The sequence below is a fragment of the Accipiter gentilis genome, chromosome 17 (assembly GCF_929443795.1).
Source record: "Accipiter gentilis chromosome 17, bAccGen1.1, whole genome shotgun sequence".
Classification (NCBI taxonomy): domain Eukaryota; kingdom Metazoa; phylum Chordata; class Aves; order Accipitriformes; family Accipitridae; genus Astur; species Astur gentilis.
This window is the reverse complement of record NC_064896.1, coordinates 9,301,739-9,590,096: the sequence shown is the minus strand read 5'-3', so window position 1 is coordinate 9,590,096 and position 288,358 is coordinate 9,301,739. Positions and strand designations below refer to the sequence as shown.

At 42.2% G+C, this 288,358-nt stretch overlaps 2 protein-coding genes across 9 annotated transcripts; both read left to right on the top strand.

Moving 5' to 3' along the window:
• The first annotated feature begins 12,808 nt into the window (after positions 1-12,808).
• Positions 12,809-43,804, top strand: C17H11orf24 (chromosome 17 C11orf24 homolog). Of its 6 annotated transcripts, XM_049820610.1 has the most exons (7): positions 12,809-12,891; positions 13,830-13,953; positions 14,950-15,433; positions 18,127-18,223; positions 35,876-36,114; positions 40,675-40,791; positions 41,983-43,804. In XM_049820610.1, exons 5-7 carry the CDS (start codon positions 35,958-35,960, stop codon positions 43,140-43,142), a joined length of 1,434 nt encoding a protein of 477 aa, XP_049676567.1. In that variant the 5' UTR covers positions 12,809-12,891; positions 13,830-13,953; positions 14,950-15,433; positions 18,127-18,223; positions 35,876-35,957; the 3' UTR covers positions 43,143-43,804. The 6 variants fall into 6 exon arrangements, with proteins under 6 accessions (XP_049676567.1, XP_049676568.1, XP_049676569.1 ...); XM_049820611.1 differs by lacking the exon at positions 14,950-15,433; XM_049820612.1 differs by lacking the exons at positions 14,950-15,433; positions 18,127-18,223.
• A 38,746-nt stretch (positions 43,805-82,550) lies between these two features.
• LRP5 (LDL receptor related protein 5) lies at positions 82,551-260,970 on the top strand. Of its 3 annotated transcripts, none has more exons than XM_049820573.1 (23): positions 82,551-82,754; positions 118,021-118,417; positions 135,419-135,616; positions 139,963-140,159; positions 142,140-142,271; positions 162,787-163,183; positions 163,658-163,829; positions 214,399-214,615; positions 216,166-216,455; positions 218,621-218,847; positions 219,179-219,363; positions 222,175-222,498; positions 224,674-224,876; positions 227,248-227,459; positions 229,085-229,275; positions 240,347-240,556; positions 242,751-242,876; positions 245,866-246,102; positions 249,242-249,352; positions 252,252-252,488; positions 256,542-256,681; positions 259,562-259,659; positions 260,295-260,970. In XM_049820573.1, exons 1-23 carry the CDS (start codon positions 82,661-82,663, stop codon positions 260,554-260,556), a joined length of 4,857 nt encoding a protein of 1,618 aa, XP_049676530.1. In that variant the 5' UTR covers positions 82,551-82,660; the 3' UTR covers positions 260,557-260,970. The 3 variants fall into 3 exon arrangements, with proteins under 3 accessions (XP_049676530.1, XP_049676529.1, XP_049676531.1); XM_049820572.1 differs by having other exon boundaries at positions 252,252-252,497; XM_049820574.1 differs by lacking the exons at positions 82,551-82,754; positions 118,021-118,417 and adding an exon at positions 137,712-137,973 and having other exon boundaries at positions 135,528-135,616; positions 252,252-252,497.
• The last annotated feature ends 27,388 nt before the right edge of the window (positions 260,971-288,358 follow it).

Below are 288,358 nucleotides of genomic sequence, written 5' to 3'. Positions count from 1 at the left end.
GATCAGCAAAGCCCGCCAGATGAGGTGGGAGATGCCAGTAAACCAGTGGCGTCCTCTCCTGCCTTATCCTTCCTTTTCGGTTTGCAGCCAAGTCCTCACTGCCTTTACAGGGTTTTGCTGGACAGAAATACCCTCTGTCTCTCCCCCACCCCAGGAAAGCAAAACTTGGTGCATCCTCCTGGAGACCTCTTCTCCCACAGCAGTTTGCAAGCCACCACTCTTACGTAAAGCTTGGCACTTCCCCCCTTCTGCCTCTTATTTCCATCTAACAGTCCCTAAAATCTTGCAGAGTCATTTATTTCCTCCATCATGCACTGCTGGCAGAGATTTCCCTGTTCCTAGTTTGGCTGAGCTCTAAGCGGACCCTGAGCTCACCTATCCTGCACCAGTACTCCTAATGCTGGCAGCTGGACCCTTTCTATCTGCAGCACACCCTAGGCTTTATTTGCAGCTGCCTGGTACGTTGACCTGTACAGACCCACACTGGTGTGCAGTGGGAGAGGTCTGATTCATTCAGCTACATGGCTTGCAGTTCCACCAGTGGGGTCCTGCAGCAATGAATCAGTCTCAGTCTGACACAGATGCACACCTGGCCTGCAAACTCAAGTTTAAGAAGTCAATTTGCTAGGTAATAATTTTTAATCTATATAAACAGCAGCTAAGGGTTTATTTATTATTTCCCAGCAAGCAATTGCATTTAAAGGGGAGAGAAGACGTTTTGTCATTGCCTGTAGTAGTTGTAAGAGTACGATGCAGGTTTGGAGGTCCAGGTTGTTTTGCAGGGTGCAGGGAGCTAACTTTCCACCTAGATCTCATGTGTGAATACAGAACCATCTGCAGTGAAAAAAACCTGCATCTTACTCTGCATATGATTCTCCCCTAAGGTGCTTCTCTGTTTAGGTAGAAATATCCAGCAGTCAGTTGTCCTTCATAACCCCAGCAGCTAATGCTCCAACCCCAGCTGTCCAGAAAGTTGTCTGCTGTGCGGGAAGAGCTTTCCAGGCAGATGCACCAAGATTTGCTTTCCTGGGGTGGGGGAGAGACAGAGGGTATTTCTGTCCAGTAAAACCCATAAAGAAGCCCTGCAGAGAAGGACTTGGGGGTATTAGTGGGTGAAAAACTGAGTATGTACCAGCAACGTGCACCGACAGCCAATCGCATTCTGGCTACATTAAAGGCAGCGCAGCCAGCAGGTCGAGGGAGGTGATTCTGCCCCTCTACTCTGCTCTTGTGAGACCCCACCTGCAGAACTACATTCAGCTCTGGGGCCCCCAACAGAAGAAAGACATGGATCTGCTGCAGCAGGTCCAGAGGAGGGCCACGAAGATGATCAGAGGGCTGGAGCACCTCTCCTGTGAAGACAGGCTGAGAAAGTTGGGGTCGTTCAGCCCGGAGAAGAGAAGGCTCCAGGGAGACTTTACAGCAGCCTTCCAGTACCTAAAGGGGCCTACAGGAAAGCCAGAGAAGGACTTTTTATAAGGACATGTAGTGACAGGATAGGGGGTAATGGCTTTAAACTGAAAGACGGTAGATTTAGATTAGATATTAGGAATAAATTTTTTACTGTGAGGATGGTGAGGCACTGGAACAGGTTGCCCAGAGAGGCTGTGGATGCCCCATCCCTGGCAGTGTTCAAGGCCAGGTTGGATGGGGCTTTGAGCAACCTGGTTTTGTGGAAGGTGTCCCTGCCCATGGCAGGGGGGTTGGAATGAGATGATCTTTAAGGTCCCTTCCAACCCAAACCATTCTATGATTCTATGATTATTGTGGCTATTGCCATTAATGAAAACTTCCAGCTTAAGTGAGAGTGTCATTATCTGTAACATGGTACTAAGGGCAATGGTTCCAGCAGCAAATGATGAAGCCTGAGAAAACTCTGCAGGCTTGAGATCATGGGAAATACAGGAGTCTCTGACCTTGTATAGTCTGTGCAATTTTTCTGCCAGCTGATGCTAAAGTGAATAGAAAAGAGGGAAGAGGTTGGCTGGCAAAGGGTGAAGTCAGGATGCCCACTGATCTGCCTATGCCCTTGCTCTGAAGTTTGACAGTGTTGTTGGATTCATTCAAGCCCTTCTGTTTCCTTTCGGCAGCCACTGCAGACCAGCCCGGAGGGAGAGACCTTGCTAGCTGAGCTGGAATGTGGTTTTATTGCATTGATGCTGACTCAGCTGGTTCACAAGGGTAAATTCTGAACCTCATCTACCTGCTAATGTTTCCTTAGATGTCTGGGGAGTCAGAGCATGGGGGCAGACCATCTGTCACCCCCAAATCAGAAGAGTTCACTTGGAAACAGAAATGTTTGTAGGCTTGGGGTCAAATCTTGGACTCTCTTACACTTGAATAACCCCGCATGGATTGGCATTGTAGGAACCAGCAACCTCTAGGGCATACAGACATGCCACATTATGCATCTGAAATGCATGGCCATACATGAAGATTGCTAGAGTCAGGAAGAAACAGCTGCAAAAAGAAGTACCAGGTTTTGATGAAATACGTATTGACTTCCGTAGGATCAGAAACAAAACCCGTGGGGAGGAGGTAGGGCTGTCCTCTCAGGTGACCTAGCTTCCTGTCCTAAAATGGTCACTTCACTGCAAGCTTCCAGCAAAGGTTTAGCTCCCGTCAGCAAACTGAGGCCACACAACCTAGACACCAGGGGCACCCACAGGCTGAAGCAGTCCCAAGGACCATCAGAGGCATGACGACACGAGCCGCAAGGACAGAGTAATTCTTTCTGAGAGTACAACAAAATTTGTATATCACTGTTGGATTTGAGGCTTTTAGCCTGCGATGACACTGTGAGCCCAGGAATTTCCAAGGAGTGGGGTGGCTACCAATTTTTTCTGATATAGGTCTTGGATGACCAAGAGGGAGTTAATTACAGATCAATTCACGCTGCTCTGCTTGACCTATGAAAGTTGTTGGATGCAGAGAGAGCAATAAAAGGCTCAGCTCAGCTGTCTCTCAATGGTGAAGAAGGACTGGTGCCCTTAGGCAGTGGTGGTGGGACAACTAGGTTGGAAGGAGGAGTTTTACTAGCTCAGTGGGAGTCTGTATCAAGATTCAAGAAGTGACTTTAAACTTTGGATGCCTCAAAGGAGAGTGAAGCTGGAGGCTGGAAAGAGTGATCATAAGCATCACAAGTGTTAGTTCAATGGTAAGTATCCTGAAATATTAAGGGGGGGGGGTTTTCCCCCTAAAAACATAGCTCTCTGCTGGTTACTGTAGGCTACAGGGTGCACTTGTTCTTAGACTTTTTTCTCTAATCCTAAGGATTATAAATCTGTATTATTGCTACCGGGTGAAAGCTCAGGTATCTAAATCACTGTTAAGAAGCTGGAAACCCACAGCCCCGTTGCATTACTGCAAAATAGCCAGAGTTGACAATGCTGCAGATAAGTCAGGCCCAAAGCATCTGAGTTAATTTGCAAAGGTTCCTCTTCTGGAATTCCTCCTTCTAAAGGCTCCTTGGCTTCTCTGATGAGGGTGACCTTGATTAATGATGAAGAGCCATGCAAGAAGGCAAAATCAGCAGCAATCCTAGAGACAGTTCAATAAAGCAATAAATGCTGTTTTTCTCTGAAGTTTGTATCTATCCTGGCAGTGCTGTGATGAGGCAGAAGAAAAGCTGGGTAGGAGGACTGGTTCTGGTGACTCCTGGAGCAACAGGCATTTTGTGTGGCTTCCCTTCTGTCTCATAATGGATATAGGCTTAGTGCCTCCTCTTCCTCTAGCTGTCGGCTAGATCAGTGGTCTCCAAAGTAGAGTGCATGCACCCCATGGGGTGTGCAAGATGATCCATTGAGGTGCAGGAAGAAAATACTATAACTTCAGTACTACATGTATATAATGTATAAATAAATATACATCTATTGGGGATGTGTGCTCAAAATTTTCTTACTGATAGGGGTATGCAATCAAAAAAGTTTGGAGACCACTGATCTACATTACCACAACACGCCTCCCCTCCCAGTATGGTCTGCCCATCCAAGGAGCCAACAACACCAGCCATTGCACGTGTACTTTAAACTTGGCTATAAACAGAAAGACCTCAGAGGCAGGAGGGCCACATGAAAAAAAGATGACCAGGGAGAGACCTCTGATAACCTGGTTTCTGCATATACACAAGCTAGAGGCTATTATTTGCCCTGTGGACAAGCAGAGCTCCAAGGGTCAGCATGAGTCAATGTTTGCCAAGCGGTTGTTTTCTGTTTTGAAGGTGATCCTCTGAAAATCCTGAGCATGGACGCTGGCAGATGGTGATCTTTGGTACAGTGAATGTGTATGTAGGAGTGTTTTCCAGTATAAGAACATACATTTTAGTACCATTCAGAAAGCAATACTTACGCTACATATAAAGGGCAACAGATATTTTGCCCCATTAATATGGATATTTGCATACTTGCAGTTTGCTGTTTTGTTAGGCAGTTCTTCTGCATTCATATTCAGTCTCTCATCTTAATGAAAATAAAGCATGTGAAGCCAAAGAAAGCAAATATATGTCCACTGATGATTTAGGGACATGGATGTATTTTTGTGTGTATGTGTTTTAGAGACACTTCTATTTTTCCTACCACTATCTAGGTGTGTGGTTACAGGGTAAGAGAAGAGTAGTGTCTTTCCAGGTTTGAGCAGCTGGGTGCCACGTCTAAACAACTGACATTTTAAAGTCATTATCATTAGGTTTCAGAGTTAAATGACCTAGCTGTAAGGATAGAGGCAGTGCACACCTTCTGCCACTCTGAAAGAGGCAGAATAGACACTACTATGACCAGAGATTGTAGTGCAGCTGTAAGATCAAGTACTTTGAAGAGCACTTTGAAGTCCATTGAAAAGCACTTTGCTAGTTCTGAAGGCATCACCATGGAGCAAAGGGGCAGAAGGACGTACCAGGCCCAAAGGAAAGGTAACAGATACAACCAGCAGCTGGTGATGGTCTGTTCTGCACTGTTTGCGTGAAGAGGTCTTTGTGGGGTATAGATATCAAAGAAGATCCATTTGCCATGACACCAGGAGGCTGAGGAACCTCGCAAACAGCCCAGGCTGCAGTATGAAACTCAGATTGCTTTGTAACTGTGTTGCAGAGTGGGGGTGGGACACTTACAAAACATCCCAGCTTGTCTCAGAAATGTGCAAGTCTGTGGGGCAATGAGCAATTCTCCCCTGCCAGCATGCTCCCACATTATGCTGTCCCCTCGGACCGCCTCGTGTTTATTAGCAGCTGCTTTGCCGAGATGTGCAGGAGAGCTGGTGCAGCGGGAGGAGGTGGTTGTGGTGCGGAGTCCCTCTCCACCCCCCCGTGCTCCTCATTTCTACCTGCATCCAGCGCACACCTTCCTGCCTCTGTGTGTGTGCATGTGTGTGTGCATGTGTTTGGGAGCAGCCTGGAGCACACGGAGTGCTGCAGCTTTACTGCCCGGTAGTGGGGTACATTCCCCGCCAGCAGATGCTGGCGTGAACACTCCTTAGCCAGCTGCTGAGCATGGCTTGTGGAGTGCAGGGTGGCACGTGCATGAATGGAACATGGTTGATTGCTTCTAGGATGGGGTCAAGTCCAGAAGAGAAGGTCAAAGAAAGCCTTAAGGGATCCAGCTGAGTGCTGGTCTTGGGGCTTTACAGAGTGACTTCAGCTCTGTTGCCAAAGTGGCATGAGGGTGGGCTTATATCAAAGACATTCATTTTGGCTAACAGGATAGCAATAGGTTAATCAAGCAGAAAAAACAGCGGGGAGAAGAAACTTTAACCCTTCTCTGCTTCCTTGCAGGCTCTGGAAAGGGGAGCCAGTCCCTAAGGCACCCCTGGACTTGTGCATGTACCTCCTTGTCTAGCTTGCTTTCCAGCCAGTCCAACCCCCCCACTGGTGTTCAGGCAATCTTCTTCCACCACCCCAATCCTTCTTTGAGGCTTTTGGTAGTCCTGGGGTTTCCTGGTTGGAGGCTGGGAAACCCACAGTGTCCTGGGCAGGCTGGAGAGGAAACTGTCATATGGCACCCAGAGTGTCCCCCGCCATAACTGCTGCCTCCTGCTGCCCTTTCCCCTGCCAGACCCAGGGAAATTTCTGAATCCCTTTGCTGGGATATGCCTCCCACATGGAAGGGGAAAAATCCATAATCAGCTCAGTTAATGTTAAACAGATTGTTATTTAGGAAACTAAGCACCAGAAAGTATGTTACTGGTTAACTGCCCTGTCTTGCCCTGGCTGTACCTGAACTCAGGAGGAGACTGGCATGATGCATTGCTGTCCTCCAGCTTATGCAGACACTGCATGGACCCCTGTTCAAAAAGATGTAAGTGTTCGTGGGTGTGCTGTGTCATTAGAGCAGCTACCCTGTTCTTCCATCAGTGCTTCCACTGTTTAGACTGCTGTGTGATTTGTTTGGGTTCATTTTTCTTTTTTCAAAAAAATCTACAAGTACAGACTGTGATGGCTTGTTAATAATACAGTGCCTCTTTCTATGAAGGGATGCCTCAGAGCTTGTCTGAATCCAGTCAAAAGGCTTTTTTTTTTTTTTTTTAATAACTAGCTTTATTTTGAAGCACAACAAACCAAACCACATGTACTCCATGCTGAGTTCATTTGTTTAGGTTTCTGTTCACCTCGCATTTTAATATCAAAGCTATAAACCCTGGAGTGGAAAGGTGGTGGGCAGAATGATATCTTGCAGAAATGCCACCAGACATGAGGCTGACAGCAACACTGCCAGGCATTGCTGTAATGATCTTTGTTTCTTTGAGTCATGCAAATAGCTATAGCTTCTTCCTTCTGTGCCCGTCTAAGGCAAGAAGGCTGATGGTTCAATGGATGCTACTGTTAAGGCAGCGAGTAGAGAGGAAACAATGCAAAATTCATTAGCAAATCTATTACTTGCACACACACAAGCTAGAAAAAGCAAAAAATCAACAGCAACATTCACAGAGCATTCAGTCAGCTCCAGCTTCAGCTGCACGTAATCTTCAGGTGTTCTTGGCATAGGATCAAGGTCCTGGTTTGTGCTGTGAGGAGGGAGGGAGGGAGGAGGATTGAAGCAGGATGCCCTGTATTTGACTTGAATATGTTGCACTCAAAATCAGGTGTGGTGCAAAGTCTGCCGCTTATTTGATTGGGAAAGTTGCATGATTCCTTATTGTGGCTGGTCTCTTCAAGGAGGACAAACCCTGCTTTCAGCATAAAGGATACAGGCTCAAGTTCCAGGTTATTTTTTTTTAAGCACTTAATCCCTCAAGTTGAAAATCCTCCTGGCATAGCTCTAGGGAAAGATGGGATTGGGCGACTACTCTCACTACTTTTTTTTCTTTTCTGAATGGCGGTTCCCTGTTCTCTGCCACGCCACTCTGCAACCCACTTTTTTCACTGTTTGGATTTTTGCTTATGTTGCTTTTCCAGCTTTACTTTCTGGAGGGATTGTCTCTTGTTCCTAAATGCATCCTTTGCATCAGATTGGGCTGTCCTTCAAAAAGGGAAGCAGCCAGTGGAAAGCATTCTGGTGTAAGTCAGATATCCTCATGGATGAGCTAAACACAGCAGAAACCAGGTCAACAGTAGCTCTCACGCAAATTTAGCTATATCCCTGGCATGGCACTTCTGATCTGTCTCTCTCCCAACCCTTCTACTTCCCTGTATGGCCACACCTATGCCAGAAGGAGAAGCGTACTTAATATCTTTGTGTGGACAAGGCAGGTTGTATTGACCAGTCAAAGCATGTTTCACTTTCCCTTAGGAAAAATTCATCAGTTAATGTACTGGAAACTTGCCCTTTCTCCTTTTCCACCCACATTAGTGAGGACAAAGCCTGTCTGCTCTTCTTAAGGATGGCATTTTGGGAGTGAGGACCAGCTCTTGTGTGTGGCTGTACAGTACCTGTCAGACATGTTCCATGCCTGTTCAGCAAGAACACTACAAACCCGAAGTAGAAAACAACCATATGCTACCCCTTTGTGGTGATGTTGGAGTCACTGCGTCATGAGAAATCCAAATGCTAGAACAGCCAAGAAGTGTGAATTTGGGCCCTTGGGAATTGGAATAAATTTATATTGTAAGCTCCAGTTCTGGTTTTATTATATATCCCTAGGGTATATGATGGCACCATTGCCTACTGGAGTGTATACCAGGCCACATCAGTGGAGTGTAGCTGCCAACTGCAGCCCAGAGATGAGCTATGACAGCACTCCCACCCAGTCTTCACATGGCACAACATCTGCCATGGATGAACCATGCATTTGTACTCGGCTAAGAGATTTTCCAGGTTGCAGTGTGGTAGCTGGGTAACATGGTGGGACTGTGGTTAGAAACTTCTCAAGAGCTGCTTTCTGCCTTGTGCCATGGCCTAAAGGAAATTTTAACAGTTTGCTGGCACTCCCTTTCTGCCCTACTTCTTGCACAGTCTGTGGCTCTCTTCAGTCCCAGGTTCCCTCTGCTCTCAGCCTGTTCTTTCTCTTCCACTCCATCAAGGATGATGAGCCTAGCAAGGAGCTGCACCAGGAAGCAATGCTAGCCAGCAACGAGAAAGATAGTGAAGTACAGGACGTTGCAACACATTGTGCCATGATGTCAGGTACAATATATGTCTGATAATGTACTGCTAGAAATGTCTTTCATGCTGCTTCTTAGCTGTGAGGAGTTAATGTATGTTTTAACTTGTGCTTCAGAGATTCCCATGGCTTCAGAGAGGCAGGATTTCTGGCAGAGCATGATATCCATTTTTCATGATGAAGCTGCAGTAACATGATGCCAGTGGGACAGTTCTAGGAGTCTGAACATAACTGGAGCATCATGATGGGTCCTGCAGATGCACAGAGAAGATATTTTTTAGCTGTTTGCATGTATTTAATTCTTTATAATAATTCAAAATGCAGTCACTTTGATGGTCTCTCCCTGTGACCAATTCTTTAATTTGGTGCACACTGCTACAATTATATTACATGAGAATCTTGGCTTTAAAATAAGTTTATAAAGAGCATTTGGAATTATAATTATGAAATTTGACTTTTAAGTGACAGCTGTCAGTGGATGGGAACCCTTGTGCTCAAACATGAGGAGTTCAGCTCACTGAAATTGAGATATGCTTATCTACATTTCCATGTTTTGGAGCACTTTTGTTTCACATCTCCAGACATTTCCTCACATACAGCAAAGCCATTTTAAAATGATAGTCAAGAGTCTCATGCAGTATCTTGATTGAGGAAGCTAGAATGCTCAGAAAAGACTCAAAATTACAAGAGCTGGTCAGACTCACGATTTGGTGGGATTGAATTCTGGGCTGGGAAAGATGCAAGACCAGAAAGGAACCATGGCCAAATCCCTTCAAGACTGTCATGCCAAAGCAATCCATTGTAGAGCTGGCTGCAGGTACTAGTTCTGCTGGAGAAGGGCTCTCCTTCCCCAGCTAAAATGTCCTGCATTTCAGCCTAGGGCTCCTCGCTAGGGAAACCTGCACTCCTGCAGTGTGTGCTGCCTCAGTTCCACAGAGCAATAGTGCCTACTCCAGCACTGAAATTTTGAAGAGAATGTAATTCCTAAGGAATGTATTTGCTTATCACACCATTGTCTTTAATAAAATAGCTCCAAAGAATCAGCATGGACTGTTTTTTCACAATGTGATTCTTATTAGTAATTTATTCAGCCTAGCAGATGCCAGCATGCAAACTATGCAAAGAGCAAATCTCTTCCTCCAAGTGTAAATATTTACAGACCATATTCAATGGTATTTAGTACTCTGCAAACATATTGTCAACATTTCTATCCAGACTCTTCCCTAATCACAGCCTGAGAGTTGGCAGAGGCATGTCCTCTGTGAAAAGATGGTTATGGAAAAAAATGATAGCAGGCTGAATAAGTTCTTGGCTTAATTAGACTGGAGTTATACTGGAGGTGAATCTGGCCCACACCAAGCTAAAACTCTGTTATAGGAGCTTGTACCTACCACACGCAGAGTTAGAGGGATGATGCTTGTAGGGGGACAGCTCTCCCAAGCAGCCTGGGAACCTCTCTTGGCACTGGACAAAAAGGGCCATTACAATGCAGGGCAGGGAGGTTCAACCTTCCATGTGTTTTAAGGGACGTAGTTCCACCTTTTCTTAGACATAATAGGAGATGTGTGACTATTCTTTGCATTGCGTCAACTGGCTAAGTTTATCTGAATAGTCCAGAAGAGCAAATATTCCCTATCCCAATCAACATCTGTTCTTAAAACAGAGATGTGTTATTTCTTAAATGCAGACCTGCCTTTTGGTCTCTAGCTCAGTCAGTGCAAAACCCCTGAATGAGTTAACAACTGGGACATAGCTTGACTATATTGGAGCCATTCCTGTTTAAACTAATATCCTAAAATCTCTTTCCTGCACCTCCAGCCCAATCCCCTTTGATAGCATTTCATTACATCCCATAACCTCTGCTCTCCTGACAATGTGGAATAAATACAAACCGAAAGCTCAATGGTGGTTTAGCCCTCATTTATATTCTATGAAAACCTGTTATTGCAAGCACGTCTTAGCACCCCAGATTTTCAGATGAGGCATGTAAAGTTGCAAAGATCTCTAAACACTTCAAAATTATGTTTGTCCTCTGGGATTGTCAAAGGAAACAGACTGACCTATTGACATTCCTTGTGCATCATAGGGAGAGAAGTGAGCGCGGGCACATTTGTGACATCCTGTTCTCTTTGTTTGCGTGATCACAGCTTTTATTCAGTGCCTGTATTTTCCCATTCCACATCTGGGCTTCTCCATGTGCATTTTTTTTTTTTTTCTCCTGAGACTGTTTTCCCAGAAATGTGCTCGTTCTCCACTACACCAAGCCTTAGGGCCATGTGCCCTCCTCCTTTGCTCAACAGCTTCACATTATTTCCTCCATCGTTGTGCTTGGTCCTGCCAGATAATCTGTTCTACAGCAGACAGTCCTCCTCCCCTCTTCAACTGTCTCTTCTAATTCTCTTAAATTGCAGAGCTTCCTTCTCCCTTCCTCCTTCTCTGGAAAGGAGGGGAGGGAATATTTCAGTAGATGTCAGTATCCTACATGAATGATGGAATGATATATCTATAGAATATATACAAACAGACAGGCTTTAAATTGAGTCCTTAATGTGGAGTGCTGGCTAGCTCTGCATTTTGTCTGCTTTTAATTAACTGATGGACCAGCATAACAACTCCTCCTCCTCATTGCTCATTTCAAAAAGCAAATGTGTGTGTTCTAAAATTACATTGGGATGCGTGAACGATTTCAGCATCACTTTCATCTATGGCCAGATTAGAAGTAGCAGTGGAAATCCTTAAATGATTTGAGGTAGCAAGGGCTCCTTCTTCACCTGTTCAATGCCACAATCACTATGTAAAGCATCTCACAATACAGACTGTGCCTGTGCGTGCACAGTGCTGTTTTCTGCACCTTTTTTTTGATGACTCTGGGCAATCTGGAAATAACCCGAAGGAGCTGAATTCAGAAGATGGTGTGCTTGCTCTAAAATGGGCACCCATGGCTTAAAGGAAGTCCTGCACCTTTGGCCATTTCATGGAGCTGGCTCCATGCCTCAGAATGTGGGTCAGACACTTGTATCCTATATGTGTCTGTACATGCATGTATATAATGTGGCATAGAAAAGCTTCGAAGCTCCACAGCTGCTAGAGTTTGCCCCAAGCAGCTGTGGGCTGCTGCATGCAAACTTCTGGCATAGGCAACAGCACTAAAACCAGTAAAACAATCAACAAGGAGCTGATTTCTGCTGTTTGATTCAGTAATTCAGCAGCATTCTCTACTTAAACAACGCTGTTGACAGTGGACTATCATGTCTAGTAAACCAGAGACTTGCACAGTTTAGGGATTCCACGGGCAAAGTTGTGCCTCGATCATGGAGGAATTATCCGTGTTCTTCATAGTCCAGGGTAGCAAGAAGCTGTTGCCCTGTACATTTTTCTGGTTTTCCCCCCTTGGTGGCAATTATGAAAATTTGGACCCAACCAACCCAGCCACCGATCCTCTGCTCGTTGCAAAAAATCCTGTGACGTCTGCTCACAGAAGACACGGGCAAAATGTGTCGGTATTAAACTCCAGCTTTGCCAAGACGACACTCCTGCTGCTGTGCTGCAAGCTGCAGAAGATGGCGGACGCTGGAGTTCGTGTTACGAAGGTTCAGGAGGAGAACGAAAATGCTTCATCCGACTACAGGTTCTCACTGGCGTATCCTGGGCCAAACTCTAAACCCCACGGATCTCAAGCTCATCTCTGGCGCACATTTAGGGTAATTTATACAGAGTAAGTGCAACCGGGGCCATTTCTGGCTCGGCGCAGCGGTCGGGAGCCGGCAGTACGGCCACCGCTGCCGCTCACGCCGCGCTCGGGACCAGCGGGCCCGCAGCGAAGGCAGCAAAGCTCTCCCTGAGCAGACGGGGGCGGTACTGGCCGGCCCGGCCGGGGCTCGGGCAGGCGGCGGCCCGCCGGCCGCCGGGACGGCCGGGGCCGAGCTCGCGCTCCCGCCAGGCAGGGCCCGCCGCACAAGGCCGGCCTTCGCACCGCGGAGCCGGCTGGCGACTCGCCCAGCCCCGCCGGCCGCCGCTGCCGGTGCCCACTCGCCACCCCCCCTCCGTCGCTTCCGCCCCCTGGCCCCGCCCCAACTCCCGTCATTTCCGCGGGCAGGTAGCCTCCCTCCCCCCCCCCTTTCCCCCCGCGCCCCGCTGTTTCCGGGGTGAAAGGCCCTGTCTGCGCACGGCGAGGGCCCCGTCCCCGGCGCGGGCGGAGGGGGGCGGGGCGGGAGGTGCGGCTGGGGCGGGGAGATGGGCGGGAGAGCCAATGAAAGGTGGAGGGGGGCGCGGCCGGGGCCGTGGCATGTGGCGGGGCGCGGGGTTCCTCTCGGTGCCCGTGGGGGCCGCGGCAGCGCCGGGCGTGTGGCCACCTCCGCCAGGGTAAGCGTCTCTTCCGCCCCGCGGGCTGCTCCCTCCGCCGGGCTCCGCCACGTCGTCGGGGCGGGAGGGAAGGAGGGAAAGGGCGGCGGCGGCGGCGGCGGCGGCTCGTCCCGGGCCCGGAGGAGCGGGGCCGGGGGGGACGCCGTGCCGGGTGAGCGGCGGGGACGGGGGTCTCCGGGCCGGGGAGGAGGGGGCCGTGGAGCGGGTGTCAGTTTGAACCGCCGCGGGCGGGACGAGGACGGGTGGCCGCGGCCTGGGAGCGGGGGAGCAGGGGCTCGGCAGCCGTCCCCATAAACTGCCGCAGAAGCGGCAGATAAATTCGCAAGTGAGTTGTAAATAGATTTACGAGTTGCAACGCCGCTCTAGCAGTCGTGGCAGTGATGGCTTTGCGCTCGCCCGTTGCTCTCCTGCGATGCGGTGTGCTCGCAGGTGATGTTGTTCTTGGGGAGGTGGGAGTGAAGGAAACTCCGTTTCACTGCGGGGAAGAGAGCTGATTGACTCAGCAAGTAATTCACTGCCTCAAATGTAACATTTTTAGGCCCCATGGACCATTTCAGAAATACGGGGTCTGTGGCAGATCTCCCTTACGCGTTACAGATTTGTAAAAATATCTTGTGTCTTATTTATTCAGTAATGTCGAGAGTACAGTTGAGATACCTTTGTCAATGGAATCCTGCTTTGTGTGGTATCCTACTGAAATCTTCATCTTCTCGTACCTTCAGTAAAGGTTTTCAGTAGGTTTAACTGTACCCTGGGCAACGTTAGCAAGGTGTCAGCTGGAATCCAGTAAGTGGTAGGAAGAATAAATACTGTTCTTTGACCAAGCTCTCAAAATACAGCATCCTGTGGGGATATCCTATCGCAGTAGATCATGTCCTGGTGGATTCAGTGAATCCCTTACCTTTCCCCTCCGCTGTCTCCCAAACTTTGTCTTCTAGGACTGGCAAAGAAAAAATCCTGTCTCGGTATCCTGTCAAGTCAGGTGCCTTGATGTCCTACATGTTAGCCGACTGAATCCCTGCCAGGCTTGGTCATGCAACAGCACTCCTGTTTCCTGATAAAGTGAGTTAACTGATTGCTTACTGGAGGAACAAGCCCATAGATACACTAATCCTCCCTGCCTTGAGCTAAGTTGCAGCCTTGCCGAGTGAGGTAAACTTGCTTATAATGAGCGTATGGTGCCCTTTAGACCTCAGAGGGTTTGTGGCTGATCAGTAGCCTTGAAAACTAGGCTGTAAGATGCATGTTGATGCAGTATCTCTCTCTAGAAAGTGCATGTATTTCTGTATTAATCTTACTTATCTATCATAATAATCCAGTACTATATATGTTAATGCAGTCCTTTATGTGGTAGTGGATAGTTTAAAAGGAATCTATCCATTTTTATTAGCTTCCATGTCTATAGTAGATTAATGCACTTGCTGTGCATGTTTGCTGCTTGATTCTAGTTTTTACACACACAAATATATAAAATGTATGTATAAGCACATGTATTGCTTTAGTACTTTCTGGGGGAAATTCCAGACTACATACCTCTTAACACCTTGGTGCAGACATCTTTATTTTTTGTTTTAATTGCAAATTCCCTGCTGGATTTATAAACCCATCTGCCAGAAAACAGGCTTTGCATCTGGTTATCTCCTATTGAAATTCTAATTGGCACATCCATGCAACCTGCCATCTCTGCCTTCTAAGGGAAGTCTCCTGGCACAGACAAATTACTGGGAGTAATTTGCAAGCAAAATTTCAAGCTTCAGTGGTGAAAAACATCCATCCTGAAGGCCTGGTAATGTATTTAAAAATGTCTGGCTTCATAGCCTGAATTACAGGGTTAGGTAATGTAGCTACTTTCAAAAGTAATAGCTGACTTTTTCAATTGTATGTGACTGACTAAATTTTTAAGTGAAAATGTCACAGGGACATTAAGAAATGGTGATCTTTGTATAAAGCAGTGCGAGCTGGAAATGTCCAAAATTTTGCTTGGAGAAACCATGAAGAATTGATTTGTTTGGGTAGAATTTCTTACCTCTTTTTGGTTTTGGTTGTTTTTTTTTTAAGGTGTGGATAAAACTTTTCTCCATGAAGCTTTTAGTATACAGTTCTGCTGATGTCTCCCCATGCTCTGACAGAGTGTTAACCGAGTCCATGTTCTATGTATCCTCATCCATGTTTGAACACAGTTTTATAAACTGAAAACGCCATAAAGCATGTGCAGCAAGAGTTTACGCCAGCATATTTGCAGTGAAAAATTACCGGGGACCTGGATACAAGGGGAATGAACTTGTTGCTCTGTTGGTACCCACAAACCAGGTGTATCGCAGTAGCTGCTTCATCCTGACTGATGTGCATGTTCTGAGTGATGCTGGGCTTATGGCTCAGACCAGTCATCTGGGTGGCTGGGTGTCATGCACATGCATTTCCTCGCAGCCCTCATCTCCATATGGAGATCATCTGCATTGCCTGCATGTTTGTGCTGAACAGCTGTGCTCAGATCCATCTGCTCTGGCCCCTTTCTGCTCTCATCACCAGACCCCATGTATAAGTATGTTCAGGCACTGCTAATGTCTGTTTTAGATTTATCCTTGCCCTTTAATTGTTGCTTTGTGTTTGATACAAACTTATAATAGCAAGAGCAATTATGCACTGGGAAAGCTGGAGGAAAAAGCAGTCAATTCACTGGCACTTGCATGTAGATCCTCAGCTGCTGTGTGTTGCTACAGCTCCCTTGCAGAGAAATGACAATCCATGCCAGCTGGCCACTTGCCCTTTTAAGTGTTTAAATTGGTATCGGGTGCCTTTCTGAAGGAGGGGGTTCATTCCTACAAACACAAGAGCTGGCACAAAGTTCATTTGTGCGGTAGATGAGATACTCTTCCCTGGTCCACCCCCAGCATAGTAATTGCTGGATGAAACTCCACAGCTTATGCTGCACCAGGAGCCAGACTAGATGATCTTTGAGGCTTTTTTCCTCCTACCCTTAAGAGGACTGGGAGGGCAATATCCCTACTGTGTGCACTGTTGCTGGATGCCATCTGACACTGTGTGCTCTGGCTCAGCAAGGTGGCTTCCCTTCCTGGCTTCCAGCCTGTCCTGCAGGTGTAACCCTTCATCATACCCTGCCTGTCACTCATACGCAGCCCCTCTGGGTCTGGGAAGGACTCGCAAAGGACGGTTGACTTTGTTGACTGGGAAGCCAAGAAGTCCTGCAGAGTAAACTGCGATTGAACCCTTTCTCTCTGGATGGTAGCAAGCACTTAACACGTTTGTTCCTCCTGTCAGTTCTGCTCCCTTGGACTGAAGTTGTGGTTCCCTTTCTATTGCTTAGACTTGGAGGAGTCAGTGGGGCAACCCCTGGGGTGTAAGGATGCTGCTGGTGCTGCAGGGACAGTAGTGATGCTGAAAATAAGTGAAGGCAGAAGCTGGTTGTGCACTTTGGAAACATTGTTCACAGCTCCTCCAGCTTTTCAGTGCTGACAGTCCAAGGAGGTCACCATGCAGGTAGGGCACCCAGGGTGCCTGTGGTACAGCAATTCATCCAGGAAAGGACAACGTATCTCCAGCATGGTACGGGGACCCCCTTCCTGAAGGAATGTCTGCATGATTCTGAGAACAACTTCTCCAACAAAAGCAAGTGGCAAGAACTGCAGAAGTGGGTTTTAATGCTCAGTGGAACCACATGCTTGCCTCACTTGTGTGTAGAGCAGCACTTGGCTGCTTGCTGTTGTGCTGTCTGGTTTCCTTGTTGCTTTAGTTTTTCAGGTGTGTTTGTGTAAACCCTACATTTAGCTAATTGCTCGGCTGTGCTGCCATTGTGGTTATCACTGAAATGAAGTTTCCTCTGGGCAATTTTGAATGTTGATCAGTGTAGGTGCCAAAGCTTCTGTCAGTCTTCCATTGCCGTTGCTGGCTTTGTTTTTCTTTGCCGTTGTGGGCTTGGCCTCAAGGATCAGATCTTGGGTTGCAGTGCTGAGAGGTAAGAGTGTTACTGCACTGACACTGAGTTGGTGCTGTGCAGTGTCGTCAGATAGGATGAGACTGAAACATGGTCCCTGATGGCTGCATTGCTGTGGTGGGAGAGCTAGTCTTCAAATGCACTTTGCAGCATGTGAGATCTCTGGAATGACAGCGTGTGAGCCTGGATTTTCCAACACGTCCTTTCCTTGCAGTTCACATGATAACTTATCAACCATTTGGAAAGCATATTGGGCACTTGTTTGTTTGTTTTTTCTTGTAGGACAATGTGGTATGAAGGAAAAAATGGCGGGCAGAGAGCCAGGGGTATGGGTACTTGCTTATATGCAGCCAGCTGGACAGTCCCCTAGTGCATGTGGCAGGACTCAGTCCATCTGTACATCTTTGCACCTGCTTGAGGAACCAGCAGGGTCCTCCACTTGAGCAGGAAGTTAGGTCTATGCAGTCGGTGCAGGTTGCAGTTGCATGCCTGGATTATCTCTGTACATCACCACAGCTCCTGTCACCTTTGCTTGGGGAGTCTGAGTTGAGCTGTGTCCTCTAAAGGACAACTAAATTGTGCTCTGCAGATGTGGCTATGGAGTGTCCAAGCCCCCATAGCCACCTCCGTTATTCCCTAAATACACAGGGAAGGGGAGGTTGTCTGCATTCAAGGGCCATTTTTTTAATTTATTGAGACATTCAACAAGTCCTCTTCACAACCATCACTGCTTCTGGTAATGATGACCCTCTTGCCTCTGACTGTCCAGGACAATGTTGGGATTGCCTTCCCTGAGCTCCAGCTGCCTTGGTGCCAGCCTGGAGAACTGCTTATACAATAGTTCAGCAAAACACTTGAGCACATACTTCAGATGGAGAAGGTGCACTGGTTTTAGATTTGTTTCATAAAAAAAAAAAAAAAAAGAGGAGGGAGAAATTGAATTTTGCATGAATATTTGTGTTGGATTTATTTTTATTTGGCTTGGGGAGACTTTGCAGCACTTTAACCAAATCTGGGTTTAAATCCACTTAAGTTAAACTCCCAATACGACTTGTGTGTGGAGACCAGGGTGAAATCTCATTAACTTTAATAGGATTAAGCATGTTCTTTTGCTGAGTCGTCTTCTCTATCTTTTTTTGTTTGTCTTCTTTGTATTAAACAGCAGGATAAACCTTTCCACTCTTCCATCTCTTTGTGAAAATGCTTTGACAGTCTCAGAGAAGTGGATCTCTGGTAGTATACAATAATACTTTACACATTTATTTTTTTCCCTATGCTTTCAGCTGTAGTCCTACTGTATCCAGGTTTTTATTGGCCTTTGCATGCCCTACAGGCATGATAATTCCTGACAGCAAGAAAACAGTTAAAAGTGTTTGCCTGGTAAGTTTCTACACTCAAATTTTTTTTTTTCTTTCTTTTGCTCCCTCTGGACAGATTTGAAACTGCTGTGAAACAAGTCCATTAGTAGAGGGAAATTTTGTAGAAGTCAGCAGGAAACGAGCATGTGTGGATGGGTGAGGGCAAAATTCATCCCTATTCATGAACGGGGAATAAAGGTAGAAGTGTTAGGAATGCAAACTGGTTGAAGGGAAGTACTGGGGATCCATCTAAGATCAAGCAAGCCATTAATTTGAGAGGAAGCTACTTCACACTTTGTGCTACATCTTCATTTCCCCATTTCTCAATATACATCATCCCCTGTATCTTACTATTGATTATTTTTTATTTGTATGTGACTTATGTATTAGAAACACTCCTCTTCCCCCTCTCCTTCAGAAAAAACAAACCTCACAGCAGGTGTTTCTGTATCTTCCTGAGATGCTCTTAATGACACTCTTACTAAATATATGCTTTCACAGGAAAAGTAGACTGTCTTGTAGCTCATGCGCTAAGCTGGATTAAAGAGACTCAGTTTTCATTTCCAGCTCTGACCAGTTCCTGCTGTAGCTATACACAAATGGCTCAGTCTTCTCACGCCTGTCTTTCCACCCTGTGAGATAAGGGAGGGTTGGTCTACCTTATCTACACTCTGCTCTTTTGAACTGATGCCCTGTTGTGCTATGGACTGACCTGTGTTACAAAGATTGGGCTGGTGTATTTGTGTCAGCAGAGCTCCTTTACGTCATCATCCTTTTGGTGAAACTTCACAGCATTAGTGTGTCTCTTTGCTGGCAGTAGCATCTGGACTTCCGTATCTAATTAAAAAGGAGAGCATGGTGGAAAAGAAGCCCTCTACTTTTTCTGCCATAAGATAAACAGGAGACTGGCCTATTAAGGGAGTTAAGGATGGGGGTTTCTGATGGGTGAGAAATGCTCAGTGATAAGTTGAAGTTCTCAATGTCCAAGCAAAAAGCATTTACTCCCTAGATCTCTACCCACAGTAAATAGGTGCTAGTCCAGTTGTTGACTTGATAAACAGTAAGTATTGCCATAAACATTCTTCTGCCTTTCTCAGCTGTGTTGATCAAGGCTTTTTCCCTGCTGAGACTGGTTTTCTTTTAAGTTATCATTTCTTCCCATTTCTAAAGCTCTTTGTATCCTAGCTGATCTGGAAGGATGATAATTGTCACTAGGATTTCACAGCAACTTGTGTGAATCATTGTGTGGGTTTCTGACACTCTGACCTGATGAGGCTTAAAAAAGGAGTAATGTGCTTCCCTCCTTTAAAAGAAAACATCCTATACCTAGGTTTCATTTTTGGGGGGGGGGGGGGGGGGGGGGAAATTGTTTGGAAAATATCTCATTCATGAGTGTGATGGAAAGTGCTGGGACTGTAGGCATGACCAGCTGGTCTGAGTGTGAAAACTTGAGACCAGCTTTGAAAAGAGCAAGCATACTCCCTCCTCAAGTGTTTTTTTTTGTCATTAGTCCTTTTTGTTAACAAATCCTGATTATCTAGAGCTTTACAAAATGTGCAAAACCTGTTTAATCTTTCCAGGACCTTTTTATAGTGAGGCTTTTGTGGGATAGTCACGGTATTTTTCCTTGGTTTGTGATACAGATGATGTAGTGTCTTTACAATACTTGCTTAGGCTGATGTAGAACTGCTAAGCCTGATGTATCTCAGATGCTTTCCATGTCTGGAAGCAGCCTCGTTTGCAAGAGCAGCAGCTCCTGCATTGTCTCAATGTGGTACTGCTATGCAGAACTCCTTTAGGAAGAAGAGGTGTAAGTGCTATGGCCGAAGACCACCTTTCACCTGATAGTGAGGTGGAGCATATGCCCTTGAAGGTGACAGTTCCTCCTGACAGTGCATTAAGCCATATCACATGGCCATTAGTGCAGTCCATGAACTGTCCTTCATTTCTACGTTTGTAGAGGCTTCTGTTCTTGAATTGGTTTTGCAACTTCTGTTCTGGGAAACTGTCTTATGAGGAAAGCCTCAAAGAGCTGGGACTGCTCAGCCTGGAGAAGAGAAGGCTCAGGGGGATCTTATCAATCTATATAAATACCTGAAGGGAGGGTGTTAAGAAGGTTGGAGTCAGGTTCTTCTTAGTGGTGCCCAGTGACAGGACCAGAGACCATGGGCAGAAACTGAAACACAGGAGGAGGTTCCCTCTGAACATCAGGAAGCCTTTTCTCACTGTGAGAGTGAGCCCTGGCACAGGTTGCCCTGGGAAACTGTGGAGTCTCCATCCTTGGAGATACAGAAAAGCCATCTGGACATGGTCCTGGGCAACTGGACATAGGTGGCCCTGCTTGAGCAGGGAGATTGGACCAGGTGACCTCCAGAGGTCCCTTCCAATTTCAACCATGCTGTGATTCTGTGAAGATTGTACAGAGAGCTTCTTTAATGTCTAACTTGAAGTCATAACTCTGGCCAAGCTATCTGGTGCAAAATAAACTTAGTTTGCATGGTGTATAGGTTCCCATGTCTCTACAAGAGCTTGTGGCCTTTGTCATCTGAACTGTATGTCCACACCCCTGCTTCTGGGCCTTTATTAAAAATGGTGCAGTGGACATTTGGTTAATAAGAGCTGTAGGACTCATTCATCAGTCAGCTTATTGCGCCATGTTAGTGGACCTTAAGTGTGTGAGACTCACCTGTGTGAGCTGGAAGCAGAGGTCTGTCTAGTACAGTATTGTCTTCAACAGTGATCAGTAGTGTTGGATAGAGACATCATCCCCCAATGCTTGGTATCATGAGACCCTCTGGCAGTTCAGTTAAAAGCCAATATCCTCCCACTATTCCCTTTCTTTTCAAATCTTTTCTGTGAGTTGAATGGCAGAGGCCCCAGCACAGACCTCTGGAACTTCACTGGTGGTCACTTGTCCTCATGGAAACCTATGGTTTCTTTCTGCTATTTGTTTCCTATTCTAATCAGTTATCAGTCCATGCAAAAGCCTTTCTTTGTAGCCAACAGCACCTTAGTTTGCATTAGAACTTTGAAATGGTCCCTCACCAAAAACCTTTATACAAATCCATGTGTAATGAATAGCCTCAAAGTTTTTAGATATGAAAGATAATTTCCTGCTACAAAAGCTGTGGTGACTTTTCCTGAAGCCATGAGGCAAGGCTATAATTGACACCAAGAACGATTATATCTTCATGTATGATGGTGTTTTTCGAGGGATGCCCAACAGTTTATATTTGCCTTGCGGATATGGCAGGATCCATGTGCTCTGGCTGCAGTGACCATCTCTGAGGTGGCTGGACTATGCATGTGCTGGGGCTGAAATGTGTCAGTGGTGATGTCTGGAGTACACCTGGCTCTAGTGGGCACGTTTTGGGCAGTGAAGCCAGCAGGCGTATGCAATGTCATGACCCTGCCAGTGGTTATGTGACAATTTTATGCAGGTCATAGTTTCTGCTAGTTCTGCTAGACTTACTCTCACGTATAAAGTTAAACACGTGCTTTGTGTCTTTGAAGAATTGCTGCCTAAGTCAGATATGCTGACTTGGAAAGAGCTGATAACATTCTTCAGGGACACTTGCTGCTTGAGTTTGAGAAGCATGTGGCCTGGATGGAGCTGTAATGCAGATGGCTTTTGTTACCAGTTAACTTGAAAAGCAAAAGCATGGAAGTTGGGTTTGTTTTCTGTTTAGCAAAGAGCTTTTTACTGAATCTGGTGTATTCATGGATTCCCATTTGTTGCTTTTCTGTCTGTTGCAAAGGGAGCAAGGATTTCTAGGCTTTGAAAAATCTTGTAATGTCTAGAAGTGGGATATGTGTTGATGCAATGAAGTGCATTCTGCGAATAAAGAGCTGTAACAGAAGTGGATTTCTGGTGCTGATGACCCGTCCTCCTAAGGAATAGCTGAATGAAAGGGAGTTTTAGAATAAAATATAAACAGAAAATGCTGGTGAGGTGGGGGTTTTTGGTTGCTTCCCCCCCCTGCAGGTCTTGGCAATATTAGCAAGCAGTTCTTTCTGGGTGGTATGTTCTCCACTTGGTCTTTGACCCCTCTGAAAGTGGAAACATATGTAATGCAAACCATGGAGTGGGCAAGCTGTCCCCTGGGAGCTGACCGAAAACTGCAAACCCTTCTGCTAAATGAGCTCTTAAGTTATTGTATGTCTTGGGACAAATTTGTTTGCAGAGCCATATTGAAATCGGTAGGATTATACCTTCACAGGTTCCTTCTGGAGTTAAAATACATGCCCCAAAATTGTGATTCATTAGGTATATCCCACAGCATGCTCAAGCATTCACATTTACAGTTGCTTCTGAGCAAGATACAGTGAATGTCATCCAATGAATATACAGCCATAATACTGTATTTCATATGGCAATTCATCTGCATAAAGGATGTCTGGATGAAGGAGAGAATTTCTAAATAAAATACATGTACAAATTTATTTCAGTATTTTCCTTTCATCTCCAGAAAAGTTATTGCTGTAGGGAAGTGAAGAAAATGTGCAGCACCTGTAAAAACAAAGACTGACATGGTGGGCATGCAGTTTAAGTGGTTAGAGATTGCTTGATGTTGTAGACATTAATATGTGGGAAGAGAGAGTTTTCTTGATGTGTAGTTCCTCTTCAGATGGCTGTCACAAAAAAAAAAAAAAAAAACCAAACAAAAAAAAAAAAAAAAAAAAAAAAAAAAAAAAAAAAAACAAACCAAAAAACCAACAAACCCAGACCCCAAAACAACCCCCCAAAAACCCCAACCCATGCTGTGAACATCTAATCCTCACTGCAGGGCACTTTTTCTGCTCCATTATCTGCTTGGGCAGATTTACCTCATGATACCATTTCAGGCAATTGAAGTGAAAGTGCCCTCCTGCAAAGTGGCTCAGATGCCCAAGAAGCTGAGTACTGAGACAGAAGCTGGATTTTGTTGGGGAGCTGGTGGAGGCAGAAGCCCTGCTTTCTAGGGCAGAGGAAGCCTTTAATTTCTCCACACTTGCAAATGAAACTCATAAAGATCCTTCCACTGAATGCTAAAAGTACTTGACTGTTTAGTTACAGCCAGGCTCTTGGGAAAATTAGTGAGTTTAAAGAGTGACCTGTTATAATAGCTTTGTTAAACCCTCCTGTGGGTGCTTGCATTGTTTGAGATGCAGCTGGTAGGGGAGATGGTGTCTCCTTGTCCTGCTGAATGCTACCTGTGTGTCTCCTGCATCATCACTCTGAAATGGAACCCTGGACCTGGAGCAGAGACCCTTCTGATGGAGAACCCTTCTTTTCCATGGTGGTTCACCCAAATATTATCTGCACTCTGCCTTCTGAAGTCCTTGTGGTTACTAACATGATAATAATTTATGTACTTCCTGCTGATGAAAAGGTGTCGGATACAAAGTCATCAGGCTTAGAGCTGTGTTTTCAGGTCATCTCATGCTTTCACTAAATACATAGATGCTCTGTAGCCAAGAACAGGTTGTGCAAATGTTTCATTGATGATAACTAAAGCTTATTGCTAGCTTTAGGTACAGGCTAACCATGCTAGATAACAAGACATGCAACTTGGTCATAGCTTCTGGTCTCAAAGAGATAGTCACAGTGTCCCAGCTGGAGCTGATTCTTCCCTAAAGTGGAGCGTGCCAAGTCTTTTCTCCGTTAAAAGCAAATACACTTTTTTAGTACCATGACAGGTTTTGTAAGACTTAATCCTTGCTAGATTGAGATTCGCTCTGTTGGCTCTTGCCTGAAGACAGATTGCTGTGTGAAAGGCCAAAATATCCCCTTTAAAGAGGTGCTTCAGCGTTTGTAAAAAAAAAAAAAAAAAAAACAACAAAAAAAAAAAACAACAAAAACAAACAAACAAAAAACCAAACAAAAAACAAACCCCCAAAAAACCTGTGGAGTTACAGAGGAGAGCTGGAAGAGCTGAGGGTTGTTGCCCAACATCCAGTGGAAATGTTCTTTCTTTTTCTTGTTTGTTTATGCTTAAAAGTTGGTGGCTTCGTACTGCTAAAGCCTGATGCCCACTGGTTGTTAATGAAGAAGGTGAAAACCTGGTACCAGTTGCAATCTTCCTTCATATTGCCTTGCCAGGGCACCTTGTGCCCAACCAAGGCTAGGGGAACTAACTTTCTCTGCCTCTTTAATTTTTGGCATTTTGGAAGTAGGCATTGGCATTAGATTCACCAGAAACATGTTGGGAAGTTGCTTTTCCAGCTTCTTACAGAGATGGCCACAGTCTTCACAAAAGACCCTTCTCCCTCAAGTCCTGAGAAGATGCTGGTTCTCCACTAAACTGACCCAGAATAGAGAGGGAACCTGAAGAGACTGCTGGTCCTCTGACCCACGCAGTCACTTAAAAGATAGCTCTGGAGTTTTCTCTAATCTTCTTTGGAAACTTTCAGATTCCTGGATGATTTTAAGAAGCAAATATGCTTCCTAGTAGTTGGCAGTTACCATGCCAGAGCATGCATTATGTTACTTGGAGGTTCCTGTCCTTCTGTATAAATGACTCTGCTGCTTATGGGGCAGTTCTCAGTTTGCTACAAATTGCAGTCTTCAAGGAAAGCAGAATTGGTGCCATTTCACTTTGTGTACCTGGCTCTAAACTGATGCAGTTTACTGGTGTGATTTACTGCTGCTTCGTGAGTAGTTGAGCAGTCCCTAACAGGAGCAAGAGCAGCTGAAAGGGCTGAGCTGGGTTTATGGGTGAGAGGCCCCTATGACCAGCTGATGGGACTCTCCAGACTGCAAGCTGGACTTGTTTGTCTGATGTCTAGTTCTGAGGATCCTAAACTTGCTTTAAAGGATGAGGCTGAAGAAGTGTTGTACCTCAGTGCTGGCCACCTGGGTCCTTGCTCTTCTGCATTTATAGCCTTTTCTCATTCCAGGCTTGCAGAGACTCTAGCAGCAAAGTGAATTGGAGCAAAAGGTAGGGTTTGGTAGGCAGGATGTTCATGTTAATTCAAGTGTGAATTATTTAATTCTTGGCATGTCCTTTGTTTTGTATCTGATTTCATTCAGTCACAGCCTGTTCCACCTGTTGCTTCCTGACCTGTAATGGTGTTCTGCTGTGATCTGATGATATCAGACAGGTTTGTATTGGATTATGCTGGAGCCAAAGTCTTCAAAACACCATTCAGTGTATCGAAGCAAGTGGTAAGAGTTACTACTTGTAGTATGGCTTTCACATGTTTGTCCTTATCCTTGTTTTTGTTGTCTGTGCTTGGACAATGTCCCCCAGGCAGTCTCTTGACCTAGATAATTAGTGTATGCTGAGCTCATCTTTGGACCAGGGTGGGCTGATCTTGTTGGTATTTTGCCTTTTCTAGTTCACTGTTCCCCTCGTTACAGAATCAGAGCATCTTTGGCATAAATAAGTAGCCAGAAGTTTCTAATGGGTTCAGTCTGTGCTGCTGCTTCTAGGTCACAACTACTGGAGCAGTGAGATAACCTCTTGCTTTTGTTTCAAGTTCAGGTGTTACAGCTGAGAGAGAGGTTTCAACTTTGTTTTTTTCCATATTCTGTTGCTGTACTGCTGAGCTAAAATCGAAGACTGAGATGAGCACGGAGGCATCCCAGAGTGGTTCAGAAAATATCTGTATTTGGACCCCATCTGTCCAGTAAAATACAGAACATGAGAGAGTTTATGGGAAAACATGCAGTTTTTCACTTCCATGTCTTTGGTGTAAGTTAAACTGATGTTTGTGGTAGTTGTACTCTCTCTTGGTGAGCTGCTTTGCTCACTGTCTGTAGCTGCCCATGGTATTCAGGTAACCCTATGGAATAGTTTTGAAGTCCTTGTTAGCAGCATCAGCAGCAGACCAATAGATGGACAGACCTTCCATGTATTGCTCAGAAAGGTCCAGAAGAACCTGCTACTGCCTATCAAGTCCCCCTTCCATGAAAAAGGGGCTCTTTGTATGAAGACTTTTGTACTGGAAGAGCTTTGAGGACCTCAAACCAAGCTTATTTTGCTTTGACCTATTAATCAGGTAGCATCAGGACTCAACAGTTAAACGAGTTCCTCTGAAACTGTAAAGAGGGAATGTATAATAAGGTAGCACAGCTGCTGCCGCATAGGTGATGAGGCCCAAGAGTTGGGCTGAAGCACTTCTACAGATGCTGCCTTGGCAGCCATGGACTTCCATGAGAGTAAGGAGGAGGAAGGATGTTTTTCCTATAGGTTCTGATGACCCATAGGTTTAAATTCAGGTTAGTGCATGACTTGAAGATTTACTGGCTATGAAGAACCTGCCACAGGGAAGGCCAGCAAGGATGAGGAAAGCTGCTATTGCATTTAATTCTCTCTTTGTTCGGAGAAAATAGACTTGGCTAAGCTTCCCCACATACCCTGCCCTGTGATTTCCACATCTTTCAAGCTGTCAAAATCACAAAGCCGGGAGGCATGTGCCAGCAACCTTCATGTGGTATTGCTATAAATGTCTTCCTGGCTTGGAGAGTTTGGGAAGAATCTTTTGATTTGTGCTAATATATATGGTGAAAAGCTTCTCAGTATCATATTGCATTGTGGTAAGCTGGAGTGTCTTTTTGCTGCATCTCACCTAGCAGACCTTCCATATAAAGCTATCTTTGTTTTTTAGCCAGAGTTGTTAGCTTAAAAAGAAGAAACCTCTTATAATCTAGGAGCCTTCAGGTTGTTTTGCTTGTGAGGATGGCTAGAGGAGGAGGCGGCACCTGTCTTTTGATTTAAAAAAAATATTTTTTTTTTTTATTCTCCATATTTGAGGATATGCACAAAGATCCTACTTCCTTGCGGAAAGGAGAAATAGCCTCAGATGCTTTCCTTTCTTGCAGTTCTTTTAGCAGTGAGAAGTTCCCCTTCAGTTGTTGCACTGGGACCGTGTTTTGGCTGTTTCCAGGCTGTCTGAACTTCTCCATTTCTGAGCTCTCCACACTATCACCTAATGCTTTTTTAACTTAGGGTGCCATCACTACTGTGTGTAATCCTGCTGAAAACCATACATAAGCTTAAATTTCTGAACAAACTGGCAGAACCTTGTGTCCTGCCCAGAGACGTGTCCTCTGTTTCTACACGCCTAAAATTAGGTATTACAGCTACAGGACCCTATAGAGGAGCATAATGATTTCTCAAAAATGTCTGGAGTGAAAGACAGCATTGAAACAATCAACTTCAGTGAAATTTAACTTGAACTGAATTGCCAGGAAATTGCTGACTGCAGTAAAATTCTGCAGGGCAGGAGGTGGGTGGGTGACCAGACTTTAACACATCGGCAGTTTTATTTGCTCCAAAAGTAACACTTGGTTAATTGTACCTTCAGGCTGAAGTTCCTGCTTGTTTAAGTCTCTGTTAGCTCCAGACTTGGCAGATTTGAATTTAATAGCACCTCAGACACAATTTATTCCTGTGCACGTACACTGTGCTGGTTCTAGCTTCTAATGCAGTCTCTCAGCAAGCATGAAGCACCCATGCTGCAGAGTACCTGCTTCTGCAGGCACTTGGAGAAGCCAACATCATGACCTTGCCTTTTACCCTTCTTGAACTCCTTTGCTCTGTATTAGCTCAGTGGCTGCAGAGTTCATGTGGGTGCCCACTAGGATGGTTCCTTTGAGGGTCTTGTTGAAAGCTATTTAATTTGAAACATGTGGTAAGAAATGCCCTGCATACCATCTCCTGTTCCCATGAGACAGTCTGAAAATTTGCTAGCTGCTTGGGGTGTGGATCAGACCAGGGAAGGTTGCAGTTGAGCCATAGTGCCCATTTTTATTGCTTGGAGGTATTTTTGTTGGCAGATTTATTGTCCAGTCACAGCTTTATGCAGTTAGCCTTTGGCAGTTCATTTTTGTTCATATTAAAACTGGATTGTTTCAGATATTCTGAACTGCAGAACATGGCACTAATATGGGTGAGAATTGATGATGGATGGGTGATGCTGGTATTGGAGTTTTAGGCTTTAACATTTATTTTCTCAGAGGCAAAGTGTGATGGCCATGAAGCCTCAGTGGTGCCAGCGTGGGCTGCCCTCATTAGTGGGCTAACAAATGCATAAGTTGTCTGCCTTGTGCCCTGAGAGAGGAATGCAGGTGGGGAACTGAGGCACAGAAAGATGGAGATGGGTAAAGCCGGTACTACTGAAAACAAAACTAACCCCCAAAAACCACCCACAAAACCCCCTGTGGCTAAATGTGCCAAAGATTGTGAATCTGTAGCCCTGCATCACTTCCGCTGGAAGCAGGGAAGGAGCCTGAGCTCAGGTTGTGTCACTGTCAGACATGGGCTCTAACCACTAAAACCTCCTTCCTCTCTGGGTTCCTGGTAGGGAAAGGAAGGTTGAGCAAGCTGCTGAAAATCTTGAACCTTAAGGATACAGCACTTCAATATCTGTGTGAATGAGGTCTGCTGTTCAGAGCCTGCAATTAATCCACCACTTGCATGGAAGTGGCTTTCTGTTCCTTTTGTGGAGCATGGTGGTGTTGACCTGGCAGAGATGCTGTTCCTCATGAGCTTTGCACTGCCTTGGCCCTGTGTAGCGTAAGGTACCTTTGTCAGCATGGAGCCTGAAGTACGTTATACTTGTGAAAGTTGGCCACGTCCAAGTGTGATCACAGAGTTTCTCAGCAAAACTTGGCATTCCACCTCTTTGAAACAGACTTTAAGGTGTTTGTTCTGTTCATGCAGAACATCCTGAAAATCTTGATCTATTGTGTTTGGCCATTTACAAACAGAAGAATTGTTTTTCTTGCAGAGAGTAATATGTAGCAGCTGGAGAAACACTTTAGCAGCTGCAAACTTCTTTTTAAAAGCACTGTTTCCACACTAGTCTGACAGAGGATGCAGCAGCCTTCTTAGAGGCTGTCTGCTCAGTGATATTGGATTATTTCTTGCTCTCTGGCTTAATAACTCCCATTAAAGTCAGTCAAATGTGAATCTAGAGGGTGTGTTGGGTGCACTGAGCAAGGATGCTGTCTCTGTTCTTTTGACTTCATTGTTTGTGGCTGTTGGCATCTTTTTAGCTCATTCCCTGAAGCTTGTAGATGCTGCTGCAGGCATCGCAGTCACATTTCCTGTGGGATGTGTGTCATGCAGATTGATGAGAAGTTCAGCCATAGATGGGGACTACATCACAAACTGAAGGAGGTGGTTCATATTTAGGGGAGGAGAAGATATATAACTTTATGGCTGCCTAATTAAAGTGTTCTTGTTTATTGGGCTGTTGTGCATCCACACATTCCAGTGTGATGCAGTCTGTGTGGACTTTTTGGCTTTGTAGGACTTTAAAAATCTTTTTTTTGTGGACATGTATCAGGAGGAACATCAGAAAAGGCAGCAGCAGACCAAACCGATGTCTATCCAGTACCCTATTCTGCCTGCTGCAGCGAGGACTGTGCCTGCTAAGATGGAGGGATGTGCCAGCTCTTTTGTAATACATGGTCCGCTGTGTAGTGTTACACTCTGAAGAAGTTGTGTGGTAGGAGAAGGAATGTAAGTGATGGTCTTCCGGACCTGAGCTGGCAATGTTTCTCCTCTGAATCACATTTTGGAGCATGTGTAATTTGCATCATACTGTTGCAGCAGGTCAACCTCGAATGCTTATGTCAGCCCCAGGTGTTTATCAGATCCAGCTTCTTGGTCACCATCCTAGCCTGGCTGATGTATCCATGAGATAAGACTCAGTGATTTCTAGGCATATTTTTCTTCAAAACTCCCTCTGAAAGTATGGAACTATGCATGTCCCACCTCAGTCATCCTCCCAGAGGAGCATTTTGTTTATATTGGAAATGGTGGGGGCATGGTAGAGCTTGTATTGTGGCAGCAAATGGACCTTTGACCATTGCATCCTGCATTTTCTAAGGAAGTGGGAACACTTCAGGCTGTGTGGGCATCTTGGGAAGTCAAAGGAACTATGTCCAGACCAGGGACCTAGTAATGCATTTCCTCCCCTATAATCAATAATGCCCCTCTGCTTCACAATCTCTGTTCAGTTCATCCTTCATTGTTGATAGCATGTGACATTTTGCAGAAACAGCTTTGTAACTTGCCATTAACTTTCTTTGGGAGCCGAAGGACCTAATGGCTCTAAAGCTGCTGTTCTGGGAATGATACAACTTCATCTGCTTATGCTCAGCTGACAGTGGGTCAGCCTCATGTGCCTAGGTGCTGCCCCTTCTGTCTCCAGACCTATCCACATGTGCAACTTCAGCCTTGGAGGTAAGCTTGAAAGCCAAATGCTTCTCAAGATTGCAGCACAGATTCCCTGCCTCCTGCATTCTAGCCTCAATTCACAAAATGAGATGTGCTTGTCTTCCCTTAGCAAAATCTGGTTTAATTCTGTTTTTCTAAAGAGTGAAATATAGCACTTGTTTTGAGAGCTGACAACATGTGAAGTGTTTAGCAGCAATTGCAAGTTGAAACCAGGCCTTATGTCTTCTCAACTTGATGGGAGGGTAGCGTCGTTGTCTGCAAAAGGTATTCCACCTTTGTTTTCCCTGCTTTGTTGTTATTCTGAGGATAGAAGATTTCTTTGCAGCTCTTTGACCTTATTTCATGTCTCGTCCATGCACGCTTGTAAGTATGAATTTGAGGGCAGTGTCTGCTGGCTCTTTGATGACAGCTTAAAGGAGCATGTATTACCCTAACTGATTTGCTTTGCTCACTTTGTACTTGTGATCTCTAACGCGTATACTCGTCCCATGTTTTTTGTCTAGTTCTATATCTCTCCTTTTGCCTTGGTGCAGTCACTGCATGCACCTTGCTGCTACTTAACCAGGAGCAACTGAGGCTGGCTGGGAGGACATGGACACAAGGAGTTTATATTCCAAAGGCTTCACTCTGCTCTTGCACAATCACCCCAGTCAATATTGTTTGAAATAATACTTTGATTCCCCCCCCCCTCCCCCCCCCCCCCCAATTCCTTGGCTCAAGCACAGGGAGATCAGCAAGAAGAGAGGAACGCTTCTGAAACCCAGCAGGCAATGCCCTCTGGATGTGTGTGTGCATTGCAAAGTCATCAGTCATTTGGTTACTGACTCAAAGTTTTTCTGGTTTTCCAGCATGCTTGTTCCCTGCTGAGTTATAGCCACAGATAGTAAAAGTAAACTTTGCACTTTTCAGAATGTAGTCCTTTCCCAGATTTTATTTGTTGCTGTCGTTTGTGGTTTAGTTTGACTTTTAATTTCCTTGGGGATGCTCTACAGATTCACTCAAAGAGTGAATTTTGCCCAGATTTCTCAAAATTACTTCTGATGGGAACAGTAGTGTTCATCTCTTCCTCAGTGTTATCTCCGACAGCCAAAGGGTGGTTTCTTCTGGGGAGCAACACGATCTGGAGGAGAAGCTTTAGCTGGTGCTTTTCTGGGATGTAGGTGTGTGTGGGGTGGGTGCTCAGTGGGATCTCAGAGTACAAATGGAGCCATGTGGGACTGGCTAGAAGTGTGATGGGAAGGCAGAAATATATCTTATTGCTTGTAATTATAAAAGGCAGTTGTTAAGTTGGGAAAAGTGATCTGCAAGTGATTGCGACTCTTGTTCTGGATGTATGGGATTGTGCTAAAGTGGAAGAAGCCAAAAAAACAACCACCCCTAGCTGGAGGTTCTGGTATTTAATACAGCATCCCAGGCATCATCTGGACTGCATTAGGGTACAACTGCTTCTGGTTATCCCTTTGCTGGACTTGGGAATGAGCTGTTTGCTTGTCTGCCGTACTTAGAGTCTGTGTATTGTGTTTCTCTACTTTGCACGCTCACTCTGCAGTTTGTAAAAGGATTTTTAGAATTGGCTAAAGAACATTTAAAATTCTTTTAAGCTTGTAAGTTTGTATTGAGCACCTTGGGGGAGGAATTAGCAGTTGGCCCCTGAGGAGACCATGCTTAGTGAGAGGGAAAGGGGGGGACAAACCTCTTGTGTCTGAGCTCAGCATGTCCCCTTTAACCAGTGCTGGCCTAATCCAGAAAGGCTGCCAGGTGCTTTGGAAGAGGTGAGAGGCAGTTACTGGGATTTTGCTTTCCTCTGGAGCTGTTGCAGTCAAGTGGGACCAACGTCAGCTGTGATGGGAAGGACTTCTGGTGGGTTAGTGTGGTTGGGGGTACAAAGCATCTCTGTGCATAAGGTCGCTATGTCCTTCTAGACACTGAGTATGATCAACATTTGATCTTACAAATATATGTAGGTTTTGAGTCAGTTGAGATGAATTAAGATTATTTTATTTGTCCTAAAAGACTGAGATTTGCAATATAATAATAATTACAGTATTTATGCATAGATATAATGCTGCTATATCAGCATTTCCGAAATGCAGTGGAAGATGTTTATTCTTTGAGGGTTGGTTAGTATAACTACAAGGTATTAGTAAAGGTAGGAAAACTCCCCTATAATAAGAGAGTGCTCTGTGTTTGTATTCATTGCTGTTAGTTACCATTTTCTTTAAAACAGTAAATGCATACATTATTGCACAGCCAATTCGTTCTCAGGGTCACTTGTTAGGCTATAAAATGTTGCTTCTTGTAAGCCTTTTACCTTGAAAAGGACAGCAAACATAAGCTGGACTCTCTTTAAAATGTAAAATTTACCCGTAATGATGTATTTTTTTCTTTTTTTCTGTGGGTCAGATACTGCTTGCTGAATCTCTGCCTGTGACCTGTGAACCTTACAAAAAGTCCACTTACTTCTGTGTAGCGTGATGGGAGTGCAGGTTGACAAACAGTGCTCTGAGTGTCTTGGTGAGGTACCTATAGTGTCGGCGAGGGAACCCAAATCACCTGCTTTAAGTTGAAGGATTCAGCGTTTAAAGCAAACTTGTGCTGTCTGTCTGCTCTAGGAAAATCTCCTGTGGGCAGAGTATTTCACATCTACCCTTGCTTTCTCCCCTTGCTCCCAGTCTTGTCAACTGGAGTTTTCAGTATATGCATATGCTAAGAGTGACAGCAAGAGCGTGCTACAGGCTAAGGCAAACTTGTGGAAGTGCTTTGTAATTCAGAACAGCTGGAGAGGTATTGAAGTTATCTTGGATGAGGAACACAAACTTATATTACCAATTCCCTGTTGAAGATGCAGGGCCGCTTTCCTGGGCAGCCAGTTCCTGTGTACCACATTGGAGAGGCTGTGGTTGCATATCTATCGCACAGCTCCTCTCCTCTCCTCCTCTGCGCTGATTCTTGCAACTCCTGCAAAGTTGTACTTGGAAGAGCAAGTGATGAGGAGGAGGAGGGAGCAAAGTGCGCACTGTGAAACACGGTGGAGCTGGTGCTGGCCGGGAGCAGTCTCTGGTACACGGGGCTAGATGGGGCTGGTGAGCTGCCTTTCCCCACCAAGACCTCTGTTGTCAGGTCAGACTTAGAAATTCTATTTCCAGCTGCCAGGTGGGGTGACCCAGGCATGACCTTTTGGCTGCAGTGAGAAACCTGCTTATGGAAAACCAGTGTGATGCTGTGCACTCTTACTCCAGGGAGAAAGCCGGAGAGGAGCACATGAGCTAAGGTCAGCTGTGCAAGTACCCCACAGCCCAGTCCTTTTGGGCTCCCCTGCTCTCTGGGAGAGCAGAAGATGTAGAAATGCTCCATCTATTTTCAACATGCAAAATAACTCTTTTTATTAGAATAAATAAAAGGGCAGGAAGGAGGTTTTGAGTTCCTTAGGGAACTTGTAGGGTGACTAGGCATGCTGAATTTGAGACACTGCAGTTTAGTATCAAGTTTTGCCCCCACCTTTGACTCTTTGGTAGTCCATTGTGGACCTCTGTGTTGTGTGTCCTCTGCGAAGCTTGGGGTAGCTGTTTGTTTCACCCTTTTCAGGCAGGATGGTTCTGAGGCTAAAACTCTGTTACCCTGTTGGGGCTTTAGAACATAGAGTAAGGAGGGAAATTTGGAAACAAAAGTTTCATGGTGTGAAGCATCAAAATGTTGCAATCTGGGAGTCAGAGCTAATAAATGTCGTCTTGGGCTTTCTTGGAGGAAAATAAGGCTGTTACTCAGACTCTTAAATTCACAAGCATAGTTGCAGCTGGAGTTGAGAACTCAGGACGAAACTTCTTGCATGGATGGCTAAATCAGGGTCTTAGGCATGTTACTGATGACTGTTGGATATTTTTCACTATGGTATTTATACCATTCACATATGCTACTCATTCTGTGTCGTGAACTGCCTTCGCATCTTCAACTGCAGTCATCATGTACACCTCTGAGATGTTATGCAAAGTTGAATCTCAGCACTCTTTGAAGGCCATGACATTTCTCTTCATAAATGCAGGCTGAGGACTAAAGCTTGCTCCAGTGATGAGGAAGAGGGTTGCCCTTAAAAACTACTTAGGAAAGAGACTTACAGTTGGCCTGGTTCAGGCTGAACAGTTTGGAAGCTCATATAAAGCTTTAAAAAGTCTTGGAAACAAGAGGGTAAATCCAGGTAAAGCTGATGATCTGCTCTGAAGTCAACAAGAACTGCTCCAGTGACTTCAAGGATGAGAGCCCATCCATTGGGACAGAGTCTCGTGTGTTCATTGGTAATGAAGAAAAGACATTGCCTATTTATTGTTTTATGTGGGGAAATGAAGGCTTATTGTTGCTTACTTCTTCAGCAACAGCTGATGTGTTTCTGTAATCTCTTGGAAGACTGGAAATATTGGCTTTTGCTTGTTTTCAACCGGAGGGTTTTTTTAGCTTATTGCAATGAGCAGGAAAATCAAAGCAGGAATCAACTAAGGTTGATGCTTGGGTTTGACTGACTTAGTGTTGTGGTTTAACCCCAGCCAGCAACTAAGCACCACGCAGCCGCTCACTCACTCCCCCCCATCCAGTGGGATGGGGGAGAAAATCGGGGAAAAAAGAAGTAAAACTCGTGGGTTGAGATAAGAACGGTTTAATAGAACAGAAAAGAAGAAACTAATAATGATAACACTAATAAAATGAAAACAGTAGTAATAAAAGGATTGGAATGTACAAATGATGCGCAGGGCAATTGCTCACCACCCGCCAACCGATACCCAGCTAGTCCCCGAGTGGTGATTCCCTGCCCCCACTTCCCAGTTCCTATACTAGATGGGACGTCCCATGGTATGGAATACACCGTTGGCCACTTTGGGTCAGGTGCCCTGGCTCTGTCCTGTGCCAACTTCTTGTGCCCTGGCTGGGCATGAGAAGCTGAAAAATCCTTGACTATAGTCTAAACAGTACTGAGCACCAACTGAAAACATCAGTGTTATCAACATTCTTCACATACTGAACTCAAAACATAGCACTGTACCAGCTACTAGGAAGACAGTTAACTCTATCCCAGCTGAAACCAGGACACTTAGTGTAAAGGCAGGGCCAGGACTATAGTTCCCAATATTATCAGTGTGCTCAAGCTGGTGCAAACCCTTCTGCTGAGCCTGAGAACAACATTAAGGGTCCCAGAGTGAGTCAAAAAACATCATGTCTGTGCTGCCGTACACCTGTGGGCTTTGAGTTTGGCTTTGTATATGTGGCTTTTGACTTGAGCTGTTCTCTAGTCGGGCCTGAGGGAAGAAGAGCAAAGTACCGTTTCCAAAGAAAGAGCCTCTCTGTGAATTTGGGTATGGTCTTTTCTCTTCCTGCCTCTGCATCATTGCCTGTATGTTGTGTGTATTGATACTTGCCTTTTGTATTTTTTTTCTATCCCTGCTGATAGGAGTGTGTTTAGTAGAACACTCTCTTGATATAAATTGATAATTTTTATTTTTTTTTTTTTTAAATAGGTATATTGTAGTGGATCTGAAAGTGATATAAGAAAGAATTGCTTCTGGGAAGAGAAGCGTCCCTGCAAGGCGAACCCTGAAGATGTGGACTGCCATTGTATTCTTCCTGCTGATTTCCTTCTGTATATGTGAACACAGGTTTTCTGTCCTGAAAGGGAGAGGAGTCCATGTAGTACAAATAAACAGGCTTACAACTGAAAAGCAGTGCAGGCAGGCTTGTCAAAGCCCAGGTGGTTCAGGTGAGGTTCTTGTCCCTTAACTGGAATTCCAGCTGGGTTTTCTGTTCCTTAAAGGTCTCCACTGCTCCCCTGACAACTATCTTTCTTGATTCCAGTTGTTTACAGGCATTTACAGTTATGGCTTCTCTGTGCAGTCCTGCGGTGCTAAATAACTTCTGACAGCTTTGGTTAAATTGAATCCAGAACAACCATATCCCAGGGCCGTTGTAGCTTCTGTAAGAAACAGAATGCATGTGCACTTGGTGTGCGCTGGTAGTGTGCAAACGGTGTTAGGTCACTTCACTTGAAGAATGATTATTCCATGGTGCCAGATGTTTGCAAGTGAACAGTGCTGTTGAAGACAGCTGCACTGGAATGAGTAGTCTTTGCTCACTGATATTTATGTTTTTTCTGCCTTAGAAGAAACCGGTTGTATCCTGCAACCAAGCACAGGGTTAAACAACTCTGGGGAGATGAAAGCCTTCTGCTGTCTACCTCTGAGATGTCTTTAAAAAGCATTAAACTTCTAAATGAGTCTTTCAGAGTTGCCCTGTCTTACCTAGCCACATGTGAAAGCCTGTAGCACCTACAAACTGGGGCTGCCGTGGTGAAGATGAGACTTTGGCTCAGGTGGATGAATGTCTGACAATCAGATTGATAGGAACATCATAAAGATGCCTTTTTTTAATGCCCAGTGGTTTCAAACCTTTGTTTTAAATGAGACATCTCTTCATAGTGGAAAGAAAGCACCTTTATAAACTAAGCATTTTATTTAGGAGGTAAAATATGAGTGGGTTTGTCTCCCAGGCACCAAAGCTGTGAAAACTTCAGCTTCTGCTTTTTAAGGTAGTAAACCCTAGAGAGATGACACATTCACACTGACTGTGCTGACATTTAGGGTCTGTAGCACTGCATGTTTTTCTGTTCCACCTGAGAATCTCTCAATACAGTGCATGTGTCTTCTGAACCTCCTGACATCTTGATAAGGGTAGAAAAGGTGCTATCTGCTGCCTCTTCCAGAGGAGGGCCATAAGGAATTTAGTTAGTCTGTGATCAGGGCTGGGAGATGATCTGAGTGCATACTTTGCCCTGTTGCTGACTTCAGCCACTTTTTTTTTATACCCTTCACCTCGTTCTCTCCTGACGTATTTTGTACACAGTAAGTCCAGTTGAGTGTTAGCTTTGTTGGACAGAGGTGGTTGAGCCTCTACAATTAGGTGACTTGTTCCATCTTCAGGAAACCATGTAAAACTAAACCCGAAAGCTTTTCGGGTTTTACCTTCTGTATTAAGCCCACTGAAGCAATTTAATTCCTATTTGGTACTTGATGGTCAGTCTGTTGCGCTGCTTGATGTCAAGGGAGATGGAAAAGATACAAACTCTTGACGTAAATGTATAGCCATGTGCAGAGAGATCATCTGGAGAGGAGGACCTGAAATGTCTTTTTTTTTATGATTAGCTTTAGGTTTTAAGATCAGTTTTACTTCTCTCCTTCTCCATTCCCACCTTCCCCAAGTATGTTTATTTTTGTGCTTGCTTTCATTACAGACGTGAGGCCTGAGGCTTAGATGTCAGAATAGTTACACCTATGTAACTGGCAGTAAAGGAGCAGTGGTTGTTATTTTTCAAGGTATTATGGTGTTAAGTTGCAGGCCAAAGTTGCATGTGGAGACATCTTCATAGCTGCATTGCTTGGAAAAGTGGAAAAATAACATTCCTAGCTGGTTAGGCTCTCTTCTGTAGATGTAATATATATCCTTGCTGACAGAAAATCACTAACTTAAAGAAGTAGTGCAACTATCACAAAAAGAACAGCTTTTGTCAGTATATTCACATCTCAGATGTGCCCTGCAGAAAAGGGAATGGTTGCTGATCTAGCTATTCCAGCATCGTTTTTGAATATCCACACCAGAGGCCAAGATACATAGCAAACTAACAGGCAAATCGATTGTACCAATATCATGAGACGGTTTGACACTTCAGTTACGTGCTAATAAAAGCAGCAAAACTCTCTAGTGCTGACAGCGTGGATAGTAACTCTAACCTCCATACGTTGTCTAACGGAATGGGTTCAAGTCTCCATGTGCTGCTAGGGTAAGTGATATATTTGATGGAGAAAGTGCGCATCCTAGCAAAGATCTGGCAATCCGGAATTCCCAGATGCCTGGTGAGCATGGTGAACCCATGTTGGGAGGTAATATAAGCTCGTACTTTTCCCTTTGCATCCCCAGCCATATTCAGAGCTCTCCCAAGTTTCTTCTAGGGTGGCCAGCCCAGGGCTGGGGGGAATCTCTTGGCCGTCAGAGCAGTCTGGCTCTGAGAACAGAGCCCCTTGGCCATTCTTCTGGGCTATCTTGTGTGCTCTGGGGAAAATGAAGGGAAAATATGACATGGCTGCAAGAGCAAATATTCCTGCTCCCTACTTCCACAATACAACTGCTTACCTGGGTTCTGCTTGCCTTTGGGCATCTGCGATTCCTTTCTGGTAGCAGCAGGCTTAAAAATGAAATAAACCAGTTTGATAGGGCAAGACCTTGGCATCTGCCTATGTGGTTTCCTTTCAGAAGTGTTCTGAAGAGCTTTTGTTGTCCTTCCACTTTCTATTTATTCTTTTCTTTTTTTTCTTCTCTTTTTTTTTCTTTTTTCTTCTGTCTCCTAATTGGAAGTGAGCAAAAAGGAACCACTGGGTAGCAGGGATCTTGCAGTGGACACATCAGTTGGAGCCTCAATCTTGAGTTGCATCAAAGAAAGTACTAATCAGTCTGGTTTAATAGAGGTGTCTGCTTGTCATGGGGAGCAACAGGGAACTCATGAGCAACTGGATACCATTCTGATGGCAGCGGAAACCAGGGTGCTTTAACCATGCTGACCCCATTAATCACCTGACCTTTCTGAACTGACTGACTTGGATAAGTAGCCAATGCAAGATAGCTGCTGGCTTTTTGTTTTCCCCTTCCCAAGAAGTGAGAAACGGCACAATTTACATTAGTAGATGGTCTACATTTCTCCACTAGTGTGACTTATTGACAGAGGGACAGGAGGTGGGATGGGGAGTCCGGACACATCCAAACATGCTTTCATTTCTGAGGAGTGGATTTTAATTTCTTGAAGGGCTGCTGCTGTATCTGCTGCTCTGTGTGACTGTTGAAGCTTTTTATTTTATTGCTTTTGAAGTACCATTTTTTAAAGGCTTTGAATGGTTTCAGGCACTTTCTTAACATTTTATCAAAGACAGTAAAATTCCACCTTGACTAGTTTCTTTAGGACTTTCAAAACAGACTGCAGTTCTTGGTACAGGAATTTCTCCAAGTTCATAAGTTTTCCACAAGCCCTCTTAACTGTGGTAACATAAATGTTTTTTTAATGAAAAGTTCAAGCTTCCCATAGCCTTAATCCTTAGTGAGAGTAACTCTCTTTGTAGATAAGAGCTTTATATATAGCCATATGTACCACATAGGTGTGTTCTTTGCCCTTTGTCACACTTATAAACACAGATAACTTATCCTACTGTACACTTAAGTTCCCTTTAATCCACTGATGGGTGGTCAGTTGGGCACACATCTGCTTCATCCCAGACCAAGCACTGTGTTACCTTCTTCTGTTTTTTTGTTACAGCATGTCCCAGAAATTAATTGCGTGCTATTGTGATATTACATAAAATAATAGCATAATTTGCACAGGAAGGATCTTTTGAAGATCTTTGGTCTGAACTCAACTAAGATCTGGCTGTTCAAGACCTGCTGGAGAGCGTACCACCTCTCTGGCCCTCAGCCCAGCGTTTGAGTGCCCTTATGGTGGAAACTAAATTTTTCCCTTGATGTTAAGTTGGGATTTCCTGTAAATCATCTGCTTTGGCCCCTCAGACACCTAGTAGTCACCCTTGGACTCGCTCCAGTACATCAACACTGCTTTTGTTATGCTAAAAACTGGGCACAATGTTTGAGATGTCTCCTCAGCGCTGATTAGGGGAGGTTCATTCCTTCCCTCAAAGCTCGGTTATGTGTATGTAGACATGCCCAGAAAGAAGTTAGTGAATTCAAAGGGATGCCAGGAGAGAGAGTTCCTGCTGTGATGAGCTTATTTAGCTTGTGTTGGGATTTGACTTACGAAAAGACAATTTCTGTATGGCTCCCATGGCTAATGGTATCATTGTTCAGCAAATGAAGAGTAAATTTCAGTGTAACTCCAAGCACTGAGGTGAGAGCTGTCTCCCATGGGTAATAAGATGGGTGTCTTCTCAGTTTCAGTGCACTTTTTTTTCCCCCAGATTAAGACATCTAGGTGAATGCTAGCATTTAGATGAGTCCAAACTATAGTGCACTCTCTTGGTCCCTGTCTGGGTAAGTGAATTGCTGTTGTTGGGAGATGTTGGTACCAGAAGACAAGCAGGAACATAGGCTGCAGCTGCTATATTGATTTCATTGACTTTTCCGTTATTTTCACTAAGGCTGAGTCAGGATCCTTTAAGGCCAGACTTTCCAGCTATCATGTTGGTTTTTTTTCCTAATTCTTTGATTACAGCCATGAAGCAGTCTGTTCAGTATATTGTGTGTAGCAACCCATTTTCTCTGCTGTTTTCAGGTAACCATCACTGTAATTGGGCTGTGCCCTACCAGAATCACTGCATCCTCTTGCAATGTCAGCAGCTGAGCGTGTGCCAGAATGCTGGCAAACAAGGCATCAGAGATCTGCTTGGAGGTAATGCTATGCTTCAGGCTCCTGCTAAATCCAGGATCCTGGTCCTTTTGCTTTATATGCCTACATTTAGACCTTGACTGGCTTTCAGCTGAGAGAGATAGGTTGTGAAATGCCTTCAGGGTGATTCCATAGGTGAAGTTGGTTCACTGAAAGAACTGTTTCAGTAGCCTGGTAAGGGCTCTGGCACTTACATGTGCATGATGTGTCTTTGAGTAACTTTTGTAGCTGTTACTCAGTAACAGTTTGTCTCCATGTTGAGGACATCCTTCATTCAAGCCATTTGCACTCCACACGCTGTCCTTTGGAAAATAAAGGCATAAGCAGATGTATTTATATCTTTTTAAGAGAAAGGAAAAACGTCTTGGCATTGGTTTTTTTTGAGATTGCCATGATTTTGTGCCAGAGGCAGCAGGCTGCTTCCATAATCAGAGCAGCCTTAGCAGCAATTGCTTGTGGTGACTTTCCAGTGCCAGGATCTTCAATTGTAGTTAAGTAGCGCAATAACAAAATGGAGCTTGTTGGTGATTGGGGAATCGGTCTTCTAAAGTATGTTTCAGTAGTTCTCCGTACCCAAGTTAAAAAAAGAGAAAGTTTGTTCATGGTTCTTTTGGGTTGGCAAAGGTTTCTCTGCAACATAGCAACCAGACCTTTGATAAGCAGATGGGATTTATGTCACTATAAATCTAGAACACTAGTTGTGAAGGAAATTCTCCCAAAGTACGAAGGTGTAAGTGGAAATTTCCACTCAATTTTGAGAGGTGAAAATTATCAGTCTAAACATAAAGGGTTTGTCCATGCTGTGTACCTTTGAAAGCATGAGTCTTCTCAGGAGCTGGTATTCGTAAATGCTGCAGCTCTTGTTGATAATGTGCCTCGGCATTGTAGGTCAGTACTTTGTTACCTCCCTTTTGTGGAATTAATTCCCTGGTTGGGTAAATGCCAGAGGTCTGTGGCAAAAAACAAAGCAAAACAACCCCCCCAAACCAAACAAAAAAACCTCACCCCCAAAAAACCCGAGAGGGAGCAGGGGTCTGAGTTTTCACATTCTTGCTGACTTCAGGACTGATTTATTCCAGTTGTACTACATGTACTGCAGAATTTGTGTTCTGGTTTGCATGTTGGGGGTATGAGATCAGATTTGAGCTTGAGAGTTTTATCTTTATGAAACTTATTGGTTTTGTCTTTTTGAAGAAATTGTCGGTGGGAAAAGGCAAACAGTCCTGTTTCACCACCAAAGCTATCCACAGAAAAAGGAGAGGATGGTGAATGCACAGGTTGACCAACACAATGTCAAAAACCTGCTTTCCTCAACTCCTCGGACTCACAAGATCCAACTGAGGCATTTGCTTGAGATTCAGAGTGAAGGTGTAACGACAAATGCAAGAAAAACAATTGCAAGCAATGCTACCACCACCACAGCGACCACCACAACAACAAACGTTACAAACACAACTGTCCTCACTACAGCTTATGAAACAACTGCCAAAGCCTCAAACGCCCCTGGAAGTTCTGGTTTCCTTGCTGAAGCCATGTCATCCACTGCCTCTTCTCCCACTTCTGGTCACATCCCTGCTTCCGCTTCTAGCCATTTCACCAAGCTTGTGACCACCACCAAAAAATCAGGAAGTAGTAGCTCTGTCTCAGTATTGTCCCCCACTTCTACTTCTGCTCCCTTCACTGTCATTTTTCAAGCAGGTACTCAAATGCCTCAAACAGAGCAGTTTAACCCAACCACCACTGCCAGCGCTTCCCGCTCTAGCAGCCCCACCACTGTTGGAGCTGGCCCAAAGACAGCAAGTGCAACATTGACTATCCTCATCCCGCAGGATGCAGGAATGTCTTCCACTACTTCTACTCATGCCATGGCACTCACCCCCTCAGAGATTTCACATTCTGCGAACCCACTGCCTGTTGTTACGTCGCTATATCTAGAGCCAGAAGCAAGTAGAGCTGCAACATCCTTGAGTAAATCAACTTCTCTGGGCTCTACGAGAGGTGCCACGGTTTTAACTACTGCCTCTACAGCAGAAACAACAGCTAGGCATGAGATAAAGTCAACATCTCACATTTTTTCAACAACCACAGCTCCAGCAGATGCACCCAAAACAACAGCTTCAGGCCTTGCAGAAACGCTGGACATGGACAATGAATATCTTCTCATTGCTGCTGAGCCCCTGACTCAGTACTTAGTAGATAAAAGTTCGCTTCTTGCAGTGCTTTTAGTTGGTATGGTTTTTTTCATAATTGTTATAGTTCTTTTCCTTATGCAGGCCTATGAGAGCTACAAGAAGAAGGATTACACACAAGTGGATTACCTGATCAATGGCATGTATGTGGACTCGGAGATGTGAAAGGGTGGGGATAAAACAGCAGGCAGAGAGATGGAAAGGAGATTGAAAGCCTGCCTGACTTGTTTTTCTTTCCTGTTTGCCTATAACACAAACTTAAAGTGCTTCCAAATTTACTTCTAGTGCAATCGAGGAGAAATGCCATGTACTGTATTAAGAAAAAAAATATTTTTTTTATCCAACTGTGCAACAGCTTGTTGTAAAAAAAAAAAAAAAAAAAAAAAAGGAAAAAAAGTAGTAATTTTTAAAACTTTCATAATGCACAATAGCTTTGGCCATTATTTTTCATTGTAAAATAAGCCTAACAAGGGGTAAGCCATCATCCTCGGAAAATGCTGTGGCACTTTCAAGTGTTTACACTGCAGGTTCCTTGTGTTATATTCATTTCACATGCGCTCTGAAAACAGAGCAAATAATGCTCTCACCTTTTGCAAAGTGCTTGGAAATTGCCAGATGAGAAGTGTGCAGTTTTGCTGCAACAGGGAACTTTTAATCGAATGTGTGTCATGTTTCAGTATGCTTCTTGCTTGTAAAGAGGTCTGTTTACAAAGCATTGTAAACTCTGTTTACTGCTAACCCAAGATACCTTTTCACCGTGGAGCAGATTACTGTGCCTCTGCACTTAAATGATTTTATTTTTATATTCACTTAATAAAGGGGGCCCTGGAAGGGCACATCTTGTTGCATTTCTGTTTTCATTCCTCTCCCTGCCAGTTCAGAAGCAGGCAAGTGCACTTTTGGGGCTTAAGCAAATTAGCTCTACTTCAATATTCCAAGTACGGGGGCTTTGAAGACCTCCCTGGAAGTATGGACATGTCACAGAAGATGCTGATCATCTTCCAGGCTACTGCTGCTATGCTTTCAGAGCAGTAAGCTGCCGGTCTCCCAGGTATACAGACCCATTTGCTGCTTTTTATCTTTCATGCAAAAAGCATCAGACTCTGTTTTGTTTTTTGTTTTGCATTTAGGACCAGCTCACAGTTGCTAGTAATTTGGAAACTTTATTGCATGTGCAGTTGCAGCTTACCTCCCAAGATCTGCAGCTGAGAGAGTGAGTAGAAAACACATGATTTTTGGCAAGTATTCTTCAGTGATGAATGCATCTTATTTGAATGACACACGTACATACCAATAGCAAAATGCTGGATCAAGGAGCATTGTATTTTTTTTTAACCAGATTGATAGCTTATGTCTCATTCTGAATTATTGATAGCTTGTGTCTCACTCTGAATTAGTTGGCTGCTCTTTAATACTGCTTGCATGTAAACTTGAGGCTGATAACCAGCAAACCTCAGAATTTGAGCTCTTGGGTTTTGGTTTGGGTATTTATCCAAATTCTTTGGCTGTTTGGAATTTGGAGGGAGTCTTTACCCTGGAAAAGGTTACTTTGTAGACTTCTTGTTCATCATCAAGCTGAAAGTGCTATGAAGACAGCTGCAAACAGCACAAGTAGCAGCAAAGGCAAGGGGTTTGAAAGAAATGGACAGGAGGTAGTTTTCTGAATCTTGCCCAATACAAATTTTGAGGTCAAATTTTCAGCAAGTATGTTGAGGAAAGGAAAGAGATTGCTTTGGAAGTGAGATGACTTGGTTGTCAGCATCAGGTTGCATTTTGCAGTGCTTTTGCATGGACTGCATCTGTATGCTGGTAGGCTAGAGCATCTCTCAGGGTAAAAGGATAGTGTGGTTTTGGGAGCCTCCCTCCTTGGAAGGCTTGAAGTATAAGCCACAAAATTCACATGATGTTTCCTGGAAGGGAAAAAAGAAGCTTGAGGGACTGAATTTTATTGTATCTCAAGGTTATTTTAAATTGGCTTCTCCTCAGCAGAAGGGAACCGAACCCTGATTTCTGCCATCTTCCAGGAGCTGCTCATATGCAGTATCTGTGCAACAAGGTGGTGGGAACATCCCCCAGCATGGCTGGGGACTTGCACCCTGTTGAGCTGCTTGGGACTGTTTGCCTCTCAGCACAACTGTTCTGAGCTGTTAGCAGATGTCAGGCAGATGCTGCTGTACAACCACAATGTCCAGAGACTTATCTTTACTTAGGGATCTTGGGTTTCACCTTAACTGCAGGTGAGTCACTAACCGTAGACCTAAGCATGTGGTCTTTGAGCTCTGCTCTAGATACTGAGATAAGAACTGTCTCCTTCACTCCCAAGTAAGGAGATGGGTGCTACCTCAGGTTCAGCTCACTTCTTTTTCTCCTTATTTAGGCAACTCAAATAAATGCTTGCATTTTGATAGGGTGAATCCAGGCAATAGTGCTTTTCCTTGTAATTTATCCCTTCCTATGTAAGTGAACTCCTGTCTGTAGGAAGTGCCTTCCTGCAAAAAGGCGCAGTATTGCAGCTGTTCTGCTAGTGCTCTGCAGTATTTTATTTTTTTTTTTTTTTAAGTTGCCGGAGTCACTTACACAAAGGCAAACTACCATCGTCAGCCTTGTAATTGCTTATCCTGGAAATGGGGAAAATTTTGGATAAACTTTGCACTAACTGTGGCCTTGTTTCTTTCGGTCTCTGTGGATCGCTTCATAGACCCAAGGTTGGACACCAGATTCTGTGGAGTGGAAGCTTGTGAAGTTGCACTGAGTTTTATTTTCCTTGAAGAGATATTAGGCTCCTGTGCTGATTTCTTGGAGTAGGAAGGGAAGGGAGAGGAAAGGGGCATTACTTAACCAAAACTCTGAAAGAGTTTTCTATTCTAAGAACAGATACTTTCTAAGATTGGTTTATTAAAAACAAATAAAACCCTTCAGGCATAATTTAAGTGGGTTTGATATAATTACAAGAGATGGAATTGGGTTACAATTCTATTTACAAGAGTCTTAGGGAGTTTCTCATGGACACAGTGAGAATATTACAACTATATCATGGCTAAGAGAAACCACCACCATAAAAATCTTTGTGGCTTCTTAACAGGTTCTTACAGGAAGGTGAGTACTCATCAGAAGCTTGTTGCAGTTCCCACAGTCCTGGTATGTTTACGTCCAGGTCTCCTCTTCAGATACTGGCACAGCCTGTCTTTTTTGTTCTTATTTGAGTTACTGCACTTCCAGCTGTGAAATACTTTCTCAGCAGAAACTGAGCTTTTTAGTGTAAGGCTGAGCGCCAGAGCAAGTCTTGCCTCAGTGCATTTCTGCACACAAAGTAGAGATCTTCATGCTTACCATAGAATCATAGAATGATTTGGGTTGGAAGGGACCCTTAAAGTTCATATAGTGCACCCCCCCTGCAATGACCAGAGACACCTTCCACTAGACCATGTTGCTCAGATCCCCATCCAACCAGACCTTGACTGTTTCCAGGGATGGGGCATCTACCACCTCTCTGGGCAACATCTTCCAGTGTTTCGTCACCCTCATCGTAAAAAGTTTCTTAATCTAGTCTTGAATCTACCTTCTTTCAGTTTAAAACGGTTACCCCTTGTCCTATTGCAATGGTGCTCAAAGTGCAGTGCCAGCTAGAGAAATGTCAAGTAGGTTTTTCTTTGCACCCCAATGGTTTTGTCTTATACTAGCTCAGTTTAGGCATTAAAAAATAAAAATACTGGGCTGTAGCCTGGCCACTGAGAGTCAAGGTGTGTTTTCTGCCTGGTACATTGAAACCCAATTGTAAAGATTTGGCAGCTTTGGTGGTTCTGTTTTGCATCTAGCTACTTGTGAGAATTGAAGAAGGAGAGCAGTGGGACTGTGGAAGGTAGATTGCATATTCAGTCCTCTAAAGGGCTTTTCTGGAGTGGTGGCTTGATGTGCAAGTCCGAAGCAATTAGGATTTCTTCCCTTCTGGTTCTTTTTGTATAGGAGGTCACCAGCAGCAAGCATTCACTTGGTTGTTTCTACCTTCAACCTATTGTTTCTGTTTGGGCCAAAGCCAGCCTCCTAGAATAGCTTCACTTGTTTTGCTTTTGAGACTGCAAGTGATGGCAAAACTATTCATTTCATGGTGTAGTGTTGCAGTAGTTAATAGTGAGTATATTAGATGAGGAAATGCAACACCTTTGAAAGTTTGCTTGCAGGATTCATGATATAACAATAGATGGGGTTCTACCAAGTTATCTAGAAGACATCTGCCAATAGACTGCCAAAACCAACATTCTGCTGCTGTGAAGCATAGCATGTCTGGCGCACATTGGGTTTCATTGGGTTGCACAGCCTCTTTCTCAACAAAAGACAAGAACATCCTGGAATTAAATTTAGATTAGACTAGTTCTAAATGCCACCTCCCTCTTATTTAATTGCCTGTATTAAGTATGTTGTTCTAGGCAGCAGAGAAGAAAGGAAATAATGGAATATTAAAACATTTAAAGGAATAATAGGAATGAAGAACTTTTTGACTGCAAATGTGAGTTTGCAATATGCCATGTGGTGTCTAGAGAATTGGGGAGCATATGCAGAACTCTAAAGCGTGACCTTTAAAACAGCTAATGCATGTAGTCAGAAAACACCCAGGGAGCTCTGAAAACAGAGGTGTATCGTGGAGCTGGTTTCTCTGGATTTGTCTGGTGGTTGCTCATTTCTGGCATCAAAAAAGGAAGCCTGAGCCCTGCCCTGCTGAAGCATTTCTAAGGGCTTTTTCAACTGTGGGTTCTCTGGTATGCAGTAAAGGCAAGTTCACATTGCAGCATCTCCCCTGACCAGCGCAACTCTAGTTGTCTCCTTTCCATGGCCTCTAAGTCTTAGGAAACTTAATTACCTTTGTTGCACTTGGCTGAGGTTGGCCTGTGGGTTCAAGAGCAAATGCTTTCATCTTGCGCAGTATGGGCTCGCAAGTTTGTGCTTTCCTAGAAGAAACCAGGCTAAATAACAGCAAAGCCTAGAGCTGCAATGATTCCTATCTGCTAGAAGGCCTAAGGTAGTTCAGGGTTAGGACTTTGCTTTGACTTTTTGTTCTTGCTGGATAGCTAGTTATTGTGGGCAAAGCTGGTCTTTGCTCTACGGCATTTTGGGTCGACTTCCTTGTAGTTTCATGTCCTTGGACCTTGTCTTTCTGTGCTGCTGCTAGGCTGGATAATTTATTTAGAGCAGTCCTGCCTTGGCTGAAAGATGCCAGCAGGTTGTGCTGCGGGGCAGCTCTTCAGGAGCTTGTCTGCTCAGCCTCCCTCTGGCAGGGAAATCCCAAAGGGTCTGGGGAAAAAGGAGTCCTCCGCCTCATCTGGGGCTTCCTGGTTAGCCCTGGGTGATGTTCAGCTTGTGCTTTGGCTGGAGTTACGTTTGAATTACGAAGCATGTTTGAAGGAGAGCTCCTTTGCTAGCACGCAGAACTTGCCCAATGTCCTGCTGGTCCTAATTAAAAAGACTAAAGCTGCATGGATGGGATTGTACAATCTGTTTGAAAAAGCAAACAACTTGTCTTCATGAAAAGTGGCTAAATATTTTAACCCCTTCAAGCTGGGACACTTGAAACTAATTACACTGGCTTGAGGGTCATGGACTTATGCAAGTGGTTCCTGTTCTTTACTGCGTGCAGATGAAATTGTAGAGCCCAAGCTTATGAGTGTAAACACTGTTAAATCTTCCCACGTAACTCTTATAACAGTAAGGAATGGAGAAGAAAGGAGGAGGGATTTATTCAGCTTGAAAATGCTCACATTTTGAAGTGACTATTCAGGGCTAGTTTAAAAAAAAGTAAAAAAAAAAAAAAGTAAAGATTTAACCAAGTTCTGGAGTTAGTTTAATCATAAACTCTGCTCTAAGGTCTTGAGATTTCAGCCACTCCTGCAGATTAGAAGGTGAGAGTTTTCAAAAGTATCTAAACGGGGACATAAAATCCCAGTTACGTTGTGATTTCTCACACGTGCCCTTCCCCTGCTGAAGGCATATTTCTGAGCAGCTATGCTGATCCTTGGTCAATGCAGCAGCTAAGCTGAAGTCAGCAGCTGAATAATGATTAATGTAAGCTGTACCATGGGGCAGAAGTTCCCTGTGTTCTTGGGAAACTGAGGCACCTTTTACCGCAGTAGGGGAATGGGGAGGTGCACAGTGGCTGCCAGCTGGTCCTGCACCCTTGTGCAATAACAAGAATATCCTTGGTATGGTGTGGTACCTTCTGTGATCCAGGTGTTGCCAGAAGCAGATGAGCCTGTAAAGTGCCAGAAAAGAGAGTTTGCTCAGGAGGAAGCTTTGCCGATATCGGTGCACAGGGCAGTACTGTTGGGGAGCAGCTGAAATCCTTGCTGATGACCTTAATCAGAACTAGGTAAAGCCTGTTATGGAGGTATGTGCTAATATGGCTATTCAAGGTGCACAGGGTAAATGGAGGAGACGTGCTCTGAATGAATGTGCTGCGTACTTCTGACCAGTGCAGTTACAGGCACCTGTTGCTGGTAGAAGATAGCTCTAAACTGATTCTTCCTGCACGCATCCTGGTGAATATTCCCAACAGTGAGAGGTCATCAGCAGCACCATGTGTTACAAGCCAATGTCTACAGGTTCCAGGCAGAAAGGCTGTCTCATCTGTAGGATAAAAGCCAGCCTTCCACCTCATCCTCCTGTTTGCTGTGTCAAAGTGTATTGCAAGGATGTTGTAAGAGGTGAAGGCACTTCCCCCCCCCCCCCGATTTATTGATTTTTACGTATTGCTACATGTCTTCAGTATTTAGATTGTGCTTAGTATTGGGCTAAAGATTTTCAGGAAAAATGAGCTTCCCTGGAAATGGCAACCTGGAGTGGGTCAGTTTTCACTAGAGCTTTCTCCAGGACCCGGCACCTGGCTGGGGTTGAAGTTCCCAGTGTCTCACTGAGGGTCAGGCAGGTTCCTGTGGTCCAGAAATGCCTCCAGAATTTCTGTAGAAAGTTTTGCACTTTCCATTGTACTTTAGTCTGCATGGAGAAGTAGAGAGACTCTTCTGCAGGAGGGAGCAATCTCGTCCCCCAGCAGTTTGAGACATGCAGCGAGCATCCCATTTTGAAGGAAATGGTGAGCCTCATTAACACGGTCTCTGTGCCTCTCCTGGATTGCATGCAGCTCTGGGCTCTGTTTGTAGCCAAACAGAAAGCTTTTTCAAAAGACAATCTCACCAGTTGAAAACCACATGCATGTGAACCAAAGCAGGAAGGGGAGCAGCGGCTGAAAGGGATGGAGGGCTCCACATGGGCAGCAGATGCACATGGCTTGCACTGGGACAACCCGTGCATTTTTTTCTAGCTGTGAGCCTTGGTTCTGTGCCATCAGAGTGTGCAGGGCTTGGTAGAGTGTCCTTTTCTTTGAATGTTTGCAGTTTTGTTAGACAGTGGGAAATTCTGGAAAATGTTAGTGAGAGCTGTCAGACTGTGTAGTGATCTCCCAAGGGAAGGAGTAGCAGCCCTACAGGAGTTCAAAACCTTGCAGGCTAATGTAGCACAGGAAAAATCCTGAGGATGAGTGGGATGACCTGAGAGCTCTTCTGTGGAGAAGTAATGAATGATGGAAGAAACCAGATGAGCTGGAGAGAGCTGTGTGCATGCTAAAGGAAAAGAAAGACCAGCCACTCCCATGAAGAATAGTCCTTTCTTAACTGGACTGGGCTATTAGTCTTCATGCTTCTGGGTATACATGATTGCTAGCCAGATGAAAGAGAAATACACCTCTGTGTGCATTTGTACAGAACTGTCTGCAGAGGGTATTAAAAGCCAGAACAGAAGCATTCTTTGAGGTACCTGATGTTAGTGCTGAAGAGATGTTGTTACCCTGTTGAGTTGCTAGCTGAAAATACTGGGCTTTGCTGATCCATGTAGCAGTATCATGAAGCCAGTTTCTGGCTGGAGGACTCTGTAAAGGTTTGCTTCATTACTTTGTCCTTTTCCTAGCTTAGCTTTAAAGCTCTTTCCGGTTGCCTCTCACTAGGAAGAGAGCGCTGCAGCAGCAAGGTGAGACTGCCTCATCTCCCAAGTAGGGTATGTGGATACCCACTGTGGCTGCTCCTTCCCACCCTGCAACATGTGTGTGTTCATGTGTGCATGTGTTGGTTTAGGAACTGTTGTCCCACAACAGCTTTGAAGTGTATATACTTCACCCGTTGCCAACACAGATGTCACTGCTCTTTGCAAAGGAAAATGCAAGACCTCTCCTGTAAAAAAAGGCATGCGTGAGATGTCTCTTCCACACCTCTGATTCTGTTTGGCTCCAGCCCTGAAGCGTGAGGTTTAATATTCCTTCATGTCTTCCCATTTCCTGCCAGAAATGACCAGCAAGGTGCCACAGGGAGGCTAATCCTTATTCTGAGATTTATTACACCACAACCCCCTCCTTTACCACTGCTAATTATAACTAAACTCCACTTATCAAATGACCATGTACCTTTTGTAGGGCTACCATGTGCTATCTGTTTGTTCTCTCTCCATGGGTCTCGTGGTCATTCCAGTGGGTTGAGGAGGTTGTAATGTAGATGAGACTAATAATAAACCTGCACTAAAAGCAGCTGCATTGTGGAGGAACTTAAATCCAAAAGAAAAGCAGGCAGGGACAGTTTTAACTGCAATGTGCTCTTTAATTGAAACCTGGGCTGGAGCTGACCTGCCTGCCTTGTGATACTGTGTGGGTTGGGTGGGGATGCAGTCTGCATTATTAACCTACTGCTATAACATTTACACAGATGGTTTTAGCCTCTGACAATGGAAAATTATTTTCTGTACAACGTTTTGGCTTGGGCCACCCATGTGCCACGGGAGAGCAGAGGTCTCAGGAGCACTGGCATCGCTCCTTCTGCAAGGTTCTCATGCTACTGAGAGGTAAACAGTCCCTGGGCATGAGACAGAAGTACCTCCAGGGAAGGTGGATTTTAAATCACCTCACCTTGTCTTTTGTTCATCCCCTAGCTATAGCAGCTTTGCTGAAGGCTTTTTCCAGTGCAGATCCCTCTCATTGTGTGCTTATGTAGGCTTCACAAGAGACCCTTGCCTCTACCAGCTGGCTTTGAATTGCACTGGTGGAGCTGGGCAAGAGTGTGGGACAGATGGAGCAACCTGTGCTGCAAGTTGAGCTGGGGCTGAGGTATACCAAGGCAGGTCACTGGAAGGCTGAGACTGCCTTTTTGTTGTTGTTTTGTTTTCTTGTTTTTTCTCTCCAAGGTTTCCAAAGTGCCTGGCCAATACATTTTAGCTACAGCTGTCATGTGTTGGGGATGTGCTGCATTATCACCTTTTTGAGCCAGCAGAACCTAGAGAAGAAGGGGTGCTTTAAGAGAAAGGCCATGCTAGTGAGGCCTCTGGGCTGATTTGCCAAAATAGCTTAGGCAAAGGAAGAATCTGGGTGCTGATTTCATTGGGACCTCCTGAGGTGCCTCCTCGTTCGCTGGGAATCTGGACCACAAGCTAAAGCAGGTTTCCCGAGCACAGCTGCTGCTCAGCCCCAAGCAGGGGTGAACTGTGGCTGCCCTAGCCAGGCAGCAGCTGTTTTGTGTTACTGGGTCCCAATAACAACTTCCTCTTCCCTGTGTGTATGCTGGTGGCTTGGTGCTTGTGGGGCTGTAGCTGCTCCTTGTCCTTGGCGCTGCTCTCTGGGCGATCTGTCTGTGCAGGCAGCAGAAGGGAGGGCAAAATACTGATTTTCTAGCTTTGGTGTCAGGGCAGGGTTTCTCCTCTTGGCTCAGAAGAGAAGGGGCTAGGAGAACTGAAAATGAGCTGAGGGGGCTGCTGCTGCTTGCTTTTGGGCCAGCTGTTCTTGCTCACAGCTGCGTTCACCACAGTCAGAGAAGGGCAGAAAATGGGAGTGTTCCACAAGCTACAGTAAAAGTAGAGAAAAGGAGGAAAAGGAGATAGGTCCTTGAAATTTCTTATCAAGCACCCTGTCTGTTGAAGTTTGGCTACCCGCTCAGGAAGAAGAGTGGTCCTTGCATGAGCAGGCTGATGAGGAGCACCACGTTCTCCTCTTGCTTGTAAGATGTGCTGGAGGCATGAGCACAGACAGCTGGCAAAGCAGTGGCCATGGGATGGGTAAGAGCTTGGATGGGAGAGTGGCTGCACCTTGTTCATCCCAGATACAGCGCAGTGTGATCAGACACACTGGTGAACCTTGCTTTCTGATGGTGCATTTGCCAGGATGTGGTGCTTGACGTTGTCACCAGCCTAAGGAGATTTAGGTGTGCCTGAAAATGTCACTAGTAAGCTGTGCCATGTGTGATGATACAGCTGCTGTAGAGAATGCAGGCCACTTGAAGCCAGAGGAGATGACCCCATTGGCTTGGTGGGGTTGGAGCCAGGGCCAGAGGGTCACTTAGGCTCTGTAGTCTTCTGACGTGTTGTGTTAGTGGCACTGACAGTTTCCTGTAGTGCAGGTGCCTGGCAATGAGTGATAGGTGAATTCAAGTGACAAGAGCCAGCCTTGCTGCTCACGCTCTGGAACACCTTGGTGGTGGGGTCTGTTCTCCATCATTCTGTGTCTGTCACCCAAAGGCCAGAGGTACTTTTCGATCTTGGGGCAGAAGAGCAAGAGATGCTTCCTTAATGTTTCATTCTCCACAGTAGCTGACACAGGCATGTGCTACAAAGCATTTAGCTTTCAAGTGCATAAAAAGAAGAAAAGCTGACCAGCCCCTCCTACACAACATGGTTTTTATTAATTGATATTTAATTATTTAAAATATTTTAGTCATGCTACCCATTGCATTAGGTTGGAAGCATACATATATTGAGATGCTTCCCATGGCTTGAAGAGCTTGTGACCTGTACAGACTAGACAGCTTTGGGGTAGAAAAGAGAGTGAATGCAGAGACGTGGCAACTAACTTAGGGAGATAGAGAAGAGTGGTGGAGTCAAGAGAAGTGGCTGGGCCTTTGGTTTCCAGTTTACTGCTTCCAGCCCCATCCCTGACGATACAGCTTCTCCTGTTTTTATACAAGCATCATCATCTGTGGTAGGAGGGGAAGGAAACAGAAGCTGTCCTGCTCTAAAGGTAGTGTCAGTTGCACTTTGAAGCTTTCCATGAGGCATCATCTCACCGTCAGAGATGTCCGCTCCAAATAAAACTGTTCCAGGACATTTCCTCAGCATGCTGTGCCACAGCAGTCCACGTTGGCTGTAACGCTGAGCAGACCGCTCGGGGTGGTTTGGAAGAGCAACAAACTGCTCGCCAGGAAACACGCCTTCATTTTGTGGCAGGCCAGGAGAAAATGTGTACGGGGCTGCAGTTGTTTTGGATGTAAAAAACACTGGGTATTTCAAGTCACAGGAGAGGGGACATGGTACCAAGGTTCAGCATGCCTTAAAAGGACCAGAGATGGTCTGCTGAGTACAAGGTCCTAGAATACATGGATTTTTCATAAAAATATATTTCTAGCCTTGTCTGGGATGTGGGTGGCCATGGCAAAAAAAAGAAAAAAAAAAAAAAGAGACTTTTGCATTGTCCTAATATCCATATTATCCTTCTGCTAGCCGGATAAGAGTCTTGTGTTGAACCTGTGGCTTGCTGCTGTTCTGTCAGCTATAGGCCCCATTTGAGGTGTCACCTCATCAGGCATTTGGTCCCCAGGGGTTGCTGCATCTTCTGTGGTACTGATTCATATATTTCTGCTGCTCTGTACTGAATTAACAGCATGACTTGTTGGGGGTGGGAGGGTGTTGCTTGCTTTTTTACTTTTCAACAAAAAAAGTCAGGAACAGGCTGTTCTCCGGCACCATCTTCCTCTCTTTGGATGTTGGATGCAATGTTTCCTTTAAACCACCTTCATTTGACCTGAAGAACAAGCTCTGCAAAATGTCTTTTCTAGCATTCAAGGGCCATGACCTCTATCATCATTGCTGCTATTGAGTGGCTATTGCCTAAGAGACTCATCTCTGGATTTGTTCCTGGATTTTAAGTAGTGGATTCTGGGTTGGTTAGCTCAGTAGGCATTGATGTGATTCAGCTAATTTGAGATGTGTTTTCACTGGAAAACTAACAAGTGTATGTCTGAGCCAACTTTAAAAGTTCTCTTTTCTTGGTGAAGTGTGGGGTTGCTCAAGACAAGGTGACAGAATATTTATTTTAACTTTTAAATCACGGCAACAGTTGTATTTTTCCCTGCCTACTTGCTGCCTTAAAACTAAAAAACAGTTGAACTAAACTTTCAAAAAAATACTAGGCAGGAACCAGAATGGCAAAATTCCACCTGAAAAGGTTAAAGTTTAATGAAGTTGCTTACAACAGAAAAAAACCATTTGAGAATAGAAATGAGAGCTGTCCATACATGCTTCTCTTCTAATATTAATAGTAATAAGAGTGCTAGATGGCCAAGGAGCATTTTATAGGTACTTCAGGTACCTAAGAAGATGCCAGAAGTCTGTCATGTCAACAGGTCTTAACAGTATATGGCAGCATTGCACAACAGCTCTTCAGAAGTGGAGAAAACTGGTTCCTGGTGAAAATTGAAGTAAAGGGAACTATAACTACTCCAGCTGGAGTATGGCCTGGCCAGTAAAACTCCTACACCTTTGCCTGCTGTAAGCTGTGTCAAAAGTGGTCAGTTCTCCACTTTGCATCTCATGCAGAAAAGGAACCTCTGACAGCAAAGCTTCAGCTGGCACTGTGGGAGGGTACAGAGCTTAACCTGGGAAGGGAATCATCTAGTAAAATTCAAATGTCACTGCTGGCAGGCACAAGGTATTTCACTGGCAGCTGTTTATTCAAGTGTTGACTCAGCCTAGCTTTTGAGATCTGACAAGATCAAGAGCCCTAAAGGGCTATGGCCATGGGGATTAATAAAGCAATCTTGTTAAGAGATAATTAAGTCACATTTATTAAATTCCTAATTAAGCAGCCAAGTGTAAGTTTGTTAGGTAAGGAATGCTCAATTGGGATTATTCACTTTCCACACCCTAGCAAAAGGTTAAGGGGGGGGGGGGGGGGGGGGCGGAAAGAAAAAACCCAAAACCCCAAATCCCCCACCTTCTGGAATATAATTTATATTTCAGGTGTGGTGCCTGTGAAGGAAGCAAAGGCTAAAGCCTCTGCCCTGCTGAGTTGGAGGGAGAGTATTTCCATAAAGTTAGCTGCCACCTCCTCCTGGGAGTGATTGCACAGTGGGAATGGATGATACCACAGCAGGAGCTCTGTATAGGTGCTGCACCTTGGGAACAAGAGAAATGCAAATCTGAACGTGGGAAGGGATCTCTGTTTGCCTCTCTTGGTGTCTTAAGCAGCTTGGGTTTAACTCAGCTCTATTGTGAACCCATGGCCTCGAGTCTTAACAAAGACCACAACCAGACCTGAACTGCAGGCTATACAATCTGGCCAGACAAAAGGGATGTGGAGAAATGAGATATTTTGCTACCCCTGTTTAGTAGATGGGGAAAAATAGGACCTACGAGGAACTGATGACATACCTAAGATGACCCAGGGAGACCATAATTGTAAACTGAATTCAAGGCTTCGGAGCAACCTCCCTTAAACAGCATATCCTCTCTCTGTACTGTGAAGGCTGGCTTGTCCTTTATATGGCACACTTTGGGCTCCTTAAAACAGTTTTCTGCTCTTACTTTCCATTAGCTTCAGCTCTTTGCAGAATCCCAAACAGGTCAGTTTTTTCTCTGCTTAAACTGAACAACAAAAAAACCTGCTGAATTGATATTTACTGGCTTGGGAACATGGGAATCCAGAAGAAAAATGTGTCAGTATTATCTTGGAGGTTTTTGTTTGATGATGCAGAGAGGAGGAGGATGGGAGAGGGCTCCACCAGTGCCCATGAACCTTGCACAGAGCTGGCGAGGGCACAGTGATACCGGTGGGTTTGGCTGCACCTGGGGAATGGATGGTAGGCAGCAGCATTTGGCCTGGGGCTCTGGGGCAGACTTCTAGGTGGAGCCTAATAACCTTCCATTCCTGCTCCTCCTAGCTACTGACAGCAGTACTGGAAGCTGCACTGGGTTGCAATTTGCCTTCCAAACTGTGCTCCTTTCCCAAAAACTCTTCTGGAGCCTATCGCTAAGATAAATGTCTTGCCACAGGGTTTACCTTCTCTCTGTCCTTTATATTGGAAGGGATGGATGCATGTATAGCTGTAGACAGCTTGTGTATTTGGACTGATCATAGGCATCTCTGTTCTTCTGTTTCTATTGTTTATCTGTCTGGTTCAAGCTTCCCTGTTTTCCAGAAGATGACAAAAATGCTGGTAGAGTTATTGGAATGGTTAATAGTCTGGGGCATTGGCTGATGTCCAGGTTTAGCAACTGCTAAACTGTGGCTCAAGGCAGTGAATTCCAGTCCAAGCTATTTAAACACCTGGCCTGGCTGGGAGGAGTTGTTTCTTTCAGCAGTCCCAGAGCAGCAGTTGGAGTCAGGAATAGCAGATTTCCAGATCAAATGAGGATTATTTTCCTTTCGCACACACACCGTGGCTGGAGATCACATCCAGGGCTAGTGTGGATCAAAATAGTGACTGAGGGATAAGAGTCGTAGGCATATACGTACACAGAAATAAGCAGTTTATGAATAGTTTGCACTCCTGTTTTGTTCCTTCAGCTTTTCCTGGTGCCTCTGTCTTTGCCTCCCATTCTGCTACATGTTCCTCGCTCTATAACAGGACCTATAGCATTAATGACATTTTCAGCCAGAGCTGAGTCTGCTCCTTGCTGTCCTGAGTCCAGTAAACTACTGTCATTAAGTTTCAGGCTTTCTTTGGCTTGCATAATTTTTAGAGGCCCCTTGCTTCTCAGAGTCTGGGGTTTAAGGATGGCGGTAAGCTCAAGGTGCTCCAAAGCTCTTAAAACTCGTAACACAGCTCACAAAAGAGAGTTAGTGGTGTGGATGGGCTTGTATGAAGTAGGCTGAAGCTCTGAAACATAGGGCTTTAGGCCAATTTGCCAGCTAATTTTATCATTTTCAGTCATATTTTGCCCTTCACCATGGTAGGGCATGCAGGTCAAAGGGGCTGGTCATGCTGCTTTCTTTTACCTTGCCCAGCTTGAGCAGTCTCAGTGAAGGTCTAGGTTACAAGATAGATTGTGAAGATTAAATTCTGATGATGGAGCAGAGGCACTGTGGTGTGGAGCAGTTTATGCTGCTTCATCACTTGCATCTAGGTTGGCTCTGGATTCGCCTTCAGACCTTCTTTAAGGAAAGCAGGTCTAGGCAGATGAGCTGGGTGAGGGACAGGACCTGGAATTAGAGGCTGAGGCTATGCATAACAGTTTCTGAAAGACTTTTGTTGGGGGGTGGCTGCAGCTGGAGCCATGTGGTGCCAGGTGTCACCCATTTAGGGTGGCAGAGCTTGCATGTAGCACACAGAGCTGGACTGTGCCTTAAAGCCATTCACTTCAAATCACTTCAGGTATTAGCATCATTAGGAGGTGGATGAATGTAGACAAGGAGGATGTTTCCTTTTGACTTCTCCCTTTTTCCCATTCAAGTAGCAGGCCCATCACTCAGAGCAGTATTTTCTTGAGTATACTGTACCTGGGTCACATAAGTACCCCTAGTACCTATTTTCATTTCAGCCAGGCAGGAAAGCAGTTAACGCAGAGGTGACGTCTCAGATAGGATCAGTCCTTGTCTGACAGCTGTGCAGAGTCACAAATTGTTATGAGGATATAAAGTGCCTGCAAAATGATCTATCGGTCTTTCCTCCCCTATTGATCTAGGTCCATGGTTTGGTAGGAAGGGATGGTCTTGGGCAGCAGGCAGAGCCACCTTTGGCACAACAGGAATACTAGCCAAAACTGAAGCCTCCCTTCACATGGACTTGAATTTGCTGATCTGAATTTTCACTGGGAGAAGCTGAGGGATGCTTGTTACTTACACAGATTTATATTCACAAACACACATTCACTTCTACATACTACTAATAGTTGGTTTCCTTCTTCTTTCTTCTTTCTTCTTTCTTCTTTCTTCTTTCTTCTTTTCGCTTTCTCCATATGAATTCTGATTTACAGTGATTCTCTTTCTGGTTATTAAGACTCCTCTTTTCTACACCCTTCCTCTTGCCTCTTTCACAGCCTAAGCCAAAAATATTTGTCTACCGCAAGCGATCAATGCCAGATTTGTTGTGTGGGCAGGACTAACAGTGAGTAAGGGATAACAAAACAGAGAAAATTGATGCTTCACTAAAAATAGACCTGCTACAGAAGGTGAAAACTGGTTCCTCATGTTGAAGCTAAAGGATAATTAATTGAGCAATTGGGATGAATTTGGGAAATGATTCTTGGTGAACCACATCCTTCCCGAGCTCAGTGAGGAGGCAGAAGATGATACAGTTTTGAAGCAAGCGCAGCAGTGGTGAGAGGGCCATGTTTGCAGCCGTTGGTGACTAAAGCTGCCTATCATTTGGCTTTATTGTAAGAGATTAGAGCATTATTGCCCAGGGTGCATGCTGGCAATTTTTGAGATCTTCCTTTCTGAATGAGTAGGAATCTATGTGGAGCTCAGTTTCAAGTGGAGCAGACAAAATTTGCAGAGAGAGGGGATGCGACAAGGTTTCCTTCTTGCTTGCTTGTCTGTTTTCCCCCTGTACTTTGCCTGTCGAGCTCACAGTCTGGGGGACTGTCACTTGCCATGGCCTCAGGCAGTGCCAAATACTGATTTTAGTGAGGGCATCCATACTCTAAGATAGCAAATGCTACTGGTCTGGTCCAATGCTGCTGAAGGTAGTTTAGACTTAATTCAGTGTTTTGCCCTCTGGATCAAGCTCTGAAACTTAACCCAGCTGTTATTGCACCTACTGAAGATCATTCCATAATTTAATCTGTTGTCCTGTAACCCACAGTCTCTGCACCATCTGACTCAAATGATGTTTTCATCATTTTACTACAACAGATTATAGCAGCTGATTCCCAAGGCAGTACCTGCTGTTTAATTATAGCTAATAGATAATTAGCTACAAGCACCATGGTTGCCAACATGGGGAAGAAACCTGTGCCAGAAATAAGCTGTTCCTGATACTGGGGAGCTGGAGGCTGCTCAACAACAAGGAGAATGCCTGGCTGAGTCTGGTGCACTCTTCTTTGAAGGTGATTTGCAGTGAGAGCAGGGGCAGAAATGATCTAAAATGTCCTGGGGATAGAGTTAAAGATGTGTACGCCATTGCTAGTCAGGATTTCAGTATGTGACCACTTGGGCTTATTACATCTTTGTTGGTGGTAATGGAAGGTCCTCTATTTTGAAATGTAGGTGCATCTAAACTCTTGTCAGATCATCCCTTAATCTTTCATTCAGCAGGCTAGAGGAAGGATGTGTCCCACTGAAACCAGTAGGTGAACCAGTCGCTACTTGAATAATTTATTTCCTATGATGTCTACTGATGACAAATTAGGCAGAGGGCTTGCCGTCACAATAGTAAAGTGCCTATAAGTTCAAAGAAACCCCTGGGTAGGCAGAAGAGAGGAGCATAGATCGGTGCCCTAACTGGGGAAGAGACCAGCAGAACTCAGCTGTGACACTGTGCCAGTATTTGTTTTTCCAAACCAGTACCATGTGGGCTGGCCAGCTAGCACATGTGCTAAGCAGCTGGTCAGCCTATGCGTAGCACTTGACTAGCAGCAAAGCATTATTTTTTGCCTGGTGGGCATGAAACAGGGGAGCTGCAGGGATTTTAACTGTGGACATATCACAGTGGACATGGGACATACATCACTGGAAAGAGCTGTATCGATTCTACTTTTTCCAGAGCAACTTATTAACATCTTGACAATGATTTGTCTATACCTGTTCCTGAAGATCCTACCTGAAGAGGATTCTACAATCTCAGTTCTCTACTATAATGTTAACTAACTTCATAATTATGAAGTTTTATTGCAATGATTAACTGAAATCTTGCTTATTATAAATTTTGCCTTTTATACTCTTTTTCCAGGCAGAGAACAGTTTCAACAATGTTCTGTAGTTTAAAAGTTGATGTATTTAAGGTTTTCCCATATATTCTTCATTTTTTCCTGTGATGCAAAACAAGTGTGTTCTTTCTAACCTTTTTTCTTGATCATAATTTCTGAACTATCAATATTATTCATTTTCCTTTAACTAGATCACATTTTGATTGAAAGAGAATTGGAAAAGCTTAAAACTCTGCTAAGGTAGAGATCTGTAACTGTAGAAGAACACTTTAATACCAACTCATACAAAACAGTTCAGCCCAGTGTCAGGTGTCTCTCATGGCCAGTAATGAATAGGGAAAATAGAAAAATCAGGGTATGCTTACTCCATAAGGCGCTCTCAGCAATCGGTGGTTTAAAAACTTCTGAACTGGGGGTTACATCTATATCATCACATTTAATACACCCCGATGGACTAATTTAATTGGCTGAAAAAGAGATTAGACAAATTTTATGGTTAATCTTTAAAGCATCTGGTGACACTGAGTTCCTCAATTTACATGCTATCCACACAAAAAAAACATATTTCCTGCAGCTTGTCTCAGATGTGTTTGCCTGGCAATTTAACCACTGCTCCCACCCCTTTTATCCCCCATTAGCTCTTGCATTGTGAGAAATAGCAAGTGTTCTCCGTATCATTCATGTTTGCACAGCTCAGTGGTAACGTGTTTGGGTTTTTTCCTAGTATCAAATGTATATTGCTCCTGAAGTCCTAGAATAAGATTGACCACCTCTAGACAAATTATGGCAATTGGTCTGTACTCCTGGCTCTTGTTTAGTTTGTGGTTTAGTCTAAGTCTTGACCCCTTTTTTCAGTGCCTTCTCTAGTCAATTACTCCCCTTTTTGAATAGGTGTGCTTGATTTATTATTTTCTTTCTCCCTCTTTAGGGTAGTCCCTCACACTTTTCTTCACTGAACTTTGCTTTTCACGATGCAGACATTTGTCTGCAGGTGGAGACCACTGGAAGCCTTACTGTTAGTCATCATCAAGGGCAGACCCCTGCGCCCCAGCACCAAAACTCTATGTCTCACAAGATATGTATAACCAACAGTTTGCTTTGGAGTTGTCTACTTCTAAAACATCTTTGTTTGCAGGAACAGAAGGATCCTGTCTTCAGGAAGGATCTAGACTGAATCATTTCGTCTGTGCCAGGGAATTAGCATGCTTATGGACAGTTACTGCAGGTTAGGTGTCACACAGGCTGTGAACTTTGAGAATCGAGGATTACTGGCTCGACTAGACTAGACCAAGAACCTTCTTCATCCATGTTGATTGCTGGTTCCACAAGAGAAAGTAAATGTTAAACACTGGGCCCTGGCCAAATTAGTATGCCAATTCTCGCATCATATGTGGTATTTCAGCTTAACAGTTCCATCCAGCTAAACAGATAAGATGATCACTTAAGGATCAGAGTTTTCATCTGAAAGTTTAAGGATGAGTAGATGTGTTGGGTAATGTGACCCCTAATGACAGTTAAAAAAAAAATAAAAAAAAATCAATGGGAATTCATGATTTCTTGAAAGCTTGTTTGCAAGGACTCATCACCAGGAGCTGGTGACTGCCACCTCAGCACCTGAGCTGTTGGGTTCCAGCAGTTGGCTGTGAGGGTTGGATAGTTTGATGATAATCCACCTCCTCGTACCAACCTCAGCCTCAATGTTCCTGTGCTACACTGTGCCACCAGAGGAAGATGGAGGGCAAACTTCTCAGTGGACCTGGTTTGGGTTCTTCAGCTTCTCTGCAAGCTTTCCAGGGCACTCCTGTATGTTGAGGACTGCCCCTGTGTGCTGCTCCAAGGATGGTCAGGTTCTACTGCAGATATTGCATGTGTGTGTGCACCTGTACATGTTAAGTTATAAAAGTACATAACCTAAAACTATTACTGCTGCAAAAGATCCTCAACACAGGTCATCATGATCTCTTGCCTCTCTTCCAAACGTGACCTGATTTAATGGCATTGGTTGTGACCAAACAACCTCTAGCACTTTGTAGAAGGGAGTTCTTGCGGCTGAACAAAGCAGCATAGCATTCATTTGGACTCTTCTTATTATTACTTGTTCTACATACCTGATCTCAGGAAAGTTACCAGGAATCTTACAGAGCACAGCTAAGTGCTGGTGATGATTCATGTGGGCAGACATAAAAACCATAGAGTGGCTCTGCCCCTTTATTAAAGGGTAGTACAGTTGTGTGTAATACAGGAAATTATAGGCCAAATATTGACCAAGCATCCTATGCAGATCTTGCTGAGATGGACTTTGATTGCCAACTGGTGGCCAGAAACTCTCTCTGCCTCAGTCATTCCCCAAGGCCACCCACCTGGTGGCTCAGGGGCACTGGAGTAGGCAGATTGCTTGTGGCTGCAGCAATGCTCTGGCCAGAGGTCAAGTGAGCATCTCCTGCCAATGCATAATGGGCTGTCTGGATCCCATCTTATTCGTAGATTCGTGTTAAGTAAGAAATTAGGTAAGCTCCATGTCCTGTGGTACTAAAATGTCATATATATTTATACAGCCCCTTCTACTGGAAAAGTGCAAGTATCAGGGTTTGACAGTAGTTTGTGAAAATCTGTTGGGAAGGCAGGTAGGAGGAAGTATTTCCAAACCATCCCCCTGGGGACTTCTGCTAACAGACTCATCGACTATACTGCAGTAAATTGGCTGAGAACCCCAGTGGAAGGTGAACTTTGAGATGCTTGCAGATGGGGCTAGTATCGCCTTACTTAAGTAAAACATAGCTGCCTGCAGGTACAAGCTCTAGGGAGTCCCATGAAGGCTGGTGTTTGCTATTTATGGTCTCTAGGTACTCTGGTAAGACCAACCTTCCTGGGATATCTGAGTGATTTGCTGATCGTCTGGAGTAGGGAGAATGTGGCAGGGGAATGATTGCTCTATGGCGTGTGATCTAGCAAGCTGCCTGCGTAGCAAAGCTGCTGGGCTGCAAAGGAGAAAGAGGTGGGAGTTCAAAGGCAGGAAAGCTTGTTCTTTGGCTGTCAGGCTGACAGAAGACTTGCCTTTCTAAGCCTCAAGAATTCCAGTGTTAGGGAAATTGGTGCCTGAAGATAACTTACAGGAGAGCAAGCTTTGAGGTAGTCTTAATACGTCCCGGCTATTCAAGAAGTAGCATCCTCAATAAAGGTCTTGCGGGAGCAGCTGCTTTTTGACCTTCCTTTGCTTGGCTTTGCTTTCAGGCTCTCACTCGCTTGTTTGTATAATGTTGGAACAAACTTTGATAACTTAAGTTGCCAGCCTGGAGCTCAGACAACTGGCAAAAAAATGGTCAGGAAGGAAAGTATAGTGTTACTGCTTTCCCCTGGCTGGTGACCACTCCTTCTCCCCATCAGTGAGGCTGTTGGTAGCTCAGGTTGCCCTTGTTCTTGTGACAAAGATTGCTGGATAGGAGGAGAATTGAGCAGCAAAAAGGCAGACAAGACCTCAGCTTTGCAGGAGCACGTTTTAAAGCTTGGTCTAGACTAAGGGGTGAGCATAGCCTGCACAGAAAACCTTCTCTGCAAAAAGCTGCACAGATCTTGCCAAATATACAGACCTGTGCTCCCCTCTCCATTTCCAGACTGCAGTCTGTGGCTGGTGGAGTCAAATCCTGCTCATGGGAGACTTCTGCTGAGCTCTGTCACCTACCTCATCCTTGGCAGTGACTGAGAAGAACTTTACACTTACTGCTGGTGCCAGTTGCTGCTGGGGGTAAGGAAGAGGAGCAGCATGGTAGGGGTGGGTGCCAGTTACCAGCTGTGAGAAGAGAGGAGGTGCAAAGCACCCCATTGGGTCCTCTAAAACCTATCTGAAGCCCCTGTATGACAGCTGGGGGCTGTGTGGGACTCAAGCTGGTTCATTCTAGATCACCCTAGTACTTAAAAGTCACCACATTACAACAGGATATATTGCCATGTACTGCTGGTGCCTGAACTCATCCTGTATGTTTTGGCTATGTCAGTGCTTTGCATATGGTTATTTTTGTCTCTTGAGAGTAGCAAAAATAGCAGATGATAACTCACTGGGGTTCATGGAGTGGTTCAGGTCAATGTGTGTTGTCTCCAGGTTTCTGAGAGTGCAATCTACAAAAATCAATTTAATTGCTTTTGTGCCAGCACAGGTCCAGTTCAAGACTTGGCTTTCACAGCCGAACTGAAGGGGTAAAATGCTCATTGGCCTGCTGTTCACAGTAGGCACCTACCACTTTTCTTTGTACTGAAACCTAAACTGAATTGCCCAGGCTTCTTTGGTTTGCAGAACTGGACCTGAAATATCCCAAGCCCAGGCTTTCCCTCTGAATTCTGCCACAGTAGTTTCTGGTCAATATTGCCAAAAAGTAGGATGCAAAGTAAAACACAAGTGAGAGAGGAGAGATGTTCACTGCCTGCCTGTTTTTGAACAGGGGTCCACCTGGTGAGAAGGTCTAGTGCAGTTCAGATGGATTCTTGTTGTGCCCCAGTGATTTTCCTATCTCTACTTCAAACCACCCTCTGTGGTCTTTTTCAGAGAAGGAAGAATGTGCTATTCTGCTCCACAGAAGCTACTTATAGCAATGTTCATGGTGCTGGAGGGCTGTCAGCTTTGCCGGGTGCTGGGGCAGGGGGGAAGCAGGGACTTGAGATAAGAATAGTACGTGAAATCTTATATTTAATGGGCCTGTCAGGGAGGAAATTACAGCTTGGAGGAGGAAAAGTGGTTGTGTTTTGAATTTTCTGTAGTAAATATAAAGTCTGGGGGTTTTGGCAGTGAGGAGGCAGTTCCACCAGGAATGTGTAAGGCTTTGTTTGGGACATGCCTGCCACAGCTGTTTTTCATTATAAGAGAGCAAGAGGAGGACTTGGTGACAAGGAACCCTTGTATACTATGGTAGAGCTGGTGTAAAAGATGCAGGAAGGCAGGCAGGGATGAGTGTGAAGGGGGAGGGGTTAGAGCCTGGAGGACAGTAGAAATCACTTAAACAGACCAGGTGGTACCTGAATGAATTTGGCATAGGGTTGCCCTTTCCTCCCCATCTGCACTGAAACAAGATTGCTGACCTCACCTGGCAGTAACTGCTGTTTAGTTCCCAGCTGTGCCAGGGGCCAGGCACTTGTCTCTTTATGGTCTGTGTTTAAGAATATGTTGCTCGCTTTTTAAATTATATATTAAATTCTGCTCTCAGGCCAGCTTGACCTTGTACTGTGGGAGAAGTTCTAGTATTTATGGCTGCTCTGCTCTGCAAAGATTTCTGCCAGAGGGAGTGGAGTGTAGAAGGGGAGGTGAGGGACATGCAGAAGAGCTCTGCAGGTCCAATCCGGGAATGCGCCACCATGTAGGCACACACCATCACCTGCTGTTCACAGGAGGCAGAAAAGTAAAATAACATGTCCAGGGCCACACAACAGGCTGCTGTCAAAGCACGAGCAGTGCAGCTGTGTCTCACTCCTTTCTGCTGGGCTCTGCACTTCTCTGGCTAAGCTGTCCTAGGTGTCCCCTGGTCCTCCGTGTGGAGCATCAGCTTCTTTTTCTGCAGGATGCGTCCATGTAAACTGAATGCAGTTTGGAATGAAAATACAAGAGAGAAACACCTTCATCCTTTTCTTCCCAATCAGGCTACTGAGAAGTTTTGGTGCTGTACTGGTAATGCCACCAGTGATGTTGTTGGCAAAGGGAGGATCTGGGGCACCAGAAATGACAGTGCTGCAGTCAAAGGACGTTCTGGTCTCATCTTCGAGGCAAACTCTCAGTGTATTGTCCTAGCATTGGAACAAAGTTGTCCAGCGGGCTGACATTGAGACTCTCCGTAACAGTGTGCTGTGCTGTATGGTGTCCCCTGGACGGGACTCCTTTTTGCCAGCTCCTGTCAGCTTCTTCAGTGGAGTTCAGTCTGTGACCTGTCTGTAAAGCCATCCTCACCTCAGCAGGCTTGGGCTGGCTTAGGCTTATTGGGAGGACCTTCCCCAAGGGAAAAGGGGACGTTTCCAGATAGTGCATGTGTTAGTGGAGTGGGGCCAGCTATCCTAATCCTATCAATACTGAGAAGCTGGGCTTGTTTTTTGCAAGCGTGACCCCCAGGATCAGTCTGTCCATACTTACCACACTGAGATGTTTAAGAAATCTAGCCCTTTATTTTGATGCTTTTCTGCCTACCGGTCTAATTTAAATACCTGGTCTCAAGAAGTGAATGCTGAAGCACTTCTAAAAGTTGCTCTTTCAACGAGTCACTCTTGGATCGCTGTTTTAGTGTGGCTCTCAGACTGTGGCTTATAAGAGTTCTAGGTCGTAGTTGCCTGGGCAGAGTTGAGAATGAAGCTGTTCTCCTATGGATCTGTCTTTTACAAGTAGAATCTTCAGTGCCTACTAAGAGAGAATCTCTGTTTTGAAAAATTACTTAGACATGGGATTCCCATAATGAGTCTTGTCCTGTACAGATTCTCTGGTGTCTTAAGAAGTGTTCAGGTCCTGCCCATCCCTTCCTTTTTATGGGAATACTGATAAGGTTTCTCTCATCAACTAGCCATCTGTTTCTGTGAAACTTGTGCACATCTGGTATCTTTGAGCCCTCTTCTGTCAAGACTGACAAACAGATTTAAAAGATTTCAGGAGGAAAGAGAAAATGATGACTGCTGTCTACTAACAGGCATAGGTAGGGCATTGTCACATAAACTGAAAATACAGTTCTGTTTCTGCCCACTTCTGGCCATTTAAGAGGGCCATGATGCTCCTTGGATTGTGTGTGTAAGATATCAGGTATTTGTATTTGTACTTCTCACATCCCAGTAGTTTGGGTTGGAGCACAAGTTAAGCAGTGGGCTTCATGTCCTTGCTCCTGGCAAAGACAGTGCAGAGAGGATGTGCCGCTCGTGTTGCCAAAGGAGAGGGTGGTGACATGGCTCAATTTCAGGAGGATAGCTTGAGAGCCTGGCTGTTGTTTCTCTAGGTCTGTCTTCCTATTGGCTCCCCAAAGAGGTTGCAATACTTGAGAACAAGAGCAGGTCTCGCTCCCGCTTCCCAGTCAGCTAAAATGCCACAGAATATGGCTTCTCTGTTTTTTCTTTCTAGTCCTCCAGGGACAAGACCTTCGTATTCCAAATACAGCTACTTCAGAGAGGAGGCACAGGCAGACTTTCCCACACCCACCTCTCTGAGCCAAGTGACTTGCATGGTGTTCCTTTGACCACACAGCGGTACACTGAGTCCTTTCCACGGCTTCTTGCTAAAGTTAACTGCCATAGCTATCACTTGCTTTCTTTTAATTTCAAATTATTAACAGACTAAAACATACCTTTTAATTCAAAAACAAGGAGTCCTGATATTTTATACTAAGTAGACTCATGGTCATATTTTAGCCTGCAGTTTTTAGAGCCTTGGAAATAAACATCTGTTTTTTCTCAAAGACGAGTTGCTTAATAACCTGTTACAGCCTACACCTACTAATGGTCTCAGAGACAGAGCTATTGCCCCTTTATAGATTTTTTTTTTTCCTGGGCATGTTTTCTTGAGGTTTATTTTTTCAGTCTTGGCAGATAAAGTGCAATCGCTTTGTGAGTTGCCACTTTAAACTTTCCACTTTGGCTTGTTATTGCCCAATTGCTAAGAATCCGTCATTCCTATTGTATTTTCCCTTTATTTTCCATTTGGTTTTGGATAGTTCCTGAGTTATGGTGTCTTCTCACAATAATAACAGATGTCAGCATGGCTTCTCCTGTGTCATAGACTGTATAGAGCAAAACAGTATTGCCCACTGTGCCCATTCATATGAACTGGCAGTGCATCCTAAAAGTCCTTTAGCGCATAAAAGAAGGTAAGTATATACTGTGATTTTAATGTGAAGAAGCTTTTGCCTGCCTTGCTGATGAACTGATGGAACTAGTGTGTAGCTGTTCTGTAGTGTGCTTTACTGGTGGACTTGAAAGCATTTTGAAGGAAAGTAAGATTAATTCCCACCCTTTTATAGGTGGGAAAACCAAAGCACGTCGAAAAGTTATTCAGCAGATGAGCTGCTGAACTAAGAATACAACCAGAATACAGGTCTCCAGCCTCTCAGACCATGCCTTACTCATTAGGCGATGCTGCCTCTATTTTCATTCCCTTCCTATCCAAATCTGCCTGCTGGTGTCAGGTCTCCCATTACACAAACATTATGTGGGCTAGCAGGACCTCCCTGGCATTTCCCAGAACAGCCCTCCTGCAAGGCATACTGGGAGGTCTCACTGGTTTAGGCATTGGCCCAAACTTGTCTCCTGCCCAAGCTGGGTACAAATCCACAACTAGACGCATGTGTGATTCCAGGGCAGCATTGGGAGACTGTCCTGCTGAGGCCATGCTAGGGGTTGGCTAGGGTTTGAAGAGCCGCTGTGGAGGAAAGGGGAGATAGACCTAGTGTACAGACAGTGAACAGCTTTGGGAGATGGGAAGCCCAATATCACAGGGGAAGAGTGTGTGCCATGCCTGGATGGGCATACTCTCACCTCATGAACGCATAGAGCAACACCAGCCCTTTGAAGCATGACAGAGTTCTACCCAACCCTGTGGTTTCCCCCTCCTCTGTGTGGACAGGGTTTATGCACAAGGATGATTAAAAATGCCAAAAAGCTGTGCCTTGTCTAGGTTATTGCCTTCATGGCAGCCACTGTTGACATCTGCTGATGTTTTCCAAGGCTTACAAAGCAAATGGGGAGAAAAAACCAAAACTATAGAAAGAGTTAGAATGTGTTTGCAAAGTCATAGCAGTGACAATGGATCAGGGCAACATGGTAATGTGAGTAGAAATCTTTTTGAAGGGGAAATAAGGCTTAGGAACTGCTCAGATGGGGGAGCATGATGAATCATTCAAGACATTGCATGAAAAGGCATGGGATTACTTGCAAGGCGTAGAAGATCCATTATAGAAAAAGAAGAAATGCCAGGGAGATCTGTGGGGCGTGGGGAATCCTAAGTCAGGTACCGCAAATCTTGCTCTCTCACAGAATCCTGGATCCATCAGGTGAGAGGAGCCTCAAGAGCTGGAAGGGGGAAAAGCAGCACCAGGTTACTTCTGGCAAGTCCTAGGTCACTTGGGAGAGGAGGAGGGAGGCTCTCTGGTCATGGGTTGGGTACCTCTGTGTGCCCATTCTGGGGTGCTTACAAGAAAGAAAGATGTGTTGGACTTCCAGATCATTCACAGCAATGGAGGAATGAAATTATGGGAAAGTAAGGTTGGGGAGTCTTGTTTTTTCTCACCCCTCCCCTTCCTCCCTTGAATCTCCACTGTACTCTAAATGAGAGTTTCTGAAATCACTGAAACCTTTTTTTCCTACAGGACTTTAAAAGAGATTGTATTTGTTGTTGATGTTGCCCTCTTTAAAAATGTTTGGCGTTTTTTTAGTGTTGTCTGATATTACAGAAGTCAGGTGGTTCAACAGCCTTAGCTACTTGTTTTATCTCTCTTTTTTTTTTTTTTATTTCTCCTGTGTATATTTGATTCTTTTCAGTCTGGGCAAGAGAGAGATGCTGGTCAACTTGTACTTCTGTTCATTAGCACTGGTTTACCTCTCTATACTAGTGGACATTCTAGAAAACAAACGTAATTCTTTGGTAAAGAAGTGTTAAGATTAAGGTAAACAAGAGAGAAAAGGGACATCAAGAGGTCAGCTGCCCCGTGCCCCAGCCTCAGGACAGAACTGACTGTGTACAATAAATCTGAGAGGTGTTTGTCTTACCTGGCCTCCTAAAACCTCTGGCAGGGCTGATTCCTCAATCTCCTTGAGTATCTGTTCCAGCTATGCATATCACTGTAATGTTTTTCCTCATATCTAACCTGGACTCCTCTCTTGCTGTGATTTGATCCCTGTACTTGTGATGTTTACTAAGGGCATGGAAGATAGGTTATTTCTTTTCTCTTTACAGAAGCTAATACTGTTCTCACCTCTTCTCTCAGTCATCCTTCCTTTAGACTGCCAATCCTGATGAACATTGCAGCTACTGATGCAGTTTTACGATGAATATCACAGTTACCCCATAATATTTTCACCCAGAGCATATTTTTCCTGGTTCGTTTTTGCCAAGGTCACATGAAACAGTGTTAAAGCCCTCAGCAGAGTCAGCATATGTGGCTCCTTGTGCTTGCCTTGTCTCTCTACAAGGTCTTTGTCAGAAGAAGAAATTAAACATGCTACATTGGATCTGTTTGTGACGGATATGGGTTGGATGTTACCTACCTTCTGATAACCTGGAAGGTGCTCCCAAATGGTTTGTTAGGGTTTTTTTCTCTTGGAATTGAAGTTAAATGAAGCATAATTCTAACTCCTCCCTTTCCCCTTTTCAAAGATAGACACTGTCTTTACAACTCTTCTGGAAACATGCTTGTCCTGCACATGCATGGGGGTTAAACCATGACACATCTGCAAATCTGCTGAGGGTGCACTCAGTCCCACTGTCCATGTCACTGATGAAGACATTAAACAGTACTGGTCCCAGTATGGACCCCTGAGGGACACCACTCATCACTGATCTCCATCTGGACTTTGAGCCATTGACCACTATGCTCTGGATGCGACCATCCAGGCAATTCCTCATCTACTGAAGAGTCCATCCATCAAATCCATATCTCTCCAATTTAGAGAGAAGGATGTTGTGAAATACTTTCCTTATAGAGAAATTAACATTAAAAGTTGAACACAACAAGAAAATATGTTCTGCCGCCTCCTCCTCCTTTCCCCAGACTGTGAGGTCATTATCTAGCCTAAGCTGCATCTGCACAACCAACAAAGCAGGCCTGTTTGTAAAGCAAGGCATTGCTCTCTCTCCATAGCTTGCAGGGTCCTAAACAACACAGGAAAGAGGGTAACAGGAGAAGCCTTCTCCAAATGCAGTATTAATAAGACAGAGCTGTCCTCGAGATAGTGAGGAGGCAAGAACAGATGCTGAATGGGTCATGGAGAAATGATTTTATTTAGGGTAGCATCTTTACATGCCCCTACACTGCTCCAAGCATCTCTGCACTGCACAAGTGTCTGCGTACTGAGTAGAGCAAGAAAAGGTTCTTTTGAAGGAAGAATAAACACAATGTTTATTCATGTAACAGCCAAGTCCTGCTTCACTTTAAACCCCAACCAACTGCGGTTGATACGCGCACGTAAAATAAATAATAGTAATTTGTTATGCCATGGAGTGTGCAACCTTTGTAGTATGATTACCCATTCAGTGAGCACTTGGGTGTATGGAAGAAACATTGCAAAACACTGTGATCTGTTAGCACTAGTACATGCTTGTCATATTCATTCATACCTTAAATTACAAAGCTCACTTCCACCATTAAAAGCATCACCAAGTCAAGTACTGTAAGATTGGAAAATGTAGAATGTAGAAATAGCATCAGAACAACCTGGTAGTAAGGTGCTCCCTTAACTAGATCACAGACAAGGTCACAGACTAAGGTAATTTCTTTGACATTTTCAGCATTAAAAAAGTTTTCTTCTGCCTTTGAAAGCTGCTCAAGATAAAGAATGTTGTAAGCAGGGGTGAAGCCATGCTCAACTAGTTACCATCTGACTAATTTTTGTGGGTGGTTAAGATGCCAGGCAAGACTTGCTCTGTCCCGGCAAGATGGGAATCTTTCCTGTACGCAGTGGGAAAGGCCCCATGATATGGCTCAGTGCCATGACTATTTAGATATTAATACAGTGGATGTCGAAACCAACCCTGAATGCAATTGGCTATATGAACTCTTACCTGCTATCTGTTTGCTGACAATACTGGGAGTGGTTCTCACTGGGATTACACTGCATGCTCCTGTTGGCTGCCAAAGACAGTAGGAGGAAGTTAAGGGAGGAAAAAAAGGAAGGTGACCTGTGGGGGAAAGTTGCAGACAGGCATAACTGGGGGAAAAAAAAGTCCTGATAAAGTTTCCTACAAGATTTATGTATTACTAGACATCAATGCACACACAAATTTATTGCATTTAACAACCTCTTGTCAGCACTTCATAATATATAAGAATATATAAATATGCCTATACTGAGTTTCCTGTGTGGCAAATCAGATGACTGAAACTCTGTCTGCAGGGACAAATGACGTAATTTCCGTGGTGGTGCAAGAGCATGAAGTGCCCCTGAAGGTCTGGCCCCAGACTGAGGAGCTGCAGATGGCAGCATTAGTGAGCACCACCTGGGAAACCACAGCTCCACAGAGCCCAGCTAACCAACACCTATGCTTTTATTTGAAGGGTTTGTAGCACTTTTTGTTGTGGAAAACAGGCATTTTTTTTCATCATTGATTTACTTTTCACAATTTGTGCTTTTTAAATAATTAGTATTTTCTCTCTCATCCCTGTTGGACAAAGCACATTGGCCTGGCAGCAATACCTCTCCCAAAAAAATCAGAACTGTTTCAGCAGCTCATGGGAACTCCGGTCAGTGATAAGGGACTTGCTCCAATGGGTACTATCTAGCTATAGTAAGGATTGCTGCTATTCCCGGGAGAGTCATAATTCACAATGCTTAGGAGCCCACTGAAGGCAAAACCTGAGTTCCTACTGGTCTGTCAACACTATTTAAAGAACATACATTTTCTTTTGCAAGGAGTCCAAGATTGACTATAAAATGAACACACTTTTGCTCATACAGAACTACAAAACCTGTTCTCACTTTAGTGTTCTCACTTTTGAGTTTCAAACTCCCATGTGCCAGCAGATGGCTGTTGAATTTGTTTTGCAAACAGCATGGGGGAACTGATCAGGTTGGACTGCATCCACAGTGATAAGCAACCACGACAACACTATTTCTGTGAGCTTCTCTACCCTATAACCATTAATTCTTACAAACTGGGTTTTGGGCTGGATTTTCTGCTCCTAGTATCTGTTCAGTTCTTCACACAGTTTGCACCTTACAAACCTCTAGCGTCCAGAAGAGAAGCTGAAAATCTTAATCAGGGCTCTCATCCCGCTGGAAGATTTCAACCACCCCAACATCTGCTGGAAAAATAGCACGGTGAGCTGTAGACAATCCAGGAGACTCCTGGAGTGCATCAAGGATAACTTCTTAAGCCAGGTAATAGACAGCCCTACCAGAGGGGATGCATTACTGGACCTGTTGGTGACCAACACAAGTGAGCTCATAGGTGACATCAGGATTGGAGGCAGCCTGGGCTGCGGTGATCACACACTGGTGGAGTTTGCAGTCCTGAGGGATATGGTTCATGCAAAGACTGAAGTCAGGACCCTGAATTTTAGGAAAAAAAATTCCAGCTGTTCAAGGAGTTAGTCAGTAGGACCCCCTGGGAAACTGCTGTCAGCGACAAGGGAGCAGAACAGAGCTGGCAGATTTTTAAGGATGCTTTCCATAAAGCACAAGAGCTCTCGATTCCCAGGTGTAAGAAGTCAAGGACGCCAAGAGACCGGCATGGATGAGCCGAGACCTGCTGGTCAAGCTAAAGGGCAAGAAGGAAATGCACAGAGAGTGGAAGCAGGGACAGGTGTCCTGGGAAGAGTATAGGGACATTGCCCAGTTGTGTAGGGATGGGGTCAGGAAGGCCAAGGCGTGGCTGGAGCTGAACTTGGCAAGGGATGCAAAGAATAATAAGAAGGGATTCTATAGGTATGTCAGCCTGAAAAGGAAGGTCAAAGAAAGTGTATCCCCCCCAACGAACATGACTGGCAAACTGGTAACAACAGACGAGGAGAAGGCTGAGGTACTCAACAACTTTTTTGCCTCAGTCTTCACTGGCAACCTCTTTTCCCCCACCTCTCAAGTGGATGGACCTCGAGGCAGGGACTGGGGGAGCAAAGTCCCTCCCACTGTAAGAGAAGATCAGGTTTGAGACCACCTGAGGAACCTAAACATATGCATCCCAGAGTCCTGAGGGAATTGGCTGATGTAGTTGCCAAGCCATTCTCCATGAGATTTGAAAAGTCATGGCAGTCAGGTGAAGTCCTTGAAGACTGTGAAAAGGGAAACATTGCACCCATTTTTAAAAAGGTTGGAAAGGAGGACCCTGGGAACTACTGACGTGGCAGCCTCACCTCTGTGCCTGAGAAGATCATGGAACAGATCCTTCTAGAAGCTGTGTTAAGGCACATGGAGGACAGGGAGGTGATTCGAGACAGCCAGCATGGCTTCACCAAGGGCAAGTCTTGCCTGACCAACTTAGTGGCCTTCTATGATGGAGTGACTACATCAGTGGACAGGGAAAAGCTACGGGTGTTATCTCTCTAGAGTTCTGTAAGGCCTTTGACACGGTCCCCCGCAACATCCTTCTCTCTAAATTGGAGACATACGGATTTGATGGATGGACTGTTCACTGGATGAGGAATTGCCTGGGTGGTTGCATCCAGAGCGTAGTGGGCAATGGCTCAAAGTCCAGATGGACATCAGTGATGAGTGGTGTCCCTCAGGGGTCCATACTGGGACCAGTACTGTTTAATGTCTTCATCAGTGACATGGACAGTGGGATCGAGTGCACCCTCAGCAGGTTTGCAGATGACACCAAGCTGAGTGGTGTGGTTGACACACCTGAGGGACAGAATGCCATCCAGAGGGACCTGGACACACTTGAGAAGTGGGCCCATGTGATCCCCATGAGGTTCAACAAGGCCAAGTGCAAGGTCCTGCACCTGGGTCAGGGCAATCCCCAGTATCAATAGAGGCTGGGGGATGAAGGGATTGAGATCAGCCCTGTGGAGAAGGACTTGGAGGTACTGGTGGATGAAAAGCTGGACATGAGCCAGCAATGTGTGCTTGCAGCCCAAAAAGCCAACTGTACCCTGGGCCGCCTCAAAAGAACTGTGGACTAGCAGGTCAAGGGAGGTGATTGTTCCCCTCTACTCCGTTCTGTTGAGACCCCACCTGCAGTACTGTGTCCACCTCTGGAGTCCTCAGTACAGGAAAGCCATGGACCTGTTGGAGCGAGTCCAGAGGAGGGCCACAAAAATGATCAGAGGGCTGAAACACCTCTCCTATGAGGAAAGGCTGAAAGAGCTGGGGTTGTTCAGCTTGGAGAAGAGAAGGCTCCAGGGAGACCTTATAGCAGCCTTTCAAAAGTTAAAGGGGGCTTATAAGAAAGATGGGGACAGCCTTTTCAGTAGGGCCTGTTGTGATAGGACAAGGGGTAATGGTTTTAAACTGAAAGAGGGTAGATTCAGACTAGATACAAGGAAGAAATTTTTTACAGTGGGGGTGGTGCAACAGTGGAAGAGGTTGCCCAGAGAGGTGGTAGATGCCCCATGCCTGGAAACAGTGAAGGTCAGGCTGGATGGGGCTCTGAGCAACCTGATCTAGTTGAAGATGTCCCTGTTCCTTGCAGGGGGGTTGGACTGGATGATCTTTAAAGGTCCCTTCTAACCCAAACCATCCTATGATTCAGTTAGGGATTTTTTTTAGTGTTACTTCAATACTTATTTCTGTGCTGACTTCTTTAATTTTTGCTTATGCTTTAGATAGCCACAGAAATATTGGTGGTGTTTGTAAGAAAAGTTGGTCCTTCACAAGGAACATAAGGCAAAGGAGCTGTGAGGAGAGGACTCCTACTTTGTCACACTGGAGATGGTAATCTTATCCCTCCTTTGCAACTGAATTTCCATGCCCATTCAGAATACTTCCTCTCATTGATACAGAACTTTGGTGACTAAGAAGTAGATATAAGGTGCAGCTCCAGTGCCAAGAATAGTTAACTTTTCAAGCAGCTTTGCAAAGGTAGCTGTCATGGATGTTTTAAAGAGAATCTCTTGCTTATACAGTGCAGGGAAATGCGATGACTGCTGTTCTGGTAGATGTAGCAGGGAGTGTAGTTGTAACCAGAAAAGCATTCAGAGTCCAAGAATCACCACCAAAGAAACCCACTGAACTATTTTTATGTTTTCAGAACTTTTTATGGTGACTTGTTTCTCAAGCAGTGTCAGCCCCTCTGTTCCTGAGGTTGCTAGCTAGCAGGAGGCTTTGGGAACAGGCTCTTTACCCTCGTCATCTCACTGACACAGAAAACCCTTAAATGTTGTTTCAAATTATATGAGTGGGACATTTTTCATAGTTTTTTTTAATATTAGTTTTCCTCTTGCAAACTTGTGTGGGTCATCTCTCTCCTTAAACTCACTTCTGCTGGGAAGTCTCTGTCCTGTAGCACTCTGATCCCTTGGCTTGCAATGTCTCCAGATTTCCCTGTATTTGAGTTACTGGCATGTGTGTCCTATTTGTCCCTGTTGGAGCAGAAGCTCTTGGCAGATGGGCCCTGGGTATTGCGGGAAATCTCAAGCACTGGCAAATGCTGAAAGACTTCCATTCTCTGTCTTTTTCCTTCTGTAGTCCCACCTAGATTACTTGCAGCACTTCTGTCCCCTAAAATATACCATAATTATTTGACAAAACCATTTGTTTTTTGCAAGCTCCCAGCCCTGTTTGTGACTGCCATAACCAACCTCACTGGGGTCATGACACTGGAAATGGCTGCACTGGAAATGCTGGGGTTGCAATTCCAGGTGTGGCATTGGAGCCCTCTCTATGCAGGAAAGTTCTCCAGTTTAAATATAATAAATATAATATAATATAATGCATAATTTTCTCCAGTTATACCTATAATGCACCTGTGCTCTTTCACATGGCTGCCTAGGCTCTGGAAGAGTAGCTTGCTTTGATATTTAACGTTAACCTTTCCCTAAGCAGCCTAAGCCTTTCAACCTTTTTCAAAACTTAAAGCTTTCCCAATAAGCATAAAGAGTCCTGCATAGAAAATTTAAATGCGCCAAAGTTTGGCTTGTTTTTTGTTGTTACTTTTAGGAGTGTCTTAAAAGTAGCATACAAACCACAGGCTGAAAGATCACTGGTTTTAGTCTAAACTGAAAAAGTTGCTCCTTCTTGTGTCTGCATGGCAGATTGTGCTGGTTTAACTGTTCAATTTGTGTAACAGTTTATCTGGGGAAGGGGGATAAAGAAGAGGAAGAAAACTGCCATGTAGACAAAGCTGGGTTGCTGAGATACTTTGGGGAATAATTACTTTGAACAAAATCTGCTATTATCCTTGTGCAATGCCAGGGAAACTGCATGATATAAACAAAGGTATTTTTTGTCTTACTGTCACCTCCTCTGTGGGTAAGGAGGTGGTGATGGTAACACTTTCCCACCATTTCAGGCACTTAATGAGTGGCAGTCCAGTGATTCAGTTTTTGACATTAAGTATTTATTTATCACTTAAGAAGCCACTTTTTTCAAAGCAGTGCCTAGAAGCCCCATACACCTTCATGCCACTATTGGGCTAGCTTGTGCTGAGAAGGATGTTCTGAATGGGCAAGGCAGATAAAGGAGGAGTGAAAATACCACCTGAATGGGACAAACATGAGCACCTGATGTTGGAGGAGAATCCAAGTGGTGTCTATAGAGTCTGTGATAGATGGACCTGGAGACTAAACCCAGGTTTTCTGAAGCTTGTCCTGGTGAGTCCTTGACCACACCCATCCCTTGCTAAGATTACACGTCCTGAGGAGAAATCTGAAGTAAACTTAACTACGGCTGTTGTATGTATATGTTTCCTTAGTGTGCCTATTTTTTGGAGGAGATGAGGAAACTTGTGTCCGGATGATGCTTTCTTCTGTAATTTCTGACTCATTCTAGATTACCTGTAAACGTTTTCTCCCGTGATACAGGGTGAGAAAGAATAGGGGTCCCTACATATGTTTAGTTTGAGACTGCTTCCTAGCTGAAAGCTGGGAGAGGAAGTGTGAGGAAGTGTATTTGAGACACGGGGAAAGGAAAATTATTTTGTCCTATAGCCTTAGAAGTAGGGAAGGAAAATGTTTTGATGCTGCCTTTGTTTCTCATTGTTCACTTTACCTTCCCTTTGCAAAACACTGAAGAGCATCCTCAGCCTATCCAGCTCTAGTGACTTTATCTTAACCAAATGGCACTGCCCCAGAGGAGCAAAGATTCATGTCTTGGTATTGATATTCATCATAAAATAAACGTGGGTGTCATTTATAAGGCAGTAAATTCACTTTAGGGGCTTCTGCAGTTGTCATTAAATGTAAGCTCTACAGGAGCTCAGACAGCTCTGGCAGCTGGGAGAGAAGGATGCTGTAAACTGGGGTAGGAGGGAGAAATACAGTAGGAGTAAATGTGCAGAAAACATTTGGAGTGTTTCAGTCAAGCCAAGTTTCCCAGCTGTGGGATGGCTAGATTATCCTGGAGGACATCTCTAGGTGCTCAGATACAGCTGGGCTCTTTGTTTTCCCTCCTTTGTCTCTGCATGTCCCTCCTTTCTCCATCAGTGATGGCGCAGAATGCAGGAACTGGCCTGCTTACAGCTTGGCAGGGGAGTGCTGGGCTCCCAGTCTGGATTTTTCCCTTTCCTGCTTCCTACAGCCAGGCCCCAAATTTGCTGCAGCTTCTTTCACTCTATACACAGAAAGGATTAAAGTTTGGAAAATTATTCCCCCTGTTTCTTTTATTGTAGGAGAAACTGAGGAAATGCTGGACTGTGACTTGCCCAGGATTACACAAGAAATCTTAGGAGCAACGGGGTATTGGCTCTGTTTCTGCAGTCCTACTTGGGCACCGTGAGCATACAACAGTATAGGAAGGGATCCCTCTTTCTTCTATTAAAAGGAAAGGTAGGACCATGCTTTTGCTATCCTGATAAGTTTTGGTTTTTGTTTTTTTTTTTTTTAAACTGTTTTTTACTTTCTTATATATTGGACATTTCAGGAACGTCACAGCTTTGCCTCCCCTGGTTTTGCTGGAGGAATTCTTGCAGGGCTGGAAAACAGGTCAAGGCAGCTTTCTCAGCACATGGGTGAGACTTCTTTTCAGAGTTGCCCAACTTTCATTTCCTCCAAATTCCCCTACAACATATTAACAGAGTTTAAGATGGCATCTTCTGGTTGGAGGAATACTACATTCCTGGCTGCTACTAGATTTGCCATCACTTTAGAGCATGACTAATATCTTTTTAGCGGAGGTGTTATGGTCAAAGCCCCGAAGATGCATTCTGGTAAGAGTCTCTTCCCTAGCTGCCTGCCTCCCTGGCCTGGTTTCTCTCCTCATTTTGTTTTAGCTTTGAGTCTATCACCCACCGCTAATTGTGGTAGACCTAGTCAGGAAGGAAAGGGGGTACCAGGCAAGAATACTCCACTCTCAAAATGAACTTTCATACCAGATCTGTGCTATGGTGAAGAACGAAATTCAATGTGGTATGAAACTCTGCGGTTTACACCTGTGAATAATCATCCATTGCAGCAAGGCTTGTGTGTGGTTCTGATCGGTCAGCAGTGGATCTACCTGGTCTCAATATCTCTTCTTATGGTGGGTACCTTCCTTTGAAAAATGTTCTAGTTTGAAATCTCTCTGTTCAAATCCCTTTGTCAATCAATCAGTGTCATCTTTATCTCTTTTAGCCTTTTGTATAAAATACTGCGTCTTTCTCTGGTGTGGCCGCTCACATGCTGCTATTTCTTTCTGTTGGTATAAAATGCTGCCAATCTTAAATTGCTCATGCACTTTGACAGGGTCAAATAGGGATATAAACAAGCAACACTTGGATGGAGCAGGGATAGCAGCAGCCATATTACATCCCAGCATGGGACCTTGGGCCCCAAGACACCAAGTGCTGGGAGCAGCTGCCAGCTGAAAGAGAAGCTGCTGCTCCCCTCCAGCAGCCTTATGGGCAGGCTCACCCACCCCACATGGCTTGACGCTGGCTTTGGTGCTGTGGGTAAGTCATCTTAGGAACTGGTCATCAGGAGGAGGATGGGACAGGGAACCCAGTTGCCCTGGTGGCAAGAGGGACTTAGGTGGTGCCACCGATGCCGTCTCAGGACAGCCTGGCTCTCTGTGGAGGCACACAAACCAGTTTTGCGTATGGGTGCTGCAATTCTCCCAAGCTGCTGGGGGTGTGGGATATTGGTCTCCATGCCCCACTGCTCCCCACTGCCTGCTGCAAGTGCAACTGTTTCACCTGCCCCTTCTCTGTCTCTGACTTTAATTACCCCGAGTTACTGGATGCCAGGACTACAGGGTAATTTCCATGATGCAGGAGGTCAGACACATCAAAAGTAAAGTCCAATCGCTGTCTTCAAGTTTCTTCCAGTTAGTTGTCTGGTGTTGGGCAGGTTTTTTTAAACAGATCCAAAACAAAACCCTTATTCAGTTGGTGTTCACCCAAAGTTTTGCCATTAATGATTTACAGCATCACAGATTTGGGCTCCAGTTTATTACAGACCTTCTATCAAGAAAGACCAACTTTTGGTTTTCCCGTCTTCAAGAAAGTTGAGATTTTTCTAGGTTTTAAATGCCACCTAAAATGAGCCCTCTTTAAAACACATGTTCTTCATACATTAAAACAGCTGCAAGAAAGAGAAGAAAACTTTATTTTCCTTTGCAGGTCAACTTTAAGGTCAGCACTATAAGCCTTTTGTAACTCCTTGAAATTTTAAACTGCTTTCTTAGCTAAGTTGAATACCACTGGCTAAAACCAAAACAAACTAACTACTAGACCTTTTCCCCTTCTGAGGAAAAGAAGTCTGAGGGGAGGTCTGCAATGGAGTAACCAACAGGACCTAAAACAACTCCCAAATACTTGGTCCTGGTATTTGGGACGGACAGGGATCCACCGGGAAGAAGAAGTCTCAACTGCTGCTGTAGCGCCTACAGTAAGGCAGCTAAGTTACTACATGGCAACTGAGAAACCTGGAACGCGCTCATCTCTGAAATGAAACAAACCTGTTAAACTTAACCTCCACTTGTTAAGCAGTTGCTTGTGATTTACAGCTTCTGCTCCAAGACTTGCAAAAATGGTTTAAGGGGGTGCCAGGCAGACTGCGGTTGTTCCCATCCCTGTACAAGGCCATCTAGCAACTTTTTTTCCTGTGGTAGAACTGGTGCCAGCCCAAGGGAAAATGCAGACTCAAAAGGACCTTCTTGACTTGGGCTGTTTCTTTTTGTCCTTGCTAGGGAGGTGGGGGCAGGGTCTGACGCTTGGAAGGCGCAGGACGGTTCAGGGTGAGCCGGGCGCTGCCCAGCTCTCTGCAGCCCGCCGCCAGCACGGCGAAGGCCTCGCCTCCCGGGGCAGGGTTTCTGCCCCTTTCCTAGTGCTAATGTGTTTACGCGAGCGGGTGGCCAGAGTAAGTGTGTGGGGTGGGGGGGGGGTGGGGGGGGCGCTGGACGACAAAAGGTTGTTGTTGTAACGCGCCTTTCTTTGGAAAGTAGCGTTTTGTAGAAAAGCGGCTTTATAAAACGTTTGTTTTGGTGGGAGGAGGAAGGCAAAAGCGAACCTCCTCCTGGAAAGCAAACCGCCACCCTCTTCCCTGGAGACGGAAAAAGGGGCGGGCGTCCCCACGCACAACTTCTAAATCTAACGAAGAAAGGTTGCTTTCTGGACACGCAGCGAGCCATCTTCTCCGACCTTCCTGGCTGCTTTTGGAGTAATTGCTCCAGAAGGAACGAGGGAAAAAAAAAGAAAGAAGCAAGCTCTGAGATCCCACCTCCTGCCCCCCTCCCCGGCCAGGTGTACACACGCGTGGGCTACGCTGCGGCGGGACGCTTCACCCTCGGCTCCTCCCAGGGCCGCGGGTGCGAGCGGCGGCTCCCAGCCCCCTCCCTGGCGGCGGCGGCGGCGGCGGCGGTGGGAGGAGGAGGAGGAGGAGGAGGAGGAGGAGGAGGAGGAGGAGGAGGAGGAGGAGGAGGAGGAGGAGGAGGAGGAGGAGGAGGAGGAGGGAGGGTCGGCTCCAGCGCCTCCCCCCTTCCCCGCCTCCCTCCCTCCCTCCTCGCCGAGCGCAGCGCCCCGAGCATGGAGCCTGCCTGAGACGCTCCGCGGGCTCCGGCAGCTGCTGCGGCGGCACAACATGGAGGCGGCGGCGGCCCCGCCGCTCCCGCTGCTGCTGCTGCTGCGGCTCCTGGCCGCCTCGGTGCTGCGGTGCGGGCCGGGCTCGGCCGGGGGTAAGCTCGCCGGGGCGTCGCGGGGCCCGGGTCGGCGGGGAGGGGGAGTGCCGCTGTCCCTTTTGTTGTCGGACTTGGGCAAACTTTCCGCCGCGCTCGGCCGGGAGGGCTGCGGGGGCCGCGGCGGCGGGGAGGGGGGCGGGAGCGGGACCCTGCGGGGCGGGGGGGGCGCGGGCCGATCTCCCGCGGGGGGGGGTCGGGGGGGAGGACGCGCACATGGACGGGACGGGGCGGGAGGAGGACGGGAGGCTGGATGCATCTCCCCCCCCCCCCCCCCCCCCCCCGCTCCCCAAACTACTCCTCCTCGCCCCCCTTTTCTTCAAAAGGGGGGCGCAGGAAGAGGAGGTCTCTCCTCCCTCTTCCCTCCGGACCTGTCCCGCCGCGGCGGTGAAGCCGTTTCCCCCGGGGGTGGCTCAGGTAAACGCGTACAGTTGCAAAAAGAGAGACAAAAGTTGCCCCCCCCGCCCCCCCATCCCCGCGGCCGTCCTTCCGCGATCCCGGGCAGGGATTTCTCTGGGGTTTGGAGAGGCGGGTGTCGGGTGTCGCTTATCCAACTCTTGGCAGGGCTGGGGAGGGGGTGGGGGGAAGGCGAGTGTCCCCCCCGCAGCTCCGTTTAAGGCTGTAGGCGGGCGACAGGGCCGGGGAGGGGGCGATGGCGCTGCGGCGGGAGGAACCGGCCGGCCCGGCTGGAGGCGGGCGGGGGTGCGGGGTCCGGCCCGGCTGGAGGCGGGCGGGGGTGCGGGGTCCGGCCCGGCCCGGTCCGGGGTCCGGCCCCGGTGCAGCTCCGCGGGCGCAGCCGGAGCCCGGTCGCCCCGCGCCGGCCGAGCGCTGGGCCTCCCGCTAACCCGCGCTCTGTCCCGGGCACCGAGCCTGCTCTTTGCTTTCCTTTTGCACCACCGTTTTGCGGTGCATGCGCTAATCTTTAAAAGCAGAAATGAGCGGAGGCTCTGCTCTGCCTGGAGCACCCGTGGGGAGGGGTCCGGGGCGCGTCCCCCAGTTTTTCTCCCTGCGCGCTGCTTCGGCCCCGACCCTGTATCGCCGAAGACGGGGAGTTGGGGCAGCATGTGCGGGACTCCTGGTTTGTGGCTGCTGCACCTGGTCTGCCTGAATACCTCAGCCCGATGCTTCAGCAAGCTGAAGCCTACTTGTTGCACTTTCCGAGGTAGTTTAGAAAACTCGGCGGTGTGGCCAAGGCTGTCAGAGCATCACCTTAGGGCCTCTTTTATTAGGCCACCCACCTTTTCAAACCATCTGTAATTATTAGAACTGTCATTTAGAGCAAGAGAACTGACCATTTTCTGCTGGCATCATTGTTCTGTATCTTTAGTTGGAGCTCTGTGTAGGTGTGTCTTATGTATGGCTTATTCTATTGGGATTATATGAAAAAGATGCCCTTTGCATCTCAGGATGCACCTTCTCCATATACATTGCCACAATCTTATAAAAATGTTGCAGAAAACCTGAAGTGTGGCTTTTTCCTTTCTGAACACTTATGCTTATGTAAAGACGTTCACGTTTCTACTTGACTGAATGAAGCTATGGAGCTGTAGGGGGAAAAAAAAATCAACTTACAGGAGTTAAATGAAGAGAGAACAGGCTGATAGTGTTGCTTGAGGGTTTCCTTACATTTACTTAACAGACTCTAATAGCAAGATTTTTTAAAAGGGGTAACTTTGCGTTTGGAACTCTTAGGAAAATAAGAACTCACACCTGGAGTTTGGTTTTCATTCACTTCATTTTAGGGTCAGTGATTCTTTTAATATAGCGTATGTTCTGTATCAATAGTCACCTTCCTTAACGTGCATGGAAAAACTCTTCTACAAAGGTACCGTTTTTAAGTAATTAGCTAAAGAGTCTTGGTTATAAATCTTAATGACGTTGCTTTTGTTCTGCCTACTTACCAGGAAGGTATGTGATTCTTTTGTTAGGTTGATCTGGACAGTACTTTTAAGGACAGCTTATCTGTCCTTTTAGCAGGAGCATGGATGCACTATGAGAGGCTCTCCATGTTTTTAGTTCCATTCCTGAGAACCCCTACTCTGTAAGCAAACACCTGACTTTAAGGGACTTTTACCTCTTAAAAGTATTCTGATGTGCTTATCTTACAAATATGTAAATACATCTCTGCAAGATGGGGAATGTGCTGGAACTTCTGCAGTGTTAAAGCTTCTGCGAAGTTTGGCATGTTATAATAGATCCTAAATACTTTGACTGTGAAATAATTTTGCTGTGGAGCTAAGTCCTTGCTCTATATGTGGTAGTGTCAGGGGTGGTTTTATTTATGTGGCTTGAAATAATGATAAACCTGTTTCAGATGTGGGTCATACTTGAGAATCCTTTCACTGAGGTAAGACAAAATGATCATTGCATTTCGGGCTTCCTTGAAAGGAGGAATCTCTTGCTTGTGTAAAGTATTCAGGAACAAGATGGTTATGACAATGGCATGTTTTTGTCTGCAGATATTGTAAGTTCTGAATGTTTAATACTACACAGCAGGTGTTTTATGTGGGGCTCTTAAAGCTGAGATAATTGTTGAAGTTCTTGTTTAAGAATTATCCCAAACAAGAATTATTTTTACTTAAACTCATAAAAGCTTGGTTAGCTCTTGGTTGTTGTGTACTAGAACATTTCCCAAAATTGTGAGACCGTATCTTAGTTTTCTTTAATAGAAGGACTATTTGCCTGATATAAGAAACACAAGATACAGAAAGGTGAAGAGAGAAGTGTGACAGAATTGTTTCAGAAGTTTGAAACTAGGGATGCAACGTGGAATAAAAAATGCATTTGAGCACAACCCTAAAATGACTTTTAATTAATACTGTTTTTCCTGAGATAACCGAAAGCTAATGCTACCTATCACTATGTTTAAATGTAGAACGTAGTAGGAAAGAACACTTGCTAATTTTATGATGGGGAAATGTGCTATCTAGGAGTCCTCAACTGCATTTCAGTGCCATTTCAGTCAGTCTGTCATTGATTTAGGGGGCTATTTTCCTAGTAATAACTACTAGCATGATGTGAGGGTCTGTCACAAATTATGGTCATAAATCCTCTTGAAATAATGAGGAAATACTGAAACTCCAGACTGACTCTGAAGCTTAAGTTGATACTTTCAAAGCACTGAATCTTCTCTCTCCAGACAGAGGATAATGGCTTTAACTGTCTTTTAGGTATAGTGTGTGAATTAATTTGTTACTGTTTCATTTTAGATTAAATTAATTTTATTTTAAATTCATCTTAAAGCATTGAGATGCTTTAAAATTACTCGTACTGTAGACGTGTCTGTAATACGTAAATCAGCATGATACATTCACACCCTTCAAAATTATTGACTTTGTGTATTTTATCAATAGCCCAGTGTAAATTCCACCATTGCCTCTTGCTATTTTGGAATCTTTTTTTTTGATCTCAGCTACTTTAACTTTTATCTTAAGAATTTTTTTTTTTACTTGTTGATAATGTAGTCATTAGTAAAATAGGCCATGGGTTTTGTTCCAGCTGTAAATTTTCTCAGTCCTGCATGCTTCTTGAATAATGCAAGCCAAGGTAACTTTTTAGCAAACACAGAGATTGTTTTTGGGAACTTGTTATCCTTTATTGTTAGGGTAAGGTCTGGCAGCGTAACAAGAATTAAAGGTTACAAAACCTCTCCTAGAATATAGATGCACGTGACTTATAAAGAGTGTGTAATGTAACTTTGCTTCTAGTTAAAATTTAGCCAACAATGTAGAGTTAAAAGCAGTTGTCTCGCTTTTTGTCAAAGCAGAAATAAAAGAAATTTCATTATTTGTGATGCTCAGAAATAGCTTTAGTGACAAGGTTTAGTTCCATGTTAGATCAGTATTTTTTGTGAACATACTGTATTATATGAAAGCAACCTGCCATCCTGAGGTCGAGAACAATAACTAGGCTTAAATTCCTTGTTTAGAAAGAAGCTATTGTGAGTAACTATTTCTCTTCATTCTAAGAAATGCTCTTAATTTTTCCTTACATCTTTAACCAAAGAGCTATTAAACATTCAAAATGTCTGGCTTTTGTAAGTTCAGAATTTCTCACAGGAGTTGATACGGCTGAAAAAAACACAGCAGTGAGAACACTTGAAGGAAATAGTTGTTACTTTCTGCTCAAGACCTTTCTGAAGAACTCAAATAGGTATTGACCTGAGTCTTGAGCGAAGAACAATGGTAGAATAAGTATCACCATAATTTACAGCACAGGCCAGCAGCGATGCAATTCTACTATGCGCAATGGAGTCAGCATTTTGTTTAGAGATTGAGACACATGGATTATTTTCCTTTTTTGCTATATTGCTTTCCAACAGGACCTGTCCTACAACACTGCAAGTTCACTTAGGGAAGGAGCAAATAATTATAATAGTGGCTGGGGACACTGGCTGGCCAAAGCCACGTGCTGTTTGGACACTTGGGACTTTCTGAAGAAGTCAAAGATGTGCCATCTCCTGACAGCCCACAGCTAGGACTTCTGAACTGGGAAAAATACTTCTGGAGAGTCCTAGCCCTGTTCAGTTAGGCCAGGGAAAGTCTCACGATAGAGTCAAAGAATATTTTGAGCAGTTCTTGAGATATTGGGTGATTAAACAGTTGTGATGAGAGGAAGAGAGAAAATGGGAAGTATGTCCCACAAAGTATTGTTCACTATGGCTGTTTGTTAGAAGTTTGTGGGCCAACAATCCTTTCGATTCCTTCTCTCAGGAAAATCAGGATGTGGAGCTCACCAACGTTTCATCTTTGTGGTTTCTGTTCACTAAAGATTTAAAATATCTGTTAAGACACAAAATTCTACCGAGAAGCTACAAAGAATGGATGATGGGTTGGTAAGGGTGGTGAGGGTCCATGTAATAAACAGGATTTTTAACTTTGCTGTTGTTTCCTTTACTCTTGCTTGACTCACACTTAGCCTGCCAGCATAGGCAGATGTAAGGTGTCATTTTGTATTGATGTTAAATCCATGGGTGACTTTGGCAAGGATGCCAGTAAATTGACACATGCTTGACTTAAATTAGTTTGTTTGCTCTGGATGATAAAAGGGTTAAAGCAAATGAAACAGCTTTTAAAATAGTAAATACTTTATGTGAGTGTGTTGTGTTAGATTAGCTTAATGGGGACAGGCTGCTGGGAGAAGGAATTTCTCGACTGTGAATCAGCTACAGAATTGTCTTCATTTCACAGTATGAAGGTTTATTGCTATTGCAATAAACAGCACTGACAGCAGATGCAATAGTAAGTTCCTGGTGTGATTGTCATGGTCTGAGAACCTCAAATGTTGGCATATGTATTTAAAAATGTTCCTGCTTAGTAATATAATAATTGTTGAATATTGTTTGGCACTTTGGCTTTCCGAAGTGCTGTGCGAGTATTAGCTAATTCTGAATATTCTGCTAACATAGCATCTATTATTTATCTTTTATACATACGGAAATTGAGCTTCCCCAGTTTGAGTTGACTGCCTTTAAACAGTAATAAAAGTTGTCTTTGTGGCAGGCAGAATTAAGGTTTCTGAACTCCGGTTGTCCTGTTGAGACTACAGAGGTGTTGTGGTTTAACCCCAGCCAGCAACTAAGCACCATGCAGCCGCTCACTCACTCCCCCCCATCCAGTGGGATGGGGGAGAAAATTGGGGAAAAAAAAGTAAAACTCGTGGGTTGAGATAAGAATGGTTTAATAGAACAGAAAAGAAGAAACTAATAATGATAATGATAACACTAATAAAATGATAACAGCAGTAATAAAAGGATTGGAATGTACAAATGATGCGCAGGGCAATTGCTCACCACCCGCCGACCGACACCCAGCCAGTCCCCGAGCAGCCATACCCCGACCCCCACTTCCCAGTTCCTATACTAGATGGGACGTCCCATGGTATGGAATACACCGTTGGCCAGTTTGGGTCAGGTGCCCTGGCTGTGTCCTGTGCCAACTTCTTGTGCCCTGGCTGGGCATGAGAAGCTGAAAAATCCTTGACTATCGTCTAAAGACTACTGAGCAACAACTGAAAACATCAGTGTTATCAACATTCTTCACATACTGAACTCAAAACATAGCACTGTACCAGCTACTAGGAAGACAGTTAACTCTATCCCAGCTGAAACCAGGACAAGAGGTAAAATGGGTAATTGTTCAATAAAACTATGAAGTGTGCTGTTCCTGAGCTGTGGTGAAAAATGATGCAACTGGAGAAATGAAGTTGCAAGTGTGTTAGGTTCTAAGTCTCCCCTCTACTGTGAAAAGCAGAAAGATGGAAGTTATATTTACAAAGGGCTTGATTTTCAGTTTTTTCTCATGGATTCTTGTTAAAGGGCACATGGTGTCCTGTAAAAGTGCAGTGGTCTTAATTTGGGGGTTCTGTCCTTCTTGCAGGACCCCTGTTGGCTTGAGTTTTGTCTGAGAGGGAGATAAATGGTTGAGTTCCTTACCTTGGCATCTCTTCATTTGGCTCGGGATTTGACAACATATTATGATTCTAGAGGTTCTCTGTTGCCTTTCTTTAGGTTGCCTTGAGTGTATATTGACTTTAATTTTACCATGTTGTTGCATTAAATGTGATTCATTAAACATTTATTAATACTTCTTTTTGGAAGTGGCTTGTTACACATGCTAGTAAAGGTGATGAATTAGCCCTGGGGACTCTTGATCCTCAGCCTGCAAGAATTAGATTGGAGGTAGGAGGTGGCAGTCGGTGAAGACAGAAGCTTGACCTCTTCTTTCTGTGGTGTTTTCAATTAAGAGTCAAAAAAAGCCAGAGAGTGTGAGCAAGTGTTGTCTGCTTCATGTTTCAAAACCTCTTGGTGGATGAGGAGGACCTGTCGATTGAGTGGACTTTCTCAGTGAATTTCTTGGCTTTTGGGTTTGGGAATCAAATAGTATTACTACAATGTGATTTTGTAGATGTTCTTTTTCTTTTCTGCTGTTCAGTGCTGGCTTTAACTAAATCAAAAGGAAAAGGAGTGGAGGATCTGAGAAAACGTGATGGAAGTGTACAGTGCTGCTACAATCTATGGGTTATTGACATGTCATTTGAGAACTTTCATGGAACACTGTAGGTAGTTATGGTTTAAGCCATATACTCCAGGTTTTGAATTAGGCACAGATTATGCCTAACAGCAGTAATGCACTTATACTTGTTGATAACTTAAGTATACCTTCTGTGGAAATTTCAGTTTTACTTGGATTCCAGATCCATGGATGGTTTGTCCATTCCTTGTACTTTTTTTTTTTTTCCCATTCACTTTGCATGAGCATGTTCTTTTCTGTTCTTCCAAATTAAAACTGTCCTAGTTGGACTTCAGAAGGAAAAAAAAAAACCCACCAAAAAAAGTGTTTAGAAGACCAGAAATGTAATTAATTTTTTTTTTGTTTTAATGCAAAACTTCACACTATAGAGTATGGCTGTCAAGAAGGTGAAGTTGCTTCCTTTTATACCTTTATAAATTGAGAGGTCGACATACCCCTAAGCCTACCCAGTGTAATTGTCTTTATATGAATTAAAAACACAGAATGCCTAAGTGGCAATATATCTTGTGGATCAATCAAAACAAAATGCTTTTGTAAGACTTAATGTTGCTTCAAATTAGCCAGCTTGTAGGACAGCTGCTCTTTGTTATGCCATGCTTCTGCCATTCTTTTTTCTCTAGATAATTCTTAAATAAAGATTTGCATTTGGCCTTGCTATAAGAGATGAAATGCTTTTTTCAGTGGACTCTCTATGTCAGTGGTGGTCAAAAGTACCCTGTTTTCATATTGTAGGTACTCCTGAAGTAAAGAGCTGGGTTGTGCGTGGTGTAAGAAAGTGTTTTGCAGGTTTCTCACCATGACACATCTCTAGGAGCTTTCTGGATTAGCTGGCGTGGGCCACCTGAAGCTTTATTTCTTTGTACTGTGGATTTTTTTTTTCTTGTTTCTCAGATTTCCTAAATAACATACTCTATGTCTGGCTCTTCAGGTGAGACTGAAGGGTACTTTTTGTGACATTGAGTTTGTGGTCTGCCAGCTACTTTGTTGTTACCAGGTTTTGCTCTTTCTCACACCTTGTGGGGTGCTTGGGCACTTTGTCATGTCCTTTTCTGTCAGCCAGCCTATCATTTCTAGGTTGCTACATAAGCTGTGGCGTGTTCCTATGTCACCAGACTTTGTCTGAAGAGGCTGTTGAGGGTTGAAATCGCAGTGCATCAAATTTTAGAAAGTCTTCTAAGCTGATAGATATCTCTAGTTTTAGAAGTGGTGCATACTTGATATTTGAGGTGATGTGAAGGACCTTATTTTGCTTTATTATTATTATTATTGTTCAAGGATTATTTCCAAATAATTGGTAAAGGACAGTTTCTACAAGTTTTTGTGCAGATGGAAAAATAAGTTTTTGGGGTCAGAGAGTGATTGCTTTTAAAGGACAATCCCAAAGCTGTAGCATTTAGAGTAACCTAGGAAATGTTGCTGCTGTGTATCTGTCTTCAAATACTGTTTTTAGTTCAATCACTTAGACCAGTGTCTTGGTGGTGCCACAAAAAAATATATTGTGAAATAGAAGTATATTTGCATCTGTTTTACATTTCATTGTGGAGGAAGAGAAAAAGCAAGAGTTTAGCTCTTGAATAACAAGCTGGCTCTGCTGATAGTGAATAATTCAAGGAGGAGAAGGAATGAAAGGTTATGAGATTTATTCTCTGATGTGTAACTATAGGGGATATCTGTGTAACATACTTAGTGTTCCTTCTTAGCACTTGTAGCTTAATACAAAAGTCAGAATGCCATTTCTTGAACTTCTCAAAGCAACAGAATTTAAAAAAACCCAAAAACTAATCCTTTGTTTTATAGAAGGTGTCACCTTTGACCACTGAATCATAAATTGCCCAGTGTTAGATATATATGGATCATTACTTATGTTGTGCACATAGTTTAAAGGAGCTTTGGAGGGTTTAATTTGCATAACTAGTTATTTCAAATATACTGTGGCTTACTTATGAATTCTGTCCCATTTAAGGACAGTCATTCATGGCCACCAAGTTTCCCGTTTTCTCTGTCACATTTTGTTTTCGTTTGTAATTGAAAATTTTCTAGTTCTGGAACAATTGAGAAGCTCAGAATAGAGTTGCCTGCCCTATAGGGATGAATTTTGACATTAAATAGGTTTTCTTCAGATTTTTCTCTGATTGCATTTCCTTCTTGAGAGTTGGCAGCTTGAAGTATGATGTGTTTAAACATTTATTTTTTTTCTTTCCAAGGGGAAAATGTTTTAGCCTCAGAAATCTTTATTGGTGACTTACCTAGATGTGTCTTTCACAGATGATATGAAAGCAAATTAAACAGCTGTGTTAGCATTTTCCACTTAGAAGGTCTGCCCAGCTGTGGATGATTTAAAAAAAAAAAGGTTATACATATACATTATCTGCATTGTTAGTAGCTGAGTAAAAGAAATCTGTAGTTATGGAGAATTTTTCTCTGACTGGGTTTTAACACCTTGTTTTCTACTGTCTGGATAAAGTTGACTGTTACCCATATTCTAAAACTCCAGTTTGCAGGTGTTGAAGTGCTAGAAAAAGTGTAGAGTCAGAAAGAGTTTACACATCTGGACTTATTTAAGCAATCTGCATAGTGAGAGTTAGATAGGTTGTGGCTAGTGCAGGCAAAACTGTAATGAAGCCTCAATAAATTGGACTTGAATCATCTGTCCCTTTTACCTACCTCCAAAACCTGGATGAACCTGGATTTTCATCTCATCTAATCTTTCTTCAACACCCACCCTGTCTGGACCTCAGTTTCTGTGGACATTGTAGTTAATGGTAAAATTGGGAGAAATTGCACACACACCAGCAAAAATCTAAGCGAGCATTGGATGATACTTGCAGTAAATAAACAATTATCTGCAGGTTTTCTGTAAGAGCTGCAGACGAATAAGTGAAGTGAGCGCTGTAGCTTGCTTCCAAAACTAATCCCTACCATTTGAACTTCGGATGGTGTGCTTGACACTTAGTAAGTCTGCTGATAGATCTTATTTGCCTAATAAACTTTGACGAACAAGTTCTACAGATGGTTATTATTTTCAGAAGAATTGCTGTCTGTTCACAGCCAGTTTGTGGCCAAAAATGTGATATAGGTTGTGATTAATTTTCTCTCTGAAATGTTTTCATGGCTGTGGTCATTCCACTCACTGTTACCATCGCATCTGACTGCAACTGAAAAATGAAATGCTCAGCTAGGAAGATTTTCAATTTAATTTTAAAGGGCAGAGAGTTGGCCATGGAGTTATCCTGGCTACTTTTGAACTTACCTTCCTCTATCAAAGCAACAGAAAACGTGTTTGTCAGGATTGGGGGGTGGTAATCCTTCTACTTGAAGGAATCCTGGATGGTTGTGATAAAAATCCCTGTGTTAGACGCATGTTAGTGCTGAAGTCATTCTCCTGTTTGCAAATTTCAGTGTTTTAAAGAGCCTTCAAGACATTTATGGGAAGTGAAACCATTTTGCGTGAGCCAGAGAACTGGAAAATACTTAGATTTTACTTAGTGACTTGTAGTTACTCGGAGTTTAAATGTGCTACCAGACCACTCAGTTCCCTGGAGCAGAGGCAGATTTGCTTGTAGTTCACAGAAGTGCTGCTCTAGGCAGAAGTAATCTCTTACAAGGTCCTGGTTAGTTCATACTGATGTATGTACATGTGGAAGGGTTTAAGATATTTTTTTTCTTGTTTGGGAGGCGGTATTCCACATATGTGTATGTGTGAGTGCATATATAATATGTATGCATGTTCTTATGTGCTTAAATACTTGGTTAACCAGTTTCTCCTGCTCTGTTTTTTTCCTTTCATTCTAATGATTGTATTATTGAATAACCTTCTGTTTCTGAAAAAAAGCCCTGCTTTTTATGTAGACTTCAACTCCTGGTGTTAGATCTGGATACATAATTTTATGGAGGAAAGTTTCACAGTCACTAGGTATGGGACTGGAATTCAGTATACCTGGATTTGGTGTTGTTACTGAAGCATGCCCTTCAGTCTGTGAACTCCCAACTTTTCACCTGAGAAAAAGTGACAGTGATACATAAATGGTCTCCCTGAATGAATCTTGCAATGTTTTACACAAGGGGCATCTCAGAGTAATCTTTTCCAATACATACGCTTTTAAATAACCTTCTAGTAATAAATCTGCTTTAACTCCATTGTAGTACTCTCTCAATGACTGGTGCTTCATTAGAGAGAAACAAAGCTACAAGCTAACAGAATGGTAGATAAAGTATCCCTGGAAAGGTAGGGTGATGTGCATTCTATTAATCAAAATTGTATGCCTGATCAGTTTTGAGCATCTAAGTCTTTGCTCTTGGATAACCACTTTCCATACCTTTTGCAGTCCTTATTTTACAATTTCTGCGTGTCGGATCCTTTTCCTGTATTGGTACTATTTCTTAGCGTGAAAGCTCTTCTGGCAGGGATCTTGTGTATTGTTTTTTCTTTTACCTGCTTGCTTTGTGTTGTGTTTGGCCCCTCCCCGCCCCTGGCCACTGTCTGAAGAACCAAGATTGCTAAAGGCTGGAATGTCTGTAGGTGGGTAATTAAAAACAGTGGTCAAGAGAGCTCATGGAAACTTGTTGGGTTACTTCTGTAAGTAGGATGATGAGGCAGCATCATTGAATGGAAGGAAAAAAAGCCCAACCCAAAACAAAACAAACAACCCCAAACCACCCTCCTTTTTCTGGCAGTTTGAAGAGGCTGCCTGCTCCCCTTAGCGTGTGGCTTCACCAACGTTGTCTGCCCATGACAGAATTGATAAAAACTGGAGAAGCTGCAACATAGCCTCTGTTTGAGGATTGCTCCTTAGCATTCAGCCTAGTGCACAATGGAGAGATGAGCAGGTAGTACTTTATGCTTGTGACCTGGACTCCATATTGTCTCTCAACTTGCATCGTCCAAATTAAGGTTTTTCATCGTTATCTGCAAAAGATTTAAGTGATCTAGGATTCATTTACCTTTGCCACCTTCATGCATCCAGCCCTTCTCCATCCTGCTACAGTAATTACAGCTCATGGAAAATAACTCAGGTTGCTGATCCCCAGGGTGTGGAACTCCTGGCATCTGGAGATAGAGCACATCTGGTGCTGGTCCTCAGAGGCAGAATTCAGCCAGCCCAAAGCTTATTGCATGTGGGGAGTGATGCAAGTGACTTGTTTTCTCTGAACAATGGCTATGGGATCTTTGTAAGCATTGGCCTCTCGCCTGGTTATTCTGAGTTGGTTTTTTGTGTTGGTTTATTTTTTTTTTTTCCTGAGGAAGTCTGTGTGCAATGAGGGAGGATGTGGAGTACTGTGAGTTCTTGATACAGCTGTCTCGGTCCTCCACATCGTACTTGCTCCTTGACACTGGTGGGCTTACATATGCAAAATGCATGTGTAAAAGCCACTGTGCCCATCCAGAAGGCACTTGGTATATACAGGTAAAGATTCTGGAATGATTTTTTTGTGCTTTTCTGATTCCTAGGATTCTGTGGAGTTAATGTTGCAGGGACACAGAAGAAATTTTTCTTTTTAAAGGAGATGTATTGCAGTGCCCAACTTTGAGGAATGTTCTTGGGACCTGTTAGTATCCTTCCTTGTACAGATTATAAGGTTTTTGTAGGGTAACAAAACTTGCTTTGTTTCAGATAGAATATGAATTCAAAACCTAACAGCTATTCCACAATTACTTCCCCAAGGGTGCTTGTATTTTGGAATGGTTTCCCCACAAAGATCTGTTCTGGAATACTTTATTACAGCTCTTTCTGAGTCTTAGCCTTTGAGCTCATTTCATACTGTAGGGATTGGGACTGTGTAACAGGCTCATGTTACTGAATCTGAGCATCTGCTGGTAACATCGTGATATAAACTGATTCATTATTGTGGTTGTTTATAACATCACACCTGTCCTTATGCTTGTTGACAGCCTGTTAGGATCTTCTTGTCCACAAATGCTAGTTTCTGAGAGAGGATGCCTTCTTTTAGGTATTCCTTCTCTTAACATATTGCCAAGAGCCTATGAGGATGTTTCAGGGCATGAGGCAAGAGTGTCTTCCAGACATGTTTTTGGCCCTTGATGGGCACTGAGCCTGCGGAAGGTGGGAGGACTTGTTCAAATGGACGACAGCAAAAGTCATGATTTGCTTGGGAGCTCAAACTGCAGGACAGGTACACTCAAACCAGTGTACTAGTATGGGATAGGAATTTGTTCTTGTGAATTCTGCTGCTCTTTTTTAATCACTGCTAAATTCTCCAGCTGTTTAGTTCCCTGGCCATTAATTGGGAGGAAGCTGCTTTACACATTCTTTCTTGTGCTCATTTTGAGACTCTAGCAGCAGGGGTTTTTTTTGTTGGTTTTTTTATTTTTTTATTTTTTAATAAATAAAATCTTGGTCTGTGTTGGAAACTAAATGACTTCAGGTCTTTCTTCCCTGCCATGTGACTGTCATTGCTGTTGCAAACCACTGTGTTGACAGGAACTCATCATTGGTTCAGTAAAGCTTCATAGCAATTGAGAGACTATGTACCAGTGCTAATGAAAAGCCTTTGTGTTTTTTCTGGAGGCTTGGGCATCAACAGGCACGTGGAGAGGTTGCAGGGATAAAAATATAACTTGTCAGCTGCTGTGCTCTGAATTACAGCTGCATGCAATGCTTTCTCCTGTATAACGTGTCCACCACTTTATTGTGAGGCAGAAGGAATATACCGAATTCTACAAAAACATCCCTGTTTTCTCCAGGAGCTAGAATTTTGATAACTTTTTTTTTAAACTGATGTGTTTGTAGGCAAGAATAGAGCAGTCAAGCACGGTGGGAGATGGATAAGCATTATGCGCACACACTTAGGACTGCAAAAAGAAACTTTAGCACCAGTTTGTTATTATAAAGTCTGAACTAATGTTGACTGTTTATTAAAAGGAATGGACTTTGCAGGGTTATTTTCCTATTTAAACAGCAGCGGGACACTGGAAACAGATTACTGTATTTGAGTAAGTTGTGTTTGCTTAGTGCTTGGCAACATTTCTTTCAATGAAAGTTTAACTTTTAAGCTATCCATGTTCAATTTCAAAACTTTGGCCTTCATCAGGAAGGTAAGATGGCGGGGGGGGGGGGGGAAGTGGGTTGTGGTTTTTTATTTTATTTTTAGTTATTGATGTGTAAGATGTCAGTTGTCACATCATGTGTATGTGGCCAGAAGTGAGTGTGGTTTATTTAGAAAGGCTTTGAAACATGGAATGATAATTTATTCAAAGTCCTGTCATATATATTGCTTATTCCTAAAAGGATAATTTTTTTTGAGATGATCCCAAAACACTAACAAATAGATCAGACTACAGCTACAGCAGATAGCATTCTGTGCCTGTCTTTCCTCCATGTTTGGCTGAGCATGTGCCCAATGTACGATCAGACTCTTTTTGCTGGATACTACAGATCTTCCAACTTCTATTCCACCTGTTGTGCTGGCTTCAGCGATGCATCGGCAAAGCAGTAATGACTTCAGAATTCTTCCCAGTGTCTGAAATGGCATGAAACTTTCTAGTTCTGACAGCTGTACATTCATGTTAAAAACCAAGAATTCCTGAAACTTGTCTATTAGCAACCTCAAAGCGCATCTTTTTATACAGTTGTAAAATTGGCACTAATAAAAAAGGCTTTGACTAGTACACAAAAGTTTATGTGCAAACCCCGAATAGCCCCAAATTTGGTTTATCTGCAGCTTACTGTTTAGATTTTAATTAATTTTTTTTCTTCCCTGGAGGCTGATTCGATACTTAAATTGAACTCAAAAGTGGTTCTCTTGTTGCTTCCTAAATCCTGGAGAAGTTGTTTTTGTTGTTGTAGGTGGTGGTTTTTTTGGTTGTTTTTGTTTTGTTTGGGTTTAGCTTTTTTAAACAATTTAAACAACATTTAGGCACAGGTCACTGTAAATGAGGTTGCAACAGTGTCATGCCATTCAGTAGATGTATTAATTTTAAATGTTCTAGAGTCTACTGGGAACCTTTTTGTAACTAACAGTGTTGCTTTAAGCCTGAACAAAAAGGAATTTGTTTGCAACACCTAGTGCAGGTTAGGAATAGAGTGTGTTTCAAAGGGAGTATTTTGTCCAGTGGTTTTAGTTCAAGCAGCATCCAGCTTCCATAGCATGCCCCATCCAGTGACAGCAAAAAATGTGTGGCCATGTAGTAAACTAGATTAGAGGACTGGGCTGAAAGTAACCTCCTGAGTTACCTTTTGTTTTGTGGGATGTCTTTTCCTTGCTCAGGTTTTTTTTTACTATTATTTTATTTTTTTCTCTTCTCCCTCCTTCTTTCCCCCCTCTCTCTCCCTTCTCTCATCAAATGTGTTTATTAATAAACACCTGCATAAGAGGAAAAAAAGAGAGGCTGCTTTATGATATAGGGTAAAAAATGATTTAAATAATTTTTTGTCTAGTCTAATAAAACTGTGATAATGCAAGATCAAGGATTTGATGGGTCTAACATGTTCAGCTTTGAAGGAAGGATAATGCCATGTTTCCATGCAATTCAGATGTTATACAGCCTATGATGTTTTGTTCTCTGTGTTCTTTTTTGTTTTGGTGGTTTTTTTATATAAATAAAATCTAAACTCAATGTGTTATTTTTGTGAGTCTAATTGTGCTGCACCTGATTAGTGACAAGAATAGCATCTTGGAGAATCTTCTGAGCAACACAGAAATGCAACATGTGTTCACATTTATAATGTGATGTGATAGAGGGTTAATTGTATGGATTAACTGTTCTGCAGGAGTAGATAGATGTTTTCTCCTTTGATGTTGTGCTATTCTGTGGTGTCCTTGGACAATTACTGCATGAGATGAAGTTTTTAGTTAGAAAGCTTCAACCTAAGTAGCCTTTAGAAATATTTGGTGTCGTTTGATGTCAAGTCTTGTTACCTTATTAAGTGTGTGTGTGTATATATATACACACACACACTTGATATATATATATATATATATATGTATATATAAACATACTTTGCATTCTAGGGTTTTATAAAGGAAACAACATAACATAATGCTGTAATCAGTAGAGCACATTCCTGAAAGGTTTTAGATGCCGGAACTTCCTCCAAGTAAAACATAAGAAAGTTGATGTTTTTCACATGTTGATAACATAGAGGAAATCAAGTGCATCTTCTCGCTTCAGAGCTTCATGGTGCAATTATCAAGAAGAAGTGGTGAATGGATGGATGATAATGGCTTCTAGTTATTGTCTCCTCAGTGACTTTTGTAAAATGAGGTGGTGGTTTTGAATATCATTCCTGATGAGTTGATAAAGTGTATTGCACAGTGCTGCTCTACATTGCAAGTATTAGTGAAAGCCAAGGAGACAACAAAACTTGAATTGTCCTCAAAAGTGAATTACTTTGTCACCCAAGTGAGGTCTGTTGATGGCAAGGTTGACCCATATTGCGCATGGTAAATTAATAGAAGACTGACATAAGCAGGGAGTTCTGGATTTTAGGTCCCCTTTTTAAAGGGGAAAGAAATCTTCATTTTTATTTGCGTTGTCTTTAGTTAATTTCTACATTAGATGAACTTAATAAAGGAGTTATCTGTTTCCACTCTGTACTACTTTTATTGTAATGTTACAATGCTTTCTGGAAGTAGAACATGAAGGTTTGCCCTAACTCTGAGGAAGTATTTAGTTACAGTATGAGGTGCCTAAGTTTAGTACAGAAGTAAAAGGCTTCTGTCAACTGTGCTTCAGGTTAATGCTTGTTTGGTGTGGGTTTGTTTGTCGTTTTTGGGTTTGTTTTTTTTTTTTGTAAGTTGGCACTTGTTTTTGAGGAGAAAGCTGTTTTTCATAAAAAGCAAGTGCTTTTGTGGTCTAGTTTACATCTAGTTTTTAGAGAAGGTAGGTTTTTCGTTTCGTTTCACAATACTCTGGTTGTGCAGTTCTCTCTTTCAGACGGTGCTTCAAAGGCTAGGTGGGTGCAGGCACCATGTTCAATTTTCTTGCAATTCACTAATGAAATTTAAGGTGTCTTTGTTTTTTAAATTATTCACATAAGGCTTACATTTGGGGCATAATTTTTTAAGCAAGACTTCCATCTTTAGTATGTAGGAAAAACAGCCCTTCTCCTTTGCCTGTAAATATGTGGGTTAAATTGGGTTCATAAGCCCCTGTTGTATTTTAAAAGGGTAGATGTCTGCTTCTGTGTTTAGTCATTATTGTTCATACCTGGAGGGAGTTACTGAAATGCATGTGGTCATTTCTTGCATGTATTTCATGTTTATTAACAATCTACTGCAGAGTCTTTTTTATAAAAAGTTAAAATGCAGTTGTTAATTAATTGCTGGCAGTATGCTAGTGTCTGGCATGTTGAATGTGCCATGTTTGTCATGTTTCTGGATTGGAAATGTGATTTTAGGCTGTGGGTTATAGCTTTTTGTATTAACGTTTGTATTTTGCGGTGTTTTTAATTAGTAAAAAAATAAGCATATGTGTAATAGGGACGGCAGAATCCAGAACATTTAAACTCCAAACCAGTCTGCAACAACTGGAAATAGAAGAGGTGTAAAAACTGGTTGTAATAAGCTTACTGTGCTTAAAAGGCATTCACCAGAGAGGGGACACGTTGCACTAATACTTAGTCCATCTATGAGTGTGTGAAATGCTAGGCAGTGCATTGCAATGGTGAATGTTTTAAGTGTATTCTGCCTTAGTCAGACTCCCAGTCTGGCTCCTGAAGGACGGCAGTATTAATTTCTTTTTCTCAACTGTGGCATAGGGTTGGAATAGTTGTTTGGAATATAATTTCATCTGAAATGCCCTGGATGTTTTCCAGACACAAAGGGAGAAGGCTTTCTGCTCTGAAAGTCCCAGGTCATGTATTCATTGCTGAAACAGGTGCAATTATTACACTGATATTGCAATCTTGACGTAAAAGTCCTGATAGAGTCGGTGCAACTCCATGCAGCTGATGAAATCTCAGGTGAGGAGTGAAATAATGACACTGGCTTTTTACTTGATGTGAAAGTTTCCTTTTCGCTGCTGGCATTTTTACAGTGCAATAGCTGTCTCAATGTAATAATTACATCTTTCTTTTAGCAATGAAGACACAGCCAAATAGTGCAAATGAAGGGTGGAGGAAAGGGATACAGTGCACAAAACAGGATAATCAGATCAGTGATGGCCACACATTGCTTGAATTAATTTTGTTTTAGTATAAACAAATACACTTTGCTCTGCCCTCCATGATACTGCTTCCTTGTGCAATGCTAATAGGGTTGTACCCTTCCTTCTGCAGAAATAAGGGGTAGGTTTTGGGCAAAATTAAATAAATCAAACACCCTGTGAATGCATTTTGTCGACTGTGTGCTACAAGCAGTTTTAGAATTTATATATTTTAATTTATATGTGGGGAAAAATGTCTGCATTCCTGTTTTTCTGTCTACCCTTCCAGCAAGGTGCTGCTTATATTTGTGGCCCTCTGATTTTGGTGATGATCTATGTGTCTTTTGACTCCCAAAAATTGCAGCTAGGATTTTCTTTGAACTGGCACTGTGGCATTTGTGTCTTTCTTTTTTTCCCTTTCTTTTTTCTTCTGTATTTGAACCATTTGCACTGTTGCATAGCTGTGGAGTTATTTCTTTTGGCACTTAAATTTGCTGAAATTAGAGCATAGAGAAGATGGAAAAACATTTAGTCACACTTCTCTACATGTGTTGTGTATCAGGAGTCCAGCTTCTTACTTGCAGTACACCCTGTCTAGGGGTGCCAAAGGGACAGGGGAGTTGGCGTGGGGAGTTGGGGTGGCTGAGATTGTTCTTAAACCATTTGCCATAGTAAAATGTATGCCTTTTTTTACTCTATTAAAATTTGTTTGTAAGGTCTAAAAAGGTTGTAAGTTTACTCTGTCTGGAAAGAAACACTGTTTATGGTTCTACTTGGCACTCTGAGTTCTCGCCTTGGCTATGCCATGGACTGCGTGTCTTGCTCATAGGCAAGACCCTTAATCCTGGTCTTTTGTGGGCTTCCTTTCATTCTCTGCCTTGTGTATCTAGACAGCAAGTTCTTCAGGTAGGACAATCCTTCACAATGTGTCCATGTTTTGTCTTTCTGGGTGCAAATCTCAATTCTGGCTTCTAGGTGTTGCCATAGTATGAATGATGACAGTTCATGTTGTGTAAAGTTTGTGCTGTTTCTTTTCTCCAGGTAGTTCCTTTGTAGGGAACAGATTGACTTCCTTATGGTTTTGGACCTCTTTTATGATGAACTGAAAGCTTTTTAGACTTTAATTTCCTTTCTTGTTTGGGAAAGGCAGATATCTGTTGGGTTAAAAGAATAATTAGGCTTGGCTGTTTATACAGGTGGGGAAACCACAGGTAGAAGAAAACTGAAGAATTAAGTCTCAGAGTGAACTGGGAAGAAAAGAATAGTACGGTTTTTTTGCTTCTACCTGCTGCTGAAGTTGAGGTGCAGTGTATGTTTCTAGTACCTCTCCTACTTTGTGTTTCAGCCATATGAAAGTATTTGACAACGTTGTGGCAGATTCTCTTGTGTATACATTGCAGACAGTTAATTTCTTATGCCACTGGGATGTTATTGAGGCTCACATGAAAATTTCAAGAGGTAAATAAGCCTAACTTGAAAAATAAAAGATGACTAATAATTTGCTCTAGCTCTACATGAAAATATTTTGAAGTCTTAAGTTTGTGAGTTTGTGGATGGCTGGGTTTATGCTTAAAGCATATGAGTAAAGCAAACCTGTGCGTGCCACTGTATATTTTTTTTTTTTTTTTAAGCACAAACCCACCTATAAAGTTCCTTCCCCTGAGCATTGCATGTACAAGACACAGCAGCACAGAGACAGTGCTCTGCAAGTCTGCAACCAGACAATATTCTGGCTACAGCTGAGCTGGACAAAGAAATTGCCATAGTACTTTTTTTTTTTTTTTTTTTTTTTAATCAACTTGCCTTTTTAAACCTGGCACCCTTTTAAACCAAGACCCTTTTGACAAGATCGGTTCAAGGAAAGCAACTATGTGTGCAGTCATGTTGGCAGATTTCAGGGCACCAAAACATCTGTGAGGTAGTAGGAGACTGGGGGATGGGGAGCAACATGCAACTGGTGATGGGCAGGAATGGGGAGGGCAATTAAAAAATTCAACCAGACTCGGCTTCAGACAGAACAAAACACATCTGACCCAGCCCAATACAAAGGGCATATTTAAATCAAGATCCCTCCTAACACAGTGTAGCTGGAGCTTGGTTTGTACAGAGTTTGTGGTTTGGCCTGGAATATGGTGTTTGTCAGAGAAGTATGTACTACACCGTGCACTGCCCTGGGAGCTTGAGGAACCCTTCCAGCTGCTCAGCCTTTTGCAGTTTTACAACCTTCCCTCAGCTCAGAGTGTCACCACTTCTTTAATATTGTTTTTAGTCTCCTTTTTGAGACCTTGATAGTACAATATGTAATCAAGAATAACATGCATACATATCACAATTCTGCAAACACCAGAATTCAACAGACACTAGGGAGAGTGACCGATTAATAACCATGAGATTGTACAGAGCAGTAGGCAGCTGCAAAAACAACAGACCCAAGAATGTTAAACAGTCCCGTGTAACTCGTCTTTTAAAGGCCCCAAACTTCCACTCTCTCAGATTTTCTTCAGTTTTAAATAATTATCTAGACGCAAAACCTTTTCCAAGAAAAAAAATGAGCCATTCTGGGGCTGAGTTTCAAAACACGTTTCCCTTTTTCCACACACAAACTACCAGCCTATAAAAATAGGTACAAGGAGACTGATACAGTCTACTTTCTTTTGAATATTACCAACGCAGGTCCAAATGTGGTGAGTCTCTTTTATTCTGGAGGTTTGGAAGTGACAACTGTTTATTTTGGAAATGTCCTTAAATTCCACATTTTGGAGGGACAAATAGCACAGATGATTATTTTATGTTTCTTCAGCTAGGCTAGCATTTGTACTTTACTGCTCACTTAGATAAAGGAAGGAGCAATTTTGGGCAGTTTATGATCTTCACTAATTTGCAATACAGCAGAATTATGAGCACATGCACTTCCAATTTAAAGGGAAAATAATTTCATGGGGAAAACATCACTCAAGCTCTTCTGTCCAACAGTGACATACTACCAAACCTTAGTTTGGTACTAAGAGTCCTTGGGACTCAGTGTTGAAGTAAATGTAGTTACCGCTGGAGACCTTAACAAAAATTTTTGGACCCAGTGATGAAAATGTATCACGGTTGCAGATGATGACTGCCAGGTAAATGATAACAGAATGTGGTCTACCCTCTAAAGCAGGAATATCATCAGTTAATGAGCAATATTCACTTACCTACCTTACTCAGATCAGTTTGATCTAACCACGTGCTTTGCAAGTACGTGAACTGCAACACCATTGAAGATAATGCTGGCGTTAATTTGCATTAACAGCAGAGTACAGGCATGCCCCAAAGAGCATAGGATCCTACTCCGTTATGTCCATAAAAGTCATACACTGATCACCAAAGACACGTGAAATCAATTTATCAGAACAGCTGTATTCAATGGCATTGTAACACCTCTTTAATTAACACTTCCCTTCAGACCTTGGAAGAGTTGAATCTTGAACTCAATTTGTAATATACTATGATCATTTTAACCCCAAAATAGAGCAAGTCAGATTTTTTTTTTCCCCTGACCTTTGGCCGACTTCTGACAAAAAAAGGAAGAAAAGTTAGTGAAATCCTGAACATGCTCTCTCTTCCAGCAAATCCACTATTTTTGAACAGATGTTTGAGAAGAAGCTAAATTATCAGAAGTGCCACGTCTTTGCCATCACAATACTGAAAACCAGTTAGATTTATAGAATGATAATAATAAGAGAGAGCAGAAAGTCTTCCTTTGTGTAGTTCTGGCAGGACAAAGCTCCAGATAACTTGCAGGACAAATGCTGACCTTAGACAGGCAAAAGGAGCCATAAGAAATGAATTTAGTTTAATCAATGTTCTTGGCTAAAGCAGAATCATCTCCAGCAAGGAGTGATTTACAAAGCTTGGAGCACATTACTGTATTTATTTGCTATATTAGAGGAGGTGAATTAAGTATTAGCAGCACTATAAATACAAGTACAATATTATGGATTTCATTATCTTAAATAAACCATTTCACCTCATCATCTTTTTGCTCTCCTTCCTAACAAGCTCTCACAAAAACAAAATCCTTGGAAGACAGTCAGGAGACTTGCACAGAAATCAGAAGTCCTGTCCACAACTTGGCACTAAAAACTCCTCTCAACTTCACACCCTCTAAAGCCCAGTATCATGTGGCAGGTTCGCTTTAACAAGGTGGTTTTATCTGGGAAGATTCTTAACTGTTGGAAGAAAACCACATCAGACTGTGGAACCTACATTTGAGTCTTCCACTTCTGACTTGACTACACTTTAGTTCCAATGAAAAACATTTGCCAGCAGCTGAATCCAGTGCATGCTATTTCTGAGTAATTTTCTGCATTTTAGAAATATGCTACATTTTCAAGGGTACATATTGTACGTTTGGTGGACATAGAAGCAAAATGTCTTTTTCTACCTTTCTTAAGATTTGCGTCTTTCGGAGTTAACATAACATCTGGAACCAGAACTAGAAAGTGGAAACAATTCTGATCAGAAACAAGCATACCTTTGTCAAGGCTGTATTTGTTCAAGTCATGGAGAAAATTTGCAAGCCAAATTTTCTAGATGATGTAGAACCTCTATTTTATCCATTAAAAGTTTGGAACCATCATCGCTGCATAATCTACTATATTATTGGCCAGACAGCTGTCTGCCAAACCAAGGAAGAATAAAATAAACTGCAAAAAAACTCCCAGAGAAGAACCTTGCTCCTGTTGGCATTCAGAATCTAAAAAGAGGACACTGCGGGGTTTTTTTCTGTGCATGGATTGACCTGAACTGTTATTCACAACAAGAGTCGTGTTTAGATGTTCAAGGAGGTCACCCCTTTGCATTCTTCTACACCAGTTTATGCAGAAGTAGGACAAATCTTCATTTTTTCTCTGCAGTTTTAAAACTGTACTGAGCATAACATGGGGGTAGGGAGAAATCCATGCCTACTGCGTTTAAAGTAACAATAGCAAAATTATTGCCATGTACTCTGCATCACAGAATGTGAAATGTCCAAGTATGTTTTTTTCCTGCAACATCCCCCATCCCTATTTTTAAGCACTGCCTTTGCACTTACCCATTTTGGCAAAGCCCAACGGCAATACCACGTAAGAGACTACTTCAGTGCCATTTCTGCTTATTCTAAAATCAGAAAATACCAGAAATCTCAATGGGCAGGCTGTTTCTAATTTTTGTGGGTACAAGCAGAGTGCCATATTAATTCTCACACAGAAAACCATCATGAGTCAGCTGACAGATAGCTCCATTGTGGTCTGAATATGGTAAACACTGTTATGGAAATGAAACTAGTGTCCTATGGTATTAGGCAAAATACAAGTTTGTACTTTAAAGAATTCTTAATCAAAATATGAAACCTTCTCACCGATAAGACAATGAAAGTATTCAGTATTACAGAATTGGTTCAAAGAGAAGTGATATTTGAACAGGGTGGTCTGGTAGAATGGAAATCAAATCCTCATTGGCCAAGTTCCTTCCAAGTACCACCACACCATAAGCACCCATTCCTAACTCAGCTCTCTGGGTCCAACATAGAAACACAGTCCAATAAGGAATTAATGCACAATCCATCACCTTGCAAAGAGACGGTAATGGGGTGGACTTTGCTAGCAGCATGCAGGAACACCACTGCTTGTATCAAGTTGAAGCCATTCATTTCTTAAGTTCCACATCAGAATAGGTTGATGCCTGCTCAGACAGCTTGTTTGCAATAAACAAATATGTGTTTTGGTTAACCAGCCAAGACACATAACAGGCTGAGGAGAGAGGTAAAGTCTTTGTTCTTTAGTATCTGAACAGCTATGGGTAACACGAGTCTGAGTTTTTATTTAGCAAATGCTTTGACTAGTGCTCCAGTAGTGATGCCAGTGTATTCTTATAAAAGGGCCATGGACCTCCCCTTGATGTGAATGTGCCTGCCATAAGCAGCTGTATTTTTATGATGATATCTTCTCAGTGATTTGCTTAGTGACTTGCCTCAGAACATGGTCCTTGGAGACTTCTGAACTGAGCTTCTAGCTGAGGTAGGGTCACTGTGGGCTGTAAAGCTGTAAAGCAATACTCCTCTTACCTCAGTGCAAGTAATTGGTCATTAAAGATTGCCTGTACAGTTTGGTTTTTTTGACCCAGGGTTACAAAATGTAAGTGCTTACAGCTTTTTTCACTCTTACACATGGCAGCGTAAAGACCATAGCTCTGTATAGCTGGAGGAGGTGAGCGTCCAGTGCGGTGGTCTGTGATGGATCTGGACAAGTTTGCTTGTTGCCTTTCTTGTATCACACCATTCTTAATTTAACGTGGAGGAAGTTTGGAGGCCGGCTGTGGTGCGGGTCAGTAGATTGCCTGTGCGTATGTGATCCCTCTGCTATCCAATTCCTCTGTTTGAATACAGTGTCGGACTCAAACATCCCAGCGCAGACCTCTGAGGTACTGCTGCCTAGTTGTTCTTATAGAGCGGGAAAGTTTTCACCTTCCTTGTGGGGCTTACTGTCTATGTTTACACTGGGATTTTCAGTGGACCTTGGGAGCTTTGGTCATCATCACTGAAGTCTGATGGAAGTAGTCAGTTTAACCTCCCTTGGACTTCAGTGCAGGTTCTAAGATCCAACCAGCACCGAACTCAAAAATTGGCTTTTAAGATTGGACGATGCTCAGTTCAACAGCCATTTTCAAAGTGGTAGTTTTCAAAGCTTGTCGTTGGTGTCTGTCTGGAGCCAAAACTCCCTAATCAACAGTAAATTTGCATTTAAGCTATTGTGTGCATAGTGGTTCTTGAGAAGCAAATTGCAGAAGAACCCTCAGAAGAATAAGCAAATTATATCAACAGTACACTTCCGCTTTTGGGAAAATCCCACGTATGGTTTAACCTCTGTAAAATGGTCCGGTGAGAACCTGATGTCAGGAAGAGGTAGGGGTTCAGACTGCAGAGATACTATCTTTTTAGCATTAGCTAGTCAGAATTGCATGAGACTGCAATCCTCACAACTGTTTGGCTGAACATCAGTTGTGTGTTGCACAGGGAGAGATTGCCAAGAGCCAGTTTTGCAATAATATTTAGAAATTTCTCTAATAAAACAGACCAGATGAAAATTGCTTTATGCTCTAGTGAATCTGTTTTCTCCTCTAAATAAAATGGTTAAAGTGCTTGCGAGTCTTATCTAATGAGTATCTCAGCAACTTGATGTAAGTGTCCCCAAATCACAGCTGATATTCTGGGTTTTGTTTAGTTTTTCAGCAGATCTCTAAATATGTTCTGTATGCTGCTTGGTGGTCCATGTAGTGTTGGCGGCTTGCATGGGCTTGGCTGTCCTTCTTTCCAGCTGCTAAACTGTGTTAAAAGAAGGTGAAATATGCTGTTCCATGTAACCAATTTCAGTATTTGCTACAGGGGTATTAACGACAGTCTGATAAAGTCATTGCCTTGTGCACCAGGAGGGGAGTTAATAGGGCATGCTTAATGGGTGGTCTGTGGGAAAAGTCTGAAGTTTGAGGAACCCTCCTTTAAAATAATGTGTCCATAGAAAAGTGATCTTTAACACACATAGTTTTCTGCCAGCCTCTGCAGAGATGGAAGTCCACTAAATGAAGCACACTGAATCCAATCACTTGGCTTTTCTGGTATGTGAAGATTTTTACTTGAAGTAGGTAATATAACTAGAAACTGGACAAAACAATAATGAATAAATTCGGAGTGTGCTGTTGGAGAGTTTTAAAACATTCTATTGCCATCCCAGCCAATCTGAACAAATCCTAAGTTTCATAATTAGTATAAAGCACCTTTGCTGGAGTTCTTCAGAGCATGCTCTTCAGAGGAATCCTTTGGCATCTCTTGACCAAGGGAAATGAACTAGTTTAGGTCAATGGCAATGAAATGGTATATAATCAGCGCTATATTTTGTTGTTACTGATGACATTATTATTTAAAAATTGTAGGCTGCCAAACAAAACCAACAGTCTGAAGAAAATCTCTTGTCTTCCTAAAACCCTGTCATTACGGGGTGGGGGGGAACCCTACACTATCCAGAAAATGTAACAACATCTTCAGAAAACTTACTGCTTGTTTACTTAAAACAATAAAATAAAAGGTAGCTAGCAGGTTATCTAGCAATATTTTAACATTACTGTTTGATAAAGCTACTAAATTAATCTGCTTCAGGAGGGCAACAGAAACAGTGATGTGAGTATTATGTTACAAGGAGAGTTTTTAAAACTGTTTTGTGTAAAACCAGGCATAAACACAAGCAGCCCCGTGCCCTCGTAATCAACATTTTAGTGAAATAGTATGGGGAGTTCAGTCCACTGAGCTCTTTTTTTTTTTTTTTTTTTCCTTTTTTTTTCTTCAATTTCAAGACACACACATTAAACTCCTTTGCTGAGGCAGGAATTAATTGTGAAAAAGCCATACCTGAGGCTGGCTATCCAACTGCTGTTAAAAATCACCTTTTGCAAGCAATTCTGCAGCTTCTGTACTGTGCTCCAGTATCTTCAGAGCATGTTTCTCACTGCATCATTTCTACATTCTCTTCCCCATCAATGAAAAACCCAAAGCCTAACCTGATCTAATTTCTTTAGTGTGTCCTTTCTCTAGTGGCTAAAAATAAATGATCATCAGTCTCTCATAAAACCATTTACTGGTTGGACTCTTGTTTTACTCTTTTTTTTTTTTTTTTTTTTTTTTATCTTGCTGCGTTCTCAGCTCCTCTCCTAGAAGAGAAGAACAAACTTTGTATGTTTTCTAAACCCACTTAAAACATTTTCCTTTTTTCTTAAATACTGTTTTGTGGACCCTTTCTGGCTTGCAGCTGCTAAACCAGATGTCCTTTAAACTTACATAATTTATTTACATACTTCCTCCCCCCAACATATTTGTGGCTAAAGCCATGTCACTTCTTGTAGGTACACTGATGGATGAACAGCCTCCCTTTTACTATAGCCTGATGGCAAATAGATCACGGAGATCCTGTCTGTCTTCTAGCATTCAGCAGTGATACTCAAGATAATACTTAGGACATATGAATAACACTGACACCAAATATATTTCATAATATGGGATAGTAGTGTGGATTGGATTGCACTGGTTTATGCCTGGTGTGACCCTATAAACAATTTAAAATATAGGCTGGTAAAGTGTAAAATTTACAAAAATTCCCTGACATCTGCTGCGCACAATGTGTATAAATATGGGATATTCTTAGTGGTTTAAAATGACACTCCTGTCTCCCCCTGGATTTCAGACCTTGATTCTACCTAAAATCAGATAAAATGGAAATGAATCCTCCTTACCTGATAACCAGAAAACTTTGGTTCATGGTTTGGAGAGGGAAATTACTATCAAATGGCTTAAGCTGCAGAGTTAGAGAAATGGGATGGAATTTGGGGAAGGAGTGTATTTTCCTCTTAAAGTAGTACTGTAAACTAGCCATCACTGACTAGCCATTCCTTCACAGCTCACGGACCCACACACACTCTCTGATTCACAGAGAGAAGTCTAAGCTGTGTCAGGAATGAAAAGCTGAGTGTATCATGGAGCCTTCTGCTGGAAGATCTTCAAGTGCCTTGCTCAAGCATGAGTAGGCTTCATGACAGTCCTTTGAGATAATTAATGTCAGAAGGAAGGGTATGTTTGTAGCAGGTGGAATAATGTTTACAAGTCATTGGGCTGAAGCCCCTGCTCAAGTTCACTAAGGGGGTCTAAGTGGGAGTGAAACCGAGGAGCCCTAATTTTTTTAGTCCTGTGGTCTACAGACTGCTACCACCTACAGCAGCAAGAATATTCTATAATTTAGTAATTACACTGGGAATTCACCTTATCTACAATAATGTGTTTTGAGGATGAAAGCAATAGCCCTCTATTCTTTGGAGGACTGTACCTGGCAAGTTTAAACTTGGGTTGAGTATGTGCAGTTAGTACAGGAAGATCAACATTTAATCTATCTTTTGAAGTTGGTGATTTCAGAATGTCTGCAGCAGCAACAGTTGCCAGTAAAAAGGACTGGGGTCCAGAATGCAGAGCTTAGAGTATTTGAGGAAGAAACTTTTTTTTTTTTCCTTCTAAATATGTAACAGTTGCATTACACATAAGTTTATTTTAGTCTTTATCTGTGGGATTTGTACCTGCCATATTCCCTTCTTGCCTAGCAAGGTGTCAGACTGCGTTTTTTAGTTGTGCATGCTTTTAGGAGACAGGTTTGGCTAAACTCTTGATTACCTTCCTTTCTCTTCCATGCCTGAATCTCTCTCCTTTCTACCTTCTTTCATGTGTCTTTATGGCTCCAGTGGTGTCTGTGTGTCTTGGCACATGAGCTTCCTGCTGCCACCAGCTGCTGTCTCTCTCCCCTTGAGCTAAGCTATGGAAAATAGGGATAATGCCCAAAAGGGCAACAGCACATGGAATAACTTCCTTCCCTAAATGTTTGGAAGGAACCTTATGCTACACATCAAAGGTCTAAGCCTCCTTATGCTCCAAAAGAGTTAGAGCTGGATAGGAGCACTTTGTGCTGTAGAACTGGTTTCTCTGATTAATTTATGGCTGCTAGGACCCTACGTACATGGTCTTGTTTCAGCATAACAGCTATTTTTAAGCATAGAAAGCTGATGCATGCTTACTCCATATCCTGTCTTAGGGTTTCCATAAGACTCTACACCCTTGGGTGCAAAAGTTTTGACACGTTTGTTTTTTACCATCTGGTGTGCCTGTGGCAGGGGTGGGGGGGGTTGTTTTTGTTCCTTGGTAATGAAAGTTTTTGTGGTTTGGGACACTGACTGCTGCAAGAATTGTATGCTATTCTTTCTGTCCAGCAGTACAGATGGCTTAACCACGGAGATCCCCTATGCATTTGTCTTGTTAAGAATTGAAATAATATTTTAAAATATAAGTTGTTGCGCATACTGTAATTTTGGATGGCTATTTTAGCTTGTATGCTTATTAAAACGAGATCTTCATTTTATGTTGTGTACCAGGCTCCCAAGATCTTAATTCACTTTTCTTAAAAGCACAGCTAAACCTTCCCATGACCTTTAGCCTAGTTAATTGGTTTAAGAATTGTTAAATAAGGCTTTTTTCCTGTGCTATACATAGGATTTGTGTGTGTTCTGCACTTCTGGTGCTTTCAAAAGTAGGAATCATGCATGTGCCCCAGTATTCTCATGGCTTTCTATTTTGGCTTTACGGGGAAGGAGACAAAATGTAGGAATGTCAGCAAGTATGAAGCAGTAGTATAAATATAACTTTTTAAAACACTCTTGCTCAGCTTGTCTTAGAACTGTTGCAGCTTTGCAGCTAACCAGCAACTGATGACAAATGCTCTGTTGATTGTAATTCATGATCATTTTAGTCTTAATATGTAAGTGAGTTGAGCCCTGTCAGACTGGTTTTCGGAACTACTACTGAAACTAATAGCGAAGATCATATAGTGCAATTGTTAGTGGTTTGTCTCATGTCAGTTTCCTGGGGCTAATGGGTGCCCCTGAAGCACTTACTAAAATTTAAGTGCTGTATATGGGATTGGTACAATTACAACAAAAAAGAAAGTTAATGGCTGAATTCAGAAGCAACACACTGGCCTGTTCTGTTGGAAGGTAGTTACAGCTGGGCAGATGGCAGTAGACTTGCCATACTTCATAGAGCTTATGTTTTTAACAGGGTTGGATGGAAGGCAGAGAGAAAGAAAGATTATTACTGCCTTTTTTGTATGGTGAAGTGCAGAGGAGTTGAAGCCTCAGTGCTGTTAAAAAAATGTGGTTTTTTTATTGCTTATGTATGTGATAAGAGCTGGTGGTAAGGGAACTATGGTGTATGTGCTAAAACTGATATTGTTTATAGTGGTCCACCAAATTAATTATACATAAAGTGTACAAATCCTCCAGTCTTATATTATGTCTGCACAAGACAGCTTTCCCAATGCAGGTAAAACAATTAAAATTCAGTAATTAAACATAGACAAGGAACAGATTTTCTCAAGAGTGTTCAGGAGATCAAGAACAAAGCTGGAAATTGAACCCATGCTTGGTTCCTAACCAACTGGATCAGGAGGGTTTCCTTTTCTCCAGTTAATAAACTGATGAGAAGCTCTATTTTCACACTGTTGTACACTAAGCCTCTGTGTAGATAGCTCTGTTATCAAGTCAAGGGTGTGTTTTCCACTTAGCGGAAAACCACTGGAAAATTGGTGCGGTTTTTAACAGAAATAATATGTCTTTCAAGAATGAAGGATTGTTGATCAACTGCTTCATGATCCAAATGAGATTGTAGAATTGCTGCGAGAAGTCTGTAACTTTCTACAGTTTAGGCTGTTATCTGTTCAGAGTTCATTTGATAATTTGTGGAATTTCAGGTTCTTTTTTTGCTTTGTCAAAGGATTGTGGACTCCAGCTATGTACAGAGGTTTTAAATATTGCCTATTATGGAAAAATATGAACTGTTCTAATTTTACTGAAAAAGAATACAGCTTTTTTTTATTATTATTTTATTTGTAACTACATTAAAATGTTGTCCTTTCAATTGGGTGTTAATAGACTGGATACAAACAGTTTGTCCTCCACATTCATCATTTATCCTGTTACTGTTTATTCTTTTCAAAATAGAAGCTGGTGTTTCCCTTTTCAAGCAATTTGCAGTTGTCGGGAGCATTGCTGATCAAAATAGAGCATAACACTAAGTGTTCCTTTGAGAGTCTCCTAACTTTCTAACCATGGAATATTTTCTCAAGCAAGGGATATTGCCTCTTGTTGTGTAACAGATAAGCTCATTTGAAGGGCAATAGTAATCACAGTTGTTGCTAGTTTTTTGGGTCTTCTCCATCCCTCTCTTCAGAAACTGCTGTTAACTGGCCCTTTGGTTTGCCTCGTCAAGAGTTGTACAGTAAAGAATTAAATGCACCAAGGATAAGAGTGTTCTTTGGACCTTCAAGTCCAGTTCAGGATTGAGAAGACAGCATGATTTGAAAGGAGATTGGTCTGCATGTTTTTGGAAATGAACCTTGGATTCTACATACATTTGTGATTCAAAATAAACAAACCTGCACACTGTATCGGTGGGATGATCTTGAATCTCTAGGATGGTGTGTTGATGGTGCAGCAAATCAAGTTTTTGGTCAATGCCATTTGTTTTGTTGCTTTTTGAGCTTTCTTTGTTTCTCATTATAATGCCTTAAAAAACCCTGTTGGTTATAATCAGATAGTGAATGTGTCTTTTGAATTGCTAAACTTTTGAGTTTAGTAATTCTACGAAACGCAATGCTATCCATCTATCCTTCTAGAAAGGCATCTGCTTGCTTGGTCGCCTCTTTCAAATTTACTACTTACTAACAGGGAAAGTTGGAAATTTGAAAAGTTCTGTAAGCTTTTCTTGGGGCATCTTGGATGTCGTATTTAGTTGAAGCTGCAGAGTTACCAGAGCTAGCTTTGCCTGCTAGTGAGCCATCACATTCTGAGCTGATGTGATAAATACAAGGCCATGGAAACAGAGCATTTAATCGCTCTTCTGACTTTGGTATTATTTTTAAAGGTGGGAGAGCCTGTGTTTCTTCAGCAGCATTCCATGCAAGAATCAGTGTTGAGAACCAGTTACTTGTTCTGATCACTGTTTTTTGTTTGTTTGTTTGTTTTTTTCCCATACCAGTAATGCTTTAAAAATGCTCTGCAAGCATTTTTTATAAAATTTGGACTGAATAAAATAGTCTGGTGGGGAGGAACAGAGAAGTGAATATGGTTGTCAAAGTCTCTGCCTTATCTCTTCTATTTTTTCCAAAGGAAATTGAATACTCATTTATTCTTAAAGGGGACAAACTCTGGCCATTTTCAATAATCAATCAGTTTTACTGTGTTTATACACTGATGTAAATTCTAACGCAATTGCAAGCAGGGCAATGTGATTTCCCTGCTGGGTGTTCATAGCCAACACAATGTGGCTACACATCAATCAGGACGACTCTGAAGCACAGAAGTGACACAGACACAGTGGTTAATGTGTTATCTGTATGCTGTTGCCCTACTGTGTGCATCAGTGGGGAAGAAATCTCTTGAAAGGGATGGGGAGCTGGGATAATATTGATACTGATTGGTTTAGACATTGTTCATGTCTGATCTTTAGTTAAGAAGCTGTTGAGTTCCTTTGCTGTTGATTGGACTTGATATTTCAGGTTCCTTTTTCCTTAGCATTAATAATGGCTTCAGCATGGAAATGTCTAGATGAAAATCTGTCTATTCATGTTCTTCAAAACACAATTTTGGGACAACATTTTTTAAAATTTGTACATAGCCTTTTTTCAGCTTTGATCTTTGGCTTGATATGGGGCTGGTTTTGTGAGGCAATGTGCATAACTCGAAGTTCTCTGCCCCAGAGAACTTGTGACTTAAACAGAGATGGCTAACATCAAATTTTCCAAGTGTTCAAATGCTTTGGTACAGTGCCACTTAAAATAGACATGGTTACGGGAAAAGAATGAGTTGCAGAGAAGAAAACAAGTACTTTGCATTCTAGACATTTTTTCTTCTGTTTTCAATAACTAACCTGTCGGGCTTTCATGATACTATTCCTAGTGTTTTTAAAAATGACAGAGAGGAGGACTTGGCAAGTTAGGAAATGAGATAGGAGTGATACTGAGACTTTATTTCTTAAGAAATAATTCTCAGGCTGTATAAATGTTCTTGAGTTAAATATTGTAGAAAACAAAGATATTACATTTTCCGTGAAACATTTGTGATAACAATTGTCGGTGTCCTTGCTGTCCAAGATCCTCACTAAAACAACCAGCTGATTTAAATTTTCCTTATTACTTTCATCAGCATAGGCTTCCCCCCAAAAGAAAAACAAAGCCATCTCTTTCCTGACTTGGGGGAAAAAAAGACCATGCAGAATAATAATAAAAAGGCTGAATTTGTATGCATGTTTTTAAGCTCATCTGAAGCTGAGTTGTAGATTCTAACTGAGGTCCTTGGCCTGCACATAAATACACCAGCTGTTGTCAGAGACGTACCTTGCTTTGGCCTATGCAGTGGCATACACTCTCCAGTGAGCGTGTAGCTGGAGCCAGAGTTCACAAAAAAGGCAACAGCATGTGGCAGGGCTGCCGCCATAGCAGAGCTGCGGTTGAGACCTCCTATAAACTGTCGTCTTTTAAAAGTGCAGGAGGAATTGAATCTGAAAGAAAATACCAAGAGCTAACTCTCATATATTATATACAGTAACCTGAATTTGAAACTAAAGGTATTTATATCACAGGCTTGAACCTCTAGAAGATGAAATAACATACCTGTTGTTTCTGCTCTGTTCTGTGTGTTGTTCCTGGCATTGAGTGGCCAGTGTTTGGACCTCTGATGGGTCCGTGTGGGAAGCAGCAGCATCAAGTGAAAGGGTTGGGTATGAAGCTTGGAGTCAGCAGTTGCCTGGTGTAGAACTCCAGCAGCTGCCGTTTGAGTTAGAATTGGGGTGAGGAGTGAGAAGGGTAGTGGGGTTCAAGGTGACAAACAGTAGGGGCAAATGAAAATAGCTTTTTGTTTGATGACATAAGATCCCTACCAGACTTTGGCAATTGGAGGAGAGGCTGAGGGAGCTCCATTACTTCCAGCATCTAGTGGCTTTTTCTGAAATACTGGCATTCTCCTCAGCTGCCGGTGGCGTTCACAGTTGGGGCTGGTATGATGGCATCTTTGTATTTGGCTGCTGCCTTCTCAGCCATATCTGCAGATAACCATTTTTCTTGTTTACTGCTGGATGAAGAAGCAAGTCTGCGCTTTTAGGAGAGAAATGAAGTGGTTTACTTGGTCATCAGTCTGGCTGGTATGGTTGGGAAGGAATGTTCTGCAGTATGTCTAGTTAATGTCCTCTTCTGGAAGAAGCAGTTGGGCTGAATCATGCCTTTGTCTCTGTTTGAATCATGCCCTCTCCCACCATAGTGGGTTCTTCAGAGGGTCTTTACAGTCTCCCTCTGCCAGAGTTTTGTAATATTCTGCCTGGGGAAGCGGAGGGAGGAGTTGTAGGACTCGGACCTTCACACCTTTCTCTCCCTCTTAGTGTGTGGAGGGACAGCCTCAGTTGCAAGCACAGATTTCTCTCTCTTTGTATAATGGCAGATGAGATCTGGTATGACAGAAAAGTCATCTTGTCTGTGCTGAAATCTCTGCTAGTGTTACTACTGCTTTTGTATGTCTTGCTGTCAGATCCAACTCAACGAGGTTCATTTCCTTGCCTCTCATGAGTCTCTCTCCACACCTCCTTCTTTTCTGTCTGTGAATGCCAGCGTCATCTGCCGAGGTCCTGTCATGGTCCAGCTGAACCTGGCACAGAAGAGATGTAGAATTTGTGCAGGTACTGCTGGAATATCTCTATGGCTGTCACTTGGACATGTCTTTAAGCTTCCCATCCCTTTTGCATCAATCATAAGTTAGCTCCCCTTTTAAAGCCTGTTCCCTGTCATTCAGTACTAGGACTTCAGCTTCTACCACCCACTTAGAGCTTCAAACAGCAAGAACCTTTGTCCTTTTTCTCTGGCTGCCTCTTCCAGCTAACAGCAGTCCCCACAAACTTCCACAACCTGTATCATCATCTTCCTTCAAACTCTTCCTTAAATTTCTCTCCCGTTGTGGTGTAGGGGAGAAGATAGTAGTTCTGAACCTCTGTCACAGTCTTTGCCATCTCGGAGGGCACTTGGTAGGAGCATTTCAGGGTGCTGTGTGTAGTGCTGTTAGCTTCCAGCCTGCTACTAAAAGGCATCAGAACTTGCCTTCTTTGTGTTGTTACTACTTCAGCTGAGTGAACCAAGCTTTTAAACTGTGAAGACTTAATTCATTCTAAACCTGGGTTTATGGATTGACAGAAGGTATTGTTGAAGGGCCGCAGTTTGCACTCTTAACTACGTTGAAGATGCTATCCATATCCTGTAGATACAGAATTGGGCCTACTTTTCCCTCTGTCTTTTACTCCTTTGTCTGATGTGTGGAAGGAAGAGGTTTTTGGGTAGTGTGCATTTTTCTCTCATGTGAAACTTCTGTGTTCCTTCTGCTGTACTGCCTGCCCTGCTGATCTCAGAAAAGAAATCCTCCTCTGCCATATTCATACTCAGTGCTTTAACATCTGTAGATGCCAGTAATACTAACATGTTTTCATTTTTTTCTTCTGTAGCATCTCCCTTTCTGCTTTTTGCCAACCGGCGGGATGTTCGACTTGTGGATGCTGGAGGCACAAAGCTGGAGTCCACTGTGGTGGTCAGTGGTTTAGAGGATGCTGCTGCGGTTGACTTCCAGTATTCGCAAGGCATCGTTTTCTGGACAGATGTGAGTGAAGAAGCCATCAAGCAAACTTACATTAACCAAACTGGGAATGTGGTGCAGAATGTCATCATTTCTGGTCTGGTTTCCCCGGATGGCCTGGCATGTGATTGGATTGGGAAAAAACTTTACTGGACGGATTCAGAAACCAATAGGATAGAAGTAGCTAATCTCAATGGAACATCTAGAAAAGTCCTCTTCTGGCAAGACCTTGATCAGCCCAGGGCAATAGCTTTGGATCCTGCTCATGGGTAAATATTAATTTGACTTAAATGCTTAAATGGATACAGTGGTGATTTATGTTGAGTTTTTAGTTCTGACAAAGAAACACAGCCTTTTGTTTCAGTTCACATTTTCCCAAGGTATTTTTCGCACTGTAGCTGAACATATGTTTGAGCTTAAATATTTTGTGGCAAGAAATGACAGGCCAGACACAGAGCCAAAAAGAAAAATACAGCTGTTCTTAGGTGCCAAGCCAAATATTCAACCAGTATGATGGCCTAACTTACTCCATTGCACTTCTGAAAAGTAATTAATTTTCCAATCCTTTTTTATTGTTATCTTCTCTGTTGTCTTGCCTGGTAAGTTAACTTTCATTTGATATGTGATGTCTATTTAATGTATCTAGACAGCAAGGCATGTAAATCTGCTTGCGTTGAAACAGGAATTCTCACTTGCTATGCTCTGGTAAACAAAATCAGGATATTTTTGATTGTTGATATTGATAATAATTTTTGTGCCAGCAAGTAAAAGAATCCAGGTGAAACTGGGGACTCTCAATGCTGTTAGGTGACCAGGTTGGGAAGTAATAAGGGAGCAGGCTGGATGTGTCACTTCTAGTGCTCTTGAAAATACTTGTACCTCTGTATGGCTCCTCCCTCCCTCTTCAATACTCCCGACCATTTCACATGTACTATTTGCTATCCCTGTGCATGAATAGTACTGATGTTGTGCAGTTTGGGCTCTGTATTCATTGTAATGATGACTGAAGATCTGCTGTGCTAGTTGGATCCCTGGAATAAGGGGAAAAGAGAAGAAGTGAGGTGCACTTCTTTTGTGTGCTGTGGTGGGTTGACCCTGGCTGGATGCCAGGTGCCCACCAAAGCCGTTCTATCACTCACCCACCCCCCCTCGCCCCCCCCCCCCCCCCCCCCCCCCCCCCCGCCATCCCATCCCCCCCCAGCTGGGCAGGGGAGAGGAGAAAAAATATAACAAAAGGGCTTGTGGGTTGAGATGAGGACAGGGAGAGATCACTCAACCAATTACCGTCACAGGAAAACTAGACTCAACTTGGAGAATTAATTTAATTTATTGCCAATCCAATCAGAGTAGGATAATGAGAAATAAAACCAAACCTTAAAACACCTACTCTCCACCCCTCCCTTCTTCCTGGGCTTAACTTTACTCCCAATCTTCTCTCCCTCCTCCCCGCCAGCAGTGCAGTCTGGGTCCTTCCCACGGGCTGCAGTTCTTCATGAACTGCTCCAGTGTGGGTCCCTTCCACAGGCTGCAGTCCTTCAGGCACAGACTGCACCAGCCTGGGTCCCCCACAGGTTCACAAGTCCTGCCAGAAAACCTGCTACAGCGTAGGCTCCTCTCTCCATGGGGCCACAGGTCCTGCCAGGAGCCTGCTCCAGGGTGGGCTTCCCACGGGGTCACAGCCTCCTTCGGGCATCCACCTGCTCCGGCGTGGCGTCCTCCATGGGCTGCAGGTGGAGATCTGCTCCACCGTGGACCAACATGGGCTGCAGGGGGACAGCCTGCCTCACCAGGGTCTTCCCCACCATGGGCTACAGGGGAATCTCTGCTCCAGCACCTGGTGCACCTCCTCTTCCTCCTCCTTCTTCACTGACCTTGGTGTCTGCAGGGTTGTTTCTCTTACATGTTCTCACTCCTCTCTCCGGCTGCCGTTTCTGTTGCACAGCAACTTTTTTTTTCCCTTCTTAAATACGTTCTCCCTGAGGCACTACCACCATTGCTGATGGGCTCAGCCTTGGCCAGTGGCGGGTCTGTCTTGGAGCCAGCTGGCATTGGCTCCATTGGACATGGCAGGAGCTTCCAGGAGCTTCTCACAGAAGCCACTCCTGTAGCCCCCTGCTACCAGAACCTTGCCACACAAAGCCAATACGTGTGCACAAATCCATACAAGTGAGGTGGTTTGCCACTAATCTATTGCTGTTTTCACAACTTTTCCTCGGGGATTACTTTATCTTCCTCTTCTGTACGGTATGTGTAGGTACGTTTCTCATCTGTAAGAAAATCTGGCGTCAACTGGCATTTTCACTGAGTCTGGCCTCATTGCAAAGGGATGGTGAGTTAATACAAGGGCTTAGGATAAACCACAAACTACTTTATATTTGTGGTTTATCCTACACTGGGAGTTGGACAGTCTCATGAGAAACCACCTTCTTCAGGTGTATGAGAAGTGAAAATTGAAACTAAGCAACAGAGGGCAGCTTAAGATTGCCATGTCAGCAACTGCCACGCTATATCCTGGAACTTTGTCAGGTCTCCTGCATAAAGCTTCCCAGATGAATGTCAGGAGTTAGGGGTACATTTATGATTAATATATAAAGAACGTATAAGTACTAAATGGGACTGTATGTACCCAAAGAAACAAAATCCTTAGTTTTGTTGACAAGTCAAATGCTGGAGCTGCCTGTATCCTTCAGATAACTGGTGGAAAGGTACAGCCATAATCAGTAAAAGGGAAAGTGGAGTGACTTTGTTGGAGCAAAGGAATTTTCCAGAGGGGACCTTCTCCTCTTAATCCTGACTTCACTATGCATGCCTTTAGGTGAAAGGAATTCTTCCCATAGCAAATTGCTGTATTGAAGTATTTTAAATAAATTAGCAGGAATCCTGTGTGTATCCTGACAGCAAGTAATCCATGCAGAATTATTAATGCTGAAGACTAACTTTAGATCTAGAGTTCAGTAGTATAATTTATAGAGGGAATATGATGTTAAATTGAGTATTTTATAATGAGGTAGATCAGAGAGAGTGGAATGGTGCTTTCCATGAAATACCAGTGCCAGGCTGACATCTCATAAGTGGATGCAGTTCCTTGCCTTTTGACTATTTTCTTTAAGGTAGCTTAAATATTGGTTGTGGCAATACATTTCATGCCATATTATGTGCTTTTTTACTCTCCTGTTTTGGAAAACTGAAGGGATTAACTGGGGATTTCTGGTAGTATATTGCTCCTATGCTATAGGACATAGGAAATTATTATTTTTAATGAAAACTGGATTAGAACAACCGGGAGAGAGAATATTGTTGGTACAGGTCAAAAGGAAGGCTTTCTTCATCAGTGATGATGGTGAAGTTGCAGTGCTTCTGCACCAAGCAAACTTCTATGTTTGTAAGGAGGGATGCAGGCATGGTTTATTTTGTGTGACTTTGAAAGGCAGTTCTTTGCAGCAATACTCTGTGCAGAACAGATGTGCTATGTTTCTTAAACATACACAAAATCCAGTAAGTGTAACAACAGAAGACACTGTTTTGGTGTGTGTTAGGTATCTTACCTTGTTTTTGCCTTTCCGTAGATTTGTGGTAGCCTATTCTTTCTTTCCTGGAAGGGTTCTCTACTTCCAAGTATCTTGCACTTACTCTTCTAGGGAAGGTGTGCAAGTATGAACAGTTACTGTGGAATGGGCTAATATAAGGAAGAAGATTCATTTGCCAGAAATGTAGTGTCTGCATGTGAGCTGGTCAACTTGAGACTCTTTAGTATTAATCAACAAAATTGCTTGAGATGAGGAGAGAATGACAGTTCTTCTGACTTTTGCTCATATCAATTCCTTGGGTTGCCAGTGCTGCTGTCCCGATCATTAGTTCAGTCTGCAAGTTGGTTTTTTTTTCCACTGGGAGCAGCAGCTTTACGTGAAACACCTCTGTCAGTTTTACCTTGTGGCAGACATTTCTAATTGTAAGCCTGTTTGATTTGTGTATTAATCCAATGCAACAAGGCAACATAAATAAATGGTCTGTGAAAATGTATTATGGAGATACATGTATGCTTTATAATTAACCAATTAATCCCCACTACGGTCTATTAAAATCAGCCTCCATATTGCTGCTTTTCTGGGTAAAAGTGACAAAGTCCAATATTGCAGAAGTGTCCTATTGAATTAAAGGCAGGTTTGCCCAAATAACTATCTAACATAGTAAACAATAAACCAAAAAATCATGCTTTCTGTATATTTGTGGAATAAAACATTCAAATTTAATTTGCTTTTACAACCACTTCATTTCACATGGTAGTTCTGAAATATTTCATAGGTGCATCTGTGAAGTACTGATCATTACATTTGACTTAGGCACAGCAGGCTCTGGGTTTGAGCTTCCCTAGAACCAGTTGTTCCTGGTTTACTGGTATTTTCTGGGGAAAAAAGAACCATATAGTACCTTTTCATTTGTCTTTTTGTTAATACGTTTTTGTGATCAGGTGTCTAATGCAGTTATTACAACTGACAGAAGAGTAAGAATTTGTGCTAAAATTTAGAGCACTTCAGTAAGTTTGTGGGTTTTTCTGGATCATAAAATCTGATGAAATTTAGACTAGGATTCTTCAAATAGTTGATGCAGCCTTAAAGTTGCTAGACATTTGCTTTTGGTCTGGAATAATTTCCACAAATGTGATTTTGGCCTTTTAACAGTTTCTTCTAGAAAAGTGCGGGGAAGCTTAGAAAATGAGGAAGAAAACTTCATTAGGTATAGGCCAGTCAACTTCAGTTTCCAGAAGAAAAATGGGACAAATAAGCAGTTTGTAAATGCGTAGCCGATACTAATAGTACCCAAGCATGGGTTTGTTAAGAATGCTCTGTGTCAAACAAATCTAATATCCTTCTGTTGACAAAATAATATGTCCTTGTGTAGATGGGTGATACTTTCTCTTTTTTAGCTTTAGTAAGGCTGTTCTGCAGAGATGGATGCAGGACTCCATTTAATGTTGTGGTGTTCACAGTGGGATGTCGTGCCCAGCGTGGCGTTTGCCTAATAAATAGGTTTTATTCCATTTTGAGTGCGGTTCTTCAAGACATAGACTAGTTTGAGAGAATAGAGGAGAAAGTATTGAATATACAGTGATCATCTCTTGGGAATGTTATAGGTGTAATGACCAAGCCTTAGGGCATGGGAGATGAGCTAGCTGACTTCTAGCGGTTACTTTCGAAGCCTGTTTTTCTGTGATTTCCGGCTGACACTCAAAAGTCTGTTTTTTGGGGATGTTTTGGTGGGCTTGGTGTAATGCCATTTTTTTGAAGACAGCTTCTTCATTTCCACACTCAACCTACCTTCCACCTTTAATGGCAATGCTTATCTGAAGGTTATAACTCGAAAGAGAGAAGCCCTTGTCATCTCTCCCAACAATCATTCAGATAATTTCTAAAATTTATTTCTTTTAAGGCAAGCTGTGAGAGACTATTGCAGATCACCTGTGGGTCTCTACTCTTCGCAGCTAGTGAAAATCATTAAATGTACAGGATTTTCTGATGCTCCAAGACAGTATCATATGTAACATGGCATTCTTTTCCATACACCTTAAAGTTTTCTTGCTGGATCTACTAGATATTCTAGGAATCAAAGCAGGCAGAATATGTGATAAACCAATTACCCTGCTTCCCTGAAATTAAGGATGATCTAAGCAGACAGAGGAGAGTACAAAACGTTTTTCTGCAAATTCACTGACATTTTGTTCTTAACATCCAGATCCCAGACCTGGTGTAGGTTATGTGAAGCTGAGTTTATTTGATGGAAGACATTAGGCTAAAATTCATAGGACTGTTTTGGAGAACATTAGCATTTATATACATTCTTGCTAGGTGGGCCGCTGATGGGAGATTCAGTAGTGTTGGTGTTTTATTAAGTTTGAGTTCACAGCTTTTGCATAAGTATTTTTGTATTCTCAGAACAGCAGCTTCTAACAAAACTTAGGTTAGTGTATGTAAAGATTTTACTTAAGACCAACTAAAGACATAGCTCTGTGCAACACAGTGCAAAGAACCAGAAGCAGGAATGCATTTCAGAAGCAGGTCTTTATCATGTGTCGAGGCAAGCAAACTTCAGTTTCCCAAAAAGAAATTTTGAAAAGAACATATGAATACATAGCCAAAACAAATGAGTTAATTCTCAGTCCTGTAGGGAAGATCTTGGATCTGAACAGCCTAGAATGTGTGTTGACAAGGGCCATTAAATCTTGGACCTCTAAATCTAATTCTAAAGGCATGCTACCTTCAACGTGTAACACAGGGCTCTGATTCTGAGAAGCTGTAGCATATCCGTAATCCTCAAATCTGATTTTCACTGCTGAGTGCTTAATGAAGTAGTTAGTTCACATTATTAAAGCCTACAATGTATTAGAAACATCTACTTTGGTTAATATAAATCTTGAGTTAGTTGTGTGATGGCTGCTGTGATATCTTCTAGAGCAAGTGTACTATTCAAGTTCAGGCTGTATTTTCTATGGTTTGGCTTATTCAGCAGACAGTACTGCTTGAGAAGTTTCTGCCCCCTCTGCCTGCTGAAGCACAAAGAGCTGAAACATCTGACGTCAGTGAAACGGTTGTTTTAAGGAAAAATAAAACCTGATTGCCTCCAGAAAAACTGTGCTGTCTTGTGGGTTTTTTTGCGTGTGTGTAGCAGCAGCCTTGGTGCAGTCACTGGGGTTGTTGAATTGGCCATACCTGAGCTGGCGTGCTAACTCTGGTGGTGTTTGTAGAAATGATGTTTGTGGAGGAGGGGAGCAAGGACTTTTGAAGTGGTGTGACTGGCTGAAGGAAAGCTCCAAACCTGTTTCTACATTTCCTCCCTCGTTTTAGTTCTTAAAATGTCTTTCCTGACTTGCTATGGGTCTGTTGGGCAGTGGAAGTGCCAGCAGAGTAGCGCAGAAGCCAACTTCATTTATGGAGCAGTCTTCCCCTTTTGGAACACCAGAGGCTTCAGGGGAAGGAAATAAGATGCAAATTAGAAAACAGCAATAAAAAAAAATTATTGAGTACAAAGGATAAAGCTATTAATCATCAGTTTTGGCATTCTGCAGAGTGGCCATTGGTTTAGAGGTTAAAACAAGTCTAATCAGGTTCTGAACAGCATTAGGGAAGTGTGTGCCATAGCCCAGCCTAACCATCGCTTCAGGTTGCTTATGGCAAATTAGGCAAAATCTGCAAGCAATGACTGTCACTGGCAAACTAGCTAAAATCTACAAGCAATGATTGTCATTGACCTAGCGTATATTTGGCACTGAAGGAAGGAAAGGATTGGATGACTAAATATGACAAGTAGGATATTAAAAAATGGATTTAGAAGGGACAGCTATCAAGATTAGAAAGCTCTCAGATCAGAGTCTAAAGTTAAAAGCCTCAGACATGCCTAGTTGTTAATCCAGTGTCACAGCAAAACCATGAACTAGACCTATAGCTGTTCTTACATAACTCACAACTGTGTTTATGGCAGCACTTAAATAAAACTGCAGTGGTGTTTACTGCTGATTCACCAGGACCTTGGTTCCACACAGCAGTATGTTGTGTACATAAGGTTAAACATGTTGGCTTTCTGTGTTGAAATCATTGGGATCTGTATGCTGAAGCCTGATCTGTATGAGCTGCAATAGACTGAGACTTTGAATATTTTGATTTAAATGACTGTGAATGGCAAAATGTTTTTAACAGTGTGTCATCTGATCTTATCTCCTTTGCAGTAGTTGAGGGGAGGGGGAATACTGAATAAAATTCGTGACTGTTACAAATACTGAAGAAGAAAAATAGCAAACATGGTATTGTTAAAGATTATGCTTTTTAGCAACTCTTACTTCTGCTTACGGCTACTCAGTTAAAATGCAGAAGATGGCCTGTTTTTGAGTGAAGCATGATTATTGCTGCCTTGAAAGCTGGAGATTAGTTTATATCCTGTGTGTCTCTAGTAATTAATTTCAAGTATAAAATTATTTTGAAGCTTTTGGTTAATTATTTGAAACACTGTAATGAGGATGAATATGAGTAGCACAGTTGTTTTCTTAGAATGTAAGAAAAGTACTCAACCATAAAATTGGTTACAAGTCATATCCAGTATCTTGGTATGGCTGTAATTTCTGGGAGTTGGAAAGTTTTTGATATGTTGTGTGGCCAAATAGCTGCATATAGTCTCATGCATGTGAAACTTGAAGTTCTTGTGGGAAGTGTTATTTACTCTAATTTTCAGATGGATGTCCTTGATGGTGACAGCCTTTCCATAAATGTTTCATCAGTCTCTTTTCCTGCTCATACATATGACTAAAGGGCATAAATTGTTCAAAGACCATTTGTTTCATTTGAGAGCCGAGCTGCCTGTTCAGAGATGGCAGAAAAAAGTGTTGGTCGTTCCCCGCCCCCCCCCCCCCCCCCGCCCCCCCCCCCGGCTCCAGCTGGAATTGCATGGGGAAGAGGTAGAAATGTGTAGACTTCCTTAATAACCCCATTGAACTCACTCCCCTGTTAGCACTCTTTTTTTGCTACAAGTTCTGTGATTCCTCATATCCTGAGTCCTGGAGACTGAGGCTTCTTTGCCCTGTATGCATATAGTCTTCTTAAGTAGTTTGAGAATTATGGTATTCTTATCTTTTTTAATTTCTACAGCATTTCTTAAGGGAACAGGATGGCTTTGGTTGTCTCAGTGCCAGTGTGTCTTGCATTGGGTTCTCAGGTGAAGTCAGGAATGTAGCTTTGGGACCAAAGAGATGGTGGAATCTGGGATTCTCTTTGATTAGAGGGCATGATGGGTGCAGTTTATAGCTGCACAGAGGCAGCGTGGAAGTCATGGCATATATGACGTGTTGGTCTGGCTGGACTGGCACCATTCTGTTTGTCATGAACAGGTGGCTTTGGTTTAACTCAAAACATGTTTCTAATTTTTTCATGTAAAATTAAGCAGTAGTATAAGCTGAAGTAAGAGTTTTTCCACATAACCTGTTGAATGTGTACTTAAAATAGGGTTTTGTTAAATTGTGTTTAAAATTATAAGCATCCAAATGAACATGCTTAGATTGCATGCCTTGACAAATTATTGCCTGTTGAGTGTACTGTTTTCCCAAACATTGAGTTAAACTGCATCAGCATGCTGAAATAGATAAAAAGCATTGGCTTGAGCTAAATGTTCAAGGGCAGTTGTGAGATCTGTGGGTAAGAGAGCAACCAACACCTTACTTGCACAATTGAATTACTGTTGTTCAATATGTTTGCTGGACCCCTGTCCTCCATTAAGTCAGTACAGTGTGTAGACATAATTTCTTGAACTGTCCTGATATGCTTTGATCCAGTGTTCCTTATGGAGAGAGGAAGAAATCTAGGCTTAACTTTAGGTAGAGGTAGTTAAGTCAGAGGTTAAGTCATGACTGAGTCTACCTGTAAACAGCAGAGGGTGGGAGGTGTTTCACAAGCTGATGGAGAGAGAGTTTAATAGTTCATTCTATACCTTTTGGTAGGAGGATCCCCTGACTCTTGAGTAGCTGCAGTGTGTCTTAAAATGGGTTGAAGGTAGTGATATTTGGACTATTTTTCTCTTTCCTAAAATAAATCATACTTTTTGAAAGAGGAGGACCTGGGGTCAATGAACAGGATATGAGCCAGCAATATGCCCTTGTTGCAAAAGAAAGCCAACTCATCCTGGGCTTCATTAGGAGTGTTGCCAGCAGATCAAGGGAGGTGAGCCTTCCCCCTCTACTCAGTGCTGGTGATGCACCCTGGAGTACTGTGTTCAGTTCTGGGTTCCTCAGCACACAAGAGATGTGGATGTGTTGGTGTGAGCCTAACAAAGGGCCAGAAAGATGATTAAGGGATTGGACCATCCACCATAGAAGGTGGGGCTGATTGAGTTGGGATTGTTTACCCTGGAAAAGAGAAGGCTCAGAGGATCTTATCACTGTGTATAAATATGTGATGTGAAGGAGTAAAGATGATAGAGCCAGACTCTTCTCAGTGGTATCCAGTGAAAGGACTAGAGGCAATAGGCACAAACTGAAGTAGAGGAAGTTTCACTTAAATGAAAGAAAATACTTGTCTACTGAAAGGGTGATGAATCACTGGAACAGGTTGCCTGGAGAGGTTTTGGAGTCTCCAGCCTTAGAGATACTCAAAACCTGACTGGATGAGGTCCTGGGTAACCTGGTCTGGTTGACCGTGCTTTGAGTGGTGGGGTTGCAGCGATCTCCAGAAGTGCCTTCCAACCTCAGGAATTCACTGATTCTGTGAAAAAGCAGCCTTTTTGGTGCAGGGCTTGTGACCTCAATGAGGTCCTTTCCCTACCTTGTTTTCTGCGACTTCCCTGACCACCCTAGAGTGGTGGTGTAGTGCTGAGTTGCTTGTGAAGTGCTTTCAATATGAAATTATTTTTTTATATATAATATTGCTTCATGTCTCCTCAGAAATGTCTGGGAAGAAAAAGTTATATTGCGTTGTCTCTTGTACCTTATCTAGTGACCATGAGGAGCAATTATGAAGGCTCATTTTATCTTCTTATGGCTGTTTTTCTGTTCTCTGTAGAGTTTTTGCATATGAATGTGCTGGACATTCTTTTAAAGGGGAAAGTTCGTAACACACAAAGCTTGTGCAAGTCTCCCCCCCCCGGAAATCCTACCAGTGCAGTTTCTTTTTCTCAATGTATCAGAGATATTTGCAGGAATACTGCATTCCAAGTTGAAAATTCTCTTTCTAACCTCCCCAAGTAGTGTTGCAAGTATCTCATTGCTGCTGCCCTCCTTCTCTAACTTAATGTGTTTGGAAATCTTCTTGAGTCCCTCTCTCCGAGGATTCTTCAGCTTCATGGTGTCATGTATCCTGACTTTTTAAGAAGCTATTGAAGCTGTTTTGAGTGCGTGCTTATTTACCTTTGAGAAATCACTAGGGTGTCTTACCCCCTTCCATATGTGTGAGCAGGGAAAGATGTGATCTTTCTTTGCAAGCACTTCATTGCAATGATATTTGAGCATCCGTCAGTTGACAGGCAATTATGTTTTTCCTCTTTGTTCTCAGTTGCCAAATAGCATACTATTTATATGTGTAATGTATATATTTTAAAAGAATAAACTTGTCAGAATAAAACACGTTGTAAGAAAACTGTAGTGGAGAAGGGTGGTTCTTGGGGGTTTTGTTTGCTTTGCTTTAAATACATGTCTTTGAATACAATGTGATTAGTTGTGATGGTTACCTGCTGTGGTGTATTTTGGGGTTTGACAGTAATGTTTTTTGTCAAGAACATCCAGGTCTCAATGTTCAGTGCTTGAAAAAAACCAAGGAGGTAATTTAAGTAATTTGCCGCTTAATGCTCTACAAGATAGCCATTCTTTTCCCTTCTGTAAACAATTGGTGCTATTTAATTTCACAGTTGAGTTTTTGTAACTTTAAAGGTGGGATGGGGGAAGTAAGTTTTAAATGTGCAGGAATCTAAACTTTGTAGCAATTTCCTGTAAACTCCTGTTTTGTGCCCTGGGCTCATATAAGTTCAAGAACATTGTTGAAATTGGAGGAGTTTTTGCTGATTTACATCATCTGTACAACTGGCTCCTTTTGTGTAAGCAGGTTATGTAAGATTTGGCAACCATACTGCATTTCAGGAGGTGGAAAAAGAGTTTGGGCAGTGTTGGCTGCTTTTTATTATGTCTGTGATACCTTCCAGCTCCAATGGCTGATTGGCTGCTCTTTGAGGGCATGGCCGTGATTTCTAACCTTTGCAAAAATGATGACAAGAGAGGTGAAGCGCCAGGAAATAAGAAATGACCTGCAACTTTAAAACTGAGGGGAAGTATGGTCTTCATCCTGTTTTTACTCCCGCACCTGGTTAAAATGAGTTAAGCAGGAGGAAAGAAAAAAAAAAAAAAAAAAGACTGCTGGAGTGCAGTTTACCAATTTTAAAATCTGATTATTTTTGCAAGGTGGCTTTCCGTCCCATTCTTCTGATAGTACTGAAGCACTATTCAAGCCCTGATTCAATGTGGTAATTAAGTATGTGCCAAAACCCAGTGACTTGCTGACTGCAGTTGAACTGCATTTGTTTAATTGCCTTCTGACTAGAAAGCTTGGTAGCAAAGCTTGCAGCTACTGTGCTTACTAATAAAGCAGTAACTGAATTTTATAAACTCTGTTGAGTCTGGTACTTCTGGCTACTGGATGATAGACTGGATAAACTGTTAGTGGTTGTGTGTTCAGAAAGAAGTATAAATTTACATCTTCTCCCTGATGAAGCTTTGGCTTTTGCTCTGCTTCATTCCTGGTGGTTTCTTTGGTGCAACAAAGTGCAATTCAGTTTAGGGACAGAATTGGTGCAATTGTTGCAAAATTATTATTAGATGTTAATCTCTTCTCCCCCTGCCCCACCTTCCTTTTTGCCTTGAAAGTCTGGAATTAAAGGTTAAAACCCAGTAAGGGAGAAGACACTTAAGCTTCCTTGAAGAACTGTATAAAGTAACCCGAGAGTTTGTCCCAGGGCTGCTTTTAGTCCAGTGCTTCTCTAGTGCTGTTTGGTTCGGCGTTTTTTAAGAGCATTGGTTTGTGATAGCTGCTTAGCAGTGAATTTTGCTCACAATGGCTTTTCTTTTTTTTTTTTTAATTAGCCCTGGCTAATTGTAGGGTCCAAGGCCCTAATTTGTGAGTGACTTATCTAGGGGGAGTTGATGAGTAGTGCCTCTTTCTCTGGGGAAGTTTCACAGGTGGCTTCAGCTGTGTGGCCGCTGCCTTTATTTGTTCCTTCTGTTTAAGCACCACTGCTGTGGAACCATTGGTTGGACTGATCATTTGCTAAGGTAACTGAAAGTTATTTTTGTTTTTTTCATGTAGGGTGCTAATGTCAGCACCAGGGGTAGGAACCAGGGGAGGAACTGCTCCATTTGGCAGCAATGTGGTTTTAAATAGGCAAATGTAAACCAGAGACTTGCACTCCTGTTGCATGAACAGCTGATCTCTTCTTACAGTGATATCCAAACTCCCACTTCAGGGTCTTGATGTATTCAGAGACCCCCAAACCAGAGCTGATTTCCTATAATTGATGGCACCTCAGCACCTGCTGCCTGCTGAAGGGGTGGAAACCTGTTGGAAAAGGGGAGGAGGTTAAATGGAGACAAGAATTGCTTTTGCTATTCTCTTGCTTGGCATGCTTTCCTGTGATGGACCACGAGGGTGCTTTGTAGCCTGTGGGGGGAATGAAACCATTACTTCAGTAGGTGCTTGATTAATGCAGAGACTCGATATATTCTGGAAAGTTCACCAGGAAGATCAGCTTTATGATACTTACAGGATTGCAGAGACACCCTACAATCAGGATGAGGTGGTGACAGCGTAATAATAATCTTTTATATGTTGCATTAAAAAAGTCCAACTGGGAGAAATGCTTTGAAAGAACGCTGCCTGCATTCAGATTGTTCTATATGCTGTCTAAATGCATTTTCATCCTGCTAGCTTTCCTTTGTGGTACAGTTACTTTGCTAATACTGTGTAGTTTTAGACCTTTGAATGACACAGACATTGGTGAAGATTGAACTTGGTACCTGTTAATGAGTTAAAACCTAGGGATCTCATTTTCCTGTGGCAAATTAATGTGTGAAGTTGAAAGTACTACTTTTGTCCAACAGTGTCTGCGTGGCCAAGGATAAACACACATCACCTATGGAAATAGCCAACAGGTTTTTTTTGGGGGAGAGGCTCTTGAGCTGGAGCTCCTTTAATATAGAAAATCCGTGAGGGCCCTTTGGCTTACAGACTTGTTTTTTCCTTTGCTTCATCTGAATGCACTGAGCTTCAGGGCAGGCTGCAATTTTAATGGGAGGTTTGAGGAGAGGAATTTTGCTCAAGGGTAATTTTGGGGATATTTTTTCATTCTTTTTATTTTAACCTACTTTTAAGGTTTAATTGGACTTAGCTAGTTTTGTCTCCTTTGGTTTTGCTTTTAAATAACTGTCATGGGATTTTTGATTTTGGTCTAAGCTCCTTTTTAGTCTGCGTTTATACATTTCAATGTATGAGTAAGTGTGGGACTGTCATAGCCATATGATATAAACCAAAGGCAACTTTAATAGCCAGGTTTTTCTTAATTCAACAGTCCATCTTTTGTCCATCTTCATTCCTGTAGAGGTGGATTAAGGTGTCCTTTTGTCATGGTTTAAGCCCAGCTGGTAACAAAGCACCATGAAGCTGCTTGCTCACTCCTCCCCACTTGTGGGATGTAGAGGAGAAAAATATAAAAAGCTTATGGGCCGAGACAAGGACAGGGAGGGATCACTCACCAGTTATGATCACGGGCAAAACAGACTGGATTTGGGGGGGTGAAACCCAATTTAATTTGTTACCAATCAAATCAAAGCAAGGATAATGAGAAGTAAACCCTAAATCTTATAACACCTTCCCCCCACCCCTCCCTCCTTCCTGGGCTCAACTCCACCCCTGATTTGTCCACCTTCTCCCACCAGTGGCACAGGGGCATGGGAAATGGGGGTTGGGGTCAGTTCATCACATGTTGTCTCTGCTGCTCCTTCCTCCTCAGGGGCAGGACTCTTCGCTTATCCCCTGCTCCAGTGTGGGGTCTCTCCCACGGGAGACAGTTCTCCACAAACTTCCGCAGTGTGAGTCCTTCCTATGGGCTGCAGTTCTTCATGAGCTGTTTTAGTGTGGGTCCTTTCCATGGGCCGCAGTTCTTCAGGTACAGGCTGCTCCAGTACAGGTTTTCCCATGGAGTCACGGCCATCTTCGGGGGCATCCCTGTGCCCCAGTGTGGGCTCCTCCCCAGGCTGCAGGTGGGCGTCTGCTCCCCCGCTCCCCTCCATGGGCTGCAGGGGGACAGCCTGCTTTCTCCCCATGGGCTGCAGGGGCATCCCTCCTCCAGCTCACCTCTTCCCCCTCCTTCTTCATTGACCTTGCTGTCTGCACGGGGCTTTCTCTCACATCCCACTGCCCTCCTCCACTGCAGGTTTCCCCTTCTTAACATAGAGGTGCTACCACTGTCACTGATGGGCTCAGCCTTGGAGAAGCTTCTAGCAGCTTCTCACAGGATCTACCCCTGTAGCCCCTGCCCCCACTACCAAGACCTTGCCACACAAACCCAAAACACCTTTGAATACTTCAAGGTTGTGCAGGTGAGCCAGATCAGAGAACTGATTTGGCCTGACCAAAAAAGAGTATTTGGCCGGATCAGTTCCACAGTCTGATTCGCCAGCTGTTTGTGTAGACAGTTTCTTTTATGTCTGCTTTTCTCTGGCTTCCATTGTTTCTCAATAGCTGCTTCCCCACACAGTTTGAGCTGCCACAAATTACAGCCTGACTTGTTGAGGAAAACCAAAATGAGTGGCAATTTACATTCATAGGTTGTCCTATGAACTGGGGCAGCTCAGCTACTGCTGCCACTTCTTCAGGAGCAGTCACTCTGCCCTGGCTGCTGGAGTTGAGATGTTTTGGGGAAGGCATCTGGGGACACGAGTCTGCTGCAGCCACGCTGAGGTGAGCTGTCTCAGAAGCCTGAGGACTCATCTGAATGGAAGCTTTACCATTTCAACTAGAAATTCCTTGTTTTACCCTCCCATGCTCAAGTGTATGTATATTGTGAGACAGGTGAGTCATTTCTACCTGTCTGTGTGTATCTGTATTTTTATCTATATTCCCCTCTTCAGTAGGATACACATGCTAATGATTAGGTATGCTGCTGTGATCAGAACGGTCTTAATAGGTGCTATGACTGTGCTGGAACTGGAGGTACAGCTGAATCGGGGTGCAGTATGTACATGGAGAGCTTAGCATTTTAAGCCTAAATGAGTTGTGAGGGATGTGTGCTGGGGATAACTGTACGGCTGCTTGTTCCTCCTTGGCTGAAATGATGGCCCCAGCTGCACATGAAGCAGCTACAGAGCTACTGCAGTTTACAGGAGTAGCTTTTGTTGCGAAGGGGAGAACATCTTGCTGAGAAACATGACAGCAATTACAAATGTAGTCCCCTCTTTGTTCCCAAAGTGGATGGCATTCTTTCATAAAAGAAACCATGAAGCTTTTTTCCTCCATGTGTGTTCACAGTGCACATTCATTTACTTCCTTTGTGGTTTCTAGCATGGTTGCATAGACAGTGCTGTCTTCTGCAGGGGATCTGAGGGTCTGGGATAATCCAGGTTATGAAAAGTCTGGCTAAGCGTGGGCTCTGCAAGACTGAATAGATGCCTCTTTACCGTGCTTTTCTGGAGCTCCAGTGGTAGCAAGACTTAGATGTAGCTTGGTGCATTTACCCAGCTGATGCCCATCTGGCACCATTGTGGATCTACTATAGCGCGATGAACTGGAGTGGTGGAGAGTCCAATCAGTGCACAGACACCTAATTTTGTTTGAGGGCTCACTCGGGTCAAAGGCTTCCTGACACAGGCCCTGCCAGAAGTGACTGTATTGGCAATATTGTTTCTCTGACTGGCCTGAGGTAGCTGTGGAAGGGGTCAGCTGTGTTGTGTTTGCACGCCTGGCATGCCAAATTTGCAACCTGGATATATTATGCTGAGTAATGTTTGCCAGCTGGGAACTGACTGGCCTCTTCTGATCAGACAATTTCTCTCCTAACTGTACAGTCTCAACTTTTCAGTCAGACATTGCGTGATTTGCCACATTTTGATCTGGTCCTTTCCAATTGGTAAGTGCTGTTAGTGTCTCTATTCAGGCTACTTAAATTGCCCATAGGTAGGGTGACAGGAGAACTGGGACGTGGATGGGAGGGGGAAAAAAAGCACCCCAAAATTTAATCTAATGTCATTCTAAGTCTGCATGGAATCATGATTTATTTATTGACAGAAACAAATTTCAGGGCACTTGATTTATTTTATTCTTTTCTGTATACAGACTTGCAAAAGGAAGCTTGGCTATGGTCATTGCCTGCTTGGATAGGTAATTAGTTGCTTCGGAATATGTTTTAGGTTAATAATGTGTAATAGCTGGCCATGCAAGGATGATACTCGGTTGTAAATGCTTATAACAATCAGGTGCTGCCCAACATTGAAAGAGAATGGTAATACATTACGCAGAGGCAATGCTTGTGAGAGATGCTTTCATGAAGGACTTTTTTTGCACCCTCTGAAACTGTGGTTTGATTCACGTCAACAAGTATGTTAATAAGTATGTTAAAGTTTTGGGGATATACATTTGTGTATATACACCGTTCTATGTATATACACTTACAGGCTTTGCAAAGAGCTGCCATCCCTTCTGTTCCTAAAGCTAACCAGCATTTATTGTGATTTAATTTCTGTGCACCTCTGCTTTCTTTTTCAGATACATGTATTGGACTGACTGGGGTGAAACACCTAGAATAGAACGGGCAGGAATGGACAGCAGCACACGAAAAATAATTGTCGATTCAGATATTTATTGGCCAAATGGACTCACAATAGATCTTGATGAGCAGAAACTTTATTGGGCTGATGCAAAACTGAGTTTCATTCATAGGGCAAATCTGGATGGTTCCTTTAGGTAAGTTTCCTTTAGAGAATAATATGGTGTAAGTTACTTCTCACTTCCTGCATTTATTTTGAACTGAGGCTTTTTTTTTCAGTAATCTAGAATAATGCTAATACCTTAGTGTTCTTTTTAAATGCAGTTGCTAATAGCCTTGCAAAAAGTAAAATAGACTCACAAACTATAAAACTGGTTCTAAAAGTAAGACTATTTGTATCAGTATTTCACTATAGACTGTTCATAGCCTTCTTGTACAACAGGATTTTTCATTTTTAGGCTTATATTGAAAATAGTTGGAGATGCTTATCATTGGCCCTAGGCAATCTAACATTTAACTAATGACTGGGATTTTGCAGTATTGTTACTGTATTTTCTTTCAGCAGGAAATACACATTGAGAGACACTTGGCCTTGGCGCCATCCAAACATGTCTTTTGTCGCATGCCTATAAATTAACCAACTTCACCTTATTTCAGGTGCCAAGCATGCAGGAAGCAGATTTTCCTAAAGCCTGATAGAAAGCACAGTATGGAAGTTTTGGTTGGTGACTGCTGTCTAAGTGTGCTGTTGAGTTTTGGCTTTTGTAGGCACAGACAGGGCAGACCTAGGTGTTTTGAGACTGCACTTTGAATTCTATGCAGTGTTCAATGGGCAGGTTGTGTTAGTCCTGAAGGGCGAGTGTCATCTGCCAGTGAAATGTCCTGCCCGACAAGGCAAGTCTCTGCATTCTGGTCTGGCTTTGGTCTTCAGATAGTTTAAAATGATGTTTTCATTTTCATAATTTCATAACATTTTACATGTCTGTGTTATGAAGTCATTCTGTCTTGGTAAAAAGTTGAAGGAGTTTTGTTTTATGTATATCTGTGTAATAGAATAGTATGCCTTCCCCCAAAAAAACCACTGCATTTTCCATGGTGTTTTCCAGTTTTTTTACTGTGGTGCATCCTGTGCCTGATTTTCACACTCCTAAAAGAGGAATAACAATATTGACATCCTTTCCAAAACACTCTTAAGTTTTATTGAGAGCGCTATGTAAGAGCTAGATAATGGTGGCATTGTAGTACATGACAAGTGCTGACTGACAGTCAGAAGTATAGGCAAGGGAAGAGGCCTTTATGGAAGGGAGTGGTAACTCAAAGGCTAGGTGCAGGTTCATAGACAGAAAGAAAATGCTCTCTCAAAATTCAAATTCTAAGAGAGATTTTCATACAATACAAGGTGAATATGTATCTCTGATTTGGGAGAGTGGCAGAGGGTAAGGTTTCCAGACTGTTTCTGCAGTTATCATGCACATACAAATTGTATAAACTTTACTTGCCTGTCTGTGTAAAAACTTTAAGTTGTAATTGGTAAGTAAAATTTATTTCACTCATTTTAGGGTAGAGAAAGGCCACCTGAAAGGGAGCAAGCCTTTGAATAGACTAATTCCACCAATCTGTCCAAATTACTTTGTGATAGATTAGTGCATGTGCCCCACCTCCCAAGCAGTTTTCCATTGAACCATAAATGAAACAGTATGTTAGGAAAAATTAATGTATTTTGCATTAAAAAAAAAAAAAAATTAGCTCACTGGTGTACACTTCTTACATATTTTACTCAACTGGAATAAATGAGGTTAGTGGAGTTAATGAGTCCAGTTGCTGCTGGAGGGTGTAAATGCACACTTGAGGTCAGGATATGCCTGTGCAGGTTGCATTCTGGAAATTCCTTGTGTCTAACTGCATGTGGACTTTTAGGTGTTGTCCAATATAATAGCTTGATGTCATTTAGCTGTGTATATTTTATATTGTTGCCATATCATAAAACTTCCTTCCTAAAATGTTATGCATATTAATAAAATACCATGAATATTGATCTTAATTTAAACTCTTTTAAAATGAAATTTTTATTTATTCTTTTTTCTCTTCCACTGATCAATGTTGAAACAGATGTCTGTGAAGTTGGGACTCTTAGGTTCTGGTGTCAAGGTAGACTTCAATAATGGTTCAAACTAGTTGATAACTTTGGCGGTTGCTTCTGTTCCTTAAATATAGAGCAAAATAAGTTTCACCCAGACTTGTCAATAAAGAAATCTTATGGTGTTTCACATGCTTCTACCCCTCCCGTCTCAGAATCGTTTCAGAATTCAAATAAAAAGGAAATTTGCATTCTGCATGGTGGATTAATGTTACCGGAGCAATCTGCCTGTTGCATCTTGGCAAGCTTCAGTTTGCAAGCACATCGGCTGGAACTGTGTCAAGGGATGTAATTACAGGAGAAGGGGAGACTTGATATCTAAGAATGATGGAAATAGGGGCAATATATAATGGAAAACAGCTGCTACGATACTAGAATACAGCCACTGCTGTTACTAGTAAAGAAGCGACAGCAACGGTGAGAGTGGGAAGAGAAAGTGAAATCAGTATTTCTATTCTGTCATGTTTTATGGTGAGAGAAGTAGTAGTGATAACTTGAAAGACAGAAATTTTAGAGCAGTTTCAATTTTATTCTTTCTGTTCTAGAGATAATAATAATAATAATTTTGTTTTCTTTTTTTTCCACATTTTCTCCTTTGTACATGTGTATGTAGATACTTGTTTGTATGTGCCAGTCTGTTTTAAACTTGTCCATGTCTGAATACATATGAAGAATTTTGGGGGTACTTTTTCTATTCTGCCCTTCCCCCTCCCCGAAACGCAAACAGTACCTATGCTGTTCAAAATGAAATGGAATCCTTCCATGCCAAATGTTAGCTCTTTTTTGTTTTCTTTTCTTTTTTTTTTTTTTCTGTAATCTCTTCAATGGTAACAATTTAAATGCAGATGTGAATCTAGGTATAAGAAAAATGTTCCTTTTTCCCTCAAGATGATGCTGAGACTTCAGCTTTTTCAAAGCTGTGTGATAGAAAATTTTGAATGCTGGTTTGCTGTGTTGGAACACTGGTTTGGAAGGTGTATGTTTGTGCACACATAAAATGCATGAATTTTGTGAAAATGGAGTTCATATTGTTTTGACTGAGGAATTGTTAATTATGTTTTCACTGGCTTAGTAAATGTCCCCCAAACTACTGAATCTAATTTATACAAATGTATTGTAACGTGTATAAATTTGGGGATCCCGTGAGTTTAGAAGACATGTTGGGATAGAGTTAATATTCTTTCTAGTAGCTGGTATAGTGCTGTGTTTTGTATTTAGGATGAGAAGAATGTTGGTAACACACTGGTGTTTTCAGTTGTTGCTAAGTAGTGTTTAGTCTAAAGTCAAGGATTTTTCGGCTTCTCATGCCCAGTCAGCAAGAAGGCTGGAGGGGCATAAGAAGTTGAGAGGGGACACAGCCAGGACAGCTGACCCAAACTGTTCAAAGGGATATTCCATACCATGCAACGTCACATCTAGTATATAAACTGGGGGGAGTTGGCCTGGACTGGGGGCGTATCGCTGCTGAGGGACTAACTGGACGTCAGTCAGTGAGTAGTGAGCAATTGCATTGTGCATCACTTGTTTTGTGTATTTCAATTCTTTTGTTTTTATTATTATTATTATCACTTATTATCTTTTTCCTTTCTGTCCTATTCAACTGTCTTTATCTAAACCCATGAGTTTTAAATTTTCCTGATTCTTTCCCTCGTCCCACTGGGTGGGGGGGCAGTGGACAAGCGGCTGCGTAGTGCTTAGTTGCTGGCTGGGGTTTAACCATGACAGTCGGAAATGTCATGCGTTTTCTGGCTTTCAGTTCAGCTAATAACCAATGTGAAAATATATGCATCCCCAGAAGAGGTGTGGCTGAATGAGGTCATTGAAAAACATCTGAAATGTTTCTGATTTATATTAATTATAAATATTTAGTCTTAGAAAAAATATAACTGAGCCTTGCTCTACATTTGAAAAGGTAATCTGAAATACATTTGTTTCTGCAGCTGATCAAGTTAAGAGAAGTAATTTAAAGAGACTCTTGGGTCATTTCTTCCTTTTCCTGCTACAAGAAAGGACTGAGTGCAACTCAAGTCCTGGGCAAAGATGTCATATATTGCATAGGGGGACAAAAAGAGTAATGCTTTGATTGGAGGTGCCCTCTTTGGACCTGTGTTTCCTCCAAAAGGCAAGTGAGTTTGGGTATCTGCACAACCCTTTTAAGGAACTTCAGTGTGGCCTTTCAGAGGTCAGTGTGAAGCTGAATTAGATACTGTGTCACTATGAAGGGGGAAAGCCTTGCTTTACATTCTTCAGTCTGATTATCACTTTTACCACCGGGTGAATTTCTCAGTCCAGTGAATTCATTAAAAGAATGAATTCCTATATAAGTTTTTACAAAACCAGATTTTTTTCTGCCTGGTAACAAGTGGAAGCAATGCATTTTTAATCCTTGCTCTTTCTTTCATCTAGGCAAAAGGTTGTTGAAGGTAGTCTTACTCATCCCTTTGCACTGACGTTGTCTGGAGACACTTTGTATTGGACAGACTGGCAAACGCGCTCCATTCATGCCTGTAACAAAAGGACGGGAGAGAAAAGGAGAGAAATATTGTCCTCCCTATATTCACCGATGGACATCCAGGTCTTAAGTCCAGACCGGCAGCCATACTGTATGTTTTACTTTTCCCTGAAACTTTTTGCATGACTGTTACTTATCGATCAGGAAAAACGTTAATCATAAAAATGGTTTAGTGTGAAGTTGTAGGGTTGTGAACACTTGTCAGGAGATTTGTTGCTAAAGGTATAAGTACCCAAATCCTGTACCTTTCTTTGAAAATTCCAGCCTGAATTGGTATGAGCTTAGTTGTCGTTCCAGTTGGTAACAAAATCCGAAATCCAGTGGAGTACTTCAGTGACATCTTTTGATTTGGAATATCTGAATGAGAATGATAAAGACTCACCTGGCATGTGTTTAACACCATTATTTTAAACACAACTGAAAAAAATGTTTACCATTACTTTTTTTTTTTAGTAAGTAGAATTACCACAAAATATGTAATGTTCAGGTACTTGCAAGTCTGGTTTTTGCAGTCTAGACTTGATCATGTTTATCTTCAATATGTAACATAGTTTATGAATGCGTTGGTATGGAAGGGATTTAGTTCTGAGCTTTTGTAATAAAACATATATGTGCCTCTATTTTTTCCTTTACATATGATCCTATTTCAAAGGAAGGCAGGTGTAGAGAATTGAGAGTTGAATGAGGCTGCATGTATTTTGTATATGCCTGTGATTCCATGTGGCAGTTGGTCTAGGGGTTTTTTAGGATTGTGGGAATGGGACTTAAAAGCAATGGCGTGGAAACGTATATAATTGAGTAGCTATGGGAAAAAATCATCTCTTGCCTAGGGGAGATACTCTTGCCATTTGGATTGGCTTCTTTATTTACACCAATTGTAAAGTTTGCTTCCCCAAAGATAACGATTGTCATTCCAGTAAAGTTTATAGGATGTCAGTAAACAGGTTAGAAAGTAAGTAAAAGGAGTTTGGAGATCGTCTTGGTGATGGAACACGTTTTCACTGAGGTTGTCAGGTATGCACAGCACCCTAGTTTATCTCACAGCTCCAGATAAGAGTTTGTCTATGCTGAATTCTTGTCATTGCTTTTAGCTCAGGGAATGTCCCAGCCTTGGGTCATAGTATTTCTGGGCCAGTCACAAAGAAAATACAGCACGTAGGGAAATAGCATATGCTGAAAGTAGCTCAGATGCCAATGACTTCATTAAGATCAGGCTTGGATTCCTTCCTCTCCCTTTTTTACCTCTTTTTGACTGTCAGTGGAAGCAACACAAGCCAAATTTTCTGGTTTTATATTAAAGCAGTTCAGATGCTTGTTCAAACTAGGATTGATTTTGGAGACATCTTGCACGACTTGCAATATTTCTTTTTTTTTTTTTTTTTTTAATAGCTAGCAATATTCTCCAAAATTATTTATGGTTACAGTTTCATCTCTTGCTGGCCCTTTTTTTCCCATGTAAATGAGATAGGTGCATGCAGTTGTCGTGTGTCTGTCCCCATCCTGTCGTCATCCCCTCCCACTTTGTGGTTGTTTTTTTGTTTTGTTTGTTTTTTTCATTTTCAAGATTGCTGACTTTACACGTTGCTCCTCTGGATTTCCTGGTGATTCAGGGGTATGTCTGGCTGTGAAAGCTTTCCACTAGCAAAAGATGCTTCCAACACAACACCACTGAAATGTAGGAATTGTACAAATTGTTATGTTTTGCTTTCTTTCATAGAACTGGTTACCCCCCCACCATCACCATCCTCCAAGCCCTGTTTTCCATTTTCATGATGCTTGGCAGACCTGACATCTGCAAAGTAACTGATGTCCAAAGCTCTTAGCTGTGTTCAGCTTTAGAAACATTGAAAGGACTGTATAGTGGGAATGTGCTGAGCTGTCAACTCTTTCAAAATCAGCGTTTGTGTGGATCTCAATTTAGGTGCCCCTAGAAGCAAGGTGCTGGGGAGGGGGGAATCAAACACTTTTATTTTGTGGTTCCTCTGTCTTTTAGCACTAAAGCTTGTGCCAGTCATTTGGGATCTATAATTTCCTCCTCATGGAGAAAATAAATCTGTTTGGTTTCTTGAAGTTCACACTCCATGTGAAGAAAACAACGGTGGTTGCTCCCATCTGTGCCTGCTGTCTCCAAGAGACCCCTTCTACAGCTGTGCCTGTCCCACTGGTGTGCAGCTAGAAGACGATGGCAGGACATGCAAATCAGGTAGGAGCTTGGCTTTTCTACAGTGACAGTGTTGAGTTGGTTTGGGTTTGCTGCTTAGAAGTTGAGCCTTGAAAAAGTGAATTGAGAGGAACTGCCTGACACTGAAATGTCACTCATGTCCTGATGAAGATGGCAGAAATTTTACACTCAAATCTCCTGCCAGGCTACCATAGATGGTGATTTTTATGAACTAAAGTAATTCCTTGCATCAGAAATTGGAGAATTTGACTGTAATTTATTTTGTGTCTTTTGACTGTATTTTGTGTTCCCAGTTCTCTGTGGGAATGAAGTAGTATGTGGGCCATGTTGTGGATTTTTATTAGAAGTAAGCTATTGTAGGACGTCTTTCCATTTAGACAATAGATCATGGACAGACTTCTGCTCCCTTCCATTTATTGTCCAGTAGTAGTCAATGATGCAGTACTGGTGGCCGAGTTATTGCCCTCCAGTTCCATCTTAAAGTTAGCATTATGCTTGAGACATGTTCTGCATACAGATGTGCCAAAAATTTGTCCACGTGCCCATGTAGTATTTTAGAGGTAAACCAGTGAGTTGCCCCTGCTTTGATTAGTTTTATAATGAAATAATTTGTACTGAAAAATTCAAAATTAAGATTTAAACTAAAATACCATTTTTCTGGTTCTGAAGATTAATCAACCCTCTGTTTCCCTTTGGGCTGCTCTGTGGGAAGGATTTATGAGAAAATTGCACTGGGAATTTTTTTTTCCTGGGTCTAGGTTGTGTTTTAATTGACAAGTGTAACTAGATGCATATTTTGTATCCTTAAGTTGAATAAGTCTAGTGGTATATTTTGAAAGCTTGGTTTTATCATTGACCAGGAAGCCTCTTTTAAAAATGCATCTTACAAAAGCAGGCAATTAACACCGATACGGCGGTAGGACATTAGGAGGCAAGGTTTTGGAGAATGTTCTGCCAACAGACTAAAAGACACTCTGCTGCATTTTCAACGAGTCTAGTCAAAGAGTATAGTCTTTTTCTGATGTGGCTTGATTCCTCAAAGTACTAACACAAGCATAATAGATTCATTTGTGAACTTGAAGCAGAATTTGAACACTGAACCTCCAGGGTTTAAGGGCCAGCTTTACTAGCTCATCCTTCTGCAATTGAAAGGCTTATAAGGTAGTTTTTGCAGCTGCTGAAAGACCTTTCTCTTTCCTCCTTCCAGCTTTGGAAAGTTTTCCTTTCACAGTTTTTAGAAAAACATTGCTGAATGCTCAGGACAACCTTTTTAGACGTTCATGTTGACCTTAAGTTTCTGGCAGTAGGAATGAAGGTCAGCCTGCTTTTGGCATGTTGGTGGTTAGCACAAGCAGGAGTGACTGCTTATACTGTGCTTTCACCTTTCCATTGTCAGGCCAGACAATCTGTCAAGGGTGTTCAGTCAAAGGAGGGCAAAAAAGTGGAATGGAACAGGAAATCTGGTTTTGCATAAGAATGTGCCCTTTTGGTTCAGTTTTATGGATTATTTCTTTCCCAAGCTCCACATCTTTTGCTGTCCTGTCTGCCTTATGCCAACATCCATGTGCTTCTCTTTCCCCTCTTATTAATTAACTCCTTGGTTACAAGGAACTGACTTTTTGTTCTCTGCACAAGTCCTTTGTAGTAAAGTTGTATCAGCAACTACAGAAGCAACAGTGTTGACCACCTCTCCATTTTGTTCCCTATTGGCTTGGGCAAAAGTGCAAAAGTATAAAGTCACTTGGGTATATCAGCTGCTTTGACATTAGACTTTTAAGTGAATTACACAGATGCTACTGGGGATTTGTCTGCACGAGGAAAAAGCATTCTGTTCTCAAAATCTGTGTCCACATGGGTAGTTTACTGGTGCAAGTATAACTATATAATGTTACTATATAGCTCTGTCAGAAAGTATTCTTGTGCAGAAAAGCCCTGAGACTCTTAGGCGATTTCAGCTCTCTTGGATATTGAAGAACACATCTGTTGGTAATGTTCAGGTATGAGAGCTCTGTAGCTCTTTACAAAGACTGTTCAATGGTAATGGGCCTAGGTAGTTAAGAAAACATGAATTCAAGGGCAGACTGTGCCACTATTTGCTTTGCTGTGGGTTGTGTCCATATGCATTGAAACTCTGGATTTTTACACTTTTTCTAAACATATAACTGTTCATATGCTGAAACTATAAGGATTGTGTCTGTGTTAAAAGAATAATTCATTATTTTGTAGTTTTGGCTTTTAGTGTTGATTCATTCTAGCTTTCTCTCTGGTTCTAAACAGTTGCTCTGAGTAAATAAAAAAAAATTAGCTCTAAAGTAGATATCCATCACTAATAATTGATATTAAATATAAGGATAGATTGAAACTGGCATCAAGTATAAGTTCCTCTCTGGGAATGAGTACTGGTTTTGTGCAGGTAGATGTTTTGTGTTGCTTTCCTCCAGATGTGTGATATTAAGTCTGTTTTCCTCTGTTGACTGTGAAAATGCTCTGGACTTGCTTGAAGTTCTTATATCAACAAGGAGAGGGTTTATAAGTTTGGAAAGTAAATGTACTCTTAGCAAAGTGAGCATTCAAGCTATGATCTTTGGAATTGCTTGAGAAGTTGTGTTGGACCACTGCTGTCTTGGTGGATGTGTCCAAATACACGATTTTAGATAGGTATCTGAACCCAATCTTGCCTACGTAGAAGATAATGAAGTCATGGTTTGTAATGCCTGTCAGAGGCTGTCGGCTCTAGTCTGAAGTGCCTGTGGAGGGTGGCCTAGTCAGTAATAGCTCTTAGTACCTCGTAACTTCCAGGAGTGACTGACCTCTGAAATTCCATGTTTCAAAACAGAGCTTCAGTTCTTAGACCAGGTGGCTTTCTTGATTTGTGTTTGGGTTTTTTGGGGGTTTTTGTTTGTTTGTTTGTTTGTTGTTTTTGTTGTTGTTGTTGTTGTTGTTTTTTAATTTGCTTTTTTTGTTTGAAAGTCTTCTCTAAGCCTGCTTGAGCAAAGGCGCGAAGGTTTGGTTGCAGTCATTTAAAAGGGATGTGTAATTCTTCCCAATTAGCTCTTTTTTCATGCAGTCATAAAATTGTAAGCCTGTTTCAGTTAATCTTCAGTTTCTTGCTTTAGATGCTTTCTGATACAAATAATCAAAGTCTTAAGACCAAAGTAAAAATTATGTGTGTTCTATGCATATTTTGAGAGAAGCAAAGTTTGATGTGATCAGCAATGGACAAGCAAATAGGCCAGTTTAGCAAGCAGAGCAGAAGTGTGGACATTCTTTCAGTCATCTTGCTGACTTAGGGCTATCCTGAGGCTTTTCTTTCTTTCTTTAAGGATCACATTTATCATTTTATGAACAGAATTACTTTGATTCATGAGTCTTTTATTTGTCTGTGAGGGCTCCTTTCAGGCAGCTGTTCCTTCTCCTTCTGTCCTGAGCTTCCCTTCCTAGGATTTAGTGAGTTCTGTTATTGGGCTAGTAGTAGTTTCAAGTGTTGTGAGAAAGACAGGTGTATTAGTGGCTAGTGTCATGTCTCCAACAGTAAACCATTTGAACCTTTCTTACCTTGCAGGGCAGAGTCTTCAGGTGATAGCTGCATGCCATCTCCTTTGAGCAGCTTCACCTTCCTCATGCTTCTCATTCTTGCTTTCTTTGATACGCAGTGATTGACATGAATTTATCCATTTCTGACTACAGCTCTGGTGCACCTTTGGTATAATTTGCACTACTTAATGTGAATATTTCCAGGCAAAATGGAGCCAGAATCTTTCCATCCTGTTCCGCTTTCATGGAGCGGGTTTGCTTTGCTCTGCTAGGTGGAGGTACTGTCTCAAAATGTTGGATGACTCCCCCTGCTTTTTCCTTTCCTCTTTGACTTGACCGTGTGGTTCAGTTTAATCACATTCACGCAAGTCTAGCGGTTTGTTGTGTATCTTGTCAGCAAATTATGGTTAAACCCTGATCCTAGTCTTTTGTACAACAGCTATCTGTATGCATCCTTCCAAGATTAAGCCGGTTTCTGTAAACAGTGTTCAGTAGCCTGTTTCTCTTATGTTTCTGGAAAAGATATAATTTCTTTCTGCTGTATTCAGTGTTGCTGGCATACAGCTATTGCTGCAGGCCTTCTAAAAGAATGTCAAAAGCCTCATCTTTTTTCTTAGAAGTCGATGTATTTCCCTGTAAGTGGTCACTCTGTCTTCCTGAATGCCCTCTGCCTGTTAATGTTTTATTCCCAAAGGATCTTACTCTCATTGCACATCCTTTTCTACTATCATGATACCAAGTAAGTCAATTGTATATGAACTAAAATTAATTTGACAGAATTTTCAAACTGGTCATCCATGCCTGATGCCACAAAACATTTTGAGTGAAAGCTCAACTACTCCCCACCTTGCCCTCCCAACTTTTTACTGGCTTGGCTCTATGGCTATGGAGCTGTAATAAGTAGGATAAACTAGGACTTCAGCCAATGTTCTTTTTTATTGTATATTTTTTAACTTCAGCTAGAGCATTCAGAGCCATACAATGACAGGATTAGTCCAGATCCATGCAGCTTCTGGAAGCTGTGTACCCCAAGGTTTAAAAAACTATTTTCCAGTTTTATTTTTGTTTTGCATTAAATGTGTAATATTTTGCTGCAGTATATTGTCCTGGTTTCAGCTGGGATAGTTAATTTTCTCTCTAGTAGCTGGTATAGTGTTACATTTTGGATTTAGTAGGAGAATAAGGTTGGTAACACACTGATGTTTTCAGTTGTTGCTAAGTCTAAAGTTGTTCAGTCTGAAGTCAAGGATTTTTCAGCTTCTCGTGCCCTGCCAGCAAGAAGGCTGGAGGTGCACAAGAAGTTGGGATGGGACACAGCCAGGACAGCTGACCCAAACTGGCCAATGGAGTATTCCATACCATGTGATATCATACCCAGTATATAAACTGGGGGGAGTTGGCCAGGAGGGGCATATCGCTGCTGAGGGACTAACTGGACATCAGTCAGTGAGCAGTGAGCAAATGCATTGTGCATCACTTGTTTTGTATATTCTAATTATTTTTATTATTATTATTGTTTATTATTATTATTAATCTTTTTCCTTTCTGTCCTATTCAACTGTCTTTATCTGAACCCATGAGTTCTTTTTTTTTATTCTCTCCCCATCCCACTGGGTGGGGGGAATGAGTGAGCGGATGCATGGTGCTTAGTTGCTAACTGGGATTAAACCATGATGATGTGGATAAAATATTTCAGTAAAAGCTACAGAATTTTACTCTAGTTGTTAACGCAACTTCATTGCAGCAATTTCACTTGGCCTAGGCATCATTAGGTTTTGATCCATTTAACTAAAATTGCTGCACTGATTTTTGGATGGGATGGAGTTAATTTTCTTCATAGCAGTTTGTACAGTGCTCTTTTTTTGGATTTGTGACCAAAACAGTGTGGATAACACAGGGATTTTTTAGCAAGTGCTGCACAGTGCTTGCACAGTGTCAAGGCTTCTCTGTTTCTCGCCCTGCCCTGCCAGCGAGCAGGCTGGGGGTGCACTAGAAGTTGGGAGGGGACACAGCCAGGACAGCTGACCCCAACTGACAAAAGGGATATTCTAGACCATACAGTGTCATGCTCAGCACTAAAAGCTGGGGTAAAGAAGGAGGAAGGGGGGACATTTGGAGTTATGGCATTTGTCTTCCCAAGTCACTGTTAGGTGTGACGGACCCCTGCTTTCCTGGAATCAGCTGAACATCTGCCTGCCCATGGGAAGTGGTGAATGAATTCCTTATGTTGCTTTACTTGTGCGCACGGCTTTTGCTTTACCTATTAAACTGTCTTTATCTCAACCCATGAGTTTTCTCACTTTTACGTTTCCCATTCTCTCCCCACCCCACTGCAGGGGGTGCCAGTGAGTGGCTAGGTGGGGCTGAGCTGCCCACCGGAGTTAACTCATAACAATTGTGCTAACAGTAGCTGTGTTTTCTTTATCTTCTCCGGAGTTTGGAGGGGAAGCTATTAATTTCTGTAAAGTCTTCCTGTTAATTTTCCCTGATGTATTTTTATACTCTCTAATATGATGGAAGTTCCCTGATGATATTTTATCTGCTCATTCTGTGCTGGGTGATTTCTGTGCTTCCTGTGCAACCTGTGGCATTTGTATTTTTAGGTGTTATACACACTTGTCATATCTAAATTCCTCTCCAACCAAATTTAATTCTCCCTTAAGAGGAATCTTTTTGTGCTTGCTTCCACAAGAGAACCCAAATCCTTTCTGTGCGTTTCTGTAGGCATTGTTTACGCTGAAATCTCTTGGAGATTTAATTTTGCACTGATTTATTTTCTTTCCATTTGTGTTGAAAAGATGATGAGTCTGTTCCCTTTCTTGTAGTTCAGAGCGAGATGAGAGACCTGTTGGTAAGAAGGCATATGGGTGGTTGAGGTATTGGTTTATTTGCATGCCATGCAAACAACGGATAGCAAATGTGACATCAAGTGCAACCTAAACAAGTATTTGGCAGGGGAAGCATTTAGTGGCCGAGTCATCAGTCTTTCATCATAGCTGGACTAATCCTATCTTCTAGTGCTAAATCCAGGCTCTGATCTTTAACACCAGTAAAAGCTTGATGTCCATCTATAGGAGATATCCCTTCTCTGTCCATGACCTCCAAGTTTGTCATACTCTCAGAGAAATGCTCTTGGTGCACAAAGGAGTGATGCCTGGATCTCAGGGCAGTGCCGAGTCAAGTATGTTCCTTTAATATGCTGAGCATTGCTCAGTATAGATCTAAGTCAAGGAGCGTCTGGACTATGCTCTTAGTCACATGGTTTAGTTTTAGGTAGTCCTGCAAGGAATAGGGATTTGGACTCAATGATCCTTATGGGTCCCTTCCAACTCGAGACATTCTATGGATTCTAAGGAGACTGAGCACAACCATCTCCAGCAAGGGCTATAAAAACGTAAATGATTTTCTGCAGTAACTGAAGACAAGGAATTTGGCTGCAAAAGCAACAATATAGTAATGGTACCTTAGCTTCTGCTTACCTTGTTATTATTACTGAACTAGGAAAAAGTAAATGCCTATATACTGTAGATGGCTTTGTGAACTTGATGCTGTACTTACAATGCTTGATAGTAGATTACTTCTATCACGGATCTTTTCCTAAATGCTGTGTAAAAAAGTTCAGCCGGTTAATATGTTGTATTGGTTTTGTTTGGCAAGGTTTTGGTAGCGGGGGGGGGGGGGGGGGGGAGTGTTACAGGGGTGGCTTCTGTAAGAAGCTGCTGGAAGCTTCCCCTGTGTTCGAGAGAGAGCGAGCCCATACTAGCTGGCTCTAAGACGGACCCGCCGCCGGCCAAGGCCGAGCCAATCAGTGATAGTGGTAACGCCTCTGGGATAACATTTTTAAGAAGGGAAAAAAGTTGGGACGGGGAGAAACTGCCGCCGGAGTGAGGAGTGAGAACATGTAAGAGAAACAAGCCTGCGGACACCAAGGTCAGTGAAGAAGGAGGGGGAGGAGGTGCTCCAGGCGCCGGAGCGAAGATTCCCCTGCAGCCCGTGGGGAAGACCCTGGTGAGGCAGGCTGTCCCCCTGCAGTCCAGGGAGGTCCACGGTGGAGCAGATCTCCACCTGTAGCCCGTGGAGGACCCCACGCCGGAGCAGGTGGGTTTCCGAAGGAGGCTGTGACCCCGTGGGAACCCTGCGCTGGAGCAGGCTCCTGGCAGGGCCTGCGGATCTGTGGAGAGAGGAGCCCACGGAACAGGTTTTCTGGCAGGACTTGTGACCCCGTGGGGGACCCGCGCTGGAGCAGTGTGCTCCTGAAGGACTGCACACCGTGGAATGGACCCATGCTGGAGCAGTTCGTGAAGAACTGCAGCCCGTGGGAATGGCCCACGTTGGAGGAGTTCGTGGAGGACTGTCTCCCGTGGGTGGGACCCCACGCTGGAGCAGGGGAATAGTGTGATCAGCCCTCGTCCTGAGGAGGTGAAGCGGCAGAAAATAACGTGTGATGACCATAAACCCCATCCCTGTCCCTCTGTGCCGCTGGGGGGGCTTGGTGGTGAAATCCGGGAGGGTAGTTGTGCCCGGGAAGAACGGAGGGGTGGTGGGAAGGTGTTCTGAGATTTCATTTTACTTCTCATTACCTTGCTCTGGTTGATTTGTAATAAATTGAGTTAATTTTGCAAATTGAGTCTGTTTTGCCCGTGACGGTAATAGTGAATGATCTCTCCTGTCCTTATCTCGACCCGCGAGCCTTTTGTTATATTTTCTCTCCCCTATCCAGCTGAGGATGGGGGAGTGATAGAACGGCTTTGGTGGGCACCTGGTGTTGAGCCAGGGTCAACCCATCACATATGTTAAGGATCAATGTCCAGGATTACATTTACTCCTACCTAGTGACTTGCTTTAAGATTTGATACAGGGGAAGTAAAGAGCAGAAATCAAGGAAATTTGGTTATTTGCATCCCTGTAAAGAGCAGGACCTATTAGATACTGCAGCTGAATACAGATACAGAAAATCGTCTGGTACAATGGCAAGTGCCTGCTTGGTCCTCTACATGGATAGATGATACTATTTCGGTTGGTTTTTTCTGACTTTTGCTTCTTTCTGGTTTCCTCTTCTCAGGTCCTTTTATATATATTTATACATAAATGTGAGATTTTTAAAAAACCTTTCAAGTTTAAATTTCTCATTCTTAAGCTAGAGGTAATCTCAAGGTGAGTTGATAAGTTGAATAAAGTACACTGAAAAATGATTTTTCCATTTCATGATGGTAGTGAAAACTGGCCCTACTAAGATCACAGGAAAGTTCCCATAAGTTTCCCTGGGACCAAGGACTGCATCCAAGATCCTCTCTGGATATTTTTTGATGCCCTTTAATAACCCTAAAGTGTTTGTTGTTGTTATTTTATATTTTAAATTCTTTACATCATCTGGAACAAAGGATGATCAGCTTTATTGTGTTGCGGTAAATTGGCATACAAGTTAGGGTATGAATGTTTTAAAAAAATAATAATAAAAAATATATACACATTCGGTGTGTGCTATAAATGCTTAATTGCAAGAACTTTTAGTGTCTGTATGTCACAAGTTACTCGTGAATGGCCTGCTGACATAGCTGGCAGGTTTCATATTGAAACAGGTACCTGAATTGTCAATTGCGTTGGTGGCTTCTTTACCCTGGCAAATCTACACTTAGAAAAGAGAGGGTTTACACTACTTGAAATGTGGAAATTAAACTCTTACTGATGTCATTGTGAACATTCCTTAAAGCCAGCATAAGAGCCACTACCATATCTCTAACTTTAAACATGAGTCAAAGTTACTCATTTTCAGAACCTTCTTTTAGTTAATCAATGGCAGCAGGTAGGTTGTTTTAAAGCAGTTAGAAGGAGAGTTCCTCCCTCTCAAATGGGTGATGAGTACTTTCTAGAAATCTGGTTCCTTTAAGGTATCTCAGTCTAGCCAGCTGCTTTAGCAGTAATCTTGTCCCTGATATGTCAGAATGTAAGTGGTCATTTGTGACATATGGCATGTTGACCTCCAACTGATCAGAGACACATTTCTCCAGTTGAAGGCAACTGTTACTTGCTTCAGAGTGAGAGCGCTTTGGCTGTTGAGTCAGGCTCACATGGTGGTAGGAGCTCTGGGTTTCTGCTGGGGAAGTAAGACAGCTGTAGTTTCTCAAATGAACTAGGAAATTCTGTTTTCTCAAGTGAAAACCAGAAAAAAAAAATTGTAATTGGAGAAGAAGATGGTACCTTCAGCCATTTGAAGAGTCACCTTTCCTTATTTGTCCTTGATGCTGTTCGTGAGGCAGTTGATCAGGGTTGGGTAACATTCTCAGTGTCTAATTTCTCCTTGCCATTCTTCTCAATGCAAAACAGAAAGCACTGGTTTTGGAACCTGCTGGTTAATACTGCAGGGCTGAGACTGTTTTTTTTGTGCAGGAGATAGAAGAGTAATGAAGGAAGAAATGTTAAGGCACTCCCTTCTCATCTCCCTTGTGTTTCTTGGTGCACATCATATGTTTCAAAAGTTTTGTGTCTGCAGTTCCTTGGCTGAGCAATTGTCAGGTTATTTGAGCAACTAAGTCTCCAGGCAAGACAAGCAGGCAGACAAATACCTCCATTATAAAGTATTTATTCTCATGTGTTTTAACCACCAGAGAAGGTCCCTTTGCTAACACGTCTTCCTGATTGGTAAAGAGAAACAGCATGGGGTAATCCAGACTTTCTGTTTAAGTAGATCAATTACTAATTAGAGATGAACAGCCTCTTTGTGAAAGGGAAGGGTTAGGGAGACATTTGTTATTTGGGATAATTGCAGTAAATCAGCTCTTTCAAGTACCTGAAAAAGCTTCTGCGAGTATTGTGTGAATAACCTAAAATAACTGTCAGGAGTCTTATGGCACTTGGAAGATGCTGGAAGAGAAATCTTGTATATCAGTAGCTAAACTCTGATTATATTCTGGCATTGATTTGGGGCTGTATTGGGAAGGAGCACTCATGTCCTAATCTGTTTGTCATGAGGTAAGTAAACAAAGAACCTTAACAGCTGCCTGCATGCCCGTCTCTCCCCCTTGCTCACTCTGTGATTGAAATGCACTGTGGAAAACCATGATCTTTGGTTTGCAAGATGCTTTAACTTCATACATGTCTTCTGTTCTGTGCCTGGTGTCTGACTGCCATAGGAAGATGTTATCCAGAAGTTCTTCCTCATTCCCCCTCTCCATACTGCACTCCCCAAGGTGTATCATGCTTCTTTTGCTTATCAAGAAATTGTCGATCTCATGTTTTTCCTTTGTTAGTCTGAGATGGGCTTCTTAAAGATTACTGTGATCCTTCTCTGAAGGAGGGATTTGTGTAGTTGGCATGTCCCTTAATGCCTGCAGCCACATTAGTTCACTGATCATAGCAGTGTCTTCTCTTCAACCAGCAGATGATCTACTGAAAGGACCTTTGGGTATTTTGCACCAGATGAGAGGGAAAGTTTGGATATCAAATGTACAAGTAGTCTATGGTGGTTCCTGCAAGCTGGACAATTATCCAGATTCCAGGCTATGAAAATGAGATGCAGCGGGTTGAATGAGGAAATAGCATTTCACTTGCTGCATCTGGACCTGTGTTACATTACTTACTCCAAACACATCATATTGAGTCTTTAGCACTAAAACAATGGGCTAGGATGTTATTTACTCAGTAAGAAATAGTATTATGTGGAACTATATTTCATTGAGATACCTTTGCAATATACCGGAAGGGGTTGTAGAAACTGTCCAGCAATGGGTACCTGATGGTCTAGGAAATCTAGAGGTTACCTCTTTTATTTCTACTCCATTTCATAAAAACCTCATGAGTGGGTTTTTTTTCCTTTCATTCATGTGTAGATCTTGTTTGTTTTGAATATGTTTTCCCCTTGCTTTTGTTTGTATGTTATGTTTATGATTTTATTTGATCTGTATGAAAAGATTGTATTACTTTCTGTTCATAGCAGCTTTTATCCTCCTAAATGGGGAGTACTTGGTGTAGCAACAAAATGAAATAGCCTCATATGGAAATGGCCTTCTTTATAATTTAATTGCATAAAAGCCATTAGAAACATGCTGTAAGGAAGAAACCTGGAGGGACCGAGGAGCATTCTGGAAGGTCTGCCATATCATCTTCTAGCTCTGTTGTCAGTGGTTTTGCTGGGCTAGTGAATGAAACTCTCTTTTTGGGCTTTGGTGCATGTTTCAGATTGATGACTACTTTCCAGGACTCTAAAACACTGCCTAGTTAGAGATGGTAACCACCTCATTTTGTGTGTGGTTATGGGGGTTTTGTGTGTGTGTGTGTGTGTCCCTTTTCAGCACTGTTGAGCCTCTGGATTGATTCTGGTTTTACGCTGCAGGAGAACCACACCCTGCGTCTGCACTGAAAAGGTTTATGTGTAAACTTTGTTATCTTGTGTTCACCATGGCCTAGGTACATACACATGGAAAGTTACCAAGACGCAGTGATAACTTGTTAAGCTGCTGTAGCTTGACTGCCTCTTCAAAAATTGGGTGGCCAAGCTCTATTTTACTGCATCTATGTAGTAACAGTGAGGTTGAGATGCTCCCTAGATTTGCAAGCCCTAATTTATAGCTCTTTATAACTTTTTTTCCATTATGTTTACTCTTTGACAGATGATTGTGTTAGCTTGGAATTGAATTTTCTGTGGCTCCATCGTACTTGGAACATAATGAATAACTCTTAAACTTCAAAGCATTATACAGCTATGAGCCTCGGAGAGGGCCTGTGGGATGTAAAGTATTTATTTCTGTTTGTGTAAAGGAGGACAGCAGTGCAGAGGAACTAGTATGTTCAAGGTCTCTTGGTGAGTGAGAAATGTCTGCAATTAGAACTCAACAGAAGTGGGATGGTAGAAAAACTATTGTAAGTGTATTTCAGTATTTTCTTTAATGTTATTTATTTATCTTGGCTTATAGTGAATTTTTGATCATCATCTGTGTGTATTTGAAGGTGTCACTGCCAAAACTCTGTTTAGCAGAAACTAAGTGGTTAAATAGCTGTCACCTCCAAATTCAGTGATTCCTTGCTCTGAGCCAGTGGGGTTGTGTATCTCCAGCAGAGAATAGGTGCATTTAAATTTTAAAACCGTGCATTGCAAGGAAATACCAGAATCCAAAGACTGTACCCTTTTTCTAGAAGTGGCGATTTCTGACAGACTTTTTCTTGGCCCATCCTTTTTCCTATGGCTTGCAATGAACTGTTATTAAGAGTTGTGTGCAAAGGGATGTTAAATTTTTTTGTTAATAAAAAGTAGAAGCTGGGACTATGGTATCTGTAAGCTAACATTCAGATTTACCACTTAACATTTCCAGCTTTATGTTCTCTTTCTTTAAAGCACATACAGTATAGACAGACCTCAGGGTGGGGAGGTGAGACTTAGTTGTTCAAGTGCTTTGAGGTCTTTGGATGAAACCTGTGTAAAGGCAGATTCTTTGCTTGGTACAGCGGTAGCCAGATAATTGTTCTTATATTTGATTCTGGTTACTACCAATGCAGTTATGACTGTTATGCTATTTTGAGTAAGTCTTCATAAGAGTTACCTACTCCTCTGCTAGTAGTAACTTTACAAAGCTTTGTGCTCCCAAGTGTAGCACTGGGTATGTACAAACTTGAGGTGTCTCACAGAAGCTCAGTCCTAAATTAGAGTAGGGTAACTGCGACTTCTGTCTTGTAATGGCTTTGTCTGGAAGAAACATTACTTTTGTCTTAGTCAGCTGTTTCGTGCTAATGATTTTTTCAGCTGTACAGTTTAATTAATATTCTGTTTGTGAGGGTTTTTTAGTGGCTGTATAAATGTGTCAAAAACCTGAGCTGTAGGGGTTTTTTTTCTGGTTCAGGCAAAGTAACTGTTAGAAGTCTGCTACTGCGATAATGGAAGAAACAGTAGACAATAGCTTTTCACTGTAACATACAGACAGATATGATGTAATTTATGAGTTACGTGAGTGCTCTGGTATTTCCTTTCTTTGTCACAAGTGTTAGTTTTCCTTATGCCTCCTTACCTTTCAATTAAATCAAGTCCTGTCTGAATTTGGGCACTCAAAACATTCTTTCAAAGAAACCTTTCCTGTTTCTATTTTGTTGGTTACATATTCCCACCACACGCAACCCTTGGTTTTAAATTGGGAAATCTGATGTGCATTGCATGCTCTCCCCAGTCCGCAGTGTCAAGTAGGAGACCACATCACCAGTTTTTCCCAGCCCACCGCCATCACACAGTATGAAGCAGTGTTCTCTTCCTCTCGGAGTGGAAGATAAATAAAGACCTGAACTGGGATGTGTAGCGCTGTTCATGTTGCAACGAGCCCTGTTAATGTACCCAAGGAGAATATATAAAAAGAATTTCCATTTGTTTCTAGGTATTATCAAGGTTTGTTTCAACTCCTTAAATATTTTTATTTTCTGTGGCAGTTGAATAGCAGGAATGGGATTTTACACGGTGTTGTTGATTTAAACCTCTCATAGTGAGTTTCATTACATCATTATTCCTGTGGTGTGAAGAGCAGCCAATGCTAATGTTGTAATTGTTCAGAATATTGGCAAGCTTATTAAACAGCATGGGAACGATACCTATTTTCATACACTCCATGCAGAATAATGAAGTTTTCTCCCACCCCTATGTTCTGCGCCCCCTACCCCCCTTCCCCCCCCCCCTCCTTTTTGCCATACACTGAACCTTTGACAGGTAATTCACTGTATTACAGCAACTACCAAAATCCCTTGCTTTTCTGATAAATATTCTTAGTTTATCAAGAGTGCTGAGGTAGCTGTACTCAAAACAGCTTGTAAAAGAGTTGCCTGCAGTCAAAGTACTTCTAATGCACTTTTTAAAATGCGCTTACCATTTTGCTCTTCAGAGAAGAGCTAAAAGCTTTCTGGTTGTTAGAGTTTGTCTGATTTTTTTTCCCCACAAATACAGAGATTTCCAAAGTTGCCTGTATAGACTGAGTCTATACATGCAGATGCATGCACATGGACATACATAAAACTGGGGGAAGAGTCCCACAATGGAGCATTGTTCTAACCTAATTAGCAGAGAGACAAATGGGGAAGGAATAGCATGGTGTTTTCTGGCATAGATTAGCAGAGGCAGCCACTACAGTCTACATTTGTTTAGGTTGGGTGAATAAATGGGAGCATTTGTTACTGTATTATAGATGTCTTGTCACTTGTCAAATGTGAAGTGTGCCAAGGGAAGAATAAAAAAGGCTCTCTTGTCAAGCTGGTGAGATGGCCTGCTTCGCTGCTGTCAGCTCTGATTGCAGTTAATTTTGCAAATAGAATACAGTTGCCATTTCTAGCACTGAAGCATGGATTTTTAACAATAAGAGCACAAACCAACCAAATCAAAGCAAACACTATACCTAGCATGGATATTAAAAATAATTGATCAGTGGGTATGGGAGGAAAGCATCAGATGTACAAGCAAAAAAAAAAAATATAAAAAAATCAACCTGTTTCTATAGGATTTCTTGATTGCAAAGGGAGAATATAGTCTTCAGGGAGTGAGAATGACTGCCTTGAATGGTATTATTTTGTTTTCTGTTCTGTTTGTTTTTTAAATTCAGATACTGTTCTGCATGTTAACCAGAACGGTTCATTGGCTTTTGTGGATATCAGACCAAGTGAAAAGTTCTGTGGAAGGTCTGCAGAAAGCTTTTGCTGAATAAAAAAAGACTAGAGAAAAAAAACCCAAACCGTTCAAAGTTTAAACCAGTTGGAAAAATAAAACAACAATTTGAACTTGGGTCTTATAAAATGCTTTCTAAATGGAAACTTTAGAGTGACCTAATTCCTTCTGTTTTTCTGATCTATGATTTGCACAGAGGACTTTACATAAACTGCTGAAGTGTTTGGTCGCTGCAGTTGTGATGTTGGTATAGCTTGCATTCCCTGCTCCCCCCAAAAAAGGCTTTTGTTCATTGTATGGTGTTATATATGACCATGTTATAACAGTTAGCAATTCTGCTGGGAATCTCTTAATCATGTGGTTACAAAAGTGACTGCGGTGAGGGACGTTTTTGAAGATTAATTTAATTAAATAAATGCCATAGCACTTTAGCACTAGGTAAATAGCTAGCTGTAATTTATTAGGCAGGTTCTAGGGTATCTAGGATAACACTAGGCAAGTCAGAGCATAACACTTCTGTAGCCCTGAAAACATTCCTACTGACATTAATAATCAAAATACCTCCATGATACAGATAAAACTAATGAGGCAGACAGGCGTGTTTGTCCAGGTTTTTAGAGAGAAACAATGTCAGGTTCTCATCTCTTAGTGAGGTGCTCAGAGCCTACTGCCAACTCTTTTTTCTGTAACAGAAATTTGCTAATAGAGTCAAAAACGGTTATAACCAACACCGTGATTTTAAACTGCATTGTAATAAAAGCCAGGATTTTTGCACCTATCAAAAATTACCCATGATAATGATCTTTTACCAACTTTCAAGGAGGGGGCGGATTATAGTGAGATATGCTCTGATAACATTTTCTCTGTTCATGTGTTTCTTAAAATGTCTAAGGATGTAAATGCGTGTCTGTTAAGATTTTTGTTGTGTAATAATTTAATTTTAGGCATCTCTATAGTAGAAATTGCCAAGCAGCCAGAACTTCAAATTGGCCAAGTAGCTCAATTCCCTTATTATTTCTTAAGTCTCAGTTAGAAGTTTGTTAGAAATTAGAATAATTTCCCAAGGAGTAGTCAGTTCAACTACCAATAAACTGTCCCAGTTGTCAACTGAAGTTTTTTTTTTTTTTCTGGTCTGCTACGTCAGCAGAGAAACATTTTCTTCTCCTTGTTTGTTTTTAGCTGTGTATGTCTGTGGGACAGAACTGAGGTTGAGAATATTTCTACAGTAGTGTTCGCCTGCAGAAAAAGCCAGAGCAGCTGAATAAGTCAGAAACAGGATTGTTTTCTTCCCTTTGCAAGAAGGTTGTAGTCATTATGTAATTCAAGGGGTCCTGGCTGTCCTGTTCCTGATCAAAATATTATTTTGTATGCATGTGAATGTGTGATCATTTGCAGCAGTGAGTATATGACAGAGCTGGATGAGATAAAATTGAGTCCAATTATAGCTGCTGTGATGAACTGAAGACTATTTTGGTATTGCTTGTGAATTTTAGGGGAGTATTAACAGTGTCTTTCATCCTGTTGTCTAGCCAGCACCTTTAGGCACAATCTGGGCTTTAGACTGCCAGTTCCTTCCTCTGGTACGTTCAACTCTGGCCTTGTTCACAGTGAGCCACGGTGAAGCTGCAATCAGTTGCGTGAAGAAGCAAAACACATGCATTTGATTCTTATCTGTCTGTTCCCATGCAATGAGCTTGTAATGTTGGTTGTCTTAGAAATACATGTAATATTGGTAATTGCTGTGTTATCAGTTGCTAGGCATGTGTTTGATGCTCTTCTGCTTCACACTACTTGTACTTTAATATTAAGATTATGATTGCAGACACATTAATATAGTAGAATTCAGAAGTTAAAGTGGATATGAAACTGAGCACTGTGGGGTGGATGAACTGCTGCAATGCTGCTCACTTTTTGACAGTTGAACTAAAATAATTTAAAATTAATATATAATTTAAAAATCTTCTGTGTTTGTAGAGCACTTGGATGACCTGATACATCCCCCCTTCTATGTTGAGTTTTGAGGCCTGAATTTTTACTGAACTTGCACTAAACAGGAGGTTTTATTTTGACTCTCACAAGTGAAATATTTCAGAAACACAGAAGCAAGACAAAACTTTGTTACATGAGGTATTTTTTTCTGTTGTAGTTGCTATACTGTTGTAGCTTGCCCCCTGACCTCTGCAGCTGCAGATCAGTGTCCTGGTTTGCAGATGCTCTCTCTAACAGTGATTCCCCCCCCCCCCCCTTTGGCTATTAAGCTGTAATTTTCATTTGTATTAGAAAATCAAATGTTTTCCGTGTGTTTAAATGTATTAAGAAATAGGACCTTTTGGAAATTTTACCTGTAAAGAGACTAAACGTGGTGGACAATTTGTACTGTTGGAGGTAATATGGAGGTAATATTGGTCCATATATAATATGACCTGGGCGCCTTTTCATTTCTGCTGTTGTCAAGCTAACATGCTCTGGACAAACCAGTGTCTGGTGACACTGTAAGTTCTTTGGAGATGGTAATGTCAGGGGAAAAAAAAAAAATACGCGTAATACTTTGCAACATGGGACTTGATACCAGTTGAGTACTTCTAACAAAATGTCAACACAAATAAGTTAATGAAACAAAAGAGATCTAAAAGTCTTTCTGTTTGAACAGTGTCCATAAAAATACCGTATTTAACACAGAATAGATCAGGTTTGAATACAGCCCTTTTTCTATTTTGAAAATCCTCCCTTTCTGCTTAAAGTTGATTATCTCGATATTGTTTTGGTTTTGACCTGTTTTCTAATCCAGAGATGTCAGCATAGCCCCAAGACTACTGTTCCTGGTGTAATCCTTTATGTAGAGAGCGGGAACAGCATCACGGACTATGGACTGCTTTTGTTCCCAGATAGATTTTTTAAAATAGCTGTCTGGGAACTGTCTTGCATTTGATGTACAGTGAAGTAGTTGACAGTGTCACCTTTCATTCATGCTGTTTGCCATTATATGTAGTTAATCTTTCAGAGGTGATATGTTGGAATAAACATTAGCAAAGAAGCATGGTAGAAGAGGAGGTATAAGCTATATATTGGACTTCTGTCCACCATGGTCTTTTTTTAAGAAAAAAGTTGATTGATATTTTTTTTTTCCCCACTGTTCAGGAAGTAAACCAACATTTTTAAGCATAATATAAAATATCAAATACTGTTTTAGGTATGCCATTATTTTTATTTAGTAAAGGTGCTAAAATCCTGGAAATTCATAAAGCTTTTGAAAATGAATACTTTTGTTATCAGTGCCTTCTAAGGATTGCTGATGCATGTTGTTCCCTTAACAGAAAGGAAACCTGAAAAAATGAAAACCTGTTGCCATGCTTACTTGAGGGGGCAATGGAGGAAGGAAGCATTCTAAGTTGTCTGGTCAGCTGGGGCTATTCCCTTCTCAACTTGGGCAACAGGTTACTAGTTTTGCTGTGTCTAGAGAAGCGAGCAGAAGTTTCAAGCGTAAGAAACACTCTTCCTGCAAACCTCTTTTTATTTTGCAACCTGTGAAGTTAGAAAAATCTGTATTAAGGAAATTTGATGGTAAGCATCGCTCTTGCTTTGCTGTCAAGAATATATGGGCTTTCCCTCCTCCCTTTTCTCCACATGGTTTTTGAGCTCTGAATTATTGTTGCTTTCCTTCTACCCAAGCCTTCCCTCAAAGTTTGTTTGTGCAACTGATGCTGTAGTTATCAAACCTTGTCAGCTAATGCTGACTGGAAGAAGCATTCTTGCTGGAGTCCCTCCCCGTGACAGCACAAGTGTTTGTGGAGCTCTGCAGTGAACCAGTCTGGTTGTTAACTTAGGCTGATGGCTTTAATTCTGTTAGTTTTTGTTTGGATCAGCTCTTTACTGTGGTTTGCAACACACAGCCATGCTGTGCTTGCATGCGAGAAGGAGTGATACAGAAGTGAGAACAAGCAGCCCATGGCAGAGAAGGGGAGCACCACTTAATCCAGGAGCTGTGGTAACTTGAGGTAGTTCAAAGGGCACATGAAACTATGTCCTTTGTGCTATGTAGCAAACTTGTTCTGGTGATGTTACAACACTGCTTCTCTAGATCCTTGCCTTTTATTATACACTTGCAGCTTGAGCACTGTTTTTTTTTCCCCAGAGCTTCTGAGATATTATTTGGAGGCGAAGCTCTGATTTCCAAACCCAAAAGCAAATAGTAGCACAGTCCAGCTCCCAAAGCAAACGTGAATTTGGTTTTGATGTGCAATTGATTCAACTTCTGAGTCTCCAGAACTCCATATGCATGCCTAGGTGTGAATTATTTCTAGAAGAATATTCTCATGAGGGTTTGAATTTCTGTTATTCTCAGTGGTCCAAAAGATAATGTCCTGTGTTGGCCATATTGATTCAATCTGGGGTGTTGGTGGGAACTGGAAGTTACCACCTCCTGCTGCTGTTTGCTGGTCTGGATGAAATGTGACAAGTGACTTTTGTTCTGTTTTCCAGTTTTGGAGTGTTGCTAAATGATAAAAACTCCTTGTCAGTTTTCAAACTATACGGCATCGCTTTAGTAACAGAGTAGGAAAAAGGCACATACCTGTATTGCTCTTTTTGTGCTGAAGCATGCATGGGTGAATGTGGGGAAACTGTATTAAGCAACTGGATGGTTTACTGTGCGTCCTGTTTTTGTACTTATAAAAGAAGTTGCCAGAAAGATGACACTGACGGTGCCATTTGTCTTTGAAATGTGCTCCAGGTTGTTGTTTGACACCCTTTCCACAAGCAGTGAAGCTTCACAGTGGGAAGGAAGAATAGAGAAGAGAAAAGATCAACAACCCTATTGCCTTAGAATTTAGTTTTGCATCAACTTTGGCCAGATGAGAAATACTTGCTGTAGTTGCGACTTGCTTTCCTGTTGGGCTGTCTGGAGCAAATAATTAATGTAATTTGTTTACAAATACTCAAGTTTTCCATTAGCCCTTGTCATTTATTATGTAGGGCTTGTGTGCAAAAACCACATCTAATGCACTGATACAGCTAGTGGGAAGTTTGGCTGAGCTGAGGAATTCTGTAATGTGATGAAATATTTGGACGTACCCCCACCAGATTAATTATTTTTTTAAGATTCTGGATAGAGATTGTTGTGTTTCTTATTAGTTTAGGAGCCGGGAGAAAGATGCTGTCATTGTGAAACAAGAGTGCCATCGCAAGTAGCTAGTTGAGAAGAACTGATTAGGAATAACTCCTTGCTCAGACAAGTCTATATTTTCAGTGAAAGTTTGTCCTTATTTTAAGGAAATATCTTCTTAATTATAGTGACAGTGGCAGTTCACAGCCTTCTGTGCTGTATTGAAATGTTCACATCAATAGCAAAGCAAATGATACTATGAATGGTTTTCTCTCCAGGTGCTGAGGAAGTCTTGCTGCTTGCTAGAAGGACTGACTTGAGGAGGATTTCCCTGGACATGCCAGATTTCACTGACATTATTCTGCAGATAGACAATATCAGACATGCAATTGCCATAGACTACGATCCTGTGGAAGGCTACATCTACTGGACTGATGATGATGTCCGGGCAATTCGTCGAGCCTACCTTGATGGCTCTGGAGCACAGACTCTGGTAACCACAGAAATCAACCATCCAGATGGTATTGCTGTGGATTGGGTGGCGAGAAACCTGTACTGGACTGATACTGGAACAGACCGCATTGAAGTGACCCGGTTGAACGGGACATCAAGAAAGATCCTTATCTCAGAAAACCTAGATGAACCTCGAGCAATAGTGCTCAATCCTGTAATGGGGTAAGTTTTGTGTTTATTGATAGCCCTGTGATAGGATTGGATCCAGTTTATGGTCTCCTGAAACTGAAAATCTGCAAATTGCAAGATGATGTGTGTATTATTTGTCAAATGTTCTGGAAATAACTGGCTTTCCCTTGCTTCATCCCTTTAATACTGTGTATATAAAAGGTGACTTCTAAATATAGTGTTCTTCAATGAACGTATACATTGTGTGTTTGGTTGAATTTTCTTTTCTCTGCATCTTCGGTATTATTGTAACTATGAAAGAATTAGGCCACTACACATTTTCAATAGTTTAATTTTTTTAATGCTGAAACTTACATTGTCATCACTGATTACAGTTCCAGTTGGCTTGTTTGCTGCAGCTGGGGAAGCAGAAAGTTAGTAAGTTCTTTCAAAAGGGGGACAGATTTTGACAGTTTTTGGTCTTGCATGTTACGTGCATTGACTGTTTCCCCTCTGTTTTTTTCATAGCTACATGTATTGGACAGACTGGGGTGAAAGTCCGAAGATAGAATGTGCTTATTTGGACGGCTCAGAAAGGCGAATTCTGGTGAATACGTCCCTAGGATGGCCTAATGGCTTGGCACTGGATCTTGAAAAAGACAAGCTTTACTGGGGAGATGCAAAAACAGATAAAATTGAGGTGAGTAATAGAGCCATACTTCAGTGCATTCTTAGATAAAAAAGTGCTGGTCTCATGTGCCACTTTGTCTTGGATACATTTATCCGTCTTTTGAGGAGTCTGTTGTTTCATTAATATTAACATGTTATTTACCATAACAAGACATATTTGAGAAGAAAGGAAACACATTCATGTGGTTCAGAAAACTTTTGCAAGAAATGTTTGTTATGTCTACATTGTAACAACTGTAATTTAATTGCTTGAAATCTCAGGTTTTACCTGAGGCTTTTGCAACAAATTGGGACACTGTGGTACAAGCTCTTTAAAAGATGTTTTGACATGTCTGTAGTTCTTGGAACTAGTATCTAATATTGCTGCATGCAAAAGACTCCATGCAAGGTTCATGTACAGGAGAAGGTGGATGTGGGGGCCCTAGAGAGCCATATTTGCAGGACCTTAATGATTATGTGGTGTCCAGATGCATGGACAAGAAGTAATTTTTAATGTATCACCGGCTTTGAAAACCTCTACCTCTGAATTTGAGGGGAGGAAATCCTATTCACAATGTTGTATAAACTTTCATGACAATATTTAGTACTTCTTAATTGTTGAAACGATGTCTGATAAAACACAGTGTGATTCCCTTATGCCCCCCCTTTCTTTGGGAAGAATTTTCTTAAAAATGCAAAAAATTCATGCTGTCTATCTATTGCTCAAACACTAGACAAAGTTGGACAAATTATCCACTCATTATGTTGTGTTCCCAGGAGTATAAGGCAGTGAAGTGTGTCTGGAGATTCACTGCTTTAAATTTAAAATATGGTCAAAGCAGGCATCTGCACTGGTCTAGTCATGGACATTGACAGTTGCACCAGGGAGGCCTGAGATGTTCGAAGACACATTCTCCTAAAGGAGATGCTTTTTTTCCCCATTTTTTTTTTCATTACTATCCCATGATTAAATCTTAATCTAAAAGAATAATTGTGCTGCCACAGAAGTGAAACAAGTCTAAGGTATCGCTGCAGAGAACCGAGTCCCAAAGTAGTTTCACTCAGAGCAGAAGGTGATAAATTAAATAACCGAAAGAGTTAGCATGAAGGTTTGGGGCAAGGTTTTTTGGGACTTCTGAGCATGTGGTCATGAGATTTGGAGGTTTCAGTGAATAATTAACAACTGCGTATTCAACTGAGAGGAAATTCAGCAAATTGATAGAGCTTGATAATATTGTGATGTAGAAGGGCACATGGCTTTTGTGTAATCTAGGAATACTGATTAACAGCCATTTTATAAGTTTCTTGTGGATGTGTTCATGGTGTTACTGAAGACCTGTATGTAGTAGGAGGCTTAACTTGCATGAGTGTGTCCATTTAATTTGAGCCAGCTGAGGATATGGATAGAGAATATGGATACAGCCAGATGTGAAGAAGTCTTAAACAGTTGCTTAAGATCCTATTGTGTTCCCCACCACCTTCGATGCTTAGTTTCTAAATAAAATAGTTGTTTAAGAAGTGCATCTTGTTACTGGCCAGTTGTGCTCATGTTTCTAAGAAGGAAAAATTGGATTTTGAACCTCAATCTAAAGTTGTTATCATAGGTTATGATTAACACACGGGTTTAGATGACAACATGAGATGTGACCTGAGATCAGGCAAATTAAAAAATCCCTGCTGTGTTATCATTAGATCACTAGATTTGTCAGCCAGAGAAATGTTCTTCTTTAATGTCTTGTTAAGCTCCAGGTGACTGGTGGCCATAGGTCCCTTGACCTGGCTGTGGTATGTTCTTAGTATGAAGTAGTTGTTTATCTTCCACAAAGATGTCAGAAGAACAGTTTGAAAATTGAAGGTGCTAAGCAATTAGCTCTGAGTATTTTAACTTGAAAAGGGAATTCTCTAGAGAATTTGAATTAGCTTCAAAGTAAGATGAGGGGGATAACTATCTCATTGAAATCAGTTCATAAAAACAATTCTCAAACCAGAATATGAGAGTAAAGACCTCCAAAAATTTCTTCTCTTTAAAGCAATAATTAAAAATTTTCTTCCTATGTTATAAGCCAGTTTGCAGAAGTTGTGTTTTGACTATACTGTTACAACAGTCCATTTCTGTACCAATACCTAAGAACAGGAATATAGAATTTTTTTCCCTTGGTTACGGCCTGTGAAGTTGATTCAGTTTTTGTGTTGTTTGGGGGAGTAGCATATGCAGCATTTTTAGAGAAATAAATTTTGAGGAATGATTGTGGTCTCTAAAGGTTTTGCCCTCAGGAAGAGGGGAAGCAAGACTGTCTACTAGCTCCAGAAATGTAACTTCAGTGTTTGGCGGTAGCTAAGTAGTAGGCTTGATGACTATCAGACAGGTCCTGTTCCCCCTTATCTTTCAGCCTGCAGAACAGGGAATGTTCCAGATGCCACCTTTTATAGCTGGGACCATAGTTGTGCAATGCATTGCATGGGTTTAAGTGGTCTATTCAGTCTGTCTCACTTCACTGTAAAGTAGCAAAGCCAGCGATACTGTTTGGTTTGGCATCAAAATTTAGGAAAATCAGGGAAGCCAAAGTAAGAGCTTTTTATTCTCTCAGTTTTTCTTTGCTTATTATACTTACTTTTTGTGGTTCTCTTCTATTTGCAAAAATACAGAGAAGCGGGTGGATCACTTGGTCTTGCAAACAGAAGATAGTCTTTGCATGAAGTGGATTGTGATATCTGTAGATACATTGTTTCCTATATATTATGCAACCCCATTTTAATTCTCAGTGCAAAGAATGAAATCTCCATGCTCCTAGCAATGGATTCCCCGTTTTCTTAGGTTAAAACAGGTGTAAATTCTCTCCATTTAAGTCTCTCCCCCTCCCCCCGCTTTTTTTTTTTGCTTTTTTTTTTTCTCCCCCACTTTTTCTCTTTATGCTTTGAGTTTACTTTTGCTGGCTATCATGTGCAGGCTCCTTCTGAGGCTGTATTTACAAATATCTAAATAGGCCCATTTAGAATATTATGGGGGAAAAAAATCATGCGTGTTTGCCCATAATTCTGAACTGTGCTGTGAAGGGGTCTGTCGTGGTCCATTCTGGACTGGCACGAGTTAAAATGGCACTGACATGTTATCAGTAGAAATGGATGTTAGATGTCTATTGCAGAACTTCCATTAGAAAACAAATTTTCAGTTTCCATTTTGGAAGATGTGCCAGACTCATTTGTATATTCTGCTCACTTGGGAAAGAGCTGTGTGACTTAACCGGTCACTGACACAGCTCAGATACTGGCCGGTTTGAGACTGGTCTCTAATACAGCTTCTTTTCATTAATACTCCTCTACAAGATGAAAAACTTGCACTAAGAAAATATTTTAGAATAGAAGCAAATTGATCCAATGGATTGTATTTCACATTTCTTGCTCATTTCACTATATTGTAACCTGACAGTCCTTTCCTGCAAGATTCCTCTGTTTGAGAGGTTCTGTTGATGCCCTAGATTTTCCCAGTAAGCCATAGTTTGTGCTATTCTGCTGGCCCCAGTACATCTGAAACCTCACTGTATGGTGTATGAGGTGGGGCATTTCCACTTTTACTTGCTGTTGAAGTTATTCAGCGTAAACTCATTCTCTCATGCATGTGTTCTGTTGCCAAAAGCACGCCATTTAAATGGCTTGCTAATGCAGCTGGTGTCTTGGTGATTTGTTCTGTATGTGTATGTATGTCTGTTGTATTCACAGCTTGTCAGAAACAAGGACAAGCTGACTGCAAGTCAAGGATACGCGTTTATATTTTATACTATAGTTGACCTAGCTGAGTATTAGGATTTTTCTTTTTCCTGGTAAGTACATAAACTACCTTGAAGCATGTTACTGGATAAATTTGATTAATGTTAACACCTAAAACCAGCATAGGTGGGATAGTAGATAGTAAGCTGTAACTCTATTTTGTAACTCACTAGGTAGCGGGGGGGGGGGAGTTGATGAAGTTTTGGGTGGGTTACTATGTTGCTACCCTGCAAGGAGAGAGTTCTTGCTTCATCAAAAAATGACATTCAGATTTATGTTGAGCACTCCTGAAGGAGGAAGACTTCAACCAACTGGAGGGCCCCTACGTGGTTCAGAAAGTGGCAACTCTGCCCCTGCACTCCGTGGCAGAACGCAAAGGAGGTGGCATGTGTATCGCTGCCTGCTGCCTTGTACATGCTAAAGATGGTGGTGGACAGGGACAGTGGCTGGGCCAGTATATTGCTCTGCATTGAAGTAGTTGACTGTTAAAGCACATCCTCTACTCCCATCGCCTTCTTTTCAGAGCAATTAGTTTCTCTTGGACTTTTGCAATGCTGTCACTTGACAGTTTTCTCACCTAGAAACTGCAGTCTCAGATTGCCTGAAGCAATTAGAAATTTTCCAGAGACCACAGACCTGCAGAAGGCGTAAGGTAAAGGAGAAAATTCCCATCTCCGCTGTTTTGCTCTGTCCATCTACTTTCACCTGCCTCAAAATGTCCCAGCTCACTGTGTAGAAACTGCAAAATAAAATAAATGGAAACTATTATCTCTACTACTGTGCAGAGCATGGTTGGACTTAAAGCCTATTGGGGAAGAAGTAGTATTAAGACTGATGCCCAGTAATGTAAGAAGTGCACTATGCAGGCTTTTCTGTAGCTTTCTGATGAACTGCTTGTAGATGAGAATTGCTTTCATCACATAGCATGCCTTCAACTGCTTTCCATATAGAAAAAAACGAGAGTGAATATAGCTTGTACATATTTGTGCATATCTCTGCTTGGTATTCTGCTCTGGTTTCTGATATTTTAGATCTGCAGGGAGTCATCTTACTCTTCCTGGGAAGGCCTGTTCATATACGAAGTGACTGAACTTTGTATAGCTTGGAAATTTGATAAGCTGAAGACATCTGTCCTATTTTTGCTGGACCTTGTGTTTGAAATGTACTGTAAATGTCTCGGGTTTGTTTTTTTGTTTGTTTGTTTTGGGGGTGGTCTTGTTTTGTTTTGGTAACACATTGTGACATTACTTTTGGGTGTGCTCTTCCACAATTAGGAAAGAAAGACTGCAGAGCTGTTGAGGGTACCAAGCAGCGTCCTATACCAGGAGAGTATGTTCTTACTTGTGTGTGTAAAACTTCACGGGGTGAAAACAGCAGTTACCCTTTCCTGGCAAAAACCCTTTCCTAAGCTTCCCATCTGCAGCATTCAGCTGCAACACAAAGGGCCCAGTCACTTTGCAAGCAGTTTGCATCCTGAAGAAACCATTTGGCAAGGCTTTTCAAAATTTTGTGTGACAGGAGCCTATGGGGCTTTCGCTGCAAATTTGGCACCCTGTGGTAACACTGTTCCCAGCTTTTAATTTTTTTTTTTATTAGTTTGGCAAAGCATATGGCAAGGAAAAATATATAGCAAATATTGAATCATGTCTGTCAAAATCATGTGTTTGTCCACACGGCTTCAGCTACAAGTAAGGGGCATGGATTAATCCAAATGAACTCTGGATTTTACTGACAGAGAAAAGGTACTTCCCAGGAACAAACAGCAGATTAATAAGGATTACAGGGTTCCAGCAGAGGGAGAAGCAAAGACCCAATGGCATCCACGTGTAGAGTTTCCTCATTCTCCTTAAAACCAATTTTGTGGTTAGCCAGGTTTTCCCGTGTATTATTTCTTCAGCATTTGCTTAAAGTGCCTAAGGTATAATTACATAATAAGCAATTACTGAATTCTCAGGTGCCTGTTATTATGTATGCATTTTACTTAAGTTTGTGCAATATTCTTGGAATAAATGTTATGCAGACTATCCCTTCTGGCAGCTTCCCCTCATCCCCCCCACTTCTCCTCTATTGACAAATGTCCTTCATTTGTCTTTGCAGAAGACTCCTAATTATGTACAGTAATTCTTTGCAAGTTTGTAGGGTGTTTCAGTCTAAAGTGTAAGTCAGCACCAGATGACAATCCTGGAGTTCACTGAAAATTTTTTCCAAGATGCAGTTATGTGGGCTGTCCTTGAAACTTAAGGAAACAATCTTTATAATTACTTTGTTGTTGATTACATTCTCCATAAATAGCTTAAAAGGACATCTGGAACAATTTGCTACTTAAATGGGAGTAGGCTTTGCAGAAGTCAATTGTACTGGGGAGAAAAATTAACAACTAAACTGATTTAAGGCTGCTTTTTCTTAACAAGGCTGAGTATACTTCACATATTGTACTTTGTTTGCCAGTCATTTGACCTAAAAAAATGCAATTTTTAATTTATACATGAGATGTTTTCTCATAACTGATATATTTGAGTGTGTGTGTTTCTTTGCATTGGCAGTTTTCATGCAAGCATTAAAAAGACTATGTAGTGTAATAAACTACTTGGGAGATAGATAGTCTGGACTGATTTATTGAAACAGGCAAACCTCATAGAGAGAACAATAACTTAAACTTATTGCCACATGCTATTTAGATATAAAAAACTCAAAGCATAATTTTTCTATAAATGTATTTCAGAAGACCTAGTTTATATTTATATTAATGTAAATAATCCCCACAGTGCGTATTTGTATTAATACATGAGAAGAGAAAAGTGAAATGTGGATATAGAAATAAGAAATACCGGATCTCCTAGATCTAAAGAATAGATGTCAGTCTAAGTAGACAGCTGCAGTAATAAAATCACTTAAATTGATGATGGTGAGGGAGCCTTAATTTCAGTGATTTTTTTTGGAACTTCTTGGTGACATTTGATTTGATTTAGAACTGTGGCAGAGAAATGTCAGCTAATAGAATTGTTAGAAATAAGTTATTAATTGAAGCTTATACGGTGGTCCCAAGATGAAACATATATACACTATATCCTATGCTTTTTGCTTCTGATACATTTGTAAATTATACTCTTTCTAGATGCAAGTGCTACATATCTAAAGTGATGTGCATGATATGATATTGACATATAATAATGTAATGTTGAACAGCATGTCAGAATTGGGCTAGCAAACCATGATATGTCCTGGCTGTTCATATAGCTCTGTTCAGCAGCGTATTTCTGCAACCTGGACTACTCCTTTGAATGCTACCGTCAGTGCCACTTCTAGTTTTTCTTTTTGCAATATACTACTCTCCTGCCTGGGATTAAGCTATGTTGTTGGAGAAGTGACATGTGTACATGATTGTGGCCATTGGGTATGGGTTTTTTTTGTAAGAGGTTATGTATGTGGTTTGTGACCATTATATACCACTATGTTTTTGTTAGTTTTAAATAGCTGTTAGGCCTCTATTGCTATGTGTTTTGCTTGAAGAACCAGCAAGCACGAATGCTGTTGTAGGTGGATGGGGTTTTTTGTTTTACCTGAAGGGAGCTGCTCAGCAAACACTATCACACAAGAGCTATATTTGTAGCAGTGTCCAAAAACCTGGTGTATAACTATCTTTTAAGGTTCTGAAGGGTAGTAATCTATACTAATGAGCTTGGGACCAAATTTTTACCAGCAGCCAGATAGTCATTGTAGAATGGATGAGAGGAGTCATTTGGAGGAAGGACTAAAGATATTGTCTCGGGGTTCTGGCAGTTCTTGGACTTTGTTAAGACTGATGACAAATTAGTTATGATTGCTTTTCCCAGAGGGACATTGCTGGGATGGAACACAGGCTTTCTGGGAGGGAAGAGAGCTATATCTGACTTCAGTGCTTTAACAATGACAATGACAAATATCTGTGGAGAGTTGCATAAAGAATAAAAGAGATTTTCACTAGTTCTAAAAAATTACATAAAGCCTGACAGGGTTCCTTCAGTGAAAAGGGGGTGTTGCATCTTTAGGAAGAAGGAGGAAACTTGGCTGCTAGGGGAAGAGGGTCTTTTATTCTCTTCTCTTCAGGAATCCTCACTCTCCTGTCTGCCTGTTGGCTGTGTTCTGCCTGCACCATCACACTCATTGCCAGATTTGGAGTCAAGAATAAGCACCTCAGTTCAGACTGGCAGGGATGTTAGTGGAGTCTCAACTTCCGCTGCTGAAGGAATTTAGAGTTTTCTGCTCAGGCATATTTGGAATTATCTTTCTTAACTAGTTCACTACTGTAGAATTGATGTTGCAGTTGGTCCAGCCTTGTACACCCCAGCCTGTAGTGGGGAACAGAGACTGCTGAGATGACATACAATGATCTGTAAGGTCAGCAGGTCAGACCACTGAGTGATTTCAGGTCCTAATGGTTTCTTATGAATTTAAACTCTTCTCACTGTGTTACATGTTTCTAAACCCTGAACTCTGGTTCAGGATTTCCTGCTGTGAGACTTACCTTTCTGGATGGAACACACAAACATAGCCAGCCTCTACCTGCTAACACACACTGTCCATATCCTCTTTACGAGCATAGAGCCTTCTAGCTCCACTCTTCTAACTACAAGATCAAGTTGTCTGTATTCTGCTTACTGCTTAATTAGGAATTTCAGTATGTTATTTTATACCTTGCACCACATGACCTGTGTTTACTTTTAAGAGGACTGTTACCAGGTGTGGGAGCTGCTGAAGAAAAGTCAGATCCAGGTTCACAAAATGAGATGCTTTAACTTATCAGAACATAAGTGTTGCACCTTTCTGCTCTAAGCTCCATAAGGAGGTGTTCACAGAGCAGAGAGATTCATTGACCAAGTGGAAGAAGATGAACTTGTCAAGGTGAATTCCCTCCTGTCCCTTTTCAGCATTCTGAATTAGCTACCAGGTGAACTTGTATCTGAGCTCTGCGCAAGAGAAAGGTATGACAGTGTTGAAGAGGAAAGTGTTTGGTGTAAGGGACACATCCGAACTTTGGCCAATTCTATCCTGTTTTCAGTAGTGGTGTTGGAGATACATATAATTTTCCATTCTTCAGCAGTGTTGAGTATAAGTTTTTCTGCCATTCCAGATGGGATGGGATGGGGATTGTCTCCACAGGTGGGTGATGACCTAGCCTCAATTAGTCTTGTCTTTATCACCATTTGGCTGAAATACAGTAGCCCAGTAGATGGGTGTGGAGGCTTCACTCCTCAAGGCAAACATCGTGGACCAAAAATATTATACCATGTCTCCTCAGCAGCATGTGGTGCCATGAGCAAATTCTTAGTTCTTTAAGCTGAGATTTCCCAGTTAACTTCAAATCAAATTCAAGACTCCAGTTCTTTTCTCCATGGTCTAGTCCATGCATATGGAAAAGGCCGCTACATGTCTGAAGTGAACACTGCTGTCTGGGGTACTGTTGAGCATAAATGGATTTTCCACAGTAAAGACAAATCTTTTCTGTAGTGAAGAGAGTTTTTTCTTAAAGTCTGTGCTAAGGTACTGGATTAACCTCCCCTCCTCCCCCCTTTTCCCAATTTCCAGCAACTAAAAAACATCAAAAAGTTCAGTACTCTCTGTTCCAAGTGCAAGGTTCATATTAGTTGACCTTGCCTTCAGCATTGTAAATAACCAGAAATGTTCATCTGTAAAGCAGTAGAGCAAAACCAGCCTTGCAGCAAAACCCCATTGTGTGGAAGCATTCGCAGCATGGGCTTCTTGTCCCAAGTAGAGGATACAGGAGATGATGTGGCCTATGTTAGTCATGCCACTTAATGCACGAGTAGAAAACTCTCAAATAATGATTTGATTGAGTGACCTTCCATAGGATGCTCTTGATCAGGGATTCTCCCAAACTTTTATATGCCCAGCTTGATACTATATCCATTAGCTTCAAAGTGAAAAATCTACAAATACTGCCAGCTGCCAGTTTAAATACTCCTTTGAGTCTTTCCACAGTGGAATCTGCATCACTATGTGCTTAATTTCATCTACAACCATTTACAATTTATTAGGTTGCTGTATAGTCATAAAGACCTCTAAATCTTCTCAATTTTCCACGGACTATATTCTTTTGTGCTACTTTTTTAAAAGGGACAACTTAAAAAAAAAAAAAAAAAAAAAAAAAAAAAAGCAACTGACAGACAGCTTCTAAATTTGGTCTTTGTGGAGTGTTCAGGAATTACTTCTGTATGTGCAACTTTTGCTATATTTATCAAGAGGAAATCCTGAGGATGTATTAAACTACAAAGTTGAAGAATTATTTGATTTTTACATGCTTGAGGCTCTCCTTTCTCCCTGAAGAATTATTTTAGGCTATCTGATATCAAATCACCCTTTTCCACTTGCTAGGGAGAGAATTCTGCTTTACTTCCCTTGCTGGGATCAGCTTTCTGTATTTAAAAGAGGGATTTTGCATTTACTGGTACAAAAGCTTCTGTACCTGTGAAGTGTGGAAATAGGCCCCTCTTTATGAGAACCTGATGTCTTTTCTGGTGCAGAATAAGTACGTCCTTTTCCAGTTGCTGAGAAAAAGGTGGTTTCTATGGAAGCTGGAGTAACTTGGAGTTTCTTTGTCAGACTAGCAGGTAGGATAGTTAAGAGAGTTTTTAACTTAGTAACCTTCTTGAAGTTACTTGCTATATTGTTTGCCAATAGCCAAGAGGAATTTTCTTTAAATACTATTCCCTTTTTTGCTTTTGTTTTCCTACTTTCTCCTGTTCTCTTCCAAGAATAATATTGATCTTTGCCATACAGCTTACCTCTGACCTAGAGGGAACGTGATTTGTGCTGCCCAGGAGTTGTGATCCCATTAATACTGTCTTATAGCAGTGTTGAGAGAAACTTGTTTCTCTGATACTTTGGGGCTAGTTGTGTCAATATGCAGTGTACCCTATCAGGTAGGTTGGTTTATCACTGTAGTTTGGGAACTAACTTTTCACTGGGAAAAAGTCCTTCCCCTGCTCTTATTTTCCTATTGCTGTTTTGGAAGGAAAGTATTGGAGATACTTGACCTTACAGTGTCTGCAACTCACCTTCTTGTATATAATCCTTTGAACCCACTGGGGAGGATACCATGCCTTCTTGGTGTTTAGTGACCTTAGGTGTAAGTTTTTCAAATGAAGAATACAGAGTTTTGTGCCACAAACACAAATTCTAGCCTCCTTCTATTTCAGCTTTGTTGGGTTTTTTAAGGGTTCTGCATCGCTGATGGTATTTCACAGCACCACAAAGATAATGTTGGAAAGCACCATCTAGATTGTCTTGAGCAACGCTGGGAGGGCAGGCAGTGGTACCACATGTGCCTGTTGCTGCAACCTTTGGTTGTGAAACACGTGAACCCGGATGCTATTAGAAACAGGAGACTTGGTGTAATGGGCTGGCCTGGTGGGGTTCCCGTGTTTCTGAAGAACGCATGCTAAAAATAGAAGTGTAAAACTTGCTTTTCATGCCATGTCTTATTAGTACAATTTTGAAAGCTGTCAGTACCATTTTTAGACTCATATCATCCATCCCTGACAAGAAAGAAATCTAACAGACATAAATGACAGACACTGCCAGCCTACCCTAGTTCTCCCAAGATTGCCTGTGACGGTGGGAAATTTTTCTTATAAATGTTGGTAGTGTAGATGAGACCAAAGGGTTTTGTGTCTATTTAGCCTTTCTAAAAATTCTTCAGTGCGCTGATGGGATAACAGTCACTCAAAGGAAGACTTCCTTTGCTTGGCTTGATTGACCAGAGTCATTCTGTGGGAAAGGATGCTAACTTATTCTAAACTGAAGGTGACCCTTGCCTTTTTGTGAGCAATAAAGACATAATAGAGGCCCAGTTAGGGTTCAGCGGAACCCCCACAGCCATCTGCACACTTCATTGGCAGAAGTGGCTTTCACTTGAACTTGCATTTGACAAGTGTTTTCTGTCTCTTTCTCATTCAGAAGGGTCCTTCAAAGCCAAGTAATTGAAATGCTCTCACCCCTTGCTCCTTTTCCTCCTTCCCCCCAGACTTGCTTAAATTGCAGGGCAACTGGTATTCAGTATTAATGAGTACAAATGCATGTGCTTCCAAAGCTTACACTTTTTTTCCTTCCCAAAGGGAAGTTTCTAAATTGCCCCCCTTCTTTTCCACATTCTCCAGCACCAGCTTCATAAAGGAAATGTTGGGGGGGGGGGGGGAGGGAAGTGTTTCTGTTGCATGTTGCACTGCTGTTTCTCCCCACCTCTCCACCCCCCTTTTTTTTTTTTTTTATCGGGCTGGACTTTTTAAAATGAAACACAAATCGGGTCTCTGGAATAAAAGGTTGTGAGTATGCCTTGTGGCATTTGGAATGAGACTATTCACTGCCTGAATGACTATAAATAGAAAGCAAGGAGCTGCGTATTTCTCAGTTCAGACTCCCTGCAAAGAAGCGCCCTTCCCAGTTAAAGGGTGACTTTTTGAAAGAAACCTTGTTCCTTGTGCTGAATTGAATTACTCCAGGAATTATTCTCCTTGCAGCTTGCATAAAGAAGCATTAATCTCTAATTTATTTCTCCTTTTAAGAGGCGGTATCCTCCATCATAAATGTATATTCTTAGCCATGTCGCCAGATATGCCTGTCTTGTCTGTACAGAGTTGCATGTAAAAAAATTTCTGAGCGCAGAACAAACATTGTTCTCGGAAATTTTTGCGCCTGAAAGCTTTCTTTTTGGCTCTGGGCCAGCTGTCGGCTCCCTTTTTATCTGGTATTCATTCTTCAGTGAGAAGGCTAAATTAGCAGCACTCAGGTCTTTTAGTTTTTTTTATAGGAATCGAGGAAAAGAATGGGAATTGTGATTGATTTTTGTAATAAAAGATTTGATTCTCCCAACACACTTGTGATGTTGCCGACGGTAAGAACCCCAATAGCTTACTGTTGCAGTTCTGCAGACAATTTGTTTGGCTGATTTGGCTGTTAAAAATTGCTCATAAATCTCCCGTGTTGTGCAGTTATGCAAATTTAGTGCAATATTTTTTCTTCCTCCTCCCCTTTTCAGAAGGACTTTAGTATTAAAGAAAGAAGCATAGTAAATGTGAGGAAAATGTTTGATGGGTTTGTGAGCTGGCATGTAAGAGATCCTAGCACTTGAGCTGTTGGATTGGCTTTTTCCTCTTTTTTCCCCTTTTTTTCTATTTTGCCTTTTTTTTTTCTTTTTTCCTCTCTCTATTCCTCTTCCCCCCCCTTCCCCTTTTTCCTTCCTAACACAGTGGTGTTTGTGTGGTGTTATTTTGAAAGCTGCTTCTAATTTTCTCCTTGGACCTTTTGTTTCACATTTTTTTCTGCCCTCAAAAAACTAGCAAGGGCAGCCTTCTTCATAGAGTCTTCTTTTTCCTGTTGGTAGTTTTTAAAGAATGGGTCTGTAGATTTGTTGCATTGCTCTTTCTGTTACTGATGGATTCCTAGTTGTATGAGTTGTGGGTTTTTTGTTTGTTCAACAGAAGAATTAAAAGGTTGACAAATACCCACCTTAATTTTTTAAAGCTTATCCTGTGCATGGTTTGCAGTGTTTTTTGCATTAGTACTAATGTAAAAATGAGAGTAGCAGCGAACAGGCAGGAAATAAAGGGAGTAATATGAGGTTGCTGTTCATATTTCTAATAAAAGGGGGGGGGGGAGCAGAAAAAAAAAGTGCTCTTTGGCAAGCCCAGGAAAGCAGATTTTAAGAGGTTATCAAGCAGGCTAAGGAGAAAAGAGATTCTACAATATTTAATTTCTTTGTAGTTTTCTAAATTTTAATTTTCTTAGCTTAAAGCTGACGGTCAGTGTCACTCTTAATAGGATTTTTCATAGCTGGACACATGAATAACAAACTTTATAGAGAAATGTATTCAAGTTGGTCATTTCTGTCTCTTGATCCTGACTATTGAGACATCTTGATTATCCTTGTCATTTTACATTTTGTCTGCATGCTGGTTTCTGTCTGGGGCACCGTATGTTTTCCTTGTCACCTTTATTGTGTGACTGACTTCACCTATGATGGGCCCCAGCTGTCCTTTCCCATTTGCAGCTAGTGTAGGTATTTCTGTCGCCTTTTCCGTTTCCCTCGGGAGCCTCTTGTGAGCCATTGTACAGACACATTGGACTCTTTTTCATCTTGCCTTGCCTCTAGTGACTTCTGTCCAACATTTAAAGTCACTTATCAGGTGTCAGCTACCATCCACTCACAGTTGTAAAATTTGCCTTCTACTATTCCCACCTTAGCTCATATTTTTACAGTAATTTTTTTCCTGCCTCTTAATTTGAAGTGACTTTGCTTCATGGGATGTTTTACCTTTATAAATCTCCTTGAGCAGAGCTCTTAGTTTAGAAAGACAAGCGGTTGCTCTGATTATATTTTGCCAGTTATTCATCTGAGTTGCCTTTGAGTTCTTCACTTAAAGTTACTTCCTAGCTAAAAAAAACACATGCAGTTTTTCTTAGATCAAATATTGCATTGGCTTATTTTTAATTGTGTTGCCCACTGGTTCATGATTATATGAATTTTTGGATCATGTGCTTTTTTAACTTATTAGTAAGATCTTTTTATATGTAGTGGTTTTTTATGAAATATGTATATTTAATAATTATATATGTATATCCTGTTGAAAAGTAAAACGTTATGATTTGTAAAATGGGTGGCAAGCACAGAGTGCACCTTTCTGCTAGCTGTGGGTCTGGTTTTATTCCTTGTTAAAATACCAAACATTTTTGGCAAATTTAAGGCAAGAAGAAACTTTTCAAGAAGGACATCATTAGCACCTAGGTAGTTGCTTCTAACATAAAACTCACTTCCTTTCTGTCTTACGTATTATTAACATTTTAGTCTTACTTTGAACGCCTGAAAACCCCATTGCTGTCACCTAGCAGGTAAAACACAGGAGAGCCCCTCTGCTTTAGAAACCACTAGTCATGAAAGCTGTGTCCTTGGGGAGAAGGCAGGTGTGATCTGTCTCTAGGAGAGCAGAACTGGCTTGGTTTTTTCCCTCCCCTGGGGTTTCTCCTTATCAAGCTGGTTAAAGCAGCAAGGTTGTAGACCCCGCTACCCTGTTGTCACCTTCCATTCCTGTCATGAGTCCTGGTTAGCCCCAAGCAGTTAGCATAGATCTACATGAGCAAAGTCCCCACTCAACCCCCTTGTCTCTTGAAAACATCTCAGAATGGATCTTCAATTCATCAGATAATCAGTAAGAATTAATGAACACCAATGTCTATGGTGAAAGATCTGGTTTGGTTTGAGGCCTCCCTTCCCTTACTCAGATAGCAATAAGGAGGGTTTTACAAATTGTGCTCAAAGAGTGCGGATAGTCAATCTTATAGGTTACTTCCTCAGGTTCCTTTCTGCTCTTGTCATATGAGGTTTTCCTAACCCAGAAGCAATGGATGTTTAAGTCTCGTTCAAATTCTGTGCTATCTGTGAACAATAATAGCTATGTAATCGCCGCCTTCAGTGATGTAAGGTATAAATACTTTACATTGCTTTTACTTTAATACTACATTTACTGGATTTGTCTCTATGTTCCTTTGTTTTTTTTCTTTGCTTTACTTTTCTTCAGTCTAACCTCAAGAGGTAGCATTATTGTTAACTCCCATGGCTCAGGGCTCCAGTTGCATGCCTGTAGGAGTCAGGACGTTTCTGTGTGTCATGTATAACTGAGAAGACCTATTCACCTTGGCTGCATCTGGACACATGACACTGAATCAGTGGTCTGAGGTGATGCTGAAAATCCTTTCTTAATAGGTACTTGGTGTACCTTGTGTGTATGTGCAGAGTCATAAGGATCTGGGGTTAGGAAGGATTATTCTCTAGCATATTCTCTAGAACTTGCTGTCCAGCCTGATATGTGATCCTCTTACCATTGTATAGAAGTGGGAGCCATGTGTCTTTGTAGCAATATTGGTGTCATCCACTTTGGCTGTGGCATGCTGATGAGTCATCTTCATTGCAACTAGACGGAACTCAGTATGGAGAAATGTGTATGAATTTAAGTGGACCCTGTTTTCTTAAATGGTTTTGAGATTGAAGTCTATGAACCATTTAATGAGTTGGTGATTTTAGGAGTCTGTGTGTGTTTTTTTTTCTTTGGAAGGCAACACAGTTATGGGTTTTTTTGGCAAAAAATAATTCTCTGCTTTCTACTGATAAACAGTGTCATCATATAGCAGCACATGTTAATCTACATATTCCCTGTTCACATTGTGTAACTGTTTCTGAACACTGGAGTTGCTGGTGCAGATTCATACTCACTGGAAATAACACAACTACCCATGTCTGTTGTCAGAACAGAATATTAATTGGTGGCATATTATTAAATCAAATTAATAAAAAGGCTTAAAAGAGAAGCTGCAATCAGCAGCTAAATGCAGAGCCAGTACTATGTGCATGTAGCAACATGAAGCAGGACCTGGACTGAAGGCACAGAAATGCATCTTTGTTAAAGTGTAAATGAAATATTTGTCATGAGCATTAAAAAGAGAATTGCTTGGATTTGCTTGCACAGCTCCCACAAAAATAATGTCAACTTAAGCAAATTTTCAAAACCCAACTTGTCACTACCTGTGACAGCTTGTGTAGAGATCACTGCAGCTGGGAAATCTCGTGCCTGTGACTTTATGCTTAGATTGGAAGTTACTCCTGAAGACCGTGCCCTGCTTCAGAGATACCATTTTTGCTAGTCCAAACTGATACAAGAGATGACTTTGCCCTGCTGAACTCCTACTCTAAAATGACAAGGCCCAGCCAAAGGTGTGATTTACCTTAGCGATTCAGAAATGTTGGGCGCAAGAAGAATGAGCAATGCCAGGTTCCATGGGGAATCTGAGAGGTGACTGAGGTCAGAACCATGACATTCGGAAGATTCTTCCAGAGTAGTAATTACAAAACTCCTGTGTTTGGGTTTGGTTTTTTTCTTAAAGGCTGGTTGTGTTCTGATGGCCCAGCAGAGGTTTAATAAGGCCCAGCCTGGGGTTTGCTCCCCTAGGGAGATACTGTAGTTTGCAGCAACTTTTCAAGAGCACCCTCTGACGCAGTGAAACACAAGTACTTTCCTTTCAGAGAAGGATTAAACTTTGCACCACCCACTTCTAGAAAGTTGAAGACCTCTTGGAGGTAGGGAGTATCTTTGCCCTTCATGTTATAGATAATTCAATTGAGACATGTTTCAGTTATGTGAGGTGCCTGGAGGTGGTTAGATTTGGGACTCAGGCCAGGTCTGAGAGCTGGGAAGGTTAGGAGTGTGGAAGAAGTCATGTCCCTCAGCCTATGCTAGAGCTGGGAAGCTCAGAGTGCTTATGTCATCCAGAGAGTGCCAGCACTCCTTCCTTTGGTATGAGATGTTCCCCTGCGAGTGGGAGTTTCTGGCAGAGTTGTACTGGGGAAATCTTCCAGCATAAAGTAGATCCCCAGGGGACAAAAGTAGGTGGTACTTGTACTGACTTGCTGCAAGACCTTGGGTTGGGTGTTTTAATATCGTGTGCCCCTGCAGTAGAGGAAGGTTAGTGTTTTCCAGCTTGTTGAAGCCTTACTAATTTAAGGTTTGTGAAATGCTACATAAATGCAAACTTAATGATGCCAGAAAATGGTGAGATTCAAGACATCTTTGTGGAGTGCCACTGCGTCTCCTTTGGCCCCTGCTCTTTCCTCCCTATGGTTTGTCTTGCACTTTTAATGTTCTGATCTCATGAATCCGCCTTCAAGGATTCAGTAGCAGACCAAATGTCAAAATTGTTCTTGGTACAAGCATTTGCCTTTTGTCTTGTTTTATCAACAGGCTTCTGGCATGGCCGTACAGGCAGCAAAAGGAATGTCTTCTCCTTGTCTTTGACACTTTGCATTCATGTCGTTATGGAATGTGGGTATGGAGACTTTATACAGTGCTTATGCATGAACAGGATCTCCTTCTGGTGTGAGCTTAACACCCTCACAACAGTTCTAACTTGTCTGTCACCTGGTTGTTCCTGCTATGGAGACAGTTCACAGGGAGGAGGAATCCCATTTGTTCCATACAACCAGTGCACTTTATGCCACCCTTGTGCAGTCAAGAACTTCTTACCTGTTTTTTTTTTTCTTGTTTTCTGAGATGGGAAGGATCTACAAGAGAACTAGCCTTTTTTTCCTTCATTTTCATAGTTACCAATAACCTGTTGATTGTGCTACAATGTATGGAAATCGATGCTAGCTGTTACTTACCATTTTTAAGAACAAAGTAAAGGTTGCATCAGTTTGTGCCTTCATTATCTATTTCCTGGCTTTTGAAAGTTTGAACTTGTGATTATAATAGGGCACCCGATAGCACAGGACAGCTTTGTCAATGCAAAGTTAAAGTTGTTTTTGTTGGTGAATATCCCAGCTTGCTTAGATCTTGTGAAAGAAGTTGAAAACACACAGCAAATGGTTCTCAAAAGAGAAAAGCTTGCCAGTGAGGTTTGGGAAGGGGAGGACGGGCTGAGATCAAAGATAATTTGCTGCTACAGACTGATAATAAAACACAAATAATTTGGTTTTGGAGCAACAGACTTAAGTTCTTAAACATGTCAGATCAGTCCGGTCTCCAAAGTGGAGTGGGATGCCTCGTGCTATGAATGAATGCTGGAATAGTTGAGACAATTTCTTTTTCTCCAAATTAAACTTGGTACAAATGCGCTTTGGTTTTCAGTGCTTACACGCTGAAACAAATGTTTGGAGGAGAGGCATAGATAGAGTGAAGAGGTCCTATGCATCTATATACTGTATTAACATCTGACAAGTTTATGTCAGCAGATGAGGCTCAGTTTATTCTGATAACATCCAGGTCTTTGCCCTTCTTTGAGTTCCTGAGCAACTAATCCATTGGTGAATCAACTTGAGAGCTGCTGTCTTTTTCAGCCTTGATGCTTTAAAGTAAATGGACTCAAGCTTCTCTATTAGACACCCTAGCAAAGAATGAAATGAAATTCATTTCAATAAGTTCTTAGATTTCTTCTGCTTTGGAGAAGTGAGTACTAGACAAGCCAAAAGCATGTCGCTTGTCAGCTTCTCACCCTGGTATCTTTCCAAATAAGTGGATGAAAGTTTTCACCCTAGCTTTTTGCAAGTATTTTTTTCTCCATGTTGCAGCTGCTTTTGACAGTTCCTTAGAGAACCAACTGAGTGGGCAGTGCCAGCTGTTCACGGTCAAGGGGTAGTCTAAGTCTCTTGTGTTGAATATACAGTTGGAACTCGCACATTGGCATTAAGATACAGGCAGTGGAAGGTCATGAAGAGTCTCCTATTTCTGATCAAACCAGCCTCAGCTTCCTTTTTGAGAGGAACTTCCTTTGAGTATCTAATAGTTTCCTATATAACAGCTGCATAGACCAGGCATTCCCAAAATTTCAAATATTTTGCATGTTGAAATGACCAATTCTTTTAAAAAAGGAATTGGAATTGGATGTACTGAACAAATTCACCACAGGCAGTGTTTGAGTAAATTAGTTGATTTTTTTTTTTTTTTTTTTTTTTTTTTTTAAACTCACAATCAGAGTAATGTTGACAAATGTAAACACTGTGATCCCTATCAGGAAACTGCCTTATCCCTAATACAAACAAACAAACCAACCTTCCCTCTGTCCAGAGAAAACCTCTCGGACAATAAGCCATCAAGTCTAAATATGGTCCCAAATTTAAACAGGAAACTGATATTTTTGTAGTTGCAGTGGCTGTCTCCTCCCATGTCCTCAGGCTCATAAAAAGCATATGTTTCCAATAGATGCACAGAACGGTTGTTATAAATGCTGTTCTTTCATGTCAACCCAGTAACTTGGAGTAGAAAATTAATTATTTTGGTCTGTTTAGATTACTCTCTCTGGTTTTCAGCCTTGTTAAATGAAATTGGAGGAGAGGTCCTCCATGAGTTTGTACCTCTGCTGACACACAGGGTTGTCTGCAACATCCTTGTGACCTGGCTTGTCATACTTGCTTGACAGTGAGCTGGGAACTAAGGCTCAGGCATGGCCTTAAGCCATTCTCTGTAGCAGGTAAAACCCTGTGTGCTCAGCTGGGGTTACCACAGTGCCAGGCATGCCAGGCTGGGTGGGTGTCCATCTGTCCTTACCCTCTGCTCCAATGAGGTGCAGTGCCACCTCATCTTGTTCAGTTGAGTCACGTGAGAAAAATACAGTTTAGTCCTTTTCAGCAGCAGTACTGGGAGATTTTATTCGGATGGGGTTTGCATTCCTTAAATAAATGAGTGATTGCAGCAACTTTCTTAGTGTCTAAAGAGTGCTTAGAATATGTACCATTCACTGGGTCAGCGAAAAACTCCAATTTTCTCACACACCCATGTGTGAAGAGTGGAGTTCTGGTGGCCAGGAGCATCCAGGTTCTCCATGTATTACCTAGGAGTCCCCTTCTTTCTGTAGTTCTGCAGTGAATCTGTTTTCAGAAGATGCTGAAAGGTCTGTAAAAGTGCCTTTTCTACCAGATCTGAAGTGTCGTTACGCTGTCACTCTCCTTCCTCTCTACTTTCGCCATCATAATTTTTTTCCACCAGAATACTGTAATGATCATAAACAACTAAATTGGTCAAAACAAAACATTGAATAAATATGAAGAGACAAAGATGTACCCCCAAGCAGAAGTCATTCTGAAAAAGCAGCTCTGGAGTGTCCACAAAGTACTCTGAAAAGCTATTCTCCCATTGCAAGTGGTCAGATACTGTAATTTTAAAAGATCTTCATGTTAAAATTAAATGTTTAAATGAGGCTAATTTGTGAAACTGAAATGATAAAAGCCCCTGCAGCACTCTCAAAGTGACAACTGGGAGGCAAAACTTACTTTGGCAAGACAGATTCATTTTCCAGGCTTTCACACAGTAAGACCTGGTACTCAGGCTTTAATTTACATGTAAGTGAACTGCACCAGAAACTTCATTTAATAATGTGGGGTTTTTTTCCCCAAAACAGTCATCTCTATCTTGGGTACTAAGTACCTTGGACATTATGAGATATCATTCTTCTGTATTGTAGAGGTACAGTTTAATTCTTGCTTCTGGCATAAATGCCTGATTTCAAGAGTGTAATAATTTGTACATGGACTTTGAGCTTCTGAAGGGAGAAAAAAGTAGTGCTGTAGTTTGTGGTCTCGGCATTTGGAAGCAGGAGTAACAGGACCCATATATATTCCCCTAGTTAAATTTTTTATATTCCTTTTATAAAATTCTTTAGCCAAACCTTCCCCTCAACTTTGTTCTTTCTGCCCTCTTATGCACTACCTGTCAGAGATGTGAAAATTATGGATCCTTATTTCTGGTAGTACCTGTGCTTTTCAAAATATGTGAGTGACAGTGTCAATTTGGAGGCAGCAGTGGGTCGGTCCTGTGACTCTACTAGTGCCGCATTAACCACCCACGTGATGTACAGCAGTGTGTGGCAGTGTCCTGACTCAGTTTCCTTGCACATAAGGTGGGGATGACTGATAGCTTTCTGTACAAAGTGTTTGGATCCGTGGATGGAAAGAACTATGAAAGTCGCTAAGCACTGTAGTTTGTGAGTAGAAAATTGACCTCTAGTTAGCCTCCCCCTTCTTCTAAGTATACACTGTATTTGTTTGATAGTGGAAATCTAATCCTTTGGGAAGCACAAATTTCTATAACAGCCCTGAAATGTATAAATAAAAACATGTTCCTTATTACAGACAACATCAAAGCAATCACAATATGGATTAAAATACATTCCCCTCGCCCCCACTCCTCCATACTAATATGCAGCAATGCGGAGTTCAAATGAAGCCGTTAGCAGTATCTCCAAGTATTTGGCAAAAGCAACCACACTTGTGTAGCTACAGGCAATGAAAGTCCCTACTACAAAAAGGGAGGGACAAGGGGAGTAGCCTGCATTGATCTAATTAGTCAATGAGGCACAAAGTATGTAAAATCTCATTATATATCACCAGTAAAATTTGGCTTGAGAAGTGAAGAATATGTAACTGATTTGTCCATGGTGGATTATTCATGTCTTTGAAATCTTCCAACAGGAAACAGGATTTCTGAAAACGTATTGGAAACAAACTCATATGCACTTACATGCACACACATACAAATATATATGTATGTATGTATATATCTGTGTTTATACATATGCACACACATACATGTAGCTAGATCCTGAAATTCTTTCTCAGCCCTTACTCAAGGTGTGCTTTCATGAGAAAGTTCCTGATAGGGACAAAGTGGATTTTTTTATTATTATTTATTTATTTATTTATTTATTGCTAATGAAGACGGTGAATCTTGCTAATGCCAGTCACAGCCTGAAAACACAGTGTGTGGCTGTTCCAGTATTAGTAAATCCAGAAGATGGGTTTGTCCTATTGCCCCAGGCTTTATTTTAAGCCTTTCAGCGATTCAAGTTACATTTTTTAAAAAATTTCTCTGAAACCCAGAACACTTGAAACATTTACATTATAATTTAAGCCAAGATTCCCACCCAGTCAGTCTCTCTTAAGAGCTGAACATTTAAGTAAAATGTGAAATATAAGTTACAAAAAACCCCAAATGACAAAAAAAAACCCACCACAACACCCAAGCAGCCACCCATCAAGCCCCAAAGCTAAATAGACAGAACAAAAGGGGAGAGGGAGAGACAGAGGCATGGAAACGAAAAGACTAGTTCGGTCTTGCAGATGGCCAGTAGCAGAAAAAAGGAAGAAGTCTTCCCACTCTAGCATCCCATTTCTTCCATGCATGGAGTAAAACAGAAGGTTTGTGTTTCCAGAAGTTTGTAGAATCAGAAGAAGGGATGGGATTTGGAGAAAGTGATGAATGTTACCACTCCAGGTGCAATTAGTGATTCAGCTCTTGTTTGCAAGGTTCTTTAATAAATATTTAATGTTGGCTATGTTCCAACCACATTCTGTTCTGTCCTCTCCACCACTTCTCCATGCTGACAAGATCATTTGTTTAATCCTATTCTTGAAGAAGTTGTTCCCATTCTTTAGCTTAGGTGTTAAAACCTGTGTTGACCTAGTCAAGTTCTTGTTTATCAGAACAAAGCAGGGGGTCATTCTTTTTCCCTGCTTGCTTTCTCAGCTTTCTAATGCATCTCTTAAATACGGGGAATTTGGATGTATCTTACATGCTTCCCGTTTTGTCCTTTATTTCTACCTACCCTGCTTCAATAAACAAACACAAAGTGTGGAACTGGTGTACCAGTGCACTGGGAAATCAGGATTTTTGTACCCTCTTTGGTAAGTGAAGACCAAGGCCAGAAACTTCCCCCAAGTTACCATTTAATAGGTATGTACAGTGATGATAATTGCTGTAACCTGCTACAAGATCTGAGGGCATATTAATGTCTTAGTAGCTGTGTATGCAGACATCCTGTGAAGCAGAAGAGGGAGTTATGCATATTTAAAATGTGTTTCATCCCAATTTATGGAAGAACTCCTAGAGGAATTATGAACATTATGATTTCTCTGCTCCAGCTACATGACACTTACCTCCCTACTTACTCCGAGTGTCTCTCCTCTGTCTGAAGGAAGAAGAGCCTTCCAACATTACAGAGTACATACAGCGTCCATGTTATATTGATCCTCATCCTTGTCCCTTAAAGATGGCCTTTACCTTTACCATCGGGTCAATAAACTATTTTCACAGAAGCAGCCCTTCTTTGTCCTGTTATGCAGCCCATTCTTCAGGAGATGGCATCTTCTGAAAGGCAGGTCCAGTAGGTCTGCTGATCCCCAAACTAGACAGAACTGCAGCTGCTTAGCATGTGGCAGTCTGTCTTTGTGTCTTTATCTTCTCTGCCCCAGCCAGACTGGTAGGGTCATTTTTGTTGGTCACCTTTGCATGTCACTGTGGTTCTGCTTTGCTTCTCTCCCTTGAGCTCTGCTGGGATACAAGTTCCACACAACTCCTGCTTTTACTCTGGCTGAGGAAGTAATGTGAATCCTGGTCATATCAGAAATGATTTGGTGAAGAGGAGAAGAATCTTGTGGCTCTCAGAAGTCGAGGTGAGCACAGTCAGATCCCACAGTTCTGACTGGGTGTTGCTTGCAGTAAACTGGCAAAAACCCCCTCTTCCCTTCTCCCCAAAACTGGAAGCACCTATCTGCTCGTCCCTCTCAGAGACTGCAAACTAACCAGGTCCCATCTTGAGCTCTTCCTGAGCGGTGACCACAACTCGCCATGTTAGAATGGAATCTAGAAAACCACAAAACTGTGTTGCTGATGTTTAAATTTGAGCCTGGATCTGCAGAAAGAAAAAAAAAAATTATGCATCTGTGCCACTGACAATGGCACCAAACTACCCAGGGGTTATTGATGCTGCACAGCTACTTTGAGAATTCTCTGCTCTATGGGTAAGGACACACCAGAACATGGAGGAGCTGTAGTGCAAGATATTTACTATTTTCTGGGGCTAAATCTCTGGTCTTCAGTTGCCTTGTCTGATACCTGTGCCTATCTATTGGGCAGCCATATTTCAAATGCATTTATCAGCAGAACGCATCCAAGTGTCTGCTCACACACGCAAGTATGGCTCTAATTATTCTTTGTTTCTGAACATACAAACCAACTTCCTCTTTCCAAAATTCAGATGATTGAAGTGAAATATCACAGTGGAAATTACTTATGCTGGTTTTTTAGTCTGTGTCAGAGTAGAAGTCTGTATTAGGTGGTCTTCGGCTTGCAACTCCCCATTGACATTGTTCTATCAGCAATGGTGAAGGCACTAGGAGTGCCTCAGTGGAAAATATTGCATCAGGTAAACTTAACTGCTGGAAGGCTACATGATACGATGACTTTCTTCTTTTTAAAGGAAGGAATTCTGATGTTGATGTGTATCACTGTTAAAGCTCACATCAGGGATTAATTACAGATATTTGTTTTCTCTCTATGAACGGTGCTAAGCAGAACTATATCAACATGCAGCTGGCTGTAGGTTTTTCCTTCCCATGGGGTAGTGGAGGCCTTAGAAATTGTATTTTAGCCTTGTTATTTATAGAAGTGGGGTGGGGGGGGGGGGGGGTTGGTCCCCAGAGAGCTTTCTGAATGGTTTGTCTGATTGGAGATTGCCTTCATGGCCACTTTACTGCAATTAAGAGTGTGGGGTTTTTTTTTGCTTTGCAGCTGTTGGTTTTTATAGCTATTTCAGAGTGTTTTACAATGGAGTTGTAAACTACTTCTGGTGAAATGGTGTATAGAAATTAATCCCTTTCAGCTAATTATAAATAATAATTATAAATAAATAAGCAAACCCACAATAACCAGATGTGCAGGTGGACACCTCAGCACCTAGCTCTTTGATGATGCCAGTCTCATCCCTGAAACTCTTACATCCTTTCATTCTGTGCTTTCCACTGAATGGTACAGCAACTTTAAAGCCAGAATTGCTGTGCAAGGTATGAGATCAAAAGGATAGCTGAAGCTAAAGCAGGAATGCTGAGCCCTTTTTGGAACAGGGGCAGAATGCTTCACAAGTGTTGGGGCTCTAAACTTTGAGCCAAAGTTTAAATCTAACTTTAGAAAAGAAGTTCAATATTTGTGTCCATGAAAACTGAAACCAGGTCTTTTTGCAGGCCTGCAAACTTGGTGGAGATTATAATGAAAACAAAAAACATTGGCAACTACTGAGGTTGCTAAATGAGAGATTAATACCATGTGGGTTTGGCAGAGATCTCTGGTAAAGAGTAGACAGGGTGTCTCCACAGCCCATTAGCATATTTCAGCTGGTACTGGGAGCCTTATACCTAGAGGCCTGCAGGTGGCACGATTCCTGAGAGGTGGACCTCAGCCAGTGTTCTCTGGAGCTGGACTTGACCCTTGGGTGAGAGGCTGGAGGGAATGATTTATACATGTGGAGTATGAATGCAGCATAGCATCTCATTCTGAATAGCTGGTGTGCTTTTGCAGCAGACTTCTTAAATGAAAAGGCAGAAGGTAGCTGAAACAGACTGTCTAGCCTTTTTATGAGCTGCTTTGTTTTAAAGTTGGCTGAAGGAATGAGTGGAATATTAGCTGTGGTATGTTGAGGAAGACTGCATCTTGACTAAACAACCAAAAAAGTAGCTCGGATACTCACCCAGTACAGTTTACAAAGAGAACATGCTAAATGCAACACCAAAATCAGATGTTACACTTTTTTTTTTTTAAAGTATGTTTGTTCCCTTATAAAAATAGACCTCTTCTTAAAGGAGAAACACTTTTACGTTGTCCACAAGTGTATACTTAAAGGAGGTGCATAAGCCTGCAGATACTGGGGAAAATAAGTCCTGTAGTGCAGTGAACAGGGCACTGGGAGCCAGTGAAACCATGATCTTGTGTTAGGAAGCTCTCCTTCCCCCCCCAGTCATGTGCTTTTTCTATAATTCGCATCACAGGGCAGCTAAGTCACTTGCTTTCATTAACCACAAGCTCTAGGAGGGGCAAACTTAGAGTATGCAAGTGCTTTCCTAAATTTAATGTCAAATAAATGCAGGGGGGTAGTGATATATCTGAGAAATATCTGTTAACTAGTAATCTGATTTCTGATCTTTCAAAAGCTGGGTCTGATACCCATGTCTCAAACTACGGTTGCAAGAGTCTCCTGAACCCACGCAGTACTGAGAGAAATATGTTTGTTTTTCTCTATGGTACCAGTCTATTGTCATCAAGAGGTTTTTTCATCACAATGGCAAAATGACTTTTAGATCTAGGACATCCTTGGTGTGAAGTATCTTGCTAGTCTGACATGTGGCATGCAGGTTTGCCCAACTGCATCAACAATTCCTCAGTTTTTTTCTAATGTGATAAGGTGACTTTTTTAATTGAATGAAACCACATAGACCTGACAAAAAGGAAGTCTTGATTAAATCTGTGATAATACTGCAGAGGTTCTTCCTCTTCTACTACTAAATGGTTCAAGTGTATGAAAAGATGGAGGACTGTGAAGGGAAATAAGATTTCAGGAGTGAATGTGTCATCTATTATGGGATTATTACTTCAAATTATGCTTATAAACACTATCTAGAAAGATGCAGCTTCTGGCTACACATGGGGGACTTTACACGTATGAGTTGGTAATAACGTGTAGCAAAACCAAACAGAAAGAATATATTGTTAACAATACATATGTTTTAAACAATGCCCAGAAATATATTTGAAATCTAAGTTTACCTTATAAAACGAGGTTTTAAAAGATTAGGGGTTTTTATGTAGAAGAAAAATTAGAAGTTCTGTAACTTACCAAGGTGCAGCTTTTTTTTTTTTTTAAATCTAATTAAATCAATCTAAAGAAAATGCAGAGAATATTTTTTGTTGTTATGGTTGGTTGAGGCTTATTAACATAATTGCACCAAAACTGGGATTGAAGTTTCTTGTTTTATAACAGCATTGTGGTTCTCAGTTGCCACCACAGCTGGCAGATTGTCTGTTTGCAATGCATTCCATATGTGCTGGAGACCACAACGTGGAGGGAATTTACAGGGTACAAGATGGAGTGCAAATAATGGAGGTGGGAAGCACTCATCTCTGCTTATTTTTTAGAATCAAAAGGCTTCACAAAACAGCAGTCACACAGAATCACAGAATGGTTGAGGTGGGAAGGGATCTCTGGAGGTCATCACGTTCAGCCCCTGTGCTCAAGCAGGGTCACCTAGAACTGGTTGCTTAGGAACATGACTTTTTGGTTGCGCAGGACCAGATGACTTTGGAATATCTCCAAGGGTGGAGACTCCACAGCCTCCCTGGGCAACCTGTGCCAGGGCTCGGTCCCCCTCACAGTAAAAAAGTATTTCCTGATGTTCAGAGGGAACCTCCCGTGTTTCAATCTGTGCCCATTGCCTCTGGTCCTGTCACTGGGTACCACTGAAAAGAGCCTGACTCCACCTTTTTTACACGCTTCCTGCAGGTATTTACCTGCATTCATGAGATTTCCCCCTGAGCCTTCTGTTCTCCAGTCTAAACAGGCCCAGGTGTCTCAGCATTTTCTCATAAGAGAGGTGCTCCAGTCTCTTAATTATCTTCCTAGCCCTTTGTTAGACTCACACCAACACGTCCACATCTCTTTTGTGCTGAGGAGCCCAGAACTGGACACAGTACTACAGGTGTAGCCTCACCAGTGCTGAGCAGAGGAGAAGCATCACCTCCCTTGACAACACTCCTCCTGATGCAGCCCAGAATACCATTAGCCTTCTTTTCAGCAAGGGCACACTGTTGGCTCATATTCAACTTGGTGTCCACCACGACCCCCGGGTCCTTTTCTGCCAAGCTGCTTTCCAGCTGGATGGCCCCCAGCATATATAGGTGCTGTGGGTTTGTTTCTCCCCAGGTGCAGGACTTCACAGTTCTCCTTGTTGAACTTTACCAGGTTCCTGTCAGCATGATTCTCCAGCCTTCATGTTTGAATGAACATCCAAACACAATTTAATTACAGGTTTGGGATCACAGGATTGGCAGAAGGGCTTGAAGAAACTGCAGACGTATGTTGGTACATACTTCATAGAATTGTGTTTAATGTAACATGGGGGTGACCACGTCATTGACCTTACTGCAGAAAAGGATAAATGAAAAAGTAGTATTATGTGTGCTTCAAGTTCTGTGTGACTGTTTTGTCCACAGGTAATCAAGAAAAATATAAATATATATTGTAGAGTGCATTACACCCGCAAAAATAAACTAGTGGTCAATATATATAGTTCTTTACCCTATTTGTATAATTTTAAGCGGTTGACAACACCCAGTTGTTTTGAAAGGCTGAAGCTGGAATGCCAGGAGAAGAGTGTGCTGTTCTTGTGTCTCAGAGTGGCTCACTCTTAGGTTTCCTTGCTACCTACAGCTTTAAAGTGTTTCTTCAGTTGAACTTGAGTCACAGAGGCCACAGGTCACCTGATAGCATATATCCTGGGTCAGGTAGGAGTGCCATCTTCCTGGTGCGTTATGGAAAGCACGCAACACTGCTGTAAATCCCTTATTATGGCAACTGTGGGAAGACAGTGTGTGTGGTATAAAACTGATAGCCCTTCAGTGCTTTCTGAATAAAATTAGTGGGAAAAAATCATAAGAGCACTTTGCTTCAGGTGGCCATGGCATTTCTGATTTGGAGATAAAAGCCTTCAAACCAGATTTACACCAAATTGTTGAGGTTGGTTTAAGTCAGGACTATAGCTGAGAGAGGACAGGAAAAGAAATTAGTTTTACCCCGAATCAAATCCTTGGTCTAGCTGACTGTACAGCCACAGAAATGGATATACTGGCAGAGAAGTAAATGAGATGAGCTGCAAAAGCTGATGTGTAGGGCAGGTTCTTGGACCATCTCTTCCAGTGGCTTAAATTGATCATAAAGTTGCAGATCTATTGTATAATAAAATTATAGCCTCAGCTTATGTTGAGAGTGGTGAATAAGAGTTAAACCTTTACCTCTGGCTTCAATTTTCTCAAGTATGTGGAGCCAGGCATTCACCTGAGGGGCAAAAGACTTAAACCTTCTCACGGATACCTGTTGAACGACGCTGGCTTTTGTAGCTCTTAATGCAAAGCAAGAGGAGAATTGGCTTGAAGAACTTTGTCCTAGGAAGCATATAAAATAGTTTTGCACTCGTAGCAATGAGAGCCAGGAGAATTAGTTTCTTGCCTTCACATACCTCTGAAAGAAGCGATCAAAGGGAATTGGAAATCTTCATACACATTTCTAGGGGTACTAACTTTAGAAGAAATAGTACTGTTTGAATTACCATACTTCAGTTTTTCTTGGCTGGAAAATGGTAAGATTATCTTTTTTTTTTTACACAAAAATATTTTCAGGAAAACATTCTTTGACTATGTAACTGTTTTCACAGAAGCAGCTTTTAGATTCATTTTCCAGTAGAATGTGATTTCTTTATTATTTCTTTATTATTCTGTATTTCTGATATTAGATACCTGATTCCTAAATGGACTGCTGTGAATACCCCTGCAACATCTTTTGGTTGTGCCATTGACCTCTTCTGAGATGAGAATAGGCTTCTCTAATTCCTTGTTTAAAAAAAATGAAAAAAAGGTTGTTTTGCCTTCATTGTCTGTACTGAAATGAACTGCTGCTTTCTTTTTGAAGCCTTGGTTCAGACAAGGCTGACATACCTAGGTTGGAACTGAACACAGGAGAGGTGAATTCTTCTGTGTTACTCAAGCAAGATCAGGAGTGATCCAGCCCTCCTTGTACAATGACTTAAATTATATTGTCCATCCCTCAGGACCAGATTAATGTTTTAGACTTCAAAGAACCAGCCTGGCAGTTAAATTAGCTGGGGATTTCTATGAAATGTTAGTAAACACTGTCATTTCCAATTAAAGCTAAACCCCTAATATCATTCATCTTAATGGATGAGACCAAGCGAAAGAAGCTGAGTTTAAAATGGCCTCGTGCTTTTAGGCCTTTTTGCAGTTTATAATTTATAATATGTGAAATTTGACTATTTTAACAAGGTTAAAGTAATTATCTAACATATGTTGAATAAATGGCCTTTACGATTAAATTAAATTAGTATATTTTGTTTGCAAATTTAAGTATTTGTGGTTCAAATCCTTGTTCAGAAGTAACCTTATATTGGTGATTGTTTACTTTTTTTGTTTCAACATAAATGCTTATTTCAGGAATTTCATGCAGAATTTTAGATTTTTTGTGTGTTTTCATAGGCAGCTTACCTTTAAGCTTTTTTATTGTTTTCTGAAGTTCCAGCAGGTTTAAATAAAGCTTAAGCATGTGTTTCTGATTAATTTGTAAGCTTTCTGTAGGAATATTGGAAAGTACAGCAATAATATGACTGCAAATATTTTTGTTTAATTTAGAATACATGCCTTTATGCTGCTTTCGGGAAAAAAAAAAGGCAGTGTAATGCCATATATTCTTAAAGATACTCACACAAACAAGTGCTGTAGTAGGGATATGCCTTTATGTTACAGTAGCAGGTAAAACTTGCATCCAAGTTGAATGCTGTTGTGCTCACTGTTGTATGTGCATATCTTGTTTGTCAGAGTTCTTCCAAAGCCTTTACTGTTGTACAGTATTTGCGTTTGTCTCCAATTCTCCCTTCCTTTCCATCTCTTACTTTTCTATCAATTGAAAGTATTATGAACCAGAAGTGTCACATCCAGTCTAGATGCACACTCTGCCTACTACTAATGAGAGATGCAGCTTTAGGTTTGCATTAATCAATTCCAACTGTCTGTCTTCTTGTACTTGAAAGTCACGTTGTTTGAAGAGGCATTAATAACATCTGGGTAAGGAGAAGTGGGTGCAGCTGATTATCTCCTGTGGTCCCTGTCTTTTATTTGAGAGTGTGAGTACTGCTAAAATCATACTGGAGCTCAGGGGCAGAGAGGATTCTAATTTGGAGATTCTTCCCCTCCTAATTAGGATCAGAAGGTAGGAAACACTTTGCTCAGATGATCATTTCCAGTCTTTCTTTCTAAGTCAACTTTTACTTCTTGTTCCTTTCAGGACTTCCTATTACATTATTGAGTTAGAACTTTAAAAAGGGCATCTGGGGTCAGGCTAAAGTCCATCTTCTCATAGTATCAGACTCCAACAGTGAACCAAAACAGGTATCTGCAGAAGAGGAAAAGCTGGGTATGCATACACTATTTACCTGAACTACTTTCTCATCTTTCAAATATTTTTAAGCTCAGGGGTTTTCCCTTGACGTGGTAGGGCAACAATTGGTCCATATAGTTTGGGTGCCTAGGAGCTAAGAGTTTAGTAATCAGCATATTTCTGTCTTTGTCCTTTAACTGTACTAAAATCTACTGTTAGAGCAGTGTATTTGTGGCTTATGTGAAATGCTTTATTTTTTAATCTACTACTCCATCACTGTTGCTCTAGCCTGGGCTGCCATGGTTGCAGTTGCTTGTATGCTACACAAACAACTATTTTAGAAATAACCATCCTTCTGAAAACAAGCCCTCAAATTGAAAAATATAAAAATATAGCTACTGGTGTTTCAATGTCCTTTTCTTGTAAGCCCAGTCTCCTGTAATGTCAGGTTTTCAGTTGTGCCAGCCTTCAGGGAGGGAAATACTGTCATTAATGAATTCTTTTAAAAAATTTGTAGTTCAAATTCACATACATTTCCCTCCCCACCCCTTTAAAATTGAATCCTGATTTTCTGCTGAACCTTTCCAGGCTCAGAAGCATCATGTTGCAATCTCTGTTTGGAAAGATGAGGTTTTGCTCCAATCCAGTGTTTGCAAGGTCAAGGGAATACAGGGCAGAAAGATAAAACTTGGAATGCAAGCAGGTAGAATCCTTGCCTCCTCTGCAAGTTCAGGATGAAAAAACTGTGCTCTTTTCCCCTGTCATCAGGCTCCTCACCTTTCACACATACTGATTGGAAAGCGAGCCTGGAGGTTTAGATTTTTGTTATTACAGGAGAGTGATTAGTGGGCAGATCACAGGTGAGAGCTGCTGTTGGGTCAGTTTTTATTGCTTGGCTTTGCAGACATGCCCTGTGGGTGACTCAGTCACATGTGCAGACTGTATTTTGCCCCTTTTACCTAGGATTGGGTGTCTTCAAATAGTGCTGGTTTCACATTAAATATGAACTTTTGGGGCATTTGTATAGGAATAAGAGAGCACAAGCTTTATGATTTATTTCTAATCAACTGTCAGCCCTCTAAGGTACAATTATCAACTATATAAACTATAAATCTTCAATTATTTAATGTATGTATTATTTTAGAATATGTCCCCCAATTAATTAATTAATTTTAAGTATAAAATCAGTCCTACTGTTTCCAATGGAAAGAAATCCTTTTGTTACCTAGTGAGGCACACTATAAAGACATACTTTTTCTGTGGGTCTACTACTTCCCCGAGGATGGTGTTAGGCAAGTTCCTTGCATCTGTGCCTGCAGGCGGTCCCTGCCCTCCTTCCCTCACAGTATGCTCCTGCTCTGTTCTGGCTGGCATAGCAGTCTGTGCAGCCACGTGGAAAACCAGAGCAGGGAACTGATCCAGCTGAAAAATAACCAGCTGAAAAGGTTTATATTTTTCAGTCTGATAAGTTTTGTGCCACACAAGTAGTTGTGCTGACATGGCAAGAAGGTGAATAGGGGAATGAGGGGCCAGAGGCAAGGTGGCATCTGCTTGAACTGGCCTGAGCAGCACTGCCTGCCAAATTTTAAGCTGCGTTCTGAAAGATATATTAGCTTGGCTCCTTTCTTTGGTATTGAGAAGCAGTTTGAACAGACAAGGCAGGGTTCGGAAAAGAGGGAGAAATTTTATCCCTGTTATGCACATGGAGAAATAATATTTGGTGACTTACTTGAGGTTACACACAGGGATCCATCTTTGTCTAGTATTTGAGCCGTAAAACCAAACCATCCTCCTGATACCTGAATTAACCCCTCTATTTTGAATAAAAGGGACTTGTAGGGACTTTTCTTTTGGAGTGGAGTTGTTAATTATGATCTTAGACCAGCCTAATGAAGGCAGAGAAGCAGCATGCAAGTTTCAGTTGACTTTAGCTAACTTCCTGAAGACATTGTGTATGTTTGCTCTTCTCCTATCAGTAGATGCCAAATATACCTCTTTTAATTACTAATGCTGGGGTACAGGGAATCATATCGTAAAAGATCTGCCTTGTAAGTTAAAAGGTCATCCTAAATTTCTGCTAAACTCTTGACTCCACTATTTCATACCGGTTTGATCTACTCTCAGGAGCCTTCTACACATCTCTCACTCTCTGGTGATTAGGCCTAGGGCCTTGGATTGAAAATAAGCCGTGTGATATGGACTGAAGAATTTATATTCTCTTGAGTGAAATCAGCCTTGTATATGAGTGGTGGGGAGGCTATTTATTTATTTATTTTTCTTCCAGTAAGTGAAAATATTGCACATTAATCTCAGTTGAAAGGTTATTCCACCTGGCAAATGCTCTCACTTGCCTGAGCATGGGAAGGGAGGCGTGGTGTGGTGAATCCAGTGTTAGGTTGGCCCTTGAGTCTCTTGAGTTCTCAGTGTCACTTGATGATTCAAGGCAACTTCTTTCTTATGCCTCTGTTCTCCTATCAGGAGAATAGGATGGTGCTATTTTCCTTTTTGTTAAAGTACACTGAGCTCATCTGGTGAAAAAGCTGTTTAAGAACTGGGGTGGGACACTTAGCTCATACAATTGCAAGACCTATGTGAAAAATGTAACATTCTGAGCAATTCAGCTGATGGTCTGACCTCCAGAGAGGGCTCCTGAAGAGAGCAATGTGGTGGAGCATCTTTCTGCATTACATTTACCCCTCAAGAGAGTTTGAGTTTTGGCTGCAGAAGTACTGGCACCCTCCCTATGCAACACCACAGAACACATTCTGTACCGCAATCGTCGGAGACAGGGCTGTGTGGCACTTGGTTTCCTGTGGTGAACCTAATGGGCTGAGCTTCAGAACATCCTCTAAGGGTCTGTCTGTCCTGCCAGGCCTTGGCCTGAGAAGGAAGGGTAGCTTTATTTGAAAACAGGTCAAGATTGTGCTGACCAAAAGTTATGTGTTTTGCCTTCTTAATCATTTGCAGGGACTGGAGACCATTCGGTAACTACATTTTGTTGATAAATTCTCTGAATGCTACCTTGCATAACTTACGAATACTAATAGTGTCTCAAATAAATATGACTGATAGTATTGCTTATCCCAAGTGACAGTGGAGTGCAGGCATCTTATCAAGGCAGGAGAAGTCTTGCCATGATCTGTTATTCCAGCAGATGCATTTCAGCTGTGAGAGGGCTTGCATGTGTCAGAGTTTGCTGTGCTGAAGTACCTGGCTTAGTTCTGCAGGAGCTAGCAATGTACGTGCATTAGCACAGTATCTTAGCCTGGGCTCTGTACGGATGTTGGTACTCCAGCTAACTGTGGACAACCTAGTTTAGGTTTCCGTGCATGGCTTTTATTTGTGCTTTGTTGACATACACTCCACATGGTGGTATGTAAGACTGGATTTGTTGGATTAGGCTAATGCAGTGTTTCTATAAACAGTACAAATAGGACGGAATCATGGTCAGAATTTGCTGTTTACATGGGCGAAGAGGCTTCATGAGATGAGGAACTGAATAAACATTTGTAGATATATGCAGGAGTCCTTAGACTTTAATTGCCTGCCTCCAAGTAGGCATTCTATGCCTGCTTCCTTAGGTTGTATTTGTATGGGATTAGTATTTCATCTGTCTCCCTTTGATAGAAATATTTGTTTAATGAGAGAACTTTGATTCAATTTCTGGGGAGTAACTAAGCTGACCTGAACTAGCCCAGGAGCTGTTCCCAACCATGTGCCATCATGCTCAGTATATAAATGAGGAGCAGGATGGGGGGAGCGCTCTCGACTTTCGGTGGGGGGAAGTGGCGGAGTGTCTGGTTCTGGGTGGTGAGCAGTTGCACTGTGCATCACTCCTTTTGTATACTCTTTCATTAGTATTGTTGTTGTTGTTGTAACTTTTTTGTGTTGTCCCAGTAAACTGTCTTTATCTCAACCATCGAGCTTGCAGTTTTTTAGGGTTTTTTTTCCTTTTCTCTGCTCTGTCTCCTTCCTATCCCACCGGAGGGGGCGGGAGGAGTGAGTGAGTGACTGCGTGGTCCTTCGTTACCGGCTGGGCTGAAACCACGACAGTCCTTTTTGGCGCCCAACGTGGGGCACGAAGGGTTGAGATAACGACAGATCTAGCCAGAGCGTGATGAAACAAATTTGTCATACGCATTTTTTATAGTGGATAAATAGATGTCACAATGTCACAATGTTGGTTCATTTGTTTACATGGTGGCATTTTCTAAGTTCTTATATGCTCTATGTATTGCCTGTAGTTGCGTATCTCATCTCTGGGAGAGTGACTGGGATTATCATTTTGCTGTACTGGGCAAGGTCGCCTTGTGAAATGATTACATCACTGGTCATGAGGTTAAGCTGGTATCTGTATGAGGCAGTGATATCATTTCCATACTTTGGGCACCTTCTATCGGATTTTATTCGTAATTACACCCAATCCATGGGGAAGTTAGGGGAGGATACTTCCCCCCGTCTGTTTGCCTCCCTTCTCTCCTTCCGACTAATTACAACAGCTTTTGAGAATTTTGGATATCCTTGGGATGCGCAAGCCAGTGTGCTGTTAGTGCTATGCCTCCTGAATATGTTTCAGGTCTTGTTTAGGGCTACAAAAAGGCTCTTTAAGAGTACCACCCAGAGATCGGCCCCAAAGCTGGATATTCATGGGTGGCACAGCATGTGGGAGGATATGGGCAGGTATCCAGAGAACTTCTCACCTCCAGTGGCTTGGAAGTTCACTCCCAAACAACTACAGAACCCTCATGAAGTGGTAGAATATTTGAAAGGAAAGTGCTGTGGCTATTCCAGAGATGCACAACTCGCTGCACTGTGCTGGGCCCTGGCCAGTATCTACCAAACACTGCTTGATATTATGCAGCACCCTCAGGGGGAAAAGAGGGAAAAGATGGAAAACAGGACAACATGCACCGTGGCTACCCAAACCCTGACAACAGGCAGTGTGGCTACCCCAACCCCGGTGACAGATACTGCAGCTAAACCAGAGAACCAACCTGTGCCAGTATCAGTTGCCTCTGTACAGAAAAAGAAACACACAAAGAAATCAGTTTGCTTAGTGAGAGATGAAGATGAACCAGGGTCATCGCGAGAACAGGAGGTAGAGGCAGAACCTGAAATAATTACCCGATCTCTATCCATGAGTGAGTTGCATGACATGCGAAAAGATTTTAGCCGCCACCCAGGTGAGCACATTGTTACCTGGCTGCTCCGATGCTGGGATAGTGGGGCTAGTAGTGTGGAATTAAGGGTAAGGAAGCCAAGCAGTTGGGATCTCTGTCTAGGGAAGGGGGCATCGACAAGGTGATTGGGAGAAAAACACAAGTCCTCAGCCTCTGGAGGCAACTTCTGTTAGGTGTAAAGGAAAGCTACCCCTTCAGGGATGAAGTTACATGTCACCAAGGCAAGTGGACCACCATGGAGAGAGGTATCCAGTACCTGAGGGAATTAGCCGTGCTGGAGGTGATTTATAATGATCCAGAAAATGCACAGTCACCCACAGATCCAGATGAAGTCCAACGCACACAAGCGATGTGGCGGAAGTTTCTACGACGTGCACCACCAACCTATGCCAACTCATTGGCAGTAATGTCCTGGAAAGAAGGCTATGGACAAAGGGTGGATGAATTGGCTGTCCAACTCCAGCAATACGAAGGAAGTCTCTCTTCCTCCCTACGGGCCTGTGTCTCAGCTGCAGAGGACTTGTCCTGAGAGTTCCAGCAATTCAAAGTGGATATGTCCTCCTCCTCACCTGTACAGGTCTGCATCGCAGTTATTTGGAGTAAGCGCTCCTCTGCCCAAGAGAGAGGAGAGAGAAAGTACACACGACAGGCTTACCTGTGGTTTTCCCTGTGTGACCATGGAGAGGACATGAGGAAGTGGGATGGAAAACCTACCTCAGTCTTGGATGCATGGGTACGGGAGTTGCGAGAAAAAGCAACCAGAAAAGAGGATTCTTCTTGGAAAACTGCTGGTCCATTTTCCCGTGAGCAGTCCCCCAGACGCAGTAGAGGGGCTGATGTCATTTCTGATCCTCTTGAAGGGACTTCTGATTCACGTGTGTGAAAAGTGAGTAACGGATATTCTAACCAGGATTAGAGGGGCCCTGCCTCCAGCCAGGTGGAGGAGAGGGACAACCGAGTCTACTGGACAGTGTGGATTCGATGGCCTGGCACATCAGACCCATGGGAATATAAGGCTTTAGTAGACACTTGTGCACAATGCACCCTAATGCCATGAAGCTGTAAAGGGGCAGAACCCATCTGTATCTCTGGTGTGACAGGGGGATCCCAAGAGCTAACCGAATTGGAAGCTGAAATGAGTCTAACCGGGAATGAGTGGCATAAACACCCCATCGCGACTGGCCCAGAGGCCCTGTGCATCCTTGGTATAGACTATCTCAGGAGGGGGTATTTCAAGGACCCAAAAGGGTACTGGTGGGCTTTTGGTATAGCTGCATTGGAGATGGAGGAGATTGAACAGCTGTCTACCCTGCCTGGTCTCTCTCAAGACCCTTCAGTTGTGGGGTTGCTGAAGGTTGAAGAACAACAGGTGCCAATTGCTACCATGACGGTGCACCGGCGGCAACATCGCACCAACCGCGAGATTCCCTGATCCCTATCCATAAGCTGATTTGCCAATTGGAGAGCCAAGGAGTGATCAGCAAGACTCACTCACCCTTTAATAGCCCCATATGGCCCGTGCAGAAATCTAATGGGGAATGGAGACTAACAGTAGATTATCATGGGCTGAATGAAGCTGAAAAAGAGATCTTGGCAGCATATGAAGGAGTTCGAGCCGCCTCAGAAGTGGTTGGTACTGAAACACAGCTCTTCTTAGCACCCCGACTGCCAGTGCTGGGCTGGATGTTCAAAGGGAAGGTCTCCTCTACACATCATGCAACTGATGCCACGTGGAGTAAGTGGATCTCACTGATCACACAATGGGCTCGCACAGGAAACCCCAGTCGCCCAGGAATTTTAGAAGTGATCACGGACTGGCCAGAAGGCAAAGATTTTGGAATGTCGCCAGAGGAGGAGGTGACACGGGCTGAAGAGGCCCTGCTGTATAATAAACTGCCAGAAAATGAGAGGCAATATGCCCTGTTCACTGATGGGTCCTGTCGCATTGTGGGCAAACATTGGAGGTGGAAGTCGTGTATGGAGTCCTACACGACTAGTCGCAGAAACTGCTGAAGGAGAAGGTGAATCGAGTCAGTTCGCAGAGGTGAAAGCCATCCAGCTAGTTTAGACATTGCTGAAAGAGATATGTGGCCAGTGCTCTATCTCTATACTGACTCATGGATGGTGGCAAATGCCCTATGAGGGTGGCTACAGCAATGGAAGAAGGGCAACTGGCAGCGCAGAGGTAAACCCATCTGGGCTGCCGCACTGTGGCAAGATATCGCTCTTCGGATAGAGAAGCTAGTGGTAAAAGTACATCACGTAGATGCTCATGTACCCCAGAGTTGGGCCACTGAAGAACATCAAAACAACCAGCAGGCAGATCAGGCCGCCAAGATTGAAGTGTCTCAGGTGGACCTGGACTGGCAATGTAGGGGTGAGCTATTTATGGCTCAGTGGGCCCACCATACCTCAGGCCATCAGGGAAGAGATGCAACATACAGATGGGCTCGTGATCAAGGGGTGGACTTGACCACGGACACTATCGCACAGGTCATCCATGGATGTGAAACATGTGCTGCAATTAAGCAAGCCAAGCAGCTAAAACCCCTGTCGTATGGAGGGCGATGGCCGAAATATAAATTTGGGGAGGCCTGGCAGATTGACTCTATCACACTCCCATGAACCCGCCAAGGCAAGTGCCATGTGCTTACAATGGTGGAAGCAACCCCTGGATGTCTGGAAACATACCCTGTGTCCCACGCCACTGCCCAGAACACTATCCTGGGCCTTGAAGAGAAAATTTTATGGCAGCACGGCACCCCAGAAAGAATCGAGCCGGACAACGGGACTCACTTCTGAAACAACCTCATAGACACCTGGACCAAAGAACATGGCATTGAGTGGGTATATCACATCCCTTATCACGCACCGGCCTCCAGAAGAATCGAACGACACAATGGACTGCTGAAAACTACACTGAGAGCAATGGAGGTGTGGAACTTTCAAACATTGGGATAACGTTTAACAAAAGCCACCTGGTTAGTTAATACTAGAGGATCTGCCAGTCGGGCTGGTCCCGCCCAACCAAGACTTCCACATACTGTAGAAGGGGATAGTAGTGCTCATGAGGAGTATGTTAGGAAAGAGAGTCTGGGTTAGTCCTCCCTCAAGCAGAGGCAAACCCATTCAAGGGGTTGTTTTTGCTCAAGGACCTGGGTACACCTGGTCGGTGATGCAGAAGGATGGGGAAGTTTGATGTGTACCTCAGGGAGATTTGATTTTGGGAGAGAATAGCCAGTGAATTGGGCTGTATGGTATTTAACTGCTAAATAACCTGCCAATGCATGTCATTGTATCTATAGTGTCTATATGCCATATCAAGGGTATTACTGTAAGGATTACCCAAATGACTGCAGGATGGACTTTGAAACTGAGCCAAGTACAACAGTGATAGAACTTGAACTGGCGCCCAGCAATTTCCCCGAGATCAACATCTTTGACCTGCAGACCAAGGGCGTGGGTTGCACCAAGTGTACTAGCCGCAAGTTCCAGAGGCAGCATACAACCCAACACCTCACGCCATCTCTCCTATCCTGAAGGACTGTTACAACAGATGGAGCCCCAAAGTCATGGACTAAATAAAATCGATGGACACATTAAAGGGATAGCCCATAGGCGAAGGGAATACTATTTGTGTGTGTGTGGTGGGAGGGTGTCTGTATACTTATATATAAGACAAGGAAAGTGGTAGTGGTTGATTGGAAAATGTAAGATCTGGGCATGATGTAGATGGTATAGAATATGGGGTGGATAATGTCCTGGGTTCAGCTGGGATAGAGTTAATTTTTACAGGAACCTGGGAGATGGCGGGGGTGGGGGGGCATAGCCGGGGCAGCTGACCTGAACTAGCCCAGGAGCTGTTCCATACCATGTGCCATCATGCTCAGTATATAAATGGGGAGCGGGCCGTGAGGAGCTCTCTCGACTTTCGGTGGGGGGAAAGTGGTGGAGCGTCGCGTCCTGGGTGGTGAGCGGTTGCACTGTGCATCACTCCTTTTGTATACTCTTTCATTAGTACTGTTGTTGTTGTAACTTTTTTTGTGCTGTCCCAGTAAACTGTCTTTATCTCAACCCTTGAGGTTCCAGGGTTATTTTTTTGCTTTTCTCTCCTCTGTCTCTTCCCCATCCCACCGGAGGGGGGCGGGAGGAGTGAGCGAGCAGCTGCGTGGTCCTTTGTTACCGCTAGGCTGGAACTACGACATACATGTAGCTTATAAATGTGCTTGCAGTCCCATTTTCATCAACAGGAGTACAACATGTTAAATATTTATATGATGTGCTATTTTCACAGACTCCTAGCTGTCTATAGAGTTAGGAAGATGTTTGGATTTGGAAAGGAGAGGGTAAAGATCTCACCAGACTATTCAAATCCCGTTGAAGAAAAGGGAAATCAGGAGACAAGTGAGAAAATTAAGATAGTTGTGTTTTAAAAAATATTTCTGTAAAAATTCTTCTTCACCTTTTCCAGGCTAGTTAACTAGAATTTGGAAAGGTGTATTGTTTTCATAGTGGATGTTAGCTAAATTTCAGAGTTGTTACATGCCCCTTTAAACTTAATTCATGGTTGTCAACACTTAAGAATGAGAAAGTATTTACAGAAGATAAAATTTCCCTGAAGTGTATTAAATAAGCAACTTCTACCTAAAAATAAAACTGAAATACTAATTCAGTAGATCCTCTATACTTTAGGGTCTAGCCACCAGTTGCCATAAATTATTTTAAGAATGTTTAACTTTTTCCCCATTTAAGGTGTTTCGAAGCATACCATCATGTTTCTGCTTATGAGAGGCAAGTTGCAGAATTGACCAGCTGCACTCTTAAGCCTTTGATATTCTGTAAGCGGAGCAAAGTTCTGGAAATACCAGGCTGGTGTACCTCATATGGAGAAAATTAGCTGCTCCTAGATGAGGTTTATAAAATATAAGCAGGTTCAAAATCACAGTCATGTTAACACAGCCTTTCCAACAAGAAGAAATTTATCCATTGATCACTGTCTGTTAGAGCTTATTAGATGTGCTCATGTTTTCAAAAGTCTGTCTGAAAATGCAGTATTCTCTCTGGAACTAATAAGATTTTGTTAAGTCCTAGGAGAAAATAAGGTGTAGTGGTGATTTGATATGGAAGTATATGAACAGATCAACACTGCAGATAAATAACCACTTCACATGGTGATAATATGAACACAAGAATAAGAATATTTTTTTTATATATTATTCCCAGAGAAAATGGGACATGACTGTAAACTACTATTTTTCATAATGTAAATTTACACTCTGTTCATTTGGCATCTTTGTAGGTGGTTAGGTTGGGTTTTTTCTTAACAAGTCACTACTTAACTCTCTTACATTAATCTGTAAGTGTAGATTTTAATTTGTTTGAAACAGAACAAATGGATAAAGAAAATGTGCTGGAGTCATTGCATTTAGAACAAACAGTTTCGAATATCCTGTCAAGAAGCCAACATTAGTAGATTGCTGAGAATTTTTTTTGTGTGTGTAAGACTATCAGAAAAAGTTTGAGTGCGGGCTTTAATTTGGTATTACAAACCAGCTACTTTGCCTGTCTCTAGGACAGGCGTCACTGCCCTACCAGCCATGGCATACTGCCACGGCTGCAAGATAGAGCCTAGCAGCAGGGATGGTTTGTCATTACTACCATGCTTTAGCTGTAGGAGGCTGTGTGAGTACTTGTGAGGGAAGGCTGCCAAAAAAGAGTACTGACATTTGATAATTCTCCTTGGAATTCTCTTTACTCAGCATCTCATAGTAGCTTTTGTATTATGCATGAAAATATGACCTTTGTGTGTAGCCATAGAGAAGTATCTTGTCATGCTGTATCCTCAACAAGCTAAAATGACATGCTCTGCAGTGCGAAATGAGGAAATGTCTCTTAGAGAAAGGAGAAGAATATGTAAGAAAAGAGTGGTGGTGTGTCACTGTGTATTTGCAAATGGCAAATTGTTATCCACAGTTCAGTAGGGGTGTTTCACTCATGATGTTGTATAGATTCATTCTCCCTGCTGTCTTGGTTCATAGATTATTCTAAAGGTAGGTGGGTGCTGATAGTTTGCAATTGGCAACCAACACCTAAGCAATGTGAAAGTTCAGAAAATAATAATGAAAATGTACGTCAACATCAAAACTTACCTGCAATGAGAATGACCTGAAAGAACAACCACAATAGTACATGTAGGATTAATATATGAAATATAATGACAATAGAAACCTGATGAATTTTATTTATGAGGCAGCTTTTACCAGGTAGCCTAAATACCGTCAAGGTAGACAGAAATTATTGAGAACAAAGAGGAACTGTTTTCTAAATTCTCGAGTCTTACTCAAGTGTTTGAGGCAACAGATTGCTAAGAGACTCATGTAGTCTTTTTTTGTGGAAAATGGCCAGCTATGTCTGTTGTCTGCCCACCCCCACCCTTTTTTGATATATGGGTTCTGGTACTGTTTGTTTTAATGTTATTCTCTTTTCTGCTTGCCAGTGCCTGCCAATACATGCCTGGCATCAAGCCCTTTCAGACCAGAAAAAAAACAGGAGTTCACTTTTATCCCAAAGCACTGATGAAAGGTGGTTGTGTTTCAGTTGTTGGAAATGTTAACAAATGGCTTATACTCAGCTGAATATAGACTGTGGTACAGACTGCTCACAGCTGCTTCATTCTTCTCTTTTTGGGACAGGCTTCTTTACCCTCTTGAGTTTTCTGCTTCTCTCCATTTTTCTTTGTCTTTTTCTCTCCCTCTTGACTGCCATCCACATGATTTGTCTCACGATTTCTTTCTCCAGCCAAAGAAGACTTGACATTTTTCACTCAAGATGCCTTTTTTAGAGTCTTCTGGTGAGAATTGTTAGAAGCCATTCATAGAATCACAGGCTGGTTGAGGTTGGAAGGGACCTCTGGAGGTCATCTGTTCCAACGCCCCTGCTCAGACAGGGCCATCTGCAGCCAGAAGCCCAAAACTGTGACCAGATGGTTTTTGAATACCTCCAAGGATGGAGACTCCACAACCTCCCTGGGCAACCTGTTTCAGTTCTCAGTCACCCTCACAGCAAAAGAAAGTGTAGCTCACCTCTTCCACAGTTGAAGAGGAATAGATCCACAAGAGAAGAGTCATAGATCCACAAGCCCACCACGTGGGTCTCCTAATAATATGGCAGTCATGTCATTTTACTGTTGCCAACCTGCTATGTCTGCTTACTGCTCACATAGTGATTTAGCTCAGCCCAAGAACTGGTTTCCATTTGACTACAGTTTTGTCTGTAGCAATTGTATAAATTTGGTTTTATCTTAATGAATTAAATATAGAAGCAAAGTGTTCTCTTTGTTGTTTTGTCAAAAGACATCCTATACGTATGCTGAACAGTTGTTTTTTTCACAGATGCACCTGAAATATAACTTGACTATATGAATCACACTGATGTGTAGAATTTAATAGCATTGTTTTACTTTAATCTTCTTCAAAGAGCCAAGAGCTTTTGAGTGTTATATTTGGAAATATTTGTTAAATTATTTTGCAGACACTACAGCAGCATCTAAAAAAATAATAATCACACCTTATCATGGTTTTTGTGTAATTCAGTTCATTAAGGTGTTTGATGTTAATTTCATTTTGCCCACAACAGATTTTAGCTGAGCTTTGTGATGCCTTGTTAGGAGATTTGTCATTGAAGTCTTAAGACTTATCAGGGACTTTTAGTGTGTGCCTCTGTTCAAGGGGGGCTTTCAGTGTTTCATATGGAAAGCACAACAGATTTAGTGTTGCATTTATCCTTTGACCCAAGTCAAGATCTATTTATCAGTTATAGAAAGAGAATGAAAACCCTGAGTAGAAAAAAGCCTATGCTAATCTCTTTGTGCTAAATGATAAGGAATGCACCATAACAGCTTCCCATTGGCTGCAGTTGGCTGGCTACACACCATTTCAGATATTAAATGATGAGTTAATATGGTATTTTATTAGCTGTGCCTTTTTAGTGAAAGGAGTTGTGCTTTTGGCCATATTGTGAGGCCTGTTTGTAGGGTTTTATTTTGGATCCTCATTGTTTTGCTTAATATGCTAGAGTAGAGGTGGATCTCTGGGAAGATGGTTGGCAGCAAAATTTGAAGTAAAGACCGTGTATATGTACCTGTATTGAACTGCATGCGACAGCTCACTGTTCAGGTTTTGCCCCAGGTGGTACTAGAAGATGGTCTCATGGTTAGTTAGTGTTTCCTGCCGGTTGCCATGAATTAGCTACCACTAAGAAGGCTTGATTGCCCATGGCACAGAAAAATCCTCCAAGTCAGAGCTGCCCTTCTGCATGCAAGCCAAGGTGTTCTGCCCACAGGATTCTGGGGAGGGCTGTTTCAGAGGCAGAGAGCAAACATTTATTCCATCGACTTAGCCAAAATATAAGTCATTAAGTATTTTATTGCTATCTGATTCCACCTTTTGGATCTCCATTCCCACTATGCTTGAACAGCCATATAATGTAGGAATACTGCAATAAGGTCTTCCCAGAGCCTTCTCTTCTCCAGGCTGAACAATCCCAACTCTCAGCCTTTCTTCATAGCAGAAGTCTTCCAGCCCTCAGATCATTTTTGTGGCCCTTCTCTGGACTCACTCTAACAGGTCCATGTCTGTCTTGTACTGGGAACTCTAGAGCTGGATGCAGTACTGCAGGTAGAGTCTCACAAAAGCAGTGTAGAGGGGAGAATTGCTTCCCTTGACTGCCAGCCACACTGCTTCTTATGCAGCCCAGGATGTGATTGGCTTTCTGAGCTGCAAGTGCACATTTGACAGCTCATGTCCAATTTTTTGTCCACCAGTATCCCCAAGTCCTTCTCGGCAGGGCTGCTCAATCCACTCATTGCCCAGCCTGTATTTGTGCTTGGGATTGCCCGGACCCAGGTGCAGGACCTTGCACGTGGCCTTGTTGAACTTCATGAACCTCATGAAGTTCATCTGCAACATCCAGAGGTGCTCATGGATTTAAATAATGTGTGTTCCTGCATCCTTGGACCCAGTCTTTGTCTGGTATATTTTAGTCAGCAGCTCTAGTGTTTGAATTATACTTTTACTGTCCATGTCTGTAAAAGTAGTTGGAAATGTGGTAGTTTGATCACCATCCTGCTGATGCATTGTTGTAAAGGAAATGGTGTCTCGTTTACTTAGTGTGGTACCAGTTTGGCTCCAGCACCTGATTAAGCATGATGAACTTTTGAACCTGCAATATTGCCTGTGGGATTGATACTGTTTTAAATACGTGAGCATTTGGGGTTTGTCTGGACATGATGTAATGAGATAATTGCAGAACCATTTGGCTTTTAACCACAGATACAGTCGTCTTTTTTTCCCCCCCAATATACTCTATTTAGTTTAACAAAATAAAAAGACATTAATCTTCAGTCTCTGGTACTTCATCAAGTAGTAAAAGAATCGGAGGTTGATGGGCTGACACAAAACTCCCCTGAAACTTAGTTTTCAGGAATGACAGTGTTATTTTTAACTGTCTCCAGCAGGAGGCTTTTTGCATGGAAGGAATCCAGAAGTTTACCTTGTAGCATGTGTTCAATTTCACATAAGATACTAGATAGTCTTAAAGTTCTTGTGAAGTTGTTTGTGGTTTAAGACACCTGCACTCTAGTGTTGCAAGATAGACTGTGTTATAGTGATGATTTTTGCGTACAGCATAGGTAAATATAGGATGCAGTAGTTGACTGCGCATCTCTGCTGCTAGGCTGGTGGTGCCTGGAAGATGTAGTGCATGTCCCATGTGTGTGGTGAGTTGACCCTAGCTGGATGCCAGGTGCCCACCAAAGCCACTCTATTAATCTCCCTCCTCAGCTGGACAGGAGAGAGAAAATACAATGAAAGGCTCGTGGGTCACGATAAGGACAGGGAGAGATCACTCACCGATTAACGTCATTGGCAAAACAGACTCAATTTGGGGAAAATTAATTTATTACCAATCAAATCAGACTAGGATAATAAGAAATAAACCCAAATCTTGAAACACCTTCCCCCCACCCCTCCCTTCTTCCCAGCTCAACTTCACTACTGATTTTCTCCACCTTCTCCCCCCCAGCGGCACAGGAGGATGGGGAATGGGGGTTGGGGTCAGTTCATCACACATTGTCTCTGCCGCTCCTTCCTCCTCAGGGGCAAGACTCCTCATTCTTCCCCTGCTCCAGCGTAGGGTCCCTCCCACAGGAGACAGTTCTTTGCGAACTGCTCCAGCATGGGCTCCTCTCTCCATGGGTCCTGCCAGGAGCCTGCTCCAGCACGGGCTTCCCACAGGGTCACAGCCTCCTTTGGGCACCCACCTGCTCTGGCGTGGGGTCCTCCCTGGGCTGCAGGTGGATATCTGCTCCACTGTGGACCTCCCTGAGCTGCAGGGGGACAGCCTGCCTCACCAGGGTCTTCCCCACCATGGGCTGCAGGGGAATCTCTGCTCTGGCACCTGGAACATCTCCTCCCCCTCCTTCTTCACTGACCTTAGTGTCTGCAGGGTTGTTTCTCTCACATGTTTTCAATCCTCTGTCCAGCTGCAGTTTCTGTTAGGCAGTGACTTTTTTCCCCTTCTTAAATACATTCTCCCAGAGGCACTACCACTATGGCTGATGGGCTCGGCCTTGGCCAGCAGCGGATCCATCTTGGAGCTGGCTGGCATTGGCTCTGTTGGACACAGGGGAAGCTTCCAGCAGCTTCTCACAGAAGCCACCCCTGTAGCTCCCCTGCTACGAAAACCTTGCCACACAAACCCAATTCAGTGTGCTAGGATTTGAAAGGTTTTTTTCAGGTAAAATTCCTGTAGTAAAATTGGTGACTACATCTTATTTGTGTTCCTCTAAAGGGGAGATGTTGTGCCGAAATTAACTGTGTCACAGTAATAATGCATGTTGTTTTCGCAAATTTCTAAAGTATTATAAGATTTCAAAGTAGAGATTTCATTTTTTATTTATTTGAATATCTCTCATGGGTGTGCGTGAACGTACTGAAATTCACATGCTAATTTAGTAAGTTGTGATGATTGTCATTGGTCATCTTAAAAAAAGAAATCGTAGGTGCTTACCATGTATGGACAAAGTCTTACAACTTACTGTTTTATTATATCTGTATGAAATTGTGGTAAAACTGAATCATTTAGGTTGGAAAAGACCTTCAAGATCATTGAGTCCAACCATCAACCATGCCTACTAAACCATGTCCTGAAGTGCCTTGTCTACATGCTTTTTGAATACCTCCAGGGATGGTGACTCAAGCACTTCCCTGGGCAGCCTGTTCCAATGCTTGATAACCCTTTCGGTAAAGAAATTTTTCCTAATATCCAATCTAAACCTCCCCTTGGCGCAATATTTTCTCTTGTCCTATCACCATCCACCTGACAGAAGAGACTGACACCCACCTCGCTACAGCCTCCTTTCAGGTAGTTGTAGAGAGCGATAAAGTCTCCCCTCAGCCTCCTTTTCTCCAGGCTAAACAACCCCAGTTCCCTCAGCTGCTCCTCATAAGACTTGTGCTCCAGGCCCCTCACCAACTCGGTTGCCCTTCTCTGGACACGCTCCAACACCTCAATGTCTTTCCTGTAGTGAGGGGCCCAAAACTGAACACAGTACTCAAGGTCCGGCCGCACCAGTGCCGAGTACAGGAGGACAATCACCTCCCTGCTCCTGCTGGCCACACTATTTCTGATACAGGCCAGGATACCATTGGTCGTCTTGGCCACCTGGGCATACTGCTGGCTCATATTCAGCTGGCTGTCAGCCAGCATCCCCAGGTCTTTTTCTGCCAGGCAGCTTTCCAGCCACTCTTCCCCAAGCCCGTAGCGCTGCATGGGGTTGCTGTGACCCACGTGCAGGACCCGGCACTTGGCCTTGTTGAACCTCATACAATTGGCCTCGGCCCATCGATCCAGCCTGTCCAGATCCCTCTGTAGAGCCTGCCTACCCTCCACCAGATCAAGCCTCCCTCCCAACTTGGTGTCACCTGCAAACTTACTGAGGGTGCACTCGATCCCCTCATCCAGATCACTGTTAGAGATATTAAACAGAACTGGCCCCAATACTGAGCCCTGAGAAACACCACTTGTGACCCACCACCAATTGGATTTAACTCCATTCACCACCACCCTCTGGGCTTGTCTGTCCAGCCAGTTTTTTACCCAGTGAAGAATACACTTGTTTAAGCCATGAGCTGCCAGCTTGTCAAGGAGTATGCCATGAGAGACAGTGTCAAAAGCCTTTACTAAAGTCCAGGTAAACAACATCCACAGCCTTTCCCTCATCCACTAGGCGGGTTGGTCAAGCAGGTCCTGCCTTTCATGAACCCATGCTGGCTGGGCCTGATCCCCTGTTTGTCCTGCACATGCCATGTGAGCGCACTCAAGATGAACCGTTCCATAATCTTTCCTGGTACTGAGGTCAGGCTTACAGGCCTGTAGTTCCCAGGATCCTCCCTCCAACCCTTCTTGTAAATGGTAAATGGGCATCACACTGGCAAGCCTCCAGTCATCTGGGACCTCCCCTGTTGACCAGGATTGCTGATAAATGGTGGAGATTGGCTTGGCAAGCTCCTCTGCCAGCTCCCTCAGTACTCTTGGATGGATCCATCTGGTCCCATAGACTTGTGAGTGTCCAGATGGCGTAGTAGGTCACTAACTATTTCCTCCCGATGGTTGATTTTGACTGCCCACAATATTGTTAGGCATATAATGCTTTAATATTACATTGCATTTAAGTTTTAGACATTCTTTAATAATAAATAAATATTGCTTGAACATTTAGGAATGTAAAAGTCAGGGAACGCAATATTGAAATGACCATAGCTGTCTTTAAATCACAAGAAAATAGAAGCATTGTACAGTGAAGGCAGCTTAATCACCTACAAGGTACAGGTTTAGTATTTTGAGTCTGAATAAACAAATAATTTCTAAATAATAGTAAAGAGGAGAGTATTTAAAACCCCTATCACAGGTCACAGTAGCCTAAATTAAAGCACAGCAGTTGTCCACTTTTGAAACGTTTCTAGCAACAAATGGAAATTTGATTGAATCACATTGAAAAATAAATTGTCTTAAGTTGTCGTCTTTTGTTTTTGTTTTAATATGATACTGAACTTGATGCTGCTTACAGTATAAATTTTCAAGTAGCACCTTAAAAATATTGCAGTTATATTGCAGCTACCAATTGCAAGAAGTAGGATGGGGAATAATCTGGGGATTTGTCAGATGAATATTTTGCCTGAGTCTTAAAAATATACACTCTTTGCCATGGGTAAGAGATGTCTGGATGATTGAAAAGATTATTGCAGTTTGTGTAGTAGGTGGGGGTGACTTTAGGCATGTGGTATGGGAAATTGTGTGTGGACATTTTAATTTCCTACCTTGCTCAATGATTCTTGATTAGGGTCAGACTATATGAATCTCTTTCCTTAGGCCAAGCAAAGTGGAGTAGCATGAGATCATTGTAGTAATTGCTTATGAAATAATAAACCAATAGTGTATATATATCTGTGGCGCTTATCCCATCTCCAATACTATTCTGGTTTCTCTGCAGGTTTAGGAATACGAGTTTACGTAAGTCAATACTTATTCTACATCTTAAAAGATCTTGCTTAACACAAGAGTGAGAAAAACTTAATTCTTTTATAGTGAAAAAATGAAATTCCAGGAAGTGCAGATTCTACATGGCCTTGTTGTGCCCTGAAAGAATTCTGATGGCCTCTGTTTTCCATGATTGAGTGCTGAATATCACTTCAGCAACCCCTTGTTTCTGGGGAGAGAGTTCAGTAGTGAGACGAGGACGTGAATGAAGACCAAAAATCTCCTGAACGTCACTCCCATCCCCAAAACCACTCCCTTTGCTGTGGTCTTTGCAGGTTTGAACTGATGCAAGTTAAATTCATGTTGCTTAGGGTTTTCAGGGGAGAAGGGGTGAGATAAGCCACTTTCAGACTTGTCATTCCAATATATTTATCTTTCAACAAACCTAGAGGTACATTCTTTTGAAAGAAGCACGCTGTGAATTTCAAGGGGTTCTTGTGCAAAAATAGAGGACTTGTCAAAATATGATTGATAATGGCATTTCAGTTGTACCCACATTAAAGCAGATTATTTTTTCCTTTTTTCCCATGCATCCCATAGGTCATAAACATTGATGGAACAATGAGGAAAACCCTCCTAGAAGATAAGCTTCCACATATATTTGGGTTCACGCTGCTGGGAGATTACATCTACTGGACTGACTGGCAGAGACGAAGCATTGAAAGAGTTCACAAGATAAAGGCTAGCAGAGACATCATTATTGATCAGCTGCCAGATTTAATGGGTCTTAAAGCAACAAGTGTTACCAAAGTGTTTGGTAAGCATGAGCAATCATAGGATGGATCTATAGTAGTTCCTAGATGTGCTTGCTTTCATTAAGCAACTGGTGATTGCTTGTAATGAGAATAACTGTGGTCTCATGTTTGAATCATTTTAAAGGAAAACTGCACCTATTGTTTGTAATGTTGTGAAAATATAGTGTTGCAAAGGAAGTATGGGCTTCCAGTTTTTAGTGACATTTGATATAAATCTTCTACAGCTTCCACTACACTCTTTGAAATTTTTTGTGAGGAGAATTTTATTCCTGCCTCCAATCTACAGGAATCATTACTTCTGGGGGTCACAGAATTGCTCCATTTTCTGTTGTTCTTTTCTTCCAGTACAAAGTCCTAGTGATGTTCAGGTAGCAGAATGCTTTTTACTGTGTTGGGTGGTACAGGCAGAGTTAGAGGCCATTACAACGTTGCCTCAAGGCACGTGGCACTTAACACCTAAATCGTAGCTAAATCTTAACAATTAAATCTTGCCCATAGCATGGATTCAGCAGCTGGAGCTTCGTGCTCTTACACTGCATCTGCTGAAAGGTGCAGCCAGTGTTTTAGGTCCTCTGCTAGCATTCTGCAGAGGAGTATGTCACAGGACCTCCTGTCTTCAGTAGCAACTCATGAGAGGTGCGTGTTCACCACAGATGTGTCTACTACCTCGGACTTTGGAGTCTGGGCATACCAGTAAACGGATTTGTTGGTCAGCTATTAAAATTACTGAGCACAGTTGCAACAGAATCATATAAAGTAGGTTGTCAAATTACAACCTGCCAGTACATGGATTTCCAGCCTTTCAGGAAGCTTTACTTGAAAGATAATCAAGTCCTCAAGCTGCAAGTTATGGCATCAGTCTGAAATATGTATGTTCTAAAAAGGGAAAATTAAAAGAAACCTGGTTGAGACAGATGCTGGAGATTTTTTTTTGTGGTTACAGTCTTTAAATACCTAAATTCTTGGTTCCAGCAGATGGAGAAAGGCACTCATTTATCTTTTGGTCCTTACTTCCCCCTCCACATTCCCTCCCCATCTGGCCATGGTCGTTCACATGAAAAAATAGGTGTGAGATTGTGATGATCTTGTTGGAGCTGCTTCTGCTATTGAATCTTCTCAGCTTTAAATTAAACAGCTGGAAAAGAACTGCAGTTATCGAGCTCTTCTCACCATTTTGTATCATTGAACATTTGTAAAACTGATGATTTCAAAGAGATACAAAGATGGGATACTTGGCCAAAAATAACCAAGCAGAACATGTATGTAATTACCTGCCTTAAATGAAGGAATTTAATCTTTGGGAAAACTATAAAGACATATTTTGTAGCTGTTATTTGTACTATAAGAGGGATAGGACCGACTTCCTAACCCTTGGGTAGAGGGAAAGAAACAGTTTTGAATGTTTTTTTAGAATTCCCTGTTGACAACCCATAGTGTTAACTTATTTTGAAAAATTATAATTACACTATGTTTCTGCTCAGCCTCGCCCCCTCCTCCTTCCCCCCTACATCCACAATGCACCAATATCTGTTTTGTTTTGGTTTTTTTTAAGGAACTAATTCATGTGCAGAGAACAACGGAGGTTGCAGCCATCTGTGTTTCTTTACACCCCAGGAGACAAGGTGTGCCTGTCCAATTGGCCTTGAGCTGCTGAGTGACATGAAGACTTGCATCATTCCTGAAGCCTTCTTAGTTTTCACAAGCAGAGCAGCAATTCATAGGATTTCCCTTGAAACCAATAATAATGATGTTGCTATTCCTCTTACTGGAGTCAAGGAAGCATCTGCTCTGGATTTTGATGTCTCTGATAACAGAATCTATTGGACTGATGTTAGTTTGAAGGTATTACTGATGTGTGAATTCCCTGAATATAAAGCCACAGAATAGATACTTTGATCTAACAAAGGTCTCTGTTACATGATCCGTCCTGCAGTTGCTAATGGTGTCATTGAATTGCATCCAAGGAGACTCTTGGAGATGAAGACAGTTGCATTGTTGAATGCACAGTTGGATGATAGGCATCTTCAGCATCAAATAAAAATCCAAAGTGGTGTCTGCTCATACCGAATGCCTAAGTCTTGGATGCTGCATGTGTTGCATCCATATATGTATCTATTGTAGAAAAGCTGTTTTCATGTCACATAGTAATTTCAACATTGAGCTTGGCAACCCTCCAAGCTTTCTATCCTCTTCCAGTTTTGACTTGGAAGGCAATCTTACTCAATATTAACATTTGGCAAGTGAACTTTGGATTGGTTGCTGTTAGTCTGTGGCTCCAGCTTGGCACAGAAAAGGCCAGGGAACTTGTCCAGTCCCCTCCACACTGTTAAGCCCCCGCCTGCGCCCAGTTCTATCTCAGTGTGTTCCCCAGCAGTTTGACATTTCCTGTGATGTGTTTGGTTCACATCCAGGTGCATGCTAAAGTGAGAGTGTGCTGTTCATCAGTGTTACTTTGCTTTTTGAAGTGAATTAAGTAATGGTGAAAAATGACAGGTTCACTTCATTGGAACTGAATTCCTCTGTTTAGCCTCTTAATAGGTCTTCCAAGAGCAATCAAAGTTTTCTTGCCAATGTGCCTAAGTCATAATAGGGAAAAGCTCACTTTTAGTGACTGCAGGGCACGTGTAGTTTCCATACTCTCTCTGTGAAGACTAATGAGGATTGTGCTTCAGCGTTAACAGTGCTGCTTGTGGTGTGGATACCTTTCCTTCAGGAACAGTGAGAATGTAATAAATTAGTGTACTGCAGACACAGTTACTAAATAAACCTCACGCAAGCATGTGGAGAGCTGGAGCTACGGTCGTCTTAACCATCTGTAGTGGAAAATACATTACTTCAGCTGCATCAGTGCATAGATCCCAGTCTCATTCTATGCAGAACTAGAAAACATTTTACTTGTTTGTGGCCTGCTGAATTATCCAGCATACTGTATTTTCACATACATATCAGCATATGTTTTGGCACGTCTGGGTTTTCATTCCCCCTGTCCCCCCACCTCCTGCAGCTTAGTAGCAGGTAGTGTAACTTCAGAGCCCATAGCCGTCTCCCTTTCCTTTGGTGACCACCACTTCCCTGATATCCTCCTGCCTCTGGTTGTATGAGGACTCATTTTCAAAAAGGGATTATACTTCTTCTGAGATGTAGGTTATACCTGTAAAAATACTACATGATTTCTGGTTTTGACATTTACCTTTAAAAATATAAAATGTCTCTTAACCCTGTGTCATGGTTTAACCCCTAACATTCTTCTTATACTGAACTTGAAACATAGCACTGTACCAGCTACTAGGAAGACAATTAACTATCCCAGCTGAGACCAGGACACCCTGATACATTCATTTCTCAAATTATTAAGAAATTAATAGCTGAAATATTAGCAGGCTTGTAGAATGATTGCTTAGTGTTGATAACAGAGGTGGGTAATTGTACATTGGTCCTGGAAGTTACCAATTATTTACCTGGGGGTTGTTTCACTGCAACTCCTTGTTGGGAGTGGCATATTTATATGTACGCAGTCCTTGCCCTATGACTTGTTTTGTTGAGTGTGCGTAACTAAAATGTAGATGGGATCAGCAAACTTGCTTCAGGTGACTGATCGTGAGTAACAATTTAATTCAGATTTCTCTGAATTGAGATGTGTTTCTGAGACTTAAAACTTTACAGTGAATTAAGTAATCAAAAACCCCTCACTTTTTGTGTGCAAACAGAAGAGAGGGAGAAGGGGCAAAGAAGAATCTGCAGATACACAGTGCTTTCTGAAAATCATATCCTTTTAAGATGTCTTTGACTGCACATCAGAAACCACTAGCTTTCTGAAGATTCAGGGGGTTTTATCCTGTGAATTCCTATATCTTTTTTGACAACAGAAATTTATTTTTAAAAATGTAACATGGGCTGATTTTTCTTACTAATTTCTTTTTGTACACTAAACTTCATAATAATTATTCCTTTTTATTTCAGTGGGGTATCTGTAAATGCCATAATATTTTTACAAAATTGTTTTCCAGACCATAAGCCGAGCTTTCATGAATGGGAGCTCTGTTGAACATGTGATTGAGTTTGGGCTAGATTATCCTGAGGGAATGGCTGTAGACTGGATGGGAAAGAATCTCTACTGGGCAGATACTGGAACCAATCGCATTGAAGTAGCCCGCCTGGATGGACAGTATAGGCAGGTGCTTGTGTGGAAGGACTTGGACAACCCAAGGTCTCTGGCTCTTGATCCTACCAAAGGGTAAGGGATGGTGGTGTTTTTCAAAGCTTTGTGTACGTATCTTGTACGTGACAAGTTAATTGGCAGTTTATATAGCTCCATTTCTTCAGTCTTTGAAAAGACGATAAATGCTCCACAACCGTGTGGGTTACAATGAAAAATTAAGAATTGTCAATCATATTTTTCTGCCTTTGTCTAAAAAAAGGAGTACTGTAATACTGCACATAACCACATGGGTTATTCCTTTTTGTTTTTTTAAAGAACTGAAAATAAATTTTTAAAAATGAAAGCATGCAGCTAAACACAATCTTACCTAGCTGATGTAGTCTTTTTGTTCCACTTCTCATTGCAGATACATGTACTGGACTGAATGGGGAGGTAAACCTAGGATTGTTCGGGCATATATGGACGGAACAAACAGCATCACTTTGGTGGATAAAGTGGGTCGTGCCAATGACCTCACTATTGATTATGCAGACCAAAGGCTATATTGGACTGACTTAGACACAAGCATGATTGAGTCATCAAATATGCTAGGTAATCTAGTGTTATGTTACACCAGCCAGTACAGAAATATGCACTGACCGTAGTAAAGTAATTGAATAATATGAAATTGGAATAATATAATTGGTATTAAATCTGTGTATTTTTCTTATAAGAGGAAATGGAGAGTTAAATGTTTCATGAGATAAAAAAAAAGCTTCCTAAATTAATAACTATATGATGATTTATAATGATGGTGACATACGATACCATTTCTTGGTATTGATATGAAACTGCCTGTGTTTTACCAAAGCAGAGATGACCTCAGTTTCTCAAAGTGAGGACAACTTATAGGTTCACTGTAAACCACCCCTGACTTTTGAGTCTGGATGCTAATTTTCTGTTGAAGTATTATCTCTTGTTTCCAGCTTCAGACTATTTATTAGCTCAAAACCAAAATACTGCTTCCATTTCCTGCCATCTGGAAGGTTGTGCAGCTACTTCTGCAGCGTATCATAACAAGTTTTGTACACAACTTCACACATTTTCATGTCTTCCATTAGAATTTCATTTATACATACAAGGGGTGTGCGAAGATCTACTAAACTTTGACATTGATATTGACATGATAACTAACTGGATAAAAGAAGGGAGTTTTGTTTTCTGCAGCTGTTATAGAGCTTTTGTATTGTCCAGATGTTTTGTAAATATTAAATGGTCTTCAAGGTTTTAGCTGCGGCAGAAATTAATTCCTTTTTGAGAAAACAGAGTTTATATAAGTTTCCAAATGCCACACAGTGAATCAGTGACAGGATCAGAAATGGAATCCAGAAGTTCCTGACCTGACATCCTATCCCTGTTCCATTTTCAAGGAGAGACCTTTGTGAGATGGTAATTAATACCTCTGGGATTCCAATGTAAAAATTAAAGTTTATATGGCAGAACATACATTATTTAAGCAAGCTTATACAGGATTATTACAGCAATGCTCTGACTGATAACATATATAATTTCACTGCAAATCTTTTTTCTTTTTTTTTTTTTTTTTTTAATCTGTGAAAAGGTACCATCAGAGTGAGATTAATTTTTTTTAAGGTGTTGTGTGTGCGTATCTTCAGAGTATAGAAAATCTAAGCTCAGGAAAACAGAGAGAGCAATGCAGTTTTTGATTCCGAGGCTATCACTGATTTTGCATTTCTTGTATTTTTTGCTTTGGGATGACAATTGCTGAATGGATGTTACTGTTTAAAAATTGCAGTAAGATTGTTTCTTTATCTAGAGTTGGTTTTTTTCCATCCACAGTGCACAATCTATCAAAGCTGTTACTAAGCTACTGCATTATACTTAGAGAAACAAAATAGCTGGAGGCAAGCTTGAACCAGAAACTGATTGTGACATTGAGAAGAAACACAAGATTGAAATAATCTCTGGTAAATTAAACTGGTTCTAAAGCTGAACCTACTGTCAACATTTATTTGTGGTGAGAAAGCAGAAGGCTGACCACTAAAGCTAACAATGTTGTATGATAAGACTCAGGTAGACTTCTAGCAAGTGGGCTCATTGGTCAAAGAAATGTTATTAGACTTGGCCTACGTTATGCAGTGCTCTTCTTGCCAGGAGAAATCTGAATGAGTGTTGCTGATAGAAACATCTGCCCCACCAGCAATGAATAAAGCACTCTTAAGTGGATGGATGGATGGATGAATGCTGTCCTAGCTTAATCTTGGGCATTATAAACATTACCCAACAGGAAAAAATCACTCTTTCAGCAGATTTTCCTCCCTCTACCGACTATCAAAATTCAATTAGACAGCTTATCTGCTTCCTTCAAAAGAGCCTATCCCCTGAATTCATCACTGTGAACCAGAATTGCTCTAAAAAGTACCTGCCTGTGTGCAGGATATCTGTGCCCCTAACCTGGACACTTTAGATGCCTAAAAGTAATTGGGGAGGTTGCCTCTATATTTAGTTCTGGTGGTTTATAGGAAAGTGGCTTCATGTTCTAGTTTTTGGGTTTTTCATTCCTTCTCTAATCTTGGCCAAATGGGAGAGGGCATGATGGAAAGTAGGGCAGGGGAAGAAAAACAAGCTGTTCTGTAGAATCTAGCATCGGACGTTTATTTGAGGCAGGAGGAGATGATGCTGATGAAGGCTACATCTTCATTTGATGTAAAGTGGCAGAGATTCATAGAGGTTTATTCTTGAAAATATTTAGGAAGGTGATTTACAGTAAGACTTTATCTACTTTAGTATTTCATCTCTGGCAGAGGCCATCCAGTGCTCTAGAAGGTGTTAAATCTGTTGTGAAATTTGCTAACTGAGCCACTGAATGTGGGAATATTGGGATTTCTGCCAAACAAATGGTTTCCTAATCTCTTGGGGTAGCTGTACATTAAATTGCACTGCAAAAGATTCGTGTTTGTTGAGTGAAACACCATAATTTCTAATAGCTGTTTCTCTGTGAAGCTCAAGTTTGTTGTATGTCATTGCCTTCATGCATATTAGTTGGGGTTTTTATTGGCCTAAGTGATTCCTGGAGCTGATAGTATTCTTGAATATGTTTTCCAATATCTGTTTGGGATGATAAGCATGAGACATACAGAGTAGTATTTATTTAAATGGCAATACCCTGGCACAGATTGAAATGGCTCTATAGGCAAAAGGGTATCAGGATAAGGTTTCTGAATGCAAGTGTTTAGGTTACCTCTTGAGCAGATACTGCTTAATAATGAATCCCATGACGCTGACTTGGGAAATGAGGTTTTATTTTAAAAAGGGAAGAAAAAACCTTTTCTTGATGACAGTCACAATCTTCATTTCATAACTTGTGGATTGTCCTTTAGCTGATTATCCTTATTTTTGCAGGACAAGAACGAGAAATCATAGCAGATGATCTACCTCATCCATTTGGATTAACCCAATACAGTGACTACATCTACTGGACAGACTGGAATCTTCACAGTATAGAAAGAGCAGACAAGACCAGTGGGAAGAACAGGACACTTATTCAGGGCCATCTGGATTTTGTGATGGATATATTGGTCTTCCATTCTTCACGTCAGGATGGCTTGAATGATTGTGTGCAAAATAATGGCCATTGTGGTCACTTGTGCCTTGCCATACCAAATGGATTTAGGTGTGGCTGTGCTGCTCATTATACCTTGGATCCCAACAGCAGGAACTGTAGTTGTAAGCCTTTTTGTTTGCTACTATATTCAGTGCTTGTGGCTCCCAGGTGCTTGTAATCCTTTTCAGTATAGAAAGGGAAGGGATATCACAAGTCCATTTCAAAGGTTTGAAATACAAGGACAGATTATGGAGTTTTATACCCATTATTGTGACATGAATTAGGTCTGAAGATTTGTATTTCAAATCTTAGAAATAAGAGCGCTGTCAAGTCTGGTCTTTCTTGTTTTACTAGAAGTGCTTTCCAGGTGATTCAACTGTGTGACTGAAGCTTTCCCAGTCCTTACCTAAGTGTGTAGGTGGGTGGAAGAGAAATTCTAAACAAAAAATGTCTTTGTCTCTTAAGTGTTTAATAAAGTCAGCAAAAATAACATCCAATAAAACAGCCTCCTAAGTAGTCTGCACAACATGCACATGCACTTGAAATTCATATGTTTGTTTTCCTCCTGTGTGTAATATTATGAGCCTGACAGTTCACTGTTTGTCCAATAAGAATTTAAGTTCCTAGGAAAAATAGCAGGTGAATAGAAAATGGACTGTTGACATAAAAAAAAAACCAAAACAGCGAAGCTTTGAGCATCCTGGCACAGTAGCATATAAGGAAATTTTAACTGGATGAAAGAATGGGTTTATGAAAGGCAGGTCCTGCTTGACTAACCTCATCTTCTTTTATGACAAGATGACCTGCTTAGTGGATGAGGGAAAGGCTGTGGATGTTGTTTACCTGGACTTTAGTAAAGGCTTTGACACGATCGCCCACAGCATTCTCCTGGAGAAACTGGCTGCTAATGTTTTCGATAGGTGTACTCTTCACTGGGTAAAAACTGGCTGGATGGGCAGGCCCAAAGAATTGTGGTGAATGGAGTTAATACCAGTTGGTGGCTGGTCACAAGTGGTGTTCCCCAGGGCTCAGTATTGGGGCCAGTTCTGTTTAATATCTCTAACAGTGATCTGGATGAGGGGATCGAGTGCACCCTCAGTAAGTTTGCAGGTGACACCAAGTTGGGAGGGAGGCTTGATCTGGTGGAGGGTAGGCAGGCTCTACAGAGGGATCTGGACAGGCTGGATCGATGGGCCGAGGCCAATTGTATGAGGTTCAACAAGGCCAAGTGCCGGGTCCTGCACGTGGGTCACAGCAACCCCATGCAGCGCTACGGGCTTGGGGAAGAGTGGCTGGAAAGCTGCCTGGTGGAAAAAGACCTGGGGATGCTGGTTGACAGCCGGCTGAATACGAGCCAGCAGTGTGCCCGGGTGGCCAAGGCGGCCAACGGCATCCTGGCTTGTATCAGAAATAGTGTGGCCAGCAGGAGCAGGGAGATGATTGTCCTCCTGTACTCGGCACTGGTGCGGCCGGACCTTGAGTACTGTGTTCAGTTTTGGGCCCCTCACTACAGGAAAGACATTGAGGTGTTGGAGCGTGTCCAGAGAAGGGCAACCGAGTTGGTGAGGGGCCTGGAGCACAAGTCTTATGAGGAGCAGCTGAGGGAACTGGGGTTGTTTAGCCTGGCGAAAAGGAGGCTGAGGGGAGACCTTACCGCTCTCTACAACTACCTGAAAGGAGGTTGTAGCGAGGTGGGTGTCAGTCTCTTCTGTCAGGTGGATGGTGATAGGACAAGAGGAAATATTGTGCCAAGGGGAGGTTTAGATTGGATATTAGGAAAAATTTCTTTACTGAAAGGGTTATCAAGCATTGGAACAGGCTGCCCAGGGAAGTGCTTGAGTCACCATCCCTTGAGGTATTTAAAAGACAAGTAGACGTGGTGCTTAGGGACATAGTTTAGTGGTGGACTTGGCAGTGTTAGGTTTATGGTTGGACTCAATGATCTTGAAGGTCTTTTCCAACTTAAATGTTTCTATGATAATATAGGAAAACCTGTGACTCTGTATTGCCCACTCTCACTGGTGTTACTTAAAGTCTACATGGGGAACGTTGTTATTTTATAATATGAAAAGGCAATACATTCTGGGTGCCGGTGTGCACATTTACCTTCCAGAAGTATACAAAGAAACATTTTCAACTTCATACAAAAATCTCCAATTATGAATTACCTTAGTTTTCATTGTGAATATAATTGTCTCTCTGGGATTTTGTTCTAAATATTCTTTGTCTTCTGTGTGGGTGTATTTTTGACTGTGTGAATTGCATTTTCTTATGCATTCTGTTTTGGCTTGTTTCAGCCCCTGCCAGCTTCCTGTTGTTTAGCCAGAAATCTGCAATCAGCCGGATGATACCAGATGATCAGCAAAGTCCAGATATCATCCTGCCTATGCATGGTCTAAGGAATGTCAAGGCTATTGATTATGATCCCTTAGATAAATTGATCTACTGGGTGGATGGACGTCAGAATATTATAAAAAGAGCCAAAGATGATGGCACTCAGGCAAGTTTACATAGTGTATGTAGTTTTGTGTTGGCCTTTTTATGTGCTTTGTACTTTATGCTTGACTTTCCCCTTCCATCCCCTGCACCAAGGAATCATCAGTTTAAACTTTACTCTTGCCAGCGCTTATTCATGTATATTCTATTTAGGTGTGAAAATTACTGAAGGCTTTTAGGATCGCGATTTTAATTTATACACAAATAAGTATAATAAAATACAGTACATCATGTATCTGAAACTATAGGCCTTGAATTGCAATCTTTAGTTAAGGACAGGCACTAAAGTAGGGCAGACTCACTATATTCGGGACAGGTAAATTGTATTCAAAAATCAATATTGTGCATGCCAATTGTGTGATAATATTGGCATCATTGTAAAGCTCTCTCAAAATGAAAACTCTCAGCTATCCAAGCTGCAGTTAAACCCTGAGTGAATGTAGAGTTGATTGCTGTGCCAGATAGGGACAGGCTTATCCACATGCTTAATTGTTTTACTGAGTTGGGGACAGTATTCTTTTGCGCTAGTTATTCACACAACAGTGGAAATAAGTGTACTGTTCTTCCAGGCAGTGTTATGTGTTAACATAGCTTAACTCCCAGGTCAAGATAACAGATTATTTAAAAACTATGGTTTAAGTAAGAATATAAAATGATATGGAGAACAGACAAGTTATATTTTCCTAGTTCTTGGGCAGTCATATCTAAACAATATGACATGATATCAATAGAAATGGACTGGTCTCTTCATGCACCTAGGAACTCAGAGGTTTTATGCTTTCCTTTAAAGGAAGAGATGGCAATTTTATTTTTTGGCCATTTCTTTTAAAACTGGGAGGACATATGTTGGGATGAACAGCTAGCTGGGTTGTGGATGAATTTTGAAGAAGTTTTTCTCTTGCTTTTTGGGATTATGCTAGGTGCTAATTGTTGTAGTCTAGCTTCTCTTTGGTACTTGCTAGGTGCAAATTGCAGTGGAGATTCATTTGCTCTGTGTTTTCCTCTACCTTGGTCACACAGCTTTGAAGATACAGATCCACTGCAAATTTTGACTTTCCAATTTTCACTAACTATATTTACTTATTTTTGCTAAATTGTGCTGTTTGCAGGTGATGCATATGAATTTCATACCTGGGTAGTGTTACCTTTGATATCAGGAAAAGAATGATTTCTTTTTATTTCTAGGCACACTGTCAAGACAAAATAGGACTAAAGCTTTACATAAAAAGAAAAAAAAAAGCCTGTATATCAGTATGCAGAACCTGAAGGCTTAAAACCAAATTGTGGAAATATAATTTGTGAAAGTAATGCTGTGTTAGGTAAATCATTTGACTTAAGCTGAGCACGGAATGGTGTCTTCAGCTTTCTTGACCTATACAAACTTTTTCTGGTACTGTTTTTGTGTTTGAATTGGGAGTGCCGCATTAGAACACTTAAGGAAGCCGTGGCTTTCCCCTCACCATTATCATGTCACCAAAAGCAGTCACCTTTGAAGGCTAGTTGGATGTTGGGAGTCCTGCCAGCAGTATTGCTATCCCAGTGGCACTGGGATTGGCTGTACACTAGTGGAGCCTGTGTAACTTAAACAAACAATAGAAAGATTATTTTCTTTTAGGGATTTTTTTAATATGCTGTAGTGCTCTTCACAGAAATAAAGTATGGAAATCTATGTTAGTATTCAGCATAGAGTTAAAAAGTGTAGTAAATAGCATGTTAGTTAGATTGGGAGAGGTTGAGGGTAATGATTCCAGGAACTTGGCAATAATGTCAAGTTTTCTAAGGTCCATCATAAAGACATGAGGGTGAAAGCACGGTAATGTTGTTAGTATGGATGTGAGGCAGAGCTGTAGCCATGTGAGCAAACAGAACGAAGTTTCATTAAAAAATTTTAGGGTTTGAGAGAAGCCAGAACTTAAAGAAAATCAATATCTACTACACTACAAATAATAAAGTAAGGAGACTTTGGAAAGAGATAGAGATACAGCTGACTGTATAATGGTGCAGGTCTGGCCAGAAGGCTGCCTTGTTACTTGTGTGGTTTCATTCAAGGTTGTTACGTGCATGAACATTCACTATTGTTTTCTTCCATCTCCTGCTAATTAATTCTACTTGTAGGAGGCCCCACAACTGCTTTCTGGGGAGTTTTGCGTAATCTTACAGATTTTGTCCAGATGTTTTTCCTCTAAACCAGAGTTTGAATAAAATCTTTTCTTGTTAAGCTTTATCGCATGTCTTGTATTTATTGTTTCCTTGTGGGTGGTTTTAGGTTTTTCTGGACTGTCAGGTAGGTAAACCATGTTTTCTGTGCAACCAGTGTTCTTCAATCAATAATCAGAATAATTACTGGAAATTGTTCCCCATATGTTGTCTTGCAGCCTTTCACTGTCATGAGTACTCCAAACCAAAGCCAGAACCCAGAGAAGCAGCCACATGACCTCAGCATTGATATATACAGCCATACCTTGTACTGGACCTGTGAGGCCACAAATTCAGTCAATGTCCACAGGCTGAATGGCGAGTCAATTGGGATGGTGCTGCGAGGGGATCACGACAAGCCCAGAGCCATTGTAGTGAATGCAGAGCGAGGGTGAGATTCCTTTCTGTACCTTGTACAGAGCTCTCTTGGAATGCCTGTTAGCTGTCTGTGTGAATCTTGTGTTGCATCTGTATATTTTAAAAAGGAGAATTTTTGTGTGTTTAATTGCTCAGGATGTAGGTGACTCCTTGTCCGATACTGGCTTTTAAAGATATCCAGCTTTCTTTTCCTGTTCTCTCCTTTGCTGCCTCCTCTGGTGTGAACGACTTAGATGTTCACACAGCCATGTGGTTGTTTATAGTGAGGAACCAACCCAGGTGGGGAAAGCAAAGCAAAGCCACCTCGTCCTGTTCGCTGCATGAGTGCACAGCCCCACTACCTAATATGAAAAACAGGAGAGTTTACATTGTGTTTATATCAGCTGGCAACCTGGCTCATAAATGTTTGGTCATCATAAAACAAATGTTTCTGGGAGAAAAAAAAGAGATTGCTTATATCATAAGACTATTCCTGCTAATGTAATAGTATAAAGTTAAAGAAACAAACAAATCAACCCGTTATGTTCTATACATTTTTAAGTTAGTTCTGCTTTGATGTGTATCTCAAAAACTTCTGAAATTAACTAAAACAGGTAGAATATACTAGAGTGATTTCCCACAGAAAGAAAATACGTTGTTTTGCTACAAAGCAGTTTTGGTTAGATTCAGCAGACCCCATCTCCACTTCAGGTAGTTAGTAGCTTCATTCTTAGAGGCCAAAGATGGTCCTTTACTGTTCTTTTTAATAAGATAGATGCTTAAATCCCAATTTACTACTAAATGGCTTACCATGTGCTTGGCAGATGTTGAATGACAATATTTCATAACTGTGTGGATACAGTAGTACCCAGAGACTATATCCACAGCATTTATAGGATTGGTATTTTACACAATACTCAGTGTACTTTGCATAGTTCAAAAGCTGGTGTGGGGAGAGGGGGATTAGAGGAAAGATTCTAATCTTATTGGGACTAAGTCACTTGGACATAGTTTGTATTTATAAAAGCTTATCTGCTTTCTCCATTAAAATTGGAGTTTGGGTTTGTTGATCTCTAAAACTCTCAACTATTCTAGTCAGGTTATCAAATTATTTAGGTGGATATAAAGAATTCATGGAACTAAGACACCAGGAATATGCGATCCTCAGTTGTTCTTCCTTCTGTGATCTTTGCTCCTCTCAAGTTTGGTAGGAACTTCTACTTGCTGAGAAGGAAGGCAACCCAAAAGGAGAGGAGGTGACAGGTAATGTTTTTTGTCAGAAAGAGCTGCTGGGCTTTGATTCACAGGTGGGGACAGCTTTACTCAAGGAAGGCTGCAGAAAGTCTGTGTTAGTCTCTTACAAGCCCCAGCTCCACTGCAGGAACAGTGCTGCCAGTGCAGTGGTGCTGAGAGGTGACGCATTTTATGGCCTGGTGTATTAAGGACAAATGCTATTAATTTCAGGCTATCTCAATATGCCAGTTAGCAAATGTTTGGGGTTCTGCAGCTGACAGATCTGGATCTTTGCAGCTGAGAGCAACAGTCACCACAGTCATCCGTCTGTAAGACATTCCCACTCACAACGTAAAACCTGTGTGCAAGGGTGAGCTGCCCCTCTTTTGAAACTCTCAGTTAAGCAGCTGGTGTCTTTGTTCTCAGGTACATGTACTTCACCAACATGCAAGACCGAGCTCCCAAGATTGAGCGTGCAGCCCTTGATGGCACAGAGAGAGAAGTGCTTTTTACAACAGGGTTGATCCGACCAGTAGCACTGGTGATTGACAACAAACTTGGAAAGCTCTTCTGGGTGGATGCAGATCTGAAGCGCATCGAAAGCTGTGACTTGTCAGGTATGTGGCATGCAGTTAAACATTTGGAGTGGAGTGTGTGTATGTATAGGACATCATTCCCTCTTTGATGGTGACCCCAGTAACTTCTATCTCTGCTGTTGCCAGTTCTATGTAGGCAGTCACAGATAACAATTGCTGTTGGGCTCCCATCTTTGATGTGATTGGAATAAACACGTCTGTAACGATTGCCACCCTCCAAGAGAGCCATTTTACTTTTGATGTGTTCTGAAAGCAACTCTTGCAAGATCAGGTTTAAATGGGTGTTGCCAGTTATGGATCCCCTAAATCACCTCCACTGTGCCCTTTTTTTTTTCCTTAATGGTTTGAAAAGTTTGCATAACTCTTCAATTTTTCTTTCTATGGAGTTTACAGCTTAGTAAAACAAGGTAGCTTGAAAAACAAAGAGAAGGAAGGGGAATGGCTTTCTTCTAACATGGTTGATAAGGCAGCTCATCTGTTGCTCTGTGTTGCAAAGCAGTGCAGAGTTGCAGTTATCCCATATTAGTAAAATAAAGCATTACTCCATGTCCATAGCAATAGCACCACGTGGATCTTAGAGAGCGCTGTTCATCGTTGACTTTTAAAAGCACTTGATAGTGCTGAGTAAGTGGAGAAACAGGCTCGCTCATCTGGTGAGCAGTATAGCACAGACAATCCAATGGCCCTACTTTCTGACTCATGATTCATTCTCTCATTACCATTCGTGTATCAAGAAATGAAACTCCTAAAGGAAGTGCAGAGAGAAGTGAACTAGTGTGAGGGAGTAGAAGCTAGACTGTTCTAGTGATTGGCATCTGCCATAAAAGGGTGATTCTCCAGTTTTTGGTGGGTGTGCTCTTCTTGCCATGTAGTCACATCCTTTCCTTGTGTTGTAGTGAGGCAATGAACTAAAACAGGAGAAAATTGTTCACTTTTTTACAAGGACAGTTCACTTTTGAGCACCTAAACCTGACTCAAGGTCAGACTCAGGTCTCTTCTGCCAGAGAAGGGATAAAAACATGAAGCTGGAGCTGAGAAGATAAAGCAGCCCATGTCTTTCATCAGTTATCAAGCTGGAGAGGGGGGTATTGTCAAACTGCCTGTGTAGACACAAAATGTCCAATCGAGGATAGGCGTCAGAGAGCCTACAAAAATTTGTACGACAAAAGAAGATAGGAGGGAGACAAGACTTGACCTATGAAACAACCCATGTTTGAGAAGAAAAGGTAGACAGAGTGGGACACATAACAAAATGCATCAGAGTTACTGAGAGGGTTTTGTCTAGTGGTGAAAGGAAAAGTGCTGTAGGAGGAAATCCAGAAGTAAAATGACAAGACAGAAAAGCTTCATATCATGCAAGTATTGTGGCTGAAATGGTACCCACAAACGCAAGGGAGAGAGAAGAGGGACCAAAGAAGATTCTGTGAAAATCATATGGTTTGGGAGAGGGGGAACGTGCCAGGGAGAAGTTAATGAATTGAGAAGGGAGGACAGAATCAATAACTAGTGCTGCTGCTGATAAAAAGGTAGTACACATGTAATAGGAAGCCATATTATTTAATGAAGCTATAGCACACAGTGGACCTAGCTTTGCCTAGGTCTTCTACTTATATGTACATAAGCATCCTTTTTTCCCCTTTGATTTAGGATGCATGCAAGGTTGAGTCAGAGCTAGCAGATGGGGGCGGGCAGGGGGCATGTGCTTTTTCCTTGTCATGTCACAGGTTGGAAGATTGGACTGTGTCCTTGCATAGTACAGCACAAAATGCAGAGTCTGTTTATTATTGTTTTAGATCTAAGTCTTGAATGAACAAGACCTGACAATAGGACTTAGGTAAACTCATATATGAATAAATCAGCAGCTAGGCCATCACATGCTGGTAGTTGTATCCTGTGACTGCAGCTTCCTTTGTATGCATTCTTCCTTTTCGTGACATTAAAACTCCATGTAAGCATGTTTGCATACTGGTTATTGTCCTGGGTTCAGCTGGGATAGAGTTAATTTTTACAGGAACCTGGGAAATGGGGGGCGGGCATAGCCGGGGCAGCTGACCTGAACTAGCCAGGACCTGTTCCATACCATGTGCCATCATGCTCAGTGTATAAATGGGGAGCGGGCCGGGGGGAGGCCTGGACTTTCAGTGGGGGAAGTGGTGGAGCATCAGGTTCCGGGTGGTGAGCAGTTGCACTGTGCATCACTCCTTTTGTATACTCTTTCATTAGTACTGTTGTTGTTGTTGTAATTTCTTTGTGCTGTCCCAGTAAACTGCCTTTATCTCAACCTTCGAGGTTCCAGGTTGTTTTTTTTTTTCTCTCCTCCATCTCCTCCCTATCTCACGGGAGGGGGGCGGAGGAGTGAGTGAGTGACTGCGTGGTCCTTCGTTACCGGCTGGGCTGAAACCACGACAGTCCTTTTTGGCGCCCAACGTGGGGCACGAAGGGTTGAGATAACGACAGATCTAGCCAGAGCGTGATGAAACAAATTTGTCATACGCATTTTTTATAGTGGATAAATAGATGTCACAATGTCACAATGTTGGTTCATTTGTTTACATGGTGGCATTTTCTAAGTTCTTATATGCTCTATGTATTGCCTGTAGTTGCGTATCTCATCTCTGGGAGAGTGACTGGGATTATCATTTTGCTGTACTGGGCAAGGTCGCCTTGTGAAATGATTACATCACTGGTCATGAGGTTAAGCTGGTATCTGTATGAGGCAGTGATATCATTTCCATACTTTGGGCACCTTCTATCGGATTTTATTCGTAATTACACCCAATCCATGGGGAAGTTAGGGGAGGATACTTCCCCCCGTCTGTTTGCCTCCCTTCTCTCCTTCCGACTAATTACAACAGCTTTTGAGAATTTTGGATATCCTTGGGATGCGCAAGCCAGTGTGCTGTTAGTGCTATGCCTCCTGAATATGTTTCAGGTCTTGTTTAGGGCTACAAAAAGGCTCTTTAAGAGTACCACCCAGAGATCGGCCCCAAAGCTGGATATTCATGGGTGGCACAGCATGTGGGAGGATATGGGCAGGTATCCAGAGAACTTCTCACCTCCAGTGGCTTGGAAGTTCACTCCCAAACAACTACAGAACCCTCATGAAGTGGTAGAATATTTGAAAGGAAAGTGCTGTGGCTATTCCAGAGATGCACAACTCGCTGCACTGTGCTGGGCCCTGGCCAGTATCTACCAAACACTGCTTGATATTATGCAGCACCCTCAGGGGGAAAAGAGGGAAAAGATGGAAAACAGGACAACATGCACCATGGCTACCCAAACCCTGACAACAGGCAGTGTGGCTACCCCAACCCCGGTGACAGATACTGCAGCTAAACCAGAGAACCAACCTGTGCCAGTATCAGTTGCCTCTGTACAGAAAAAGAAACACACAAAGAAATCAGTTTGCTTAGTGAGAGATGAAGATGAACCAGGGTCATCGCGAGAACAGGAGGTAGAGGCAGAACCTGAAATAATTACCCGATCTCTATCCATGAGTGAGTTGCATGACATGCGAAAAGATTTTAGCCGCCACCCAGGTGAGCACATTGTTACCTGGCTGCTCCGATGCTGGGATAGTGGGGCTAGTAGTGTGGAATTAAGGGTAAGGAAGCCAAGCAGTTGGGATCTCTGTCTAGGGAAGGGGGCATCGACAAGGTGATTGGGAGAAAAACACAAGTCCTCAGCCTCTGGAGGCAACTTCTGTTAGGTGTAAAGGAAAGCTACCCCTTCAGGGATGAAGTTACATGTCACCAAGGCAAGTGGACCACCATGGAGAGAGGTATCCAGTACCTGAGGGAATTAGCCGTGCTGGAGGTGATTTATAATGATCCAGAAAATGCACAGTCACCCACAGATCCAGATGAAGTCCAACGCACACAAGCGATGTGGCGGAAGTTTCTACGACGTGCACCACCAACCTATGCCAACTCATTGGCAGTAATGTCCTGGAAAGAAGGCTATGGACAAAGGGTGGATGAATTGGCTGTCCAACTCCAGCAATACGAAGGAAGTCTCTCTTCCTCCCTACGGGCCTGTGTCTCAGCTGCAGAGGACTTGTCCTGAGAGTTCCAGCAATTCAAAGTGGATATGTCCTCCTCCTCACCTGTACAGGTCTGCATCGCAGTTATTTGGAGTAAGCGCTCCTCTGCCCAAGAGAGAGGAGAGAGAAAGTACACACGACAGGCTTACCTGTGGTTTTCCCTGTGTGACCATGGAGAGGACATGAGGAAGTGGGATGGAAAACCTACCTCAGTCTTGGATGCATGGGTACGGGAGTTGCGAGAAAAAGCAACCAGAAAAGAGGATTCTTCTTGGAAAACTGCTGGTCCATTTTCCCGTGAGCAGTCCCCCAGACGCAGTAGAGGGGCTGATGTCATTTCTGATCCTCTTGAAGGGACTTCTGATTCACGTGTGTGAAAAGTGAGTAACGGATATTCTAACCAGGATTAGAGGGGCCCTGCCTCCAGCCAGGTGGAGGAGAGGGACAACCGAGTCTACTGGACAGTGTGGATTCGATGGCCTGGCACATCAGACCCATGGGAATATAAGGCTTTAGTAGACACTTGTGCACAATGCACCCTAATGCCATGAAGCTGTAAAGGGGCAGAACCCATCTGTATCTCTGGTGTGACAGGGGGATCCCAAGAGCTAACCGAATTGGAAGCTGAAATGAGTCTAACCGGGAATGAGTGGCATAAACACCCCATCGCGACTGGCCCAGAGGCCCTGTGCATCCTTGGTATAGACTATCTCAGGAGGGGGTATTTCAAGGACCCAAAAGGGTACTGGTGGGCTTTTGGTATAGCTGCATTGGAGATGGAGGAGATTGAACAGCTGTCTACCCTGCCTGGTCTCTCTCAAGACCCTTCAGTTGTGGGGTTGCTGAAGGTTGAAGAACAACAGGTGCCAATTGCTACCATGACGGTGCACCGGCGGCAACATCGCACCAACCGCGAGATTCCCTGATCCCTATCCATAAGCTGATTTGCCAATTGGAGAGCCAAGGAGTGATCAGCAAGACTCACTCACCCTTTAATAGCCCCATATGGCCCGTGCAGAAATCTAATGGGGAATGGAGACTAACAGTAGATTATCATGGGCTGAATGAAGCTGAAAAAGAGATCTTGGCAGCATATGAAGGAGTTCGAGCCGCCTCAGAAGTGGTTGGTACTGAAACACAGCTCTTCTTAGCACCCCGACTGCCAGTGCTGGGCTGGATGTTCAAAGGGAAGGTCTCCTCTACACATCATGCAACTGATGCCACGTGGAGTAAGTGGATCTCACTGATCACACAATGGGCTCGCACAGGAAACCCCAGTCGCCCAGGAATTTTAGAAGTGATCACGGACTGGCCAGAAGGCAAAGATTTTGGAATGTCGCCAGAGGAGGAGGTGACACGGGCTGAAGAGGCCCTGCTGTATAATAAACTGCCAGAAAATGAGAGGCAATATGCCCTGTTCACTGATGGGTCCTGTCGCATTGTGGGCAAACATTGGAGGTGGAAGTCGTGTATGGAGTCCTACACGACTAGTCGCAGAAACTGCTGAAGGAGAAGGTGAATCGAGTCAGTTCGCAGAGGTGAAAGCCATCCAGCTAGTTTAGACATTGCTGAAAGAGATATGTGGCCAGTGCTCTATCTCTATACTGACTCATGGATGGTGGCAAATGCCCTATGAGGGTGGCTACAGCAATGGAAGAAGGGCAACTGGCAGCGCAGAGGTAAACCCATCTGGGCTGCCGCACTGTGGCAAGATATCGCTCTTCGGATAGAGAAGCTAGTGGTAAAAGTACATCACGTAGATGCTCATGTACCCCAGAGTTGGGCCACTGAAGAACATCAAAACAACCAGCAGGCAGATCAGGCCGCCAAGATTGAAGTGTCTCAGGTGGACCTGGACTGGCAATGTAGGGGTGAGCTATTTATGGCTCAGTGGGCCCACCATACCTCAGGCCATCAGGGAAGAGATGCAACATACAGATGGGCTCGTGATCAAGGGGTGGACTTGACCACGGACACTATCGCACAGGTCATCCATGGATGTGAAACATGTGCTGCAATTAAGCAAGCCAAGCAGCTAAAACCCCTGTCGTATGGAGGGCGATGGCCGAAATATAAATTTGGGGAGGCCTGGCAGATTGACTCTATCACACTCCCATGAACCCGCCAAGGCAAGTGCCATGTGCTTACAATGGTGGAAGCAACCCCTGGATGTCTGGAAACATACCCTGTGTCCCACGCCACTGCCCAGAACACTATCCTGGGCCTTGAAGAGAAAATTTTATGGCAGCACGGCACCCCAGAAAGAATCGAGCCGGACAACGGGACTCACTTCTGAAACAACCTCATAGACACCTGGACCAAAGAACATGGCATTGAGTGGGTATATCACATCCCTTATCACGCACCGGCCTCCAGAAGAATCGAACGACACAATGGACTGCTGAAAACTACACTGAGAGCAATGGAGGTGTGGAACTTTCAAACATTGGGATAACGTTTAACAAAAGCCACCTGGTTAGTTAATACTAGAGGATCTGCCAGTCGGGCTGGTCCCGCCCAACCAAGACTTCCACATACTGTAGAAGGGGATAGTAGTGCTCATGAGGAGTATGTTAGGAAAGAGAGTCTGGGTTAGTCCTCCCTCAAGCAGAGGCAAACCCATTCAAGGGGTTGTTTTTGCTCAAGGACCTGGGTACACCTGGTGGGTGATGCAGAAGGATGGGGAAGTTTGATGTGTACCTCAGGGAGATTTGATTTTGGGAGAGAATAGCCAGTGAATTGGGCTGTATGGTATTTAACTGCTAAATAACCTGCCAATGCATGTCATTGTATCTATAGTGTCTATATGCCATATCAAGGGTATTACTGTAAGGATTACCCAAATGACTGCAGGATGGACTTTGAAACTGAGCCAAGTACAACAGTGATAGAACTTGAACTGGCGCCCAGCAATTTCCCCGAGATCAACATCTTTGACCTGCAGACCAAGGGCGTGGGTTGCACCAAGTGTACTAGCCGCAAGTTCCAGAGGCAGCATACAACCCAACACCTCACGCCATCTCTCCTATCCTGAAGGACTGTTACAACAGATGGAGCCCCAAAGTCATGGACTAAATAAAATCGATGGACACATTAAAGGGATAGCCCATAGGCGAAGGGAATACTATTTGTGTGTGTGTGGTGGGAGGGTGTCTGTATACTTATATATAAGACAAGGAAAGTGGTAGTGGTTGATTGGAAAATGTAAGATCTGGGCATGATGTAGATGGTATAGAATATGGGGTGGATAATGTCCTGGGTTCAGCTGGGATAGAGTTAATTTTTACAGGAACCTGGGAGATGGCGGGGGTGGGGGGGCATAGCCGGGGCAGCTGACCTGAACTAGCCCAGGAGCTGTTCCATACCATGTGCCATCATGCTCAGTATATAAATGGGGAGCGGGCCGTGAGGAGCTCTCTCGACTTTCGGTGGGGGGAAAGTGGTGGAGCGTCGCGTCCTGGGTGGTGAGCGGTTGCACTGTGCATCACTCCTTTTGTATACTCTTTCATTAGTACTGTTGTTGTTGTAACTTTTTTTGTGCTGTCCCAGTAAACTGTCTTTATCTCAACCCTTGAGGTTCCAGGGTTATTTTTTTGCTTTTCTCTCCTCTGTCTCTTCCCCATCCCACCGGAGGGGGGCGGGAGGAGTGAGCGAGCAGCTGCGTGGTCCTTTGTTACCGGCTGGGCTGAAACCAGCACAGTTGTTTATTTTAACCCAATCCTTTGGATGTTTTTACAAGGAGAACTAAGCTTTTTCTGGTTAATATTGAACCAAAGCTTTTAATGCACATTTATTTGATAGGGTCACAGGTAAAGAATCAAACCCTATAGGTAAGACAAAAGCAGGGGAAAGCTACAGATTAAAATAAAACAATGTTTATTAACTTGAGGATATGTATTATGTAGCTAGAAAACTATGGTTCTGTTGCATCCAGCTGAGCTCACTGTAATTTGATTCACTGAGCTCTTGATTTTTTAAAGGACTTAACAGCATATTTTTATTTTAAAATATTTGGCAGTCTTGCATCACAACTTCAGAAGAAATTTGACAGCCAAAGTTATGTTGGCTTGAATTAGTTCCCCTAAAAAGTATTTTCTGAGCAAAACACTTCAAAATGGGCATATATTAGCAAAAGGATTTTAGTGTAAACTGAGGCTGCTGAATAAATTGAACCAAAATTTTATATAGCATCCTTCATGCCAATTAGACTGGTCTAGACGACCTTATTCCTTCATAGGCTTGGGGAGATGACGTGGTTGTGGAGGTTTCTGAAGCTTGCACTACACCCTGATTAACAGTATCATACTAAGTCATGGAATAACCTCAGATGTCCAGTGCTTATCTTTCAGAGAAGGATGAAAGAACTGTAAACCTAACAGTTTTCTTTCAAGGTTCTTGAATTTTTCAGTTGGAGTTGTTGATGATTTTTAGACATTCATAAACCATTTGCAAATAACTTGTCTGCCACACCAGTCAATTAAAAAGTAGTGTTTTACATTATTGTCGAAGTGACTGGAAAAACTATAAAATTGGTGCAGTGAAAACATCCTTTGTTTTCAATTAGACTTTAAATAGAGGAATTGTGTGTCCTTCCAGCTTAATGTTCTTTACATTTAAGTATTGATTTCCATCTTGAAAAGACTACACATCTGTTTCATTCTGGGAATCAAAGTATTAAAATACTATGGAAATTCAACACTTCTTTAATTGCAACATGTTTTCTCTTCTTTTTTCTAACGATATCTGTTGAAAATATCCTTCTATTTATTCAGATTGAGTTTTTCATTTTGATCATTCTTCTAAACAACAATTTAATGGTGTCATTTAAAGGTGCCCTTTGCCTCTCCTTTTAAAATTATTCATTAATAATTTGGACTGTCATTTACTCAAGATCAAATCAAACATAATTATAGTATAGATTAATCACCTTATCCAGTGCTATCTCCAGCAGCTTCCCAAATCCGCAATGTTCAGCTTTTTGTAGGTGAGGGAGAAAAAAGATGATGCTTGATGTACACTCCCAAAAACCATTAAATGTAGCCTGGTTTAGGCCTGGATTTCGAAGGCTGGTCAAACAAGGTAGGATTCTAGCAGGCTTGCTTGTGTCTAGCTAGCTTGCGAGTGTCACCTGACACCTCATGTATTCATGATTTCAGGATGCCTTCAGGATTTCCTTCAGGAAACCAGCTTGCCTTTTATTTCTAAATGGATGACTAATTTAGCACTTAAAAAATCAAGAAGGCATGGAATCTTGAACGCAGCTGAAAATTGTGCTTTTGGGTCAAAATGTGAGGCTTAGTCTGGCAAAAGGACAGTCGTCTTTGAAAATCCAATGTCACTGAAGTTCGTAGGAACTAAGGGTGCTTCGCAGGTTGCAGGGCAAATGAACAAAGCACCCTGTGCTTTGTTAACCAAGAACCTTCTTCTTTCAAAATCTCTTCTAGTATTTCTAAATTTTAAGACCTGTTTAGGAGAAGACAACATCTCAGGAACTGCACTGCTAGAGAGTAGTACTAAGGGTCAGGTTTAGTGCCTGTTTATTTAAATTAGTGCAGGTGCATCTATTCTGTTCTTTTACTCTTTACAAGAGTAAAATCCAGTGGTACCTTGGAAGTGTGTACAATAATAGACACATCAGATTACAACCAGGACTGTACTGTCACATACAGTTCATGCATGTTTCTTCTGAAAAGGGAATGAAACAAAGATGTCTTCCTCATTGGTTTGGAAACAAAAGAAATTCAGGGCTAAAGAACTAAAACCCCAATTGCAAGTCCAAGAGTTTCTGATCTCTCTACAACTAAATTTGATTTGAATGCGTGCTGTATGTCACAACAGTCAAGCAAGAGTCATTGCAGGTGGTAATTTTATGTGCAAAACTAATAGAATCTGTAATTGAAATAAATGTTACATTCTTATGCTTGGCTGAGCTCTACATAATTTATGCAGCAAATTAGTTGAATCCGGTGCTCATAGCATTTTTATAATTTATCCAGATTTTATAATCTCATTTTGTGTAGATATTCAAAAGTTTAATTTTTTAAATGCAAGCAGACGTAAGGTCTTTATTCCAAAATGAAATATGAGAGCAGAAGCACTACATTACAATTTTGTTTTGATTCCTCATTTTTAAAATAAAATAAAATCAGGATACATAGGCATACGCGGCCTGAAAATGGTTTCTGTGAATTAACAGAATAATTTGGAATATCTTGTTCACCCTAAGTAAGCGTAACAAAAGCAACAATTAAATGCTGCTAAGTGTAGGACAGCACACAGTAGAAGACTGCAAGCAGTTAAAGTTAAAAGCAGTCATAAATGCATTTTTACTTAACCTGATTTTTACCTATTGGCTGAGAGCAGGTTTTTACACATTTCTGTAGAGTAGAAAACGTGAACATTTCACAGTGTTTCTGTCAAGAGCACACTGAGTTACTCAGAGTTTGGGTTTTCTGGTCAGTTACTGAAGAAAAAAGAGAAGGTGAAGAAAGAAGTGTGGCTGTTAGAGCTTTTATTTCATGGTCATTTCTCTGTGGTTGTGATACAGCATATGTCAGGGTTTGTGTACTTGCCTCTTGCTTTGCACGATGAATGTGTTTTACTTGAGTAATGGCAGTGAGGCTAATTGGTTGTATTTCACTCTTGCTTGTAGATTCCAACAAAGTATACTGCTTGGTGTGTGAATGTATTGTAAAAATTTTGGCCCAGGAGCTGAGTCTGTATCAGTGACACAGGCTTTTAGGGACTGCACACAGTTACACATAATAGAACATGTCAACATGAGGCTGATTATGGCTGGCTGGCCAGCCAGTGTATGCAAGGATGAGTGATGTTTCATATTGTATCTGCTTGCCCTCATGACATAGCAACTGGTTGCATTTACCTGAGATGAGGCTGAACAAGCAGAGCCTTGGTCTTTGTGGACAAACGAAGCCAATGACCGTGCGGCTAACTATTTTCAAGGTTTGGTTTGGTTTTGGTTGTGTGTTTTTTTAAGAAATGAGTTAAAAGTCAACTGGTGTAAATAAAACTAGTCTTTGTTGATTTCAGGTGCTAACCGTGTGACCCTGGAGGACTCCAACATCCTTCAGCCAATGGGACTCACTGTGCTGGGGAATCACCTGTATTGGATTGATCGTCAGCAGCAGATGATTGAAAGAGTGGAGAAAATGAATGGGTACAAAAGGACTAGAATTCAAGGCCGAATTGCTCACCTGACAGGCATTCATGCTGTGGAAGAGCTTGATATGGAGGAATTTTGTGAGTTTTTTTCCAATATCTGATATCTGTCACTCTTGGTCACTGTCTCTCAAAGTCCTCATCCAGCTGAATATTGTAATAACATTGCCCAGTGGGCTTCAAGTAAGCCATGGAGTGCTTTCAACTTGGCCAGTCAGGATTCTAGAAGAGGAAGAGAAACAAGTTCCTCGTTCTTGACAAGGGGAGTATTTCTGCACAGCCAGAATATGTGATTTCATGGCACTTAGTTATCTGCTTTGTACACAGTCACATGATACTGAATTCACTCTAAAAGCTACTTATAATTATGGTTGTTAATTTTTTAAGTACAACCAAGTAATAAGACTTGGAAAAACCTTTAAGAGGAAAGAAAAGGATTGTACTTGCGTTTTCTCCAGGGGTTTCAGACCCCTGTGTAAAGCATGACTGGTTTGACTCAGCACATCGATGATGTAAAAGCCTCCAGGGAGGGAGGGAGAATGGGCAGGAAGCTCCTATAATGAATTATTGTGGATGTGGAAATTCTCTCCCATTAGAGGTGGAGCCATTTTAGGTGCTCCCTTCTGAAAGGGCTCATGCATGCAGGACTTCCTTTTTCTGGACTGGTGGCCCAAGTTCCTGTGGTCTGAGGGAGAGTGCAGAAACCTCTTAAAGTAGTCAATCTTCAAAGTGACAACCTACAGCTCCTGCTTAACAGGAATATAAAAGAGAATATAAGAGCACAAACAAGATGTGGGAAACAGAGAGCTAATCACAGTGGCCTCTTTAAACTTTGTTGTCTGTGATGAGCTGTCTTTTATAGGGAGGGTACATTTCTGTATAATGCTTTAATTTTCAGAAGAAATTATTCCATTTTGCAACCCTCTGTGCCACTTACATTAGTTTCTGTGATAGCTGAAAGTATTTTCAAACTTGCCTATGTGGGTAAGCTGTTACAAATAAGGGAGCGTAAGTATTTAAAATGTAGTAGGTTCTATGTGCTAATCCTCATCCAGATGTTTGGTTTTTTCTTTCACAACAGCCAGTTTTTCTTCTGTGCCATTTCTCATATTTTTAGTATATTTCAAACATAATACTAAATAATGGAAAAAGAATTTTTTTTAATTCTCAGCACTGTTAAAAAAAAAGATTACTTTATATCCCATCTGTTTTTTAAAAATGTTTATTTTTTATGGTATACTGTTCTAAGTCACACTGGAAGGAATCACCTTTTGCAGCAGAAAACTGTCCTGCATAGGTGACTTCTGATACAACGGGCAAGTAAAAACACATATGCACATGTGAATGCCCACACAAGTATACATGCATGCACTTTTTCTGCTAGCAACCCATGCCTCAAACAGTAGTGTCTCCAACACTGTATTAAATTAATGAATTTGTTAAAGCTGAAAGCAGGTCGCTGAGAAGCCTGGACAGATACTGTTTCTTCCCTGTGGAAATTCTTCGTCCTTCCTAGTAGTAAAGAATGCATTGATCAGCAGGATCACAAATAACCCAGGCTATAGCCCCATAGATCACTCCAGCAGATGCTCAGCTGTCAGCTGGAATAAGCAGGCAGGAGACTGGGTCTCTTCTTGTTGGGCTGGGGTCCTCAGACAGTGACCTCACTTCTCTGTGCCTGTTTCTTATCCACCTAATGTTCATTTAGAGTGATTCTATTAGGAGCACTCAGGTATTCAGTGCTTCTGGGTAACTGATTTGGGAACACAACCATGTAGCTTCCTATCTTTTTTTAAAAAAAAAAAAAAAATCAACTCTGTGTGCTTATATTGCAGTTTTGTGAGTAACAGGGAAGTGGAGGGGCTACATATTAGCTCTGTAAGATTAAAGGAGAATTCCTGAGGATTTTGGGTGTTGGTATTCTTCAGCGACATAAGTTAAGGAATGCAGGTGGGATGTCTAGGTATGCTGTAAATGCGACCTTCTCAAATCTGCCTTCTCATTCCTCTTCACCTGAGCTCCCAAATTATTTTTAGAAGTCCTTTAAAGGTCTCCATATCACTGTGACTGGGAGAAACATAGTCCTCATGAAGTAGTAAATCAGCTTTTGAGCACTGAACTGAAAATCCTGCATTTATCTTCATATTAATTTGTAGTGAAATCTTGTTTACTCAAACAGAAGTGGTTTGTGAGTAGTTTTGTGAGTTTGCCCTAGCTAGGAGTAGTTACAATTTCTTTTATGCTGTCTAATACTCTTTTCTGTGTGTTTCTCCAGCTGTCCATCCATGCTCCCGTGACAATGGTGGGTGTTCACACATATGCATTGCCAAAGGGGATGGGACTCCAAGATGTTCGTGCCCCGAGCACCTTGTGCTTCTACAGAATCTCTTAACATGTGGAGGTGTGTGATGTTGAACAGTACTGCTAAGCAGTTTACATCAAAAAAGATGGGGGTTGAGGTTGCATTCTAATCCAAAATGTGGATTTACACACAGTGTTTTCCTACACATGGTGTGTTGCATCATGTGTTAAACTAACCTTCAATTCTTCTACCAGCTGTTTGCTGTTTCAGTTTTGGGATGTATGTGACTTTCATTTTGAGCAGAATATTCTTGTTTGACCTTAAAATACTTGCATCGTCTACTGAGATTTTTATAAATGTATGATGTGACAGGTTTGTGCTTTAAACAAATGCTTATAAGATGATGTTGCATCAATTTGTGGTGACCTAGCAGCAGAAATTGTTCATATGATTCCCACAGTGAGATACCGCAGTCTTTTAAATGAAATTGGCCTCATAACATTAAACACTGTACTGTCTAGTTATGAAATGTAGGCCAAAAGCTCCATTGCAATCCTTTTTAATTAAGGTAGCTCTCCTCTTTCCACATGGTAGACTTTTTCTTTAGACTTCTCTTTCACAATCCCAGGATTTTTGAAAATTGTTACATTAAACATGCAGAGGGGATTAAAAACAAAACAAAAAAACATTGTTTCTTTTTGGGAGGCATCATATGTTAAATCGTTTGGCTCTGGTCCTCTTGACTTCTTTTTATGTATTCATTTTGCTGTGGATTTCATTTTCTGGCTGAACTCTGACCTCCCAGGGGACAGTCATTTCCATGATAAACTGTTTTCTTTCCCATGACCACAACATGCTATGTGGTTTTAGAATAGCGGTGGTTACATCTGCAGGGGGGGAAGGAAATCAATCTACTTATAATTCTTGCTGTACTGTTGTTGCACAACATGGCCAACAAGAGATTATTACGTCCCACTCCTTTGTTATCTTCAGCTATAAATCTAAAAATTAAGATGTTTCCATTTTAGTGTCTCTTTTTATTATTCTAATCCTTCACAGAGCCTGCAACAGCATTTTAACCTATCTTGTCTGCCATAGTAGCAGCCAATAGCCAGTATTTCAAAATAGATTAATAGGTATTTTGGCTGGAGAACATTTGTCCATGTACCCTTATGAATGCTCTTGAAAAGCTTTTAAATGCAAGCTTGTGCCTGCCAAATGCAACCATAATGCAACATTATACGTGGCTCTAAATGCAGAAGTAGTAATCTGTCTGTTGAATTATCTAAACAGCACACTAACATCAAAATTTAATTCAAGAATTATCTTAATGTGTCTATCTGGCATCTTTATCTTACCTACAGCTGTCAGGTCACTGGCTACATTTTTAATTCTCATATTGCTACACCAAATAATCATAATTCAGAAACTTAAAACTTATAAAAATTTGAAAAATTGGATTCATTTAGATTTTTATTTACGTTTTGCTTTCCAAGCTCTTGACTATACTTGAATCTTGTTCTTGAACATTTCTCCCTAGTGAAGGAAGGACAGCGGCACTTTAAAAATGGTTTGCATGTAATTGCATAGCTCTAGGATCTGTAACACCTCCCTCAGGAGAAAAATACTCATACAAAAGTGTTGTTATTGGTTACAACTGAGAAGCTTTCCTTATACTGGGTTCTTTGCGAAGTCCATTCCTGAGCCTGTATGTTAATAAAAGCTCATTGGGTTTCCAGAGGGGTGTTACCATCCAGCGTCAGAGCACACCTCCAGCTTGCTCAATATTGTTGTCATAGACAGGGTATGATGTGGTACTCTGTTAATCCAAGTGGTAAAGCATCTCAGAGCATTAGATGGCAACAGCAGCTGTGGGGATTAGTGACTGCCTGTGTTAACTGATTTAACTCCATCACAGGGATTTGACCCAGCAACTTTTGAAATCAGCAGAAATATATGTTTGCTGCAGCAGTGTTTTGAGATGGCCCCCTTGAACATAACTAGCTGCTACTGATAACACCTGAAGGGACTTATACATTGACTGTTTCTTTCATTGGTACTAATGGTGAAAAAGTGTGTGCTAATTTGCTGTATTTAGCAATTAGGAGCATTTTTTTCAATAGATTCTTGATATGGATTGTCTTTGTCTTTTGACATTCTGAAGAAAGCAACTGTGAATGCCTTATTACAGCATAATTGTTGCATCTTTACATGAGTTTCTAGCTGCTGCTTAATGCTATCAGTGTGTGATTGCAACTTGAGCAATAGTGTGGATGTGGAATGGATTGATGCCAGGATCTTGGGGTCCGTGAAAAGTAAAATTTGAAGGAAGTCCCAGCATTCTTAGGTCCAACAAATATAAAAATGGATGTGCACAAGGTCCAGTGTTCTGTCTCTGACTGTAGTGAAAGAATATAAGATCAGGGCAGGCCTACAGTGCTCCTCAGACTGCTCTCTGAACCTCCACTAACCTGCAGCCCAGAGACTTTCCAGCAAGAGGACTTAGCTTAATGTTGAGCAGGCCTTTACAGATACTTTTTCTCCATTCATATTTTTCAATTCATATCTGACTCGGAAATTTGTTTGTGAAGAAACCATAGAAAAATAGAGAAACAGATATTGTAGAAGCCAATGTTACATGTTTTAGGTGTCCTCATTGCCAATTGACCCAATGCACCAGTTTTTTTAATGAAGAATTGTTCCAGGCTAATATAATTGCAGGGATTAGAATTGTGTAGAATGTGGTTTGCAATCAGAAATAGAGTATTCATTTGAATTTATGTGTATAACAGTGTCTTCCGAAAGGTGGCTGTTAGAGCTAAAGTATTTGTAGTTCCTGTCCTTAGTTCAGTGCTTGCCTGCTAGAGTATGCTTCTTCAATTAGCATGCATCCAGGTTTTGTTTTGAAGTTGGCAAAATTTCATTCCCTATGCAAAATCTTGTTTTCCTCTTTGCTGGAATCTTAATATTGTCACAGAAGAACTACATTCCAGACGTGTGTTTTTCTTGAAGAAGTCTGTCACATTTTTACTCTGTTGTAAGAGCTAAAATTGAATATACAAATGTGATTTGTTTTCTCTCTTTCCAGAACCTCCAACTTGTTCCCCAGACCAGTTTACCTGTGCAACTGGAGAGATTGACTGTATCCCAATGGCATGGCGGTGTGATGGATTTCCAGAGTGTGATGACCAGAGTGATGAAGATAGTTGTCCCATATGCTCTGCATCCCAGTTCCAGTGTGAGAAAGGACAGTGTATCGATGCACACTTGCGGTGTAATGGAGAAATTGACTGCCAAGATAAATCTGATGAAGTAGACTGTGATAGTAAGATTAGTTTTCCTGAACTCATGGTTCTAACATAAGCATCCATTTTTTATTCTAACTGTTCTATATATATATATATATATATGATTTTTAATTTCAAATGGGGAAAAACAGCCTTAACCATAAGCCTAAATAATCTATCCACTGATGCTATTTTTCTTTCCCTCTTTCTTTCTCAAATTTAACTTCTCTGTACCTACATAAATTGTTAACCATGTAACTATAGATGTGGGGGAGGTTGGGGAGAGTATCTTTATTCCATATTCAGAATGAAAACAGGAAAGAAACTGGCAGAACTTACCACATGCTTTTTTTTCCTGCGTAATTACTATTTTGGCTTGCACTGTTTCCACGGTGTTCACTTCACCTTCAGACAGTGCTCACTGCAAGGTGACACAGGGAGGAAGAGATGAATTAATCCTGTGGCTGAATTGGCTGTTCTGCGAGTTCACCCTTAGCAAGCTGATGCTTATAATCCTGGATGTACCTTTCTGTGAAAAATCTGTGGAATGATATCCAAGGAACTCTTGCTGCTGCAGCTGCTTTGTATGCAGTCAGCCTTAGGATCTGGGTCCAAGAGAGAAGCATGGATGGGCACATTTGCATCATCCTTTGGCTGATGGGAAAACTTGCATAGTCTGTGTCTAGTGTCAAGGCATAGCTGAAACAAGACACTTTACTATGATCTGGCACCATGCCTTCTTATTGCTGTACAAAATTTCAGGAGCTTATTCAGTAGGGTGGCTCTTGTCTGTGAAGCCTCAGGACCCTTGGCTCTACCCACTTAGTGGCTAACCATTGCCACTGGACCAGCAGGGTAGACTTTTGTGGACATTTCAATGAGCAATTTTGTGGATTTGCAATGTCTTCTGTAACTCTGAGCCTGGACACCAGAACACCAGTACCTTCTCTGCAAACAAGAAGAGCATCAGCCATGTCTAACTTCCTGTCTTTCTTGTGGGAGGTGGTACTTACTACCTGTACTGCTTCCTTAAAAGGCTCTGCTTTGCCCACCGCGCAGCCCATATGCAGTGTAATGGTGCCGTTACCATTCCACAGAGTCAAAGTGGAACGTGCATTTGGTCATCTCCATGTGAAATGGTGGGCACTGCTAAGCAAACAGTCACAATGTTCCTGGCCTTGTACGAACTGTAGGCACCTGCGCTGCCCTGCACAGCCCCTTTGAGGGCACAGATGTGCTTTTCCATCTGGTCTAGAATAGTTGAAGACAGGTTTCTTCAGCAGTTGAATGCTCAGTGGTTGTATGCCTAGTCCTCTGCAAGAACTTGGGCCATCGAAGACTAGACTTTTGTCCAGGATGCTGTCTGACACTTCCATAGAAGGGCTACAAACATACTCAGTGTCCAGGCTTAGACTGAGGGAGATGTGGCAAACGTGGCCTCTATTCCTCAGGAATCTTTACAGGCCAACGCCTGAGTGGGTTCCTAAGAAAAATAAAACCAATAGGCCTTTCTCATCCCTTAGCATGTGTCAGCCTATAACCCACTGTGTTCTGGGAAGAGAAGGTGGCATATAGTACATTCTTGTTCTTTATATGAGGTTTATTAAGGTGGTGAGGCTAACTGGGCTTAACAGAACTTTCCTCATGCATCAGAGGAATTGCCTTCTGGTCAGAGCAGTGGTAATCACTGCCTTTCCATAGGTCTCAGTTCAATGCCTTGTTTCTATCAGAAGCTGTTTCTCCTGTCTCCTGGTTTCCCAAGGCATGCTTTTGGAGAGTTGAATCTGAAGCATTGGCATAGGGGTTGCAGACTATGACTGGAAGTGGCCAAAGAAATGTCCCTGGATAAGTTCGTGGTTCTTGTCCCACATCTTCAATCAAGACTGTGCCTTTCATCTTCTTGAATTTATTGTGGCGTTGCTAGCTGGTCCTCTCATACCCAGTGGAAGTCACAAGGTTAACAGTCTTGATATTGCAACTGGATTACCATGCCACTGAAGAAACTTCGTCTCCTGTACAATACAGGTTCAGTTCTCCAAGTTGTCTGTTGCTGAATCAAGAAGAAACAAGGAGTCCAGCAAGACAGGACAGCAACAGAAGATACGGCATGTAAGAAGGGAAAGGATATTAAGACAGAAGTCTTGATGGAAGACAAAGGAGCAGCAGACAGTTGCAAGAATAACTAGAGGGCTGGTAGTCATTGGCAAATAGGAAGGTGTACACAGAACTTGGCCCTTCTCATAGTGCAAGAACCTAAGTGTTATGGTGGGAGCTCTAGATGCTGTCTGTGTTTTGTACGCACTGTAGGACCTTGTGGAACTGTATCCAACTTACTGGGGGCATAACAGTCCAAATCAGGAGCTGCTGCATTTGGAGCTTCTAGCTAAGTTTTTTCTCCGTAGAAATAATAATTTATTATATAATTTAGTTCTCTTACACGAGAACTGCTCTGCAAACTGGACTATGGCAAAGTAAGTATGGCTATTCAGAAGGTCCACTTCACAACACCACCATTGCTGTAATCCAAAACATAAATGTGGGTCTTCTCCAGAAGAAAAAGAACCTTTCTTCTTTTTGCATTGAATAACCTACACTGTGAACCTTCCAGGATTGATGGTTACTAGTCCTCGTAAGATAGTTTCTTTACTGATAATTTAATATGCTTTGACTTGACAGAGATTCCAAAGTTAATTAACAAGTTGGTTTTGCTGAAACAGAGGCTTCTGAATATAGATAAGAAAATTAGCAGTTATTTGCAAGGTTATATTATACAGGGCTACGTAAGATAGTATAGGCTATATAAGGTTTTATAATATGCTGAGTTACTACATTTTGTTAACATGTCAGGTGATCAGATACACTTTGTTAGTTATTGTAAAAGATTCTTGCTGATTTGATCCTCGGTTTGCCCCAACAGGACTGATTTGACAAAGGATGGGGAGTTACTGGGATCAGAATTTTATTTTGGCCCTACTGGGTAGGATGTATAACAAGAAGGAAGAATCAGAGAAATGCAGACTTGCATTTTACCCACAGCAGCAAAGCAGGTGTTCTGACGCCTATCTGGTCATAATATAAAATGCACAGTGGCTTCATGTCTCACTTCTTTTGGTTTTCTTAAGATGCTCAAACGCTCCCATGCAAGTAGTACTTAATCTTTTCTTTCTTTCTGTGCAGCAATTTGTCTACCCAATCAGTTCCGATGTGCAAGTGGCCAGTGCATCCTCCTGAAGCAACAGTGTGACTCCTTTCCAGATTGCATTGACGGTTCTGATGAGCTTATGTGTGGTGAGACGTCTTTCCTTGAGATTCAAGTGCTGTGTTTAGGAGTAATGTCCTACATCCCTATGCAGATCCCCAGTCTTTGCATAGTAATATTCTTTCAGGGAAGCCCAGTGAATCTTGGCCAAATACTCTCACAGTTATATTTGGCTGCTAAATATAGTCATGCTTTTCCATTGGTCTGTGTGACAAAAAAGTGTGAACTTGCAGCATGTTGTAGCAAGTCTGTAATGCTATTATTCCAGGTCATGCAGGAGCAGCAGTAGTGAAGATGAACTGAAAACCCAATGTTAACTTCAAGCTAGTTCTAAAATGCTGTTTGGGATACAACGCTGCCTTGTTTAGATGGGCGTTCAGACCTATAACCAGGAGGACCTGATTCTACTACACTCAGGACCTTGGAACTCTCAGAGCTGCTGCTAAGCTTGGGGTGGCTTTTAAAAATGCACAGCCCTATCCACTGCAATTACAGGGTCAAGCTGGGGGCTAATTATGTGGAAGAACTAAAATGCAATGAGCAAGTTCCACAAAAGATCACAAGCTGGTCTCTTAAAGTGCAGGTAGGAAAAGAATATAAGGAGAGACCTTGATTTTTCTGGGCGAAATGTTACTTTGAATTCTCATGGCAGTAGGTACATGCAAGTTACAGGCATACTGATGGCAATTGCTGTATTTAGTCCTTAGTGGGTTCTGTTATTTTGCAATCCAAAGTGGACAGTAACTTACTTGTGCTCTGCTTGCAATTTCCCTCTTTTTGCACCATTGGGGTGACTAGTGCATGAAGTTTTCAGGCAATGGGGCAGATAAAGGGAGCATTTAGTAGCTCACGAGTGGTTTAGCAAAATAGTTGAAACATAGCATTTTAGAACAAAAGCAAATAGATGTGCTGATCTGTCGGTAATTCATTCTGAACAAATACCTTGTGTTGGGTTTGTGTAGAGAAACGCTGTACTTTGCTTAGTAATTGTACCTATAGGACCTTGGCTAATTGCAAGGTGTTTAATATCTTAGAGTCTTGTCAGGTTTTAAAGCACCAGTTGTCAGAAGCTGTGCCACTGATGGGGTGAGAGGAGGGGTCACCAAGTCTGGTCAGGGTAACCTTGTTTCTTCTTTCCATCCTCACGGTGGAAGCAAGTGTATTTCATGAGCAAGAATGGTGACAGGAGCCCAAGTAGTGAATAGAAGAAAAGGCTAAAAGAATGGCGACAACAACTGTTTAGCTGTCCCGGTGGAAATTTCAGACTGAACATGCTTGTCCTGCTTCTCCCACATCTTCCATTTATCTCCCAGCTCTCGCCCAGTTCCCCCAGTTCCCTGGATAATGTAAAGCCACCTCTTCCTTTTTTTTTTAGTTTATTTTCTTTGTGCACTTGGCAAACTTTTGTGCTGCCAAGTTAATGCAGCCGTTTTGTGTTTGCGCTTTGGCTCCAGTCCTGCAATTAGGTCTTCACTGATTTCAGTGTGTCTTTATGTAGATATAAGACGTCTCCTCCAGAGTCTCTTTGTGGAACAGAGCATTCTGTGGTTTCTTGCTTGACTGAGGGGAAGAACCGAAGTAGGGAATAAAGATGATTGCTACTTTCTAGATAAGGATCTTGCATTCAAAAGAAGCTAGGTTTAACCAAAATGAGAATTGTGTGTTTTAATTTAGCTAATTTGGGAACATGTTCTAATTTTGTCTTTGCTTTTTTCTGGTATCATATCTGAACAAATCTGACTATTTGAAAGTTAGAGCGTTAGCTGACATAAAAGTTGTCATGCACTAATAAGTGTGAAAAGTAGATAAAGACTTTAAGACTGAAATGAACTCTTGATGCTAAGATGTTAAGAGTTTATTTCTAGATCTTTGCATTTCATTTATCTTCCGTCTCAAATTTTTGTTGCTTTTCATTCCCTTCCACTGAAGGGAATGAAACCAGAACCACTGGAGAAAAATTTCATGAAGTGAAGGCCATTTCACTTCTTACAACTACATTAAAGGGGGAAAGGGCTATATAGTTTCATCTGAACATGTAAAATTGATAGGCTTTGGCCAAGATTATTTTGATTTTTTTTTCAATTTATGAATATATGTATTTGTGTATGTAAAAAAAATCATAAATATTGTGTGAATCATGGAAAAATAATTTTCACTGAAGAATGTCATATATGTGAAAAACATAGAGGTGTCAAGTTTATTTGGCAAAAATTTTGAATGTGTTACCCATAATCGGGGAGATGTGATATGTAGCTCATCCCAAATACAGCAGCACTTTTTATTATTTAACATTGGGCTATACAGAGGAAGAAGAGATAAGAAGTAGAAAGTATTTGGGATATTCTGAACTGTGTTTTCTTTCCAATATGTTAGGGGTTTTTTTTTAGAAAGCAAGTCATATTTTAGGAAGGAAGAGTATTCTGTTTTAGGGCCTATATTACCTAGGAAGACATCCACTGCTTAATACATATGGTAGCTTCCCTACTGGTAAAACATTTTAATTTTTTAACGTTATTGCTAGCCCAAATGACTTTTGAGGGAGCAGATGCCTCTCTGATTAAGGGCTTCATGTTTTCAAGTGTCCTATATCCTTATCCCATAGACTTTGTGGGGGCAAGAAAAGGAAACTTTCTAGGCTGTAGTTATATCAAGATGATAAGTAATCCTGTTACGAGATGAATTGCTAGACAGAAAGGAGAGTACCTTGCTAATACTGCTTTATGTACACGGAGGGGAAGAGGAGGCATGAAGTCTTGCGCATTGAATCAGAATATATGGAGTTATAGATGCCCGAGTTTGATGCAGATACTTTCGGAGACACTGTGTGAATGCCTGTGAGCTGACTGATTTGCTACATGAGCTCCAGAACAGCAACATATATATTGCTCCATGTTTAATGACCTCTATTATTTTCTCCTCTCTTTCCAGAAAAAACAAAGCCAGCCTCAGATGAGTCACAGCCACACAGTAGTGCCATCGGTCCTGTCATTGGTATAATACTGTCACTTTTTGTCATGGGAGGAATGTACTTTGTTTGCCAACGAGTTGTCTGTCAGCGCTATGCCGGGCCCAATAGTCCTTTTCCACATGAGTATGTCAGTGGCACGCCTCACGTCCCTCTTAATTTTATTGCTCCAGGAAGTTCTCAACATGGCACTTTTACTGGTAAGGATGGTAAGAATATAATCAGTACCATTACATTGTCTGGATTTGGAGTTTTACAGGTAATTAAGAGTGCTAGATGCAGAGTTTTCAAAAAGCAGAAATTAGATGTTGTTGAGCTGCTCAGTGGTTTTGGTATAAATCTTGTCATTTGGATCAGATATGCAAACACTGTTAGATGCATTTCATCAGGCATCTTGCCAGATTTTCAAATGCAATTTTCATGCTAGGCTGCATCTGCACAGGTATCTATCTTTTTGATACAAGATCTACAGTATTTTGCCAGTGAAAATATCCTCTTTAAATAGTTCATTCTGGTGTATGTAATAAAGCCTGGGTTTTGCATAGTACTTGCAAAACACTATAAAGGCCTGCAAAACACTATAAAGAGTAGTGAACCACATGCAATATTGGAAACTAAGAATGCACATGCCATTCAGTGTTCTAGTAAGAGCTCTGTTGAGTTGTTCTTTGTGTCTTGTACTCAGATGTCCTTGTGTCTGTCCTGTCCATCAAAGGTCTTTACACAGTTTTGTCCTGTCTGCTCCGGATGGATAAGCTATTCCACAGTGGAAAGAAGCAGAGGAGAGAAGTGAAGCAGCTTAGTTTACTATAATACAAAAAAGCAGGGGATAGACATCCCTTCCCCAAAGTTACAACAGCAAATGTGGAAGAACACAAGCAGTCTGGGTGTGGGTTTGTAGTCTGGCTGCTTGTTGGCTGAAGTGTAATGAAAACATCCCCTTTGGTTTAGCCCATCTCTGAGACAGCTTTCCTGTTTGCTTTTGGACAAAGTATTTATTCTCTCTGTGTCTTAGTCCTTCATCTGTAAAACAGCAAAGTTTCTCTACCTTGCAAAGAACTCAAAGCATCTATTTGGAGAAGTGCATACAGCTACAATGCTGAGATCGAAGGAGGACTTGAAGTATACATAAAAGCTCAGGATATTCAGCTAATAGATAAGAACCCAGAAACCTCATATAGACGTCAAAGTAAACACTTAAATGATGTACCTCAAATTATTTTACAAATGTAAAATACACCTGTCATAGAGGAAATAGCAAATTCTTAACTACAAAGCCCTGAGAAGAAAGAATATCTCTTCATGTTGTTCAGGAAGCTGCAAAGTAAATGTGTGCCTGTAAACCTGCCAGACAGGGTCAGAATACAAGAAATCCATACTTCAGAGTGCTTGGATTCTTTTTTTCATGTTAGCTGAAAATCAGATAGATGATAAACTTAAAGACAAATGAAAAGATGTGGCACTTCTTTGTATTAAACAAGTTTTTGAGATGTGCTAATTGTTGTTTTCTTCTAGCCATGGCTTTGAAGGTAGCCAGATACAACTCAGGTTTAGCCTTTCTTGCACTTTAATGACTGTGGTCAGCTGTTCCTGCTTAAATTACATTTTTATGGTTATCAAGAGGTTTTTGTGGTAGGAAATAAAATTTGAGGATGAAATCATTGCAGGTGAAATCTTTGCAGTGGTGTTTTAAATTGGACTTCACACTAAAGCTTCTCTAATTAAAGCAAGTATCAGTGGTTTTCATCTGTACCTCTATAGGTCCTAAACTAAGCTGTCATTCTGATTCTCATTCGTATTTGTTGGCTTTTTCTAATCCATACTGCTGTGACAAGTTACAATAGCTGAAAATATTACTATTTATCTCAATTCTAAAGAAAAGACATAGGTTCTTAATATCATGGCATTTCCAAAAAAGATAAATAGTCATGAATGATGATCACAACTAGAGTCATTCTGCTTGTAATAAATATTTCCTGCATCTGAAAAACCTCTGAAAACTTCCCAACTAAACTCTTCCATTAGCACCGAATAGTCTGACAGGAAGAAACTAAAAATGTATTGTCTGATTTAAGTGTATATTGGTGTCGTGGTTTAACCCCAGCCAGCAACTAAGCACCACGCAGCCGCTCACTCACTCCCCCCCATCCAGTGGGATGGGGGAGAAAATCAGGAAAAAAAAAGTAAAACTCCTGGGTTGAGATAAGAACGGTTTAATAGAACAGAAAAGAAGAAACTAATAATGATAATGAGAACACTAATAAAATGACAACAGTAGTAATAAAAGGATTGGAATGTACAAATGATGCGCAGGGCAATTGCTCACCACCCACCGACCGACACGCAGCTAGTCCCGGAGTGGCGATTCCCCACCCCCCACTTCCCAGTTCCTATACTAGATGGGACGTCCCATGGTATGGAATACACCGTTGGCCAGTTTGGGTCAGGTGCCTTGGCTGTGTCCTGTGCCAACTTCTTGTGCCCTGGCTGGGCATGAGAAGCTGAAAAATCCTTGACTTTAGTCTAAACAATACTGAGCAACAACTGAAAACATCAGTGTTATCAACATTCTTCACATACTGAACTCAAAACACAGCGCTGTACCAGCTACTAGGAAGACAGTTAACTCTATCCCAGCTGAAACCAGGACAGTATCCACCCCTTATTCTATACCATTGACATCATGCTTAGTTCCCATACCTTTAGTTACATTCTGATCAATCATCACCACCTTTCCATCCTTTTGAGACATATGAACAATGATATATATATATACGTATACACACACAGAGATATCATTCCTTTAGTTCATGAGTTATGTTTTTAAAAACATTTGTTGAGTTCATTTAGTTTCCGACTCTGGGCTCCATCTGTCATACCAGTCTGTCTGGTCAGGAGGGATGGTGCAAAGTCCTTTCAGTCAGTAGAGCAGAATTGGGCTTCAGTGCGGTGTGACGAGCAGATGACATCTGACGCAGCAGGACGATGGTGTGCATCGCTGGATTGTTGCATGCTGGAGTCAGTTCTGGTTCCATCACTACTGCGCTTTGCTCAGTTTTATCACAGTTCTTTCTTGCTTGATCCAAATGATTCTTACTATAGTACTATGGATATTGGACTGTCATGGTTTAACCCCAGCCAGCAACTAAGCACCACGCAGCCGCTCACTCACTTCCCCCCATCCAGTGGGATGGGGAGAAAATCGGGGGGAAAAAAAAGTAAAACTCGTGGGTTGAGATAAGAACGGTTTAATAGAACAGAAAAGAAGAAACTAATAATGATAATGATAACACTAATAAAATGACAACAGTAGTAATAAAAGGATTGGAATGTACAAATGATGCGCAGGGCAATTGCTCACCACCCGCCGACCGACACGCAGCTAGTCCCAGAGCGGCGATTCCCCACCCCCCCCTTCCCAGTTCCTAAACTAGATGGGACGTCCCATGGTATGGAATACACCGTTGGCCAGTTTGGGTCAGGTGCCCTGGCTGTGTCCTGTGCCAACTTCTTGTGCCCTGGCTGGGCATGAGAAGCTGAAAAATCCCTGACTATAGTCTAAACAGTACTGAGCACCAACTGAAAACATCAGTGTTATCAACATTCTTCGCATACTGAACTCAAAACATAGCACTGTACCAGCTACTAGGAAGACAGTTAACTCTATCCCAGCTGAAACCAGGACAATTGGAGTAAAACAGATTGGAGAATGTTGTCCTCCCTTTTCCTGTCACCCAGGTTTCCTTCCTTTTGCCTCTGCTGATTTTTATTTTAAGTAGTGATTTTTCAATAAAAATAATTAATTTTTGCTGTTGTTCATGTACTTGCAATTGAATTTCTGTGGATGGAAATGAAAAGATTGGAGGTCTCTAGCTTGTTTTTCTTTGGCAATAATATATAATGCTTTTTTTTGCAAATGCCTGATTTTGCTTAATTGGAAAATTTCTCAGTTAACGATTTGGGTGAAAAGTTTGGATCAAATGTTCTGGAGATTCCTTTCTCAGCAGAGTGTGAGAGGAGGTTGTGAGGAATTCACTGCTGCAGTGAGACAATAGGTGGTCTGGGGATGAGATGTTTTCTTTACAAAATATGTTGTTCCTTGTAATCCTGAAGTTTTTACATAAAAAACTGTTCCCAAAGGACAACCAGTAGCATTGCATGGGTTTGCCAAGCTGTGGATTTGTTTTCTGTTTCGCATTGGTAGATAAAATTGTGGTTTACCTAACCTTGTTTTCTTCTCTGTCTCACTGCAGGCATCTCATGTGGAAAGTCCATGATTAGCTCCATGAGTCTCATGGGAGGGAGCAGTGGTGCCCCCTTATATGACAGAAACCATGTTACTGGAGCCTCTTCAAGTAGCTCATCCAGCACTAAAGCCACTTTCTACCCACAGGTATGTCTTGAAAATATACCTGTGAGTTAGGTATCTTTTATTTCTGAAGAAAAGGAAGATGAAAATTTGTGCAGCTAAATAGAGCGTTAATAACAGTTGTTCTTGGGTGTTACTGCTAATGATATACAGGCCCAGTCTGACACCCACTGAACTTCACAAAAGGGCTTTGTTGCAGTCCATCAGGATTACACAATGCCATATGGTGTCTAAAATGTTTTGTTTTTAGTGATATTCATCTGGGTTGTTCCTGGGCACTTCTGTTCTTCTGTCTTGACTCCCTTAGAGATGCCACCTCCTTTGTTCTTTGTAAACTCTGATGTCAATGGCCCAATGACATTTTGCACTGTGTCATGCTGCAGGCACACATGGAATAAAAAGACAAGACGCGACAGGACTGGAATGCAAACACATAAGAAATAAGCTTTGCTGGCTGTTTAGATAAAGTGTTGATTGTTGTTTCAGAAAATCAAGTGCATGCACTGGGAGAAAACACTGGTACCAGCAGAAGTTGTTATGCTTGGGGTTTTTAGCTGTAATTTAGCTCCATTTCTGGCTTTTAACTGTTGGAAGTGACAGGATTTGAGATGCCATATCAGAGTTTTATTAATTCAAAGATGTGTAGTATGAATGGAAATGATTTTTTAAGAACAGGTAGGAGAGACATACAAAGGTTACTGTTTACCAGCATTTTGTCATATGACAGTTTTTTTCGTTAATGCTTCTCAGCAATACATACCCTCACTCTTCTTCACACAAGCTTGCAGAGTCAATCTGCTAGCTATGGAAGTGATTCTTCAGCAGTATTTAATCAGGAGCCCACATACTGGGTGGCTGTATGTGCACTTGTGTTTACAGGTAAACTGTTATGCTGTGTATGGGCATTTTGATTGATTGTGTTTTGACCAGTGGCAAATGTGGTCTTTCTCCCCTTTAAGAAGGACAAAGATGGAAAAGAGAGGCTTGTGAGTTTATCTATTTATAAGGTAAAATTGTTCATTTCTCGCATTACCTTCTCAATGAAGCCATCAAGAAGCTAGACACAGCTAGCAGATGTTTGGAACTCAGCAGCCCTCCTAATTTACCTTGTCTCATGCTTCACCAGTGTCTCTGTAACATGCTGAACAATTTCATGCTAGTACCTGATTGATGTGTCAGTGCCACACTAAAAAGGATGAACAGAAAAAAATTAGCTGAATTTATATTTAAAAATGTATCTAAAAAAAGGAAAGAAGCCGAAGAGCTGATCTGCCTGTGCCATTCTGTGGGATCTGCGTCGGCCAAAAGATCAACTCTTCCGTTGGACTTCTGGCCTAAGCTAATCTGACTGTTAGTGAAAATTCTTTAACTTTCCACTCTGGACTATGTCAGCGAGGGCCTGCAGGGATGATATCCTTCAGGAAAGGCATGCAGGATTCTCAGAAGGAAGCTGTTGCAAGGGCTTTTTTACATTAAAGTTACTGCTTAATCCAAATATTTTGGTCAGTTCTACCTGGTAGCTAATTACCCAGCTTTAGGTTAATAACAAAAAGGAGAGATCTGAGCATCTAGTCTTTTTTGTTTTGTTTTGTTTTAACACATCTTGGTGGTACTGAGAGATGGTGTAGTGAATAGAGACTAGGAAAGAATTTATGTCATTGGAGTTATGCCAGTTTATATACCTGAGAACCTGGCCACGGGCATTGTGGCTGACACTCACACTTAACGCAAAGTGATGTTGATGCAGCTCAGGGTGCTAGTAGGAGAGAATCCAGAAGTAGCATGCCGTGCTCCTCCAAGGAAGAGGATTTCTGGAAGATACTCCTGGGGCAATTACTCATCACTCCCCACAGCTGGCAATGGGTGGTATTCAAGGTTGTCTCCCCTCACATGAATCTGGATGCAGCCTTGTCAATATTTGTAATGATGAGCTTGACTCAATGGCCAGGAATCATTTTGCTAGACGCTGCACAGTGAAGACCAAAACAATGATCTCCACTGCAGTGATTTTACAGTATTATTTTAAGAGAAGAGCAGAGGCAGAGGAGGAAGGATGCTATCATGGTCACTGTGGCAGGCCATGGCATGGCAGAATGCCCGGGACAGGCTATGTACAAGATGCTCACATCAGTAGCAAGGCCCTACCATCAACAGCAATGCTGTAATTTTCCACATTGGAAGGGATGAAGTGCTCTCCTTGTTTTTTAGGCCAAAGTCCTGCTGGCCATGTCAGGGGTTCTGCTACCTGCTAGGGGAAGAATCCTAAAGGATTCTGACGCATAATAAGTTGTTTTCCTAGTGTGGGGGTTACCAGCAACTGTGTATATGCACACATAGGCTAGGGCAGGCTATAACTATTTTTAGCTCTTAGGCTCTTTGCATTGTGACCTGTGCCAAAATGTTATGTTTACAGAATGGCAGCAAAAAGGAAGTATTTATGGAAGGATGGAGTTGTGTTAGTTATAGTAAAGGAACTTGGCCTCCTGACCCTACTATTGACTGGGAGTATGTTTAGGGGCTGGGAGTGGAACAGACTTTATTTCCCATTAGCATCTGCTGAGGGTGATATCAGTCCTTATATCCAAGGAGGTGCACTGAGATTCAGCAAAACTGGGTCTAATTTCCAGCTTTACCCCAGCTGTCCACCGTAATAACAGATGTGGCAAGGAAGGAAATTCCCTGTACTGTGAGAACTTTGAAGGCCTCCAGTGTACCTAAGCCCAGAGTAAAGTCTCATAATGAACTTCTGTGATCTTTAAAAATGCATTAACCCACCCAAGCAGCAAGAGGAGGAATCTAAAATAAGGATGAGTGACAGGGTAAAGGCATAAATAATATTTTCAAAAGAAGTAGAGTTGTATAATTAACCTAAATGTTCACACTGCTTTTTCCTGTTCTTCCTAGATCTTGAACCCACCTCCTTCCCCAGCTACTGATCGCTCCCTGTATAATGCAGAGATGTTTTATTCCTCAAACATTCCTTCAACCACAAGATCTTACAGGTACAGCTCAGATAAAAAGGTTTGATAAATCTGCTATTGATCTGTCCTCCAGTTTTGGATCTTAAGCAAAATGTTCTTGTTCAGACTTTACCTTGTTTAAAAAAACCTTTACCTCTCTTAATAAATGACCATTCAAATGGAGATTATGCCAGTTTTGATGTTAAACATTGGCTTTGTGTTCTTATTTTGACACAATAGTGTTCAGCACCTTTCAATATACAGTTTTGCTGAGTAATAATGCAATATGTGTATGTTACATTGCTATGTAACAGTTGCTTAGCATCCTGTATAGAAAAGTTTGGTGTTTTCTGTTCAGTTCCTCAAGCTTATCTTAAAACTCTTTGATGAGTCAACCTGTTTGTTAGTGACTGGGCTAAATGGTCGTGGTGGTCTCCTCTGGCTGGTCAGGGGCTGGAAGAATGCACTGCTGGCTGAGGGTAGTTGTTGCATTCAAATTTAACACAGTTCAGGTACTTCTTGTTGGGTTCCAATGAAAACCTGAAATAAGGCTCACATAGTATTAATGAGCAGGCATTTTGACTGAGGACACAGAGCTGTTAATTTTCAGTCTCTTTCTTTCTTTTTTTTCCCCAGATTGCAACTAATGCATGTCCTTTTTTTTTTTTTTCCTGCAGGCCATACCTTATACGAGGGATAGCTCCACCTACAACTCCATGCAGCACAGATGTTTGTGACAGTGACTATACTACTAGTCGATGGAAGGCCAACAAATACTATATAGATTTAAATTCAGACTCAGACCCTTATCCCCCTCCACCCACACCTCGCAGTCAGTACATGTCGGCAGAAGAAAGTTGCCCTCCGTCTCCTGCCACAGAACGAAGCTATTTTCACCTCTATCCCCCTCCACCCTCTCCTTGTACAGACTCCTCATGACCTCAACAGAAGGAACTTTTCCTGTAAATATTTTAAAATATGAACAGATTTAAAATATATATTTTATGATTTAAAAATAAATCAGGGTGGGAATTAAAAAAAAGAAATGTGAATAAAAATGGGTGGGAGGGATGGGGCTGTGAAAAATTGTACAGAGGAAGAATATTTATAAAATTGATTTTTTTAACTTAATTTCCATTCTTTTGTGCCATATTTGCCTTTTTGAAGTCATGAAAATGACTCAATCTCCAGAGGATTTGGGGAGGGAATGTTGAGCCTTTTTGTATTTTTTAGTCACCTTTTTACATGCAAACTGTATGTAATTCTTTTTATTAATGTGAGACAAGAAAGCAAAGTGGCTTGTGGGAGGACGAGTCTAAAGAAAGGTGTAAGTTTATTCACAGAGAAGAAAAACACGTTTAAATAAAATTGTCAATATCTCATCCCTTTACCACCACTGGTGAAAACATGCAAAGATCACAACCCTCAGATGCTGCTCTGTGCAAGTGAGCTAAATGCTTCCCAGCAGAACTTGTATGCCGAGACCTGGATTTCAAACCTCCCTCTCTATTTGCTTAACATCAAACTGGAAGAACACTTCTTTTGGCCAAACCTTCAGCTTAAGTAGGCCCACAGGCATCATGCCCTACCTCATGTCAGTTCCACTCTGCACATGGCCAATTCTGGAACTGATTGATTCAAGCTAAAAAAGATAACCAGCCCTAAAGAACTTAGTTTAGCTCCAATCAGTTTCCCCCTTGGCTGGGTGAATGGTAGCAGAAGTAGTTGTTTTGACCTGTGGGTGAGAGCAAGGGGCAAGTTTAAAGTGGTATTTAAGCTAAGAAAAATGCCTGACAAACTGCAGATTTGGTCAGACTTACCATCTTAATGACGAAACCAAGCTCCTTCATTCTTCCTTGTGAGGCTTTGATGACTGGCAAGAGGCTGTAACAGTCATCTGCTTCTCAAAATACAGTGCTAGTTCTCTTTTTCCTGGAAGTCCAGTAATTCACTGTGCCAGGCCTCTGAGATGTTCACCTCTGTTGACTTGATGAGAGAATTGCTTCATCTATAATGTTCCTTTTCCAAAGTGGAATGATATGGTCACTTGTATTCATTTAAATGAGGAAAGTTGTTTGGTTTTTAATTGGTGTGTGTAGAAAATGGTATTTGCATAGCTCAAAACAAAAACATCTGCCATTCAAACAGTTTAGTCATATCTCATACAAATTTGCCACAAAATAAGTTCAGGTTTAGAAATAGGCAGAAAAAGCAGAGGGGAGGAAGGAGAGGAGACAAATACTTTCTAATTGTGTTGGAAAAAAAAAAAGGATAAACTCTCATACAAACTGCTGTAACCTAAGGACATCATGATCAGCAAAGTGCTCATGTTCCCAACTCCTACCAACCCCCCACCCTTTGGGAATGGGGGGGGAGGGGGTTAGTATCAGTCCCTTTCAAAATACAGAATGTCATTTTTTGCTTTGATTGCTCTCTTGCTGTAACAAAAGGGATTGGGCATTGTATGGCACTTTATAAATTCAGCTCTGGTGATGACAATGTGAATGCCTAGTTGGGACATCTGAGGGAAGTTCTGAATATGCAGACTCGCACCTGTTTCTGCAGCTGCTGAATAACAGATGTGTTGGGCCTTTGACGGCCTTAATATTGTTGGAAACAATGAAAACTCTTTTCTTGTTTCAACTTAAATTGTACTTGGTTTGGGGTCTTTTTAACAAGTTATTTGAAAGCACATCAGAGGAACCCTACAACTCCAGGACAGAGGTCTTTATTGTGGTGGTAGAGGGGCTGGGACCATAGTGTTCTGCTCTAGTTTGCGTTTTCAGATTTATTAGTCCAGAGATGTTCTTCCTATCTACATTATTCAAAGATAGGATTTGTGCTGTCACTGGTGTGTTACTAAAACTCTTAAAGTAATTTTTACAACCTTCATGTCTAAATTTTCACTTGAGAGACTGAGCACAAAGAAGATGCCCACCATTTTTCATGGAGAAAAATACAAAATTGGAGAATAGAGCATTGGGATTTTAAGAATGGGGTTTTTCCCCATCCCCTATCAACATTAGTAATTCTGTAGTATGCCAAGAGGGGCAAGGTCAGAGTGTGTTACTCTTAGAGTGACTTGGCAAATCTCTGAACAAGTGTTAATGATTTGGTAAAACAAAGCAATTCTCATGTGATCATGTTTCAGTGAACTAAATTAGGAATATAGATCCACAGGATATTTTATGTACCACATTGATCATGTAAAGGAGTACTTCTTCTGTATTACAGCAGTTAGTAGTCCAGTTTTATATCATATGTAATTTTGTGCAAGATAACTATTCACCATTTATAATGAATTTATTAGCTTAGTTGTTTTGTGTTACAGTTCTAGCTGAGACATATTACATCAATTTTCCTGTATTCCTATGACACTGGATGCAAAATTATGTTGATTTTTTTTTTTCATTAAATCCCTGATCTTTTTAAAGAGCCACAGCTGTAACGATCCTAACAACTTCATCTGAAGACTTGTATTCTATTACGAAGTTTGAATCGAGTCCAAGAAAATTGGCATTCTTGCTGAGACCTAAACTGTCTTAAGAGTCAAATTCTTTTGGAGCTTAGGTATTCAGAAGCACTTGCTGATGGGGTGAATTAAGCATGTACATTTTTGTTTCAGTTGGACATTCATAGCCTCTTGCTGCTGATGTTTGCTGAAAAATTGCCTCCTCTGAGGCACTTGAATTTTGGTGATCAGAATCTAAGACACACACTGCTCCATAATACTGACTTTAAAAGCCTCTTCTAAAAAGAATTTGTGTAGAAATTTAGCATTTTAACATTTAAATATTAAATATTATTTTTGATTGCTGTAGACTATATACTTTAAAAGGATTAGTGTACTCCTGATGCTAGAAAAGACCAGAAAGAAAATTTGAGTGACAAGAACTACGTCTCTCCACAAATATCTTCAGTGTGCTCTTAGTGGTTTCCATCCTGTGAACTTTCAGGCTAAAATGTAGAAAATAGGTGCTATTTTCATCTAGATCAGGATGAGAGAAAGAGTTGCAGGGAATTAGTGAATGCGTACGGCAAGTTGTGGCAGTTTGGGGCTGAATAGGAAATAAGCAGGGCAAAGTTGTATTTTGGTGAGGTTTAGGCACAGTTTTAATAGTGCAAAAGTTTTCTATGAGAAAGCTGACTGAAATATTGTGAGAGTTCTCCCCTGAGAACCGGAGGTTGTGTGATTGGACTACCTATGTGAGCTTGTGAGTACTTACTTGAATCAGTGTTTTCAACCACTATTTCCCAAGCCTGTTACAACTGCATATTTCAAGTGCTACTTGAAACAGCTCAGGGTGTGATATAGAACTGTGTCTGGAGAGCAGCTAGTAACAGGCAAATGATATGGTTGATTCTATGTTACATTTAAAGGACAGATGTCCTAGCAGAAAGCAGCTTACCTGCCTTCCAGTGCAGTCATGAAAGCAGCTACTCAGGTCGTCTTCTCTTTCGTAGGATTTGTCTTATCTGCAGGACAGACGTAGCAGCAGTGTGAAGCTGTAAGGTAAATGGACAAGTACATGGCAATGATCTTTGACGGTGAAGTATTCTTTAATTTCAAGCAAAAGTTTTGTGTAAATTACAGCTTGACTTTACTTCAGCTAGACTGGTCAACAGTCACCGCACCCTGAAATTTGCAATGGAGCTAATTTGTTCATTATTGCTGGATGATTTTAAGGAAACTTCGTTAGCGCTATCCCAACAGTCTTGCTGGTTTGGTTTTGTTCTGTCTGGACAGATCGCTAAAGAGCATTTAGGCCAAGATTAAGCTAAATCTGCATGTATGACAAATAATGTTTTCTTTAGGATAGTGTCATAGTACAAAACGTCCTATGTCTAAAAATGAGACTGTGCCATTATCAGCATGTTCTAAAGAGGAAGGCACAAATGAGTGGAAACAGGTTTCTTCTTTTGGAATAATGGGTTTGATTTTCAGTAATAAACCTTAATGTCTCTGGTTTGCAAAGGGTGCAAGCACTTCCCTAAAAGCTCTGGTTCTTTTCAAAGTAACAACAAAATGGCCTTTTTCCTCAACACGTGTTCTGCATACCTAGGATAGGCCTTCTGGAAATCTCCAGGCCCTTTTATCCTAGATCTGTTTTCCATCTGATACCTAGAAGGTCATATGCTTGATCTAGGACAATGTTCTCCCCATTTTTATGCCAATTAGTGCCTCTTGGATTCTGGGGCTTTTGAAATTCTGAAGCTCTGTGCACAGCAGTGAAAAAGGATTTGGAAGCAGGAGCATACAGTAAGGGCTGGTCACATTGGGCTGATGTGCCAGTCAGAAGGAGTTCCTCCTTTGGCTGCAGGGTCAGATCCCTTTGCTAGGAGAGCTCCTGTGCTACCCTTCATCAGAGCCTCTGGAGCATGTTGTACTACTTCATGAGTGTGGTCAGTCAAACTTCAGAAAAGTTGTGTGTCCTGTTTGTTTCAAGCATTTTCAGAAGCAGATCTTCCTGATGTCAGTCATTTTGTTGGGGTATATGTTGAGTCAGTCCAAATGAGTAGCTGTGCTTATAATTGTACTACAAGTGATATCCATTAATGTCAGGAAATGAAAACAGAAGGCAAGCATGTTCCCAATAACTAGTAACACACAAGAGTGCCTGGCATGGAGCCCTGAATTGCAAGAAACATATTTTCTGTTACAGTGCTGAAGGACATTTTTTAAATGTCCATGTTTGGACAGAGCCTTAGACAAGCTGCAGTCAAAGATGATAGTTGTTTACATATCAGTTATTCCGTTGTTTCTGTGTTTTTATTATGTCTCCATTAAGAATGATGAGTACAGTCCTCACCATAAATTTGGCTTGTCTGTAGAAGATTCAGTAAAGTCTGAATCCTAACTTCTGAGAGGTGTCTGCTGGTTCTGCTGCTGTTCCCTTAGGTACTGCAACACTTTCTGTGCATCACTAAATGTAAAAACCCCTTTCTTCAGCTATTATTGTAAGTTTAGCTAAACAGCTTATGGTATGTACTACATGTTAAGACATATTAATATACATAGATATTTTCAATCCTGTCATGTCTTCTAGCTGTCCTTCCTGAGAATACTTACTCTAGTTTTTGTAAAGGGTATTTCTCTTTAATTTGTTTATTTTGAGGTTGGCCAACTATGTTGTGGGCCTTTTCACATAAGATCGTACTCCCTGGAGGGAAAAAAGGAAAAATTGATTTTAAATCAATGTTAAGCCTGCTGATATGAATGATGAAACCCAGTCTGATACAAATGGCTTCTGCATTCCACAACAAAATCCTTCAAAATGCTATTAGTCCTGAAATACTAACAGTGCTCCCAGCCACACGTGACATCAAGCTACCACATCCTGGCTGTTCCCAGCATGAGCCACGACCCTTGTTGCAGCCCACCTCTGGAGTCAGGCTGGGTTCTCTCCAGCCAACACAGAATCCTGGTGGATAGAAGACCACAATGGCAATTCCTAAATGGGTCACTTTATATTGACAAAATATGCACTGAGAATGTGCTTAGAAGGACTTATCAGAAGAGAAAAGCAAGTTTGACAGCTACAGTAAGCGACAGACTAATTCCCCAGCATTCACATCTTTGAAAAGCAAGTAGTCCCGCTGACACACCTTCTCTAAATAAGAATGACGCTACTCCTGTGTCAGCATTCCCAGGGTAGCTGTGTTTGACTGACAAGGGAAGCAATATTCCAGTTTGATTTGTACAGAGATCCTGCACTGTGTAAATAAGTATGAAAGTATTTTGGTTGCGACTACAAACACAATAGTTGTAAATGGAATTCATCAGCCTATAGAGATAAAACAAAAGCTGTTGAAAATGGGAGGACTGCTTTGCTGTTATACGTGAAATTTGGAGGGCATCATAAACAAAACTCTTAACCCAGACTGCTTTCTTACTTACCTAATTGTATTGCAATTGCTGCTATTGTAAATGTACATGAATATTAAAAGAGTACCAAGAATTTTTATGATAGAACACACACACAGTCTTTTTTATATTTATATTAAAATGTATATTCTGCAAACAGCCTAATAATTACAGATTTATATGTGTATCAGTTTGTAGCATTTGTTACTACAAAAGACAACCAAACCAATACTTCAGTGCCTTGCATATTTTAAACAGTTCAGCATATTAACTGAGGAAAAAAGTAAAGCCTTAAATCACAAGTGCCCCCAGAATCATATGTAGATTGTAGTCCACTGGTTTAACAAAGCTTTGTATCATTGTTAGAGTTCTCGTCAGTTAAAATACATACATCCACAAGTTGTGGAACTAACTGAAACTGACAGCTTCTGAATTTTTTAGAGCGTGCATGTCTTGAATTTGTAATATATTGGAATTTCTCTCATGCATTATTTCAAGTGAACTTTGATTTATATATTCGTATCTATTTCAACAGAAATCTTGATACCTATTGAAAATACCTAACATTAAAAAATAAATAAATAAATGCCAGTAACTGACACTTAATGTTTTGGGGATTAAATTTACTCTATTTTCAGATTGTCACTACCATACTTTTCATTAGAGCCATAAAATCTTCGTTGTAACGGAAAGTCTTTACCAATTATTTTTCCAAGCATGGCCTTCTAGCATACAAATAAACTTGGTAATACTATCTTAAGAAAAACTTCTTTGAGGCTTTTATCACTTCAGACCATTATACATTAACAATTTTCTGGTCATGAAACTGCAGTGTTTCTTTACGTTGACAAAACCAAAGTCTTGTTTGAAGTAACTGGTATTTTGTATAAATATCTGTACAGGTAACAGACTCTGCATTTGTACTATAGATTCTGAGGATTTTGTTTTATAATAAAAACTTTTAAAAGATTTGATTAGCAGCCCTTTTTATGAGTGAAGCTGTTTTGTCACCTACAGTAGAGGCAACCAGCCAGTATCACAATTGGTTTAGCTACTATTCAAGATAAAGATAGTGTAGCTGTCTCCTTGTTTTTACTTTTATAATGTACAATAACAGCAAGAGCAAGGAGGTGAAGAAGTTGATTGGAAAACTGATCACCTTTAGAATAACAATTGTTAGCTAGCTATAGAACTTACCACAAATTTTTCAGCATCATGACCTTACAAAAAATGTTACACTCCATAGGAATAATCTGTGTTTTGACCAGATCAGATCTGTATTTCTTTTTTTTAATTGTATGGTGTCCTGGGTTCAGCTGGGATAGAGTTAATTTTTACAGGAACCTGGGAGGTGGGGGCATAGCCGGGGCAGCTGACCTGAACTAGCCAAGGAGCTATTCCATACCATGTGACATCCTGCCCAGTATATAAATGGGGAGTGGGCCGGGGGGTGGTCTCTGTTTTCGGTGGGGGAAGTGGCAGAGTGTCGGGTCCCGGGTGGTGAGCGGTTGCACTGTGCATCACTCTTTTTGTATACTTTTTCATTAGTGCCGTTGTTGTTGTTGTAATTTCTTTGTGTTTGTCCCAGTAAACTGCCTTTATCTCAACCCTCGAGGTTCCAGTTTCTTTTTCTTTTCTCTCCTCCGTCTCCTCCCCATCCCACCGGAGGGGGGCAGAGGAGTGAGCGAGCGGCTGCGTGGTCCTTTGTTACCGGCCGGGCTGAAACCACGACATATGGTATCTTTTAAATTGATGCTATAGGATGTCAAAAGTAATTAACTAATGATTTATTTTTTTTTTAATGGTGAACATACTTTTTTTATGGTGAACATACTTGAAAACTCCATTAAGTCTAGTTTGTTCTTGATTTCTGCAGCCAGTATTGGTGGTCTTGGGTTTGTGAATTTACCATCTTAATCTAAAAGTCAAGATAATCTTTAATCAAGATATCCTTTCTCCTGTGTGCTGGTTAGATGAGACTCTGAATGAAGGAAATCTTTCTGAGCAGTCATCAAGCAGTCCTGGTGATGTCTAGTTCCATTTCTTTGGATTTTTCCAGGGTAGAAAAAAATCTAGCATACAAACTCAGAGACATGCTTCTGTTTCCTACAAAGTCCTTCCAGGTTTTGTATTGTACTGAACCAGAAAATGTAGACAAATTTTTTCGCCTAGCCACATTACCCTTGCTAATAATGCTTAATATAAATGGACCCTGGACCAGCCATGTGATGACTGCCTAACCCTAGTGATTTATTCCTAGTGATGGAATAAATTGATTAAGATACACTTGTAGTTTGAGGAAAAAACCTGAAGGATCGGGACTTCTGGTGCTGTGCACAGCCTGGAACCGGCCATCCATGATCTTATTGTGTTAGAAACGTTGGACCAAATTACCCAGAAGAACAGAAAACTTTTTAGGATTTTGTATGGCGTGAAGCAGAGTGGCCCCACTCTTCTTTCCAGAACTCCTGGCTGTAGCTGGGCTTTCTCAGCTGGGAAGATGCACAAGGTCTTCATGTCTTGGAGTGGACCCTGACTGACACAGTGGCTGGTTGCAGGGAGGTGTTTGATATACATATCCCACACAAGGAATACAGATTTCTACATGGCATACCTATTATTGCTATGCCTTAATCCCAGATGTTTCAGGGTCTCTCTTGAAACTGCAGGAGACAGTATTTGCTTTTTGCTCCAGAAAAGCTTGCTCAGCTGTCTGACTGGATCTTTGTAGCCTTACACTCACTCAGCTTACAGATTCCTTAATGCATTAATTGGGAAATACAGCTCGGTTGTATCATTTGTCCCAGTGGAATCTGAATGTGTTCCCAGGACCAAACCTGTGGTCACAGGGAGGGATGCCTAATTTTAAATCCACTGGTCTTGATCGCCCCAGCTGTTATTGTCCACGGCAGGGCAGATCAAGGTGTTCTCAGCAGGACAGGGAGGGCAGAAAATAAGACAGAACAAAAGTTGTGGGTCAAGACAAAGGCAGTTTGATAAAGTGAAAGCAAAGATCGTGTGTGGAAGCAAAGGAATACAAAAAAATTATTCTCTACTTCATATCAGCAAGTGATGTCCAGCAACTACCCAGGAAGCAGGGCTTCAGTACAAGCAGTTGCTCCAGAAGACAAACATCATCAATAATGAATGCCCTCCCTTCCTCCTCCTTTCTCTTAGCTTTTATTGCTGAGCAGATACCATACAGTATGGAACATCACTTTGGTCAGTTTGGGTCAGCTGTTCTGGCTATGTCCCTTCCCAAGATCTTGCCCACCCCAGCCTACTGGTGAGGGGGTGTGAGAATGTTGGAGAGACAGCCTTGATGCTGTGGGCGCACTGCTCAGCAGTAGCCAAAACACTGGTGTGTTATCAACACTTTTCTAGCTACCAGTACAAAGCACAGCACTGTGAGGGCTGCTATGGGGAAAATTTAACTCCATCTCAGCCAGATCCAGTGGCCATGTGCTGCCAAAAAGCCCCCACAGCATTATGGGGAGAAAGATCTTCGTGCAAAACTAATGCTTTTTAGGACAGGTATTCCCCAGGTATGTTTGCCTTTCACCCACCTGTGCTCTGAGGGGTTTTACATGGGTTGTCCTGTGAGAGGCCAGGGAATGGTGGTGCAGCCTTTTAGGCAGTGCGTACTGCTGTGGAGAGCAGGGTGGAGGGAAGGCAATCGAACACACAGGCTTTGTGGCTTCCACAAGAGTGACTGACCACAGCAGGCTGCCCACAACCCTGCTAACAACACAGAGCACTACATACCACAAACTTTCTCAGAAGAGTCCAGGTGGTTGCTGGAATTTGCTCAAAAAGCACAGATAGGAAGAGGGTTGGTGTGCACAGGAGCCAATGCTGTTGTGGTTTAGGCAGTACGAAAAGGCCCCTGCCTATAATTAAGATTGCAGACAAAGCTAGTGCTTGGGAAACGAAGGCTTGATGAGCCAGGCTAATTGCTGAAATGAGATGAGGCTAGTAACTGCAAGGGGTATTGCCAGATCAGCTGGCTAAGATCATAGCTACAGTGAAGATTAGGACAAGCATTTTACTTGGGTCTTCCCAGTTTGGATTTTTTGATGGATTCTTCATGGTACACAAGAATTGGAAGAGGGATGGCAGGGGCAGGATAAGGTCTTGAATTTCCTCTTACAATTAGTGATTGGTCTCCTGTCTGTAATTAGTATGAGTAGTAGGCTTGAGGATAGCATTTGCTTTTGGGATAGGAAGATACCAACAGCTTACATATATTCTGGACAGCCTGCAAAGACAGGATCTGGCCTTGCCCTAACTGAGGCTAATACCTTCTGTTACAATTTCCCGAAGGGAGAGCTACTTTGGCAATAAATCTGTTTTAAGGGATAGCAACAGTTTTAACAATCTATTACTCAGGGAATAATGTTTGTTACTGAACTTTGCATGGCCTAGAAGGGTATGAGAAGGACTCATGAGAACATGGTTAATGCTTTCTCTTGTATTTTAATTTAGCTCATTAGGCTATCATTACAGGTTTGATTGGGGCTTAATTCTTAGATGATCTCTTGCTCATAGAGATCTGAATTCCGCCTAGGTTGTAGAGAAATAGATTTAGTGCTTACATTCCCTTTACTGTAGGCATTGTACTATACATAGGCAGTCACTAAAACTGAGAAGCATTCAAAATAGAATTTGGAAATCTCAGGCTCAAAAAGTTACACTCAGTTGCCATATTATAGATAGCCTGCAGCATTAGGAAGGGTTGGTATCCTTAGGTTCTCTTTTCTGTTGTAGGTTATGGTACAAAAAGCCCATGTATTGGGAACAATAGAGTGGTAAGAGTTCAGTTGCTGGGTTCCCTCGAGCTAGAGTTGGGAGAAATGCTCATGTGCACAGAAGGTGTCTATCCTTTGTCTATAGTTACAGGGAAGTGAGCAGGTTTAGGGATTAAAATAGTAAACCTATCGTTTGATTCAGCAGGATCCTGGAGCCAGGAAGGGTGCTGACTGATAGTGGCAAGCAACTGGTCTCTCAAAGCTTTCGGTTCCCTAGCACTACATTAACCTAAATTTTGAGAACTGATCATAGCAGGAAAAAGAAGAAAAAAAAAAAAGCTCCCATTGAGTTCAATCCTTCTTTTTAACTCCTGATATGCTACAGGACCCAGCAATAAACTGAAGCCCAGGTGTTTTACATTTCTCAATGTGAACACTAATCCTATCCCTAACAGGAAGGCTAACAAGGGATCCTGGCAGAGAAGTGAGCATCTCATGAGCTCTAGTCCTCACCCTTACCCCTTTTCTCTGCAGTTCTGGCAGGTGTATCCAGGAAATACTGAAGCATAAAGTTAAGGGAGAGGTATGCATGCATTCAGAGGACCTGTTTGTCACACAGTTCTACCCAGTTCCTAGGGAACGTTTCCTGTGTTTGTTCACATACAGCATTCATCCCTCACATAGAATTAAACAGGGTTAGGGAAAGTTCAAAGTTTGGGAATTCAAAATGTAGAGAGTATACTGCTGTGCCCATTCAGGATCAGGCAGTGCACTTAAAATGAAAGCTTGACTGAATAGGAACCCACTTCTTTTTACTAGTAGACCTGCTTGGAGGATCAGACCTGAAAAAAATCAGGAATTGGTGATGAAAGAGATTGAGGAATATGTGCATTCTGGAGACCACTCTCCTAACTTGGGCCTTGTGAGAGATAGTGTTCACTGAGACAAGTATTTTGCCTCTTTTTATAAATTTTTATAAATTGGGATCTTTTTTCCACCTACAACTAAGGCTAGGTTTTGTGAATTGAGCACTTGAAGAGTCCAGTTTATTTCCAGATCCTGCTGGATTTCTAGAGATGCAACCAGCAAGGAAATGCTTAGAATCCCTAGGACAACCATCTTCAATCTTGCTCCAGAAGTGCTTCTCAGAGATCAGGCATTGTAAAGACAGCAACAGATGTAGGGACAAATGCTTCTCAGTCTTACAACAGAAGATCAGATTTCATTGCCGTAACTTCAGTAACACTTATGATTGCAGTTAAGGTTGGGGAAGGAAGACTTGAAGAGGCATAGGATAGCTTTCCAGCTTGCTCACAAAAAAAGGGAGAGGGCGGGTGTCAAAGGAACAGCATCTCTTCTTCCAATTTTGCTAAAAGGTTATTTTTTCTTATATATTTCCTTATATATTCTAAAGAAATAACAGTGACAGTAATTTTAAAAGGAATTTTCCCTTCCTTTATATGTTCTGTGTCATTCAAAGTTGTTTCAAACACTTTGAATTACTTCTTTTGAAGATGGATTAGTGGTGTTGTTTTGTTGGTTTTTTTTCATTGGAGTGGCATGTTCTGTCCCACATTCTTGTATCAACCACTTTTGGGTTTAGGAACCTGTTGAATTCTACTTCTTAAGATTTACAACCAGACAGGATGATTCTGTGGTATTTTCTCTGCAGAAGTGGTATTCTGTAGCCTGTAACATAAGAGATCAGACAATTCATATTTCCCTACCACATGTGTGAACAGAAACACAGAAACATCCATCTTCCAAAAATCAATCCTGTGTGTCTAGAAAGACTGAAATCATCAGTATTACCAACAATTTGTCTCATTTAAGTCAAACAGTTTAGTTACAATCAGCTTAAATTGTATGTAACAACTGGCCTCTTGCCTTATTGGTCCCCTTTCTTTCTTTCTTTGTTACAAAGCCAGTGTCTATCTATGATGTTTACATAAATGAAAGTGAAGTGGCATTGAAAGTCAGTGGGTCTGATAAGCTTTGACAAGGTAACATTGAGTTCTCAGTATTAAACATCACCTGTTTTCCAAATGTCCCAGTGTGCCTCTGGATTTGATAGAAAATAGATTAAGGATTTATGAGAATAATTAGTTCTGTTTGTTTGTTTGTTAGTTTCTAACTGTGGAGTAAGGGAGATCTGACTGTAGAAAAAAGCCTAGGGAGAAGACATAAATCAAAAGGAAAGACCCTGATGTCCATAAGATAGGTACTTCAAAGACCAGTCAGGTAAGTCAACAGCCTGGAAAGAGCAGACAATCCCCCAAGATATGCAAATAACATCCATCTCAGGTCAAGACCTGCAGTTATGGCAGAATCATTCTGCTAAAACAGTCATAACTTCTCCCATTTCAAAGACTGGGATCACACAGCCAAAATTCATACTTAAATCTGCTTACAAGCATTTAACATTTTATATAATAATGTCAGTGTTGCATGTATTTAGATAGTGAGCTTCTTAGTAGAGTGATTTCTTCTTTCTCTTCCTCTTTGAAAGAACTCACAAATTAACATTATTCTGTAGTAAAAATAGCTCATATGCTTTCACAAGTTAATAGTTCTGACAACAAATGACTTATTTGTAAAGTCTCTGAGAGTCAGCAATATTTGGAGTTACAGAGATGAGAATCTGGATTTGGATTTCAAAAAGCTCCAGCATGATAGCATATGAAACCCAGGCTTGGAGATAGAAAAGTTACTTAAAAAGCTTGGGGGGGATGAAACATGAGTAGGAAAGAACAGATTTTTTTTAACAAAAATCAAGTTACAGGGATCAAAAGGGCAAAACCTATCTAGGCCAGAAATCTACAATCAACTGCCCATGGACCAAATGTGGTAGTTCAGCAAGTGTAGGGCTGGCCTGTGCCATGTACAGGTATACAGAGGTTCAATGATTTGCCCAAGACTGGGTAAAAGAGGAAGACCAGGAACAGAATACTTTCTCCAGGGTACTGATGCAGAAACAAGATTCTGCTTTTGCTTAAAGGCTGTATCAGCCTTGTTAGAAGGACCATTTCATATTGACACAAACAGCAGGCGTAAACTTGTGATCACCACAGAAGGTGTCCACTGGTGGGATTTAAACCCCACAAGTGGTTCCAAGTGATCTTTGATAAAAATTCCAGTGTGGCTTTCAATCTGGAGGACAGTGGGAGGAAACTAGTTGTGTGAAGCTCCTAGGAGATGTCAATGTGTGTCAGTGGCAGTCTTACTTGAAAGTGGAAATTTTATCAGTAAATTCTGTAAAATCTTTAAACATCACAAGACATGAGAGGTTGGAAATACATCACCCTTTAAAGTCTCAGCTGCAGTGGGATAGATACATTCAAAGTTCAGTGCACAGCTTCTCTCCTCACTGGCTGACACCTGGTGGCATCTGTTGATGTTGTGGGTTGTTTTTTTTCTTCCTAAAGTTAGCTAATTAGAATGAAGAAATTCATCCTCCTCTTAGAGAAGTGTAGGAGTGATTTTGTTGTTTGTTTTTTTGCTGCTCTCACTATCTGTAATCAAAGTTGCCAAGGGCAGCCAAGCCCTCTGCTCACTATCTGGCTGCTTAGTTACCTAAACAACAAAGGAGTTAATGGCAGTTTAATTCCTCCTGCCAGTCTTATGTGTCAACACTACTTAGGATAAGCCAGTGGCATATTTCAGAGAGAAGAGATTGGTCTTTGAGTGTTCAGTACCATTTGGTAGCACTGCAAGCCAAGAGATCTTGTGGCTTTTCTTCATTTTGCAATTGATCTGGATCTGTGACCTTACTTCACGGGTTGCATCACTTCTGTGTTTCTGCTGGCCTTTCCTCCCTTCATCTGACATGGAGATAGGTCAGACTGCCTCTATCCATGCACAAAGTCTGATCCCAGAGACCCTCCTCTTTAAGCTCAAGGCCACCAAAACAGATGCTGGCCTTTTTCTTATAGAGCTATCCATCTGTGCCCTCCTCAGATGCAGCAGGATCCAGCTGGTGCAGGCAGGCTGGGCATTAAGGATGCAAAAGGATCTGCTTGAGCAAAAGCAGCATAGAGATGATTTGTGATGGTGCCTCTGCTGTCAAGGTACTAGCATTTCAGGTGACTTCTATTAAAAAACAACAGCAGTGACAGAAGGTTGTCTAACATTGAAGATTTCAGGTTAAGTACCACCAAGAATAAACTGCCTTGCCTCCAGTGTAGCAGACAACTACTCATTTCAAGTGTTTGTCCCTCCCTTTAGGCTGGTAGGTTGAGTTGGGCGTATGGGCCGACTGATATGGGACGGTAGGACCAACAAATGTAAAGTTATTCGAGCTGACTCTTGACTCCTACTGCCTTTCTTGCAGTACTACTGGCCTTTTTTTTTCTTGCTGTTTCAACAGATCTGGCATTTACAGGGACACATCCATGTCAAAAAACATAAATAAATACTTTAGAGCTTAGCACTAACCAAAGCCACAAGGTGGCCCAGTCATTTGCTGTGAAGCATTGCTCACCAAACTTCATTTCCCAAAGGAAACACAGCTCCAGGGCTGCCCTTTTCAGCAGGGAATTATTCTGTCTCCTTCCCTTGCACTAAGTTTCATAGAGTAAACACTGATGGTGGGTGTAGCTTTTCTCAGAGTGCGATTTTTAGTATAGAATAAATGCCTAGCATGGAAATGATTACATGGCAATAAACATTTTGCTGCTATTGCTAATTTTCCTCAGCCCTAGAAAATCTGTAACAGTAGAACCCCCTTTTTGCTGGTGGAAGCAGCATCTCTGCTAGGCAGCTTTATCTGTGTAGCTATAGCAGCAATTTGTTTGGTGCCTGACTTCAGCTTTAATATCATGAGGACAATGCAGGGTTTTGGAACAAAGTTAACCAATCTATCTCCTGCCTTCTCTTCTTTGGAGGGAAACATGGAATGTATGGAAATCCAGAGATGAGAATCAGGAAAAGGCAAATGCCCAGAGGGATCAAAGGATCTTTGGGAAAAACAGAGGCTGTCCTTATATTCCTTGTTTGCAGAGACACCTGCATGGGGCAGGGGGAGGATTTAACATTGCCAGGAAGAAGCAACACAGTAAAGGGAAGCATCAGCATGTCTATCTTTCCCTCTATTCTTCTCACTGACCATAGGGTAAGTGCAGACACTTGGAGCTACTTTTGTTTGCAGACTGTGTGCTGTTTCACAGCAGGTGAAAATAATTTCTCTCATGTAGACTGTTTTGCTTGTCTCTAATAGGAATATGCCAGTGCCTGACCTACCCACAGACAGCCTGGTCCTTTGGCCTGGAGCAGCCCATGTTTTGCTGTTCACTTCTAACAGAAAGACACCCAGCAATGATGTGTCTCTTGACTAGTGCTTGGTGTTTAAACAGGTGGGACAACTGATCCTTTGGTGTTGTTTAAAACTGATATCTGTCTATACATATATACATACCCATTTGCTTCCCTGTCCCTCACTTCTGTACTGTTGCTTTTGTACTGCCCCTTTTTTGAGGTTATATATATAATATCTCTACATACATTATATCTCTCTAGATATATATTTAAAATTTCTACATATGCTTAGATGTGATTGCTTGGGAATCCAGGGATTTAACTAACTCCCCTTGAGTCTCTCCAATTGAAATCAACTTCTGCATACACCCCAAGCCAAGCCAGATTCCCAGGAAGAAAATGTACTTTTATCCCCCTGTCCCTCACTTCTGTACTGTCCCTTTTTTGAGCTTTGCTCCATGTCACAGGCTTAAATGTTGTGCTGAGCCTCCGGTCCTTTGTGAAGGCTTCATGCATGGGACAGATCAGGTGTGGGGGACATGAGCATGATTCTGTGAGGACCCAAGGTTGCTGCAGGAGCTGGCAGAGCTGGGGAGAGGCAGACTTGGTGCTGGCTACTTGAAAATCTGACCAAGCTAAGCCTGCCCTAGACTGTGCTGTTTGTCATGCAGTTGCATAAGCCCAGAGTTTATTTCAACAAGAATGAGATCAAATTTCTGGAGCTGCTTTGCTTCTCCTGTCCAGAGGCAAGGATTTGCTTTGCGTAGCCTTTCTTTTATAATTAATGAAATACCTGGAGAATTCCTCCTCCTTGCATGGGAAATCAGAAGCTTGAAATGTCTGTGAACTCACAACCTGTACTCGAGGCATATGGGGATGCAGCATCCAACTCATTACTTAAAAGAGAACAGGTAAGTAATTTGAGCCCAGTGTCTACTCCTGGCCCCTATTGTTATTTTCTTCCATACATTGTGTGGGTTTTCACCATCAAACCTCGCCAAAAGTCTGGAAGGCAACAGCAGTGCATCCGTATGGGCAAATTCCAATGGCAAAATGGATATATTCTCACTTCATCCCACAAGCTGTCGTGCCTGAGCACCTTCAACTGGGCTGCTGCAAAGGGAAATGCTACCCATCCCCTCCTGTTGGACCATCACTAGAAAAGGAGGCAGAACTGCCCAGCCAGAATTGATCTTTTCAGTGGCAGCTTGAAGTTATTATGAAAAATTAGTGAAAGGGCATCTCTACTGCATTATTTCTTTCCCAATCCCTCTGCACCCTCTCGTGCCCCCAGAGACTGACAGAGCACATACATTCTTGATCCAAACATGCCACCTGCTGTTTGTCAGAAGGGAGACATTGTATATTCAATAAAACCAGTGCATAAATTAACAAAACTCGAAGCATATTTGCATTGCAAAACCAGTCAAAGGATCTGGGTACCACAGGTTAGAGTCTGCTCTCCACCACCATGCAAGAATCACCCTGCAACACTACGCTGTTGACCTGCAAATCTGCAAATGCAATGGAGCAGCAAGGCCAGAGCCTGGACAAGGTTACAGACTACCACCATACCATCTAGAGCCAAGGCACAGAATTGGCACTGCCAGAAAAAGCTGCAATGCAAGCAAACACCACTGCTGCCTCCTGCTGAGGGTTTCTAACACAGGGCAGGGAAGGAGCTAGCAAGGACAGGACAAACTGGTGTTGAAGCGGATTGCAAGGCAACACTCAAGGGCTGTTTCCTATGAGCAGTGATAGCAGAGGAGGCCTCTGGGAAGCAGCAGTGCCTCTGTGAAAGAGAAAATTCTGAATGGAGAGACTTCAAAATATGCTTTAACTTTTGGTCACCTCTGAAGTGTTCAGGCAGTTGTAGGTCTCATCCAACTGAGCTATTCCATTATATTCATGAGAAGCAGGATGAATATTTTATTTTTACCCCATGGGTGCTGCTGAGCAAACACAGCATCCCTGTTCAGCATAGGGAAGAAGTTTGTGGGGGAGCAAAAGTCTCTCTCAACACTGGGCCCAGGAACCTCCACTCAGGTGGAGACTGTCTCAGGGTCTGGGGGGCTTATGTGAATCAGGCAAGGAGAGCCCTTCCTTTGTTCCCAGGCTGCAGCCAACCCTGCAGCCCTCTCCTGTTCCCCTACTACCTCCCATAACAGGCAGTGGCCTTGGTGTGGAGGGCTCAGCTGGTGAGGGAGGGAGGGAGCAGCGAGGGGCTCCCTACAGTGCTCTCCCAGTGCGGTGGGAAGCCAGGTGTGCCCCAGGCCTCCCACCTCAACACCTCAGCCCCACCACTACTTGCTGCTGAGCCGGGCCTGGGAGGAACTGCTTGCTGCTGATGGGCTGGATCCAGATCCCATAGGAAACTTGTCCAGCAACACCGCAGCGCCAGCAGCAGGAGGCCTGGCTGGGTCACCAGCATGCAAAGAGGAGGTGAGGTGCCCCTGGACTTTCCAGCTGGTACCTGGGCCCAGACAGCTTTGAGGATGCTACTGGGGCAACCTGTGGCACAGAGGCAGAACTGCAACCCTCTAATGTCACGTGTATACCGCCACTTCAGCACTGCCTTCTGGATTATCTGCCTGTCGATGCGGAGGGATCGCCCCAGTCCTAAAGCAGAGGCAGAGAGGGGGGGAGGGAAGAAGGGGTTAAAGGACAGAGGGAGGGACGGGCTACAGTTAGCAGATGTCCAGGGCTGAAAAGTAGGTCACCTATTTCTGCCGGAGGGGGGGGGGGTGTGGGGGGGGCGGGGTGGGGCGTGCTTTGAAAATCGAGACTACATCAATGCACAAACAAAGCCAAGTAATACAGCAAGGAATAAAACTGAGCCTTAGAAGACTGACAGAAATCCTCCAAGTACACACAGCTCCTCTAACACACCATACACAGCTATTAATTAAGATTGTCTAATTTAAAAAAATGTATTTTTACCTACATATACATATATAGTCACATAAGAGGCTAATGAAAAAAAAAGTCAAACTGAAAGAAACCTTCAAAACCTACAAATCCAAGAAAAGCAGAAATTCTCTTATTACCCATGAACAAGGCTTGGACAGATACGAACTTAATTCCAGGTTTTTCACAGCAGCCTTAGGCACATTATTTAGGCTTAGATTCCCAAGGCTCAGTACTAACTCCTTCTGATGCCTTTGTGAGTCCTTGGAAGACAGACACTTGCAAATATTTCTGAGGTTGTGGTCCTTGGTGTCTCTCAATATAAAAAGGTTTAAATAGCATTGCGCAAGCAGGTCATGAGGTCTCTGCAAGGCATTCGCTATCTCAGATGTTGGAACTATGTGAACAGTTAATTGCAATCAATCACACACACTTTTTAGGAACCTAATCCCTTTGACTGGCACCCCTCATGCTTGCATACATGTACCATGCTATAGGGGCACCAGGTCAGGAGAGACTGGAAGAGAGGGAGATGAGATACAGAAAGTTAGGTGCATTTCTCTGGCCAGGTCAGGGTAGAGTCACTCAGTAAGTATTTATAGTCTCCAATTTATTCAGAAAAAATAAATTTGAGGACAAATTCAATTGACATAAAAGCAGCCTCCAGCACATACTAATCTCTCCTGACACCACATTATCACCAAAGGTTGAGAGGTATTTGACTCACTGCAACACAAAAGATCTTTCAGATAAAAAATAATTGGACTCATTACTTTGTATAATTTGTTCAGAAAAAAGAATATTTCATAACTTCCACAGAGTTTTAAAAGCAGTCTGGGCATTCTGAAATATTTTAAATGCTTCAGAAGGCATGTGGGTGGGTTTTTTTATTTGTTTGGGGGTATCACAGAACAGTTATCAGGCACTCTTTAGAGATCTCTCTTGCAGGATGTTCCAAGCCCAGTTTCAAAATTTTTATCTATTGATGTGCTTCTATTTCTTTCACACCAACAGCCAAATTACTCTTGGGAGAGAATCTGTTAGATGAAATCCTTAAGCGCAAGGGATTAAATCAGCTACCTAAAGCCCAGACTGTGGGGGGGGGGTGGGCAGGGAAATATTTCACATTTGCTACAGGGGCTGGAAAACTATCCCTTGCATTCTGGTCTCTGTCTTAATCCATCCCAAGGTTAGCTCAAGCCCTGTTCAGCCTAGATATGGCATCCTTTGTGTGCCTGTACCTCTTCCCCTCACTTAAAAAGGGTTAAATAGCATTGCCCGAGTGGGTCATCAGGTCTCTCAAGGCATTTCCTATCTCAGAGGTGGGAACTACCTGCACAGTTAATTCCAATCACTTACACTTTTTAGGAGCCTAATGCCTTTGTCTGGCACTCCTCAAGTTTTGCATACATGTACCATACTATGAAGACAGCAGGTTAGGAGAGATAAGAAGAAAAGGGGGCTGAGATAAAGAAAGCATCTTTGTTTTCCTAGAAGTACTGTGAAGGTAATTTCTCCACCTTGTTTTTCCTGTGCTCATTTAATCATCTTAGCTACCAAAAGATGGGCTAGCTGATCATAGTTGTCCTTTCTGGCCTTCAAACAGGGAAACACCTTGTCTTTCCTCTGTTCCTTCCTATCCAGTGGAACAAGGGGGTAAAACCAGAGTTTGGCTCTGTATTTCAAGGTTGCAATATTTAAACTCTGTACAGGTTTCCATGTTGACCCATCTGGGGGATGACACACCCTTTTGGTGGTGGAATTGGAGGGGAAGAAAGAGAAGGGAAAGCTTAAAGCAAAAATAAATTGCAACAGTTGCTTATGCCATTCACCTAATTGGATAGCTATTCCCTGCGCTCACAAGTTTGCCTGCCTGATCCCACCTGTTTCTATCATCTCTTCCAGTCCTGTGCTACAGTTTCAAAGAAATGTGAACTCAGTAGTTACTAGGCAGCTGTATCTTGGCCGGTTGGGAAATGACACGAGACATGCACTTTGCACGCTTGGAAAACACCTTCATTTTCCTAGAAGTACCATGAAGGTAATTTCTCTAACTTGTTTTTCCTCTGTGCTAGTTTAATCAGCTTAGCTATTAAAAGATAACATGGGTTTAGGACTATCATTAGTCCAGAGTGGTCATGTGGTTATGCTGGTAATTAGCACTGCTGCTGAACTCAGTGTTACTTTTTTTTTTTTTTTTAAATAGGTAACTACATAACAAAACCAGTACCCACTGCACATCTAAAGAAGTAAAAGAAAAATGAACACTCTCTCTTCCTGAATCTGTATTTAATTATTTGTTTAGCAGCTTTCTTCCCTTTTTTCTCCTCTGTGATATTATTATCTATAACCAAAGCATTTAACTACCTGAAATGGGATTAAGACACTTCAGTCTAAAATTGCAATCCTGCAGTCCTCCCGCTCAGTTGCTATGTAAACTTTAAGGTATTGAAAATCCCTGAGAGGGCTTTGAGAGGGCCAAGCAGCTACATTCGCATCATGATGCAGAAACACTGTCTTGCTTGGCCTGGGTCTCCAGGACTTCAGTTTGATCAGCAACCCAAGTCCTAGGCATGCTTCTAGGATGCTGGACTCTCCACAACTCACAGTCTTTGGCTATGTTTTCTTCTGAAGCACAGCCAGAGGGAAAAGAAATGGAAATGGGTGCTCCTTACATGCAACAGTCTAGGGCTTAGCCCACTTAATGAGGCTGCAGGATACCAAGCTCCCATTCTCTTCTTTGCCCATGGGAATTTCAACCTGCACCTCTTAAGTGTACCTATAACCACCAGATTACAAGCTCTCCAGGGATAGGAATGTGTTGCCAACCTCCTGTCAGGCCAGGAACGCCAGAGAAATATGAGCACTGCTGTAGTCCAGTCATTGAAGGCAACTTCTCTGTCTGCTCTGGGTGCTGCAAGTGTATCTTGTCTGGTGAGTGTTTAATGGATATTTAATTAAGTTTTGCTCACCTTTATCCCTAGACTTGGGGTTTAGCCTCAAATGTTCGTTGGAAACTATACTTCATTATTTCTTCTGCTTACAGTACAACCTGTTTTATTATTAGAACATTATTTGGTTCTGATATTAATAATTGATATAACCAGATCTTCCCCTGTTCCTCATGATTTCTAATTAACAGTGTTGTGTTTGGTTGGAAGATAAACACTAAACATCTAACCCTTTTATCTGGCCAAAAATACACAGGTCATTGCTCAAGGGAAACAACGCTGACATATACACAGAGTCAGTGGTAGCACCAGGGAGCAATGTTCAGGATCATCAGGCTTCTATTTCTGCACCCATTTTACCACATAATAAGGTACAAGGAGTTTCCAACAAACTACATTAAGTTGCCTTGTGCTGCACAAACAGCTTTTGACCATGCTCTGCCCAGTACATCACTGTTTCACCTGCTTTTTTAGAAAATGAATGGGAAGAAATTTTAAGAGGAATCCATGTTTCCTAGTTGTGTAATAAGAGGCAAGAAAGACCATACATACAGATGCATATAGGTGCATATAACACAGCATGGAAACACAAAGATACCTCAGAGAGCTCAAACCATTTAAAAGGACCATATACTACACATATGGCAATAGTCAAACCTGAGAGAATATTCCTCACAGCTCTTTACTACAGTCAAATTCACTGTTCTTAGCACATTGTACAGCCCTTACACTTATCAGATAAAAGACTTCGTGGTCCCTAATCGTCTGAGAATTTTCTACAGGTGGATAAGACATATTGATACTTGCAGGCATTTATCAATGGCAATGTAATTGCTGTTCTTCTGAGCACAGTTGGAGAAGTGGGGGAAACATGATTTTGAATAGCCCTTTAGCTCCTGGTAAAGGGGTTTCTTGCCTCTGTGGAGATGACAGTCCTGTTGTAGAGCTCAGTAACTTTTCCTGTATTTTTCACTGTTAACAAACTTTTTATTTGCTTCCTCTCAAGGCAGACTTTCCTCTCCTACAGGGCTCACTGGAAGACTTTGATGCTAAAACAGGGATATATTTCTCCTGAGAAACTTGTGAATCTCTTTACCCTTTCCTGCCAAAGCTACCCCCTTGATCACTGCAATACTTTTGGGGGAGAGAAGACCAGCACCTTCTACTTCCCTGTGTGCTGCTCATCTATGAGAAAGTTCAAATTTCCCCCTCATGTACAATAAATTACTCTTGATGACTTCAGAGCACTTGGAGCCTTAACCAGAGTCTGCCTCAAACTCACTTATGCTCTCAATAAATCACAGCTGTGAACTTCACCAGTCCTTCATTGATTTCCAAGTTTTCCATTTGCAAAACATCCCAGAGAGAGGGCATACATTCCTATCAACCCCCAGACGCAAGCAACCTATAATTCCTGTAGGTTATTATTTCCTTTTTAGCTTCCCTCCATACTCCTTACCAAGCTCTTTACAATTAGGCCTCACTGCCTCAGGAATCTCCTTGCTGCTGCTCCCTTACTTGCTCCCCAAAACTGCCCTTTCCTACCCTCAGACCAACACCTCCTCCAGCAGGAGCAGCACAGAGGTTATACTAGTGAGCCCAGTTGAGCTTATTAGGGATTTGCTCAGTGCTTTGACCATACCCCTGGTACACCTTGCCAGCCTCCAACATCCTCTGAGAAAATACGAGAACCATCCTGCCAAGAGGGATGGAGCTGGTTAGCCGGGACAGCTGTCCCGTGGGGCCACCCACACTGTGCACCTCACTGGCAGATCACGAAAGCTAAGTTCTCTTTGCTTTTTGCTCCCAGGTGACATGCCATGATTGCTAGTGCTGGGCAGGTGGGAGATAATATGTGAGGAGAGAGGAGGATGACCAGTACTGATATAAGCCTTCCTATGGTGATGAAAGGGGGATGGCTAAAGCACTCAAGGCACAGGTAAAAATCAAGTGGGTTGGTGCCAAAGCTTCCCTCCATGCCTATGCTCTTTCCAGCAGGGCCACAATGATGGTACGGAGGTCCCATCCTACTACCCAGCAGTTTTGCCTTAGAAATGCTAATAGGATCAGTGCTGGGAATGAGATTAGAAAACTGAATTTGAACATTTTGTTTCAACTAAATGGATTAACTTGTGGGTTTGGTACAGCCAAACATCCATGTTCAGCCTCAGGAGCATAACCATGAAGTCATTGTTTAGAAATGCTCCTTCCCTCTTCTTAAAGCTACTTAGATTTCACAATTTTAATAAGATGTTGGGCTAAACATTAAGCCATTAAAATTCTTTAAAGGGCTTTATTCTCTCATGAACTATGAGGGGGAGAAAGAGTTTTGTAAGGACTATGGTTAAATCAGAGGTGGTTTTGTCTCAGCTGACCTTACTCTACAACTATTCATTCAGTGTTAACACAGCTGTGGACTCTCTGGTGCAAGGCACCCAATTGCCCCACTCTTTGTAGTTCTGTTTCCTAACTGTGACTTGTCAGTGCTCAGAAGAGTTAACTACAATCAGATTAAAACCAATTTAGACTACGGCTTCATTTTATGCCTGAGGTGATCAAATGGCCAGTTGTTACCAGTGGGGCAGTTCAGCTCCAGACCTGTATGCAGGTGCTCCCACTGCTTTGCAGGCACTGGCACTTCCCTGTTCCTGCAGGGAAACCCAAGTCTGCAAGCTGGGCAAACCGGAAACAAATAACTCTTCATAGGGTCCCTCAGCTAGTTCCCCCCCTGCCCTGCCTGGAGGGGCAAAGGGAAAACAACACGTTGGTAGGGACATGACTATAATCATCCTGGCGGAGCTGAAGCAGAAGTACACCCCACATGCTCACAGTCTGACATTACAGCTATGAAGCTGCAGCAGCTAGTTGTGAAATGCTGCTGAAAGGGTACAGTCCTGCCTCCCCTTCTCTGGTGTCACATCTAGCAATTGCAGAGCCATGGGATGAGCTGGCCTGGCAGGCTATGTCACTGCTTGGGAAGACAAGCTTGTTCTCCAAGATGTGGCAGAGCTGCTGAGCTACAGCAGCCCCTAGCAAATGCTCCCCCTAGCACTTGTGCGGTGGGGTCCACCAGCCCCCACCAGTTTCAGGAGGTGGTAGCAGCTATGGCTGAGGGGTTAATGGTGCACTGTGAGGAACCATGCTCAGCATTGGTTGATGGGGTGATGGTGACTGAGGTGGCTGATTTTTTTTTTTATTTGCATACCACTTTATTTTGAGGAAGTGGCTGACTGAGGTAGAGGAATCCATCAGAAGTGGCTGTCTCTGGAAGTACCCCAGGCAGCAGCTATCACAAAGTTAACATACTAACATTTGCGATACTAGCAACAACCCACTTAGTAAAACACTATCAAGCTTCAGGTCACAGACCATGCCTATAAGTTCTCAGAGTTTCCCTGCCAGCAATTAAATACTACACCCACCCCAAAGCAGGCTAGAGTTTTTTTCAGATTTGCCTGTAATCACAGGTATAGGAATAGTCTGTAGGTCTTCAGATTTGCACACAACTCCCAGGGATAAAGCACTGGGATTTCAGTATTTTGCGTCTGGTTTAGCTTATTGTGTTACACCGGGCAAGCCACGTAACCTCCTTATTTCCCCTAACTGTTCAGTAGCGCTTTGAGATCCAACCTGTAGACGTGAAGTGTTTCTACCTTGAGGTAGTAGCACTCTAGCATTATCAACTAATACGGTAATGGTAGTATCATCTGGACAGTTGTAGTTTTAAAAAATAATTACACAAAATCAAGATTTAGAAATATATTAACAGGAACTCTATAAGACAAAACCAGTGCCTGTGATGTCCCAAACCTTTCCGGAACTGACATGGCAGTGATAATGCCCTTGAAAATCAGATGTGTGCCAGTGCAAACATCCAGGGCACATTTGCTCAGGATGTAGGATGTGTCAACAGCAGCACAGTTTAAAATACTTTGTTATGAAGACAAGCTTTATGCTTACAGAAACTATACTAAGTAGTTAACTATTTTACTGCTGTAGCTGTTCTACACTCAATTAATTCCCTCTCCACATACTGCCTCTGATGCTTGCTAAAGCTTATAATCTCATCATCCTTTTAACAACCTAGTTCCTTGTCCTGAGAATGCCATTTAACATTGTACTCTCATTTACCCATTATTTAAAGCCATAGATGATTCTTTCTTATTATCTCTCTGCTCACAGTTTCCAGTGCAATGTCTTTCCTGCAGACTGTCATTGACAACTGACAATACAACCAGAACTGCCTCTGTACTCTTTATATTGTGAAATCTCCATTTGCTGTAGTCATTGCAGGTACTAACTGCCAGAACATGCAAGTGGCATGACATAAAAAAAACCTAAACAAAAACCAGACACAGTGAAAGAAAAGAAAGAGGAGACAGCCAAAATAAATGTAGGACAAATACAGTCTAGAGAGCTTTCCGGACTGAGCACCAGCTGAAATACTGAAAAAAGAAACAATGTCCCATTTTATGTTGATTGTTTTGAGGATAAACTTTTTTTTTTTTTTGCACATTTTACTAAATAAATCTGCTTGCATGAAAAACAAAACAAAACCAGGCTCTACACTCAGAGACCTCACCGTGCAACTCTGTGGATCAGCAAATACGTTTCATGCTGCTGTGTTTTTACCATGTGTTTGCAACACATTAAGATCACGTGCATCCATAATTGCTGCAACTCTACTAACTTATTCAGGCAGAAAAAGATGATCATGTGTCTGAGCTGGCAGCCAACAATCTCCTCCTAATGGAAGCAACCCACTGGGCTCACGGCTTGGGGAGGTCTTCTCTTCACAGAGGTTCTGTGAAGTAAGGATGTGCAGATACATTATTCAAAGTGAAGTTGCTTTATGCTAGACTGCTGATTCATAACAAAGTCAAATAAATGCATTGTTTTCCCCTTCCTTTGGTATATGAAATAAACACAGCGATTTGTACTACCCTTCAGTTTTCATGTGCTCTACAAGCCTGCAAGAACTATCCTATCACTAAACTATCTTTTCAGCTCTGTTGTTTCTTCCCCCATTGTAAATAAATAAATAAGTCCTTGCCTTAATCATAACATACCTGTTTCTCTTAAATGTATTATGACCAGTAACTATCAGAATGAATATATGTAAATATAAAAAGAACCGCCTAATGCATGATTCATAATTACTCATTATAAAACAGAGCTCGCTCTCTGCTACCATTCACAGAAAGCACACACTACCCTCAATAATGGGCAAGGCAAATGCTAGCATGATGGAAAATTAGCTTTGGTGAGCCTGGACTGCACCATACCCCCTTCAGTTACTTGCTTACACACATTGATGAAAAGCTGCTAATGCCATGCTGTCATGGTATGCAAATGATGTCCTCACAGAGCAAGCCTCTGAGAAAGGAAGTCCATGATGTCAGTTGATAAGGAGAACAACAGGTTTTCCTGGCTCTGTCACTACATTGGGAAGCGACATCAAGAAGACGGAGGTATGGGACCTGGGACTTGCAGACAGGCAGACTCCCTTTGCTCTAGGAGGTGACTTCCCCCTCTGCACCTTCATTCACAGATAGGCAGACATTTTATATATACAAACAGCATTGGCAACTCTAAACTTTTTTTAAAAACCCCAAACACGCAAAATGTAAACAGCAGAACTGTCATGCTGGGTCAGGCATGGTGGCTCAGGCTCAGCAGAGCCCCCTTCAGCTGCACCTTGTCTCCCAGGAAAACCGAGGTGGGTGCAGGAAGGGGGGGACCAAAACCAGTTGCAAGTGGTGACCGGGCCAGTACTGCTGCCCCAGGGTGCAACCAGCCATTTTTGGCACCCTCCGCCTTGCTGGTGCCACCTCCAATCAGCAGACCCCCCCCAGTTCTTCAAGAGCCACGCACAGAAACCAGTCAAAACCACATTGAAACCAGGCAAAAGCCCACCAAGACCAGACGAAACCTGTTGAAACTAGGCAAGGCAGCTCTGATGGCAGCTCTGCTACTCACAGGCAAAGTGCTGTTGACTACAGCCAGGTGGTCTCCTC

Coding starts and splice junctions, on each gene's coding strand:
- C17H11orf24 (XM_049820613.1), top strand. CDS start 35,958: ATGTGGACTGCCATTGTATTCTTCCTGCTGATTTCCTTCTGTATATGT. Junction 36,115..40,674: donor TCAAAGCCCAGGTGGTTCAG/GTGAGGTTCTTG, acceptor TGCTGTTTTCAG/GTAACCATCACTGTAATTGG. Junction 40,792..41,982: donor CATCAGAGATCTGCTTGGAG/GTAATGCTATGC, acceptor GTCTTTTTGAAG/AAATTGTCGGTGGGAAAAGG.
- LRP5 (XM_049820572.1), top strand. CDS start 82,661: ATGGAGGCGGCGGCGGCCCCGCCGCTCCCGCTGCTGCTGCTGCTGCGG. Junction 216,456..218,620: donor GGACTGATGTTAGTTTGAAG/GTATTACTGATG, acceptor ATTGTTTTCCAG/ACCATAAGCCGAGCTTTCAT. Junction 227,460..229,084: donor GTAGTGAATGCAGAGCGAGG/GTGAGATTCCTT, acceptor CTTTGTTCTCAG/GTACATGTACTTCACCAACA.